The sequence below is a fragment of the Poecilia mexicana genome, unplaced genomic scaffold (genome assembly GCF_051168715.1).
Source record: "Poecilia mexicana isolate PSO_F unplaced genomic scaffold, ASM5116871v1 scaffold_8, whole genome shotgun sequence".
NCBI classification, from domain to species: Eukaryota; Metazoa; Chordata; class Actinopteri; order Cyprinodontiformes; family Poeciliidae; genus Poecilia; species Poecilia mexicana.
Window position 1 is genome coordinate 16,706,782 of NW_028263377.1, and position 259,611 is coordinate 16,966,392.

Consider the following 259,611-nt stretch of genomic DNA (forward strand, 5'->3'; position numbering starts at 1 on the left):
TTTTTATTTGTATTTGCTAAGTTTTTCCCACAAACTCGCCCTATTTCTCCAGTGTCACATAACATTATGTTTGCGGTGTCCCACCTAATTAGAGCTTGTTAGCAGCTTTTTATGAAGTCAGTAACTCACCTGCTATACAGCTTTACTTTTATTTATCAATAAAATCTAAACTGTGCCATTGGTTCATTTGATGGTTAGTTTCTTTCTTTACTCAAGTATGAATACTGTTTGACAAATACACTGAACACCAGTGGTAGTCATGGTGTTTATTTTATATTTTTGAGGACTGACACAAATAGATGAATGGATAAAAATACACACAAAGAGAACAGTCATGAGTATGTGTCTATATATCCTAATAAAATTGGCATAAGCAGGTCAAAACCTTTCAAAGAATACAAAAATTGATGCAGCCCTATGCATATAAACTAGACTACCAACAGAGCCTCTCCTAATTCACTGGAAAACAGATTGAACTGGAATCCTGAAACCTATTTTCTTTAGTATGAAATAAAATTAATTTCATCATAGTCGCCTGGTAAACTGAAATTTTTTCAAGCATTACTTCACTTCCACTTATAAAATAAAAAGATACCAGTTAACAAAAACTTCACCTTTTTCACTGATGGAAAGGGAAACGTTCTGAATTATCTGCATTTTATGGACATTTAAATGTGGTGAAATAACTGGAGATTGTGCAAAAACTGAAGGGAGCATTTGATTTAGCATCTAGCTGAACAGTTAAACACTGCATTATGTTATTTTTTCATATCCACTTGAATCCAGGACTTAGAACTGTTTTCCTAGTGGACTGTATGTTTAATACACTATAAATATTATTGCATTTTATTTGTTGCAAGTTTGCAGCAATAGAACACATCAACATTCAGCTCCATCTTAAAAGTTACTGTCTTAGTAATATGCAAAATGTTTGAAATACTGTTAGGACTTGTCATTGTATGATGGACACACTGAGGACACTTGAAATTATCACAGTGACGGATTTATGATTCCCGATTTTATAAGACCGGTTTGGGACAGTGGAGACTGAGGGTGGAGGGGGAAGAATTAACAGCAACTTGAGACGTCATGGCAGCTGAGGAGCTACTTGAGAAGTTGTGTAATTTCACAGCTGGGTCTTTGTGAGACGGCCAATTTGTGTTGCAGACTTCCTGAACTGCACAGATAGTGAGTCACTTGAATGATGCTTCCCTCCTGGTATATGTGACGAAGTTGGAATTGGCGGGGGGATGAAGTCTATATTTGAAAGCCTAAATAAACCTACATTGGGAAACACAAACACCTGTCACCTGGGTGTCGAACACCAAGAGCCAATTAGATACATGTAGAAATAAGGAAATTTACTTAGGAAGTCTAAACAAAAATGCATCCATTTGCACAAGGAGTTTTCTTTCTTCGTTCCTCTCCATTGTAACATAAAACTGATCATGTCAGGTATTTTTTTTAGAAAGACTTAAGTGGGTTTTCTCTCTAAAAAAACATTGTACATAACCAAAGGTTTCAAATAAAACATACATTTCACAGCTACAATTTATAGATTACACACTTGAAAAGAGATGTCATAAACATATCTTGCTTGTAAATCTGTTTGTTTGCTCAGTACATGGAAACAGACTGGCGCCATCCTAAAAGAGTTATAAAAACACACTCATCAGCATTTTTACAGATATTTCTTGTATTGCCCAGTGTGCATTATGTGTGAGAACAGACTGTCTCCAACAAAATAAGCGTAAAAAGGTCAGGGGTTAATGTTTGACTGAAGAAAATACAATACACTAACTATATGATCTCATTTGACACCAGGGAATCTGAAATAGACTTTCCCTAGATGACTTGTCCAAGATTGTAGAAACAATTCTCTGCACTCAAATAAGTACAGTAATAATTTTTCACATCTGCTAAGTCATCTTTCACAAACCATAGAAGCAAGAGTCCTTCTGGACACCCGGTACGTTTCAGCTGCTTCATGCGTCCCCTAAGGACATGCAAACCGTAAAGGCCTTCTAATGGTTTCTATCACCACTGCTGTCCATCGGCAAGTCTGGTTGTCACTACGACAAACACAGAAAATCTATCATTACCTAGTATAGTACTGTATTCAAAAGATTTATTAACATGCTAAATGTGTATAAATATATATTTTTTATAGTGGCTATCAAAAGGCATCTACGTTAGATATTTTTAGAAACCTCCAAATGAGATTGTTCTTAAGTCCAGCTGCTCATCTGTTGTCTCTAAAGATGGCAGTAAACCTAGTATTTACCTTCGTAGAGCGTGTTATAAAAAGTTTAAAAGTCACTGCTATGAAGCATCATAAACACATGGCTTTTCTCATACGTATGAATTTTTTTCAACAAATGTTCAATAAGAACAAGCATGTGTTGTCAATTTAAGACTATTAAATAGACTGCCCAGCTCTGTCTTTGAAAGGAACAACATATTTTCTCTGTAATTTCCAAGAAAAGCCCACACCAGAGAAAATCACTGGTCACACCCCATGAGTCCAGCACCTCTGCACACACAGACCACCTGAACGCCCATGAATTGCTGAGCTGATCAGGCCTTCCTGTTTCCCACTGTGTGAGCATGCATGGCTCAGTGCAAAGCAAGCAGAGATGTTACATGTTGTGATTTCTTTAGGTCTTGCAGTCAGCCAACTGTGTTGAAACAGATTGGACTTTTGCTGCAAGCTGACATCTTGGGGGCCTTCTGCATCTTGCCAAGGGGGCCAATGGAGACGTGGAGGGGAAAGAAACTGCTCAGTAAGCCTGCCACATCTCACCATCCACCCGCTCAGTCCTGCTTTTGGGCCAGGGCTCTTAATTGTGTCTCTGGGTGAAGTAGTGTTGGCCCAGCAGTGAAGAGGGGGCACATTATGTGTGATGTGAATAAGACCACACACCACAAATCCATGCATTCAAACACACTCGCATAAATACTTAAACCCAAAGCTTAAATAAATGCCAATCAAAACGTTAATTAGATTTTATTATTTTTGGACATTTCTGTTCCAAAAAGCATAAAAAATCATGAGCCTAGCAGCCGTAAGACTTCAGCGTACACTTATGCGTCTCCAATAGAGAATAATGTTTTATTAAGTAGTGCCACATATATAAATCCACCATAGTAGGTTATCCCATGGAAGTGATGTCACCAAGTCTTCTTCACACGTAGTTGCGATGTTTCAGAACTGGCTCATGCTGACCGCAGGCTGGCCGCCTTCCTGTCTGACCATCGTATCCAAACACGGTGAAGACGGGGAGTAAACACGGATGCAACCACATCTTAACACAGAGGAATCCTAGGGATCGGAGTGAGAATGGAAACGATAAGGAGTTGTACTGGTCATGAATTGCAAATGTTCTTCCCATTTCATTTTACAGCAAATTGAAATGTAAATAGCATTCTTGCACAAAAATTTGATTTTGCTTACTTTTTTTATTATTATTATTTCTGTTTTGTTAGGTATTCTTTAAATAAGTGGACCATTATCCTGACAAGTTATTTTAAATTGAAGATATAGCTTTCAGCTGATTCTCGTCAGCTTGACTTAGTATGTGGGATTAGGTTTTCAACCCAGAAAATGAGTTAAAGTGACGGATGTATTGAGGCTGCCAAAAACAGACAAAAAACGATAAATCCATAACCTGCATTACTAGAAAAGTAATTTTTGTTGAGTAAAAAACAATACCTGATAATTGTGTTATATCTAATTGACCACTAGATATAAGTCAGTTACTTATATCTATCAGTCAGAAGCTAAGAAACTGGACCCAGCCTCGGCTTGGTAATAATCCATTATAGAAAAACAGACATCTGTGTTTCCAATTAATTCTCCAGATATTCATCAGTCATCAATCCAGCTGCTGGAAAAGCATGACATTTATTTATTATTTTTTCCATCTTAACATGATTTTATTAAAAAGACTGCTTATGGGCAATATCTGCTAATTTGGCAGCAACACACTAAGTTTTAGTAGTTTAATAACTTTACCAACTTGCCAACGGTTTACTTTGTAACATTTTTATGCTGCAGTAAAAAAAAAAAAAAATACCATCTACTATTTTACAAGAATTGAGATGCTAAATCACAAGAAAAACCATGAAGTTTTTTTGTGAGGCAGCAGTGCTTATCAATGTCTGGCTTTGAATGTTTATTTTTGGATTAAATTTGGATAGTAAAGTGTAAATAATATAACACACACACTGGTGTTATGATCGATTATCAGATGAATATGGCTTCCTCTTAGCCCTCAACGTAAAATTCCTATATTAACAACAATAAATTCATTTTGCTGCATTAACTAAATCCATTAAAATAACCCACTGACTGTATCATTAAAAATGATGAAAAAAACAATATTAACACTTTTCATTTTATCCTGTGGAAGAACATTCTTGAAGTCTGTCAAAGTCACTGTTGTTATAGTTCAAAATGGCAGTCTTTGAATTATGTTGAGGCTCTTACTCTTTCAGTCTCATCACAAACTTAACAAAATCACTCGACCGTGTCACCATTTCTCTCCCAACAGCATAAACTCAGGATTTGGCTTAAAAAAATAATCCAGCGATTTTGTTTGAATAGAATGGTCATTGCTGTCAGATAATTTTGGCTCACACTCACAATTCTTCTGTCTGCTTCAGGTTTATTAATTGAGGAAGTTTGACCACCTACGTAAATCTACCTTATGCATGTGCATGCAGACATTCAGCCTTCATGTTTATGTAGCAGTAATTTGTGGACAGGTGGGTTGGAGGCCTTGTGTTTTCCTTAACCCTTTCAGTCGTAATTCAGAGCCCGGCTAACTAGACCTTACTTAACCCCCTGACTTTAGCCCCAATCAACACATGGATATTAGGCACCATGTAACCTTTACCTTTGTGTATCTGAGGCCTGCTTTGTGGCAGAAACCTGTCAAAATATCCCACTCTCATTTATCCTCTGCAACAGCAACAAAACCTCTACAGTAATTTCCAGAAATCTGTCAAAATTGCTTAAGTCTTAAATTATGCATAATTGGTCCCTGCGTTGGGTTACTGGGGGGCGGGGTGGGGATAGCCTTTCTAATCATGAGACTGGAAGTAAAAAGGGCTCCAGTCACTTCTAGCTTGTTAATGATACCCAAACGGGTGCTTACCAGCACTATGCTTGTTTGCCAGAGGTTACCACGGATGAGTATCAACTACATGTAAGGTTAATTTTTGTAAATGACATTGGCAGTTGTGTGGTAAACCGCCTTCAATAACATAGAGTAATTGCACTGAAGGTATAAAATTGACTTGTTTTTTACCAGCAAGTTTTTCTAGGGCAACGGTTTTTTTTCTACATAAATGGAGATTCTGTTCTGCTCTTTTACATTAATTGTGTTTCTCTTTTAAAGTTTACCTTGAGGTTGCCATTTTTACAAATATAACGACAGGATGTGATGAGTGCTTTTTAGATCAGTGTAATGATGGTCAAACATGTGATCAAAGAAGGACAGTTAAAAAAACACAAACTTTAATTTATTTTTTTTTTTCAAACTTGCAACTATTTTTTAAATATGATTGAAAATCAGACAACCCAGAACCCAAAATAATCCTGATGAAAACAAAATTGTCCGTAGGTCCGTATCACAGCTTAAGCACCATATATTAGGCTGAAATGATTTCTTTTCCATAGGGTAAGCAGTCAGCCAATGTAATGCCAGTATTATCTTTTTGGTACCCAACTCACCTGTAACCTGAACTCACTAAATAGCAATGATAACAGGCTCCTCTGCATGGGGTCACACTGCATTAGTGTAAAACAGACTCTCTCTTTGTGCTTTACCAGCGACGTTTTGGACCCGGGATAATCAGTTGGGTGAAAGCATATACCACTCCAAATCAGCTCCAGCCAGGCCAGCTGAATTTATCTCAAACTTATTAACTTTGCTCCAGGCACAAATTGAAACCAGCTCAGGCGATTGCGCTCCATAGGTGCTGAGTGTGAGAAGTGACAGGGTGTGATTTAATGGGGGGGGGGCATGCCGCGCAGATGCTCCAACATGGCAACTGAGTGTGGAGACGAAAAGGAGAGTGGAAGGGGTGAAGCAAGGCTTTTTTTTATTATTATTTAAAAGAAAGTCCTGTCACTTTAGAAATTTGGGTGAATTTAGGGAAGGAGGCAAACTAAAGAGAAAGGAGATTGGTACATGATTTACCTTAGCAAGAATAAGCTGATTGAGGCAAATGACTTTGTAGAGCTATGCAAGTCATTTGTGTTCAGAAGAAACTTTTCATGATAATAATACAAAGATTACTCATATTACAGATGCACTCTTGTTCTGTTGAATTTTTGAACTTTTTAAACAGTTTTTCCACAGTAATCTGTGAAAGGGCTTTATTACATAAATAAACTTTTTTGAGAGCTTTACCTAATGCGACAATGTTCTTAAAAAATATACCTGGAGTGTTGACTTGATTCTTTCATCCATGTTAAAGGAATCCTTGAATCAGTCATTCAGGGGTGCCTGAACGCTTGCTCTCATAAAGTCCTGTCTATATACGCAAAACTCCTCCTTGGAGCTGCTGTCTCCAGCTGAGCTTCTGCCTCACAGAGCCCCGTACCTTCCCCGCTCGACTCCACCATCCTGGCAACAGCAGCAATTAGCAAACACCTGGTGAAACTACTCATCTGCTGAGCCCATCATGAAAACTACTTCTCAGTCCAATGCTCCAGAGCAGATAGGTTGTAAAGGGTAAAATGAGAAGCATTGCTTTGATGATGTACTGAAGGCGCAGTGTCAGAAAGCTTCTTAAAGACACATAAGCCAATTTCAAGGTATGAAATTGCAAAGCCAAATTTCTTTTTTAAGTTATTGTTGATTTATGCTGCATTATTATCATAAGTGATTTAAGGGTGGGGAGAGCAGGGAAGGGGGGATTTAAACCCCCTTTAAAAATGCCATGGAAATGCTTATTTTGTTGTATATACTGTTAGTTTAGAAATGACAAATATATTTGATCTGATAAGTATTTGTTTATTTGTTAAGACACGTAATATGTGCTTCTGATTTTCCTTCTATGGTCCTTTCTAGGCTTAATAGGATCTAATACTTTCAAAACCAAAAGTTTCACAAAAATTTTAACTGTTATTATTATTATTATCATTACCTTATTTACTGATAATGACAAAATTTAAAGACAAAACAATTTATATAGCCTGTTATCCTTATTCATGAGTCGAACAGAACTCATATGTTTCATGGTCTTATTTTATTTTTTTCAGATGTTGTTCTCAGATGAACACCCTCCTCCCCTTCTCCTATTTTGTTTCTCCTTCCCACATTAGTTGTTCTTGCTGATGAGATGCAAACCATACTAAAAGTATGATGACTGAATTTTATATAGTTAACGTATGGTCCACATTTGGGACAGACTGTAGAAGATTCGTCATGGCAACTGAACATTTTCAAAACACATGCGGGGGACAATCAAAGGGCTACCAACCTACCTCAGATTATGATGATTTTCATAAAGAGAGATGTATAATATAGCTGGTATCCGTAAATAAATGATGAGTTGACAGTTTTAAAGGAAGGATAAATTCAACGTGCTGTCCAGCTAACATTTCCATCTACTTAAAGTTTTGGAGAAAACTGAGAAAAATCACCTATTCTCTAACCTTCACCAGTTTAAATTATCTAATCGATGTCAGATAGCTTGTGTACATGTGTGTGGCTGTGAGAAAGCATGTCTGCTTGCTCATCCCTCCCCTCCCCTCCCCTTCAGGCTTTGTTAGGCCAGGTGTGCTCGCTCTTAGTGCCGTGCCCAGGGAGCCGTGAGAACGCAATGGCTGGTCGCTCTCTTCCTCGTCTATCTGATTTATTTCAGTCTCTGTGGCATTTTAGCAAACAAAAGTACTGCTTGGTATTGATCTGGATCTTTTCCGTTTCCCCTCTCCAACTGCCTTTGTTTTGCTCAGGTCCTGGATGCCTGCTTTAAATCAGCCTGCCTTGACATTTGCTTAATGTCTAATTAGCCATGGGTGGGCATGGCCTTTGATTATAGGAAGTGCCTGGGGGTGGGGCTGTGAAGACGGCTGAATTTTGACAAAACAATCCAGACTGATCAATCATTGCCTGTCACATTGTTTTGTCCTTAATTTTAGAGTGCTCAGTGCAGGGATGTGTCCCCTTGGTCATTTGATTCTTATTCCAGATCTTATAATCCCCCTCTCCAGTTCCTACTTTTCTTGGAGCAGAGTGACCATCTAAAGATCAATTTACTCTGAGTCTGGGGAAGAGGTTACTTTCTCATCAATCTTGCAATGACTTGCACTCTAGATTGCAAATTGTTGCAATCTAGAGCAACGGATGCACCGTAGGGTTAGAGGTAAAGCTGTTTGTGACTGATCGGTTTTGGTAATTACAGCTACAGAAGTTTGTTGTGCTGGTGGGAAAGAAAATCCTGGTAAATATATAAAGATTACTTTTTTTATCAAGATGAGTGATTTAGAAGTGTTACAATCTACATTATAATAAATCAGTAATGTGGCAAAATTCAGTCAGCAAATTTGTAGACAAAAATATATATTCATTTCAAGCCTACAGACAGAAATGAATCTGGGTGTAAAATGATGTGGTAAAGTTCATTTTATTATTTCAGTCAGTAACACATTTAGTACTTTAGGAAACCCAGCCCATTGAGGCACTGACTGCAGCGATCTCTCATTCTGAGCTTGCATGTGGCCACAGTGAAAAGGAGATCTCCCCTTTCACGAGAAGAATCTTTGAGTCTGGCTCTGTGTGAGAATTAAAATTGGAAATAGAAACTGTTATGGCATTTAATATTGCTGAAGTAGAAAAGAAGGGAGGTTCGAGAGCCACCACAACAATTTGTTAGTTCTACTTTTTAGACCAGCAGATAGTGAAAAGGTGGACCTTACATCTGGTCCAACATGTTCTGTTGTTAACCTCTCTTTACAGAAATTGTCAGTTGTTTTCAGACATCTAGTTCCACATCTGCCAACAGCAGACAAATCGCTTTCAACAGATGATCATCTTTTAGCATGGAGGCTCTTCATTATGAATTGTAACCCACTGATTATTTCCAATAAAGTTTTTGAGGTGTGAGACATGAAAAATAACAATTTAATGTTGCACAGTGAGAACAGTACATAAACTTTACGCAGAATCAGACAATTTAGAGTCGCCTCCTAATGCAAACAATCATTTGTTGCAGCCGCTGTCCAAACAGAGTGGTCAGTACTGGTCCTGTGTTGGTCAGGCAAAGCTTCCTTTATGAACCAGGGTTTCTGGTATGGCCTGTGACTCTTGAACATGTCACAGCTTCTCGGGAGTCAAAGCTCAATCAGGTCTGGTCTATGGTGTAGCTGTACCAAGGTTGAAAAATATTACTAATCTAAAACATACAGATTACTATGCATCAGAATATATAACAACATTATTGTATTGTTGTATAACATAATTAATTTCTGATCTTAATTACAATAGTGATAAATTGTACTTGATCAAAATGATACAAATGGTTTAGAAGGTCTGGGAAACATTCATTACCTTGAGAAAGATGTCAGTGGGCCCAGTGAAGTCACTTTATTGTTGCTGAGCATCATGTGGCATGCAGTGAATCATCACTACTACTTAGCCTTTCAGTGCTCCCCACTCAATCCAAAAACATTAGCCAGATGGCCAGAAAGTTGACTTTATTTAAATCTGGCAAATCAAATTCTGCTCTTTCAAGCCATCCACCTTGCAGTGCTCGGCCCCCTCCCCTTTTCATGCTACCTTCTTTCTAAAGATAACTGTAGCCGTGTTTTTTCTGGTAAAAACCAGCCCCTTGTCCTACGCTATTTGTTTTTGTACACAGAGGCTCTGGGGTCTCGGCTGTTGAGAAACGATTGCTTCCCGGAGGCATAGGCCATGCTGAAGTTTTAAGTTTTACCCAGTTGCTAAGGTTTGCCTGTGATGTATGTAATGCATCGATTCGATGTTAAGATGCTTGAGTTGCATGCACTGTAAATAATCATCTTCCACTGCAAAGAAAGGAATGCCAATCCAAACAAGGCTCATGTTAATGTTAATTCAATATTTTGAGGTGGCCAACACAGACTGAATGTCTTTGTTCACTTTTTTTTGGTGCCATGAATAAAACTACAGGCAGACTACAATTCTATAACTGCAGAAACTCGATGCCATTGTTCACAGTTTTTCCTTCTATTCTCTGATTGACTTGGTGAAAAATTTACTGGAGACAATCCAAGTCAAGAAAGCCCAGACTGTACTGACAGTGAGAATTTATTTTTTTATTTTTTTATTTTTTTTAATTGAGCAGAATGGCACAGCAAGGCAATAGCCAGGCTACAGTAGAGTGCAAGACAGAAACACACTCATTTAAAGAAAATCTGAGCGTGACACAGTGATGACATGCTTGTGGGGGATTTGGATCACAGAGAGAGCAACAAAAAAAAGTGACTTATTTAATGTAGAGATCATTTTAAAGGGATTGGAAAAAAGAAGGGAATTTTTATGTGAAGAAAAAAATCAGGTTTGTAAGCAAATAAAACTTCACCAAATGAAGTATGAATAAAAAAACATAAGGCTGCATTTGATATTAACAGGCACTCATCACTACTGCACCTGGTTCACTATGTCACCTGACAAGAGCCCACCTGTGGTCCTCACTTCAGTGGATACCTTTCATCTATCTTTCTATCCTCCTCCACAAGACGCCACACTGACAGAGTAATGTCCCCTATTAGAGCCCTCATTAAAACAAGGGTCATGGGTCATACAGCAGGCCACAGGACGTCAGGCAGTCATTAAAGTTAATTGTTAGCTTGTGATCTCCATACGTTCCTTGAAAAAGTAAGTGGTTTATAGATTTTTTGCATTTTTTTTAATTATATACTGTTGATTAGATTCCTCTCATCAACAGGAATGTCACTGACTTACTCTTTTATGAGAACTGTGTTCATTTTTGGGCGTGATTCAGGGGCAGAGGTTTCATTTAAGACTTCCAACGTTTTCTTCAAAGAAAATGCACATGCAAGTTTGAGTTGAATTAAGAGTTGAAAATTTAGACATTCAAACTCACACAATCTATATCAGAGATCTTCAAATCCAGTTGGATTAGAGCTGATAGAGTGCTTGCCAAGAAAGATGCACCTGATGCTATCAAGATAAAGACTGAGCTACCTTGTAAAAGTTATAAGAACTCAGGCCTATTGAAAATGGATGGGCTATGTTTGAAAAGCTCTATTGCCTCTGAGCAAGAAGGTCCTGGATTCAAATCTTGATATATATATATTTTTATTTTTCTGTGCAAAGAGTTTGTATGTTTTACCCATATAGGCATCGACATTCTCTCCATGAACATTAGCAGCGTCTAAAACTGTGGGAGTTTTAGACTCCCACAGTTTTATGACTAGTCTAAGCACCTCTAGGCTCCACTTAGGTCTGAGCATGTGAGAGCAGGGTGTGTGGCAACCTGTGTACCCCCCTTTAGCAAATGACCACTGGAGATGTGCACCAGCCCAAATATTTTCCAGATTGTATGCAAAAATATATATGTATCTTTACTTTTGAACCTGGAAATTAAACTTCTCGAAGAATATGAATATATATATATATATATATATATATATATATATATATATATATATATATATATATATATATATATATATATATATATATATATATATATATATATATATATATATATATATATATATATATATATATATATATATATAGCAGCCCACAAAGAATATATCATTCATTCCAATGGTGGTCATACTTCCTATAATTTATACATAGATCCTTCAGGGGCTTCACATATTCCACTTATATCTAATGTCACCCTTTAATACTTGTGTGTTTTGAGGACTCTTTTTTTCTTGATAGCGAGCTGACCACTTCAGTAGTCATCTACTGTGTGGCCACCTGAGAAGGAAACTGAATATAAATCCCCAACAATAGGCAGGGTGCTGAGGGAATAGGGCAAAATGGCCATTTAACAGGTGCACCTTAGCGGCTTCCACACAGTTCCCACACATATCACAGAAACTTGTTGCCTGCCCTAGAGAGTACCCCTGAATCACTATCCAAGATCAAGTAGCGATCAATTAATGGGAGAACAAGGCATTCGCAGGGGGGATGTCCAGTGTCCCACCCGCCCCTACTTTGACTCATAGAAGTGCCCATTTGCAACTCTATCTGTGTGGCTGCTCCACGTCAATGAGTGTGGGGCTGAGGGGGTCGGAGATATTATCGGGGTTACTGTGAGAACCGGCACTGGCATTTTCACTTGGCTGACCTTTGTTTGCATGAGTGGGGTCTGATTGGTGATGCTCTGATGAGGTCACCTGGCAAAGCAGCAGGGGGTGTCGTGCCTATTGTTCACCTGAGACAGAGGGATGAGATCCGTAGTGGGATTCTGCACACATTCAGATTTCTGAATTTCCCAAAGGGTAATTTCCTGAATTACATAAAGAAAGAAAAATAAATAAATTCTTACATAATATTAGGTGTATATTTTCACCTACCTGGTTAAACATTGTTTGACATTCTTTTGTTATCTTTTAAAAAGAAGTTTGCTCTTGGGTGATCCAAGTGATATACTAGCATTGATCAGTGAGGCTGACTTGACTAATTGCATTCTTTTTCATAAACAAATAGACTAAATCCTGGGAAACGAGAAAGTCACAAGTCACACCAGAAAAATATTGTCTTTGAGATCAAATCAATTCAGTAAACATTGAGATAAAAAAAAAAAAGTAGCCTTTGGTATTAATACCGCTATGCACTTTTGTTCTGCAAAAGACTTACGTCTGTACATGTTTACCTTCAGACTATAGCTGTATGTTGTTGGAATATTTTTATATAAAAATATGGTGGATAATTATTAAGAACTTCTCCTACCTGTGTAGCTTCCAGGTGACAGAGCAGCTCCCACTGAATGCATATCCCTTAAATCTTAGTCAAATTTCAGACTTTAGTTACCGAACACAACTTTTGATTCTCATTTTTTACTCCTAGATGTTCTATTAGTATGAAAAATGCAGCTATTTGCGTTCTTGTTTTTTGGTTGTTGTTTTTTTTTCAAATACTTTGCATTGTTTCTATATAATAAAATGCAGTACTGGTGTGTAAAAAGTAATGTGACAGAGCTGAATACTGTCAAAACAGCAATTCATTTTACTGCCTATGAGCACAGGGCATTAACAGGCTATTTCAAGTTGGTTGAAAGTCCCCTGAAAGGTTTTAGTCACCGTTTTTGTTTTGAATCTTTTAATTTCAGGTTTCCGTTTTCACCATCCTCTTTATCATCATCGGAGCATAAACTGATTGACAACTAACCTGTAATTAGTTTGACAAGACAACCCCCATCTGAGCGGCCTGTGATCATCTGAATGAGTCAAAGATGTTTGCTCACCAGAACCTGCTCTATGGGCACATTTCTATAAAACACAAACAAGATAGGTTAATCAATATATACATATATATTATATATAATTCAAAATACTTTGTCTCGCGTTTTCAAGGAGTAGAAATATGATATGATGCATAGGATCTTTTCTCTTCCAAAGAAAAGCTGGATGAGAACCCAGTTTTATCTTACTATTCCACTAATTGAGGACACCTGAGTTGGAAAACTGCAGTCAATATGATGATGTTTGTTTGAAGCAACAGAAACTGTTTCAGATGGTAATTAAGATGTTTTAGGAAAGTCATGGAGAAACTAAAACTAAGTTGGTATATTGCAAAAATAATAATAAAAAAAACAGTAGAAGCCAGATGCACTTCTGTTAAATAACGTAGTTGTCTAGACTGCTTACTGTAGTTATAAATGTCCAATCAGCCCAAAGCAGAAATACATTATTATTATTTAAGTTGTTTAATTATCGAAAGCCACATCACATTATTTGATGTCTTTCTTTTTTCTGATATTGTGCAACCCTATATTCGACACTATCTAAGTGTCAGATAGGTGTTTTGGAGTGCTGTCCCACAATTGCAGACATAGACTTGCACTATTTGCTAAACACTACTAAAACTTTCACTTGAACTGTCTGCCTCAAGCTAAAGTGAACAGATTAAACTAAGCTTTTTAGACATCAATGAGTTTAACAAAAGGCAAATGTAAGGGAAAACATGTCAAGCTCACATTGAGGTACTGAGGAGGATGAAGGTCAGAAGTTTATTGATATTTTAAACTTAAATAATAATAGTATTGGTAGAAGTGCTCCTGTATTTACCTGCTACTAGATCAATACCAAAGCACACAGTATTCCAAGACTGGCTGTAATTGAGACAACAAGAAAGATAAATGGTCTCCATGTACACTTCAACCCTGTGAAATCTGATTGATAAAACTGGACTGTGCAAAGTAATTGTGCAACCAGTAATTTTGTTCAAGAAAATATTCATCTAATGAAATTTAATTTTACCCCAATGAATCAGTACACTCAAATTAAATGTAAAATTTTTATAGAATGTCTTCACCAGATAATGCCATTCAATAATATTCTAAGTTATTGAATATGACTATATATATATGCCTCCCTTGCTGGGTGGGGTACTTGGGAGCAGTTTTATGGCAACAAAAACTAAATCTGTAGTCTCAACAGTCCAAGTTTGATGCAAACGCCTTGTGGAACCTTTTATGCAACCTGGCGTCCAGGAGACTTATAATAATATTTAGCTTTCCACCCTTTTTTGAGCCATTTAGCCCTTGGTTAAGGAAATGTGTTAGCTCTCTCTCTCTCTCTCTCACACACACACACACGCACGCACACACACACACACACACACACACACACACCTATGCACACACACACACTCACAGAAAAACGAAAAATCTGCAGGGTCAAATGTCCTGAATGGGCCGTTTGCCAGGTCCGTTCCATAAGCAGGATGCTGACATGCAGACGGGCTCCGGCCCTCCCAGTTCTGCGGAAACATATGAAAACAGAAACAAATCCCACCACGAGGGCCATCATCAGTGGTCCATGAGAATACAAGAGGCTGCTTTAGTTCAGGGACATCGTAGATCGCACAAGAAGATTAGTCTCCGAACTACAGGGCCTTGTGTAAATCTCCTTGTAATTGGCAAGGGACTTGATTCCTGCACAGTGAGAGAGCAGTGCTCATTATTGCTGCCTAACTAATGCATAAACAGAAGTCGCAGCAGGTCCCCACTAAGTGCAACGAGTGATCAGATAGGAGACTTTCAGTTTGAGGGGCCACTTTTACAGAACTTAATTGTTTTTACTTTATTGACCAACTCTGATAACACTGAGCTTCACTCTTATTTTGGTGACCAGTGCATCGAGGTCAGCTGGTAACACGTTTGAGGCTGAATAACAAAAATATACGTCTCCTCTCAACTTAAATTTGCCCTGCAAAAAGATGAGTGAGTGTTTAACCTGTGATGGTTGAAGGAGTTAAACTTTGTTTTGAAGATAACAGATGGGCATTCACTAAAACATATTACTCATTGATCTCTTGAGAAGCTAGATTTAAAAAAAAAAGATCATTCCTAATTGTTTTGCTATCGTTGATTTAATTGTAACACGCATCCCCAGTCATTTTCTCCCAGACGCAAAGTGAAAGAATGCTATCAGCAGGGTGGAGGTGCGGCTTTTGTTTCCCTCAGTCCACCTGCCGTGGGTCAAACTGCTTCCTCAGTGCTCTCAATGTGATTATAGGCACTTTCAAAGAGCGAGGGTGAAGATTGGTTACTAATTTGACGAAATTGGGGCCGGTAAGGAGCATGACACAGCTCGGACCATGTGGTTAGAAGACATCATGTTGAGTTTGCCTGTAGGCAGCGGCAGTAAGGTCACAGGGAAAGATGCTGGCAGTTTCTGGAGACCATGGCGGAGTCAACCACCCACCCTTCAGCCCCGTGGGAGTTGAGAGATGAAGGCACCAATAATCCTGGATCCATTAAACTGTGACTGATGCCATTCTTTTTGGGTCTTATGAGTGGATATATTGCCTACGGCAGAATGGAGACCAGTGAACTTTTAATGTGGGACAGACAGACCCTCAGCAGGCAGCGAGCAATCCAGGATTATGGCCTTCAGACTCTGACCTCATCAAAAAATCCACTTTACTTTCATTTTTTTTTTATTATTTCATTAAAAGGGAGATGCCCTGATTTCAAATGACACATTTATTATGATGTAAGGACAGTAAATTAGGAATGCGACTGTAAATATGGACACACCCTGGTCTGAGAAGAAATATGTCTTTGCACACTGTGCTGTTAGTGAGCCTCCTTCTCTGTCTCAACAATTTTGTGGTATCTCACAGGTTTTCTTTTCAGAGTGACCTGCTGTTGGTTGCTGCCTGAACCAGCAACTGGTCACATGGCTATAAGGTTGTGCCACATAGTGAGTTGAGATCTTCAATGCTATTGAGATGTATACTATATTTAAGCTTTGAAGCTCTAAACTAGAAATCACTGACTGAATATGGATGTCATGGCGATCAAACTCAATATCTGTATTCACGACACTTCCTGTGTTGACATGAAGAATTAAGGATAAGAGAGTATGATGTGGTATATGAGAAAAGCATGTATTAACTTAGTCTCAGCTCATGCAGTAGGAACTCTGGTAGTCTGATCACATCAGGCGTTGACCTCTACTTTGACCCCAGACCCTGGGAGACTGTGCTGTTACTAGGGTAACTGATGCAAGAAGAAGTATCTCAGTGAGAACATAGTCTAAGAGCTGACGCCACTGGTGAAGATAATGCTAATTAACAGTCACACAGTGAAACAAAATGGCTTAATTGTGCACAAATCATCCTGAGCTTGGACACAAAGACAAGGGGGGGAGGTCACGCTTCCCACTGCAGATTATTATAATCCTGCACTAATTACTGGGACACATCTTCTTCTCATGTGATCAGCAAGGCACATGAGAGGAAGGGACTTTTTATTTACTATTACAACTACTCAGAACGAAAGCTGCAAAAAATCTGCAGAAAGCTTAAAATATACCAAGCAAATAAACTTTTAGTCCACTGATTATGCTCAGGAAGTTATAAATTGTGAAACTGCACAACAAACATTTTACTGTATTATTGGACTTCCCTGCATTTAAAACAGATACAGCTATAATGTTTTATTATGCTTCTCTATGCTACAATGGTCTTTTTGCTTTTCCGCCTTTTCAAGACCCAGAAAATGTCGCGCCTCCATTCTTCCTCCAAAGCCACATAAAGCCCACTTGGCTGGGTACAGGTCCTTTCTGGCTTTTGACAGGAAGCTCATGATTTTAAATGTACGATTCATGCATAATGAATGAGCCCAGACAGGATGTGAGGGCAGTGCATCCAGGGAGCACCTGGGCCAAACAAAGATGCCCTTTCTGCCATGGGATTTGTGCCCTGGTACCCGCTGTCACCAGCGCCCAGCTCGCAAAGCATTCAGACTCACCACTCACATTCATCTCGTCAAAGTTGACTCCGAAAAGTGACATTGTCCCCTCGGACATAAAGAGCTCTTTATGGTGTTATTAATGATGGGCTGAAAGCTGTGCACAAATGTTTGGGGGACAAGTTTGTGACTGTGTCTGAGTTTTGTTTTGATTTAACCCATATAATTTTAATTAGGGTGTAGCGCACCATGACGACTTTAGGACATCATGTGTTTGACACGGTCTCACATCTGTATATCCAAACATCCTCCCTAAATAAAACCACATTTTCACGACTATGAAATTACAGGAGTAAAACTAAGTTGCATTTTACATTGAAAACCAAGTGTTGAATTTAATCTTGGACTTGACTCTACCACATTAAATAATCTCGTCTTGACCTTGTTCTATATAGACAATTACAATGAAACTGAAAGGAGTAATTAGCATAGTCTGGGTTCGTCTAAAGCGATGATAAACGATGAATATATGCAACAGAATAGGAAAAAAAGTGCCCTGGTTGTTGCAAACAACTCCACAAAACAACAATTTATTTGTAAGCACGCATGTGTGTATGTGCAGAGCCAGCCGACTTGGCATAGACTGACCCAGTGGCATTGTTGTAGTGTGTTCAGCCTCAAGCATGGCAAGATTTATGCTGATGGGGGTGTGTTGGAATCCAGTTTAACTCATCCAGCCCAGCTGCATAGAGAACAAAACCAAAGGCCCAGCTGCAGATATTAGCATGGGCAGCCTCTCTCTCTCTCTCTCCTTCACTCCCTCTTTTCCTCACCCTCTGCCTCCCCCTGTCCATGTGCTCTCGTCCCACAAGCCTGTCACATGCCCACAGGACTTTTGTGCCTGCCTCTGTTGTTATGTTAATGACTCAGCCCATGAGAGAAAAGCAAAAGAGGAGATGTTAAAAGTTGATTGCGGGGCAAAACTAAAAGGAAGGAAACCTATAGGGAACAAAGAGAGAGAAAAATATAAAAGAATTCGTAATTAATTATTGAGTTCCACTCAGAAAGTCAAGTCTGTGTTACTAAACAAAGGCACATACATAGCCATGCATGAAATGCAAACAAGGCTGCCTTAAACGCCAACATGGCCATGTGAATACATCATGCGGTCATGCAGGGTTGCTTGGTCTTTTGTGTCTGTGCAGACTTCCATCCACCTACCTGGCTATGATCTGTGGGCTAGCAGCAAAGATTGCGTGTGACACTCACCATATGGCATCAGTTAAAAAAAAAAAAAAAAAAAAGCAACAACTTTGGAGCTCACAAATTAATAACGTGTTCTTTATTTTTTTTATTGCAAAATCAACAATGACAGAGTCCAGTTTGTACTCTAAAACCACAGCATATGCTGCAGAAGCCAAGTTGTTTCCCAGCTTAGCAAAACTGCCAAAGAAGCAGGCACGAAATAAATGAAATGACATATTATTATTATTATTATTATTATTATTATTATTATTATTATTATTATTATTATTATTATATTTTTTATTCAAACCTTTTTTCAATAAAATATTGTCTGGCCATAAAAATCATGGCTATAGAAGAACCTAACCTCAGGCAAGCATAAACACCGCAGACCTGGAACAGAAATATGTGCAATATTTGTGTTTTTGCTGTCAGACTATTTCTAAATTATAATGAGGTTGTTTATTTGAACATAGCACAAGCATCAGCTATAATCTTAGGTATATAGTATGCCAGTTAGAGAAATTAGGCATAATTGGACAAAACTCCAAGATGGGCTACAAAGTGTTTCCATTTCTGTCTGTGTGAAATGATTGTGCAATGATCAATGCATCAACAGGTTTTATGGGAATAAGATAATAGTCTACTACGGGTTATATTTTAATTTGCATTCAAGAGATATAACTGACAGGATTCAAAACACTGTTCTATCCTCCATGTCTTAAGTGGCTAATAATTATAAAGTTATTTAGTTCAAGGGAGGAGGTCATGCTTCCCACTTTCTGCACATAAATTAGTATAGTTTCACTTTTTTCAACATGCAAGCATGTCAAGATGAGCAAAATATTTATCAGGGGCACACCTAAACAAAAAAGTAGTCACAAATTCTAATGTAACAGGTCTAATCCCATTTTGCCTTTTCCCCTGCAGTCCTGCTCAATTGTTCTGGAAATAAAGAACAGGTAGGTTTGGTTTGTCCCTTTATAAAGGATTGCACAGGTTTTGGGTTTGAACAAGATGATTGTTTTGAAGATTCAGTCAGCTTTATACTGTAACAGTTTTTTTTTATTGTGTCAACAAGATATCTACATATGTGTCTTTTTTTTTTTTTTTTGCTGCCAGATCTCCTACTGCTAATTGACAGTTTGGACCTCTCACTTGTGCTTCTGTTTCCTTGCTGTATTTCCAGGGATCAGGCAGATGGCTGCATGAATGGGCCTTACTGTGGGAGCAACCCCCCAAAAAACACCTTGGCACATGCAGACATCGAGGTGCAACAATGGTGATCGGTCTGTTTTCGGTTTCGTAAAGTTGTTTACAGTAAATGGATTCAGCGCCTCACCATGTGATTTACTATACACCAAAGCTGGCCAAAATATTAGGAAGAAGTTGTTTTTTTTTTTTCATTTGACCTGACTTTTCTGATCACAATGGGTAAGCTTCTGCGAGGAGTTACCTGAACTTGACATTTTCTACATGCCATCAGCACATGCTCTAAAAGGATAACATGTACAAAACACATCTATCATTCAGTAATATCATACTTTATTATGATCTGAGAAAAGTAATCAAATCTTTTGTAAATAAATCTGTTTTGTGCCCCTACACTTGATCTTATTGTACAGTAGCTAGACGTTACACTTAAGCATCATAATTAGATTAAGCAAGTACATGTGTCACTCACTGACTGTTTATTTGCCTTAGATAAGCAGCTAGGTTAGCGCAAAATTCATGTTTTAAAAGCATACCTTTGCTAAATTCAATCCATTTTCTAATTCAGATGTATTTATCTGTTGGCGTCAGCCAGAGACACTTAAGACTTGTGGGCCAGCATTTGTCAAAATAAATTTTTCCATGCCTGGCTAGTGGAGAGTGACAGGTGTGTATTTAATAAACCCTGATTTGTTTACCAGCTGAGCACTTAAGACCATAGAGTCGCAGAGCAGCGACAGCTTGGACAACACTCAAACTCCTTTCGGGATGCAGTGGTGCTCTTTCTCCTTGTGTACATAAAGTGTTATAAGACAGTTCTGCACCTACAGCTTAATTCATGCAGGTTTTGACACGAGGTCATTTGGACCTCTGTGGTACCTCATCAATCAGGTACAAATCCTTGAAGTATATTAACTCTTAGGGTTAGTACGTGGTTTAGTGTATCATGTTCACTGTTGATTTCGATGTATTCATGACTTGGACTCTGCTTGTGGCCACTCTTTTTTCGGGCATAGTAGAGTATAGATTAGAAAACAGTCAATGCAAGTGTCCCACTATAAATGTCCAAGACAGACAACTTAAAGAATTAAACGTACGACAAAATGCTAAATTTAGGTACACCGGACATATTACACATAAACAAGTGAGTTTTTTTTTTGTTTTTTTCATTTTTGACTCACGGAAAATGCTGAAATCACAGAACCAACTCCATACTCCCCCTAGTGGTCTGGAGCACTTTTGTTTTCTGAGGCAAATTTGTGACATTTCAACATTTGCTGTTGTTATTGCTATTTTTGGCATTTTCTCTTTTGCTTCTATTTTCTGTGATTGCAGCATTTTGTCTGTTATTGCAGCATATTTTCTGTGATTGAAGCATATTATTTTTGCATTAATTTTGTTGATTGTAAATCATTTACTATTAAAACTCTTTTAACCACCTATTTTAGTAGTTTAGGCAACATATATACCTCAATATGCATCAAAACACAAATTCAAAACAGCCATGACGACGTAGAAGCTAATTTTAACAGTGTTCCTTAACTCCGTTCTTGGGTGTACAGTCCATTTTGTGAAGTAAAATTAATCCGAATTGCCTGGTTTGCAAACACCAGCCAATAGTGTGTCAAGTAGTATTGTGTCTAGATATTTCAGCATCCCAAGCTCTATTTTCTTTCAAATATTTTGTATATGCTGTATTAAAAAAATATGGGAATAGGTAAATTTTTATAAAAAAAATAAAAATAATTTTAATGACCAACCTTACAGTTATTTCTTTACATTTTCTTTCTTCTTGAACATGGAGATAAATGTGATTAATGCCTATTAAAAACTTTTCGCAAGTTCACTGGTAAGGGCCAAATGACGAAATGTATATTAAAAAGGAAGTTTATATTTTCAAGTTATTTAGGGTTATATATTACATTTTAAGGAAGCAAAGAAACATTTCAAAAACTCCTGACTGCTCCTTGCGGACAGTGTTCATTCATTTGATTTTGTGGAATAGCATTTTGCAGTGTTTGAAATATACCAGCCAAGTTTGGAACAGTTAATACCCAGCAACTTATCCAGCCCTGACCATTAACCTGCCCTTTCACTCAGGAGGATAGACAAACAGGAGGAGATTTACTGCTGTAATCAAAGTCCTGCCGGCAGCTGGAAATTGACCGTGAATGACGTCATCAACCTGTCCTCACATGCATCATTTGATTTAGAAAGAATGAAGTATGCTCTGGCAGATTTCAAGGAATGATACAACTCTTGTGTGTTTTGTTGAATTTGTGGACCATTTTTGTCACTTTCTTCTTTTCAGATGAACTTCAATATTACAATGTATTGTGCACAATTAGAAAATGTAGAGTAAGCATTTATATGGGCCGTGGGCCTTTTTTAATTCAGCCACAACAGAATGTCACTCCATCAAAATAATTATTGTTTTGCATCAGATATTTTAATTATTTACTGGAAACAATAAATTCGAGTTATAAACTAACTTATGCATGTTTACTCATCAAAGTATTATATTTTATGGTAGCTGTAATTACAGACATCTACAGCCATTGTATGCAACAATCACAGTTTTTCTTTGTTGAATCTGTGCAGCATCAAAAAGAAGGCTGTTTAAACATCTTTATTCCATATATGGGCAAGAAAATCCAGTCCACTTTATCTTGCAGAAAATAATATGGCTATGTGCAGTTAGCTGATGAATGGTGCACGATTAGTTTCCACAAACATTCAGACTTTCAGTTATATTACAAAACGTCCTCAGTGATACTCCACAGAACATTTCCACAAAACTAGGGATTGCCCAGAGCAACTTTTTTTTAAAATCCTACTACAGTACAAATAAGTTTGATTAAAGCATATATATATATATATATATATATATAATGAGTCTCCAAATAATAATTGTTATTTGATATAAATTTTAAATTTGGCAAAAGTTTACTTGTTTTCATCTAAAGATACGGACATACAAATAATACAGTTAGGGCTGTTAGTGTGGAGCCAGAGAAAAGGAACACAACATCCAGATAACCTTCATGCATTAAACTCTGGTGATTTGTCATATTTTGCTACTTGTAACAAAACTCTCAAACTCTTAATGACTTGGCTCAGACATTAAGATCAAATAAACAAAAACCGCAAAGTAACCACAGGTTTACTTGGTCATTTTTGGGGGTGAGGGGGCTTCACATTGAAATATTTTTGATAAATGTCTATTTAGAGTTATGCTGTGAAAAGGACATTTTTTATCAGAAAATCCACAAGCAATTATACTGAAATGTTAGTATCAATTAATTAATGTGTTTTATCTACATTTGAGATATTTTAGATATACCAAAAGATAAATGTGATGTTCTGATGTTAAAACTAATTTTGAAATACAAACATCAATTCTCTCATGCATTTCCTGTTCCCTTAAAATTGCAACACTCAAAATAGGCTCCTAACTCACATAGAGCATAATGAAAGGAGAAGCTTTGTGCAGTGAAAGTGTCTGATTGGGCCCTCAACAGTCATAGTGCCCTGAATGGCCGCGCAGGGTCCTAAACCAGTTATTTTTAAAGTAAATTAATTCAAGTGTGGTGCAGAAAATGCTAGGAGTCCTCAAAGGTTATCTGGCATCACAAAATAAATAAGAAAATATTTTGAGGAAAACAGCATTGCACTTTCTGTCGGGTGAATTTTGCCATTTTAAATGCAAATAAAACGTTTAGCTTAAACAGCAATGTGTTGACATTTGCAAGGAGTAAATTAAAATTGAATGCATCAAATATATGTAAAAAAAAAAAAAAAAGTAAGATGGTTCTCACCGATCATAAAAAAAAATTGAATAACGGCTACTGGAGTAAAACTTCCAACAATTTTTAATCCCTGGTGTGATTTTGCTCTCCATCCATTTGACAATTAGGGCCGACAACCTTGTCCAGCACGTCTGCACCAACAGTGTGGTAATCAGCAGTGTCTGTGCAAGCCCCCAGTATGGATTTCAGACCTGGACGGCTGAAGACTTCCATGGCTCATATGTGTTTCAGAACGTCTCTGCCAGGCCTGTCAGACCCAGTTCCAGGCCATTGCTGCCTAAATGGATCCTGATTGGCTATTTGGACAGGGAAGTGTGCAAAAGGTTGACATATGAGAGGCTGAATCTCTGCGGGGCCTTTATTATTCACACTGTAGAAAGTAAATACATGTAAGCTACAGGAAATCCAATATAGCTTGGGTGACCTTTTCCTTCATTTTAAATCAACACTCGTGAGGGTAATAATTTTTATTTCTTGCATGAAATATTATGACATTTTGATACGATCTGTGCTACTGAAGGCCCGTTTATCGGCTTGTTTGAAATGTTTTCCCTGTTAGGTCCGCCGAATGATTGATGAGTTTTGACATGATGACTTCATTTCGACATTCCCAGAATTTGGGCCACATATGAACACAGTTCAGTCACAAACCACACACATTTGTGGGCTATTTTTCTGTAGATTGACACCAATTGCTCTGTAACAACCTGAGATGTAAAACAATGACCGGCTGAAGGCTTCAAGATAAAAGATAGCTGCTCCTGCCTTGCACTATCAGTTTACTATAAACCTGGGTTTTACCTGCCAATATTGAGTTGCAAAACAATAATCTTTGAACATCATCAATCCATGTTTTATGACCCTTACAGTGAACTAGTCTTTTTTTTTTTTTTTTTTCGAAGTTTCAGTCATACAGTTAAGGAAAAATAAAAAAAAGAACTGTCTAGGAATAACCAAGCCTTCTGCTGTTTGTGAACTGAAAACTCTTGAAACATGAGCGTTATTGTCCACAGTGAAGAATGTTTTATACCACTGAGAGGACTTGGAGGATCCTGACCCTAAGATGTAAGAGCAAAAAAAAAAAAAAAAAAAAACAGTCCACTTGGTTTTGGAAAATACAAATATTGTTTCTTGCACTCACAAAACGAGAGCTGTATTTTGGAAACTCAGTCATAGTTTGGAGTTATAAAGATAATGGCCCCAGATAACATTTACACTGTTTATGAAATATTTAAAGGAGGCACTGAGCATAACCATAACAAACATCCATGGACTATTCTTTAAAACCTGATTCCAGAAAACGAATGACTGCCACCATTTGCAAGAAGAGTGGAATAATTCTGACAAAATTCATGTAGAATTACTAAAAAAGTATTAAACCAGTTAATTGGTTTTAAAACTCTATCGTCACAGCAGAGGATAACTTGATGTCTTCTTAGGTACAAAAACAACACAACCAATCCTGGAGAGACAAAAGAAAACATGTCCACACCTGAAGAGCTTGTGCCAGGAAGCATTGTGTTGTGACAACATTTTCCATCCTCTCTGTTTCCAGAGACAGCCACGTAACAAAATGCATAATGTTGAAAATATTATCTTGCTGCATTCCTTCCTGCTGTTAAAACGTTATTTTTTTAGGGGTGTGTCTATTCATGTTTACTTAAGTGGTGGCAGACAATAGAAAGAGAAAATCTTTCATCTGAGTCACTGGTACTTCCCACTATGAGGAAAGCATTCTGGAAATACAGGTTTGTGGTGTGCAACCGTGAGCAAGGTGCATTTTACAGGTTTCGAAAAGATTTATGTCACTGACATCATAAGTGCATGTTCACATGAAAGATACTCATGCTAAAATGTGTCCATATTTCAAATCATTCATATTTTTTTCTAAAAAATAATATATAAAAAAAAAAGATGTGATGGAATAAACTTCTTAAATATCCTTAAATATCACCAAAAGGCTGTTACTTTTATGGCATATTTTGGGGGTTGTCACATTCCAGTATTGTAAATGTCCGTACATTGTCATGTGGCAAGGCTGCCTACCTATTGTTATGTATATACCAGTTGTATGTATTTTCAAATGTCATTGCATTACAGCTATACAAGTCAAGTTCCCCCGAAGTTGAAAACTCAGCCATGGGCCAGTCACAATCAAAGGGTTGTAAAAAGTTACAAGGTGCTGCACTTAAAAATATTTGCAAGTGGCAATACCAGTTATCCAACTAATAACGATGGTGACTAAAGGTCTGGTGCCATCTTAGAACAAAGAATCAGTGTTTTTTAGAATAATTGAGGAAAACATCCTTTAAAATATTCTGTGAAATCTAGTAAATTTATATAATTTATTTACATGATTTGTTAGAACAGCCAAACGTGTTTTCCCCATTTAAAATGACATAATGTGCACATGATTAGGCTAGTTTTATTCAGCATGTTGGAGAAAGCTTTCCCGGCTTATAGTTTTTCTCAGTTGCTTTGGTACTTTTCTCATTTCGGATTTGAAATTCTCAAAGCTTTTTGTTCATTCTCATTTTTTTGAACAAGTTGCAAATGCACATGGTTATGTACAATTCTCTCCTGTTTTCTATATTACCAAGTGCTTATGTGACGTTAATCAACATATGTAGCTCTTTGTTGATAGTAAAATTACACCACAAGACCTTCAGCAGCTTTAATCTGATTATTGCAAAGCATTTTGTGAAATAAATGTATTGAGTTGCAGATGGCTTGTAGTATGGTACAATCATGCAGCAGTATGTTATCAAAAAAGAACGTATGAGCATGTTTATTTTAATGTTTCTGATGTTATACTTTAATAAAGACGTTAATTATTCAGATGACATTTTCTATTCTTTCTGAGCCTATTTGAGGGACCTTTCAGACTTCCTGCCAGCAACACTGGTCGGGTTGCACCAATGGGCGTATGAAGATCGTTATCATCCGGTGATCTGTCAGAGTTAAAGCGATGTCTTCTATGCACAGGAAATGCATGCATTCCAAATGAACTGAAAGCTCAAAAAGTCCGGGACGATGGAGGATAAGTGTTTCTTTCTGTGAATGGAGAAATGAGGGAAAGTGAGCAAGTATTGTTTGGTCTGCAATCTGTCAACGCAAGACAATGTCGCTTTGATTGGAGCCCCCAGATTCAAGTTCAATACCAAGGAATCAATAGGAAATGGCATAGGGGCCCCAAATGTCAGAGGTCAAATGAGTAGGAGGGTGCATTGGGTGTGAGAAGAGGAAATGGAAGGAGAATTTGTTGTAAAGTCAGACGGAGAGAAATCTTACTCTTTGTCTCCATAAAAAATGAGTGAACCAGTCCAGAGTTCTGAGGAACATTTCATGAACTAAAATAAATGTCATACAAGAAGCAGTGCAGCGCTGTTAACATTTTCAGCTTCTAAATTGCATCTTTAAAATGTTGAAATAAGTAATTTGACGTGAAATGAAAGGAATTTCTTTACAAAATTCCATTAGTGTTTTAGCAAACACATGGATACTGCATCCACCACACAGTCACATATGATTTAATGTAATAATGAAGTTTTATGCATAACTTTTATTTCCTTGTGGTCATTTACAGCAGAAATAATAGAAAAAAGGGCCTCATCCTCACTCTATCTATAAACGTACCTTAACTTGATTACTGCAAAACAAATAATCCTAAACTTATGCAAGAATGATTAGATATCCCAAACAGGTGACAGAAAAAGCTTTACTCTTGTCGAGCAAAAGGCTATAATCAAACGTCAGACATCTGAGAAAAAATAAAAATAAACTCTGCAACAAGTTCTTTTTTTTTGTTTATTTTTTGCCCCCACAATTCCATGCCGTTAACATTTAACCAAAGAAGGTGTGTGCAGGTGTCTGTACATTCAAACACACCGCTAATTATAGTGCCTGTATAATAATGTCACCATTCAGACATATCTTGTATAAAATGCACCGACTAATTTCCTTGACATGGGTGTGACTTGGGACGGGAAGGAGTTTAGGCAGAAAACTGTAACGCTTTCAACTTGTGCCGACAAAAAAGTCAGAGCTAATTTGATTTCCTTCTTAAAAACAGGTCTTAAACAGACTTCTGCCACAAAGACAGGCACAGTATATCCTCTGCACACCCACACTGTAACTAAACACCAGACTGTCTGCACTAACATCAGAGACAGTTCCTACTGATGTTGCTGTGCTTTGTCCTGCGTATCCTACAGACTTTGCCAAATATTAAACGTCACCCAAAACTTAAGCTTTTGCTTTTGACAGTAAGGACATTTGTGCACATCTCTCACCTCATCAACACGCCCCTGTGGTCTTAAGATCAGAGTTACAAAATATTTCACTTGAATTGTCCTCCAAAAGAGTAAATGTCAACCACATTAAACACAAAAGGACTATAATTATTGTCTAAGAGCTGTGACATTTGTGGTTCAGGATTTTGCACCAGAGTCGGTGGCTTTTCAGTGGAATGCTCGCTGAACTCAGAGAAATCACGACATAGGTCTGCATGTTTTTGGATAGTTTGATTTGATCATCCTGACAGACAAGTTAGTTTTCTATATCAGCGAGATCTGAGAGGCCCCCTGAATGAGAGAAAAGCAGATCAGCTCAGTCCCGAAGACGAGACCATAATCCAGAGATCAAAGAAGCCACATTCTTGGACAGCTGGACTTGTCTACAGACATGCTCTCAGACCGTCCACCTGCTTGACAAAGTAGCTCATCCACCTGCTTGTCCAACATCAAAAGCTTTCCCAACCCAACAGTCAAGAAAGACTAGTGAAAACAAAAGCTGCAAAAAGTTGCACAGAAAAAAAACACACTTTTTTGTATTTTCTTTAGTATGTCTGTAAACAAAAGAGATAGTTCTTTCTTCCAAAACCTAAACCAAGTATTACTTCCATATATTGCCTTATTTTATTGTATTCAGATAGATAGATAGATAGATAGATAGATAGATAGATAGATAGATAGATAGATAGATAGATAGATAGATAGATAGATAGATAGATAGATAGATAGATAGATAGATAGATAGATAGATAGATAGATAGATAGATAGATAGATAGATAGATATACACCGATGCAACTGCAGTCAAAAAAAATAACTGCAGTTTTATAGCTTCATGGTTATAAAACCACAGGTGCAAAGACCAGCCTATTGATTGACAACTGTTTCTGTTGGAGGATAGTTAAACAATAAGCACCATATTAGCATATTCAGCCCACAGTGAAGCTAGAAGTTAACCATTGCAATATATTTGCTCACCTGTAATTTAAATGGTGTTGGCTGTGTGTTTATGGTTTTTAACCGTACCTTGAATTTCTTCATTTTAAGGACACAGCTTCACATCTAATATTAATCAAATAATTCTATAACATTTAATTATGTGACGTGCCATTTTTTTTTTTTTAAATAAAGCCAGACAAGCAACTTTGTGTCTTTAATAAAAAGATGAGATTTCTTACAGATGGGTAAATGACTTTGCCCATTGGTTTAAACATTAACAGGATTTACATCTCTCAATGACATAGTGTAAAAAAAAAAAAGATAGGACAAACACACAGCACATTGACAACACAGATTTCCATAATACAATATAGGTGCCAAACAAATCATGCACCTGTGTTCATACTGTACACCAGTAAATATTGGAAAAACAAAATCTACTCCTTACATGTTAATGTACTCTTCTATGTACCACATCGCTGTGCCAGGCTTACATTTTACCCACTAACATTTTTGTACATAATACTTATTAGTAGGTTCAAGAGAACAAAGAGCCAGCTTCCAGTAAAAAGTTAACTCTTACTCTTAACTGTAAAACATGCCATTTTACACCAAATGTTGATATACCATTTTTGTAGATGATATGCAGTTTTCTTGTAGTTGATTTATTATCTTGACAATTTAATATCATATGCAATATTCTAGGAATGCAATTGTAGAGCATAATAAGTCCAGTTAGATTTTTAGCTTTCATTAGTTTTGTGATTTTGTGGTTCATTTCAAGCTTTAAAAAAAAAAAAAAACATCTAATACATTCAGAGAAAAGGGACACCTGAAAATAGATTAAAAGAAACAAATCTTAGTAAATGACACTGTGATAAGGTTACACACTGTTATGAATCCTTTTTTTTTTTTTTTTTACACTTGAAAGCTATTTTCTGTCTTTCACACCAGCATGGATGCCATTAAAATATTACCTTAACAAAAGCGAACGATCATAACTTATTTTTGAAAATGCAGTTTGGATATTAACAATTTTATTTTTCATACTTGGTTAATTGGAAGAAACTTACTTGTGTTCAGTGTTTGGCACCAGCCTTTAAATAAAGTTAATTCTCTCATCAGCCTGCTTTTCCTGCTAATCAAATGTTGAGCAGAGCTTGCTCATTTAAAACTGCTAAGAAAGTCCATGCAACCTGGAAAATCCCTTGAATGCAAAGTAGTGAAAATTATTCCTTATGAGTTGTCTTTGAGTCACAAACATGGCGTCATCGATACCCTCAATTCTAACGTCGGTCTTCTACACCAGAAGGCACATACAGTAGTGAAATATTGAATGTTTCATGCTTAATTTAAGAATTAGTGCAAACTAAAGCACTGAGGTCCAGCATAAAATAATTAAGTTGGAGCTTGCAGTTAAGGACAGCTTAGGGCCAAATGAGTCAGCTAACAGGAATAGTCAGACAGACCTATTTTCTGAAGTTGCATCATCGTCATTTCTTAGTCAGGTGCCATAAACAATACTGCTTTGTCTGGTTTGCATTTTAAAGGCCTTCAGTATAACTAGCAGTAGAAGATTATTTTAAGTGACAATGCAAACTGAGTTCAAATAATGTTTGTAGATCTCTCTGAATAGAACATTATCTTATTGTTTTTATGCAACTGTTTTAAGCAGTTGTTAGAAAAGCTGGCATTTGAAAAGGAACATTAAAAGGATATTGAAAACAATTGTTATTGTTCTTTATTTTTACATTAGTGTATTTTTGTAATATAACATAAATTAATGTCACTGTAGAAAGTGTGTTTTATTAGTAAATGGTGTAAACAACGTTGTTTACACCAAATTTTGGCTCTACCATCTGAACATCGCAGTCAGCTGTAACTTTGTTCTGTTCGTCTTGTAACTTGTGGACATTTAAGTTGCTGCTGCCTCTGTAATCTCAAACTGGTTCCCCCATTTTGCTTTGACATAAACAAGTCCTTTCAATCCACAAAACTGCAGCTCACTGGCTATTTTTCACTTTATTGAACCTCCACTAGTCTGAAGACACATAAAAAAAAGTGTAATCAGCACTCTCTAGGACACTTGGAGCACAGTCTAGCAGTAATAACTTTTTCACAAAGTCACTTAAAACTTCTTTATTCCCCTTCATGTTACATGGTTTGAACTTCAGCAAGATGTCTTCACCACAGCTAGATTCTGATCTGATCTGTTATAGAAAATACCTGAGACCTGAATCGGACTTTCTGAACATCTCTGCTGTCTTGAAATACTTGTTAATGCACGGTGTGTACAGGGTCATACAGCAGTAGGGTTTCTTAGTCACGTACTATAAATGGAAAGGAAGTTACCTGTTTAAGTTAAAAATAGCTACCTTCTTCCTCATCATCATCTTCACTTATTGGAAGGATTCAGGAAGTGGTTGAGTTTTTGTCTTGAAAACGTAGCATCACTGGTGAGTTAAGACACACCCCACTTTAGAGAATTGTGAAATTAAATCAGAACAGAAAAGGGTTTGATTTGTCTTATTGATTGGGATATTTTATAAAGTTTCACAAAACATTATAATGTTTCAGGTTTTCAATCCTGACTTGTAATACAAATAGCCCTTTCTTGGTGATAATACTGTCTGCAGTAGAATTTAAGATTAAAGAATCTAAACATGCATGTTAGCATTTGGTTTAAAAGTAATTCAATATGGCAAAATTTCTTCATATAATTCTTTAGTATAGTCATTTAATTTGGGCAAATTCATGTTAAAACAACAAAGGCACCTGAAGCAGTTTTTGGAAGAAGTGATTCAATATAGACATCCAGGGATTCAAGTAACCTTTTGTCCAAAACTCTGAACAAAATACAACTGTCACTGTTCATGCAATGATGGATCATTTGTATTTAAACGGCATAAATTACCTATGTAAAGGAGGCTGTGTTTACAACATGTCGAACTGCGCACTCTGTTTAACAGATATTCAAATGATTTATGGTGGCAAACTGATGTGTTTGGCATCACAAACATACATTTATGTTTGGGAAATATTGGAAAATATTTTTTGTTTCGTGGTGAAGATGGTGATCATAAAAATTATTAAAAGTAAATAGGTCAGAATCAGCTTTATTTCCCAAGTTTATGTACAAAAACAACGGACTGGACTTTGACCGGTGACGTTGTTGTAATCTGCAAAATGCAAAAGTTTCAGCAATGAGTCCACTGAGGTGCAGTCATTTGTGTTGACAGAGGAGTGAGAGAGCACGTTCCTGGGGGAAGCCAGTGTTGATGGTTCTTGTACGAGAGAAGACGCTCCCCCGCCTCACCTGCTACTGCCAGAAAGTGTCAGAAACCTGGGCATCTATTGACTGGCAGAGGCTGACATTGAGCTGGGGGAGCTTCTGGTGGAGGATTTCCGGGTTGATGGTGCTGAAGACGGGCTGCACAGTGGCGCAGTTGGTAGAGCTGTTGCCTTGCAGCAAGAAGGTTCTGGGTTCGATTCCCAGCCCCGGTCTTTCTGCATGGAGCTTGCATGTTCTCCCTGTGCATGCGTGGGTTTTCTCCGGGTACTCCGGTTTCCTCCCACAGTCCAAAAACATGATTGTCAGGTTAATTGGCCTCTCCAAATTGCCCCTAGGTGTGAGTGTGTGTGCATGGTTGTGTGGAGATAGGCACCAGCAACCCTCCTGACCCCACCAAGGGACAAGGGTGTAAAGAAGATGGATGGTGCTGAAGACCTAGCTGTAGTTCACAAACAGTATCCTGCACATCCCTGAGTAGTCAATGTGGTGCCTGATGTTATGTAGACCCAAATTGCCTGTTAAGCAAACTGCACTGGGTCCAGGACGGGGTCTGTGATCTCCCTCAGATACTTTAATACTAGTCACGCAAAGGACTTCACGACCACAGACGTCAGAGTGGCAGAAGTTCCACCCTGTGCTGTGTGTTTCTTGGGGACGGTGTTACACTTGAAGCATCAGAAAGGAAACTACTACTGATTAACATGGAATGCAAAATATAAACTCAAATTGGACTTACTAGGTCCAAATTTTTTTATGACCAACCGTCTTTTGCCATCTCCATACAGCTGGTCAGAGATTGTGCTGTTGTTTTTCCCCAAGCCTCTAAGTCCAGTTTAATACTTAAGTAATAGTTAAGCAAATATCATTTTTCACACATTCACTGGCAAGTTTGAAAAAAAAACAACAAAAAAAACTGGAACTTAATATGGTCAACCATGCACAGCTTATATAACAGCTGCCCTGTTGACATTTCAGTCAGAATAAAAAGTTGGCTTTCATGGCTAATTTTTGCCAAAATCCTTCCCTGTCAATAAGTTACAAGCCTTCTGGGGTCTTTAATGTCTCTGGCATAGCCAGATTGAAAAAAGCCTCTTTTTTTTTTTCTTTAAATAAATGTCTCTTCCAAAAAGTTGGACATTTTCAAAGCAGATTCAGTAGAGAGGGGGGCATAAGTGAAGTGTACCGTGTCCAACACCTATGCAGACTTGTGAATTTTGTGTCACGTCATTCACAGGCAGAAAAACTCCTTCACTTCACCTCTGTTTAATTTTACATGTAATTATTTCTTAAACCTTATAATAACAGAGCTCTGGAAGGTCCGTCTGTGTGCAATGACCCTGTCCTGCTTTAAGAGCTGAGCATCTAGGCTCGTGTGATTTCAGTGTATGGCCCTCAGTCAGTGCATTAGCGGTTACGTGGTTGTGATTAATGCTAATCACGCTGGATTTACTGTGTGTTTATTTTATGGCACGACTGGCAGAGTGGAGCTTGGCCCATCTACGTGTGTTCCTGCTGCAGGCGAGAGGTGGTGGACCAAGGGATTTAGATGATGTTAGTCTTGACTGTAATGTTGGCCTTTCTTTAGGCTGTGTGAGGGAAGAGAGTTTGTGTCGGATGTGCACAACTACACACGTTTCCTGCTGCAGAGGACTAAATGATTTCATTATCACAGCTGTCACTGGTGATAACAAGGTATGATAATATTTCAATGTGCATCTACATTACGATTTGCAGTTATAATTTGAAATGAGTGCTATTGTGTCCATTATAGTCGGGTAAGAGCAGCTTGCTGAGCCATATTTGTACTGCATAAGCTTTACTGAATTGCAGCTGCTTGATATTGACTGGCACAGAGGCCTGTAGGTGTCCAAAGACAGTGCAACACTGCCACCATGTTGACCAGCTGTATTACATTTATTTACACCACATTTTCAGAAGCTCGTTAAAACCACAGGAGTTTTAAATTATTATTTTTTTTTTGTATTTAAATTATGAGGAAGAAAAAAAGAAAAATTGAAACGTGAATCATCTCGACATGATAAGAGGTCTAAGACTAATTCTGGTTTTAGCTGATGTGTAGTGAAGGAGTAAGGAAGCAGTAATTGGGGGGGGGGGGGGGGTCAGGGGGGAGAAAGACAGGTCTGTACTGGAAGTCTCCCCGTATTCCATTTCAACAATTTTACCCCAGTGGATGTACACTCCAATGTTTGCAGTGGCCTTCAGAAAACAGAAAATAACAGAAAAGGCTCAGATAAAATCCCAGTGTGCATTGTATCCGCTTGTTTACACTCAGGGATTCCCTTACCACTTGTGTTAAATGTAGCCCACCGTGTTATTCTATCAAGCAAGAAAGAAAACAATTACTGAAAATGAGGCCAAGTTGAGAGGAGGCCTGTGTGTAAAATAACAAAGACGTGCGACTGTTTGGATCTGATAAGCCCCCTCCGAGTGTTTCCTCCAATGCCTCTGAAAATAAACAGCCGGGGTTGATAGGTGAATGGAGCCTTGGTTTGGGTCCCGACCGCGGCCGCAGGCCGGCAGCTTGTTTTAGGGGCTGGACCTGGCAGGATCCACGAAGGGCCCCCATCGACAACCCAGGCGCCGAGTGAGTTAAACGGGTTAGTGTGTGGCCATCTGAACCTGCTGGGACACACACACACACACACACAAACACACACACACACACCTACTCACTGTTTTGCACAAGTTGACCACACCCATATATATATATATATATATATATATATATATATATATATATATATATATATATATATATATATATATATATATATATATGATCACACAGATATAACAAAAATGTGAAGAAGAGTAGACCCCTGATCCCTTTAGTAAAGTTTTTGCTGTATTTCTTGAATCATTTATCAGTGTTTAAAGAATCAATGTTATAGTGTTACTATAACACATAGATTTGAGGAGTGGCATTACATACAAGGATTAGGTAAATAACACACCTTTTTTTAATATATATATTTTTTTAATTCTCAAGTCATAGATCAGTACAGTACACTCAAGATGTAATCAATTTAATTTGAAATACCACTTTAAATAGAACTTACACAAATTATAAAAGTAGAAACTAAAAACATAATCTGTTTATAACACTTATTTCCACTACTTCTAAAAGACATTGCACCAGACTGATCATTACAGCTAAAATAATGTGATCTTAACATTTACCAACCATCTGTGTTTCACAACAGGAAACATTTCCACCTGAATTTGTCTATATTAGGACTGAGCAACAGTAACACCTCTTTGGAATATCATATTTGTAGGCTAATGCATTCAATTAGTCACAAATGCACATTTTTCATGCTAATAATATATCCGTTATGTTAGATGGATTCAGAGGATGAAAATGTAGATTCAATGCCGCTTAAGTCACAATTTCTGTGAGCTGTGTTTTTGCATGACTTTCTGACACTGTGCCGTCTATTTTCTGCCAGGTTGTTATCGTAAATAAGAATTTGTTCACCTACTAAATAAAGGTTACATAAATAAAAGAAAATTGTGCGGAAGCAAGAAAAAGTATGTGCGTCTGTCTTCAGCTGGGCAGCAGCAATGCAGCAACAAGTGGGAAAGGACACGCTTAATGTTTTTCCATGGCTCATAAAACAGGAGGAAATTCTATCTGCCGCAGATCGTTCTCTAGCCTCTCATTAAGAAGACAGTAATCTGTAAGAACAGTTTCAAAGACAATTTTGGCAGGTTTTGAAACGGTAGATTTATAAAACCTTGTCATACATTTATGAGTAACCAGCCAATGTTGGTTTGGCTCAACCAAAACATTTTGAACTTGATACAGTATGGTGCAATGTGATTTATTTTTTTTCATGCTTAATTCTTCTAACCTTCTATCCTCAAAAACATCACCAGTGAATCACCCTGTGATAATTATCGCTTCTGACCTCATCCTCTGTTTCAATGTTCCTAAAAGCACAGTATCCCAAACTTGTGTCAGAATCGAAACCGTGCTTCAACCCTTCAGTCCAGCTTAAGCTATCAGAGTCAAAACTGTGAAGGTTTACTTCTCTAATGGAGCATGGAGTTTAACTTGCTTAACTGTGAACGAAAAAAAAAAAAAAAAAAAAAAAGCAGCCGGTTGCAAAATCATGAGAGGACAGCATGCATCTTCACAATCACAGATCATCGCCAGATTCTGTTGGTTAGAGGAAAAGAAAAAGAAAAAAAAAAAGAAAGGTCTGAGATTTAGCTTGCTTGACATTATCTGCCCATCAAAGCAGGTGGTGTGAGCAAGACAGAGAGAATGTGGGAATTTTACCTTCAGACAGGTATAGACAGGGCCGTGGCCGCCTGCATGAGGGAGTGTAAACTTGTTCACATTAACCGCAGAAAACAAAACAGACTTTATATTCCTGATACTCTGAAACTCTCAGCCAGCTCTGATTACTTTTTTTTAAGCACTGCTGGATTTTTATTGCATCACTCACCAATGTTCTAGCTTGAGAAAATCTTTGAGACATGTACAGCACCCTCTGCATCTATTGTCAAAGATAATTAAGACATGTAAAACGTCCTGAAAAATTAAGGAATCTTTTGCTGTAATATACTCTTATTTGAGTTATATTACTTATTGGAATGTCAACCAATAAATACAAGAAAAATAAATGCTTTTTTTAAACAAATATATATATATACTTTACTGTTTCAAATAAAACTATTTTGGAACTTATTTTATTATTTGACCACTCTTCTAATTTTGAAAAGAGAATATAATATTCAAGCTGCTTGCTGTATTTAGTTTTTGCTGTTTTTTTGTTTGTTTGTTTGTTTTAGTTTCGTAATTGTTTTTCCACATGAAATCTACATTAGATTCAGCATATTTCTACATCACATTTATTCATTATTAACCCTTGCAGATCATTGTGGTTCTGTAGTTAGAAGTACTTTTTAGGTGGATCAGGGTTTCAATATTGGCTGAGAAACTTCAACACCAGAGGATTTACAATAAATACACATAAATTGCAATTAATACAAATGGTTTATATTATACTGTAATATTGTGCTATACATTAGAATGACATACTGAGATGACATATTTCATGTGAGGCAGTGTTTTATTCAAATAATATTGAGTAAAAATCCTTGGCCAATTGTTGAATTTGTAACTTTAGTAAGCTAATGGTTTTAGTATATTATTAAGCACCAGTGGACAGGAGAAAATCAATGATAGTCAGTCAGTAACCGTACCTTAATGCTTTTATAGCACATAGTTTTAAGAAACCGTGTAGCACTGGTTTGGCTCTGATTGTTGGTTGAGTTCATGGGCTTAAATAAAGACACTTAATCACAAGTTTCCCGGACTGTGCAGGACTTCAGTGCCAAGACCTCAGGCAGTTGAGATCTCTGCATCGAGAGAAAAAACATCCCCACCAGATTACTGTGTGACTCACAAGAACAACTGCCTTCAGAGAAACACGATATCCAAATCAGTTAGGTTTTAACACAACTGCATTAATTCAAGGTTTAAACCAATTACGGGCCACAAGCATGTCAAAGGTAGCAAGTTTAAAATGCAGGGATGTTGCATTTTAAGTTTTAAATGTTAAAATGCAACCATGCAAACAGAGCTGAACTGACATTTTTTAACGATTGGAGTAACGATTGCAAGCAGACCATTGTTTTGATCTGCTAATTGATTTGGGAATACATTTTTTGAAAAATTGTAATTTGTAAAGAAATGTATGTAAATGTATTGTTTTGAAGAAAGGGAAATAAAAATCTAAAGAAATATATTTTAAACTTCACAAGATAGAATTATGAATTTGATTGAATTTTGTTTGTTTTAAGATTATTATTGACTATATTAAGGGAAAGGAACAACTTTAAACAGAATGGATACAGTTAGAAATGCTTGACAAACCAGCAGGAGTCAAAAAGACAAAAAAGTAAAAAAAAAATGTTTTAAACAAGTTCTCCTGTATAATTTCTTTATTTTTATTTATTAGATTTGTGAAATATCAAAAAAAGATTAATTCCTCACAAAAAAAGAGTCAAGTCAAAATATGAAAAAGTACTACAACAAGGAAAAGTTAAGCAATGTAGTGATTCATGTCGTCACTATCTAGATTTTCCTGCAAGCCAAATAAATCTGCAAACACGTTTCTGGTGGTCCATTTTTTATTGTTCTAACACTTTCTGTGTTGCTGTTTTAGAGGGTGGGCAAGGCTGTGTACCCACACCATATAAAAATGACTGAACAGACCTGAAAGGAAAGAAAAACCTGTTGCTGGAAAGTTCTTTTCTTTCGGAACAACAAAACATTATTTCAGCGTTAATTAGTTTTTAAAGCTGATTTAACAAACGTGAGCTCTGAGGTATCATAGTACAAATTAACAGGTAAAACTAGGAGGGATGACACAGAAAATCTGTTTCCTTTCAAGATGTCACAGTGATAATCGTGCTAAAAACAAGAACCTTTCTTCTTTTTCTTTTTTTTAATCTGTAGATTGCATGCTCAAGTAAATGTGTCTTGTTTTAGTCAGAAACTGAACTCGCCACAAACATTGTTGAGTTACAACAAGAAGGAGGACACCTCTGGCGATTTAAAGAGGAACTCCATTCATGTGGAATTTTCTGTGTCAACAAACGCATGAATCTCTCAGAATGTGAGGGACTGGATGTACATCGGCCAACTGTATATAACACTCAATGTACTGTGTAACGTCAGCATGAACTGCTAACTCTGGATGAAAACAGGTCTCCTGAGTGCTGCTCGGCACGGTGTTGACATCTCTCCTCCAGTCCAAATATTGTCTGTGGAATTATCTCTGGCCTTCGCTTACACATCTAGTTTGTGGAGGTTTAATAATAGAACCATCGTCACATTCATTTTCCAAGTCTTGAATGGATTATGACGCACGTCAGGTTTAGGAATTTTTTTTTTTTATTATTATTTTTTTTTTTTTTTTCTGTGAGGATATCCACCTTCCTGCACAGTAGCCGAACTAGTTTTTGGAAGAAAAGACTAGGGCTCATTCACACATTACAGGAAGCTGGCCAAGAGACAAGTATCTCAGTTTTCACTAAGGCGTCTAACAAAGTGGTCCAGCCTGTGCCTGTCTGCAGTTTTTATTTTGACTCAGCTACTTTTCTTTGACAAGGTAATTAATGAATAAGACCATTTTCCTGCACCAAAATGAGGGTCAAAATGTCTTGAAAACCGAACTTTATAGTTGACATTTTATGTGGTTGACTATGACAAAGCATTACATAATTTGAATAATTCGGAAAAAGAAGGTAAACATTTTTTTTAAATCCCTTTTACAAATACAAAAACAGAACTTTAGACATTTGCAGGTCTAATTGCAATAATAATCAACCAAGCAAAGCATTGAGGACAGTTTTAGATTTAAAGAACTGAGGAAAACACAATATCTTTTTCCTTTCACTTCCTAATCATGAATTTGTGTTAGTCTGGTGGTTTATAGCAGAAGCATAGCAAAATGGAAGGAATCAGGATTATTTTTCAAAGCACTGTTCAAAATGCTTCAGAAATTGGTCATGTGTAATAAGTGCATCCCCAGATTTCGAAAAAAATGTAAAAGAATATTGTTGCACAACGTTTCATGCAAAAAGTTTCTACTTTTTTTTTCTTTTTTTACTTGCTATGCATGAGTGGCTGTGTAAATGTCACTTTGAACTGATGGACTGCTTTCTGAACTGACTTGTCAAATAAAAATTCTCCTTTTCGGCAAAGAGAACAAATGACCTATGTAATTTGAACTGATATGTTAATACAAATGTGTTGCCACTTTATTTTTAACTTAGCGTTTACGAAATCTCGCAGGTGATGTGTGGCATTTTTACAACCGACAGCCATGTTAAATATTACATAGGAAAAGGTTGACCTGTTCGAAACAAAGCTCCTTGAGACAAAGGTCCTGCTAGGGCTTCCATAGCGCAGGTGACCAGCTCATATCCAAGTCATGTGACCGACCGGCTGTCAGGCAACAACCTGAGGCCCGGCTGATTGTTAACACCCCACAGTGAGACCTGTTGCCCCGGGCTATTAGTCATCCTGACAAGTGTGGCTTGTGTGCCACTCTCTCTGGTCATGACACACGTGTTTTCACCGTCTCCCAAGCTTCACACTCTGCTTCAGCTCTGATATATGCCTAACACGTAGTGGCAAGAGTGACACAAGGCAGCTGAACCAAAACAAGCACCTATCAATTACTGATGAAAGAACTCTTTTATACCTATTATTTACAACACCTTTCCAACTAGGCATGGATGGACCCTCTGCTTATGTAAACGGTTATGGAGAAGGAGCTTCTGAAAGAGGGCGAATGTGTACATTGGTTTTCTGAAGGTAAAGTAAGAACATTATTTGCATTTTAAATACAGACGCATTATTAGGGGAAGCCATTTGTAAAGTTACGCATTTTTGATGATAATTATGTAATTCAGAAAATTGCTTTATTTCTACATTTCTGCTCATTTTTATATATTTTTTTTTATAAACGGCAGCCTATATTATTCATAGTTTCTTGACTTTGTGTCAAATTACAGGGGCATCACAGTAAACAAGGCACTTTGTGTTGGATTACCACAAAACAACAGAAAACAATGAAATAGATTTATGTTGTGAAACATGTGAAAGATTTATTTATTTTTTTTGATGGTGGTGTTAAGAAAAAAAAACTGGATTTGGAGTATAAAACTAATAATAATAAAAATAATAGCAGGTATTATTATTGATAACAAAATAATAATAACACTATTAAGTTTAGCCGTTGACTGTTTCTTCTCTTTGGTATATTCAGTGACCTCACTGTACAGTCTATTTATAACATGTGGATTCTTCTTTAACGTTGGGAAGGGAGGACGTGCTGCTATTAAAAATCAATCAATCTGATTTATGCTGCCATTGATACACATCATTTGCTCATGCTAAGTTTTAAAACAGCCACCCTACTATTGTGCTTTGTTTATTGCATGTCATGCTTAAAAGTTGACCCCAGCTGGCCTACTGCATGACAGTAGAAAAGTATTGACTGTCCCTTCTGCTATATCCCTTTTGTTATTGTTATTTCTGCAACAAAGTACCATAGTATTTTATATGCGTCTGTTCTCATTGAAACATATGCGAGGATTTTATTTTAAGCTCTCATTTTAAGGTCCCCCTTTTAAGACAAGTAATAAAAAACATGAGCAATGATTTAATATTAACCAAGGGATAGATTCAACATGATGGTAAAAACATTAGAAACGTCTTTGTCGTTTCCTGGATGGGAGGGAGGCCTCACGTCAACTTTGGCATTGACAAAACCATGATCAGCATTGCACACGCAGCCTTCTGATAAAGTGTATAGCAAATGTAAAAGCTGGAGGATCCATAACCTTGTGTTGCATTTCTAATGAGGTGACTTGAAAAGCTCTGTTTAAACACCCTGAGGTGTATTCAGTGATTAGAAAAGAGGAAGTTGGATGTCAGGTTTTTTACAAACAGCTTGCTCTTTGGAGTCTGATTTAATCCCCTGAGTGCAGTAACACTTGAAATGTCTTGGGTTAAAAGAGCAGGATATATATAGAAATGCTATCTGCTTGTTATGATCCATACATAGCTGCTGCTTTTACATTTATCCAGTCGGGTTATTAGTGATGCCTTCTACAAGGACAGTAGGTTCTGCTGATGTTGTTGTTTTTTTGTATTTTTTTTTATGTCTGCAGCCATTTAGCAGGAAATTACACAAAGCACTGATGTAATATTTGATGCAAGAGAAGCTATGAGCTTATTGGACCCGTGCATTCCTTTCTATCCATCCATCGATTTTCTAACACCCTGGTCCCTGGTCGGGAGGGGTGCTGGTGCCAATCTCCAGCTATCGTTCCAGGCGAGAGGCGGGGTTCACCCAACGCAGAGACACACGGGACAAACAACCATGCACACACACACTCACACCTAGGGAGAATTTGGACAGTCATGTTAACCTGACAGTCATGTTTTTGGACTGTGGGAGGAAGCCGGAGAACCTGGAGAGAACCCACCATGTACAGGGAGAAGATGCAAACTCCATCCAGAAAGACCCCAGGCCAGGAATCGAACCCAGAACGTTCTTGCTGCAAGGCAACAGCTCTACCAACTGCGCCACTGTGCAGCCACATTTCTTTCTACATTAGTTTAATTGCACTGGAATATGATTACCACATTCCTTCTCTGCGACATAATCCACAATGGTATAATATTTAAATTAATTGATTGTGCTGCATTTAATTATGTAATGTAACCAAAGTTTAGAGACATTAAAATATGTAAGGCAATAAATTGAAATGTGAACATAATCAAGTGGAGATTAAGGTGTTGGCTGACATCAGTTCTCTCATTGTGTAAGAAAAAGAAGCTCATTTGTAAGCAGAATATGAATGTATAGCAATAATTTATTTAAACATCTTTCAATTAAATAGTTATTTAAATTAGCTATACAATTTGGATATTAAATGGCATACCTCTAGGTTGTTAAATTTGCGTACGTTAGTAATGTATAGGTTTAATGACAGATCCTTAGGAACAAAATTACATTTTCAAATGTTTAAAATGAGCTGCTTCAGATCTTCATATACTCCCATGTACGTTGTTCTCTTAGCAGTCTGAAGGAGGTATATTCCCAACACAGTAGTTTAGAAGTACTTTATTATTTCTTAAACACTTTATTGCATGTTTCTTCCCCCTCTTTTCTTCTTTTTTAGTTTTCAAAAAAGTTATTTCAAACCATGTGGTCAGGAATTGTCTTTATTAAATTGTTATTCTCTGCTGTTAAGTGGTAATAAACAAACGTTTGTAAAACTCAGGAACACATTTGCAGTTGACTTATTGGTCTGTGAATATCTTGGCATTTGCATTTATCCTGATGTTCTCCCTCATGGACTTTTACCAAAGTGGAAAAGTTGCAATTATTCATATTTATGGAAATTATTTGCGAGAGTTAAGCCCAGGGTGCTCCAGCTTCCCAGCAGGTGCCCTGCAAACACAGATGATGATCCTTCCAGCAGCTGCCAAACTAGGACAGAGCTGGGATTCCCATTAAAAGGCCACCGTGAGGTTCTCCAAACAAAAAGAGCTAGTATCGCGTGATCATCTATTGAAATGCTGTTGCCATGGCTTAATTAAAATTATACTAGTGAGTTTTAATAGAAAATAAAGAAACGCTATCAATAATAATTGGGTAAGTTCATTAAAAGTTTGTCTTTATTTTTAAAATGAATCATTGTCTCTTACTAGAAGGTATGCGAGAAATTTGCCAAACTCCAGCCAAACACGGCTGAGATCTCTCTAAAAGAGTAACAATTTACACTTTCTTGCTTAACTGATTTTCATTTAACTAATTTCTGTTGCCCAAACATTCACACAGTACCTTATTTTTTTGCAATGCGTTCTATAAGAGCTTTCACATATCAGTCATCTTACCTTTTTCCACCTTGGCCAGGACGGCAGGCGCCAATAGAAATGCAGGGTCGGTGCCACTGACCAACATGCCGTGGAGTTCTGGGCTCTCTCCTGTCTCAGTCCACCAACAGGCAGACAGGAAGGGTAAAACCTGGACTCCTACTTATATGGACCAAAGCCATCTGAGTCTATGTAACACGAACACCTGCAGGAAATGGTCTGTGAATGACAAATATTTTATTGATTTTAGGATCTATTAGTACTGACATTTAGTTTTACTTCACTCTTGACCGTTTCTTCATTTTCAAGATTCTAAAACAATAATCCAAAAAGAGACGTTTGACAGATGTTGAGTAAACAAGGACTTATTTAGGAAATGATCAAACTTGGCTTCTTAGCACTTGGGATGGCTCCAAGATGGTGTGATGGAGTAGGCATGTACTCTGGTTTGCTGATTTTCTCTACTTTTTCTACTCATATGTGTGTTTGTGTTTGCTGTGAGTCTTTGACATTGAGCACAAGCTGGGGCTCTTAGTTAAGAAAATTACTGAAATTTAGGTATATTGATCTTGTTAAAACTTTACTTAGAAATGCTCATCCAGTTTAGATTTAATGGTTTATATTAGTTAGGTTAGTTAGTTTATTGTACATATGCCCTCTAAGCAGTTTTCATATTATAGACGTTTTCCTCATTTGCAGTTATTTTCCTTCAGACATAATCCTTACTTAGCTTATGTTCTTTTTAAAAGCTTTAACATTCCCTTCATTGCTAATATTTTATTGTCATTTGAATAGAATAAAACAAGAAGTCTTTACTTTTCTTCTTTTAAGCGTGTAGTTAAATCACCCTGAAGAATCTTTCACTGACTTTTGCAGTAGAAAGACAAAAGCAGATGGATAACTACCTCATAATTTTTGTTTGGGGTACAATTTACAGGCTGACAATATTATATATATATATATATATATTTTTTTTTTTGGCTTGGCTGAAATTCTAATGTCCTCATGTAACAGTTTAAGACTACAACAAAGCAGAAGAGTCTGTGTCATAAATGTGCAAAGCTGTCATATACATCTTAAAAAATATTATTTTCTTTAATATATTTAGTTTCAAACTATACACCTAGATACAAACATGAAAAAAGGTTCAACATATAAAAAATACTTCATGTTAAGTTTAATATTAAGGGTATTAGTTTTTATTCGACTCGGCTCCTAATGCCTTGTCGACACAGCAATATTTTTACGTTGATTTTCATCCCGATCTTCCCCTACCAATAATCTCAAGATTGCCCGGATTATCGAGATGTCTCTTCGGATAATCTTTATAGATTACGTAAGCCACAGGGATGCGAACCTGATCCGATCGCGCTGCCTGTGTGTGTTTGTTTTCACGTAAACATGAGTAATGAAAAGATTAGCACAGCATAAAACCACCTGAGGCCTATTAAGTTAATTTCAATGTAACTGTTGCATCTGGGGAATCATTAATTAGCCAATCAATCGCTCTATTCCTGTGACACGGGGCCGGGGCTGTGGGGCGCAATGGAAACCACAGCTGGACCATATGTAAATGGGAATTAATTAACTAGCTTACGTTTCAGCACCCGTATTTGGAGTCAAAACATTCTCAGGAGTCCGAGCCAGGGCAGCAGAGTCTCAAACACCCTGCTGTGGTCACATCCCATCTCTGTCGGACAGAATAATTTCACCTCATTACCTCTGCCATGTATAAATAGAACTCTTTCCACCCACCGGCTCTTTAACAACATGTGCTCTTTTAAACACCTACAATTAACCCCTTGTGACTGCAGCCTTGTGTCTACCCCCATGTACCCTGGTTGTTCCAAAGCTCAAAGTCCCAGGAGATTGCACCCTATTCGCTGAACCCATACACCCAATTCACAGTCCAAATCCTGTCCGCCACACCTCCACCTCGGCTCGCATTTGTTAAACAGTCATATATCTTGCGTTGTATTTTGAATTTTATTTTTTTCCTCCAGGAGGATTTAATGGATGACTGACAGAATTTACAATGCGTCTCGAGCAGCAAGTAACACTTCACGACAAGCCGTACATGCATTGTGTTTATGACTTTCTTCTCCCAAACATGGTGTTTGAGTCTTGGGCCCTCCCTCACACAAGCTACGCACACAAAAAGAGATGTTGCATATGAACAATAACGGTCTGGAGGGAGATTACTTAGACTGATAAGATCAGGTTTTATGCGAAAATGATGTATTCAAGCTGATGTGTGTTAGCCAAACATAGGTTGCTTGAAATCTAACGGGAGGTGAATACGTGGATATTTTTGAGTTTTTCATTTGTAAAATAATCTTGGAAATATTCCTAAATTTAATTCTGAAATATTATTAACAATTAGTGCACGACTAAAAGTAATCACAGTTTATTTATTTATCTATCACTGTAGGGTACCACAACAATTTTGTTATGTTCTAGTAGCATAACGACGAATGTAAATCTTAAGTTGTGTGTTATTTTTTATAAAAGACAATTTACCTTAGACACAAAATCAGTCACTTGAACTTTTCTGACTTTAGCTTTTTTTATTTTATCAAAAAAAAATCCTGTTTACAAAATATAGTCAATTTATTCTAAGACTTCTTTCACTGTCCTCTGTTCAAACACCCAGACCTATCCACACTGCGGTGTTTGAGATATTACTCCAAGCAACGGGCTGGGGAATCACTTGCTTCCTCCCCCGTAGCAAATAATTCAGTCAAGTGCTACCTTAGAAAAAGGTGAAACTCACAATGGATTTCTCAGATATGCGGCTCGAAACCGCAGCTTTCCTCACCCATGAGCACCACCTATAATCACTGTGTCAGGCTTTGGCTCGGCTGCGACCTCAGACAAGTTGTTTTTGGACAGGTACCACACCAGAGGCGGGAGTCGCACATGCTAAAACAGGCAGCAGAGAAGAATTTTCTCCAGGCCGTTACAGATTAAAAATGATCCCCTTATTACTAGCACCGACTTGTCACACAGACAATTTTATGTCACAGGTGTCATTTTTGTCAGTTGTTAGTGATTGATGCTTTAACTGGTCAACTACAGCTAGAATATGATAACGGGGAACACTGGACGTTTTCGTACCCAAGGTCAGATGGACAAATTTCAAATCTATCAAGTAATTGAATATCTGAACATTGCATCAATAGGGTACGTAAGTTATCTCCCTAATATTGTGTGCTGACCTTCAGTTGGACCTTAGTTTTATGGAACCAGTCAGGATTATGACATATGATAATGACATTACCATCCCATTGCCTCAGGTCCTTGTTTGTTTGAACTTCAGAGCAGACTAAGAGAAAAGCAATATGGTGAAAAGTTTTGTTCTGTAACTCCTACTATAAATAAAGTTCATTGGTACCATTGGGTTTTTAACTCGTCACCCCACACAGAGGTGAGCTAGGATTACATACCTCTCTTTATTCTGGCTTTCTCGCGCTTAGTCACAAGAAAGCTGTGTTGCTGTTGTTCTGTGAGGAAGAAAGGCAGCCCATGGCCAAATGTGTCCCGACCTCTTTCATGACCAAATTAACCTGTTAAGGGACTTGTGGGCATAAACTGGCTCTGACCCTCAACTGACATACCAAGAATTGCCCTCTGGGTAGTGCACCGCTGCCACAAAGGTCCTAATAAACCTTGAGAGTAAAACTCTGCAGAAAGGATACACAATTTATCCTCATTTGCGGTGATTTGATCAAGCAAAACATTGTTTGGAGTTTATGCTCGTTGGGGTTGAGCCACGGTTGAACAACAAGATAGGCCCACATTGGCTAATATAACAGCTCAGTTGTTTTTGGTTCAGTGTTGCATTTAACAAATTTATGCCTATACAAACTGCCAAACTTTTGGCAGTTTGACTTCTGGTTTTAGCTTATTATATTCCTTCTCAGCAGCTTTTCCTGAGGATTGTTGAGATTGAACCCCAAAAACAAATTTCGGGTTAAGGAGTTTATTTGCTGTGTTCACAAATATTAAAATGTAAACCTCTCAAATCCTAAGTTGCCCATTTTCTGCTTTATTTATTTTTGTTTTTGCTTTTTCCTCTTTATAAAGAGGGTGCTAAATTAAATTTAAAGAATGTGTTCTTACTACACATGACTATTATCAAAATAAAGCCTGAATAAAACCTTAAACAAAGTCTCTCTGCACAGGACAGTGAAAAAGTACTGACTTAGCATGACTAATTACAACCACGATGCTATATGGCAATATTCATGCAAAGGAAAATTCTTATTTATATAAAGTGATTGATTATGATAGCAATAACTGTTGAACCTTTATAGAAGTCGTTACATTATAAAGACAGCTTTTAAAAGATGTTGCTGTGACAAATGTCCGAAGTGAAGACTAACCTGTACAAAACAAGAGCATGTTGACTTGTATTATGTGTCAATGAATATTCAGTTTCTGTTTGTTTTTTGCTCACAAGTTGCCTGTAACTTCTTGTTAACCTGTGTTACTAAAAAGGATTAAAGTAAAGGGAAGTCAAGTTCTTGTGGGTCTTGAAATTCAACACATTTTCATCAAAGAAACTTCCTGCTTACGTTTCGCTGAATACAATTAGACCATCTCATTAGAGCTCTAGAATATCTTCTACAAAAGAATAAATGATTTGTTTAATATTTTTGGTTAAAAAAAAATATATATCAGTTTGACTTATGTGTAACTGATAAATATCTAAAAATATATTAACTTAATATATTTATTAAGTTAATATATTTAACTTAATAAATATTAAGTTAAATATATACTTTGGGGGTATAATATACCCCCAAAGTAAATACTTTACTTTATCTTTAAAGTAAAGTATTTACTTTAAAGATAAAGTAAATACTTTATCACTATTTTGTTTCTTGAATTACTGTATAAATCACATTTCAAACACCAGCTGTTGTTACCGTCCCGTTTGCACTGCCACTGCTTTCTCTTTATTTTTTTCTTGGATGTATTAGCCACATGAATATGAATGAAAGGTCACAGTGGATATTACATGAGGTAATACGTTGGCTGCCATTTCTCAAAAACAAGACTAAAAAAAAACATATTTGTCTTTACTGTTTCCACAGCCTTATATCCTGTCAGACTAACACTGCCTCTTGGTTTTCATGTCAGACATTTTCTATGGAAGGACATTAGCTTAATGTCTGCTCAAAAAGACGTGGTTGATTTAAAACATTTTTGGGAAGCATGTAACCAACGCAGCCGTTAGCCTAGCTTTGGTTAAATAAAAGGATATGGTTTCTGTTGCAGCGAAAGTTTCACGTAAGGTATACTTCATATGTGTCATTGTGGGAGTGTACCTGAACTGATGGCAATTAATGATGATGTGTCACTGTATGCAGGAGGGTTTTAGTTTATATATTTTGACTTGTGATTATGGCCCACACAATCACAACATTTTTCAATTCTCTCCCAACCGTAGCACGCATTCATGTTGACTTTGTGGTTTTCCCAAATTGGACTCTGGCTCCAGGTGGCTGAGCGTCCATAGCAACCTCTAGGCTTATCTGCTGCTGGTGAAGTCAAACAATAAGGGCTTTCACTTTCTCGACTTATGCTTTACTTTTCCAGAGAGGAAAAACTGTAAGTGAAAGGCCTTTTTGTGAGATTACAAGATGTATTGTAAGATTAGCAAACAGTAACGCTGAATTTATAAGCAGCAGCTAAAATTTCAAAATAAGATTAAGTAAAATAAAACAGTATTTTGTATCTACATTATAGATACAAAAATACCTATCCGAGCCCTAGGACTTGCAGTCCTAGGGCTCGGACAATGTCTCTGTGAACAAAACTACGCTGGCTACCTCCATCTAACAGACAGCGAGATATTTTTCTCTCCTTTGGTCCTACAGCCCATGCCTTAACCGTTTGGAGCAATACTGTGTTCTGAGTATTTGTCTTCACTTTGACTGAGCTGGTCAACGAAGACAACACAGCTTCTGCATTTCCACTATTACTTGTACTGTCGACTTCTGGTTTAGCTTCAGATTGTTCACAAACTGACAAGTGGTGTTTTCGATTGCACTGTCTGCACAAAATCTTCACTCTGCAGTATTTCGCAATATGTTTCGGGCCCAGGCAGACAAAACACCGTCCAAGTCTTTTCAGTTTCTCCCTGCGTGCACTTATTGTAAAACCAGGACAGTTCTCTGGTTTATGGTCATTACCGTCACAAAACACACAGGTTTGTGGCACGACGCTGGCTGTGTGCAAAGCAGTCGCTGATGGAATGCTCCACTTTCTAGGTTGATCACAGGCATAGGATGGCTTACCCACATGCTTGTGTTGTGGGCTCGGGCTCTTCAATGTGTGGCCTGGTCTGGTCAGCAGAAGCGCCCGTTCTCTGCTTTGCACTTCATTTTGCAGAAACTGAATCAATTCTGGGACTTTCCATTCGTTAGTTGAGTTTTGTTGCCGTGTATAAGCAAGTGCTATGTCTTCTGGAATAAGCTGTAGCAACACTGGACATAGGAGACAGCCGTAAGTATCACTTTGCACTCCAAGAGACTCCAAGCTGCGTATCTGGATCTCACATTCATCATAAAGGTGCCTCAAAGCTGCAACATCAGATGATCTTCTCACAGGTGTCAAGTTCAGCAATTTAGACATATGAGCACTTATCACAATATCCTTCCTTCCAAAACGATTCTGGAGTAACTCTATTGCAGCATCATAGTTGACATCTGTCATTGTCAGTCCTGCAATAGTCCGAGCAGCTGCTCCAGTTAGGTAAGATCTCAGGTAAGTGAACTTGTCCGTCTTACATAGTCCATCATTTCTGTGAATGGCTGATTCATATTGTGACCAGAATTCCTGCCATTGGCTTATTTCTCCATCATACTTGATTATCGTTAGTTTGGGCAGTTTAACCGTCTGTTTGGATTGTGATGAAAATGAGCCGTTGTTTACGTCACTCACACGCGCTCTTAGGGTGTCTGTAGCGGTCTCCTGCAATCCAATAACGTTGGTGGTGCGAACCTTCCAAATGAGAATCCGGTCCGTGTAATCCTGTGAGTTCGTTATCTCAGTGTCCAAGTCTTCAATTGACGTTTCATCTTCTATGCTCTTGTCCAAATCCAATAAAATTTCCTCCTTAGAAGATAAAACTGCCAGGAACTCACGCAGTCTATCCATATCGGGACTCTCTTTGCCCACCTCATCTTCTAGTCGAGTTAACAGCTTCGTCGTCGCTGTTCGGATAGTCGACCGTTTCCTCTTTAACCGCTCCAGTCCTTCCGTCATGTTGGCTGCTAAACTGAGCCTTAGCTTCACTTCGTTCAAAAAAATCAAAAAAATTCTTATTCCCGGGTTTCGGCACCAAAATGTAGCGGAGTAAAGCTTCTTCTCAAACAAGACGGAGGCTCGTATTTCCTTTACTGAACCCTTTTGTTCAGTATTACTGTCTGGCACACATTGGTCTATGGAACAGATTTCTGTCTGATTAGTTTATATGCCCGTGCAATAAAGATGAATTAAAAAGCTTCAATTTAGATCGGTGTTGATTTTGACAGAAAAAAAAAAAATTGAATTAAAAACATTTATGTTATCCCTTGTTAGATTTTGTCTAACAAGGAACACTTAATTGACTAAGTGTTATTTCATTTTAGTCAACTAAAGTTCCAGTAAATTTAATTGACAAATCATTGCCGATATTTATACTTTTGCTTCGAAAACAAAAGTATAAATATTGATAAATATGGATTTTTTACAAATGTTATTTGAAACAATGTAATATGAACATACTTTTTCAATTATGTTTTAAAAATCAGGCCTTCTAAATAATGTACGTAATGTAGAAATTATCCTCTCTGCACTGCACATTAAATGAGAAATCTGGGTGACAACTCAGCATCAGCTTCCATTCCCAAGCCTGAAATTAGCAAACTTTTATGGTTCATAGGAACATTTTGTCCAGAACAAGAAATTAATATATGACTTTTTTTAATCTACATTCACCATATTGTTGCCAAATATTATAAATGAAAATGTCAAGAAAATGTTAATGATACATAAATAATATTTGAACCCCCCAAAAAAATTTATTAAGATTTTTGAATAACATGAATCAAAACCGGTCAGAAACTGGTGGTCTGACATGCCAATGCACAAAATCATATTTGTTTTAATTTAATTTAATTTCAATCAGCTTCTTATTTTGTCTCTCAATTATAACTAAATCTTTATCTACAAAAGCAGTCACAGGTATTTATTTCCCCCATTAGTTAGTTGCCAGTGATCTTTGGTTTGTTGAGGAATGTATAACAGAGATCGAGAGATTGACAGCCGTTTGTCACTCTCTGTTGTCCAGGAAATACCTCAGGTGTTCTGTCAACGAGAAGAAGCTTGTCCTCTGAAAAGTAGCAAAAAGCTAAATATTAACTTATTTATTCAAATATTTTAACTTTAAATAAGGCTATTGGCAAAAAACATTGTTACATCACAAAATATAATTGACTAATTTTCCAACTCACTAGTTATTTTCACATGATTAAAAGTTGAATTGATTGGATTAATTTTAACAACAGTTGTCAACACCATAATTCTCAGTTCTCATTGACACAGTCTCAGGTGTAGAATCACTTAAATTTATTTCAAGTGATGATACTAAACAGAGAAATTGATGATACCAACTAAATAAAGATTCAAATACCTACTGTACTGAGTGTGTGTAATTAGTTTAATGCAAATTCAGGAAGGTATGTTAATACTGATGATGACATTTTAAAAACAAGAGCAGACAAATCCATATTGGCAATCTACCAGCCAAACTAGGTTAAAACAAGACATTCATTGGGAAACAATGAGTGACACTGAGATTCCCTCCTCATTGACACTGTAATAATATTCAGTGTCAGCACAGCTGTGAGAAAACAAATTAGGACTATGATTAATGAACACCTTCGACTACCCCCAGACAGACCATGGAGATGGGACTCCCAGCAAGGGCTGTCCTTCTGCCCTCAGAGCTGACGTAAAGCTCTCCACCATCAACACCGATGCTCCCGAGACTCTCATCAATCCAACCCTGACAACTGTAGGTTTGATTCTGCATATCAGCACATTATGTGCTACACCCTCTGTTTACAGGGTGTAGTTTTCAAAAATCCCTCTGGAAAATGTTACGTAGATTCGGGGGGTTTTTTTATAGGATGCTATTAATGTAGCGTTCCCCCTTGAGGTTGTTTTCTTTTGTTTCTAACTTGTAGGGCATCTATACTTCAACACGGGAACATGCCAACACATAAATAATCAGGGTCCACTTTAAAACATCCTCAAGCAGGATCCACACGTGCCAACTAGCAGCATTTATTTGGTTTACATCCCAGGTGGTGATGATCCTTCAGCACTCAACCTGAATGCAATCAAACTGGGTTTGTGTCTATGCCAGCTAAAAGAAATCTTTGTCTGCTCTCTGGCTCACCGTTTCTTGGTCGCCATGGTAATACTGTACAATAAGAGCAAATAGCAAGAGAAACCTGGCTGGCAAGAATTGGTGTGTTCTGCGCTGACAGCGATGGTGGAGTTGATGGACACCGTGTGTCAGCACTCAGGCTGCCCTCAGAGAGTAATGCCGGTGGCCTTTACAAGGATGTCTTTCTGCAAATCACTCGCTGCGCAAATATACAAAAACTGCCTTATTGCCTGGCAAGCAGGTTGTCCATCAGTGCTTGAGGTCCCAAGGTGACAGTTTGGGTAATTACTAGCTCTAAAAAGCCCCATTTGATATAAAAGGACCACCTTTCCTCTTCAATTAACTTCTTGTTTGTTCGTTGATCTCGCAAGAGCGCGCAGTACCCAAGATGTGAAGCTGAACAGACAAAAAAAGGCTTCCAAACACCTGTTAGATGCATATCAGAAATCTGTTTCCGAAGGCCAAAATTATGAGTAATTACTGTCTATCATGATTATGTGAAATGTAAATAGCAAAATTATAATTGCAGTGCGAGATACTGACCTGGAGACTTTTTCACAGAAGAACGAAATCAAAACAAGCCAAGTGTGAAGCTTTAGGGAACGAAACATTTATACAATAAAAAGTAATTGCTCACATTCATCACCCTGGTTATTAATGGAAATCTTTTCCCTCCTGAAGGCGAGCTGTAAAATAATATAAACATTTGTCCACAACCCTGCGACTTTATTAGAATAAAACGCAGCACATTTGCTCAACCCGCAGCTCATTTCCAAGCATATAATCTTTGCATTTTTACAGTAAAAAGGTTTTAAGTGCAATAAAAAAGAAAAAAGAAAAAAGAAAGAAACACCAATGCCACTTTCTGCTGCCTGGGAAAACCCATAAATCACAGAGTGTCTGCAGAGTGACAAATTACTGATGTCATCAGCACAGTATGCCAAAGCAGAATCTTAGTGTTGGCTAGAGTGCACAGAATTACAGGCTAACACCTACCTACAGCGTACAAGTGAAATTGAACTCTCATGCAACAATTATTCTGCTCGCGTAAGAAAGACAGCTTGAGCAGGCTCAAACTCTGGAGGGAGCTTAGAACATAAAACATTCTCAAACGAATCGCTGTGCTTCTCTGTCTTAGGCGCCATCACTAGCCGAAGGTGAATCTCCTCTGATGTCTTTGTCTCTCATCGTCAAATACACCCAATCCTTTAAATTCCTCCTTACTGATAGCGTGCTTATTTTACGCATCCCTGTCACATCAGAAAGAGATAAGGCATCAAATTTATGGTTGGGGAAAAGAGACAGAGACCCTCTGAAAGAAATGCTGTTTTTTTTTCTTTGTTTTTTTTTTTTTTTAGGAAAATGTAACTTTTATGTACACAGGACAAAAAATATATATTGTCACCCTCCAAGATGCAAAGCATTTGGTCATACATGAAACTTGAGAATCGTTGAATGGCTTCCAGGTTTATTGGGACTGATTAGAACTGATTGAATATAAAGCAGTGTCAAGAAGGAAAACCTGTACTTATTTTGGGTAGAACTGTCTGTTTTACTCTGGTGATTGCAAAGTTTAGTAAAGCAAATAACTTCATATTATATACTTAGTGGCAACAACATTCCCATAAACATTTCTTAAGAAATATAGCGAAGAATTTATGTGCTACAAATGCAGAAAAAGTCTAACATGAGCAACAATTTATGAAAGGACCTTCAGACATTCTGTTATTAGTAGTATTTTAGAAAGGTAGACATGCTCTTAATTTTGGGCAAGGGAATATTAAAATGAGCAATCCCACCCTGGTAGATGGTTACAAATGACACAGTGCTCGAGAGAAGTTTTCCACTCAGCAACCAAACCTTCATAAGTGTGACTACTGTACAAGCCAGAAATTATACAGAAACAAAAGTAAACAGAACTAAGCAATGTTTACTTTCCACACAGGTAATTTTGCCATGAAAAAAGTCATAGGATAAAGCAGAGAGACAGCTGGATTCAGGAAAACTGAAAAAGCAGCGGCCATAAAAAAAGACTTAAGCTCAAGTGGAGATATTAACTATCCTGATTTATTTATAGACTCATCTTTTAGGGATTTTCTTTGTGTTAAATCACCCTCGCGTCATATCTGATCCTCTCAGATTCATGCCTCACCCGCAGATCTGTTTTTTTTTTTTTTTTTTTACCACAAGCCTCAGACATGTTTATTTGGAAATATGCCATAAATCCCAAGCTTTTGGAGAGGCTAGGGTGGGCCTGGTTATGGTGCAGGAGGTCAGTGCTGCTCCAATGATAATTTGTGGTTTGGTGGACGCTTGAGTGCCTACAAAGAGGGTTCAGAATACGACTGGCTGGTTGCAGCTATGGGCCTCATTCACTTCAAATAAGCCAGAGTCTCTTATTCTGCAGGGGGAAATATTTATATGATACAAAGTTATTTTCCTGGATTTAGCTTTGGATGTTAGTGGAAGCTTTTTAAAATTTTGATCAAGAGAATGTGTAGGAAATAATTGGAAGGGCATAAATAAAACATTCAAAAATGTAATTAAAAGTTCTCCTGCTACATAATAATCTGGAAAAACAACTATCCTGTAAACAATGTTGTGTAAAAAAAAAAAAAACACACACCTGTTTTCAAGTGTCACTTGTCAGTAATTATTCATGAATTATGATGTAAAGTAACACATTCCAATCCGTTTTTTTTTTGTCTTGTGCCTCTTGACCTCTGCTCTTCTTCAGTAATCAGGACAAAGACAATTTCCTACCTGCACGCCCTTATCCACTCACAATGTTTATAAACTGTCCAATGTTGAAAAGTTCAGCTAATTTAAGAGCCATGCTTATGTCATCTGGTGAGCCTCATGTCCCCGGGACTTAGATCGGAACTGCTACAGGGCAGAGGTCACCGTCTGGCCCCTGGCTTATCAAAGCTGTGTTTATTTAAAGTCTATGCACGCCTATGGGCAACAACAAACAGAAGGACCACAGGCAAATGGCGTAATTTGGAGGCAAATCCTGTTTAGGACCACAGATTATGGATTTTTGGGAGTGTGTAGCTGTTGGAACAGCAACATTGTCACTCTCAATCCTGGTGACGGTGGCTTGCTTTGCTCAGGAGCACTGTAAGGTGAATGTGCTGCGGCACCTTGTGACATTTACAGAGAACCTGCAGAATCACTAATCTGGGCTGCATGTTAAAGGGCCTCTCTGGAAAATAAACAAACTTGATTGGCACTTGCATTAGAGTCCAGCTCCTCCCTCCGATATAATCTGAGACTAAACCTGGGTTGGGTAACAATAATTGTGAATCCCCAAAAATGCGCTCCATCAAGAGTGCCTTCTTGCACTCCTGGGACAAAACTTTGTGGGACAAAGTTTTCAATCTTTGTCAGCACTGATTTATAGATGTCTAACACCTCTGAGACCTGATATGCTTTCATATGATGAAAGAGTTTAAACTTTCTCTGTTTAATTTGGCTTTTATATGACTGCACTACTCCAATAAAAGCAAAACCCTTGTATGGACCAAAGGTTTTGCTTAAAATATTGAGGGAACAATTTGAAATTAGATACCTGATAGCCTTATTTTCTGAATATGTAAAGAGCATTAAAGTTTTTATCTGAAAGAAATATTATTTAGGTGCATTAATCAGATGGTGCAAATGCAAATGTGCACTGCAAATCTTAATTTGTAAAGTAAAGTAAATTAAGATGTCAATGTGTCATTTTGTGTTAGTCTATCACATAGAAGCCCATTAAAATAAAAAGATATTTGTGGTGGTGAAACAGAAAAAATATAACACACTTTGGATTATTTTGTCAAATCAATAAGGTCAGTAAATTTTTATGTTTAGTTTACATTTGATTTTTGATTTTTTTTTTTTAAACAACATCCTGCCTTGATTAGGAAATATGGTTGTATTTCGTTCTGGCTCAATTATGACCTCACAAGGAAGTCATTTGGTTTGTGAACCGGCACGCACAGCCTCAGAAAAAGGTGAGGTGGTGATCATGCTTGACCAAACTGTGTTTTCCTACCAGTCTGCACTAGGCATATCCACACATGGTGTCAGGGATGGCTCACATCTGGTTTATTTACTCTCATCGCAGGATCTCTGAGAGCTGTGTGTGGCCTCCATGCTCCTGTGTTGTAAAGGCCCTGCGCAGAGGAAACGTAACATTTTACAGTACTCACTGCCGGTGACAGATCCAACCCTCTGGGCTGGTGCAGCTCAGACACAATGAGAAAGATGAATTTCAGACCACATAGTGACCACATTTCTGTAACGAGAAGAACTAGACGTCGTTACTTGTCTGTACTGAACACGTTTTTAAGTTTGGATGACATGATTGCTAACCAACAGCTGATCGTAACAAAAAAAAAAAAATGGTTGCAACTTCTGAACTGTCTTGCTGTCTTTTGTTGGGTTATGTTGCACAAAAGCAAACCATAAAGTGGAGCTTCTGCATGACCAACTTTTGATCTTTCTTTTGAACAATGAAGGAATCAAAGAAAAAAAAAACCTTTACTCTATGTGTTCAACGATATCAGAACAGATCCCAGCAGCTCGGGATCTGGTGAGGTGATCTTCCATTTCCTTGCCTTCCCAATAGATGTTCGCCGCCAACAGATCCAGTTTTTAATATGCACTGATATGGTCTGACTCCATCTGACTGTGAAGGCTTGTGAGAGAAGGCGAGATGCAGAGGGACGGGGGGGAACTCAAATAAAATCTCCTTTGTGAACACAAGGAGGCAAATAGACTGTACGCAAGAGAAACCTGAGTGGCTCCATGGGCTACGGCGCGTGGCTCTGAGGCTTTCCCTTGGTCCGCAAACTCTGTGCTCCCTGTTCACAGCTTCGGATTAATGCTATGCTGCATGACCACAATTTTCCTGACAGGCTGCTCCTGTCTGTCACTCTGGCATATACAATATACCAGAACCTCCAATGTATTTTTGTAGATTACATGTGATTAACTATCATCTCATTTTAGAGTGAAAGGAAGAGGACACATGGATTTTATTAGTTTACAAATGGCAATCTGAAAATGATGACCTGCATACATATTTTGCCCAATTTATTTCTTATGAGCAAAACACAGAGTAAACAATTCACATATAAGTCATTTATTTAGTAAGTAAAATACTGTTTACCACCTATCAATTTTATACACCATCCCAATGGTCAAACATGGCGGGATCAGGCTCATGCTGTGATGATGCTTTTGTTTCAACAGGAACAGGGAAGTTGATGAAAGTTGATGGGAAGACAAATGGAGCTAAGGAAGATTGTGTAAGTTATTATGTTAGGAGAAGCAAAACACGTAAGTTTGGCGTGGGGGTTGACCTTCCACAGGCAAAGCAGCATGAAACAACCAACCAGAGCAACTATAGAATGGTTTAAATCAGACCACATCGATACATTTAATTGGCTTTTCAGATATTTCTTTATTTCAAAAAATTTAATGATATAAAAAAAAAAAAAACTACGTCTTTAACTTATTTGGTACTTTGTGATGGTTTATTATAAAATCCTAGTAAAATTAACTAACGTGTGTGATTCAAATGTAAATAGAATGTTTTCTCCAGTTTATTTATTTATCTTTTTTACATTTTAAAACAGTTAAAAAAGCTCTTGTTGAAATCTTCCATGACGCTGTTTGTGGTTTAAGCAGTTCTAGTTGGAGAATAACCCTTTTTGAGCTAGAGACGAAAAACACAAGCTTTTATTACATTTCATGTCATACATACTGTCACACACATTTTTTTTTTTTTTTTCATTTTCAAGGGTACATATGAGCACACGTGGTCTTTATTAAGGTGCATGTTGCAGAAAACGCTGCGGCACAGAAAAACAATCAACTATGAAGATTTCTATACTTGTTGATTGGGATTTTAAAAAAAAGACAAAAATAGCCTCCTTCGAACTTTATCCCACATTGTTGCTTGTGTTTGGAAATTGCAAATGATCAGTGTATTATTTTTGACTACAAAGACAGCAAAATATTAAATGCACTTCCCTTTAGCATCTTCAAACAGCTAATTTGATCCCAGAAGCAGAGGTCTCCTGCTGAAGTTTGCTTCGCCTTTGTCTGTGGGGTTTGATAGTGGTGCTCCATGCAGGCCTGCTGCCCTAACCCTGCCTTTCAGCACCTTTTGGGCAGCAGAAAGGGGCTCTTTGTTCAACCTTGAGCTTGTGACGTCCACTCAAGTCCACGCTTCCATTAGTAACAGTCTGCTAAATAACCAGGGATTGTGATGGTGCCTAATAACCACTGCATATGCTGTATTTGTTTAAGGAGGGATTTTAAAATGTGCCCCTGCTGTTGCATGCAGACACAAGCAAACTCTTATATCTCAATTTAGTCACACTTAGAGGTTTTTTTTCACAACTGACAGACTAATTTATTAAATGATATAGAATTTAAGCAGAGAAAGCATCGTGATTTGTGTGATCCTTTTAACAACGCTGTTCGTCTGCAGGGCAAATTTTTAAATGGCATTAGCTTAATTCTATTAATTATCATTACTTACTAATTATTCAAAAACAAAAACAAGTTTATTTAATTAGTGAGCACAGTGAAATAATAAACAAGACGAAGAACACATTATTAACTATATTCCACCTGTAGCTCTGGAATTATAATGGGAAAGAAATATTTTTCCAGATTAAAATAAAATAAAAAAATAAAAAAAAGAAATGTTTAAAAAAAATTTGTTTAAATATTTGGTTACTTGATAGTCCATTTGAGACTTTTATGACCTTTTTTTTTTTGAGAGAGAGAGCAAGAGTTAGATGAAGCAATGAAAGAGATCCAAGAAACTGGGCCACAAAGATATGAAACACAGGTAAATAACGTATGTCAATGTAAATCAGGTCTCACAGTTTTATGGTAGATGAGTAATATATTGGTAGGACCCTTCATAGTGTCAATTGTATTCACAGAACGTAATGCGCATGTTGTATTGGGTTTCAACTGCATATGAAACCTAAAGCTACAGTAGTTTTATTTTCTTTAAATTGAGCTTCATTTTCATATGTTTTGAAATAGTCATATTGGTGACACTTTGTTTTTAATTAACCTGGGTGATTTTGTTTGTCATTCTCCTGCAAATCATACCAGCACAGGTTCCTCTTTAATCCCACTGGCCCAATGTAAAGTAGATTTCTACTCAGCATGAATAGAGTCTATGCTTCTTGTTAAAAAAAAAATAACTCCAAGACACAACAAACATTCTGGGCCAAGACCACGAGTATCTGGAAATAAAAGCAATATCCATGCATTGCTTTTAAAATAAACAATCATTCTCAGCTGACAGAGCTGGAAAACACTCCCTGTACTGTCACGGGTGGAGGAAATTCATTACACATGGCTCTTCATATTTTCATAGAAGATAAAGCTGGCCATGTGACATTAAATAATTTTGTCAAAATCAATCACGAACTTTGAACTTTCTGGTTTATATATTAAGTCAAAACCAATCTACTGAATTGTTTCTTTAACCCGTCTACTTTGTTCCCTTTCAGGCTGTGCAACTTTCTGAGGGTTTTCTAAAAGAAGCTTTGGATGAAACGCAGTTATTATGTTAAAAGTGTTTGTAGAAAGTTAAAATGTTCAAGGTATTACGTAATCATTTTATCAAAATGGCAACTTTTAATTTAGGTACACTATTCAGTTAAAAAATACTATGTTAACATAAATGTGTGCAAGATAAGACCAACAGTACTAAAATTATCAGTTCACCTACTTAGTACATCCCATTTTGTCAACAGAAACACTCACAAGCTTCATTTGGAATGATTCACAACAATTACAGAGAAGTGTCACTGATCATTTCTGTCCTGTTCTCTTTTCTTTAACTACAACTTCTGTTGGAGATAGGTTAGAGGACTGAAAGGGTCTTGGAAAATGTTTTTATTTTGTGTTTATTCATAAGAGTTTTTAATTGGTGCATATGTGTATTGATTTGGCCATATTATGTTTTGAACCATTATTCTAAATTATTTGAGTAAAAAAATCAATTAATATTAAGCAAACTGTGCACATTAAATTTTTTTTAATGGTAGGAGAGAAAAGTTTTTTTTGTTTGTTTTTTTTTTGCCATTTAATGTGGGATCTAAATGGTCATGGTTATTCGTTTTATATGTTTTTGAGATTTTCTCTCTTTTCTTGCTGTTCTGCTTAGTGTGGGTGATGACAAGATAAACTTCAGATCCAGTCAGGCCTTGTTCTTCACAGTTCCACTTTTAAAGTTTTTCATTTTTATTGCTTTTCAAGATATGGAGAAAGTTTTTGTGGCAAATATCCGTTTTTAAATAGCATGTTTTCTTGTCTTTTCAGTTTTTTAAGAATGGCTAAAAATAATGGACTGTGTGGTTTTATGCTTATATCCTAGTGAAACAGGAAGTCAATTAGAAATTTTAAAAAGATTTTTAAAATTGTTTAGAGCAACATTATGCACCTACATATTTTTTGTCAAGTGTAGAAGATGCTACAAAATACTTTAATTATGAATAACAATTGTCTTGCTGTTTAGCTATACAAGTTTAGTGGAGCCAAACTACATGACAGACTTCACCCATTTTTCAATTAATAATACATAGTCCAGATTAAATGGGTTTTTTTGCCTGTAAGTATGAAAAACATCAGATTTTTGAGTATGTGTATGCATCCAAGTGAAAAAACAAGAGATAAATTTGGCTCATCCACACCATATTTTCATTTGAGCCCCATGTGTATCTATTGATTTAGACCCAATTCATGTTTATTATTTTAACTTCTCCGGTCTTTACAGTTTGCTTAGAATAACTGTCTCTCATTGAATTTCCAGAAAAAACAAACTTCTGAGAGACCCTCCTAAAGGAACCTATGTTTAACATTTTTAAACAGAAAAAAAAGGATTTTTAAAAAAAAAAGAAGGATAAGTCGGTCCATGTATGTTTTTACTAGAACCTATGTGTTCAGGTATGTACTTGCATTTATTGTTGTTTCTCTATCTTCAATGAAGTTTAATAGGAAAATTTATCTTAACAAGTTCCAAATGAGAAACTGGTAACTCATATTGACCAAAAACTGTTACTTACCATGATCAAATACTATAAAAAAAGAGCATGCTTCTTCATTGATTTTGGTGGAGTTGTGTACGTCTTTTGAAAAATAAATCTCTTTGAAACATTGTGGTGTCTCCAACGTTCCTGGTTATAAATCTTGCAGGTAGAGAAAAGCCATGTATGATGTTTTTTAGACTCACCACACACCAGTCAGCACCAAAAAGAAAATAAAAGAAAGAAAGAAAAACAAAAAAAAAAACAAGGTGTGTGGCCATTTTTCCAGTCTGGCTAAATTAGATGAGATGAATATGAAACATACACCTTGTGCTGACAAAGCACACTGATGACTTAATGCCTCAGCAAATCATCATTTCATTCCACATTATAACATTAACAGCCATTTCATTATTTATAGAGAACAAAATATTTCAGTGAAGGAACACTGGGCTGAGTGCAAAGCAGCAATTAAAAAGCAACTGTTGAAATATTAGATGGTTTTTCAACAGAGTGTACAGTAAGGTTACCAATTATTACCCCTCATCAGCACTGTCAGGCATCAATGTAATAACCCCAGTTCATTTCTTGGCATAAGCACATCATTAACCACAAACTGACAGCAATTAGCAAAACATAATTAGGCTGAAGTCAGTTTGTTCTGTGTGTGTCTTGCATAGATGGAAATCATTTTCTCCACTGAAAGGGTAATAATGGTTTCACACTAAACTAGTTAAACGGGTTTAAAACGATTTAGTGATTCAAATTTTGCAAATCTGAGGTGTGTTGCACAACCAGTTCTATAAATATAAGCAAGATTCTGCTCTCTGCTCAAGAGATTTCCTTGCTGAAAAAGAAAAAAAAAACACTAACAATAAATAAAAGATATTTTACTATACATCCTTAAAAAGATTCAGAGGCCACTGGGTGGAGAGTCGTATCACGTTTGAGCCATACGATAAAGTGAAAGCTACTCTGTGCCCATGATGAATGAGGCTCCTAGCAGGACGGTGGCAGGGAGGACAGCTCCAATGTTATCTCACAGTACCCTGACACAGTACACTTCTGAGAGCCTGCTCACCTGGGACGGCCTCGACACATTGGAGGCTTCATCAATCACACAAAAACCAGCTTCCACTGGCAGTTTAGCTTGGACAGGCCTGACAAGGCATTAAAGAGTCCCAAAATATACCTGGCAACCTCATGTTCTGAACAGCAGGTAAGCAGTTTAAAAAGCACTTCAAACATTGCTGCACAATACATTTAAATGCTTTTTTTTTTTTTAAGTTCATTGTCTCAAGCAGAGGAACGGGGAGCCCCTGTTTTCATTCGTAGTGGGGAAAAAAAAAATGGTCTGCAATACAATAAAAATACCTTTGTGTTTTGATAATATGTAAGCTAATAGAAACCGTTAGTCAAACAGGACTTCTCATAACTCACACTGGACAAATGTGCACTCTATACAAGACACATTAAACCTTTACAAACCTACTTGTTTTTACCTTAATTAGTCTTTGGGGACTTGTGCTGCCATTTCATAGAGTTATATTATCCCTGCCATCGCCAGACGCTTTCAAGGCTCGAGCGATCAATGCAGAGCTAATGAACCCAGTCTTGGGGCTCCTGTAGACCACTGAAGGCACACGTTGAGAGGCCCCAGTACCTGAGAGATTCATTTAAGGGTGGGATATTTCAAGAGGGAAAAGGCAATTGGTAGCCAGGCCACAATTTACAAGGGTCAGAACAATTGGGAGAAAAGCACACCTAATTTTTCAGGGTTCCATACGCATAGCAACGCTGTCAAAACACAAGGGAGTGCAGAACACCCCCTCGGGGGGTCAGTGATGGGGCACAGCCCTGCCAGAGTCCCTGACTCACTCCCATAAATCCCTACAATCTGAACTCCTGCAGAATGTTGTGAGAAGGTCAGGTGTTTTGGTGAGCTCTCTGGAAAGGCAGTGTTTTGTGTTTGTGCATTAGGAGGACTAGATGTGTGCTAATGGAAACATTTGGCCATAGCAGACTGTGTCCAAAAGTTGAAAAAGGTCCCAATAAACAAATATAAGCACAGAAGAAGTTAGGAGAATATTTTGCACCTTGAATGTTTGCTGTACCCAACCATTTGGGTATTGTTGTACAAAGCAATGTAATCCTTCACTGATGATTGTGTCCTCTGAGTACTATTAAGAGTCTCACTGGAAATGGCCAACAAGGTGGCTATATTTACACACAGACACACACACACACACACACACACACACATATATATATATATATATATATATATATATATATATATATATATATATATATATATATATATACTGCTCAAAAAAATAAAGGGAACATTTCACTTTAATTTTGTGTGTGGCTCCAAATCCAGGCCTCCATTGGTTAATAAATTTGATTTCCATTGATGATTTTTGTGAGATTTTGTTGTCAGCACATTCAACTTTGTATAGAACAAAGTATTCAATGAGAATATTTCATTCATTCAGATCTAGGATGTGTTATTTGAGTGTTCCCTTTATTTTTTTGTTTTTTTTAGCAGTGTATATATGTATGTGATGGTAGCAGCATCATAGCTTGTGGAAGCTTCCATAAAGAAAGGAAAGTTGTAAAATAGAGAGCACTGAAGGAAAGAAAACTTGCTAGAGTCCACAAAAGACATCTAGATATGAAAACCTGGTGTTTCTATACATAAACACTAGCAACGAGGTGCAGAAAAATGTTGTTCTAGTAAGTATTGACTCAGGAGGGCTGAATACAAGTTCTCACAGCACATTTTGGAATTTTACTAGTAAAAACCATCTTCACAATTATGTTGGTCCTTCACATAAAATTCCAACAAAATGAAATGAACTTTGTGGATGTAACTAGAAGAAAATGCTCAAGGGATATGAATAATTTTACAAGCAATTTTTTTTTTTGCTTAAATAAATGCTTCCTTTTGAATGGTAAAGCAGATCAAAATTACTTCCAAAGCACTGTGGGACATTGTGTTGCAGCAATACTGTGGTCAAGGTATGCTGAGGTATCTGGTTTTGTGTTTTTATTTAAGAGGTGGAGCGCGCCTGCCTGCCCACCAGTCCAGCTACAAGGCTGCGGCTGGATAGAGGGATAAGCTTTTTTTTTTTGTTTGGCTTGTGCCATGCAGAAGCTGCACTGCAGTGAGGCTCGCTGAATATTTGGATGTGGGCACTGGCAGCTGGCACGGTGCATACGTATTAATTATGAAGAGCACACACACATTTACGCAGGCTTAACCACACAGACAGGTAGGCATACACACAGACACTCTCACACCAGCTCTGGTGGATTAATTCCCAGAATGTTTTGGAGTAAAACCAGCTGCATGTACTCTGTAGACTGAGTGCAGGTTGGCCATTGGGCTTGGCGTTGGCAGCAGACTGGAAACATGTCATGTGACTTCTGGGAAAAGTGGTTCCCACCAGCTATATGTCTGGTTGCCAAACATAGGTGATAGCATGGAGCCACATTAATAAACTCCAACTAAAAATTTAAGATGATATTTTATAATTATTATTCCTGGTATGGTTTTTGCAGTCCATTGCAAAAGTTTCAGACTGCTGATTTTTTGTATTTTTCCCCACATCATAACACAACAGCCACAAATGTCAAGGTTAGTGTGAATGTTATGTATAATATTAACATCATTTTAAAGTGGAAGTTACATTATCCAAAATTATAGTGTACACTATGAAATCATAGTGTGCATTATAGTATCTAGCCCAGCTAATCTGATACCCCTATACAATACAGTTCAATCAATTGTCTTTCAAAGTCCTCTAATTGATAAATATCACTTCAACCTGATGACACTCTTACAATGTCTTGACTCAAATGAGTTTAAATAAATTCACATCATGCTTCTCAGATTAGTATTTAAAAACAAACATGTATCTTGTTTAAATAAAGTTAAGTCACCTTATGGTGATAAATGCCTTGCAAAGAAGCATTTGCCAAGCTAGCGTTTTTATAATATGGGGAACTTTATGTGTTGAAACTGCAGCAGAATCCAGAAGTTTCAGGAAAACACGATATATCATGTTTCACAGAATAATCTCTCATTGCGCCAAAGAGTTTCCTGTGATGTCAGAAATCCTTGGCTTTCATGTCCCCCCCATAAATATTCAGCAGAGCTGAGGTCAAGTGTCTGAGGGGGAAAGTCCATGATAGTCAGCGCTTCTGGGTCTTCAATGTTTTTCAAGTATTTCTGGAGGTATGCTTGTGGTCAATATCCCAAAATATTGAATATCCAAAACCACTAAGATGCAAACATTCCCAAAGAGTGAAAATCTACTTTTTATAGTCAGCTTAGTGTCCAACCACATTGTTTCAATATACCCAGAGGCCATAATATTTTCAGATGCTTTTCCTGTGATTTCAATACACCCCAGCTGTAGAGTCTCAGCTGTTACTCACTTGTTATTTATTATTTAAATGTAGTTACTGAGATACATCATAAATTACATGTTTTAAACTTTTGAAGTACTTTTAAGCATTTTTAGAGGGATATATTTTAAAGTGAGTGTTATCTTAATTGTGTTATATAAAGAACCTTTTTTCTATATAGTGCATTTGATACTACCAGATGCACCAGTTGAAAGCAAGATGTAATCTGTAAGCATAAAGATTTTTTTCAGCGCAGTTTTTTTTTATTTTTTACTTTTTAAATGTTTAATAATAGAATAAAAATAGGTTTCATGCTTTTGAGAGGATACAAATCATCAGACTTGCAGAGACCTACAGAAGCATAAACAGCAACAACACTTAAAAATAATAATTTAATAAACGTTTAAAAAAGTCGTACTTTTGTGAATAAATGCAGAAAACCTTGTCTATTTGGCTCAGTTAACACAAGCGGAAAAACTGAAAATTTTCCACTAAGCAAAACAAATTATTAAAAACCTGACCCACCCACATCTGTTTGTAAATTTAGTAAATGGGGAGTGTCTGTAAGAAAATTTCATGCTTCCTTCTCAAATACAATGCGACCTTGCGTTTCCAAAGTGAGCTCAGAGTGGAGAAAACCTTGAATCGACTCCCACCCTTCAATACGGCACGTAGTCCGACAGCGAACCAGGCAACACGACTAAAGAGAAATGTTTACACAATATGCACGGAAATATAAACCATATAAATTGTCTGATATCACTGTTACGCTCACATTTGGCCTGACACCTCCTGGGTGACACGTTGGTGTTTGCAGGAAAGGAGCACAGTGTTCACAGGAGATGGTGCCACAGTCACAGAGGACAAAGGCGGCGTTCATGTGGTGTTCACTCGACCCTGGAGAATACTTCTGGTTTTGTGTGTCTGGAAATGGGAATGTGGGGTGGCAGCGAGACGCCACCGTCCTAATGTTTAGCACAAGAGTCCTTTACAAATGTGACATTTACGGGAGTTGCTCTTTCCCACCCCGCTATGCTGCGCACGTGTGCATTTCCTATCTGTTCAGTTTGGAATAGGATGATTACGAAAAAGAATGAAAGAAAAAAGGGTATATTTTCTCCGCCGAACATACTGACTTCCTTCAGTGGTATATGGTTTCAGGATTCAATGCACTCTGCAGTGACAAAGACAAGGCCGTCACCGGTGCAACGTGCAATTTCAACAAGTAAAAAGGTTCAACTTGTGCAATTCAAAACCTTTAGCAATCTTTTAACACCACTGAGGAGGAAATATTAGTTCCTTGATAAAACAGAATTTTCTCTCCCGGCTGAATGTGGAGGCCCTGCAAAAACAGATGTTGTCTTGTCATGTTAGCAATATGCATGCATGAGGCTACAGGATTCATTTCATTGTGTTTACATAATGGGAGTAATTCTCCCTCTCTGTCGGCTGTCTCCCTTTTCAGTTTGTATTGAAATCGAAACGCCTCCCACTGACACAATGTCGTCTTAATTTGCCAGCCTGATTTGACGCCTGCTCTTGAGATGACAATATTAATTAAGACCCAATTAAAGTTGTGTAAACAAAAGATCATATTCATATTTTTTTTTTTCTCGCAAAAGTAGCTACGCTGAGCCAGATGAAGGCCATGGGTTTAAATACAGACTGGAGTTGTAAGCTTCGTGTAATTAAATGACGTGACACCTCTTCGGCTGCTCTGTAGGAAATAACACCACAACCTGAGACACATTCCACCACCTACGTTTGTGTGTCTTGGAGTCAGCCCTCGTCCATTGTTGAGGAATGATCAGGCCACCAGAGTAGGAGAGGAATGATGTCCAAAAATGCCCAAACACATGACATGACTGACACGAGGGATTCTCCTGCATTCCAGCACATATGGCACAGGATACCTTTATTTGGACAAGACTTCATGTAGAACATTTATTTTTGTAGGATCCTATTCTTTCATACTTTATTGCCTTGGATTTTAGGTTGCTTTCAAAATTGTAGATATTTACAGCAAAAAGCCTCATTAAGTGGAAGTTACAATAAAGTCTTTACTGAACAATATTTGTTGGCGCTACCTCTTTTTAAGTGTGATTTTAGGGGTTTATATTAGCAGCTATTTTTCTAAGTCTTTCTTCTAAACTGACTACAGGGGAGATGTGGGCCTCTCTGAAATCTGTCCTACTTTTTCCCCTTCGTTTTGATCTCGGTCCAGCTGAGATAGCTCTGTTTGTCTCTGGAAGTGATAGAGGAAGAAGTGGGTGGACGCGGTTGTTGTGGCTACAAGAAACAGACTCTTTGGTGTTGAAATAGAGTCTGAGCTAGTCCAGTGTTCACCTCTGAATAATACAAAGTGTACTACTTCTAAAAAGGAGAAATAACGGGTTACTGGGTGCCCACCCACACACACTGATTTGTGATGTTTAAGTGATAGTAAGTGCCTAATGTCCGCTCTGACCTCAATAGGACCATTAAACAATCAGGAAATGCTTGTCTGCTTCAGATTGTTAATTTAGTTATTTATGGTATGATTGAAATGGGCAAAAAGGACTGCATAAAGTCAAAACAGGTTTTCTGGAAATACATTACATCCACTCTTTAGTATACATTGGCATGACCGTTCAGAGTGAGTAAAAATTTACTGCTTGACTGACACACAATGTTTTGCCATGTCTATCTAGAGTTCTTTTTCCCAGTAATCATCTGCATTTCAGGACCAATACTGTACAGTTCCTGTTCTGCTTAATTAGTAAATGACTATAAAATCATAACATTCAGTGCGTTGGGTTTGTGATGTGCCCAAAATGTGGGTTTCCATAAACTGTTGGAGGGAAAGAGAAGGTTTTTGAACAGTAGTGAATGCAAGTGGTGCAATGATGGTGGTATATTTGATGGGTGGCGATTGGCTGAGTGGAAACCTGTGGGTTTGGAGGTCCCCTATGTTTATGCGTTTGACAGATACTGCTTTGGCCCCTGGGCTGGGCCACCGAAGAAATCTTCCTGGCTTCAGCTCTCACTTCTGGCTGCTTTTCCTGGCCGCTTTATAAAAAAAATAAGCAGCCGAAAACTCGAACCTGCTCTCTGCATTTTCTCTCACAATCAGCTGAAAATGAGAGAGGAAGCTTCCGCGACCTCTGCACTTCTCATGCTTACATCCCGCAACTCTTACTGTGTTACACAGGGCTGGATCAAATCCATGGCACACTTCCCCTGGGTGATTTGTACGTTAAACCAAGATTGCTGCTGTCATGTTTTGTAGTTCTTTACACAACAGTTTGTGTGTTTTTTCCATGTGGAGTTGGGGTGGGTAATTGTTTGTTTTTGTTTTTTATATATATGTACAGCACTTTGAGCTGCCTTTATTATAAAGAGTGATTTATAAATAAAAGTGATTGATTGATTGATTGATTGAACAAATTAGCTTTTACACACTTGTCTATCACTGCAAATATAGTTGTACTGTCAAGCAAAAGACACAATCACGAGGTACAATTGATGATGCGTTCTGTCTATACTCCAGTTTCAGAAAACTAAACTAAAAAATCCACTGAGCATTGCAACATGTAAAATACTTCAGAACTGCCGTATGAAGCTGGTTATCTCCACTATGGCCGTTTTGATCTAATCTTCCATATGAAGTACAATAGTTTATGTTATTTAATGTGTGGCTACAGAGTTTGAATGCATATATTGAATAAACCAAGTGTGAAATTGACTTGTATTTACTAATCATTTTTAGCCAAGCATTTGAGTATAAGATCTTACCATTGGAGGTTAGGGCTTAGATGTAGACATTTGCACACCTCCAACGTGAATCATTGTTTGTGCTGGTTGCTCAAGTACCAAAGTATGTTGTACTTATTTCACTTTAAATTTGATATCTATCTTGCAGGCATCAGAAGAAGCGTCAAAGCATTTTGTTTGTGTGGAGGAGCAGCAGTTCACATAGTTCAGAATTAGTTTTTATAATTGTTACATGATTATTTAAAATGATCGTTTTAGGGCTTTAGAGTCTCCGTGAAATTGACTCAAAATGGTCTGTAATAGAGCCCTTTTTTGTGGAATTTCTTCTGACTGCACAGGCCAAGGTATCCACCCAAAATGCAACACCAGGTTAAAATTATTACACAGTGTAAATCTCTCTTCACTTGCATCCTTTCGTGTCGCTCAGAGTTGTGAAAATTCTGATGCTTTTTCCTCCTGCACAGCAAGGCTGAAGGTGACAGCAGAGGTCCAGAAACCTCCCAAATATTTAAAACATCATAGGGTGGTTTAAAGATTTGGTGTCATCATTTGCATAAATGGTATGATCACGGTGGGACAAGCACAAACTCTTGACAGATGTGGGGGGGGAGGCAGAAAAAAATCTATTCTAAGATGGTGATCTTTCTTCGATTGCACAATGAAACCTACCGCATTTTCCCACTTATTATTTTCAATTGGTTAATAATACATTTCATATTAATTATACTAACAGTTGTGTTTATAGAGGATTTTAAACTTCCCACAAATATTCTCATATTTTCCATGTGTGACTTCACATTGATAGGTTTGATTTAATGACTAAAAATTCTGTTTTGCATTTAGCTTGGTGTTGTTGTTTTTTTCCAGAAAAATTAAACATGCATTGCTTGATAAAAACGATATTTGAAATTATATTTCAGCTGTTTATTTTAACATTTTTTACAAATTCCAAAGATAACAACTGCAATTACAAACAAGAAAAGAACAAGAATTACTTTATAAAACATTTCACCAAATCTGTCTGATCACGCTAAAGCTAGCATGGCAACATGGGGAAATCCTGCCTTTTTTGAGAATAAATGTTATATGTTCTGTGCTCTGTATTCTACAGGTCTTTTTGTCTGAAAAGTTTTTTAGATTCAAAAATCTAATAACTCCTTTTCACTCTTTTACTATCAGACAAAAGCTGTGCAGAAGGTACTTCTGTACTTGAGAGAAATATCACAACTCTTACACAGGCTAAGGAGCCTCAGTTATGGTGCTGAGTCTGGCCTTTTCATGACAGATGTAAACACACAGACATAAGTCAGCTCCTCGCAGTCGGGGGGTTCATTTTCAGGCAAGGCCCACAGTTGGCTGAAACCACAAGGCGGTCATATAATGCACATGGAGTGTAAAAAGCCAGTTAAATGGGCCTTAGAAAGCACCTCGGGTATGATTCCCTTTCAGCTCGAGCCTCGAAAACTCTCAACCCCTGGCAGACAATACCGGTGTGAGCATTAGCTACTTTTACAAGAGGTCTTGATGACAGACCATCAGCTGCTCAAATTGAGTTTTGCGGGTCGACATCCTTGAAACTGGTCCATTTAGGACTTGAAGTAGATTGGATTGTGATAAAGGTGTATATTAGCCCGCCACTGTTGAAAACATAGCTGTAAGTGCACACTGTGGGATTTAAAAACAGACCACAGAATGATTCCAAAGACAAAATATTCTCTACTTTGAATCCAACACATTCTCTCTCTGTCTCTTTCTTATAAGAGAGTATAGATGACAAGAATAAACATCTATATCCCCAAATCAGCCAAGAAAGAACCTGAAAATGTTGCTGGCTATTTATGTTTATGTGCCCTTCCCTGGAGCTTGTGAGTACCGACATGCAAACAGCGGGGGAAGCAAGGCCTCCAGGAATGTGATACAGCGTCCCACTCAGGAAGAGAGCCGAGTCGCACACCAGATAACAACCCAGCAGAGTCCAGGGTGGTGGATGTTTGGTTAAGGTCGCATGCATTATGCATGCCCTCTCACTGTAAGAGTACACGTGTGTCAAACGGCTCCCATCGTCGTCGTTCTCCTCGACAGATCCGCTTCCACGGATCTCGCAAGGAGACCAAGGCTCAAGATATTAGAGGAAATCAGCCATGACACTAATGAGGCTGCTGAAAAAAAAATGTTCTGAGAATCAAAGAAGTGCTTCTTATTCATAGTAAAAATATGTTTTTTATTTCAGATTCTTACTTAGAGAACAAAAGCTTAATTTTAAAATTTTAAATCTTAATCTGGCTCTTTGCTTCTTTCTTTTGTGTGTCTGCGTACTTCCTAAGCAGAAGACTGTGCACTTCCTGCGCAGTGCACAGTCTTCGAGGATAGATCATTTGCAAATGTGTCCACACTTTTTAATAAACTTGATTTTCACGTGAGAAAATTCAATTTTTAATGTGAATCTGATAGAGCCGTGGTCGGAAATGCTTCAGCAACAGGTTCTTTCCTTTGACCTGAAAATCCCACGAAGAAGCAGAGATCTAACCCCCAGGAAGCCCTTCCCAGATTCAGGGTGTAAGGAGCCAAAGGAACGTGTGTGGTTTTTATATCCGCCATGCTGCTGAACAGGAAGAAGATGCCAGTGAAACAGTTTGAGGGGAATCTTTTGTTGATCGTCTGGTGTATTTTATGCTCGAGCGGGCACCACCTGCACCCGGCTGAAAACAGATTTACGTGGCAGGAAATTTGAATCTTAATTTGTGGTTTCAAGGATTTTTGCACAGACTTATATATTAGCTGCAATGAAATCTACATAAAGACAACGTATAGAAAACAGAAAATGATACCTGCACATGAACATCATTTATGCATTATCGGGGGGATTGCCTACTCAGTGCACTTAATGCAACGTGCAACTTAAAATATTACTTTATGGAAAAAATATGGATGAGATGCAAATCTGTTGAATTTTCACAATATTTCTACACATGACTTGGTGTAAGGCTGACTCTATTTCAGCTGCTGCAGACACTGTGGCGCTGCAAGTCCCAAGCAATGTTAGTCCTGCTGTGCATGTTGAGGGGTTTTACACCTGAATGTGAGGGGGCCCCGGCATATAAGTCTTGTGAGCTAAAAGGCCCCCTGCGGTGTCTATCCCTCCCTCAGCTGGTCCTGCTTCCACTGAGCCTATCAAAATAACAATTTCTTTTTTTTCTAAATAAGCTTTGCGTGAGCTGGGACTTTGACAGTGACAAATTGACTTGTCCAATAAATATGAATTTGCTGCCAGAAAAAATAAAAATGACTGTTTAAAAAGTAAAAAAAAAAAAAAAAAAAAAACTGAAATGAAAATGGAATATCTAATAAATGCCTGCATACACATACACCGATATTTTATATATATTTTTTGTTATCCTTAAGAGCAAAACTTATATTAGCTTCACCTATGTTGCAAAGAAGAACCTTTCATCTGCAACGCCATGCTGCAGTTATGTTATTTAATCTGTTTCACTTGTGGGCTGTGAACAGCAGTCTCATTGATTTATGGAAGCCTGTTGATATTGTCACATTAATGGACTGTGCACTGGATCTGTTTTCAAGGACCCCGGCCATGTACGCAAAGGCAAACAAAACAAACTCAATTGCGGCTCAGTAGGGACTGCAAAGAGTTGCGACACACGCAGATCTTGTCAGAATCAGGAGTTGCATGTTGTGTTGATGACAAGGCAGAGTTGGCGAGGAAAACTGATCCTGACCCTCAGAGAGGCACAGAGTTTCCAAAGCTTCCAGTTTAGGGACAAAGCCGCAGTGTACCTTAAGATGCTGTATCACTTTTACTATCCTATGTTCAACCACATCCTCTCCTACCCTATGCCGTCCATCTCCACCTACTCATACGCTTTGATCTGTTTCCAAAGCAAACAGCAAACTACTAGCAGTCATGATCCTGGCCTTATGACTTGGATCATAAGAAGACAAAGAGTGCAATTCACACTTACCTACAAGGTTTAGACACCGGGAGATGGCACACACGCAAACACACTCACACAACCAGATCGTGGAGGTTGCAAGACTTATCAAATTCAATGAAGCAAGTGATGTTAACACATCCTGTCACTCGAGGAAAGCTTAGTGGACAAAGAGGCCACTTGTCAGAGGCAGATTGGTGTGAAATGAGTGTAATATAGAACTCCAGAAAGTGCAATTAACTCTGTGTACTGTTGACAGAGTCATGCTGCGCCTGGCTTGAAGCAACAGCCAACGAGTCACACTAAGAACGATGACTATGAATCCAGTTGGCAAAGTTTGTTTCATCTTTGCCGTTTTGAAAATATGTTTCTCAGTAATCGATTTGTTCAGACGTCTCATTAAAACAACATTTTCTCTATTGCATAGGAATCAAACAGGTGTAGTACTATTTTGATAGTCTGAATCAATATGAAATAGAGAAATGTCAAATCTGTTAATTGAAACAAGACAAAATCCTAGCCCCAAGTGGATTATTTGATTAAAAACACTAGAAATTTTGGAAATTTTAGTTGACATAAATAGCCCTTCTCATTTTCAAATTTTAAGGCAAATGATTTTTTTTTGTATAGCATTGATAAGTTGGCAAATAAATTTAATGTAAATGCAGATATAAATTCTCAACCTGCCACAAATCCATCTCAAGAATTTTTCCTTTAACCCTCTATTTTTCAACATTAAAATTTTAAAGAAACTAAATATTTTCTCGAAGTATATTACCTGAATGAGAAAAATAGAAACATGAAAAATTAAAAGTTTAACAAGATATTATGCAGAAACCATCAGGCTTTTGAACCAACTATTCAGTGTGATATGAGGGACATGGTTTGCTTCCATCTGGTAGAAATGAAAGAAACAAAAGAACAGAACAAACATAAATAACGGCAACTGAAAACAAACAGATTATGTAATAAAAGAAACTGACTTTGGCTGCAAAGAATCAATAATGACTTCCATCACAAAAACAAAAATATACAAAAAAAGTTTGTAAAGTCCTAAAAAAATTATTTGACTGATGGAGCCTCTCTAGTGGCTAAACTAAGAGTGTGTTTTGAATAAAATGTAGGATTTAGAAAAAGAGAGGGCAAAGATTTGTTGTAAATGAAGGGTCAAAATAATGAACCGTGTTGCTACATTTAGCTGTATTGTCCAGGAAATTAAAAAATGAACAAAAACTTTAAATAAATTTAATGGAATATTTCTAAATTATTAATGAGAAGATCTGTTAAAATGACATAAGCAGTTAACTCTTTCCTCCAGTAGACAACTCTCAAATCAAAGGCAGTTTAGCTGGATCATAGTCTGCAGTTAAAAGCTGCTCTGACACGAGCCAAGACTAGAGCAGATTTCTACCGAGACAAAACTATTCAATAATCGCAAATAAGTCAGAAAATTCTATGTGAATGCTGTTTTATAAACTTTTAAACAGTGGTACTGTAAAAATTAATAAAACATAGCTCGCTTTTATCCAATTTAAACAGAACTCAAAATGAAATTTATCCAGTTTACATAAGATTAGAATAAATTTGAGACCATTTTCAATTCAACAGAGCACCACTAAATCCTAAAGTAGACGTTAATGACAAAAATGTTCCTGTGACATCATCCTTCTTTTGCAATTAAGCACAACTGAAAAGGACTTTCTATGGATGCCTGGGGGGAAAAGACTGAACCATGTGATCTGTAACTCGGACAATTTGTGCCAAATAAAACCTGAATAAATCAAAGCCATATTTCAGCGCTGCCTCACAGAGATGTAAATCTGGGGCTCGGCGTGGTTCTGGGCCTCGCCCTGGGACTGGATGTAGAGTGTTATTGTTGATTAAAATGGATTATGGCTGAGATTACAGTCTGTCTCCTCCCAAAGTCCGGACTAAACTAGCCCAGCGCCAGCAGCCCAGGTCATTTCGAAGAGAAATGGAGTCAGTGAGAGAAGCTTATTCAGAGCGGTTCCCCGGTCTGTCTGAGTGTGGTTTAGCGACATAGTGGCTTTTTTCTCTTTAATTGTGCCTCAGAAGGAAGGTGGTTGATTGAGATATTTGAAAGTAGAGGGGAAAAGAAGGGAAGTTGAGTAGGTGCGTTCGAGACAGAAGAGAGTAACATAACAAACAGACAAACATTTTCCAGGCAGACAGATGAGAAGATCAGAATACTCCTGATAACTATTTAGTCTCGTCTTCTGGGTGGGCAAAGAGTTGTGTGCAGATTGGCTGCGTTCCCATAAAATGTTTTCTTTGTGGACATCTAGAAACTGTCTTTTTGTTATGCACGTTAAACCAGCAACAATTTTTTTTTGCTCTGTACAAATCTTTATTGTGGGCTAAATAAAAAAAACAAAAATGTTACTTTTTCATTCACATTCAAAATTGTTAATGCATACTATTTTTTTAGGATCCTCTGAAAATAGTACAGAAGTTAAATGCGGGTGAAGCCTTCCCATTTTTAAGCTGATCTTATTTTCCATGGCACGGCTAATATTATTAGCTTTTTTATCTAAATGGAAAAGAAAAGAAAACGTACAACTGTAGAATAGAAAATTAGTATTCATTTTCATAAGGCCAGACGTGGCTAAAACAGGACAGCCGCTCGCCTCAAACTTGGACCTTTCTGCAGTGAAAGCAATAGTTAAATAGTTAAAAAGGATTCAATCTGAAACAAACAAAGCTGGTCTTAGATCCAAGTTTATGTTCTCATTATGCACAGTGGGGGGGACTGTGAGGAAGGCAAAGAAAAAAAACAACCCTTAAAGCTCACTGTTAAGGTACGATAATGGTAAATGATGCTGCAAACCACTTTTTGCTGAAGCACTTAAGCACTTACTGTTTAATTTATATCCACATAATAAAAGACATTTTAAAATAAAAAAGAAAATAAAGTGGAATTTGTTTGCCATTTTTTGATAAAAAGTTATTCGTTTTTTAAATGTCATCGGTTTCTAAAAAATGCACATAATTTGGTTGCACGTTGAATAGAAAACAACTGTTAATATCAATATTTTTCCTGTTTTTACTGTGCTTTATATATATATTTTTTTATTTGTTGAATATAATTTTCTTTAGCATTCACTTATTTACTCGTTCATTTATCTACTTAGTAATAAAGTATTTTAATGCTCATTTTGTTGATGTGCAAGGATGTATATGATCAAATACTGACAACTTGGCCCTAAAAGTAAACACTTAGATAAAACATTAGATTCCATAAGAAATTATTCTGGCTTTTAACATCAAGATAGCAGATATAGTATCATGAAAAGTCAAGCCGCAATTGGACTACTACCAACAGCTAAGCTGTGAAACGTTAGTCTTGGGTGGGGGTTGGGGGGGTGAAGTGTATATGAAAGCCTTACTGGTTTTGTTAGCATACCTGTAGAGCTGTATTTATTTCTGTGTTTAATCAAGGAAAATTATTTCCATGTGCTAAGAGGTTATTGTTGTGCTTGTTATAAAAGGCTTCAGCAGAACACTTGATTAATTGGCCATGTCTTTGCTGCTGCAGTTGGGCTGAAGCTAACCGACCAATTATCATAATCCAGGGCTGTTTATTTTCCCTCCACTGCCAGTCATGACACATCGACTGAGCCACTGGTTCAACAGAGCAAGGCCCGATGACAAGGAGATGCTCAGTAGCCAGGGAGACGGGGGGGGGGGGCAGGACAAGGTCTGTTCAGTATGTCAGTCAAATACAATACTGTGATGACTGAAAGATGATCTGTCTGTGTTGGCTGAGCTTGTGGACACCAATGATGAACAGAGAAAAAAAAAAACTTTCAGAAAGGTAGCTTAGTTTACAGCATGATGTAAATCCTTTTTTAAAGCTTTATTGTTGGAAAGTTTAAAGGGAAAGAAAAAAAAAGCCACATTAAAACTGCTGTGTCAACAATGTCTTATGGGTATGTCAGAGTCTACCCACAGTTACTTTCTCTGAAAGAGAAAAAGTCTTAGTTATTATGAGGTTATCGGGAAGGAAAAAGTAATTCAACTTCCACCACTCAGAACGAGTCTTTTTACCGTACATGCTGGCATATAGCTCTCCCTTTTCCTCTGTCTAGACATGCAGAGCAGGACCGCAGCTTGCATACCGGACAATGGAGCCATACAGGTCCCTGGAGAACCATGAACAACCAATGCAAAGTTTTAAGGCTCCCTTGCAGGAGTTGTACAAGTTAAGTAAATGTGTTAAAGCACAAAGTGTGCTTCAAATATTCAAATGCATTCTGATGGAGATTCACGTCAGATGATAACACTGTTAGTCGACCTTGCTGATCCACGCTGGGGAAGGTGGATCGGTGGCACGCGTACTTCTTCAGTTGCCCCCTACATTTATTTTTCAGCAATCAAGTAATCAGGTAGAGTAGTTCAGTTTAGGTGTGACCTGGTCATACTGAATGTTTTTAGTGTCAATCATGTTTCCAATGCCAAAAAAGTAAGCAACATTGCTTTTTTTATGCAAGATAAAGTATATACGTCAAATCTGGTTTCTGACTAAAGCAATAGTTTATATATTTTAGATTTTGAACTACATGATGACCGAATCTACTTCAGAATTGTTCATTTTAGTGGTGGTGGTCCAAATAATGCTGCAGCCGTCTGGTTGTCAAGAACTTTGTTGCTTCCGTGTAGGTATCGTTTCACCCCAACACTGATCAGGAGGGAAATTGAATTTCCTTTCTTGCTTTACCTGTTAAATGGCCTTGTCCAGAAACCTGCTACTTTCCGACCTTTGCTTCAACCCGTTATAGAACATAGTGACATGGTCTGCCTCATGTCACTCACCTTGTAACATTGACTGCACCAGTCCACCAGGCGTTAATTGCCACATTTACTACTCCTTACAATCTTTGAGCAACATGCATTTCCTTACCCAGTAGCACCAACAGTCATTGTTGAGGTTAATAGTCGCAGATGTTGGGTTTTTGAAGCCTTTTCTAAACACCTCTTTTGTAATAAGAAAAAAATATATATTGCTAATTGCTAAACAGAATATAAACCGCTGGAACAATATAGAATGAATCAAGTGTTTATAGAATAAACCTTTTTTGCTAAAATTTTATTCAAGTCAAAAGGGGGACAACATCTGAACCAACGTTTAACCTTGTTATAATTCTACATATTAGGGTGAAATTAATCATACATAAATGTCATGCTAAGAAGGTTTAATAAATCTACCAAGGAGGACAAGATGTATTACTTTGCAATTTGTCTCCATCCTGACAGAAGCACAATTATTCAATACGTGAAATATTCAGTGACTTGCAAAAGTATTTTAACACAAATAACTTTTCCACAATGTCAATGTGATGAAACAAATTTATGTGGTAACAGACTAAAGGAGCTTGAGTAAAAACCTCATGTTTCAGATATTTATTTGTAAAATATTGTTGGAAAATCTTTTTTTTTTATTTAAATACAACTACAGTCTACTTTGTAGATATAGCATAACAAAACCCACAAAAAAAATGTAAGTAAATATTTTTGCATAGCACCATCGATGACGTAAGGTTTTTCATGAAATCTGATGCTGAAAAATGTCTAAACCTTTATTTCAAAAACATCCTAAACACATCCATGGTTTGAATTTTTCACTGTCCTTCATGACACAGATAAGCTCCTTCTGAGATATAATGTTACAAATTAAAATGTGTTAAAGTGACTCTTTCAGCAGCTCACACATTCCTCACACTGTAGCCCCTCTGCCAAGAGACCTTCACTATTTTTCTTATCTTGAGCTCGTCCTGCCGGGTCAGGGGCAGCAGTCATAGCAGTGACTGTCCGCAGAGGAAATTAAAGTGAAATACACCCCCCTTTGTGGCTCTCACACTTCACACGCCAGTGAAGCACCTTTCCGTGAATGTCATATTTACAGCCAGCCAAAGCTACTATAAACACAATTTTTCATGCGACTGAATAAATCAGAGCTTCACTATTTTAAATCCACACCAATGTCAAAGCACGCTTTTGGCACTTTTGCAGCACCTAAATTTAAAGGTCAAGAGCTGAAACCTTTTATCATTGTCTAAGAAAATATATACAGTTTCATAGGTTGGTGTGTGACAGTCAGGTTGGAGAACTAGAGCTTCTTCTAACACTAAATGGATCTTTTCATCTCTGACAGAACTGATCAGAAGGACGACTTAGAGAAAGCTGCTGACAGAAAATCTCTTGCGAAAACATTTGAGTGCTCATACAGTCCGACAAACACATCATATGTTAAAAATACAAACATTCCGGCACAAGCGTGGTGGAGACTGAGGTCCGAGTCACCCTCTGCCATCCCCATGTACTCTATAAATAACCTATAATTCTCAGGAGACTGAATACTAGTCAGTGCCGTAACTGTCAGCATGACAGACTCATGTCTCATGATGTTATTCCACAACTATTCCATCATCGGTCATGATTTATTCAAAGCTAACATTTCATTTAAGGGGACGTTTCATGAGTTTTAAGCTTTTTCTTTGTCATTTGTCTTCAGGCATTGAGCTTAAAAGCGGGGTATTACATATTTTCCAAGCACATAGTGCCTGTCTATAGCTCGGTCAAGTAGCTGTGTGATCATTGGTTGCGGTATTATATCAAAAATAGCTTAAAAGAAATTAAACGTCATCAATTAATGCCTTAAAATTAGGCCTCTGTCTCTTTAAGAAGCTACTCTTTCTGGGACTCCCCCTTCAAAACTTCATCACAAGAAAGCTTCTCCATGATGCCGTTTGTTCTTAGGAACGGTGGACTGAAGTGGTTTGTTTGATAAGATCAGCAGACTCACATTTCCATCAAGTGCTTGATAATTGGTGCTGCCGCTAGTCTGATGGAGATAAGCATATATATATATATATATATATATATATATATATATATATATATATATATATATATATATATATATATATATATATATATATATATATATATATTACAATATTTATTTATTAATGCATCAATAAAAAATTGAGATAATGGAAAGAAAAAATATACAATTGTATACAAATGAAAAAATACATTAATTATTTTACATATAAATTTTAATTAAAAAAAGATGATACTGCACAGAATCATGGGTAAATATTGGCTCAGCAAAATAGTAAAACATTTCAAACATTTAAAACATAGTTTTGAGTTTTGTCCTTCAACCAGAAATAGGTTGGTTGAGCTTGGTTAGTTTGTTATTGTTAATGGAGAAACACCTACAGTTATTTAAAACAGAAGGGAAGTAACAAAAAAAAATAAAATACTGGGACTTAAGATACAAAAACTTGCATTTGAACAAGTCTGCTTTATACTGATGCAGTGGGACTGTCCACAGTAAAACTGTCATGGTTCATAAATATAACTAACCAGGGCTTTTCTGAGAAGGAAAGGCACGCTCCAACTGCAGCACAGGCCTTTGAGGATTAAACCCAGGATTCTCACGGTGATGCAACTGCTCAACAGTGAAATGCTGCTGCCTGCCCATGGCTGCTCCAAAGAGAAGAGGGCCCTGTGTGATTTCAGAGAGATTTAAATCACTTCGCGTGGAATGTTCCTGCTGTTTGGTACCTACAGAAAACTGCATTTAAAGTGCTCCTTTTCAGCCCTCGTGAGAGACACCACTGAAGAAATGGATTATTAATCTCTTTATAGTCAAAAGGAAGCAAAACCAAATGTGTTTGCAGCATATCTGCCACCTAATTTGTTGAACCAGAAGAGTGTGAGGGCATGTGTTAGGATTTTGCTTTCTTATACTTTTACGCTTCATCAGTCATGAATTTCAAAACTTGCATTCTGAACATTATAAAATTGCTGTGATTCATCCAAATCCCGATTGTGTATGTTTGCGCACATTTAAATCCCTTTACTGTGAATTTAAAGGCATAATGGCCTGAGTTGAAATCGCCACAGTATTTAATTAAAATCTGATAGTTATAGCTGGTGACAAAGTTGCTGGCAAGGTTTGTGCTCTTGAGTAACAGAAAACAATGTTTAACAACTCTGAATCCCTAACCACTGTAACTTTGTGCAAATGGACTGCAAAACGTCAAGATAGACATCGCAGAGATACAGGACAAATCTGCTGATCTGTGGATGAAATAGCCAGTTCAGCTATTAACAAAACTGGCTACATTTGTCTGCCATTAGGGCCATTTATGTTCAAAGACATGGAAACAACAAGCTGATTAGCTTGACATTGCACCACCCTCATTTCCATCTACAGTAGGAGCCTGTATGTGCGCGCGCGTGTGTGTGTGCGTGTGTCACCGAGGCCAAAATGAGAGGAAAAAATTCTTTCTTCAGATTGGATAATAACGCTGCAAATCTGATAAATTTAACCTTACTCGCAGCTTATTAGATCTGGTGAATTTAACACTAAATAATGGTCATTTAGTTCTGACCAGCAGTTTGGGGTACATTTGAAGGTTGTACATAGTGAGTTTAAAAGAGATTGAAACTTACTGTACATCACGTAATCCTGCTTTCAGGAAACTTCTTAATAAAGGTTAAGAAAATAAAAGTTTGGCTCTTATATATTTAAAAGTTAGAACATGTTTGAAATCCAGTCTGTCTATCGATGTGTGCGTGTGTGATCGTGTGTGCTTTTTTTTCTATTTCAGTTTCCATAAAAATTCCTGAGGGATAATCCCATAATTAGAGCAGATAGAACATGAAGTTTATTCAGGTGGGTTTGCTTTAAATGAGCCTGACTACCTTATTTTCTATATTAGAGACAGTTAAGGGAAAAAAGGCTTCAAGATGGAAGACTGTCAGTTGCTTTAACTGGTAAAATCCAGTGAGATTAGACAGAAAAGAAATGTGGTTTTGGTTGAACTGATGAAGAGTTTATGAGGCTAAATGTGGATAACTTTTTAAACTACATGAAATTCCAGGTAGTCTTTAGGTATTTTCATACAAGTAACAAACTAGATATTGACAGATTTCTGACATTACGGCATATGAGTTTTAAAAAGGATACAATTTTAAAACTGATCATACAGGGTTTCCCCCAGAAAACTTGCTAAGCCTGGTGGTCGGGGTGATGAGACGGTTCACCGGTGGTCCACCGTGTTTTTGTATTAAAAGATGTTAAGGTGACAGAAAATGTAAAAGTATTTCTGTGTAATTATATGTTATGGGAAAAGATCTTCGTATTCACTTGGCAGTTAACTATATTGATGTAGGAGATGAGAGGCAGCTTGTCTGACATATTTTCCTTGTCAGTCTCAACATATGGGTCGATCCCGACAGCAGCCATTTTGTTCTTGTGTCTTGTCTCGCGGTCAAAAGTGTCCACATATTTTCTTTTTTATTGGTCTCGGAGTCATGAGCCTACTATTCTTTGTACATACGCTTGCCTGCTAAAATGGCGCTGATCACTTCCTGTTCAGACTGTTGGGAACTATGTATTGACCCTTAGCACGTGACATCTGGCTCTTCAGAAATCTGTCCACTCCACTATGATGGACATCAAAACAACCACTACGCTCCTTTGAAGCATGTCAAAAAACAGCCTGTCTAAAATTGCTTCTATTTAGTTGATTTCAATTTAAAAAATGGTCATGGAGAAAGTAAGCGTGTAACTATTCATAACCATGGAGACAATGCCCCACCATCATGTAGCCTAGCATGTATGGAAAAAAACTGATTAGCATCTCATTTTTTTGCACATTTTCAATGTTGCTCCGGTGCAAGGGGGAACTCTATGATATAGTGATATAAATCATTTGGTGTGAATTCAGGCAAAGTCAATAATTTGAGGAAGTATGGGTCAGTTTGGAAGCTAGCTATTTCCAAGTTTTGTAAGTACCACCGTCTATGAGCCCCAATCAGGTTTGTTACGTTCACAGACAAGTTATCTCCACTCGAACAAGAAGAAGCCATGAATAAATTGGTAAAAACAACTTGGGAAAATAACTTAAGTTCACCCCCACTGTTCACATGGGCAGGAGTTGAGTATGATGAAGAGCATGAAGACTCAACTCCTGCTCTGACGAAAGAGGCATCAGAAGACTGGGCCCCTGAAAAGAGATCAGTCCTAGACAACAAGTTCTGTGATCTCAATGAACAAACTTCCCCGGCTGGGGAAGTTTGCGGTAAACGTTCGCCCCCAATGTTCTCGTGGGCAGTAGTTAAGTATGAAGAAGATCATGAAGACTCAACTCCTGCTCTGACGAAAGAGGCATCAGAAGACTGGACCCCTGAAAAGAGATCAGTCCTAGACAAGTGCTGTGATCTCAAAGAACAAACTTCCCCGGCTGGGGAATTTGGCTGTGTAAAGAAGACAGGTGAGCCGAAAAACTCAACTCCTACTCTCACTAAAGCGGCATTAGAAGACTGGACCCATGAAAAGAGATCTGTCCTGGAGAACAATTGCTCTGATCTCAAAGAACAAACTTCCCCGGCTGGGGAAGTTTGCAGTAAACGTTCGCGACCAATGCTCACATGGGCAGGAGTTGAGTATGATGAAGAGGATGAAGACTTTTTTGGCCCTGCTGTGACAAATGAGAAATTAGATGACTACAGCCATGAAGATTTCTATGATCTCAAAGACCACACTTCCCTGGCTGGAGAATTTGACAGTGAAAACAATACAGTCGAGTCTAAAAACTTAATTATTAATCTGCCGAAAAGGGCATTAGAAGATTGGACATATGAAGCAAGATGTCTCCTAATGAAAGATTTTCCCAAAAGTCCAAAAAAGCGGACTGTTAAGCCAAAACATCAAGCTGGAAAATTTTCTTGTTGGCCATTTTGACTCACAGTATGTCACATCTGCTCCGCTCCTCCTGATATTTAGAATGGCAGAAGTAATTACCACTGGTAAAATGTATTTACCAGTGGTAATTACATGTCCTGTTTCAATTCAATTCAAAAATACTTTGTTAATCCCAAAGGGAAATTACATGCTGTAGCTCATCAAGATTCTTCAAAGAGCCATTGAAGGTGTGATGGCTGTCGGCAGGAAAGATCTTCTGAAGCCGTCTGTACCACACTGAACCTGATAAAGCCTCTGACTGAAGATGCTCCGCCTTCCCAAGACAGTCTTGTCAAGAGGATGGTCAGGACTGTCCCTAATTTTCTTGATCCTACAAAGAATTCTTCTTTGCATTAACATCTCCAGAGGTTGCACAGTCGTTCCCAGAACAGAACCAGCCTTCTCTATCAGGCTGTTGAGCCTTTTTAGGTCCCTGGCTCAGATGCTGCTGCCCCAACAGATGACGGCAGAAGAGATGACACTCTCAACAACAGATCTGCAGCATCTTGCTGCAAACCGTCTTAGCTTCCTCCAGTCTGCTCTGTCCCTTCTTATAGACGCTTCACTGATACGTCTCCAGTCCAGTCTGTTGTCTTGGGTTTGAATCCCGGCCTGGGTTCTTTATGCATGAGGTTTGCATGTTCTCCATGTGCATGAGTGGGTTCTCTCCGGGTGCTCCGGCTTTCTCCCACAGTACAAAAAGAGTTTGTGCACATTAGATAATAGATAGATGATGGAAGAAAATTATATAATGATTTTATAATAATTAATATGATTAATTATTATAAAATTATAATAATATAAAAAAGCAATAATAATATGAATATTAATATATTAGTATATTAATCAATACACAATACACAATTAATTATACAATATATAATATGATACTTAGTGATATAGTAATATATTACTATATTACAATTATATATAGTAATATAAGTACTTATTATATTAGTAATAATTTACTAATATAATTAGTATATTATATTATACAAATATAATATGCTATATTAGTATTAATATAATACACTGTATGATATTAATTTATATATATATATATATATATATATATATATATATATATATATATATATATATATATATATATATATAGCATATATATATATATATATATATAGACGCTAATATTATAAAACAGACCACAGATAGATAAATGTAACGTTTGTTTATTGAGATTATCAATCCTGTTCAGTTTTATTCAATTGTTTAGGCATACATAAATTAAATGATTTTAAATTGTTGAACATTTAACAAGATTTTAAGGAGCTGGCAAGTTTACTTTGTAAAACTTCAAAGAACAATATTCATATTTAGGTTGTTTTGTTACCATAGCAATAATCTGATACTGTGAGTTTAATCTTTAAATTTACAAATACAAATTAGTAAACTGCGATTATAACTTATTGCTTTTTAGGCTGGCCAATTAAACTACTCCCTTCTCCCATATTTCACTAAATCTAACACAGAAGCTGTTAAGAGGTGCTGATATTATTAGCAACAAAAGGGGGCCCTAAATCAAATTCTGCTCCAGGCCTCATACAGCCTTAGACCGGCCCTGGATGATGAGGTAATCTGCTGCACTGCGCAGAGATGCGCAACAAACGGGAGACTTAATTCAATGCTGCTAATGTGGCCTTAGTAGCTCTTCCATTTCGTGTCTGTTGACTTTTTAATCGTCACAGAAACTATTTTGGTTGTTCGAGTTTATGGGACGAGTTTCTCAGATCTCTGTGGGGCCGCGCGCATTAGACGATGCATTTGATATGGTTTGATGCATCTTGTAGCAAACCTTTGTTTTTGTTCTTTTTGTTTTATACGGATGGTGTAGACAACATATTCAACTAAAGAAAAAAAGGCAAAAGGTAATAAATTTGTTTTAAACTCAATTTGCTACAATTTTAGAACAGCACTTCAGGCGCCTAGCATTAAACTCTTTGGTTTAGAGACAGGAAGCAGATGGCCTTCCTTCACCCTCCATGTGGGATCATATACCCTCCATAAGCCCATTAACACCTCAAATCTAGTAGCCTTGCTCATGTGGTGTGCATTAATCTATGACGCACATCTTCAATTTGCTCCATGTTGTTGTCTTGTCAACTACAAACAGTCCTGCTTTGGCTGGGTGAAGCCATCAGTTAAACGCTCATGCACGGTGTGAAAACAGAGTTGCAACCATGTGGTTTTAAACTGCCTCCTCCTCGCCATGTTTTTGGAATCATTTCCAGCTGTTCCACAGCCACTAATGGCACTGTGGGCCCACATTGGTGTTTTAACATGGGCCAAGTCTCAGCCTCTCTCTCTCTTGCCTGGTAGAAGTGGAGGAGGTTTTTAGCTACTGTTTAACAAATGGTTTTTCAACCCACATTGTGAGTAATAAAAGACATCCCACTGAGTGTCCTGAACGCTGTCCTCAAGCATAGGATTAGAGCTTTCTGGATGAAAATTGTCAAAGGTTTTGAGGTTTAATAGTTTTATGAACAGGCATAAACAAATCGGTGAGACAACAGTCTCGGAATAAACTGAATCTGCACATTTGTGCAAACTAGTCAACCTGTCATATGTCAGAACCAAGGATGGCATTTGTTTGCCAATAATGGTAAATCTGAATCTGAATCATGATTTCACAAGTTCAGCGATTGAATTCAGTATGCTATATCAGTAAAAACAAAACACGTTCAAAAAGAACATTCACTAAAGTCATTTAAATTGAGCAAAATAGTCATTTATTGAGTTGATACATTTCAATGTATTATCAAGCCCTGAAATTGTACAAATGTCCATTTTAAAAACGTCATTTACATGTGCATTCTTGAGATTTTTTTTTCTTCCATGTGCAATCTTTGACCTCCTGAAGATTAAACCAAATTAAATTAAAGCAACGGTTGATTTCTCTCATCCTGGCTTCTCATGCTTAATAAAAAGGTTTATTTATGTATTTTTAAATCTGATTTCAATGTAAATGTACTTGCAAAAAATAAAAGTCTTTGCAAAAGTTTTCAAATAAGACTGAAAACCAAGACTTTGTTGAAAGACTGCATAAAATGCTTTAGCGTCAATAGATCTTTTTTTTTAGGAAACATTAGCTCCTTAGTGAGGAGTTTATATAAATGTTTTATTTTGTGAGAGAAGGTCACATGCACAATTTATGTTTCAAACTTGAAAAGAATGGGCGGTTTTTTTTTCCTGAGTTTTAAAAGCAAACCTATTGTATAGCAAGTTAACCTATCAGCTCACTTTACAAATAGCACATGAACCAACTTTGTAAAGCTGAAAACCCATGACTTAATCTAAAGGTGTCTTGATTAGCCTGGATCTTGACAAAAGGTAAAAGCTCCAATATGTTTTAGAAAATGAGCAATAGTTTAAGCCCTGCATGCATTAATCGTTTAGAGAAACTTCAAGTTATAAATTAACATCAATGTTCCGTGCAAAATAGCTTTTATAAACCAGATGTAAACAAATGAATTTGTAAAGCATTCAGTTTTTGACTGAAATGTTCTGGACTTCATGCACAGGAGAAATCTATAATGAATAAATAAAAAATAGTTTTAAAGCTAAACTTGTGTAAGAATTTCTGATCTGGAGATCTGTTCCATTTTTTACTCAGGATAGAATAGTTACAGTAATGAAAGTTAAGGAAATTGTATCCATAAACAATACTGATAGCATAAAAAGTAAACAAATCATGCAGCCTCTGACGCAGATGTTTTTGTGGATATTATCACGTAAAATAAAAACTTTAGTTGATAACATTTTTCTTACTGGCAAAAGCAGCTGTATGAACAACAGCTTGTTAGAGAAAAAGCAGCGCAAGCATCATTTAGCAAAAAAGCAAATGCAATATGCTGTATATATTTATACTAATACTGTAGTATTTTAATTTTTCCATCATCTAATGACAAAAATGATTTCAAGTGGAACATTTTGGTTGACGCACATGTTATTTAGTTGCCTTTTCAAAATACAATCATAATGATTCAGTACTGCAAAATCTGCCAACTTGGATTGTATTTGTAGCATTTTATGCCTCATTGCAGGAGCAACTCATAGAAAATTCATACATCAGAAGGGACTGGAAACACGACATTTCAATACTTGCCTTTATGCTTACATGCATGTGTTCGTACACATTTATGATGATTGCTCGCCACAAATTTTGCCGGCTGCTCAGATGGCCAATTAGTATGTGAACCTTTTTGCCCTATTTGAAGAAAAGAGGCAAGACACATCTGGTGTCAATGCATCTTAAAAAAACCTATTGTAATGCTCCTTTTCCTGGACTGAACGTGCTGGGAAAGAAGCCCATTTAAAAAAACGTGTTGGACAGCAAACAGCTGCATCTGTTCAAGTGGAACCAGACTGCCATCACAAGCTCAGCAGAGGTACTGCAGCAGAGATGCTGCAAGGCAGAAAATAGTTGAGAAGAAGGGGAAAAAAAGTTGTTTAAATTATGTATTTTATATTTTAAGCTATGGTAGAGATGTTCTCTGTATGATTTTGTTTACTTTTGGCTAGAAAGGTGTCCATATAAAATATTGTTTGCTTGATCAGATTATTGAATCATTGTGGGAACATAAAATGACACCAGTTAAACGTGGAGAAAATATTTTTACTGAGGCTTATCTTAGCAGATGTTTGGAAAAGCTAAAAGCTTTCTGTCAGTGAGTCTTTAGAATTTCAAGGTCCATAAAAACTGCAGATCATAACATCAGATTAAAAGACCTGTGCTGTTCAAGTACTTGTCTTATTCATATGTCTGGAAAACAGTTGGGAATCATTGTGAAATGGCTTTGAATATAGTCTTTGGAACAAAGTAGGTTACGTATGTGCATTTGCATTTGATTAACCTGACTCTGAGGGGGGAAAAAAGGGAAAATAAACACAAGTCTGCCACAGTATTTATGTCAACAAAAATTATATGTTCCACTTATAGAATCAAAAGGAAAACCAATTGTTGGCGTCAAAGATTTGGAATAAGCCGAAGTGGATTTGGAATAAGCTGAAACGTTAGTGGTTAAAACACAGGCTGAGGCGATAGAGAAACAGACGCTGGTCACTCTGTGACGCTGCCTATGTACACCCGCCAAACCGTAAATGACAGCACACAGGGAGGAGTGCCCCAGAGTGAGGATTACTTCATCCTGACCACCACAAGCATGCCATCATCTTTTGGCAACCACCGTCTTCCTCAGGAAGGCCAACATCTATGACGGCGCAGATATCTAAAGCTGTACTGTAGACATCTGGGCGTGTAGGATCATGCGTTGATGCAAACACCGGGAAAACATGAGTTATCTAAGTATATCTGAACATTTGCAATTGTTACAGGTCCCGAGTGTCACGACTGCTATAATAGTGATGAGCATAATCTGGAGGATAATAAAATAGAAGTCAGCAATGGCGACCAAAGCGCTGCCTTTAACATCCAGATTGCGTTTTTCTTTATTTGTTAACAAACAAGCCTTTTACAATGTACAGTATTAATGTTTTACATAACCCTTGTCTTATAGCCCTCGTTTGCTTTTCTCACAGGTAATTAACTTCACACATTAACCTTTTCACAGTTTCATCCTTCACTTAGATGAAGACAACCAAGGTATAGTGTCCCAAACCGGATAAATCAAGTTTTAAAGCTTACTGCATTTAGCTATATATTAACTGGCATAAGCATCAAAATGTACACTGACTTTAACTGAATACTGATCAAAAATAGAATGACAAGACTTACAAAACAAATACAGAATTTTACTTAGCATTGTTTCAACTTTAACAGACAGACTTTATGAACAAAGAACAGTTTCTCTACCTTTAACTTTGGCTGGACTCATTTTACTCTCATGCTCTGAGCTGCTTTATGAGTCAACAATTAACTTGAACTGAATATTATTCAAATAAAAGCAAAATCAAACTCCTAAAATCCAGCGTTAGTAAAATATCACGGCCTTCTAATCACTTAACTTCGCCGGACTTTCCCAGTGCAGGCTGGCATACTGCCAAATTTACCCTTGCCTGATAAAATTAGCAACTATTGGCAAAACGGTAAACAGAAACCATATCACAATGCTATATGCCGTATATAGCATTGTGTTACGGTTTCTGTGGTCAAAAACCATGGTCAAATAAGAGGTAACCACCTTACAGCTTTTGGTATATTTTTCCACCGTGTACTGACCTGAAGGATAATAAAATAGAAGTCAGCAATGGGCTCTTTGCACCTCAGCTTCCGCGTTCGGGGTAAAGCGGCTCGATTGTTTCGATCCAATACAAATATCATTTACATTAGGTGCTTGCAGGGCTTGGCCAAGGTTTGTACATCGATCCGAAGCCCCAACAAGCCAGCTGGAGAGAGGTTTTAAGATGTTCGCCTCGTTATACATTCACTGACACAAAGGTGAGTTTTACTTAAACTTTGTGGCTAGCATTAACGTTAGCTTATGCTAGTAGGCAATATTCTCGGACATTGTTCTTGTAAAAATGTGCTATTTAAGTATCTAAACATTCTAACGGACAATGTATCTTATTTTCAAGTATATTATGTGTGTTTATTGTCGTTAGTGTCAGAGACTAACGGGGTTACGGTTCGGGCTTTTAGCTTCCGAAGCCTGACGGAGCTCAACAAGCCTCATAGCTTAATAGTAGCGCAGCTCTGGTGTCAGAGATCTGGTTCAGCTGTTCAGGTTCAAAGTTGCTGCTTTTAGAAAAATATGACCGTGTTGCTTCATGTCTCCGTGTTATTTCGTTTTATTACCTTTGCATGTTTCTTGTGAAGAGCTCAGATAGGACGGTTTTTACAGCAGTATGTACAGGCGGATCAGTTGTTCGGCTGTCTGGCTCTGGTCTGCTCTCTCGTTCCCATAAACTCGCTCTTTCAGGCTGAATACAGAAGTGATTCCATGGAAATAACTCAGGGAGGCTCCTTTATTCACCATCCGTGTACCCGGTAGTTTTAGGCTGATCCGGAGTGAAGTGAAGGCTGCAAACTTTGCTGTGCGGCGTTAGCTTCAACTGGTAGCGACAGATATTTACAAGCCACCATCTTCTTAATTCAGGATCGCTTGGAAATTAATGAAAACTTAAAAGCCCATTATATTAGGAAGACAACAATGTTAATAGTATTGCTTTTTTGCATCTGAAATACAACTTAGTCTTTTCTACCAGTCATGGTAACTCAAAGCGGAAAAAAGTGAGCCGCATTAGCTCCTGGAGATGTGACGTCAACGCCGTAGGTGTAAAGAGCCCATGAAGACCGAAGAGATGCCGTTAGTATCCACCATAGACATAATATAAGGAAGTTTATATTATGTCTATGGTATCCACATTACGTTTGAGGCAAACCGGAACTCCGCCCCAAAACCAACCCGGAAGCAACGCTCACCACACAAAGGTTCTGCTTCGCCACTACTACTCCCATCCCAACCTCAGGAAAGCGCTATAAATCCAGGCAGATTAACATGCCAAAATGCAAACAAAATATAATTCGTTCATTTTTGGAAAAAATAGAATAAATTATACATGAAAATATTTCAAAATTATGAAACAACCAAAATAATGTGGTGGCATTTTTAGGGGCACCACACTGTCATAATTCTTACAACTTTGCGTTTTGTCACCTTGGTTTTCAGATTTGTGCATTTCAGTATATTCATGCCTTTTGTATTCTGAGTTTATTTTCTTACTCTTGAATTTTACATTTAGATAATTTTCTGCTCTGTCTTGTTGGTTATTCTGTTGCCCATGGATTAATTCAATCCACTTCCAATGCCATTCTCCTTCTGCTCACCAGTAGATCTGAACAGATATTTTTCAGTGCCTGCTGGAATAGCTGTGCAAACATCTACCTAGTGTACAGATTGCCTTACCAAGAGGTCTATGTTGCACTCCTACTGACTCTGGATTTGTACACGATCATGTAGAATAGCTAGAGAAAGAAAGGACCACTCACACGAAGGGGAAGATATAGCCATAGCAAAACACTTTTAAAAAAAGAGTGTGCAGCAATATTTTTAAAGCTTGAATTCTAACATTTATTAATACGTTTATTGGTCTGCTAGCCAAGGGACTGAAGGATTGTCCCATTTATGTAATGTGTTTATGGGGAACTGAAACGGCATGCAGTGCAAATAATCTTTACATTATTGTTTGTCTTTATAGGAGTATTTATTGCTTCTTTTTCCAAAAATATTAGAATTTATTAGAAACTGCACACAAGATTTTTTTATTGTGTGTATCGTATTAAAGATCTATTATTATTCTATTTTTGTTAGAGAGTAATTCCAAGTAAAAACCTTCTCAAAACAGTGGCAAAAATTCAATAATAATCAATAAATAAAATATTTTAAAACAGTACTTAAGGAAATTGTGTTAAATATATTCCAACTGACTTTTTATTGTCATATTTTTTTCCATTCAAACAATTTTTAAGAGTAAAACACAATTTGCTTGTTTAAAAAAAAAAAAAAAAAAAAAAAAGGTGACACAAAAGTTAAGGAACAGCAGCCTGTCTGGTCACATATGAACTTTTATCCTTCAGGCAGTAATACTTTCACCCCGAGGACCTGAATTTATTCGACACATAGATTCACCACATTGAAGCGCTGAGGCCCAGAGGAGCCGCAGCACTGACAGACTCGTAGAAAAGAAGGGGGAGAGATTCAGGGCTTCCTCCCTCGGAGAATAATGCCACTTCCCTTTCACGAGGATATGCATAAACACACGCGCTCTCCTTGCAGCTGCTGAACACGTGCATTTCCATCCAGCTCCAGCTAAAGACATGGATACCGCTGCACATTCACACCTGCTAGCAGTGGCAGTGACGGCCAGGCCTGACAGTTTCCTTCTGGCCATCATCACTTCTCAATCGCAGGAGCACAGTCCAAGCAAACAGTCCATCAGCAATGTCCCGGAAGACTTTGCCGTACGGCTTTATGATCAACATCCACATCTCTGCTAATTACCACGCAAAACGCTTCACTGATTGAAGCCTGTTTGTTCAAATTTGAGCCAGCAGATAAAATAACTTGGTGTTGTTTATATAAGACTTGTTGATATTTAATCAATCAGCAGGATTTGATTGACTGCAGGTATTTAAAAGAAAAATTCAGAAGAACAAAAGAAAATTCAATTGAAATTAAATGAACAAACCTTTCAAATTGTTAAAAATCTGTTTGAGAGCTACGTCTGCCTCAAACAGATTTGAGTCCTTAGACTTTAAACAAGTCTAAGGACAGTGAACTCTTACTGATAATGTATTTCACCACCTCGTCTTTACCTCTTTCTTTCCTAAAGCTGATAAAATCCACTATATTGTTCAGTTAAGCTACCGTATACACTTGATATTTTAGTTGCACTGGCTTCCAGTGCAACTTATAAAAGCTCAAAGTCAACTTCAACAACCTTGCTTTTGTTTTATTTGAGCGTTTCACAGACAAGCACCAGAACCGGAAAAGTTGCCTCTATTATTTCCCAAGCAAGTCTTTGAAGTTGTGCAATCAGTCCAAACAGAAGATCTTCAACTGAGGCCCTGAATGGTTTTATTAGGTCTTTTTGTTTTTCAGTGAACCGCTCTGCAATTTCCATCCTGATTGCTGCAACTAAAATAGAAACTTTATTTCTACTTGCTCATGCAGTGAGATTAATTTGACCAACAGTGATTAACCATTTTTGTTACTGAAAAGATACTGGATGATAAATAACGTTATCACTAATCAAGGAATGCCGGTCGAAACATGCAGCTACAAATCTGTGAGATGTCTTCTGAAATCAGTGGAAATTGACAGATTTACATGTTTGCACCGTGAACAAGATCTCAACAGAATATGAAATCCCATCTACACACAATGTAAGCTAAAGTAGGCTGTCTTCCGTGTCTGTCTCGCTCCATAGCAGATAATAAATTGGCAGCTCTTTCTCTACAGCGAGGGAGACAGGATGTTAAACGCCTTTCTGGCATGAACTCTGATCTTTTATTGTCTGCTTATCTGCACTGAAGACCTTCAGACGGATGACTCTGAAGGGGGAACGAAGCCTGTGTGGTAAAGTCATCACACTATGATGTAAAGCAGACCCATGCCGGGGCTTCTCTACAACAGTTCAAAACAAAATAAAACACTTGTTTAAGTTTTTACCCCTGTCTCCCCACAAGCCACCTCCTTTACTTCCATCTTTCCTCCTATACTGGATTTATTAATGTTATTTCAGACATCAGCTGCATAATGTATGTCATAGATTTATATTGTTGACCAAATTTTGATCCAGTGTTAAGGTCTGACGTAGTGAGCCTGACTTAGAGAGCCCTGTGACTGACCCCAAAGATGTGAACTACGGATATGTGCAAATGTCTTTAGAATAACAACAACTTGAATTCCTCTTTCGGTAATGGTTTCCAAAAGAGGGTTCTTCAAAATTCTTAAAAGCCACATATATTATCCCTCAAAGTCTTTTTACATTTTGTCATGTTACAACCAAGAACTTAAAAATCTTTATTGAGATGTTTATGTGATGAACACGAGCATCTCACAGAGGACCATTTAATTCAACGTTAAAAACCTGTGGATCTCTGCAACTCCTCCAGAGATACCACTGGGTTTTTTGGTTGCTTCCCTAAATATACTGTTTATTTAGCCTGGCCTGTCAGGGTTGACGGTTATGTCTTGGTTTCCCCATGCTCTTTCCAGTTTAATTAAATGTACAAAACGTGAGATTTTTGCTTTATAACCTAATCTTGAATTAAAATGCTCAATAATTCCATCTCTTTTATATTCATTTTTCTGTTAATCCAGAACTATGCACAACTTTATGTAGGTTTTTCACATCCATATAACATGCTGAAGTTTTTGGTTGCAGCAATGTGCATATGTGCAATGGGTATGAATACTTTTGCAGGACACTGTAATTTGGTGTACACAGACACACAACTTTATTTGTGTGTGTGTGTGTGTGTGTGTGTGTGTGTGTGTGTGTGTGCGTGTGGGTGTGTGCGTGTGCGTGTGTGTGTGTGAAAACCCTCCATGCTTGTGAGAAATGGAGGGAGAACAGCCCCGAGGTGTCAGAATACACTCACAGAGGGAGGAAGTATTAGGCCAGTGTCTCGACCTTAAGGTCTCCTTGTAAAGACTGCCAGATTTGGGAGAGAGAGAGAGTAAGAATGAACTCATGAAAACAGCAGATGGCCTCAGAGAGGGTACTGTTTACACATTTGTTGTTTTTTTTAAACCACCAAATGATCGCTATATCAGTTTTGTTCAGGCTGTATACAAAAACACTAACTTATCCTGAGGCTAAAAGGATAAGGAAGAGGTGGGAGAGGTTGATAACCTGGGATGGCCTCTAGCACGCACAGATAACTATTTCCTAACTGGGAGATAACCAAGGTCAGTCCAGCTGGCTGAAGACAGCTTGTTCTTAAGGAAGTTTGACAAGGATAGACTTGATTTTGTACTTACTTCAAATAATTTGTGTTCAGCAAAAACACTAAAATTCATGGTTAAATGTGAGAAAACATTAAAAAAGTTTAGGAGGAATGAAAACTTTCGTAAGGCATGGGGATTCTGTTTTCTCAGATGATTTGACTGAATTTACGCAAAGTGAAACCGCACCAGGTCAGTTTATTTTGAGGTCAATTTTCTTAAAAGAGAAGGAGCTGATTTGTTTTAGAGACTGAATACCATTTATTTTGTTGAGAACAGTCATTTATAGTATTTAATTACATGTCACGCTTCTGTTGTCATGTGCTTAAAATCATGTAACAGAAGATATTTTGTAATTAGTCAGAACTTGTTGTGGAAACTTTAAGTATACAGTTTGGACAACCATCCCAGAGGCATTGCAAGGTAGCATAAACAGGCTGTTTTTCAAAGCCAAGAGCACTTTAGAAAAATATGCATAAATGGACTGCAACTGGCATTTTGTACATTTTATATTAAACCAAAAGTCTACTAAGACTCTATTTCTTCTTTAACCACAATCCTAATTTGCCTGGAAATAATGCTGCTGTTGACTGGCAAAAAAAAAAAATAAAAATACACGACTTATGTGTTTTTGGAAATTAGAGAAAGAACATGCTGAGGCTGCCAGAGAGCAGCAGTAATAACGAAATGTCTGCTCCCAGCAGGAAATGACACGCATGTCGTTCCTGGGCATCGCAGAGTGGAGCTGAGTTGCCCAAATAAGGCTCTGCCAGAAACAACAACATTATACACAGATCTTTCTATGTGTGCATGTTAAAAAATAAAAAAAATAAAAAATCTGCAATTGGCCAAAGTACCTTCCTCTCATTATTTCCATCAACTTCCCCAGCAAGAAAATCCTCAATCCTCTGATGCCATTTGGAAGAGCCAAAACAACCAACAAATCCCACGCTGATCTGTAGAACCAAAATGATGCATTACAGGCTAACCAGAAATGAGAAGGATGAGCTGAAGATACACACTGTGCCACACATTAAAGCAACCAGCACAGTAATGAGGCATATTATGACTACCCAGCAAAAGGTTCCAAGCTAAATGTTGGGATTTTGTGATTGAATTACAAAGCATGTGATGCTATGAGCGGCGGCAGTTTCTGATATAGGGCAATCACCCAGGGTGGCGTCTTGTCAGGGGGCAGCATGATGAGAATGCCCTCTGAAATTGCAAAGTTATATTAATTGTACGTGAACATTTCCCTTTGTCTGTTACTTTACTAAAGAAGCTCCATTTTCCCCAAGCCTTTTGAGGGACATAGCAAATGGAGAACAAGGACCTCTGGTCAGATGAAACCAAACCTGAACTTTTTGGCCGACATGCAAAACAAAATGTTCTTTAGAAAACTAACCCTGCACATCACTCTAAATAGCAGGTCAACTCTCAAACATGGTAGTAAGAGTATAGTGATGGTGTGGGAAGGCTTTTTTTAAGCTAGCTTTTGATGGCTATCTATATATTGTGTATTAATAAAGTCATGAATGTTTTGGTTCTTTGTGTCTGTCTGGTGCCTTTGAAATACGTATGCCCCTTTGTAACCTCCATGCAAACTATGGCCACTCCTCACATGTCTCACCAGTGTATATTCAAGATGGTGTCACATTTCCCGTTAGCAATGCATGCATTCACCACCAAAACAAATATACAGCTAAGTGGTTCTATATTACAGAGAATCTCTTAATGGTTACATTGCTTATTTTGCACTACAGCTAGGTAGAGTAAAAAGTTCTAGAGAGCAAAGGGGGACCCCACTTCAGCAAGGCTCAAGGTCGCCTTGCTTTGTCTGCTGCCACTGTACTTTGCTCAAGAATCCCTTCTGAGGAATTATAATTGAGGATAAATATTATCAAGTGCAATCCGAGAGGGTGTTGTGTATTTGTGCTGGGGCCAAGACGAGAAACTCGATGAGACTGGACACCAGTTTGGGCCCTGACCACAGGAGAGCTTGGATGGAGGCAGGGGACCCATCGCGTTCTTTTGCCTGCCTCAGGCAGCAGGGAATACGGAGGTCAAAGGTCAAGGTAAGAAGTATAACGTCTTCAACAAGAACTGCCTACTCAGGAGTACATCTAACAAAAAGCTGAACGTTGAACAAGTTTTATAACAAACAAGGGGCAGGGATTACTTTCACTCATGGCAGCCTTGTTCCTGGGGGTCTACATTCAGCCTTTTTCTTCTAGTCTCTCATCACTAGGTGGAAGAACAACAATCCATAATCCATCCGCTCTAATCTTGTGGAGGATAACTGTCAGCACCTACATACAACGTGAAATGCTTTCCGGCCTTGTTACAACGCTGGCACCAGTGGTAATCACTCTAATCCTGATGTATCCATGGTAAACAAAACCCTTTTGCACAGTCATTATCTATTCACAGCCAAAGGTTGTCAGATAACAAAGCAGATCTGGGTAAAGAGAGTGAGTGAAAGAAGAGAGAATGAAGCTAGAAGGAGAAATAGTTTTGGAGGAAGTCAATGAAGCTGACAACTGAGGGAACAAGAGAAGGTGGGGTACCATTCAATCATATTATATAACAATATGAGCGGTGTGCCAAGTGGCTTTTGGTTTGCTTTATTCAGATGAGGGTTTTGTGCTGTAAAATCTGCCGTTTTTTTTCTCAGTCTTGATGTAAAAGGATAGTCTATTGTTTCACTAAATCAGTGCAGTCCAAGAACAAAAGTGCAGAATAGACACATTTCTAGGAATCTGAACTGCAGTGATTCTTGAAAGAATAAAAAAGCAGCAATGACAACAAAAAATAGCTTCTTGAAACAATACCTGACATATTTTTTGTTGTTGTTGTACACAATAACAAGCAGGGAGCTAGCAACATGATGGTGGTGAAAATGGTGATGGATTTGTTAAAAATTCTAAGAAAACTCACAAAACTAAGAGAATGGTGCATAAGCAGAACTTTGGAGTTTGGACACACACAATGGAATCCAGTGAGGACTAAATGAAAACAGCCTGCTTAAAGGCAGAGCGATCAGTGGCATTGACATCAGGTGAGTTATGGATGGCAGCGGCCACTGACACAGAGAACAGACAGGGAAATAACAAACATAGAATAATTAACTACAAATCGTCAAAAATAAAGAAATCATCAAAAGCACAGAAATGACCTCAAAAATCAAACTTCAGGCAAATTTAAATTCAAAGTCCTTAAACCGACGCAAGGTAGTTTATAATTGTAAAACAGATAGAAAAACACATGATTTTCAAAAATTCTGAAAAAGCTGAAAAATGTCTACTGGTTTTTAACCCTAAATAACTGATACACATAAAACCCAGTGTTACCAGTTGCCTTTAGAAGTTACTAGATTAGTAATTAGTGTCCTCTTCAACCTAATTTAATCTCAGTATAAATGCAGGTGCTCTGTGAAGGCTTCTAAAGTTTGATAGAGAACATTAGAGAACTGACAGCGTTACAGATCCCCAGGATTTCAGCAAAGAGAATCTCTTGATATGACGATTAGCCACGCACATCACAAATCTGGCCTCCTATACAAAAGAGGCAAAGGTAAAAAGTCATTGTTAGGAGAAAGCCAAAAGAAATTCTTTTGACATTTTATCATAATCCATTCATATAGACACTTATCAAGCCATAAGGAAACAGTACCACTGCTCATTCCTTTGAACACACCACACTCGTGAAACATGGTTGCAGTTTCATGTAGTGATTTTAGGAACAGAAAACGGGCTAGAGTAAGCTGGAAAAATGAGTGGAGCTAAATACAACACAATCTTGGAAGATACTTAGAGGTTTCAAAAGGTGCATGAATACTTTTGCAGGGCACTGTATCACAACTTGGAAGCGCCTCAAAATTTTTGGGAATAACAGATGCCTCACTGGGCTGAAAAGAGAAACAAAGTAATGGTTTTCAGAGCAACCGCAAAGTTTCCATTAATTTAATTTGGATATGTTTACTAAAAGGAGTTCAAGGATTGAATTCACGGTGCATTTTCCTGTTCATTTGCGTGGAGCTGAGAAGGTGAGAACATATCGCAGAGACTATATGCAGCGTTATTTCAAACAAAAGTCAGTGAAGGCAGCAAATATTTCCGACACAATGTACCTGGAACACACTCTTGACCTTGCTCCTTATTATTACTTATGGAATGGTCGACATATTTTTGGGCTCTCAAACACCTTCTCGTCTTTCCATAACAATTTGATTCGATAATATCTGATATTTATGTTATTGACTCAAAGAATGAGCTGTGGTGCTGTAAGATATTTTGAGTTGAAGCACTGAAGCAGGTATACTTGAAGGTAAAAAAAAGGTAAAGAAAAAGAAAAATCTGCTTCAGCAAAAGCACCGTCAAATAGCAGTTTATGTTTCAGATGCATACTTCAAATGCCACAAACTAGCTTGAATGTCCTCTGTTGTCTGTTTGCCAGGTAAACATGCACACGGCACAGTTTTTAAATCTGAAATCTTTAAATGCTGAGCCCTCTTATAATCCCATGTGGTATGTTCCCACTTCACTAGTAATTGTATTTTCTCTTCACGTATTTAACAGAACAACATGGCGGCAGCGCTCCTAATTTCTTCCTTCTGCTTGGAGGACAACTCAAGTGTTGAGTGCAAAGAGAAGTGCACACAATTAGCTAATATAATTCACAGATGTGCTCGCGGAGCATTTCTGCCTCTCTGTTCTTCATCTTAAAGCTGCACAGCGGGCCGAGCAACCTGAGAGTTATAACACGGCCCTCTGAGCTTTAACCTCGCAGTGACCCGCTGGCACATGCATTTCATATGACGTCGTAATTAAAATACACTAATTTGATAATAACGCAATAACAGCAGCACCCGAAGGGCTAATTTAAAGAAAACATTTCCGCAGACTCCCGGTGAAGCATAAAGCTCCATAGAAAATACAGTAGCCCGTCGGTGCTCTTTCTGAGGTCTCTGGGGTATTTTGAGGTACTGATTTCATACCAGAGTCATTAAAAACCTTGTTCCCCTTTGGCTGTGAGCGCCTGCCTGGCGTCAAAGCCTGTGAGTGATATTAGATCCCCAAGGTGTAAACCCGATGAATATCTGAGGTTGTTTTGGAAAGGGTTAAGGCTGAAGCTCTTTCATAGCTCCAGGTACGGAGGAGATTCAAAGTCAAACATGAGCAGGTATCCTATGTAGACTGGAGAACCGGTTCCATTTGAAACTTCTAAACATTTTAGGCTTGTTCTCTGACTAATTGTTTATGCAACTGTTCAAAGGGATAAGCCAGGTGACGAGTGAGATCAAGATAGCAAAGTGAGACGCAACAACACATCAATAATGTTGTAAGAGAAATTCAGACAAAATCATACCTTAGAACCAGTAAAGATAAATGTATGTAAAAAATATGAAGCTGATAAATCAAAATCAAGCCTTTTATTGTTTTTCAAGGCAAATATGTAATCTTAGCTTCAATATTTTGACACAAAAAGAGCCACTTAAGTCACACTCTCTAAAACTGAACATCCTCTTTCACATAATGACAGTTTTGGAAGCCTATCACAGCTGAGTTTTGCTTTCCAAACATTGCATAATTATTCTTCAGCAACTTTTTGGGGTTGTCCTAAATTATTTTTTGGTTGCTCCTTATCACTTTCACCACTTTTATTCATAATTCTCAGCTTTAGATATTCTACCACCGTCATTAGCAGCAAGCCCAAACACAATGATGAAGGAAATACTGACAAATTAATATATGTAAAAGCTAATGCAATAAGTACGGTTTGCAGAGTAATTCCACCGTCTATTTTTAGCAAAGTTTTAGGTGCTGAAGTAGAAGGATTGTCATATCCGGGATGACTAAGAATCTACACTGGAGTATTAACAAAGTTATGAAAGCCGTCAACTCAGCCTCTCCCACAAACTGTCCAGCTTCGTTAATCATAACAAACTTCCTCATGGAAAGGCTCCGGACCTAAACCAAAGTGTGCATTGACCACGGTTGCTATTACCACCAAACTACCAAGTTTGTCCCTGATTCCTCCTCATTAAAAACAAAGACAGGGAACTGAAAGCTGGAAAATAATGTGTTCTCCCCTTTCTACCACAGGCTTGGTGGCTTTGAAGCCTACGGGAGTGGAAGTGAACTGATTGAACTTACTCACTGAGGCTTGCTCTGCAAGACTTAAATCATGCCACTGACCCATTTGTGGGTGTGTTTACCGAGTCGATGTCCAGTTTCTTTTTCCGTCTAATGATCTGCACTGACACGGTGAGGCAGGTGGGACGTCTGCATGAAGCCATTCCTGGTGAAATCTGCTGAAAAACAGAGCAGATTGTCAACTTAGAGACAGTTCTCGTTTCCTCATAAAATTTTAATTATATTTCATTAGTTTAGGCACACTGGAAAGGATCTAAAGTGCATATCTGAGGTTTTCGGCCCTCCTTGAGGGTGGTCATGGACACGGTTTACTTTCACAGGCAAAGGCTTCCATTTGCCATTGTTGTGCTAAACACTGCTTTGGCACAGAGGAAATTGAATCAAGGAGCTATCCAGCGGCGTTCTTTGGGCTGTCTTGTCTTTATCATTTCCATCAGCCTGATCAGAAACACATTGGGCTCCCACCAGCCAAGGGTCAAAAAGTCACAAAACCTTTGGCAGGCAGACATTTCCTGAGCACTGCATCATATGTTGCCAGTGCTGGATTTTTGCCGGTGATGTAATTCGAAAATAAGGACTAATTTATTTAGCCAGCAGCACTCAAGTTGTTAAAAACCATACATCAGTCGGAAAAAGCAAATAAGGCTTTATGTACATTTAATTTTTTTTGTCTTAGTGTTATTCTGATGCAAATTGTCCTGTTGTATTAGTAGATCATTTGCAAGGTGATTAATAAAAAACAAAACAAAAAAACATAGCACATCTACAATAAAGCTTTACATTGCAAAACGTTCCTATGGTCTTCACTGTCATAAAGCGGTACATCTACATCTTTACATACTCCACTTTACTATAACTTGATTATTTTTCGTATGACCTAATCAGTTTCCAATCATTATGGAGCTGCTTTACTTCGCTCTTCTTTTTATGCCCCTTCAGCTCGCTCCACACAGCCGTATCCCATCTTGCACACGTAATTGGAATATCGCACATTTTGAAGGAGGTTGGCTCTGTTTAAATGTCACACATTTAATTTTGTGTGGTTCTGACTATTGAAGCAAGAGGAAAACCATGCAAAACATTTAACTTAATCTGGAGATGGAGGACATTCAAAACAACAACCAGTAGGTCAAAGGTACGGTCATCTAAGCAAGTTCATACTGAGAGCATAAACACAAGATGCAAGAAACAAGCCACTACTGCTTTTACCACTGTTGATGTGAAGGTCAATCAGAAAGCGACTGCACAGGCTTAGTGTCCATAAGAGGTGTGACGGAAGGAAATACAGCAAATATATACATACTTCAGCATCGAGATGTTTTTCCTAATGTGTGGTAGGAAAAAAAATATTTCTATTAAACAGAATTTTACTTAGATCTCGGGGAGATACTTTATCCTCATGTCAAAATGGGATCCATGTAGGTTACTCCAAGACAGAATTCATAAGGTCACATTAATCAGCATCTTAAGCTTCTTGCAAAAGAAGCTCCATTTTATTCACTGCATCCACGTGGATTTATTTGGTTCAGGTAACAGAATGAACACTGCTCTTTGTTTTTAAAAGCAGGACTCATGTCTGCTTTTATTTATTTATTTTTCTTTTTTCCCCCTGAAAATGAGGACACACACACACAACATTGAACATAGAACCTGACACCATCAGAACAAGAAAATAAACTTCAGGCCACAATATATTATGATCATAAGGTGCCTTTTATGTCACATTATTATAACACCAATGCAATTAGGAATCAAAGAACAGAGAAACGGCAAATTTGGAAAAAGAAAAAAAAAGAAAAAGAAAAAAAATGGAATGTTGCACAGCAGAGTTCAAAATGGATAAAACATGAAATAGAATTAGAAAACTGAATAGTGGTAAATTAAATATAAGCAGGCAAAATACATTATTCATCACTTTTAAGGGTTTGAGATGTGTTCAGCTCACATCTCCATACATTTTGTACCTGAGTTTTGTTTTCTTCTTCAATTATTCTTATTGTGAGCAAAGAAGTAAAAGTGCAATTAAGGAAATTTAAACTGCAAAAATCTATTCCCAACCTTATTGAGAGAAATACAAAACAAAAAGCATACAAAAGTTTAGATCTTCATAAGGGTAAATGACACCCTTATTTGGTGGCTCTCTGCTCTCCTAAAAAGGCACATCTTTTTTGATTTATGTGCAAAAACATGACATAACCATGTTGTCATTTAACAACAGCAATTCAATTTAAGCACAAAGGCAGCAAAAATAGCACTTTTGTTCCCGATGTCTTCATTGTCTCTGACCACGCTCCTGCTTAAAAGCGATGATGAACTTCCAGGCCTCAACATAGTGGGACAGGAAGACTTCTTCTGGGAAGTGCTCCTCCACATCTGGAGGTATGTCCATGTCTTTTTGTTCCATGTAAGACACCAAAGATTCTTTCAAGCTTGAAAAGAGAAAAAGAACAATTTCAAAAAAGGATTGGGAAGAGCAATCGTAGAAATACAGCACAAGGCATGAACAGCAACAGGCTTAGTGATACATCAAAACACTTTTCTTTTTCTTTTTGGAAAAGTGGACCAAATAAGTCAGCAATATTAAGCAAAATAAAATAAATAAAAATAAATAAAAATTTGAAGTTCTGCATTCCCCATGTGATCTGGTAAAAAACTTTTAGTTTCCAAATTCATACAGTGTTTACATCAGCAAGGATAAAAAAAATTATATATATAAAATATATATATATTTAGTACATAAAGAAAATTTATATTACCCCCAATCAGGCCTGTAGACATCAGGATCATTGGACTTTTTAAGGACCAGGACCAAGAACTCGTGCATTTCTAACAGGAAAGTGTCGGCACTGTTCCTGGAGAAGAAGGCGGTGAGCAGCCTGTGCTCTTCCTCTCCCAGAGGCTTCTTGTACTTTTCTGGGACTCCCACAAATGGGTCCTGAAAAACACGAGAATCAGCAACACAGCATTTAGATGTTCTCCTAGCATAAGCTAGAGATTGCCACCACCGGTACTGGCAGGAGAGGGGAAAGTGAAGTCTTACCCTCTTCAGCCGCAGCATGTTTTCCGATTTAAGTGAAGCCAACAGCTGCCACAGAGCAACACAATGCTTTAGGCAACACATGCTGAAAACCTGCAAGGAAAAATGGAGACCATTCCCTGATAAACACCTCATGCACAAGACTATGTTCACTAAAATGAAATATATCTTTCAGGCTGGTTAACAAAAAAGTTGCAACAAGAGGCAAGTTTGTGTGCTTTGTGGGCGTAGAATGTAACCAAACAGTCTAGACTGCGGAAGAGGGAGTGAACATGTAGAAGATAGCGCGACCGCCGTCTCAGATAGGCTGACCTTGACGATATGCTGAGCCACCTGGTTTCCCATCTGCAGCACCTCCTCTAGGTAGCGGGAGAGCTGCATGTGGGGCTCCCCCCCTGTCATGGCCAGGAAGCCGAGCGCCACTTCCAGCGTGGACAAGGCCTCGCACACCTCGCTGTAGGAGTGCAGCTCCCCAGCGACGGAGAAGAGGGTGAGGGTCTGCAGGGGCTCCTGATGGCATAATCAAAAACATCCCAGATACTCATGTGAGCTTGTGCAGCAATACTTATAAAGTATGTAATGTATATTGCATGAACAACAATTAGAACCTGGCACAAGAACTGACAACATTGGAACTTTTTCACAGCTAAATTGCGTTACAAAGCCAAAATACTCAAAGTATTTCATTGGGATTTTACATGATCCACCAACACTAAGTAGTACATAATTATCAATATCAATTATTATCTTTAAACCTTTTCACAACTTTATCCCTGACCTCCATGGCTGTGCTGTTGGTCATCACAATGCCGTTTGTTTTATTAATGTTCTAAAATAAATTTCTGATGCCTGCTCAGAAATGTAGATGGTTTGGTTAGACTGGATTTTATTAAGGCGAATCAGGATAAGGGGTATAAATGCAGTTAAAAGCAAGGAGTATGAATAACTTACTTGTGTGACTTTGGACTTAACATCTCTGAGGATTATCTGGTAGTCACGATCGTGTCTGTTGACCAGTGTAGGAATACCCTGTAATAAGAAGACGTTCATATGAAGGTTAAAAAAAAAAAAAAAAAAAAGTTTTGTCGAACTTAAAAAAAAAAAAGTTGCTGTAGCTGCTTTTTGCATGTGCTCACGTCGAGAGTGATTCGAGGTTTTCCCAGCAGAAAGCGCGAAATGATCTGCTGCTGGATCTTGAACAAGTCATATTCATGAAGGGTCTCTTGGCCCTTCTCGATGCTGTACTGAGTGTTGGACAGAATCAGGGGCATCAAGTCCCGCTCCAGCTCGTAACGGATCACATGCAGATCAGTGAGATCTGCAGGGCTCACTTTGTAGCTGTGAAATTCATACATGGAAATAATGCAGTGTGTTAGCTGCGTGCCACCGTGATTATCTAAAAAAACACACAGGATCTATTTGCAGAATAAGTCCAAACATGAAGATGAGGAAAAATGTGGCAAGAGCGCCCTCACCTGGTCTCTTCTCCAGTATGCTTGTCCACGCAGTAGATGAGGTCATTGTGCAGAGCAATCAGGTAGCTGATAAGAGCCGTGGAGCACAGGCCTGCGCCCTGTCGCTGAGGCAACAGCACCTTCAACTCACTGTTCAGGTCCAGGTCCTTCTGGCAGAACTCATTTGGGATCTTAATCTCACCTGAAGGACATTTTCACGCAAATTAGACTAACACTCCGTCACTAGAGCAGGTTTACTGTTGTTGTTTTTGTTTACCATTGGTTGCCAGAGACACTCTAAGCTGGTTCCAGGTTGTTAGGAAGATTTTGATGTATTTCTCATACCAGGCTTTAAGTGAAACTGTAACCAGAAAGAAGCCAGACATGTTTTAAGACACATGGAGCCGCTCTAAACTATGCCGACTGACCACAGCATATTTACACTCCCACCCCACTCCCCCCTTTTCAAGGATACTATATCATTGTCCTATTTTAGGATAAATGTACCCATTTCCTGGCAAACAAGAATACAAAACGCATTCTGCCAAGTATCTGACCATGAGGTTTAAAAGAAAAGCCAACATGTAGTTCAGTGATGCACTGCATAATGCGAGTGACGTGGCTGAAAAAGCTGAAATCGATGTGTCTGGACGGTCCAAGTACCGGCTTTCTGACTGTGAAGAAACTCATTGATTGTCTCGTAGGTCAGCTCAGTGATGTTCTGAAACTTCTTCACCAGATTCTTCTGCAGTGTGAGGATGTCAGGGAGGTACTTCACCAGTCGGAGCTCTGCTTCCTACGAAAACAAATTGTTATAAAATTCAAAGACACTTGTTAAAAATGTGTAAAATCTAAGGCAGACGGTTTTAGAAAATTGTACTAACATAAATTTTAGTACAGCAAAACTGCCGCTACAACAATTTTCTTTTTTTCCGACAGATTTTTTACCATGTGAACCAAAAAGTCTTTAAGGTGTTCAAAGTAACCTCCTAGCAGAGAAGCTGCTCTTGAAGCTCGCAACTTTTTGCTGCTGTTTTCTCACCTTGTGGAGAAATCTCCAAAGCACAGGCACAGTGTCTTTGCCATCGTTCTGCTCCAGGATGTGAGTGAGGCTCAGCACACACACTTTCTCCCTGCAGCTCCACACGGCGGAACAGTGGAGCAGAGAGTTCGCCGGCAGAGACGCCAAAAAGAGACGAGGGTCACCATACACCAGCTTCATGATCGGGTTGGCAGAGATCCGAGAGTCTGCCCGGATGAAGGCGTTCACTTCTTTTAGGTGTCTGTCCAAGTGCTGGAGAAGAGAAGGTGACGGATGGCGATATGTTTTACTTAGTTCCCTCATGAACATGGATGACAGAACCATCTCCTGATTCCAATACGATATATATGTCCTACCTTTAGCTGAGGTGCGATGACAGCATTGCTCATTTCCAACTCCCATCCATTTCTGGCCTCTTTATTCGAAAGCCGATTGTCATAAGGAACTGGCCCTGGAAAACAAGCCCAAATAATTTAAACTAGATTCATCAGTAAGTCAAAGCTGAAAAAAATTACAATGATACAGGCCTCATCATAAATTCTTTATTTTCCTAAATGTGTTTTTTTTTCTTCTTGGCCACTAGAGATCGCTGTTTCTCAAACAAAGGTATGGGGAAGAAAAAAAAAAAACCTGAGATGCACAGCCATGGAGTTTAATAGGTAAGAGGCAAAGAAAAAAAAAAAAGATTCAATGCCAAATAACTTTATTTAAAGTTCCCATATTATAGAATATAGAATATTATTTGGTGTAAAGGGTCACCAAGATCGTAACTTACATTTCTGTTGCTGGTGGGGTCCCAGCAAGCTGCTGATTACCAGGTGAACTGTCGTGATTGTGTCATCTGTCCCCTTTCCCAGTGATTTGATCAGATGTTCCACATCTTTTCTCAGGTGATTAAGAAGGAATACAGCAGGGTCTGGAACTTGAGGCTTAATGATTGCAGAGATTAACTAAAAACACAAAAAGGAAACTATTAATGATGAGAAAAGAAAAAAGAAAATCTGACAGGAATACTGCGATCACACAGCTAAATAGTTCTAGCCTAGTATTTAATTCAACTTCAGTCCTTTTGTTTTATTTTTATTCATATTTTAATTTTGTTTAGGTTATTTTACGCTGTCAATTTAATTCGGTTCTATGAGTTACCTCTATTTCATTACACATCATAAAAGGAATATAATTTCATGTTTATGTATTTGTTAAATGCATATTTTTAATGTTTAAAATTATAATGATGAGGTCAATAAACATTTCCTCGTTCATTATTGCAACATCATTGCCCCTATTTTTATCAGATTTTGTTTTAGTTACCTCAAAATTATTATTTTATTTGCATAATTTAATATTTTCTGCTGCTCTTTTCCCTCCTTTTTTTTTGCTCTTAAACTCTGTAAAGTATGTCATGTTCCCAAAAAGCGCAAAATAAAATGGGTTTGTTACCTGTGTGTGATTACAGGCCCCGAGCAGCATTGCCATGTGAGTGAGCATTCGGACAACGTTAAAGGGAACAGGAGACATGTTCTTTGTGTCCAGCATATCTGGATTGTCCCGGCGACTTGGATCACCGAGGATGTGGCCTGTCTGGGTGCGGTCACCTCTGACAGAGGACGTTAAAAAAACAAAAGAAAATCCTTGAGCAAATGTGATCAACTTTTTCTTCGCACATTTTCCCCTGGATTTTGGAAAGCACTTACTGCATTGCAAGAACCTGAAAACCCTGCACAGGCGCATGGTTGTTTCCTCCAATTACAGCACCACAGTCTACGCAACGACTGGTTTGCATTGGCTGGCCACACTAGAAAAGCACAAGTTGCAAAAAAAACATTTCACAATATAAAAGATAAAGATCTAGAAAAATGAGAGTTTTTACAATATTTTTACTAATTTGATTGAATGTAGCATACCTCCCCAATGGTGCAGGGATGACCATTTGGACAACCTGTGCGACCAGACGAAACGGTTCAACTTTTAATGGTATGGGAGTTTGGTCTGAAATTTCTCGAGTGAGTCTATAAAATCGTTGTTCTTTACTTACGGTACCACTGCAGTGGGCCCAGAGCTTGTTGAGCCGCTGCTACGATATCTTCCGGCATAGAGGGCAAAAACGCTGCCTGTAAAACAAATTTTAAAAAGTTGCACATCAATTTCAAAGTTATATTTGCTGTGACTGAAAAAAAGCTGTAACACAAACCTGCATGTTGACAGGTGTCAGTGCCAGCTGCTGAAGGGGAGCTATGATCCCCTGGTTTCCACAGAGCAGTACAGCAGCTAAGTGAACAGTTAATTCCACTGCCACACTTTGGGCCCCGGAGGTACCGGGGCGGGCAGAAAGAGGCCCCATTCTGTTGGTCACCAGAGCTTGAGCGAAGGCCTTCACCTCTGGGCTGGCAAGGACTTTGGATGCCTGGATGTAAGCTGAAAGCGCTTCAAGTTGCTGTTGGTACAATTATACAGAAAATATGCAACATCAGTTCTAAATACACACACACAAGAAAAAAAAGTAAATGAAATCTTCACATTATTCTGTTTAAGAATTTTATAATTGAGATCTGACCGAGATGATAATATGAAGAGCCACAATTAAAAACATCTGAACTTGAATTAATTTCATTGGAGTTTTATGTGACACAAAACAAACTAGTGGGTAATTGTTAACTCAAAAACAGACGGTACATGTTTTAAAATCTAAAAAAGTGACCTAGGTGTTCAGTTTCAGTGGCCTCTATGCCGATTCTCAGAAATATCATCCAGAAATAACATACAGTGCAACTAATTGTACTATATTTGAGTATAAAATAAGACCTCTGTTTGGTTTATTGGAAACCATCATTACTGAACAATGCATACATTCTCCATTAAATGAGACTGATCTTGAGCTATTGTGAAAGAAGAATGGCCATAACCCTAAACAGATGCCACAAAAGACTTGGAGCTTTAACAGCATGATTCTGTAAAGTGTTGACTTGTAGGAGCTTAAGACGTTTCAAATTTTTATTTGTAAAAAAACAACAATAATAAAAAAGTGAAGTATTGCATAGTTTTCCCTTCACTTGATATTTTTACACCACTTTGTGTTTGTCTATCACATATACTTTATGTGCCTGTATTCACGTGAACGGATGTGAATGCCGGCAGTTTGTATGGATGATATATATATATATATTTTTTTTTTTTTTTCAGCGAATGCTGCTCTTTGGCTAATTTAGGGGTTTAGATTTAAGAATGTACCTGCGGCTTGGGGTGGAAGCCCTCATTAGCGTGTCCATAGAGAGTGGTGATTTCTCTGTACAGCGCTAACAGAAGGTAAACTGCTTTCAGTTGTGGCGCACATCTGCAGCCCTGTAATACATTAAAATAACATAAAGATATTCATTAAAACATACATACAGAAGCAAAGTCCTGGACTAAATACAAATTAACAGTAAGTAATAACATTACCTCACAGGCCTCATCCAGTCCTTCTACTTTGCCTTCCATAACCGTCTTTGCGACAGCTTCTCTGATTGTCTTGTAATCGTTTCCGCAGACAAGATAGTGATCTACTGGGGGGGTCTCCTCGTCCTGGGTGTAGGGAAAAATAAACCACAACAGTTAACAGGCGTCAATGTACATAATTGAGCAACTATCATAAAAAACAAAAATCACACTGAACCTGGAGCTGAACTTCTTCAGGGAAGAGCCAACTCATCTGTCCCCGCCTAAGACGTTTCTGGACAAACTCCACTCCATATTGGCTGCAAATCTTGCGGATCAAATAGACACGATACCAGTCGTTCCCGCTCCGCCTGCACAGGTTCACCACGCTGTCAAGAAAGGCTGCGGATCCATTATGATCTCCTTCAGGTGAGCCTGGAAAAAGGAAGAGAACATTTGAAACACTCCTAAAGTAAAAGAGAAGAGGCATTCTTCTGCACCATAACACCAGCATTACAGACCTGTTTCTCTCATATTTTCCACAATCAGACTGGCAGTCCTGTCCAGGTCCATTCGCACTCTGGCCAACTGCTGCAGATACTCCACAGACGGTTTTTCAGGATGCTGACCGTGTGTTTGCAGACACTCAGTCAGAAAGGCACTTTCATTCTGAAAATACGCCTTCTGATCTGCAGCAGACCTGAACTGGAGCCTTTCAAACATGGAATCCTTTAGAGAAAACAGAGGGAATGAAATGGTTAAAAAAAAAAAAAATTGCAAAGTATTGTAATGATATTCTACAATCTGGGTGGAGCTTTCACAGCCAAACTCACCTCCAGACAGTTGATGTACATGCAGTAGAGTTCAGTTTTGTCCGTCTCATCCAACATGTTGCTCTGTTCAACAGCCACCAGATGCTGCTGCAGATATTCTTTCACTTCATCAAAGCTGAAAAAAAATGTATCTATGTTGAGAGATGTCGCCACATAGAGCAGCCTCCACCTGTATCTGCTTCTCAGTACAGATGTGCAAAAACAGCTAAAACCATTGGACAAAGAAGGAAACTAAAAAAATGGAAAAAAATAATTGTTTGCTGACATAATTTTTTCAATCACTAAAGAAAAAATAATAATAAAAAAACTAAGTGAAGACTCCATTAAATTCATACTTTCCTTTTTGAACTTGATTAGTTTTTAGATGTTCTAGCTAATAGTCCTAGATTGATTTTCCGCTTCTTTGGGGCATGAATGAAATGACACGGAGACCTTTTTTAGCCATTCTTCAAAATGGGAAGAAAAGAGAAAGTGCCGTTCAAATAAAGTCAGTGTGTACTCAACTAAATTTTGGTTAGCTAAAACTTGCCCATGTCCACAATAAGAGCAACAACAACAACAACAAAAAAGGTTAATAGAACTGGAAGTGTGATGAAACATGACTAAACAAGAATTTCACTTGCCACCATGCATCATTTGGGGGCAGTGGAAAAGATTTAAAATTCGATCTCCAGAGTTGACTTTTAGAGAAATGCATCTTGGGGTCAGAAGTTCTCCTCAACAACCTTTAGACACCATCTACATTCAAACTTCCCTGTTTCTATTAATAATATCAAAAAGATTCTTAATGGGGTTTAAGTCAGATGAGTTTGTTGGCCCATTAGGATTTGCATTGAATTTTGAAATATTAAAAAAAATAAATAAATAAATAAATAATTGAAAGCATTTAAAGCAGATGCGCTAATAAATAACACATCAGGGAAAAAAAACAAAAACATAATATTGCATTACCTTCCCCCCCACTTAATAAAAGTATTAGAATGAAAACTGGAACGTTCTAGATGTACCGAAAGATATTATGCTTTTGATTTTTTTTATTTTTTTCTGCGGGACTCTGAATATAAGAAGCATACAAACACAATGCAGCTAGAATAACATGCAACCATAGCACCTCACCTGTACTTCATCAGAAGTTTGAGCACCACCGAGCGAACAACAGGATTTTTATCAGCTGAGTCATCAAATGGAGAAAGCACCTTTGTCAGCATTTGTCGATTGGCTGAAAAAAAAAAAAAAAAAAAAAAAAAAAGATGTTTATTGGATTTTACACACACATCTGACAAAAAATATCGATCAGGGTGATAAGGCTGTATCACAGTACCTCTGAGTAAGGGAACCGGGCTGGCCTCCACCATGAGAAAATTCAATAAATGAAAGATGACGGCTGATGATGGTGGAGAGTTGTCCTTGAAGCACACAGTAGACACCAGGTCTATGAAGAAAGCGTTGCAGCGCTTCCTGAACTGAGCATGCTGACCAACACGAACCCTAAACAAAGCAAGACAAACGGTGACATTACAGCTCGCGTCAGACAATTCCAGGAAACAAATATGCATTAAAAAAAAATAAAAAATAAAAATTACTCACCTCATCTCATCTGAAGGAACCAATGGGAAGTTTTCCTCAACTGGCTGCATGCAAAGTGGGCAGTACATCTGACCGGGGACCAGCCACTGTTTGATGCAAGCTACACAGTAGATGTGATTACATTGTAGGCAGAGTGGGTCTTGAGGGTCTCCCATGCAAACTGGACACACCATATGACCGAACCTGGAAACAGGAAATACAAACATTACTACAAGAGCTATGTTTCATTCAAGAAACACCAATTTTCAGTAGGAAACATTGCGTTATGGATTAAGTAAATAACACACTCTATGTCTTAACATTTAATACCCTTTTAGAACAAGACAAAAAAGTATGTTTTAAATGCAGTTGGTCAGTTTTTTTTTTTGCATTAACAAAAAGCCTATTGTAAAAGCAACCACACAGAATAAATTAAGATACTAAGCAATAAATTAATTTAAGAATATTTCACTACTCTCACACATTATTACAGACAAAGGTAGAAACAGATCAACTATTTGGCTTGTGCCAAGAGTAATATTTACACTCCAGTTTGGATAGGCTTTGATTGAGTTTCAAATATATTTCATTACCACATCTGATATAGTGAATTAGGAAAGTGAACAGAGAGCAAAGAAGATTATTTGCAATTAACCTCATCATAGCAATGTTCAACAACAGAATCACAATGTTATATTTTCCTAATAATATGCAGCCTCAAGTGTAATTCAAAGGAGATAAGTGTCATCCATTTTAGGGTAAATTTGTACCTGGATAACATTAAATGCACTACACATAACTCTGACTAGTTATGGCAAATATATATTGCAACGTCGATTTTTCACCTGAAAATGCGTTCCACGGCTCCATCTTTGCAGTTTTTTAGCAAACCAATTACTGCCTCGAAAATCTGCTGAGTTTTAACGTCAGAATTTTTTTCAAGAATCTTGATGGGAAAGAAAAATTAAGACATTTAAGTTTTACTGGGAAAATGACAAGTAAGCACAAAGTCAGTTTCATGCCAACAGGCTCATCTCGAAAAACGAAAATTAAAAAACACGTAGAAACCTTGCCAAGCCCTCGCATATGCTCCAACACTAAAGGTGTGAGCTTCGTGTCCAGCTGTTCAATCTCCATCAGCATGTGCTCCACGAACAAAGAGAGAGAAAATATGCGATTCCATCCAGATCTACATGCAAAGACCAACAACAATTTAATTCCTCAGTCTGTGTTATTAAGTAATGAACTTTGTTCTCTGAATATGGTTTTCTCTTGACTTACTGGACTCTGAGGACTATCATCTTGCTCCTCTCTCCATAATGTCTCACACTGTCTTCTGAACAGATCAGTTCAATGGGAACTTGAAGTTTCTTCACCTGCCTGAGCCAAGCTTGTCTTTGAACATCGGTGGCCAGCACTCTGGGCTCCAGGTGCTCCAAACAAGCAAAAGCAGCATAAACGTCGAGGACCTTGGAGACAAGGAACATGTGTTTCAAGATTTGAAAGTCAAAAGCCTGAAGACTTACTCAAAAAATATACTTTAAAAATTAAGAGGGGTAAGTTGAGGCTTACAAGTTCAACGCTGTCTCCTGCATGTGGGTTTCCCAGAAGGTCTTTGGTCACCTGGGGTTCCGTGCACATCATTCTGGAGAGGTTCTGAAGCCGGTTTTTGAACTTGTGATAAGCAGCATGAACCCATGGAAGAGCTGTCATTTTCTCTGTGTCGTTCAGCTGCAGTCGTAGTTCACTGACGCAGCTATTCAAGGCACCACAGAGGAGCTAAAACAGCAGATCATGTGGTTTAATACAACATGTCCAACTTCTTTGACAATGTGACATTTTATGGCATTAAGTAAAATCAAGACAACCTTCAGGTCTTCTGAAGAAGTGACATTCATCGACATGGAGATAAAGTCTTGAAGGTAGCGATGGTAAAACTCCATCTGAGTCTCTGAATCAGCTTTCTCAATGTAGCGCCCAAGTGGCGTATTCCAAAAGATCTCAATCAGTTTCAATTGATTGTGTCCTGTAAAATCAAAATTGATACAAAAATGGCAAAGTCTGTATATCTGCATCTGTGACAGATCAACTTCAAGATCTATTAAAATGCTTATACCTTCATTCTGAAGGACATGAACGCAAAGTTCCTCCAAATAGTCCTTAATTCTCCAGCTGAAGGGCATGATGCAGCCTATGTTTCTATCTTGAGGAATGTAGTTCTGCACAAGGATTGTTCTTGTCTCAGAGCTGAGAAAGATATAAATATGCAAAGGTAAACAGAATGTTCAAGTAGATTATATAATAATAATTAAAAAAAAACATGCGACTTCCACTGACCTGGGGTCCATTGCTAGGTGTGAGATTTCCACCAGCTTTTCATCGCCAAAGATATCCAACCACAATCTCTTCACTGCCTCAGAGCAGTTTTTGTCAAGCAAGAGATTCATGTTTTGGTCCCGGTCAATCACTGACACTAGATGTGCCAAAATGGGGACCACCACAGCTTGAACACGTTTCCATAAGGTGTGTCTGAAATAATGGCAAAAGAAGTCAAGAAAAGCTTTCAAAGACACTGCTTTGCATCCTATTAGTAGTTACCTGAAAGTGCCTCCTTCCTGCAGGGCATCAATGTTTGAAGCCTCTTTTAGGACCCAGTTGCTCTTCATGAACGTGTTCCCATCATGAATCAGTAGCAGTGAGTGAAGACGCTTCTTCACGGTTTGAAGAAATTCATCTGCAGACACACAAAATGACAAGTACTGAATCTGTAGGGAACATATACATGATAATTATAAAATAAAAATGCAAGTGATGTCACTGCAATAATTTAGGAAACCAAAAAACTTTTATTCCTACCTACAGCTGCAAACTGATTGTTACTGTCAGAATAATGTCATTTACATTAGGTCACGATTCAATTACCTCGATTATTAAAATTCCTCAAGGCAAATTATTTGCCTCAAAGCTACATTAAATTAAGTTTTACTGTTTAGTACCAAGTGTTTTGTCAGGGTGATTATATATTTGTGTTGCGCGATGCTCTCATTCTGTTATGAATTGTTGACCAATGCTAAGTGCTAGCAGCAGTTCAGTCCTGGGCATCCAGGGGTATTTCATTGTTTGATTAGAATGTCTTGGTTTTCATAATTTTTCACAGAACCAACAGACATCCTTAAAACTGACTGGTTCAACGCATAAAATAGGACAGCCTTTCTCCTCCAAGAGCTCCAAGGTGCCCAAGTGGCAGATGTAATCCATTTGTCAGTTGTACTCTGAAAATATGTTTTGTTGCTTTTAAGAACGGTCAGTCAATGGGGAGTTATTACCCCCAGTTTGTTCTGTGGATGTTATTTCTAAGAACAAGGTGAGTAGGTATGTATTTGTGCAGGTGTACTCAGTGTGTACTGTATTTAGACCATTTCCTGCTCCCCATCCATGAACTGATGGAAACAAGATGGACAATGAGCAAAGCTGCGTTGCTCTGTCACCCAAAAAGCCAGAGAAAACTATGGTTATACTGACATTTTCACTGGCATTTCATTACATATCATAGCAAATGTATGAAGTAACATTTTTGCAAAATTATCTAAACTGTGAAAATGAAAGGAAAACATGTTTTCTGTCGTACCCCTTAGTTCATCAGTGTCACTCAGGAGAGTTAAAAGGATCTCAACCCGTCGAGTGCTGCGGAAGCCACTTGTCACTTGGTCCCTCAGCATGCCAACAGCAGTCTGCACACAGCTCCGGAGTAATGATGTGGTATCTACAACATTATCCAAGTCCTTCATGAAGAAAAAAGACAAATTAAAATAAAAATATGCACTTACAGTAAACATAGTGTAAACAAAAATGTATTACAGCCATATTCAATAAGCTTGTTTGCAGATTAAACCTTTGAGCAGGTACTGAACATTTAGCAACCTATTTCTACATTAAGAATCTTTATATAATGGCCTAATGTAATATTCTTAAGTGTCATGTTTTTTATTAGCTGCAGCCTAACCTGAAAGTCATCACAACATAACAAAACACTTGAAAACATCAGTCATTGTATAATTAATCTGTTTCACTTAGTGAATTAATTTACTGAACAAAAAACATTTAAATAATATTCTTGTTCATTGGATAAGACATTAGTTTTACCTAACTAAAAATGTGAAATATATTGTCTATACTTACGCTTTCTTCCAACTCTTCTTGCACACTCTCTGTGTACATGTCGTCAGTCTCCATAGCTGTAATCACGTAAACACACACAAATATATATACATATTTATACAGTGCAATAAATATACATGCAATACATATGTAATATAGTGTATATTTATATTTAGCATTTTTCTTTTACCTTCAGGCCGGCTTGATTTTGTTTCAAACATTTGACTGATTTTCATGTTTTGCAAGGTCTTGATATCTGAAACAATGTCCTTTGACCTTCTGAGGTCATCTATATGAACTGATCTCCAGGGTCCTATAAAAAGCACAGTGTCTTGGATTATTTCCTATTCAGATAAAAAAACTAAATATTTCCAAATGGTATCATGTTTACCTCCGTGAAAACCAATGTAAGAAGTCCCTCCTTCCATCCTTGGCAACCTTGTGATAAAGTAGACAAACACCCTACATCCTTTGCTCTCCTGTGTAACTTTGTTGATCTCATTTAGTGATGAATACCTGAAAATGGACCACAACACTCAATATGGTAACGGGATACAGTGGTGAAATCCTCATAGAAAATGAATAGTGGGACTTACTTTGCAGATGCAATCAGGTTGCTGCTCTTACAGGGTTCATCAAAATCACACTGAATAATGAGGATTCGGTTACAGGGTCCAGTCACACTTCCTCCATTTTCAGCTGTGAGGAAGTTCCTTCAATTAAAAAAAAAAAAAGAATTTCATCTTTCAATTTAAGAATATTCCTTATAAATACGAGTACAATTTTCTTTAACATTACATTTCTTTAACATTACATTTTAATGAATTATTGTGTAAAGAAATAGTGCAACATTTTTGGCAATAATAGCTAATATCTTTAACATCATTAAATGAACACAGATATATTTTACTCAAATGAAGAACAAAACTTTGCTTCTACATATACACATAACAGTCATTTGGGCTACTTTACATATGCTACTCAAAAACGTGTGGTATTAATTGTTCAAGGTAAATAAAAGTAATTATGAACCTGCAGAAAGTGCTGGTGGCCATTTATGAAATGTTTAATTTAAGCAAGATCCAATTGATTTGATTAATATGTTAAAATTCAAAAATACTTTATTGATCCCAATGGGAAATTAAATGTTGTAACTCATTAATTCAAATTCTTCAAAGTGACCATGCAAACTGCTGTTGGCAATACAAACTAATAATAATCGATTTCTTCATAGTCACATGCTTTCTGTGACTGATTTAATACATACAAATAAAAAGTTTATGCAATTTCTTTTCAACAACTACTGCGAGGGGGACATATTGGATGACGTTTCGACTCACAATTTTGAAGTTCTAGGGGTTAATTTTTTAAACCTTAACTTTGTAAACTTCAGCTTAAACTAAAAATCAAACTCTTAAATAGGTGCTTCACTCAACCAACTGCCAATGAATATGAAAGATTAATTTTAGATCATTGATGTTTCATGTCTTGTAAAAGTGTCTTAAAATGTCTTAACAATGTTGGTATTTGGAAAAGTAGCATTCATTTTAAGTTCTTGTAATTATGTTCTATAATAACTGTATCAGTACATTTAGAAACAAACCTTATTTTCTTTAGGAAGGAGTGCTCTGTGTCAAACTGTTGAAGTGAGAGAAGCTCAACGCTATAAAACATTTTCTCCAGAGGTTCCATGTCAAATGCAGTCAAAAGTCTGGAGAATGTGGTCACCTAAAGTTTGACATTGACATTAGATCCTGTAATCTGAAAAAAGTAAATGATTAATGTGAAAATAAAAAGCCAGTAAGCATTACCTCTGTGAAGAATGTGTTGATCTTGGTTTCCTGTCTTGTGTGAGCATGGATGTAGTCAGCTAAACAGCTATTACTTTGTTCCTCAAAGTACACCTTAGCCATATGTTGACTTTCCACTTTTGGCAGGCCTGTGCAGTCCAATCGCACCACAGAGTCTGGTGTAGCACATTTGAGAAGTATGAGCTTGGCCTGATCAAGCAGTCCTCTCTGAGAATCTGACGTTTCCGAATTGTCCTTCGGCTCCTCTATCACTTGAAGAATCACAGAAGCGCAGGTATCTGAGTGGTAGCCAATGAAAACATCAGGGAGTGTGTACTTGTACATATCAGCTGCTCCAGCATGCTGACCAGTAAGAGATACAAATAGCTTTGCCCATCTCTCTAGTTCTTCAACCATCTTTTTCTGCTCAGCTTTAAGGACAGTGTGGATATCAAGGTAGTGTTTCTCCAGCCTGTTGATTAGAGGTATTGGGAATTGTTTGTAGACCACTTCTCTTTCCTCAATGACAATTAGCCGGAAGTCTTTGTGCACTCTGCATTTTACACGATGGGTTCCCAATCCAAGATCGACATATTTCTGTCCTCCCAAGTATACGTAGTACTGATTGAGAGCATCATAGAGACTTTCATAGAGATTCTGCAAGTTTAGCAGCACAACTGTTTGGCCCGTCTCCATGCAGATCTTCACTCTGTTGATGTTGCGACAGATTTGAGTGTACTCTTGGTCTTTTGGAAAGCTGGATCCAAAGATAATTTCTGGTTGACCACTTTCAGAAAAGAATGTTTGCTGTAGGATCTGTAGGGCTGCATAGTTTTTTGTTAGCACAAGAAGGTACCGACACTCTTCATCTTGTCCAACTGCTTGAATGTTTTCTTTCACAAACTCAATGGTGTTGATGTTCTCCAAATTTGGAGAAATTTTAAGTCTTTGGGTAAAGACAGAAACTACATCAACATCATCCCTGCCACTGAAATTTCTCAAAACAACCTTGACAATCTCCTCTGCTGCAGGTTTTCGTTGAGAGGTCTTGGCCACAGCAAAGATCATCTTTACCAAGCTGTAGTAGTCACGTAGGCCAAAAAAACCTTTCCCTTGTTTCCGGCAAATGTTCAAATAGGATCTTGCAAATGGTTGAAAGAAATCCCTGACTCTCTCCAAAACCATTACATCAGATGAGCATATGCCTTTAGCACTCTCAATGAGTTCTTTCTCATCAGGGTCACCACGTGAGACAAAAATGCCTCTGTTCATCTTTGCGGGGTCCAACGCCCAGTTGGAAATACCAATGAATCCAACTTTTTTGTGCGGTAGTGGTTCATCATCAATGCATCCCTCTTCCAGCAACGGGTGAAGTGTTTTTAGCGGCATCTTTGGAGAGTCCTCTGCCAGCCCAATTTCATCAAGAACCACAACTGAAATGTATTCATTGAGATTTTTTCCTTCCTGAAAACGCCCACATTGCTTGAACGTGTTGATGATACCTTCAGGAGTTGAATGAGGACTACACTGGAAGGACACCAAATGGATCTGTTTGAGCATCTTGTAGAGTTCAGAATGAGCAGCTTGTCCTTGCATGGCATCTGCAACTAAAGTTTTGGAAAGGGACTTTGAGCTTCCAGGTTTTCCAACTAAGAATAGGGGGATTCTTAATTCAATGCACAGAACCATCATGAAGACATTTTCTTTGAGGGCACTGTTTCTTGCAATTGTATCTCCCATTGGCACACCACTCAAGAGTAAATCTTGCATGAGTGAAATTTCATGCATCACTCTCATTGAGGTGTATGATGACGGTAATTTGGTACTGATTTTTTGTCTGTATTTGTCCTTATTTTCAAGACAGGCATGGTAACACACTCCTATGGCCATGACAAGGGACCAGAGAACAGGATCTTGAACCTCAGGTTCATTTTCTTCATCATTTTGAGTACACTGAAATTTTTGAAGCTCTGAAAAGAACATCTCATGGTGGTCATGGAACCAAACAAAAGCTTGCATGCAGCGTTCTACATCTCTTAAGCTGACAAAGCTGCATTCATCCTTCCTGGTTCTCATGTACTTCTGTGAGGCTGAAAGAACATCTGTGATGCATTTGATGTAGGTTTGATCGATTGATTTGCTTGTAGTGACTCTTTGCACAATCTGCTGGATGTATATTTTTTCTGTGTGATCATTTAACTGTCCAAAGTCCCATACCAGAGGAATCATGCTTGGTGGCAATGCTTGAACTCTATACACCAGCTGGCGCAAAGGTATAGACCCCAGTTTTTCATCAGTCTCTTCAGCTCGAACTCGGTACCCAAGGCCAGCAGATTCCAATCTTTGAATCATGTCATCTGTGTGCTTTCTGTAGGGATTACATGCAGCAATAATCTGCAATCCTGAGTTTGGTGTTAAGGATTCTCCCTTCACAGTCTTGTCACAAAGGACCTCCTTGATACTGCTGATGGCCTCTGTAGTATTGGCCTCATCAAAGAAGAGGACAGAGTCAAATCCATAGTCTTGCTTGTTGATCGAAGCAATGTCTTCTGCTTCTCTGACTTTACCATAGATCATCTCTGAAGTTGTCCCTCCATGCACCTTGACCAGTTTCATGTTCTCAGCTGCAACTCCACTCCTTCGCAATTCACAAAGGAATTTTATTAGCCGAGTTTTTCCACAGCCCGTTTCTCCCATTATGATGACAGGTATGCCACATCTGAACCGCATGTGGATTGCTAACATCTTCAAAATGTTGTCTGTGGTAAGTTCATATGTTTCATCAGGGTCAAGAGGCCACTGGATACCAAGAACATTGCAGATTCGCTCTATTTTCTCCCATCTTGGAAGGGTATCAAAGTCTATGTTGAAAGGAACTCGTTGGAGCTGTAAGCCTTCATACAATGCTCTGGTCATGACATTCCTTCTGATCACCCTTCCAGAGGTGGGTTCAATGGCATCAACAAAGTTCTGATCATTGGGTTGAAGATGAAAGCCAATAAAGGTCATGGAGACGTGGTCATCATTGAAGAAGATGTAAGGATGTGGCTCTGTTTCCCATCTTTTTCTGATGAGAAAAGGAGCCAGGTCTTCATCTCGGACACCAACCAGATTAACTTGTGACCTGCCAGGACTCTGGTCAGAGATGCTGAGTGATGGAGTGGCAAAGTCCTTTGCCATCAGAATCATGAAATCCACCACAAAGGTTTTGAATCCGGTTAGTGTGTCTCCAGTGAAAGTGGCATCACAAAAGACTGATGTCTCACAGTCTCTTAGTTGAAGGTTAAGAAACCAAGTGAAATTTCTAAGTTCAGCCCAGGAGGGGTCCATTACCCCACAGTACATGAGAAGCATTTGAAGACATTCTACATGTGACCCCTCAACACCCTGATATGTGAAAACATCTAGATCGATTTTGTTGTGGAACCGTGTCAGGTACTGGTATGGCCGCTGAAAGGCCTCGCTCCTGAACTCTTTATCATCCATCAGTGGGTCCTCACTGCTCACAATAGTAGGATTCTCCTGCTTTCTCATCTCTAGCATAAGGACCTCTTTGGGTGGTCGGCAGAAAATTTTAGGAAACATGTCCAGAAAAGTGTTTCTTGCCATTGGTGCCTAAAAGAAGTAAGAAAAAGACAGGTAAGATAGACAAATTTATACAAAGACTGAAAAATACTGAAAAAGTCTTACCTCCCGAGTGGCATTTCCTGTTGACTTGACAGTGGGCTCTAAAATCTCAATGACATACATCTGCTTGTCATTGCACCGCCACATTTTCCCCTCAGAGTCCATCAAATAGCGCAGGATCAACAATTTGAATAGGAATTCTGGAAGTCCTTTCTGGACCTTTTCAGGAGCAAAACAGACACATTGTACAATAAGATACAATCTGTAAAATTAATTATTTCAATGACTCAGTATTAAATAACGTAATATTTACCGATGATGTGACATCAAAATGGAAGATAATGAGTTCTTTCCTTTTGGGAGTGTCAAGTAAAGACTGAAGGATGACAGTCTCATCAACTTTAGGTTCAATCAAGCAAATACATTTCAACATTGACTGCTTTTTAGTAGAGTGTTTAAGTTTTTCATACATCCTCCTGATGTACAAAGATTTACCTGCAATTTAAAAAAGATACATTCAGAGCTATAAACAATTAGATTTTTTAATTTTCTATTAGTGTAAGACATCAAGTAGAAATCTTTCATATACTCACCAACACCAGCCCTTTGAGATGAAACAACACCAACGCACAGTCTATCTTTGAAAGCTGCTGCAGCGCTGCACTGGTCGTCTGGGACAGTGTAGTGTTGTTGCAGGTACTGCTGGATCCTTGCTAAAGGCTCTTGGGGAATCATGTGCAACCTGTACTGGCTGAAGGCAGATGGAAGATAGGCATGCTCTCTCTCTGAGCTACAAATAATAACAAGCCTGTAGTCTTTCCTGCTCTGCATTTTCATCTGCTGGAAAAAGTTCTCAACTTTAGAGCTCACATCGTAACTCAGGAGATCTCCATATACCAAAGAGTATATCTTTTGTCCCCTGTAGCCATTGCCAAGGCAGCGTCTGAGGAACAGCTCCACTTCTTCATATGGGGTAGAGGGGTTGCACAGTAGGACTTCATCATAGGTTGGAAGAGCTTCGTCTTTGCTGCTCATGTAAATTGAGATGCAGGATGCCAAGGCATCATCGTGTGGACAAACAATGAGATTTGGCTTTCCATTGACCAAACCTCTGGGCAGTTGCCTGTTTATGAACTTTCCACTGTTGTCATCAGAAATGTCTTCGTCACTGTCGTCTTCTTCATCTTCATCATCTTTGTTGGCCAGTAGTTCCAACAGTAGGCCAAGAGTTCTTATATCAAGAATGTCTGGCAGAAAATTCTTCATGTCTTTCATGTAGGCATTCCATATGTGATCAAATGCCTGCAGACCCTTTGCTTTTTCCACAAGACTTTGCAAAGGATCCAGTTCACTTGTAAACTCTTCCAGGTCACTTGTTGACACCACAACAAAAGTCTGAAACTCAATGTCCTCATTTTGATCCTGGGGTTTAGTAATGATTTCATACTGGAGCTCATGCCACACATGCCTCAGATCTGTGGATGTGCAATTTGGCTTGATAAAGGAAAGCATCATAAGGACCTGGTCCTCAACCTTGTTTACATTTTGTTGTGTCAGCTTGCCACAGAGATAGACAATCTGCTCGGCAGTGTAGTAGTTTAAGAAATACTGTTGGGATCTCTGTTTGTGTACAAAGTTCATCCAGTATTCCAGACATTTCTCCATTTTCCTGCAGAGCTCAGGAAGCTGCTCCTCTGGGCTGCCCTCCACAATGACACTAAGAGCCCTGACCAAATTAAAGTCCATCAAAATGCTGGGTTCAGCATAACTTAAAGAGCAATTAATCTGCACTTCCCAGTGTCTGAACAGAGGATTTCCAGCGGTGTAAAGAGCAATGAAGGCCTCTGTCAGTCTTTGAACACTGGCAAAAACCTGTAACACAGAAAGAGTGCGAGGCAGAAAATACCCCAATGAATGAGTTTTAAAAACATTTAGGATTTTCTATACAATCCCCGATTAAATGAATAATCAATATTGCTTAACATATAGTACATAGCACTAGCTCATAAAGCTGTGGTATGTAACTTTTATGAAAAATATGTTTTTTGCATATGTCTTAAAACTATCACCTTGTCGTGACGGTATGAGACAAATAAACTGTGAAAAGATCAATCTTCTCAACCCCAAAAATAATCCATTTGTAATTTTGATAACATTTCAAACTTGTTGTCATGAGTTGAATCAATTTAAAATGAAATAATGCTTATACAAACGTGACTAAATGGTCTTTCTAATTATTTCATTTTACCTCTACAAAACGTTCAACTTCATTCTGCCCTTGGTCCCCTTTTCCAGACATGAGCATGAGTTTGTTTTGTAGCTCCCTCAGGTCTTCAAGAGAGTAGCAGCGCATCTGCCGACCTTCATCATGCTCCTCTGGAATCTGCAACTTCAGGGCTGTTTCAAGACTCAACTAGATAAAAAAAACAAACAAACATAAGCTTGTATCCATGATTTTGCAGGTTGAACCAGATATTTATATATGCCAAATAAAAAGACACATACACATCTATTCTCACCGTCTTGGGTTAAACCTGACCAAACCTCTCCTGTTTTATGTCAGTTAAAATTACTCAAATTATTTCTATTTCCTAAATGCCAAAAACTTAGCAAGAACATTTATAGAGATATTTGTATAATTTTCCTCAAATTCAACAGTTTACATATATTTGGCCAGTATCAGGAATGATAGTCTTTTAAACTGTCTGACATAGGTAAAACCTTTTGGGCTTCCTCCCACAAACTTTGACAGGATAACTGACACACTTGAGTTAAACTGGAGGCACACCTCTGCATGTATTTTAAGGATACACATGAAATATGCTGTTTTCTTCTTTGACACAAAAGGGAAACTCCAAAGAAATTAGCAAAGATATCAGGAGAAGCACTGTGGAGCAGCACCAGTGTAGTTTATCAGTGGGAACAATATACTGATGCTTGAAGGTGCTACAAACATCTGTTCAAACAATTATATGCAAGCATAGACATGATGAAAATGTCCAACCATCCATCCATACTGCTCGTGAAGCAGGTTGGTGCTCTCACTACGTTTTCTGGTATTTAGGAAATAGAAATAATTTTGGTCATTCTAACTGACATAAAACAAGAGAGGTTTGATCAAGTTTAACTTCAGACAGTGAGAAATGTGCATGTGTATTTTTATTTGGTGTAAGTAAATATCGGGTTTCAACAGTATTTTCTTAAAAAATGACGTCTTTAGTGCATAAACAAACAGACCAATCTATCTTACTGAAGTGTTTTTACCTTTTTCACATCCCGTGCACTGATTAGGTAGATGCCTTTGTTGTTAATGGCTGAGGCCAAGGAGAGAGAGGATAGCTCCACTGACCCATGGCTGTCCTTCACAGTTTTTAACCACTCCAAGTGACGTGCACTGTCACGCTAAAATATAAAAAAAAAGAACAAAAAAAGATATCATAAAATATCCTATTCCCCAAATATTAACATTCATATGAATACTTGGAAATAATCTTAATTAAAGTCTTATTTATTTTTTATAATGTCTCCTCTCACCAGTTTTTTTGGCAAGTTGTTGTCATTCTCCAAAGCCCTCCAGAGCTTGTTGAGCACATCTTTGAAGGCACGGAAACCAGAGTCTGGCTTAAGCTCATAAAGCACAGAAGAGTAACCAAGGACGGCGTCATGGAAACAAGCTACACGATCCACATCCATGTCATTCTCTCCAGCAGAGATGGAAGCCAAGTCGACAAACACCTTCAACTCATTTATATCTAAAATTACAATTTAAATGGACATTTTCAAATAGTTTTCCCAACATACCACTTACATAAACGTATTACATGAGAACAGAAGTATACACACCCTCTAGGGCATCCTTTACCCATCTTACAAAGTGTCGTCTGAGTCCTAGTTCCTGTAAACACAACCTGCGAGGCTCTGTGATGTCAACCAGCACCATCTTTGCCTGCATCAAGTCGTTGTCAATCCTATTTAGCGGTTCTCTCTTAAAGTCTTCACGAATCTGAAGAGAAATGGGAATTGAGTTATTAAGAATACACTCTATGAATGTGTAATATTCATAAACACACCCCATCTGACTTTTCACATACCTTTAACTAAATGTCCTTGATTATAGTAAATCTTACACTAAGATTTAGTATAATCAACCTCTTATACTCAAGACATCTTGAATATTTAACATTCTAGATGTCACTGAATGTTATGACCCCGAAGTGATTTCATTTTAGGTTTGTCTGAATGCTTATCAATATGTAAAAAAAAAATATATATATATATATATATATATAAAACTTTCTTTAGCAATTTTATTTCTGGGTTCCCAACTAATCGATTGTTCAAAAGTGAGGAACTGCCCAGTCAACACACAGAACTAAAACTAATCATGGTCCATAAAGTTTCTGAGAAAAGCAGAACTACTGTTGGAGAGGAAGCTCACTATCACTTCCATTTGACATATAAAGCAGAAACTTTCTTGCCCTAGAATATCAAGTTATTTTCTGGTGTTGGTGACACGGACCTGTCATGGTAATAGGGAAAATAAAATGTAATAGATGTTTGAAAACTTTGAATTCGTCTCTTCTTTCACCCTCTTTCAAATCATTTTTCTTTTTTTAAGTGTGATTAAAGTCATTCAATAGGTGAAATCCTTCAGACAAACTCTCAATAGTTTTTTTTTTTTTGACTGATTATGAGATGATTCATGACACTGATTATTCACATACATTAACATATTTAAGCATGACTACTTACAACATCCGTCAGCGTTTCCAAGACCTGGAAGTCCCCTTGAAGACCAAGTGTGCCTTTGACCATCATAATAACTTGAGCAGAGGCCACAGCGAGATGCAGCTCGTGATACTGCTGGACCTGTTGAACCCTGTTATGAATCCACTGCTTGTTTGCAGATGTCTCCTGTTTACACATGATGTCAAGCTCCTGAGTGAGATCTTCATACTTGTCCTTGTAGGCTTTGAAAAGCCGGTCGACTTCTTCAAGTCTTATGCTTCCATCTTTTAAGCGAGTGTAGATGTCTTTGTATTCATCCCTGCAAGGCAAGTAGATCTGACCGTATATCATTTCTGGTGTGGCACTGAAGTCGGATATCTCCCCATCCGCATCTTCCATTTCGTCCCTGGCCATTTCTTTGGCAAATTTTTCCCAACACATTTGTAAGACAATACTTTCATTGAATGTGTACAGGAATGTTGCCATGTCTCTTATTTCCTCGTCCAGGCTGAAGAAGGTAACAATGCCAGACATTGTGGTAGCCAGTTGGTCAAAATGATGAGCTTCCATGAAATAGTTCAAGGGCATCGTCTCAATGTTGACTTGTGTTTTGTCCTCCAGGTCAGAAACATCAACTAATAAAAGAAATTAAATAACCACCTGTTAACTTTGCAACAACAAATTAAAGTTAACTAAACTTCTTTATGTAAGCTTCAGACCTGGCATATGTTCTTCAAGTTTGTGGCACATTGTTAATATGACATCCACAAGCTCCTTTTCGTGGTACACAGCCTTAACTTCTTCTGCTCTGTGTTGCAAAAACCTTTTCATTTTGGAAAGATCCCTGTGTTGTTCTTTCTCAGTGAGGCAGTCTTTTAAAAACATAACAATACAAAAATATCAACAGTTTCTTTTTTGTTTTTTTTAGTCAATCGTTTCAATTTCAGTTTTTATTTTTGAAAGAATTTCTTACCGATCTTCAGCAGTTCTAAGAAGGCGTCTTTCCTCTCCAGAATGACATTGAGCAGACTGATCTTAATGTCTCCATGTATCAGCTGGTTGATTATGGCTGTGAAGGCTGATATGGCTATGGCCAATCGGTCTTTGGCATCTTCAGAGAGCTTCTCAATCAGCTTCTTGTCTGCACCTGTACATATAGAATTTAAAAGTAATGTTTTTTTTTATTAAAAAAAGGAACCAGCCAAATCACGTGTTAATTATCTCCAGTTTGTGGTTTGTTTTTTTAAACAAGGGGTTACTCAGTTTTGTGTGCCTCTCCAAACAAAAGAATGCTTTTTTCAGACCATATTGTTTTATAGGTTCTTGTTTAAAGTGAAAAAATACCATATAGATGAAAAATGTCTTTAGCTGCCGTCCAGGAGAGGAGGTGCTGAAGGACCACTTCTTCCTTCTCCTGATATTTTCCTTGACCATCCCTGGGCCAGGACTTTTGGATGATTGCAGAGATGAGATTCCCAAACTTCCAGTTTATCTTAAACCTCTCAAACAGTTTTCCTTCAGATCTGGTCTGCATTCAATGAGAAGACAATCATTCAGCTAATCAATGGAAAAAATTAAAATGTGCAGTCTATTTTTGTTAATTTTTCCTTTCTTTTCAAGGTGCTTATAATATGCTTAAGAAACGCAACCATTTTGCCCATTGGATACATTCCAAATAGCCAATACTGCCAAAAGCTAGTGAAGCAAAGCAATAAAATTAAAAGTCTGATACCTGGCACAAAGATGTGACGGCTTCAAGAGCACACTTCTCAATGCTGGCAGCAACATGTGGATAGGAAGCACTAAACTCCTCTATGTTTGTACAGTAGAATTCAATTTGATCAAGTGCAGTTTCCTAAAACAAAAAAATTCCATAAATTAATTAAATCACCGTTATCTCTGACTGAAAATAATCTTAACTCTCCAATGTATCACCTACCTGTTTGAACTTGCCCTCAAAGTCCATAATAAATGTTTGCCTCCATTCTTTTGTACATTTTTTATCTTCAAAGTTAATGGAGATAATGTTGTTCCACATCTGAAATGCAAGAATTAAAAAAATCTATAAGATGCATGTTTTGTCAATATTTAGTATTCAGCTAAATAGATTAAAAAAAAACTCACCTCCAGTTCTGTTGTTTTTGCTGAGTAAGAGAATGTTAGTCCCCTCTTTAGTAAACGTTCTTTGAATGACCGATTCATCCAGTTTCTCATGATTTCCATCCCCTTACATGTTACCAAGTCTTTTGCATTTTGCTGTTCGCGATCTGCATCCTCAGATTCCTAAATAATATTTACATTTTAATTTGTGCAAATTAATGTAAGGCAAACTAAAATATCACATATATGAACAGTGTTTCTTACCTGTTCCTTGTTAGACAAAAAGAAGTCTAAAACTGAAGCAAGAAGATGTGTCGCTGCCACAGGGATCTCAGGAAAGTTTTGGGTAGAAGTTCCTGGTTTGACTCCTTTGCAGAGCTTCTCTAACAATCTCATTGCAGTTGTCAGACATTCCTTCCTGTAAACCTGTGTGAAGCCGCTATGATGAAGAAAATGAATAGATGAGTTCGGTGATACTCAGACATATAATGGTTCTTAATACCTTTACAGTCCGGGGTGAGTTCTTTACCATGTTTTTTAAAAGAAAATATTAAGCACAGCCAAAATAATCTGTACCAATTGTCCACTGACATTCATGAATGGCTTTATTAAATCAAATCCATAGCTCCTCTATCCAAATATGACAAACTCACTCGCTATGGCTGGCGTTAACTGCAGTAGAGGCTTATTTTTTTTTCTATCTGAGCAAAATGAATAAAAATTTATTTGTGCAAAAAAGTGAGATTTTCACCAGCTTGCATTCACTGATTGGTTTTGTTTTCTTTTCCTAAATCAAGTACTTCATGGCTCACTACTGTATGGTAATTTGGTGGAACAGTTTTAGGGAAAAAGATCGAAGAGTAATAAAGCATTCCCATTAGTAATTTCAAATTTGCCAGAAACAAACCAGCCAGATCTCATACTAAGTTGACTCCTCTGAAATGGACAAACTCTTTGCCTTATGAACTCACATTGGACGTGAATATTTTGTAATATATCTTATGTCATTAGCTGAGCATTGGCCCATGCTATAACAGCCAGGTTTAGTGTTCTTTAAGCAACAGCATGTACATAAAGTAATTATTCTGAGTTATACACATAAACATAATTGATGCTTTTAAGTTTAACTGCCGTTAAAGATTCGAATTTCACAAATTTAAATAACTTTTGTATTCTTTTTCCCTAGATTGCAACCCTTAACTTATCAGTTTTATTGTGACTACACACCCATCTCTAACAACTCGCACTCATCTAATGTTGACAATTGTCCTTAATGTAAAAAGGAACTGGTTCTGGTTACTTAACGTAAAGATCATTGCTTGAATCCTTAGCTAGTGGTCATAAATGAATACAATTTCCAGGCTTCACAAACACACAAGATTTTATTTAATAGTGTCATATATTGATGTCACTACCTGTATTTTTCCTCAACAAGGTGCTGTTGGATGTGGGCAAGAATTTCAGTGACATTCTAGAAAAGCATAACAGAAAACCAGAAATATAATTAATTGACAGTCACCAATAACTATTGACTAACGTTCAAGAAGGTAACACATTTTCATGCAGTTAGAGGCTCATATGTCTATGTTGCAGCTACAAAATTGATTGGGAATAACGCAATATTGAGATATGTGTAAAATCTGGTGGCTTCAGAAATATGATGAATGACCATGCAGGGTTTAATCTACATTTACCACTATTGTTGTCCAGATTTCCACTCACTTGAAAGTTGATGGCTGTAATTTCATCAGGAACCTTATTGGTAAAAACTTGAAGTATGTCCAGAAGCTCAGGATTAATGTTGGCGCTACATTCCAGCTGTCCCTCAAGAGGCATCAGGTACAAGCAGGACCGAACTAAAAGTGGATCCACCTTCATCAAGTGACTGTTGTTCTTCATCACATTTATAAGTGCTCTGAAAAAGAAACAATCAAAAAGGTGGTCAGTAACCTTAGTATATTTGAAAATGAAAACTTAAAAATAATGTGCAGACAGCTAAAGACTGATGGGTCTTACTTCCTCTCTTGACTGTAAAAGTACGTTTGGTTGTTAATGTCAATGTCTTCCAAACCTGCCCAGGAAAAACTATAGTTTCTGTTTCCAGAGGTTTTTCCTTCAAAGGGCTTTATGGTGCCTCTCAGCAGATGAAGGAGTGGCAGTACCATAATCCATCGAGGCATTGTAGCTCTTTTGACTGTTTTGATGAGATCCACCAGCATTTCTGTCAAACTACAAACAACATTTAAAAATTGGTTAATAATCTGTGGGATTGTATGTTTTGCATATAAAATGCCTGAGCATTTATTCTCCATCATTGCTTCCAAACATAGGTCTTAATCATCTTCTTTACTAAAATTCATGTTTGGTAATTAAAATTAAAAGATATTTTGGGTACCTACTTTTTGAATACTGAAACAGCTTGAGAAAAATTTGCCCAGTACTGAAGAAATTTGTCCTTCTCTAGTTCAGGCAAACACAGTGCAGAACAGAGGCGGAGGAGCTCAGGATTTTCAAGTTTGATTTTGTACCGTCTCCACACGTGAAGCATGACCACAGCTGCTCTCATGGGGTCTGGGATGTAGACCCCAGGAGATGTAGACCCCTTATCCTGGAGCTGAGGGATCACGTGTGTCAGCATGAACTCTTTCAGGATTTTCCTCACCTATAATATTGCATTAAAAAAAGAGTGAGTTAAATTGGCCAAAAATGAGGATCTAGATTACAAACATACAATTTCTGAACTTACATCGTCTTCCCCAAATTGTAAGGAGTACCATTTCTTTTGCTTTTCCTCAAAAACAAAAGGATTTGCATAAACCTGGAAAAACTGATTTAGCTGAATTTGAAAACTTTTTACGTTGGTATCACTCCAGCTCTTTAGAAGATCAAATATGGACTCCAACATCACATTTGCAGCAATTTCTCTTCCTTGAATCAGATCTTTACGTTGATCAGGCCAAAACTTTTCCTTGAGTTCCTTGAGGCGGGGGAACATGCCCTTTGAAGGCTCAGCGCAGATGATGTCATCATACTGATGCCAGTCCCCTTAACCAGAAAATACAAAACAAATACTAGTGTTTGCTAAACAATCACAGCTTAATATAGGTTAAACTGCTCAATACTAGCTAAAATTACTGCACAGCTTGACTGAGAGAAGATGTTTTTTACATTTATTTACCATCATCAGTGATGAGGTGTTTGTTCACAAACAAGCATCTGTTGGTATGGTGATGTGTAGAGTCCAGTTTGTAAATGTACTCAAACTCATAAATACCCTTTTTATTCTTATAGACAACATATTTGTATGCTATGGACTCGGACACAGTTTTGTCTTTGCTCGTTGTGAGGCGTCCTTCAACAAGAAAACCATGCTCTCCAAGATCCCTGCAGAGGAGAACAAATTATAGGGCACATGTTGTAACATCAGTGAGACGAGGATGAAGTTCAACTTTGGATGTTTGTGGAAGAACCAAAAACAATATATTTCTCTTAAATTTCATGCAATATTGAAATATCTCTAATTATTTGTTATTTCTTTATTGTTTGCAACCAGAGCCAGATTTGAAATTATTTTTAAATAATGCTTCTTCAAGGTGTCTTTTTTCCTAGCCAAGTCTTACCTCACCATTTTTACGGAAATATTTTTTATAGAAAAGCTTTTCACTCTTAAATATAAGCCATTCAAACAGTAAAAACCTCCTAAAATCAAAAGGTGAAACAGTTTTGTGTCAACATTTAACATAGCTTAGCAAAGAGTTAAAACCGAAGATTAAATTGGGTTTTTGGCACTTTCCTACCTGGTTACTTCCAGCTCAGCCATATCTTCATTCCAGCTATTTCCAATAGGTTTCCCAGCTCTGATAAAGATTCGATCTTCATCAGGATTAAATTTAAAATCCTTTGAAAGAACTGCATGGAAGTAAATTGTGAGACTGTCTCGTGTGACAACGTTTTTGTTTTGAATTTGCCTAGAAAACAAAGAGAAGAAAATTGGTTTAGTGAACATAATTCTTCAAAAATAAAAGTAGTTTTTTAAAGTTACATGCGTCTTACGCTTTAGGCAGTGGTGCTGCTGAAGTGTTGGCTTTTGTGCTTTTCTTATTGTCTTGATTTTGTTGCTTTCCATCGCCTGAAACTTCATCCTGCCTGTTCTCAGTCTCCATTTTATTTCCCGGATCCACACTGGAGCCTGAGTTATCAGCCTGCAATGTTAAGTATAAATGCTATAAATGCTATTTATACACACCTTACACAGGTCTTTTTCATGAACAATTTTGTACAACAAACATTAACCAACACTACCTTTAATGGCGCTGATTTCTGCTTCTGGTCCTGCTGACTTTTTCCTTTCGGTTTCTGATCACCTTGACCTTTAGCCTTCCGATGCGTTTCTTCTGCCTGCTTTGCATTTGGATTTGAATTAGCATTCTTGTCCTGTCTAGATTCTACGGTAACAGATTCATTCTTGTTTTTTGAATTTTTCGGGACAGTCATTTGCTCTTTAGGATCAGCAGGCTTTGCCCCCTCAGGTGAAACTAACTGGGGGACCTGCTTGTTTGTTGAGGCTGAAGCTTGAGCTGAAGCTGAAGCATCGCCTGCTCCTTTCTCAGGTGTTTGATCCTGAACTGACTTATTGGCATCAGTCTCCTTAGCTTTGGTTTCTTCAGACTGACTTGAAGTCTCCTCAGCTGTAGATACAGGTTCTTCAATCAGTGTACTTTTAGAGGGGTTTGGTAATGACGTAGGCTGCTGTTGGTGTGAGGGGGAATCATCTTGGTGTGAGGGAAGATTATCTTGGAGTGAGTCTGTCGTTTCCTCCATATTGGCATCTGAGCTTTCACTGTCACTGGAGTCTCCTCTTTCTTGTGTCATCTTTCCCTGACTGTCTTCCAAAGATACGAGTGATGGGTCAGACTGGCTCTGATCTTGGTCTGAAGGCATGTTGTCACCTTTCTTCTTTTTGTTTTTCTTTCTTTTTTTCTTCTATAAAAAGGACAAAAAGAAAATATATATGTTTTAACAAATAAATCACCTTCTGGACATACAAAGGATTAATACTGGCCTTGATTCAGACATCACACAATTTCTCAAAGGTTTTTTTACATTTTCAATTCAAAATTCTGTTCTTATGACTCAAATTTACAGATTCTGAGTCACTTTTATACATTTTCCTAAAAATGTAAATACATAACTGCATTTCATTGTAAACATCATATATTTATGGTAGATATTTGTACAGCAGTCAGGCTTCAGCAGTTGAAGCTGCTAAAACCGCTGACTGACTTACGGAGTCTGGAAATAAATAATAAACCTTATTGTATACTCTATTTTCATCGCAATACTTTTTTCATATTCCATAGAAACCTTGTTTATGTTATGAATAACTATGAGCTCTATGTCCACAGGAACAGTTCTTGGTGCCAATATTTAGGATAATCTTATCAATAAGAAGAGTAAAACAGTTCAGGTTACTTACTCTCACCTTTTTCTTTGGGTTGAGTTGTTCATCATTTGGTCGTTTGGAAGATTTATTGGAGTCCATGCTCTCTGCATGATGGACATTTCTCTGAGAGTTTGATTCCTCCATTTTGCTTTCAGAGTTTGCAATCAAGGACTTAGGCTGATTTTCTGTGTCTACAACAGAGAAATAAAGCCAAGAATAAAAATCTAATTTTAAAAACAGATACTTGAAAACAACTTTAATTTCTAAAACAGTTTTTTCATACTTGTGCTTATAACTGCAATGTCTTGTAATTAGTCAAAATAAACAATTGATCTAAACTTCTTAGTAAGTTGATTAGGTTATTTTTTTTTTATTCTTGGTACTAAAAATGAAATAAAACCATACTTCAATATCTATTCCAAACCCATAATATTCCACATCAAATTATAACCTGATATCATCGAACAGAGGTTGACCAGATTTTTTATTGCAAATGTGCTCTGGCAGGAGTTTTAGTGATGCTGTGGGTCAGTTTTGAAAGAGAAAAAGGTCCACTGCATCACAGATCCTCCACCATGTTTAACAATGGGCATGAGGTGCTTTCTAACATGTTTTTTGTTTCACAACAAATCCACCACTGGTGGTCGTTTCCAAAAAGCCTAATCTTTCATTTGACCAAACCTTGTAATTTCACTTGAAGTCACAAAAACAATAAAATGAAAACACATGAGATGGCACTACTACTACAAATGATAAAGTAATTTTAAGTTTTTTTTTATAGTTCTTTAAAATACAGATTTGTTTAATTTTTAAACATATGAGCATAAAAACATATTTTTTTCAAAATGGATTAGTTAATACATGAGAATAAACTGAATCTCTAAACTTGTCCACTTACCTTCTGTGTTTGATGTTGTGGCAGGAAGCTTGTGGCCACACTCACTGCAAAACTTGGATTTCTTATCCACAATATCATAGCCACAACTTGGACACTTCATCGTCAGGCTTCTGTGACTAATACAAAAGACATTAAGTATCTTGTATTTGATTCCCCAATATAAGGCAGTATCCTTTCACTTTCTGTTGTATCAAACACGGTATCACGATAGAGTGCTCAGATTTACACACAGAAAAGTAGTTCACCTCCTGATCTCTGACCAACATTTACGCAACAAACTGACCTGCAAGTCCTTTGTTGTGTATCACAATAAAAATGTCACTCGGAGCTGTTACACAGCAGCCGTCTGTCCTGCCAACTACCATGTGTTGATACACTGACCTCCGCAAAAAAATGAGGGGAGAGGTGAAGTAAGAAAAGCTTAAGGTTTCTATCCTAAATAAAAAACGATATTTAAGATAAAGAAAAAAATACAGCTAATTGGTTGAAGTTCAACAGACCTCACTTGGTACTCCTAGATTAGCACACTTTCTGATGGGTTTCATTTTCCTTTCTCCACCCTGCAGATATTAGTCATGTGAGGCACAGCAACAGTAAAGAATCACATTATTAAACCTACTGGGCTCACATTTAATGCAGGGTTTAAAATAAATAACACAATTTATTTAGCTGTATTTTATTCTTTATTATTTCAAGTCAAATCTGGGTCAACCTTATTAGTAAATATTTGTGATAATGATTTATTTCACATTAATGTGAATCATTATTAAGATGGTAATTGTTGCCGTTTAGTTTTGTTTCAGCTGAAAACCTCCAGTTCTGAACGAATCTAACTGTAGGCAACACAGTTAGATTGTTTTAACTGTAACGTGCAGCATCATCTCATAACAAACGATCTTTGGCTATATATGTCGGCCAATCACATATCAGCGAATAACTTCCTTGTTATTTTGACTACACAAAAACGTGAACGATAGCTTAGCAATTACTTTTACAGCTACCATGATAATTGAAATAACAAGTCCCATCAGGCATCCTCACTAAAAGCCATAAGTTGCATCAGAAAAATACCACCACCGCTATGAGCAGCTAGTGAGCTACCTAGCCCAGTAGTTAACACTTGCTAACTTTAGCTTCGTCTCCCTTCTGTCAAACAGAAACTAACTCATGACGGCTATAAATTTAGGTGTACGCCGAACCACAACACTGTTTTAGCCCAGTAATCCTCCACTTACTCAGCTGTGTCTTGTCACAACGAGCTCTTACAGTCTCTCCAGCTAATAGGATTAGGATACTAGCGTTACAGCATGCCGGGTGGCTTGTAGCAAAAACAAACATTTCAGCGCTCACCAGAACCGAGTGGGTCCTCAATCTTCTCTCTGCGGTCCAGTTCAGTAAAGTCTACACACCATCTCTGCTGCATATACTATGACTCACTGCTGGCTGCTCTGGGTTGAGACGTCTTTTCGCTCAAGCACGTTTCCGTCTCTCCTAAAGTTTCGTTTCATCCTAAATGGGCGTAAACCTTCAAAGTTTACTTTTATTATGAATCATAAACGTGCGAGTTCCGATCCCAACTTTATGTGAAGATATAAATGAAAAAAAAAAAATTAGTAATTTCACCTCCGTTTTTTATTTGAAGTACATGGGTGTTTAAAATTATTTTTATATAACAAGATTTCAAGAGCTGTGTAATAAAACAAATCACTGATTATAAAACAGTGACCCCCTCTGGGCAAAAATGTTCCCCAAACATCCTACTTTCATAACTGCTGTCCCTCCATGTGTATCCTTGTTGGCTAAAATACATGCAGTACAATGTAAGAATAATGCACCAAAACTAAGATAACACATTTCTGGAATCCCAACTAATCAGTTAATGAAAGTTATTTCTGTTAAACCCTTTTCAAATGGACAAGAGCAACAGAAAGTGGAGGGAAAAAAATAAATATTGACGAAAAGACCAGCATTTCCAGTCCAGGTTGGTGGTTTTCTGTTGTCGATAAACTGAACATCTCAGTCTGGGTCAGTGAGCCAATGCAGGTGGTCTTAGTATCATCAGTGTATAAATACTATACATTTTGTTTAACTGTAACAAGTTTAAAATTAAATATTTGGTATAACCAGATATTCATTTTATAACTTATGGGAAGAAGTTTCTTTGAAACATCTTTAGTCAGAAAGACTTCAGAAAAAAATTCTCCTAGCTTCTAAATGACATCCTAAAACTCTTCATTAGTGTTTAATTAGTCAAGAATATTCCACATTGCTTCATTATTGATGACATCTGGGCTTTGGAGATGCCAGTTCATTATCCTGTTCATGCCAGTTCATCATTCTTTTTATATTAATCAGTCTTGCTTTTTTATATGTAAGCAATGCTTTTGGCTTAGTCTAATCAGGGCTATTGTTAATTTTATTGAAATATAATGTAATTTTCTTGAAAAGAACAACAACCGAAGCATGATTTAACCATCAACCTGTTTTACAGTTGATTTCACACACTGTTGCAGTAGAACTTTTTCTTTTCATACATTGGACATATTTATATTACTTCGAGATAGCTTAAAAGTGATTCCTGCAAATGTTTCTGTGCTGTCAAAAGTTAATTATAGCTTGGCAATGTAAGGGAAGAGTCTTCATTGCTAACTTTCACTTTCTCTTTTGAAAAACAACCCAACACTTATAAGTAGAACTGTAGAACTGGAAGTGAAACAAAAGTGATCAAATCTGACTTTTAAAATACTGTTAAATAAAACACAAAACTTCCAAAGGGAACATAACCTAAAATCTCAGAGGAATGTTTAGTTGCCTAGTAACAGCACTGGATAAACTGGCTAGTTAGAGACAGCATGCCCTCAAGATAGAAAGAACTGATTTGTTTGGCACTTTGAAGCTACATCCAGGCTGTGCCAAAGCTAAAAACAGCATTAGATAATTTAATATCACAAAAAATAACTGGTACTGCAACAACCTGCACACTTAAGCAAAACAAGCAGATCAATCTCACACTAAATGTTCTTTTAAATGTTCTTTTAAATAAGTCTGCATCACCCGATTAACAATTTAATAAACACTTAAAGCTTAAGCTTTGAAATGCCTCCAGGATGACCTTTGTTGTTATGAGTCAGTTCTCCTTATAGCGCTCATGTGACACTCATTCGCTGTTTGTTCAGGCTTTCCACAAATCAGGACACTCAGAATTGATCAAAAGGCCATGCTGTGCTCCTAGATGTTCAGCAGAGGGCAGCGTGGGACAGAATCTGAGTGTGTGTGGAACAAAGTGACATCTCGGCCAAAGGATTTCACAGGTGACTTCTTCAGTCATGTATAAGAGTCACATGGGTTATCACCATAGATTGGTGTTTCAGCAGGATCACTCCACTTTCACATTTTCAGGTTTTTGTTCAAACATAATGCCATGGTAACATGGATTGCACTCAGAGCTAAAGGTTCACTCGGGCTGTCAGGGTTTAAGATTACGAGACGTGTCTTTCATCCTGAAGAATACAGCAGTTACATACGGTTCCTTCAATGCAAAGAGCAATGTGAGACCAAAGCATGGTGATATTCTAAACGCTTTACTAAAGTTTAAAGTTAAACGAAAAGCAAAGGAGATGCTGTTTGTGAGGAAATAGAAACTCACTCGGGCTTTTCTGTTCTCGTCCTGTTTTAAAAACTAGATTGATAATTAATGTTGGGTCATTTTATGAGGACGCTTTCACAGTTTTAAAGAGACAGTAACATCAAGAATAAGATGAAAAAGAGGGTTCCAATGCAAGCTAAGGCTGAAATCATTTCACATCTAGTCAATGGTTTTGTGTTTAAAATGTGGATGTCTTCCCGCTGTTCTTTGTTCTGCCTCTTGTGATTAAATCGAGTATCTGCATTTAAAGTTTGTGGGCGTGACATGACGGCACGTGAAAATTTTCAGAAGTGTGATTTCTGTGACTACAACTTAAATGCAAGTTGGGAAATAACTTTCAAAGACAAACACATGTTGTGTAAGCTAGGTACTTCATTATTTTAGAGAAATCAGACAAGAGTTGCCTAGTATTGTATTTTTCATTTCTCTTTCATGCGTATTAAAGAACAGACGCCATCAAAGCTTTCTCTGTACATCTATAACTCAAAATGACGTTGCTTGATGTCTGCGATGTGCGGGGGGTTTAATGGTGATGTTTTGAAAAAGAAAAAAAAAAGACATGTTTGCACCAAGGCTGCCTTAAGCACTTGGTTATTAATGTTTAACCTATGCTTGTTGAACTTTACCTGCAAACTTCACTGTATATCACACATCTATCATTCACACGGGAGTCCGTCTTGCTCTAGCCTGCAGGTGACGCAGTCGATGAGCGACTCTGCATCAATGGCTCTATGAAAAAATGGTTTGCAGCTAAATAAAATATCTCACACGTCTATCTTTCTCTTGGAGTTAACAGATGCTTCGATGACCTGAGAGTCACACAAGACTTTCTTTGTGCGTTTGAGGTTTTGCTGTACTGGCTGATGTAGACGAGTTCTGGCTACACAGTAATCACAAACAAGACTCGGTATAGGTTATAATTATCTTTATGTGTACGTTTGATCTTTGAGTCACTGTCACACCTTTTTGAGCAACAGATCCAGCACATGAAAGAATCTGGAATCTTTTGCTGATTTCCATAACCTCAGCTTTACTCATGGTTTTTTAATGATGTAGATGAAACAATCTTCATAGTTCATAGTTTTGTTGGAGAGCTATACAAATAGCCTTTTTTTTCTCAAAGAATGTCATTGACAGAGTATGCCCTATGAGGGCAACAACATCCCCAGAGAGTGAGAAGTGTTGAGATAGACGTAGTTATGACGACAGCATTTCTAAATTCCCTGAAGAGCAAAATGCAAGAAAGGAGGCAAACTAAGGCATCCACTTCAAGTCTACTTTTATTGTTTTTGGTTTTTACAAAACCTTAAAGCATCAAAATTACATATTAATGTTAGGACGTCATGATCCTAAATATTTATCTAAGTCTAATCAAATGTGCTTTGCCTTAAGATGGACTTGAGTGAAATGGGTTAATGCTACCATTGTGAGAAGACTCTGTCTCTTTTGATTAACAGAAGTCAGAAAGGTTTAGATTGAGTGCAGAGTTCAAATGTTTTATTCCAGATGTTGATGCCCATGTGAGAGAAAGTGGTTTCATTTAACAACCAAGCAAGAATGAAGAAATTCACAATTTTACTTCAGAAAAATGTCCAAATCAAAATCTGGAAAAGCGAATCCATTTTCAAACACTATCTGGATCCTTTCATGAGACAAGAGACAAACAAACCTCCAACCCAGTGAAAGCATGTAGGAGTGGTTATACGGTCATAGTGGTCATGTGCGGCTTCAACTTCACATCTGAAAGAACCACAGATTTAAGTAGCAGGCCACAAAAGCAGTTGTTGAAAAAATGGCCAGTAAACAACACAGGAAGTGGTAGCAGGTGGTGAGGCGCTGGCGTTCTATTGCGGTGGATGAGTCACTTTTGCGCAGACAGACTTTCAGATCTTTCTTTAGAATTTACAGGTAAAATTCAACAGTTATTTAAAATAATGCATTTCTTAGGTTTAGAAGTAAAAACCGAACAGTCCTGTCAGGTTTTCTAGACAGGCATAAGGTGTGTGGGATTGTGGGAAGGAAACACTCCAAACTTTTCTGAGATGCTTTTTGTATGTCTTTGAGAACATTTCTAAGAAAATTCTAGTGTCTCACAAGAATCATACTCTGAAAGATTCCTCACATAAAAGAGATGGAGAGAAGTAACTCACTGTTAGTCATTGAAAACAACTTGTTCTGTAGTCACATACCAATAAATATGCAAATGTCGACAAACAATGGTACTTTTGGGCATCAGCAATTTCTCAGTAAATCTGATTGGAGTTTTATTTTTCAGTTATCATCAAGAGCGATACTTTCTGGCAGACAGACTAAAGGTGAGTTGCTGTACTTCTTTTCATCATCTAAGGAGACATCCACCAACCAGAAAGATCCCCCAGGCAGAAGGTTTTGCTCTTACTCAGACTGTGCTGTGAGGATTCACATCAAGAGAATGTCCTATTTCAGTGGCTCAAAAGCTAGTGCCTAAAAAAAAAAAAAGAAATAAAATGTTTTTAACAAATCTGTTGAAATCAAAAGATTATATATATATATATATATATATATATATATAAAACACATTTGCTGGACTTTACCTGCGAACTGTGCTGTAAATAACAGTTTCATTTTCATAATCCTCCCGTTTCCTGAAAGTTAAAATGTATATCAGCACTTGTACCATCTATTCTCTTCACTGATTATAACAAACGGGTTTAAAAATGTCAGAATGTCTCACATGGCTCTCTTTCTTCCCTTTTGAAATTCAATAGTTGCATATATTATTTCTGTTGTAGCTTCTTCAACCTTAAGATCGTTGACAGCTTGTGACTGGTGACTGTCTTCAGTCCTAAGTCGATTCGCACCATCTGTCCTCTGAATACAAAAATGCAAACACATATTAGTAGATAAATAAAGGAAACAGAAATGTTTAAGTAAATATTAGAAGTCAAAGTTTTTAACCCTAGCCATTCAAAAGGTTATTTTCCCGCATTTTATCTGTGATGACTCAGAGTTTGAGATGTTTACTTGATTTGGCTTCAGATAACAGTCGACAGAACAATGCTGTCTGCGGTTTAAATCAAGGAAACAAAACAAGATGACCTGCATTTCTTCCAGATGTTCTGTCTCTGCCCTTATTTTGTTTTTGGTGAGCCTGAAAAAGAGCAAAAAAAAAAAAATAATTTAGAGTGATTGTTTTTCAATTAAAATAAAGAGAAAATATTACAAATTGATATTGATGAAAAAAAAAACGATTGTGTTCATTCAGTTTTCTGCATTCAGTTTTTAATATTTATAGAAACATCAGATTCTATAGCTTTGAATGATACGTTTGTCTGTAATTTAAGCTCAGAAAATAAGCGCAAGGTTCTCCAGTTTGTTCCGTGTAATACTTTACTCAAAAATAAAAAGCGCATCCTACAAGGATGAGTAACGTGTAAACAGCTGCTTTGTGCGTGCTCTGTGCACAGAGTAAGGTCGCTAACACTAAAGAATGTATCTGCCTTTAATAGAGATGTTTAAAACCAATGCCACACAAGAACAGACACCTCACCTGCAAACAGCAATAACAGATGTCACGACTAGAAGCAGCACAACACTGACACTGATAATGACAAGCATGTCTCTCATAAATGTCCAATAAGCTGTAAAAAAAAACGACGACAACATTATAGTTTGTCTGGGATGCTTAAAAAAGTTATATAAAAGTGCAAGAAAACAAAACCTAATGAGCTTCTTAATGCATTTTCCAAAAACTAGTTCATAGAAGGCGACGGCTTTAGCGAAATACTTACGACTCTTCTTCTTCAAAGTGAAAACTGTGGAGTTTTGACTTCCATGTTTGTTGGAGACGCTGCATGAATACTGACCGCCATCAACAGGAAGCAACTCAGCCCGATGTCCAACTTTCTGGATCCAACCGTCTGCTATTTTGAACCAGCTGTAATTTTCTACAGGCGGGTGCGCATCGCTGCAGCAGATCAGGACAATGCTGCCGTCTGCACCCGTCTCAGATGATGATCTGACAAGCACAGATGTGTTCTTGGGTCCATCTGAAAATAAAGGAAAGAGTTTACAGTTTAGTTTTTTTATTTTCAGGGGCAGAGGGGGGCATATTGTGCAAATGAGTGTCAGGGGAGATGATTTATCACAACAAAGTTGCAGATTACTGCTGCATGAAATATTTGCAGTCTTGCCTTCAACATCCACTTATACAACACAAACTACAGTCACTGCTGGGAACAAACAAATTCTTGGTGGAGACAGCATTTTAAAAATAATTTCTTCTAGGAAAACGAAATAATTTCTTTGAGGGAAAAAAAATAACTGAAAAAATAAAATATATCAAAAGCACAAATAAAACATACTACTAAAGTTGTATACTTTTCTTAAAGCTCCCTTTCAAGCTGATTTTCAAAAAAAAAAAAAAAAACCCTTGAAATGTCAAGAAATGTCAGCATCACTCAGAGGGATCAAACGGGTGACTCTGTACACATCAAAGCCTTTCTGTTGAGGCCGATACTCACATTCAACATCGACATGAGCGACTCCTGAAGTCGTTCCGTTTGTCGATTTTAGGGAGCAAGTGTAGTTCCCTGAATGTTTAGAGGACACGTTTGTCAAATGAAGTACCGGTCCTTCATTTATGGCTTCTCCGTCTTTAAACCAGCTGTACCCATAAGAACCTTCTTCACCGTCGCAGTGGTTTTTGCAGGTGAGATTTACTGAATCTCCTTCCTTTATCGCTTCTTTTTGCACCGAAATATTCAGATCTATGAAAATTTGGATTTGATTTTCTTTTAAATTTTCCACTTATTTGATGCAAACAGTACGATTTTAAATCAAATGACAAATGACTTACCAATAACTTTCAATACTAGACGTTTAGCGGGGCATCCTTTGTTGGCATTGTATCTGAAAAAATATTTCCCAGCATCATAGTGGCTCACTTCGTGTATTTTCAAAGAGCAGTTATGCACTTTGTCTCCGGTGTACTCAAATCTTTCAGATACATTCCCAGGGTAAGTTAAAAGAAAACGACCTTTAGAAGGCTTCACATAAGCCCACATGAACCTTTTTACTTCTTGCTTTTCAATAATATTAAAGATACAAAAGAAGACAACAGGCGAGCCTCTGACAGCACAGATGGTTTGCTGGGGGTAATCCACGAAGCACTTGCTGGAGAAAACGTCTGGAAAAGGAAAAAAAAATGTCTACATGTTGCAACATACCATAGCTGAGAAATATTTCAAACGTCCTTTGCATTTACCTCCTGCAAATAGAAGCAACAGGGTCCACATCAATTGTCTGCTTTCAGCCAACATTTTCGGGCCGAGTCAAGTTAAATCTTTCAGGTCTTTTAATTTTAACAGAAGTTTTAACATCTGACAGAGTGGAAGAACAGGTAGTCTCTTTTTTTTTTTCTTTTGCGTGCTTTTCTGTCTGTCACCTCAATGTGCAGCTTCCTGTCATGAAAAAAAAAACAGGGTCTTAGGTCAAAGCTGCACTTCTCAGCCTATAAAAATCAGGTCACTTACGCAAAGCCTGTTTCGGCTCTTTGCATGTCAATCTGAGATGTACAAGATCTCGATGCAGGGAGCCACGCTTCGTGCACTGCAACCTGATGTTCTTATGTTGTGGTTAACAGTAAGTGCAGGGTTGGAGCCATGATGGTTTAATAGGTTTTGTGCAACGCGATCACACAGCGCGCCAACATAGTGTTTATCTCAGCTGATGATGATGGGCTACCACTTTATTTGTTCATAAAGGAGTTTTCTGGTCATTTCTGAGTAAAAAAAACAGACCACAAGAATTCTTCACTCTTAAATAATTTAGAAACAATAGGGATTCATATGATTATTAAAACCTTGTGAGATATTCGCCACTGTGTTTTAATGATCACAAACAATGTTTTTAATGTTTAAAACATCAGTATTTACAGACCGGCAAAATAATACGTTTGGCTTTGAATTAATAGCAGAACCTTCTCCAACTCATCTCTCCACCATGTTTATATATTATCCCTTCTGCCCGAGATATATTTTTATTAAGTTCCACATGCTCCACTTTTGAATGTATCTTAGGGCAACATACTGTTGCTTCAGTGACTTCCACAAAAGAAGAAGATACCTTTTATTTGATGCCGCAACACAATGAAATTTACTTTCATTTTCTGTTATGTCGAGCATGATTTCATGATTTCTCAGCTTTATAACAATCACAGATAAAAGTTGTTCTCTTCTAATGAACTTTGACAAATGGACTTGTTAGTTGAGGCTCGTAATAAAGACGTTCTTTTACTGTGAGTGTTGGCAAATTTTACCCAACAGTTTTCTGTTCTGTCAACTACAACTCCTGTCAAAAATGAGGGGAAGAGATGAATCCTTGCAACACAGAATATATATGAGATACTCATTAACTTAAGTTTAATTTCTTAATTTCCTTTCTTCACCCTGACAGATGGTTGCTTATTTGGGATCCAGAAACAGTATAATTACAGATTACTAATGCAATCTCTTATAGTCCCTATAGTTTTGCACCTTAACGACATACGCGACTCCCATTTAATGCAGAGTAAACACAATGTAATAGAAACAATTGTTTTTTTTAGGGAAAACTAAGCAAAATAAAACCAAACCTAAAAGGCAAAACACAAAGTGAGAAATCAAAGTTTTTGATTTTAGTGCCACAGGAAATGTATTTCTCGCTCTCTTCCTTCTCTCTCTCTCTCGTGACGACGGGATGATCACCGGGATGATCATCTGGAGATCTATAAAAGGATCTTGGTCAGTGAGTGGTCTCAGAAAGAAGAGCCAGCAGCCGAAGTGAGATAAGGAGCAGCTCAGACCTCCGCTCTCGACATGGAGATGACTTCTAAACTTATGTTTCCTATCGTAGCGTTTTGCCTTCTCGTCGCCTGCAGCCCGTCGGAGGCTTGGTACAAGCAGGTGGCCGGACCGAACTACTACTCGGTGGGCAGAGCGTCCGGCTTGCTGTCCGGGATCCGGAGGTCGTCATCGTACGCGAGGAGGGAGGAATCCCCGTCAGAGAGCGGAGAGTCTGCCACCAGCAGCGTCTTATCTCAGTTACTCTCTCATAACTCTGTTTTAAAGACGATGGTTAGTGGGAATCCATTTGCTCAGTCAACTTTTCAGTGTATTTTTTTTGTTTGTTTTTCTTCATTATTTAGCAGACGACTAAACATAAGAGTACAGAAATTTGGCAGCACTCTTCTTTCCGTTTTCTATGTATTAATTATTTACTTCTTGCTTAATGGCTTTTCGCTGCAAAAACTTAAACTTTAATGAGAAAACAAAAGCGAACCGTTATGGGCTTGCATTCTGTACCCCGATATTTTTCACATCAGCATTACGAAAAAAATTCTACAATATTGTAGAAAATAAATCTATAATAATTTAAAAAAAATATGGATAGAATATTACAAGCTTTGCATGAATGCACACAGTATATGTTGCAGAATATTTGTTGCTGCGTAAAAGCAGCTTGAAACTCATCTTCATTCAAGTGCACAAAACTAGTCTTGGTTTTAGATACTTTAATCCTGATTCTCTAATTATCTGTCTCCATTCTCTCCAAACAGCCTCTTTGCATTAAAGACATTACGCCAAACCTGCAGAGCTGTGAACTCTTCCAGGAAACCAAGGGATCTCTGAAGTGCAAAGCAGACATCTTCCTCTCCCTGGACTCCTCAGACTGCGAAGGAGACTGATTGCTGTCCTTGGATCATGAAGCATAATTCTTAAAAGGACATTTAAAAACTCCAAAAAACATCTATGTTTAATGTGATGGGTAATGCTGTTGATGGAAGTTTGTTTTTCATGCACCCTTTTTGCTTGATTTTTTTTTTTTTTTTTTACCATGAAATATGTCTAATTGTTGTCTGGTTTAGTGTTATTGTTCATATTTGATCTGAGTTTACATCAATAAATGGATCATTCTGTGGATCTGGTTAAAATGCAAATCACAAAGATGTAATTTGATTCTTCACATTTCATCACTTGGGCAGCGGAGAAAAGTTTGCAAAGCAAGTTGAACACCATCCTGGAACTTACTGCCAAGGATATTATTTCGCATGATACATTTCATTCACTAACTCTAGTTTGTTAAACTGAAAGAATATTTTTAGGATAGAACATAGATGCAACTCAACATTTCTACATTTAAGCCACAGCTACTTGAACAATTATGAGTGGATGAAAAAAAAAAAATCTGGCATACACTCGGGAGTATCGTGTTACTTCATCCCTTAATATACAATAAAATTACAGAATGAACAGAAAAAACAAATAGTTGGAACAGCTACAGTTGTTTGCTAATCTGCTTTGCAATATTAACACTAACCACAGCTGTTAGAAGGTCTACTCAATCACATTGATGGGTAAATCAACATGCAAGGTCATCACCATTGTCACATTGATTTGTAGAGTAGCATTTCATGGCAATTAAAGCTGGAAGTATTAGAGTCACCTACCAGTTTAGATTTTTTTTTAACTGATTTTTCACAGTAAAATTCTGCAACTTTAGTCAGAACGGATGAAAAGCATCTAAACTGCAACTTTTAGGTCTTTCTAAAAATGCTCACATGTGCAACTGATAAATGAGTTCATGGAGATTGTGCATTTAGTGTTTGCACCTGTTCTTCCCATCACATTTGTTTCTAGATTGAAGTCACTTATTGAAAATTATTTGGCGAGTGCTTTTCCCAGAACACAATATTACGCCTAAACAGCATTATCCGATACATTTGCCATCACAGATTGAATCATTAGGTCCAATTGGATAGACATATGTGCATGCAGTTTGAGTTTAAACATCTTTTTTTTTTTTTTTAAACAATGGGCTTCAAAGTAATTTTTTTTTAAATATTTGCAAGTCTCTGATAAATCAAAACCAAATATATGAAAACTGTCAAAATGTTGACCCTTCGGTTCACCCAATCTTTTTAAGTGAAAGGGAGATGGGACCTCTATCTGAAGTTAAAGATCTACTGTATTTACGAGGAAAACTGAGACTTGCTTGGTTATGAATTACACCTTGCTGTATCTGTGAAGTGGGTTATGATAAATGGCAGTAAATAAATCGCCCAGAAGTCTTTGATAATTGCAGAAGGTAATTTGCCAGAATTTGGACTTATAAAAAAAAAAAAAAAAAAAAAAAAAAATATATATATATATATATATATATATATATATATATATATATATATATATATATATATATATAGTTGATTTTACACTATGATATGCCATACATATTATGGCATATCAAGTCAAATTCCCACACTTTGCACACAGCAACTTGTAGGTCTTTCTAAAAACGGTAGAAAGATCTAAAAGTCTTTCTGCCGAATTAGTGGATGCAGAAAAACTGGTGGAATTTTACCCCGTATTATACATTCAGCAGCAAGAGCAAAATCTTTTTTATAAAATGTTATCTTGGAGATATTATTGAACTGTACAAAAATGAAAAATAATCCAGTGTATTACAGTCCACAGTCATCACAAGACAGTCTTGTGATGACTGTGGAGGTGCCAGGGAAACATGTATGAACCCAAAATGCTAAACAATTTCTGTTTCTGAAAATTGTTTTAAGTGTGACATGTTAATTATATTAATATCAAATGTCAATTCACACTACTCTGCCAAATGTAAAATTGTTTTGTTTTACATTGCGTCATTAAAAATTTAAATTTTCTGTTTTATTAGAGATTGAAGTCATGAAGTCTCTTTTTCTTGAAATAAGAAATTTTTACTTTAAAAATGTTACACTGCTTTGTAAGTACTAATATTCTAGTTTCAAGAATACATTTACTTGTAACAAGTAAAAATGTCTCAGTATCCAGCTTTAAGATCTTATTGAGATATTTAAGGGGAAAAACACTTAAAATAAGAATTTTCTAATAGAAACAACTTGTACTAAGAAAAAATATCTTATGAAAAAAAAGGAAAAAGGCAAGGTAATTTTATTTATATAGCACATTTTCAGCAACAGGGCAATTTAAAGCACTTAAGTTCAAATCAACTTGAGACATTTTATCTTAAGATTTCAGTTTTTGCAGATGTAGGTTTTGTCGGGGGTATTTTATTAAATGAATATCCTTTGATCAAAATGACTCCATTAAACTCCGGCTGTATGGTTAAGTTGACTCTTAAATAGTATGCAGCTTTAAACAGGTTTTCCTGGAGGATTACTTTGCATTAAGCTTCATTCATCTCCCCATCAACTGTGGCAAACTCAATCTTAAAGAAATACCTAAAGATGGCATCTATAGCCCATGTTAACCCAGGATGCCTATAGATACTGTAGTGTTTTGCTGTGTGTTCAGGATGAAGTACAGTGTTCATTTTCTGCCACACTGTGATTAACTTACACAAACTATTTCAAGATTGATCTAGGAAGGCAATAGGTTGCTCTGGATTTGATTTGCAAAAAAATATAAATACCAAGCTGCAGTTTTGGACATTTGGACAATGGCTTTTATTCTTTTTGCTACAGATCAAAATGTCTTTGGTAAAGTGAACCGACTAATTTTCCCTCCACTGCCCAGATGGGCACTGCTTTGGGCTTTTCTATGAGAGAAAACTCCCCAAAGACACACACAGAGAAAAAGACTACCTGAAATTAAAGTAAATTTGCTAATTTAAAATATGACTGGATGACCAACAGAAAACTGCAGTGTGTACAGTTAAATGTTTCAATAACATTTATTAATTCAAGCCAAGACACTTTGGTAACTCAATAATTGTTTATTTTCTGGAAAATTTGCATGGATATTAAAGGAACATACGAGATGATCAAGACTAAAACTTTATTTAAAATAATTTAGAAATAAAACGGCACCATATATACAATTGTCTTAGCCAGTCACATGGCCTTTTGTTTTAAAAGCATTAAAATAAAATATAAAATCACTCTAATCGTCATCTAAACAGAGTGTAGAGGAGACCTACAACAGCTGGACAGCTGATAGGTTCTCCTTGATGATCTGATCAATGACCATGTGGAAGACCTCCTTCATGACTTCAGAGTTGATGGCTGTGCTGAAGTGGTGGTAAACGGGTCTGCTCGAGGCCATGTTACAGGCCGAGAACACGGCAGCTACATGGTGGGCTGCAGCCTCCACGTCACAGTCTGCTCCTAGACAAGCAAAATAAGTTTGTCTCAACTCAAACAGCTTATTCACTTTCTGAAAAATAGATGCAACAAGACATTGGCTGACATATTTTTCATCAAAATCCAAATACATGAAACATAATGCCGACACACAGAACCCCTGGCAATGAGTCTGGAATGATGCACCACCATGACCCAGACCGAATAAATAAAATGAACAATGTATTTCAATCTGTATGCACAAAGATTTCTGTTTACCACGCCAGCAGAGGTGATGTTGCAAGAATCCAAAGTGCTGAATTTATAAGCAACTTTCAAATGTTGGATCATTCAACTCTCTCACACCTTTCATTGTTCAGTAACAGACATGGCCAAAGCAGGACTGTGAAGAAACTAGTGTTCTGCTTGTAAACTGCTTTCAATGCGTCACTCGTTTTTTAAATGGAAGCTAATATGATCAATTTGAAACACAGTAAAATCAGATGAGATGCTAAAAATGGCTTTAGAATAAGACATTCAGAGAAAATATAAACGATCTGGATTGTTCTCTCTACTGTACCTTCATAGCATGAAAGGTAAAATCTCAAGTGTCTCCCAGAGTGCAGGATCTTCCTCCGGAAAAGGTCAGTTTTGTTCAGAAACAAAATCTATAAGACATATAGAGAACAAAAAAGAGCAGTAGAAAGACCCAAATATGTAAATGGATGTTTTCAGTCATAACTTCATAGCAAAAAACTGACAAATGGGTCAGAATAGAAATTGACTTCTTTACTTTCCATCACTTCCATTTGTATTTGTGACTTTATAACTTCTTGAGTCACGTTTCAAAGCATGGGTGTGCTAGAAAGACAAATCAGTACCAAAGTCTGTGGACAAACTGTAAAGTGAGTTTTTGAGAATGAAATGGCCAGTCGACATTAATCTGTTTGTTGTGGAGCCTTTAGGGCTGTTTACTGTAATCTCACTTTCTCAAAACAAATATGCTGCAAGAGTGCCGAGTAACAGCTCAGGAGAACGGAGTAGAACCAAGTCCAATCCCTAAAACAGGTTGAAATAAACAGTAGTTGCTAACTATGGTATCTTTGTCAAAAATACCATACTTAAATTTTATATATTTTTTATGCTATTACATTTCCCTAAATAAACTGACAGGGATAATTTATCAACAAAAATAAATAAATCTGTAAGAGTAGCCTTCACAACAAAATGTTTAAAATTGATTTTAATGCAGAGATGTGTGTTTACAAATTTCGTACAGGGTTATTTTTTAACCACTTACAGAGAAATGGGCCTTTCACCAAATTGCTCCCAATTCTGATCTCAAACAAATCATATCCTGCTACAACTTGAACCATTAAAAAGTTTACTTTCCTTATTAGTTAAGCAATTTCAGAAATACAAGCAGGTAATCATAAAAATGCTAAAATCTTACATATTTGTATATTTTCTGAACACTTTCTATACCTTTAAACTAAGTCCAATTGTTTCACTGAGCAAAAATAGGCTTTTATGAGGTAATGTCATTTTTCTCTAGTAACGAACTGCCACAAAGTATAAATCAGATTTTTACTATTGTGTTTAATGTCTGTTTTATAATGTATTCAACAATGACAAGAAAAAAGCATTTTAACTTTCCTGAAAAATTCACCAACTGCACAATTGTAGTCAAGTAATATAAGTAGTATTTCAAAAGTGCAAAAAAAAAATCTTCAGTTTTTTTGAACAATAATATTTGTTGTTACTGTGTTGCTAAGAGATGAGCGTATTTTCTGGTAACCAAGTATACAAAGTAAACATCTGATTTTTTTCTTTTGCAAAGTTTACCAACTGTAAATTTCCAGTTTCTAAGCAGATAAACAGTATTTCAAAAGAGCTTATGTTTTATAAACAATTAATTTTGTGTCAAGAAATGAACGTTTATTTCTGGTGACGAACTGCCACAAAGTATAAATCAGATCTTTACTGTTATGTTGAATGTCTGTTTTATAATGTATTCACCATCAATGACAAAAAAAAAAAAAAAAAAAAAAAAAAAAAAAAAAAAAACATTTTCACCTTTCTGCATAATTCAACAACTGCACAACTGTAGTTTAGTTTTTTGAACAATAACAATATTTGTTGTCAATGTGTTGCTAAGAGACGAGTGCATTTTCTGGTAAACAAGTGCCATGTAGTAAACAACTGATTTTTACTTTTGCAAAGGTAAGAATCAGAAGGCAGTGCATTGGCATTAGCACAAACATTGCTAATGTAGCTACTGCCCACATTAGCAGTATCCTTTTCCCTAAAATAAGCTTTTTACCCATTTTGTTTATTTATTAGCACACCGAATGGAAGAAGTCAATGCAAGTCAACGTACTAGTTATACCCCACATGCCACTGGCAGCATTTAGGCTAACATTAGCATTTTGGCTAATTTTAGCTCATACACTAATTTTAAAATACTGAATGGAGTAAGTCCTTGTTATTCAACATGCTATTGAGTACATTGTAGCTTACTTTATCATTGATGCTAATATTTAGCATCAGAACTCTGGGTTCCAACGTACGGGCACACTTTGGAAGGCCCCGTTTAAATTTCTTCAGAAATTTTCTAACTCATTTTACCATTTTTTACTGAGGATAACTAAGTGCAGTACTTTAGTTGCCTATTGTTGTAGAAATAAACCTGGACTGGACACCATTTCCAATTAACCCGTCGGTCCAAAAGATTATGACCGTTCCAATCAGAACCAAGGAACGTCTTACTGGTTTATATTATTTAAGGGCGTTATGAGCAGATAAGAAATGAATTTACTTCAGTTGTAAAAGTAGATATGAAACATTCCCAGAGCTGATTCATGCTGGGTACTAAACATTTTATTGTAATGGCGAACTTTTCATACCACAAGTCATGAACAGAATGGCCAAACAACAAAGGCACAAATTGGCAATTGAGCAAACAAGCACCAAAGAGGATTCAATCATTTGCAACTTCACAAGTCAACAGCACTGCAAAATCAGATCCAACACTAAAAATATGGATGAAAACTTGGTCTCCAAGTGGTGGAGTTTGTGTTAGTTTATCAGTGAATTAATAAGGTCTTGAAATTATGCATATGTTGGATAACAGAAGAAAAATTGGTGTGTGTGGTTAATCATAATTTTTAAAACTACCTTAGAGAAGCCTTGTTTGATCATCAAACCCAATAAAATTAATGTTCCTGTTCAAATAGCAGATAAAATATCAAGTAATCTCCAGTCACACCACAGTTCTGTTATTTCCAACGACCTTATCTGACTTTTTCCCCCACACTAGAGATAAAAAGAAAGGACCACGCTAAAAAGGCAAAACTCTACCCCATATATCTCAAGATGAACTGCAGAAACAAATAATTTCTCTTCATAACCAAAGCAACACATTGTCAGTATGTCAGCAGAAAACAACCACAGCAGCTGTTAAATGTGGTGACGGCAAACTAGAATTTGTATGCCAATTATGCTCATCAGATGCAATCAAAGCTTTGTGGGTGCCATTTACATAGCGTGTAAGATTTCTTAAAAAGCCCATGAGTGCATCTATCCTGCCGTCATATTTAGAACAGCATGAGAAGAGAGAATAGCAAGAGGTTCGAAAAGGTAAGGGTACAAATCATTGTATACCATTTATACTTCATCTATTTTATGGAGATTTTGACAGACAAAGTAGAAAATTAATGCAAAGTAAAATAAATAGATATGTTGTTTTAAGATATTTTACAAATGGTAATCTGAAAAATGTAGCATACATTTGCATAAAATCCCCTGGCAAGCTATTGCAAAACCACCTTTTTCCATCAATCTTTGCATCTCCTGCCAATTTTTTGGGCTATGAAGCAGTTCTGCACATCTACAGACTGATGTTTTCATGCATTCCTTGCAAAACAGCTCAAGCTAAATCGAACTGGATTAATTGTGCGTCTGATCAGCAATTTTCACAGATTGTTTATTGGATTTAGATCTTGACTTTGAGCCACTTTCACCTGTATTATGCTTTGATTACCAAGTGTAATCTCAACTCCTGAATGGTAAGGTGTTCCCCTGGCTCAACACACATCAATAAAATAAAGGGTCTTATTACCAGGTTATTTTGCTGGAAGCTGAACCAACATCCCAGCACCAAGTTCCATGCAGCCTGCAAAAGCCTTTCTTCTTCAACATTTCCCATCAACTCTGATCATGCTCTATGTACGTTGCCACACCATTATGCTGCCAACACCATTTTTTTTTTTTGCAGTGTGGATGACATGTTCAGGTTGCTTTGCGGTGTTCATTTTCTGCCACGAATAAAACTTTTCATGTTTCATCAAAGGTTTCTTTTTGGTCTCGTCTGATCAGAGCCCTTTCTCCCACGCGCTTGCAGTGACCTACATATAGTTTGTGGAAAACTGCATGTAATGAAGGCTAGATTTATGGCGTACATGACTAATCAATGTAATCTCAACTCCCACTTGAGAAAGTGATATCTGCAGCTGCTTCAGAGTCTTGGTTGCTTCTTGGTTACTACTCTACATGCTTAGTCATTTTAGTGGAATCTAGTTTTGGTAGGTTAGCAAAACTAGAGAAAGTAGCTGTGTCTTACACAATAGATTGTACAGTGCACAATTAAAGACTTAAAAGGCAATAACTTTAAATGCAACGGTGTGTTAAACCTTTTAACTTTATCCTTGTCGGATGTGTTCTTGAGTCTTCATAATTCTCCATTAAACTTCTGAGGTATTCACAAAGAATATGTGTTATAACATTGCAGAAGAATAAACTGCCCTTCAGGTGACTTCTGATACAGTTGTTCACTCTGGATTTCATTTAGATGCATCAGGATGTAGAGGGTTAAATTTAAATCTATCACACTCTTCAGATTTCACAAAGAAAAACTTACCAGGGAAGTTTTCTTGAAGACTGTGTTTGTGCAGATTGATGAAAAAAACTCAAGGCTTTCCTGAAGTCCGTTCTAAGAAAAGAAAATAAGGTCTGGCAGATAAAGCTAAGAAAAAAAGGTTTAAAAAATCCATATAATTATCAACTGTTAACATAGTTTAATGACATACCATTGATGGATCCTTAAACAACATCTGATCATAGCTGCTGAGAGCCACAACAAACAGTAAGGCATGAATAGAATCAAAGCAGCTCAGCCACTTTCTCCTTTCACTGCATTGGCCACCAACGTCATACAATCTGCCAACAGACAAGAAATAACATCTAAGTCCATTAAAAAAAAAAAAAAAAAAAAAAGATTGAAAATTACATGAAACTTTCCAGACATCATCAAAGCATATACAGCTAATGTGCACAAGAAAGAAAAAATAAAAGTATTTTTTTACAAAGTAGTTTTAGTTGTGATCAAGTATTAAAGCAATAAAAAGTCACTACTATTCAAAAAACTGAAGACATTCGTTTCAACAGAGTGGCACCCGGTGAACCTTAGGGTCTGGGTGACATGGGTAATGAGTTTCAATTTGGACCAAAGAGTCTCCAGGTGCAAGATTGCCGCATGTCACCAGCAACGAGGCATTTATCTTCTGAGTCAGTTGTACCAAGCTGGAGGAGGATAAGTGTTAACTGAACTGACAGCAGTAGCTGAAGTGGTGGAGAAAAGAATAATCACTGCAGCTTTCCTGAGTTACCAATTTAAAACATGAGATCCTGTCATTTTATGACAAACTTCGCTTGATTTAGAATTAATTCAACAAAATGAGCAAAAGGTGTAACAGTATTTTCATACCAAAATGAGAGCAAGGCCAACATCAGGCTTTTGAGTTTTTGAGCTGTTTTAACTGAAAAAAATGTTTTGATCCAGATATATTAGAAAAATTAGAGAGAGTTAGATCCATAAACTAGCCTCATCAAGTTTGCAGCAAGAGTTCTTACTTTTTGTTTATTCTTTCTTTTCTCAAATTACATTTTCAACTATACACACACAAGTTCTGTATGATTCTAACCTGCAGCCCACAGAAACAAATAATGTTATCCAAGAAAGTAGATAAAGAGCATTGTAAAAGGTATCTGAAAAGAAAAGTTTCAGTGGTCTACTGATACACTTTATATTTGATTTTTTGTGGCTAATTAGAAAGTTTAAGGCCATCAATATTTAATGTCCAATTCACCCCCAGGAAGTTTCCTTCATTCAGTTCACCACTGAAAGCTTCTTCTGTTTGTTGAAATGTCTTGAAGGGGAGTCAGAGTCTTCAGAGGTTCAATAACTCAATAAGAGACAGCTGGAAGTTTATTTTTTATTTATTTATAAGTTTCATTATTGTGGGTATAGATTAAGTTGTCTGTTTAACTGATTCCTTTGGACATTTTAAGTCGGATCGTTTGGTCAGGTATTTCTTCAGTTGGCAGACTCTTTTGAACATCTGCTTAGTAGTCATCTTTAAGATAAAAAAAAAAAAAACATATTTGGTTATTCTGCAATTCAGACAGTTTTGTTTGGTGAATCACTTTTTTTGTAAAACAGTGTTGCAGTTAACATTCTTTTGCCATCTCCCCTCGTAAAAAAGTTAAATGTCCCTTGCTGAAACTGCTTAGTTAATGTTTAAAGTGCTGCGGTAAACAAGTTTTTAGGTTTGCCACACCTCCCTCTTACACTTCCACTACTGTATTTACATAATTTAAAGTTCTTGTTTGATTAATAATGCAACTTATAATTTCCAAATTCTCTTATTCAAGATTATTAACCCCCCATTTTAGAGTCAGGATTGCTTGACTCAATGTAAATTTAGAAGATTGATTTAAAAATCCACTCACCTTCAGGTTAAAGCTTTTTTATATTTAGTATTTATTTCAAAGTCTTACCTAAAGATTGTTTCATCTACTTGAAACTGTGTCTCAATGATTCCACAGGTCCTCACTCTGACTCTCAGGACATCCATCTCCGTGGGAATGTAGTTTGGCGAGATGATTCGACTTATGTTTTCAAAGAAGCTGCAGATGACCAGGAAAAAAGGAAGACATTTGACAATAAATACGTAATTGACAAGTTTGTTGTAATTGGTTCTAGTATATTTTTTTTTTATCAATTCTTAATCAGTTCACAAATATGCCTTTAAAAATATTTTAAAAAGAATATGAAACAAAAAACAAAGGAAGATTTAGTTTTTAAAAACAAGATGGAAAATTATTGTCAGCCAATATTTTCTCAGGACTTTTGTAACAATTGTAATCTCAATCTGCAGCAATGTCCTCCAAGCTACAGTACAGTCACCAAAGCAGCAGAAAGAAAAAAAAAAAAAAAAAAAAAAAAAAAATCACCTCCCTGAGTCATGATGGTACTTTCACACTTAACCACAAGACAATTAGTTCTTTTCATACCTAAGGATTGCATACACACCAACACAAGTAAATGGGAAAAGCCCTATAATGTACTGTAGAATTGAATTTTGAGAATTGCCTTTGATGTATTTAAGCATCAAAAGAAAATGCATTAGAAACTGAAATTTCATCTCATGGAAGCATCAGTGAAAATTGAAACCTTTCAATGAAACTCTGCCTCCAGGTGTCTTATGTGAATCATGCCATTAATCACTTGATGTGACTTAATATCATTTGTGACAAGAAGACAAAGGTTTTTCTGGAAATGCTCAAATAACAAAAAAAAAGCTATCCTATCGAAATCCTGTGAAAATTGAGATTCTGAGAAAGTTTTGCAAGATCCCATGAAATATTTGAAAAATCATGACTGCAGTTTTGTGTCCCATTTAAATCCATCAGAAAATGTTAAAATGCATATATTTGAGGCCAGCTATGACATTTCTTCTCTGAATTTGTTGTGGTCTATTCTGCAAACAAGACTTTTTTTGGACCTGACTTCTATAGAAGTGGGAATGCTTTGGACCCGTTTTATTTTTTCTTTCTAAAAAGTGCTATGAAGATGACATTTGCTCTGACACTGACACTATATAAAATAATATTAACTGAATTTTACAAAGACTCAGAGAAAAAGCTAAACCTGTTCCAAACTGATTGCAATTTGAAACGTCCCAAACGGCTTGGAGGCTTGCATTTATAGTAGGGCTTAATTAGAACGCTTCTCGTAAACACACCTTACAACCGCAGATAACGCACTGTAACTACATATTTTCTTTTAACAACATTAACCGCTCACTTCAAGCCCACGCCACCATCAGAGAAGTCATTTTACACATTTGGGTGCCTGGGGAAGTCAAGTGTGTCACGACACAGTCTAATCCAACATTTCTGGAGGGAGAAATCAATGGCGGGTCTAGCAAGGTGAGATCACTGAAAGAGAGACAGGCGAGTCTCATATAATCCCCCAGCAACCGACTTTATCGAGTTCCAGTAATGAAGCTGTCACACCTCCGTCCTTTCTCCGTCTGACCACCCGGAGTAGATTTTATCTTGACTGATCGCCTCCCTGTTGCCTCAAAGATAAGAAGTTCATTCTGCCCACCGAGTCCACATTTATTTAAAAAGACAAATCACTTCTTTTACTTAAAGAAATAATCACAATCCAATATTTAATCATATAGCCAGCCACTCGTGTGTCCAGCTTATTACCGAATACTGTGTGCACAAGACAAGTGCACATTTCAGATTGCTTTTCTGCAAACATATTCCATTCTTTACATAATGATGCAGCACAAAAGCACTCATCGAAAATACTGAACACAGAGCACAAAGCAGAGAGGTAGGTGTTGATGAAATTTTGGAGGCCACTCTGCTTTTACACAACTCTTGAAAGAGCATTATTGCATGATCCAATGACAGAGCGGAGAAAAACAAGTGCTGTTCAGACAAAAACATTTTGGAACAAATGTGGGAAAAATAACATAGTATTTTGCACAAGTATTCACAGCACTTTTTCCACATTTTGCCATATAGTAAGAAGATCACCAGACTTTTATGAGGAAAACCAGCTTGATGTGTGGAGGAGTGAAAACCAAATCTGAAAGGTGTGGCATGGACTTGATTAAAGCCAACTTGTCTCTCAACTTAAGAAGTCCACAGCTCAAGTGAGAGAATGTGTCGGCAGGAAAACATCTAATTGTGCATTCATTAAACAGGCTTTCATGAAAATGTGGCAAGTAGTTAGATGTTGAAGTCCCAATGTCAGATGAGACCAAAAAGCAACATATCTATACATACAAACTGCCATGCATGGCAAATACATAACTCTACACACGGCCCAGAACTCACCATCTCCATGATAAAACATGGAGATGCCGACGTTACTCTGTGGGTGTGATTTTCTACAGAAGGGATAAGAAAAAAAAAATGCTAGTTGTAGCTTTCTTGAGACATCCCTCAAATAAGTAAAATTGATTCCTCACTTTTTATTATCACTTTTCAGAGCAATGCAAACTTTACAGCTAAGTCATAAACACTTCACTTTACCTCAAGCTACACACAACCCCACACATATGCCACTATTCGTCTTTTCATTAGACACAAGAATAGTCTCTCATGCATGTTTCATATACTCCACCCTTATTCTCCTCCACCTGGATATCTGCAAACAGATTTTTTTTTTTTTAATTTGATGTGGTTCTAATTAGGCTTCCTATTCCAGAAATGTCACGCAAATCATTTCCTGATGGGAGTTATTCTCAGTGCTGCTTTTACCATTTGCTCTCTATAGACAAACTGTAACTGTACTCTCCTTACTGGGCAATTTCCCTTGACATTTCCACTGTCAGTCATAATTGGGAAGGGGATTGTGCAATATAAATCGCCCTGAGGTTGATGTACTCACTAGAGGGCGGAGTCGTTCAGATCGTACTCGTATCCTCTGGCTGCAGCGGCCCTCACCCCCTGGTCGGCCCAAAGGGCACAGAAGGCTTGAGCCACAAAAGGGAGCAGCTGCTGATCGTCTCCCAAACACTGGCTGCAGGACAGAATGCAGCGGGCCTGGATCTGGTTTAGGGTTGGGAACATTGTACAGTCAGGGTCAATAATATAATGCTGGGATTAGGGCTGTTGTAAACGAATATTTTAGTAATCGAGTAATCTATCGATTATTCTTACGATTAATCGAGTAATCGGATAAAAAAAAATTATAAAATGAAATATTGGTAAATCTGGCATAATACCGGTGTTACTATCAGATATCAATATCAGTCCAATTTTTCATATTTGAGCATCCCTAACAGTTGCTTTTTTGTAGTTTAGAAAACTAACCTGTAACAATAATAGCTCACTTTCTAAGTTAACCAGAAGAAAAGTTATAGAAAAATCTGAAATTATATTGAATTTAATAACAAAGAGGCAGGCTCACAAATATGCTTATAAAAAATGTCTACAATCCAGCTTTTAGTTTATGTATTCATCTTCAGTGAGTTTAATAGATTAATTAAACTCACCTTGCCACCTAACCTGTCACGCTTTGGGTTTGAAAATACGGGAAATGCCGCCTGGAGTGGGAGGAGAGGGCGAATGAACGAACGTAAGATGGGGTGGAGGGGAGGAAATAGACCAGCGGACTGACGAACCGTTAGACCGGGGGACGAACACGGGGGGAAGCAATACGGGATATTTACGACACCTTCACTGGTCACACTCAGAAACTCATCTACCAGCCATGTACGATGCGCTCCGCCACCCGTTTCTTCAGACCGGGATATGAAATTTATTGTGCGGTTCGTCGGTAAAGCTACATTTACACGGTAAGCATCAGCTACTCAGCCGCCCGCCCTGTTCAGTCTATCCGCTCACCTCAGCGCTCTTCCCGCCGTTCGCTTTCAACCAGCAGCCCCGGAGGAGAAATGCTGCCGTACTCCAGGCATTCCCCCAGTCATTTTAAGGATGCTTATTGGTTCCCCAAAAACGATAAAAAGTCGGGCATTATCATCAATCTATAAAATCCCCACGGGCCAATCTTGAAGATTGGACTTTATGCCGCTGAGACTTAGCTTTTGTCAACAACTCAGAGGCGGAAGTGAGAGCTCCGCGCAACGCAAATGAAGTCCCGGCCGGAACACGGTGCGCTAACTAATAAAACATAAATTAACGAAGCTTCGAGGCAGGTAAATTTTCCTCGAGGAATTTTAGTAATCGAGGTACTCGAATCATTCGAGGAATCGTTTCAGCCCTAGCTGGGATGCACCGCAGACAGCACAAACCTGGAGTGAAAAAGGGATCAATTTGATTTCATAGTGCATTAAAATCTCTAATTATCAGAGAGAGGTTAAGTTTTGATGTTAGTTTCATCAGATAATTATGATGATTTTTAGATTACAGCTAATGGAAACCCCAAAATTAACTTTACCAAATTAAAGAATACTATACAAGATCAATTTTAAAAAAAATGTGTAAAAGAAAAACTGCTGTAAAGCATAATCATAATCAAGAGATAAATGCTTGATGCCATTTACAATAAATCTATAAGATACTAGCTTTCTGAAATATAAATCATCTGTATATAAAAATAAAATAAATAAACAAAATCGCTCAGCAAAACCTGAAATCTTAATGATTTCTGTTTATTACAGACTTTAACGCTTGGAAGCCTCCCTGAAAGCTAGAATACAACTAAGAGTTGCAACGCACCCTGGATGCAAACGCTTCTTTTCTCTTCGTAAAATCTAATATTATACAAGTACCGCTCATGAGACGAGGACGCCATGCTTCACATAGGCAGAGAGGGCCCTCTAGTGTAATAAAAAGCATGTGCAGTGAAAGCCAAACATAAGAGGAATGAATGTCTGTGGCTCACCTTGTTCTTATTATTTGCGAGGTTTATCCGCAGCTTGCCCATTCCTTGCAGAACAATCTTCATAGAGGTTAGGAGGTTATCCAACACTGCAGGCTTTGAAAACATTTGTCCATTTCATTTGCATCTTTATTCAAGAAAAAAAAAATATCCAGCATTTAAAAATGTGTGATAATAGTGTGAATGCTTGGTACCTTGAAACTAAGAAGTTCCTGGCTGGAGAAGCCACGGCTGTGTATTATCTTTATCTGTCTGATTATTGTGCTCTTTCCGCTCTCTGCAACTCCTGCCACACAAACAGCGTTTTGCAGCAATTAACCAAAGTATTTGAGAGCTGCTAAATGATGCAGCATATACACACCAAGCATGAGGATTTTGATTACATTCCTTTCGGCCCTGGCATGATCACAAAGGTCTTGCTCGATTGTGGAGCTCTTTATTTGGGCTGTCTTGGTTTCCTCCGAGATATCCTGTTGGAGGCACATTCCCATGCAGACCTAACGGAAACAGCGACATGTCTTCATTTCAATTCGAGAGATGTTGAAATAACCAAAATAGTTTTTTTTTTTTTGTTGTTGCTAAATGTCCAGGAGAAAAACAAACAAAAAAAATTAAATAATCATCTACAAATATTTTGACAAATAGGACTTAATTAGTGCTTAGTTGAATAGAAAAATATGTGTTCTGAAACAGTGAGTGGGAAAGCGAAAATTATTTTCTGATTTCAAATTTCAAACAAAACCTTCTGAAGTCGTTCATCAAACAGAGTTTTGCTGCGTACCTTCAGCGACAGATGAAGCATGTTTAAACAACGAAACATCCCTCTGTTGTTGCTCTTCGTTTCTCAACACTTTGTTTTGTTGCTATTTCTCCTGGCATCAAGCAAGCGTAACTCGGAGGTGCTAATTTGCTTAATTAGGAACACACTTGTACCGCATTCTGTCAAAATAAAAGCCTGTTACACCGGAAAAGGTGAGTCACTAAAAAACAAAATGGGCAATTTTGTTTTGGCCAGATTTGTTTATGTTCACGCGCAAGATGCTCAACTCATGATCGTTATTTATGAAAAATGATGATATCAAGAGTCAGTGTGGAGATGGTCCAATACTTATATAAAATTATTAATTAGGTAACTCAAGCCAATTGGAAAAGTTGTTTCATCACAATTTTGCAGCATATCAATAGACGTGTCTATCTATCTATCTATCTATCTATCTATCTATCTATCTATCTATCTATCTATCTATCTATCTATCTATCTATCTATCTATCTATCTATCTATCTATAGATAGATATCTATATCTAGATAGATATAGATATAGATATATCTATATATCTATATATAGAATTTGAGAATTCTCAAATTCTCAAATTTGAGAATTTGAAGAATTCTCAAATTCTTACAAATATAATATTGATAAGAATGGAAAAAAGTGAAACCATCCTTCAGAATTTCTTTTTTATTAGCAATAATATACTGTAAATCCAATCAACTTTACATTATACAGTATGTCCTTAGGGAGTGATCAATAACATATAGATAATAGGCAATGCTATCTACATTTCAGTTTGACAATAATATGCATTATGCTTTTAAAACATTACGCTACCATGTTTACAGCAGCTAATGGAGTGGAGCAAAATATGCTTCTACAAAAAAATATATCATTTGACCCCAGTTCCTATCCACATGTGTTAGACTCCTCGTGATTTAGGAGAAGTGTGAACTCTACTTTGTCTTCAGGACAACACAATGTCATCAATTTCCATTCATGCAATGAAAACCAAAGTTAAAGCAGACAGTTCATCATTTCATAAATTTCAGTGGTTATATTTTTAAAAAATGCACGCAAAAGGCAAGACCTTCAGGTCTCAACAGTGTGCACTTGTGATTAATAAACAACAACTCTGTTATTAAAACAGAACATTTCCCATGACTTTTGGGGCAGTCAGTGCAGAGTGCGGAACATATGAGGTCCAAAATATTTAAGAGTATTAACTGAACAGCAACACGAGGGTATGTGTCCTCGGATTTCTGCTGTAGTGTAAAAATCCTTATGCATGTTGATACAGTACATACAGATGATGACTAGTTAGGATTAGGAGTATTGCTGTGCAAAAAGCAACAACAGCCCAGGGAAGATTTCCAGTTCTGGTTAGATAAATAAATGTTTGTCCCACTTCGCCAACCTGCACTCTTCTTGTGCTAAAAGCCAAAAAATAACTTCAACATTTTTTTTTTTCTTAAAAGGCAATAAAATTACAAAAGTTTAAAATGTCCAAATATATATATTAGACTTTTGAAGATACAGGTACAGTACATGTTCCTTGTTCCAGCTTATGATTGATCTGACTGCTCGCAAACAGATAATGAACCAGCAGCAGGTTTGTTACCTTTCCACTATAAAACTGCTGATATTATCCAGATATGCTATAACACTTACGAAGAGTTGACTTTGCTATACAGAGGTTTATATTTATGTAGCTTGCTAATGTTGGGTCAAAACCACAAACGGCGGTGCATGTCTACAGCAGAGCTTGGGATCTTCCTTTAGTCTTTTCCTCTTCTTGTCGCTTCATAGCCTGGATCACAGCGATCTCTTTGGCTTCTTTCTTCTTGTTCCTCGCCTCAAATAGAAGCCTGATTAAACAAAAGGAAACACAAGCAGTCAAGTAAAGAAGAGAGAATAAATTGGTGCGTCCCTTTGATGGAATTCTGCTCCAAAATACGATGTGCAATTTGTTCTCGGAGATTTATATTATTTAAATGTCACAGTTTAGCCTCATAATGATCTGTAATTAGCAATGATAATTCATGAAACAACTAATACAAAAAAAAGGCAAAATTTTGTGCAAGACCTATTTATTAATGGATTTGGCTTACTATTGTGAATTAGATTTGGAATCCTAAAATGAGAAAATTGGAAAGCAAATGTGTATACACATTTATATATACATGCTATGTTAAAAAAAAGGACATCAAAGAGGGTTTCTCTCTGATAAAGTTGTTATCACCTGTTTTTTATTATCCTTTGCACAATTGCATCTGAAGTAAGAGTGTTCCCACTGTCTACAGTTCGTAGTAAGCCTCTTCTTCTTGGTTCCTGGAAAATAAGCAACAATGATCATAAAAAAAAAAAACATCATAAATCATCACTGCTGAATGATGAAATGTGTCAGGTGACTGAATCTTACAGCGTAAGGGTCAGATCCATCCTTGTCCGGGCAGATTTCTGTCTTACCATGGCAAACAAGATCCACCTGAACACACAAAGACCCAACAATTATAGAATAAATGACCCAGCAGCAAGAATTTGGTGAGTTTTATTTTATTTTTTTGCACTTGCCTTAAAATGATCCAGCAGATCTTTTGTGACGGCAAAGGGTGCGCCAATCACCACTTCTGCAACATACTGTAAAACCACACAAATACGTGAATATATTTAATGCAGAGGAAATAACTGGATTACAAAGGAGAAGAGCCTACTCTGCAAGCCAGCACACTGAGCGTTCTCTCGTGGACATTCATGATGGGGTAGTTTTTTCCTTTGTAACGATTCACCTCCTGAAACACAAGAGAACGTGTCAGACATGCTAGCGCATCTTCGAATGGAATACGACCGATCCAGATTTTCATTTAGATTAAAACAAAAGGTTGGTTTGAAAAGGTCTCACCTGATCAAAGTGCAGCCCCACTATGATGTACGGCTTTTCGGCAAGTTTATGGACCGCTTCCAGGAAGTCCACATGACCAATGTCTGGCAGAGGAATCATCAAGGATATCATTGGCTTCCATGAAAGCAGCTGATGTTTTAGTGACCACATTCAGAACACATTGAATTAATATTAACTGGCTACAAAGCAAAAATGTAGCAAAAACATAACAAAATATAGGAGAATATTTATTCTGATATGTTATGTTCAGTATTTATTTGTTTTTTTTTTCCTGTTGGGCTTAAATTGTCTTTTATCAATTTGATTGCGCTTATATTCTATTTCCCTTTTTAAATTAGTTAAAAGAAGGTTTTTGTATTGCTGTCTTCTTTTGGTTTTTGTTGTGTGATTTGTGTTTGTGGTTTTTTTTTAAATTTGGTATGAATTCAGTGCCGTTATTTCAGACTACATTGACAGAGGTGTAATTTTACAAATATCGCATGTGTTTTTTAGAGACTTAAAAGAGTCAGCATGAAAAGATGCATGTGCAGTATCGATTGTAATTTATAAAAAGATACGAAAGAGGTCAAAGGCTCCTGCGACGTAGATGATGGTGTCTCCAGGCTGAGGCTCCTGGCCTGAAGCGAACTGAATTATCTTCTGAGAAGTCTGCAGGAACTGAGATACTCCTGTCCAGGGACTGTGGCCCTTCTGAACATATGACCATAAAAAAAAGAAAAAGCAAAATAAGTACTCAAAAATGGAGCAGAATTAAATCAGACAAACTTCTGATATACAGCCATATCCAATAAACTAGAATAAGCATTCCAATGAGGCTTACTTAAGAGATTAAAAGTACTATTTGGAACAACCTTTAAGCAAGTATTAAACATACTTTTTATAAGATATCTGAATATATTTTTATTGTCTGATGTAATACTCTAGTTATAAATGTCAAATGCTTATTTGCTGTAAGAAAAACCATCATGATTAGAATAAAAATTGTGTCATTATCCACATTGAAATTGGTCCTGTACCAAGATAAGCAGAAATTCACAGTGTAAGAAAGAAGCCATCACTCAAAAAGCAACATAAAAAGCCAGGGATGCACATAGAAACAAAGTTCTTAGTCTTTGGAAACATGTTCTGAGTTAAGATGAGACTAGGTTGAAAGCTTGTGAGTAACATCCAAACTGTGAAGTATGTTGTTGTTGGCAGCATCAAGTTGTGGTGTATTTTGCTTCATGATGGACGGGTGCATAAAATTCTATCAATTATCGAAGAAGTGCTAGTAAACCATTACATTTTGCATTCTGGAAAAATCTCTAATGAATCCCTCTCTCTTTATTCTGGCATTTAGCAAATATAAATACATTTGGGAAGTCTAACTGATTTAAAACTAAAATGTTTAATCTGATTTATTGCATCTGCTTTTCCAGAGAGGAAAAGCAGATGCAGCATCACTGCCCCCTAGTGGGGAGAGCAATAAAAGCAACCGGTAAAATTGAACGTAACAGACTAGCTCAAAACTGGGCAGCAAATTCAGAATGGATTTATTCATCACTTGCCAAATGACCAGCGTTGTTCTTCCAGTCAAGAGACCCTTAATTGCCTGTGACTAAAAGCTTTGTGGCTTTTAGTTACTCTACTCATTCAGGAACAGAAGTGCTATTCACAATTTGCTGGCAAGGCCTACTAAATGATTAGTAAGCGGGTCCAAAACAAAGCCCTTTATTTAATATCAGCTAACATCTGGTGCAAATGCCAACTACTTTCTGCTTGTATGACAAAACAGTCGAGGAAGAAGGTGAGCACTGCAAAAAATAAATAAATAACCTTTCCAAAGTTGTCTGTGTGCTGCTGGTAGTCTGAGCTGTCCTGAAAATAAAAAATGAAACAGAAAAGTTGGCAAAATTGCTCATGTTAGGGCGTTAAAAAATAATTTCAGTAAAAACCCACAATGTTGCTGTGGTGTGCTTTGGTCATCAGAAGCATCCTGCCAACAAGGTCTGTCGTGGAAACTCCCTGCGTCCGCTTACACTCTCTGTAACAATCCAGTGTAACATGCAGGTTAATCAAGCACACAGAGAAGCCCAGCCTGACTTTCTTCTGTGTTTGACAGAGAAAAAAAACAAAACAAAAAAAACCTCACCTATAGCGTCCTGACTTCTTTACCTCCTCATATGTATCTTTTCCATCCACAGTTAGTGTTATATCATCTGGAACAAAACGACAGAGTCAGGACTAACGCAGTGTCCCACATATAGCTGAACAGAGCGTTTAGTACCTCCGTGAACACAGAAGTCGCAGCTGTACTTGTCGAGCGTCCCGAGGGTCGTGACGTAAGGGGCTCCTTCCACCACTTCGTCCACCCACTTTATGGCCCGCACCATCTTGTACCTTTCTTCCTGAGTGAAGACTGGCGGACCCTTGTGCTTTGAAATCTCACCTTCAAATAATAAAGCAAGAAAATTAAGAAAAACTTGAGCAAATACGTCTGGGGTTAGGTGAACATGGAAGCAGAAATCTCAGTTTTGAGAAGCTGACTACAACAAAGTAGAATATTACTGAAAGGTTCGTTTATTTCAGTAACTCAATTTACCAAATTAAACACATTATATAGATGTTTTCAGTTCTTTATTTGTGTTAATTATGATTTCCAGCTTACAATTATTGAAAAATACAACTAATCTAGGCTAGCACATTACACCAGACCAATAAAAAAATCATATAGAAACATGGGTTTAATGAAAAGTATCCGCCTAAAGGTTATTTCAAAAGGTGCTTTTAATCTCACCAATGAGTCTCAATGGAACACATGTTCTAATACATTAAATGTAACAGTACATTGCACTTTTCCTACTGTAGGCTGCCAAGAGATTATGTGATAAGTAAAAGTAACAACGCCATTTAATGCATGGTATTTCCACAAAGAGTTCAAACCAAATTGCGCAACGTGATCTGACTGCTTTATTGAAAACAGAAAAGCAACAATTATTCTTACTGCTGCCACAAAATGTGGCATAGTGATCATTAAACTTAGAATAGTGCAGTATATAACATTTTAGATACACATTGTGCTGAATGTTAGACCTTTTTGCCATTTTTCTCTTTGTTGCAACCCACAAGTTTGTTGCTAGTCAAGCTGATATTTGGTCAGCTACTTCATTTCTTGACCTACTTGTGTAGGCTCTGGGTCGGTTGGCTCCTTCACTGATTTGCACCTGTATGCTTCCCTCTTTTTGCGATTTGATTCTCAACTGACCCAATTTCATGAATTCATGTATTACTAACGACTGATGAATAACTATATTTTCTTTCGTACTCTGTTTGTATTGATTGCATCTCTGATCCCCTCTTGCCCAGATGACTAATACATATGGCAGATTTATTTAACCTTGATCAAACCAAGAGAACTCTTGCTGATAGTTTATTATTTATTGGATTCATAAAACCAGATAGACTGCTATGATAAATCATTATGTTGTCAAAATGCGTACAAAACACTCCCAAGGTGGGTACAAACTGATGCGTGGTCAGTACCAGAATTTTGTACCAAAAAAGGGTGAAAAAAGTGGAATAAGTTTCTACTTTTCTAGATAAACAGCAATCTGGGTCGCACATACTTCACTTCCAGTGTTTAAACAGTTGGAGGTGAATGACGGGACCTTTACAGCTCATCAAGAATATTTGCCTTCTTACTTAATGCCCCTTGTTCGAGCAAAGGCCATGACCCAGAGGATGAAGTCTTAAAAGAAAGGTCAAGAAATTGTCAAAGGGAGACAAATTTTGCAAATACCACGATGGGCATTAATGAAAACTCTGGGTAACTATTGTGCTTATTTATTTCATATTGAGTTAAATATGCCACATTTAAGAGATAACACTGATGTGACTAAAAGTCAGATGAACCACACTTCAAAAATCCTGAACTATTTCAATGGCTTTCAAGGAAACAACACCAAATTGTTCTCTGGGTTTGTCACTCACAATGTGGTTTAGTCAGAGGAACTCTTTGTTCTATTCTGGACCAACACGCTCGAGCAGCCACGACGATCGAGGGCTTCACGCTTTAGCAGTGTAGCAATGCAGTTTTATGCTAAATTAGGTATCTGTTGCATTTGTTTAAGACTTAACTGTCTGTGTGCACTCCAACGATGAGGTAATCTCCCATCGCTTTGGCCTGTCGCAGCTGGTTTGAGTGGCCATAATGCACCATGTCATAGCTAAGGTGGAAAAAAAACACAAGAAGAAAGGAGTAAGACATGATAGAATTATACGGCAGGAGTGGATTTAAAATTTTGGGAGGAAATGAAAAAAAAAAAAAAAGACCAGAGTTTCTCCTAAATTTTTCAGAATGTGTCTCTTGGGCAGCTTTTTTTCTTTCTGACTTTTTCCTCTCGCTCAACTTTCCAGTAAAACCTTGGATACAGTGCCTTGTGAACAGTCGGACTCTTTAGCTAATGCATCTTGTGCAGAGGCTGTCCGCCGTTGTCAGCAGTGGTCCTCATGATTGCGTAGAGCCTAACATGATCCCAACATAACATCTGGATTTACAGTTCGGTTTCCTGATGACTTATTTTTGAACTTCATTAGCTGGAAACCATAACCACGAAAGAAAGAAACGTTTGAAATGCATCACTGTGGAGCTATGGTTAATGCACGACTTCCACTTTTTGACTCAAGTAAATAATGTGCTGGACTAGAAAAAGCATCTAAACCCAAACCTGTGTGATGAACTGTCTTCCTTCCATTCTGCTCGTTTATCCTCGGCTATGATAGTGTCTCCAGTTAATTAGATTAGGACAGATAAGAGACCGAGAGTGTAGCACAGTAATCTCACAAAGAAACAGAACAGATGGGTGTTAGCCTCCCTTCAGAGGCTGTTTAAAGCTCTCAGCCTACATCACACTAATATTCATTTTGTCTCTTCTCTCTGGGTGAGGATTTGTGTAGTGGAAATAAAAAAAAAAAACAGCAGGATAATTGCGCATGTTTCTGTCCTCTTGATTTATTTCAGCATGCAGTGAACAACACTATAAATAGCATGCTCAGAAACATGGACAGGAAAACAACACTATTACTATTAGATTACAAAGACAGCACAGACAGTAAGAGAGCCTGGTGGCGCTTCCAGACCCTGATCCTACTGATGACGGCTGCACCGACCGCTGCGACGCCCAGTCCTGCTGCAAACGGACTTGGCTTCGCTTTTTTTGTAGAGTGCATCGACACTCGAAGTGGACTTTTAAATCATAACTTTGGGTGAAAGTCAGCTTGTTACCCAGAGTAACAGTGAGCAATGAGCCCCTGTGTTGTCGAACCATTGGAACGAGATCCAGGAGCTCTGAGGTGACCGAGGGGGCCAAGAGGCGTTTGGAGGTGACTGAATGAAAGGCCCTGAGTTACATAAGGCCTTTCTGTGTGCGGGGTTTGTTCCTGCACCATGCCCAACAACAAGTGGCCCTCTTCCTCTCCCTGTATTTCTTTAGCAGGGAAGCATCGTGAGCGTATCACTGTGGGGATGATGAAATTTTAATTAGAGAAGCCTGTCAACAGACACCCAAGTGGCACCTAAGCTTCTCGAGGGCAAAGGCTTTGCAGACATATGTGCATGTGACGCGGGTGGGGGGTGGGGGGGGAGCGTTTGGAAACAGCAAACGACAACAGCAGGATTTCAGTCAGTAAGGTCTAATGTCTCCAGTAATCGAAGATAACAGGCTTTGAATCAATAAGCAAAGCGCTGCTTATTGGCTGAGTCTTTACAGCACCACAGGAGATTGTGGATTCGGACTTTGCACGCTTGGTTGATGATGCTTCTCCGACAGCAGACCTTTAACCAGGTTGACTAATAGGAACAGAATGTGCCACGTACTGTGAGTGAGAAAAATGAAAGCTGTGACTTAATAGGAAATTTCCTTTCAAGGGATTGAAGGACGAGTAAGAGCGAGGCCGGAAGGAGTCAATCTGCTCGGAGGCCTTTGCAGGTGTGCGCTGGATGGGGTTAAGGGGGGGTTAATGACATGAGCTCTGTTGACATTGGCTTCCTTTGCATGCTCACCCCACCGGTTAATATTCCGGCATCCCAAATATTCCGCGACATGCCGTCAAAGCGCAGATATGCAGCCACAGAGGAACAGCAGGAATTCTGCGAGAGAAAGCCACTGTAATCCTGGTCTCCATGCGCAGATATTCAAAACATCTGTTCAGTCGCTGCAGGATGTGTCCATCAGGGGTCGGGTTTTAAAAAGTTTTGGTTCATTTGCAAATGAGTCAACTGCGGGATTTTATTTAAATGCTGGTTTATGCTGGGATTCAGTATTCTTCAGATTTGAATTATATATATATATATATATATATATATATATATATATATATATATATATATATATATATATATATATATATATATATATATATATATATTTTTTTTTTTTTTTTAAGTCAATATAAAGGTAAAGGAACTCGGATGATTTTTAAGCAAGAAAGATACCTATATTCTAGCAGCTGAATTTTAAAGCAAGTGTAAAAGGAAACAACTTAAATCAAATAAGATCAGATCAAAAAAATAGTCTCGACTGATACAGCAACGTCATAATATGTGTTTTCTGATCATTCAAAGCACAAGTTTCAATTGACGTTAGTATTCAGCTGCTGAGTTGTTTTAATGCTGCGGTCCGCTGTAGTTTTATTTCAGCATGTGAAGTTAAACCAGCCTTTTCTCCATCCTGGCAGAACATTTAAAAATAAATCCTTGTGTTAACAAAGAAAAGGCAAGTGGATTAGTTATTAATTTAGTAGTTTGGCCAGATCCTTGTTTCATCATATTTTCCAAGCTGTAGAAATTTGAGTGTTTAATGTAGTAAAGGAAACCATGTGATATAGATTTGTGTAATGACAGAGGATGTGGCTAAGGGGAGCAAACCCTTTCAGGTGAAACCAGATATCTGCACTGACATTTAACCATTTGTCCTTACTGTCTAATATTAAATGAGATTTCAGTTTTCCTGTTTTTAGGAAAACGGGACCTAAAACAGATTTAGGATTACCAAACTTATTTGTTAAGAATAAGAGTGAAATATTTTCCAAAGGATTCTTTAAACTCAGAAGTTTACATTGCCTTACTTGTCTCATTCCCTCCTCACAGAACTGGCGAAACTGAATCAGGTTTGTAATCCCAGCGTCAAAACTGTCTGTTCTATAGCAAAAGAAATCTGCAAAACGTGACGCTGCCATCGCCGCGTTTTAAAGTTGGGATGATTTTCTCAAGGTTGCGAGTTTCCAACTTTTCTGTTCGTCATTCTGACCAAGCAGGTTGATTTTAGCTCCAAACCACAAGACGTGTCTCCAAAAATCCACAACGTTGTGTGCATTTGCAAACTGTGATTTTGTAATTTGGCTTTTTGTGTTGATTTGGCACCAATAGCTTCTTCCTGCTGAGTGGCCTTTCAGTCCACGTAGCTGAGGGATTTGTTTCCACGGGATAATGACTCTCTCTTAACAGTTTCAGCCAACATCTTCACAAGGTGTTTTCTTTATGTTCTGTGGTGCCTAGAAACAGAATGATTTATGAGCAACATAGCCTTGCTTAGCTGAAAATCCAAACGTACAGATCACAGCCTCGGGTTGTTATTGTTGTAAACAAGAATCTGTTCTTATTAAAAGATGCAATTAGAAAGGCGGCATTGGAGAATTATGCACTTTAAGCAATTTGGCATACCATTAAAAAGCAAGGCGGATATGACCTAATGTGACAAGGCCATGATATTAAAGAACACTGTTGTGTTTGTGTAATAACGTGTGTGACTGTTTATTATCCTGTTTTGCCATGCTGGAAGATTATATTTAGTGTGGTAGATGTGTGTTTGAGGTTACTCCCAGTTTTCAGCACTATCTATTTCAAGATAAGGCGTGTCATGGTTGATGTTGCAACCTGACAATTTCCAGGCTGGTTTGGATGTGTGAAAACAAGAGGATTTCATAAGAGACAGTAATTGAAGAAATTTGATGACAACCTTGGTTTTAAAAAACAAACAATAGATTCAAACACTCACCAGCAGCTCCAAAAAGCAAAGTCAAATGATGAAATGGACCAATCTTTGTCTTAATTATCTCCTGTCCAATCAACAAATATTTAGATATAACTAATAATTAGCATTTTTTTTAATCAGGCACTGATTTCTTTTGACAATACCCATTATAACCATATTACGCTATATAGATATTTGTAATAATGTCTGTTTAATTTATAAACATTTTCTTTGCATTTGTGTCTGGAGCTGGAAGACCAAATCTGCAACTTTGAAAACTTGGAAAATTTAAGCAAACGTCAAAACTAAAAGTTGGGCAAATATGTATTTTTGCTTAGTGCCTAGGTCTTTCGTGCATTTTGGAAGATTACAGCGAAACTATATAATACGTTAATTTTAGAAGTGTTGTGTTAGGTGAGAACTAAATACATTGCAACTGCAATCTGTTTGTATAATGTCAAGAGTCATATAAGGAATCAACATGAAGATGTGATGTTTTATTTCTAAAATGCTCAATAAAAAAACTGCTAGTAGATGAAATATAGACACTGTGCTGATCTTAACCTTTAAAGTACTAAATAAAATAATAATAAACACCTAAAAAAATACAAGTTTGTACTTTTACATGAGAACTCCTGCATATTGTAAAGCAGGTTTATTCATTTTGTACAAATCTAATGATGCTATTTTGACTTAATAAGCACTTTATGATCAATTCAAAACACTCAGTTATGGGCAGTAGCAGCAGGAAATAATCCATCTTTTCTTATAACGTGTTTGCTAAGAAGGAAAGCCCAATTAGGAAAGCACAATACGAAGGTGAAACGTTGATTGCTTTGCATCATAACACACAGTCTCCGCGTAAGAAACAGATCCAGGACATCTGCTGCAGAATACTGTATTAAAAGTTTTGCCTGCGCTGAGCTGAGAAGGTGTTAAGCAGCTTCCTGCAGCCTGCATGGAGCGGGCCTGTCCCGATGTGACAACTTCTTCTTCATTCAAACAAGAACCAAAGGCAGGGGGACAGCGCGGTGAGATCTTCATCACACCAATCAACACGTCCAATCAGCAACTCACCAGCCGTCGCACCACACACGGATCTTTCGCCTCCTCTTCTCCGGACTGCACGTCGCCGCGGCCGGGGTCGTCCCTGCGTCTTTCCCCGCAGCTGCGCTCACTTGGTGGAGGTTGTGGTGGTGGTGTTGGTGGTGACCGTTCTTGATCATTTTGAGGCGGCTCTGTTTCGGGGCATAAAAACGCGCACCTTGCCGTAAGCGGGTCGGTTCTGTTTTAAGCGAGGCGGTTTCTTTTACAGGCAGCCTGGCAGGAAGAGGTGACAGTTCCCGTCTCTGTTCAGGACGGCCCGGTTTTGAGAGTAAGCACCAGCAGCAGCAGCAGCAGCAGCAGAAGCAGAAGCAGCAGAAGCGGCAGTGGTGTGATGCGCCAACGCCTCCTCCACCGGCGACGCATAGACGCACGGTCCACGGTGCGTCAAGCCGGCGGAGCACCGCAGAGGAAGACTGTTGGGCGAGAGTTTTATTTTGAAAAATTTGAAACGTGGCTCTTTGTTTTCACTTGACGGAAGTTAAAGAGCAAAGCCAACCGACACATCGTTACATAATATAATATACAGACGTTGTCCTCCATCAGGTGACTATCTATCTATCTATCTATCTATCTATCTATCTATCTATCTATCTATCTATCTATCTATCTATCTATCTATCTATCTATCTATCTATCTATCTATCTATCTATCTATCGTGGATGTAAAATATGTTTTTAGAAATGCATTCAAATACAGAAATGTATATACATTGATAAGCTGCAATGTAACATTTTTTTCGGTTTATTTATTTATTTATTTTTATTTTATTTTATTTTGTTTTATCAGAAGACCAATTAATTCCCTAGGTTTAACCTTCTTGCTGCTTATACCTATAAAAGGTTTTCCCCTCATGAGGTCAACTATCTTGCAAAGAGCACTAGATACATCATTCATATAATAAAAACATAACGATGCTGCCACCTGCGAGTACTTTTCCGTGAGTGCAATTCCAAGCCACAATCTGTCTGCCTATTTTGTTCTTAGACCAGCAGCGTCTCCCTTTCTGCATGACCTTTCAGCCCCTGTTAAATGAGGACTGTTTCCTTTTAACAGGAACTGTTAAATTTGAACATATTTTAGTGTAAATATCTGGTTTCAACTTTATATATCAGGCAGCAATTTTTTTTTTTTTAGTCTTGCAAACTATAGTGCACATTCAAATGGGCTCTCTTTATGTAAAAATAATTTTATTGGAGAAAAATCTATTTTATTTTGAAGGGGAGGTGCAACAAAAGTCAGCATTACAACAGCAGACCTAGACTATTGTCCTTACTTATTGAGCTTTGTTGTTTTTTCCAGCAGAGGGAAACCTAACTCCACACAGCCACTTCCTACCAATCAGTGAACTGAATATCCTGATCTCTTTTGTCTTGTATTTTTCTTTTGCATCCTTTATCCGGACAGAGGCACACGATGTGCAACGCAAACCCTCAACAAAATCACAATACTTAAAATCAATAACAATTTTATATTTAAGCAACCTAAATAATTGCTGAAGCTGACTGAAACTTAAATCCAAATGTTAAATGAACCTTTCATTAGACGTTTTAACAATGCACAGGCATGTTCTGCAGTGCAGGGATCTGCAGCATGTCAAAGTTCAGCAGGTCACATGTGGTGAGAGTTTACCCCTGCTGACGGAGATGGCAACATTAATTGTGCGGCAGGTTGTGGTCTGAGAACTGGGGCAGGCACCTGCTGCAGAAGTGGGTGAAGATGAAGAATGCTGTCCTACATAGCCCACCAGCTCACCTTAACCCAACCCGCCAAATTAATCAACTCTTCAGAGGCTGTGTGCTCGTCTGGGGCAGCCGTCCAAGGAGAGAGGCAGAACCTGTTTTAAGGCACAGGTCAGACGGACCTGTAGGAGCGTTTAGGAGAAGCGAAGAACAATGTTGCTTTAAAATCACGCCGAAGCAGCTGGGGTTTGGAGTTGCCCTCAAGGATGAAGCAGTAAGATGTAGCCTGTCTGAAGCCATCTGTCTCTTTGTCTGAGCAGCTTCTCTCATGAGATGTGTTATGGTTGAAGCGCTGCTGAGGAGCCTGATGTTTGATGAGGGGGGTAGGGTGTTGGTTCAGGAGCTCCACAGGGAGCTAAGATGACTAACTCACAACTCCTCCTAATCTAGGACAAGCACACCTAGACATCCTTCATGACTCTAATGTTTTACTCGTGTCGGGCCAAAAATACGTCCGCTGAGGTTAGTCAAAGTGGGTCGCCCAGCAGCTTTTTTTGGATCGCGCAAAAAAAAAAAAAAAAAAAAGAGAAAAAAGCAAAAAAAAATGTGCCATCTAAATGATCGCTGTCTTCTGAAACCCACCCTGGACGGCAAAAGCCTTCCCAGTCAGTTTATTTTTACAAGTATCAAATTGGGTCAATGACGCCACAGAATAATGCAAAACCCAATTTCAAGAAATCCAAATGACAGCAACGCATGAAGTCCTTTTCCAAAACATTTTATTGGTCTTATAGAAAATAAAGAAAGCTGTATCAACAAACATACAATATATACATCAATAACTTAGACACCTCGGAGAATCACATTGAAATCCACAGCTGATACTGTATAGGAATACATAGTGCTTATCTACAGATTGCAAAAAAGTACAATAATTTAATTTATAAATAGTTACAATTAACTATTGTCTGTTTTCATACAAAGTACTGCAATATTTTATTACAACCCATACAGAAAAATAACAAAAACAGAATATTAACTTTGTATTACTCACTTATATTCCGTTTGAAACACAAACCCACTCCACAGAGCAAGAAAGAGAGGGAAAAAAATAACCCTGCACAGTCAACCGTTTACAAACTCCACTTTTAAAAAAAATCCCAACGTCTCGAGAGCTAATAAATTCAACTGCCACACAAGTGCTGTAATAATCCTCTCCAATATGTTGCTTACAAAGAAAAAAAAAGCAATGATCAATTATAAAATTACTTGTGCAGAATAAATTACAGTGTTGAGATCAATTAGAAAAACGCCACATAATGAGGACAGAAAATGCTGTGGAGGATGCAACAGAAAATAAGGAGCATAAATGACTGGTGTAGCAGCAGAGGAGGACACACACACGCGTACATAAAAATATATATCAATTAAAACAAAAAAGACAAAAGCAGATTTTGCATTAGACCCCTGGGACAGACACTTTAGTTGCATCCACATCACAAACATTTGTAATTCCATGATATTCAAGCCAGTTAACGTTGAAATTAGAAATTCGGAATCTGAATAAGGGTGGATATTTTGTGGATTCCAGGGGTGCCACACGGTTTTTAAGTTTGAATTCTTTACAAAAAAGAAAAAAAAAAACAAAACTTGGTTGAGTTTTGTCTTCCTGAAATGATGTCAAATTTGTATGAAAAAGGAATTAAAGGACGCAAGTTAAACCTAATTGAGAATTTTATTTAAAAAAAATTATTATTTTTTTTTTCCATATTTGGCAAATCTGGAAAATGATAAAAGTTCGTTTCAAGACAGCGCAGAAAACCTGGAATCCTTTAGGTCAAAAAAGGGGCCGAATGCTTTTACACTTACTCAGGAAGCAAAACTTCAGGAATAACAACACACATTTAGCAAAAAAAACATATGCATCTCAAAACAAAGCAGCAAGAACATTTAAACAACAGACTAACAACTCTGACGATATTAATTTAACCTTACACATCTCTCCCACATCTTTCCACTGAGTTGCATATTAAGGGTCACTTTTTTTTACAACGATCATCAGTACCTACTGCAGCTACATACTATACACCAGTATGCGTGATAAAGAGTCGTCGCCTTCGAGAGGAGATTCAAAGATTGCTCGACAGTGCCACTTGAACACTTTTAAAGACACTTGACACGAAAAAAGATCAACTCCACAAGACGGCCACGGTAATAAGGACGCCAACATCGATACTGGGCTATGTCAAGAGTCACAAATACATTTTCCCACAGTTAACCCGTCACCGCAGATAGCTAAGCATGTTGACAGAGAGAGGGTAGGACGACGTGCGCGTAGACAGTGCAACCAGCACCCAGATCTCAGACGTGGAGTTTTGCTGAGATGTTTGTTTTGAGAGTGACTGTAGATTAACACCTCAGTGAGGGCGACCCCTGGCTGAAGTGTGTTCCGTTAATGACGTTGAACAACTGCGCTCACCTTGAGGTGCACAGCTGCTTCAGCGCCGGTTCTCCTTCTACACAACCAGGCGGTGCGACGCTCGGCACGGGGGGGAAGCGCTGCTGGCAGCTGCTCTTGATTGTATCTACATGTTCATGCCGTCTCTTTCTACGTGTGCATTGAAGCCCTTTATGACAAGTAAACTAAATTTAACAAAAAAAAAAAAGAGAAAAAGAGAGAAAACAGAGCTGCCATCCATGTTGCCACTTTGCTTCTTATCGAGAACTGTTTGTTTTATTTTTAGTGGCCTGTTTTGTCCTGAGCAAAACAAGCAGGAGCTTAGTGCATACATACAAACCCTCAGTCAAACCATGCCACCTTTAATCTAAAGACCCACGGGTCAATTTACGGAAGATCTGCCTCTTTATTTGGTGGATTATCCAGATATAGGCTTAGGAAACTGCATATTTTATTTCTGCTATCTACAGTTGAAGTTATACATATGCATGAAGGACAAGAACGGCGCATAAATTTTGAGCTTTAAATTGTGCATTTATCCAAGGTAATTATGCAACAAAAAAATACAAGTCAGCACCTCAAGTTTCAATTTATTGTAGATGTTTAAATCTACACACAGTCAAAATGTGTTTCGTTTAATTGTCCTGTTGGAACACAAAACTGTGAAGATGTTTAAACTATTTTACCTAAATTATTACCCACAGATTACAGAAAAAATTAGTTCAGATGTGGACTGAAATCTAAAGATTAAGCCATTTGGCCACAATAATAAGTCCAAGAAGTTAAGCTGAGGAAAAAAAAATCAAAGCAATATAGATTAATGCAATGATTTCTACAAAGGATAGTTGTAAAATATTCAGTCAGAATGATGTTAGTCTGCTGGTAGCTACAAAAAGTATTAGGTTTGTCGGCGCCTTGCTTAGGAAAATCGGTAACACTTTATGTGAGGGGGTGTGCATAAGACTGACATGACACCATCATAAACATGACATAACACCTGACATGATCATAAAGAAGTCTTTATGAATGTTTACGACAGTTGTCATAAAGTATCATCCGGTAAAGACACTTTTAATGCAAAGTTGCTCTAAAAGTTGCATTAAAAGTCCATTAAAATTGGCAACTTTGCATGATTTTGTAAATTATGATAATTTAATGCAAAGTTGGCACTTTTAATGGACTTTCAATTCAACTCTTAGAGCAACTTTGCATTAAAAGTGTCATTATTTACTGAATGACACTTCATGAGAACAGTCATAGACATTCATAAAGACTTCTTTATGTTCATGACATTTGTTATGTCATGTTTATGATTGTGTCATGTCAGTCTTATGCACACCCCTTCAAATAAAGTGTTACCGGAAAACCTAATTAAATAGTATTTGGGGAGTAGATGGACTTGTCCACTAAATTTTTAGTTTTAAAAATTCTCAAAGTTGTATGTTATATTGTGAGTTCGCCCCAGAAGAAGGAGAATTATCATTATTATTATTAATGATAATAATAGTATGGAAAAATATACATTAAAAGACTCCAGTTAATGTCCTTCATGTCAGTGAGCGTATGTAAACTTCTGAAAGGAACTGCAGTTAGCATCAAGTGAGTGAAAACTAATGAAATCTTCCCAACAATAAAGCTCTTTATTTTCAGGTCAGAGAGGATATATTTTGAAGGTATCCAACATCAGGTGCAGCATACTTTTAGTTTAAGCTTAATTTAAATTCACAGACTATTTCATTGATATCTGCCTTACACTGCTCGCTGACGTAAACTCTTGATGACAATATGATTGGTAACTAACACCGAGAAAGCAGAGGATATCACAGATGCCAATATGCACACAGACAACTGATCTTGTTCACACCACCTAGTTTAGCTCTACAGATTAGTTTTTTTTTTTTTTTTAAATAGCACAGCGTTGACATCTATACAGTGAACAACACCGCCAACTTGCCACTTATACGTCACATTACGCGCTACCCCACTGTACGCGCCTAGTCACTAGAAAAAAGCTATCAGACTTCAATAATAAGCCACTTTCGGTACAATTGCAAAAGAGATGTCACAGGATTTTATTTTTTTTTTTTATGAGTTTTCTTTTTCTGTATTTCTATAAACAATGGCGTTTGATCTACCAAGTAATAAAAACCAAGAACTCAATGATAGACAAAGTTTTCTACACTTTAACAATTCAAACAGTAAAGCTTGTGTAAAGACGTTCTTTTGGAAATATTTGACGGACATGTTAAGAAGTAATTACAAAAAAATTTAATATATATATATAGAGAGAGAGGGATATCTTTTAAAGAAAACGACGTATTTTCTCTATGACCAAAATGAGTGTCCTCACAAATCGTGAGGGTATCATTGTATCAACATTCAGGTTTTCGGACATTATAGCGGAATCTTGTCATACTGGAATGGCACTCAGCTCTGGAACGATATCGCTAAGATAAATACGCAAGATCTCTTTTTTTTTTTTTTTTTTCCCCATGTGTGTTTTCAGTGCATACATATATTATTGCATCTACCAGTCATGTCGTTAATGACAACTTCACTGAAGCCTTTCACGGATGCATAAACGGAAACGAACGCTAGGTTTGTCAGCATTGTTTTATGCCTATATCACTGAGAGACACCTAACACCAAAACAAAACAAACTGAAATATCACAAGGTGGACTTAAATTGCTAGTTTTGGATTAGTTGTTTTGAAGACTTCTGTAGCATTAAGACCAAGAAAGTGAACTTTCATTATTGATCCTTATTCAAGTCAGTGCAAAATAACAAGCAAGAGGGCCTTAAATTGTTAGATTTGATTGAGTCAGTATTAAGGAATTGGAGGTAAATAAAGATGAACAACATCATCTTATATTAAAGAAAATGGACGACTGCTGAGTTGCATTGCTCATAGTGAATCAGGAAGCATTTTATGACTGTTAAAATAAAACGAAAAACACAGGAGACCCTGGACCGTGTTAAAATGCACTGACTAGTTCAGAAGTGAAAATCTTCCCTCTGCCTATTTTGCTACTACGACCTGGCCTCCGTTTTGGATTTGACGATGGTGATGACGCTGGTGGCAGCTACTTTACCAGGGATGAGGGGCCCTATCACGGAAGCCATGGGTCCCCTTCCTGTAGTGACGGGGCTGCGCGCCACAGTCCTGGCAAAGCTCTGGAGGGCTTCATACTTTGAGCGCAGAGCATCCAGCTCCACCTTCATGCTTGCATTCTCTGTTGCCAGCTTGTCCACTTCCTGTTGCAGCTGGGCTTTTTGCTTTTCCAGCTCCTCCTTCTGGGTGACCCGCTTCACCCGGCAGCTTGCAGCGTAGCCACGGTTCTTCAGGGTGCGCCGCCTCTGCTTTAGCTGCAGGATCTCTTCTTTAGAGAGCCCCCGTAAATGCTGGTTTAGTTCGCGCACCGACATGGTGACCAGCTCGTCGTCCGTTAGACTGGTACCATTTTCCCCAGGCTCCCGCTTCACCTGCAGAGGCAGAGCAATTAGAAATGATCTTACATCAAAACTGGTTTAAAAAAAAAAGTCATCATTAAAACTCAGGGTGGGCGACATAACAATATTAGGTCATGGAGGGTGGGCAATTATTTTTTTTTTTTTCCAATTTTACCAAAAGGCCACATAAGCAATTGTGACTGTTATCAATGATCAGATCATTAGCTGAACACAACTTTTCCAAGCACATATTTGATAATAAACAGAAAATATACATTTTATCATCTTCTGGCAACAGTAGACATTGCAACTGAACAATAAAATGTGACCCACCATCCTGAGAACTGAAACGTTATACTTGTAACCCTTGGGAGTCCCTTCATTTGTGCTCCACCTGTGTCCGTTGGACACAAAAAAATACTATTTTAAAGTTTGACAGAAATTTTTAACAGTGAGCATGTATCAACATATTTTTGCAAAAAAAAAAAAAATCAATTATTTAATTCAGTCCTCATTACGCATGAGAAATATATAGCAAGTTTTGGGAAATTTTAGCCCTTATCCAGGTTCAGCCCTCCTTTGAAATACTCACTTTAGAGAAAATAAGAGAAGCTAAAATTAGATTCTTCCCCCCATCCTATAAATGCAAACAGTAGTTTGAAGTGTAATCCATAGCTGGTAATTTCAAAAATAGATAGCAACCCTGACTGATAGTTTTATTGTATTTATGCCTTATCTATAAAAATTGATGGGCTTCTAGTACAAATAAAAAATATAAATTCTTAGTGGAAAATAAAACATCAAATTTAAACATCAAGGAATGATAGAAGAAAAAAAAATTACAATGATGGTTTATTGAAAAGTACATTTTAAATGTGTCACTGGGACAAAAATGCAAAAAGGACAAAAATTACTCTACTTAGTTAAAAGGCACTATGTTTTGAAATGGGAAAAAAAAAAAAAAATTTAAATTCCAACTCCAAAAAAGAAAATCACAAATTAGGAACAGTCCTAATAAAACATTTTTATCAGACATTGTTGTTTACCTTTAAGGCCTTGTTTCCTTTGTTTATGGTATTCATGCCACAAGAGAAGCCTCCACCTGTACTGCTGGTTGTTCTGTGAAAAGTCATAATCATAAAAAAAAAAAAAAAAAAAAAATATTGCTGTCAAAAGAACGAATTAATTTCAGTGCAAAATAATATATTTCTGGCAAATAGGCTCCAGCCTGACTTTGACCCAAAAATATAAAGTAGGTCAAGGACTTCAGACATCCTTCTCAGTGATACCAAGAGTGTTGAATGAGGCCTCTTTATGCATCTGTCAGAACAAACAAATAATTTGACGCTATGTCTGCCACAAACGTAAATCGGGTTGATTTTAAACAGGACATGCAATTTAGAGGAAGGCACATAAACCTTCTGCGGCGGCGTCAAAAAGGATTATTGGGAGTTGAATGCAGGACGCTGTTAAACTGGCTGGCAGCACTTCGCAATATCTCAGAAAACAGAGTTCCTTCTCCCAGGTACACAGGGCAGCGAGCTACCCAGTCTAGACAGTCGCACCTGTCTTGGAATCAGCTCGGCTATAATCCCACAAATCAATAAAAGGGACGTAACTAGTGCAGAGCCCAGAATAACCAGGCTGCAATGCAGTTTAATTTTTGTTGTGTCAGTACAGAGGGAACACCCAGGGAAGCTGTGTGAGTGAGAAATGTAACCAAGGGGTGTAAAGACAGAAGGTCGAATGCTGTCTATCGGGTGAGCTCCATCATAAGACGAGACACAAAAACGCACACACACACACACACACGCACGCACGCACACACACACTCAGAGTTGTGACTGTGAGTTTTGCTCTGCACGCTATAAATGCTGTGTCAGCGACACCCACCACAGTCCGCCCACCCAGCACACTGCCTCCGTAAGCTGATTTACACAGCCAGCAGTGTTACTACATAAACAAACACATGCTGGATTTCTTCTTCTTCTTTTTTTTTTTCTTTTTTTTTTCAGACAGCATCACACCAAATAAAGTACAAAGAGCTACAGCTACTGTGTGTGATGGTGTGTGCACGCAAGTGAGTGTTTTTGGCCTCCGAGCACATTAAGCCAGTCACGTATGATGTGTGGAGAAAGCTCAGTGAGGTAAGACAAGGAAAAAACAGATGAGTCGCAGCTCTGAAGTGCACTATAAGAAGGCCGGGAGATTGCCATGGCAACAAAAGGGGAGCTACAGGTGGACCGGTCACCTGAGCCAAACAGGGAGAGACAGACGCTTGTTAAAAATGACCTGAATACGACACGACTGCACAGGCTGGGGACATAACATGGGGTCAGATTGTGACTGGAATTTTTTTGATGCTTTTCACTCTAAAAGATAAAGTCCTCTTAAAAACAGCAGCGTTCCGCTGTAATGTGGTTGCATCCCACCCCGCCTTCAGCGGACTTTTTAAATGTGGTGTTTTCATCCCTGATGGGCTGGCTATGAATAGTCGTATGATAGTAACACCTACTTTTTACAGGCCGTTGCAGTGACTCATTTCCAGTAAGCATTTGGACCACAGATGCAAAGCATAATGGGATAATGGTCTGTCTGATGATGCACAGATAATGGACAAACAGACAGGAAAGCATGAGGCTAATAGCTGTTAGGATAAGAGCGAGAAAAAAGAAAGAGCTACGGCTGCACTGATCAAGCTTTTCACAACTAATATCAATTTCCTCCTTTTTTTTTGTTTTATGAATAAAACTTTGATAAATGTATTTCCTTCTAACTTTATTACAGTGACTATTTTGTTCCAAGGATAAGATTATCTTCATTTATGCATCATAACATATGTCCCTGCCATTTTTCTTATTTTTAATAATCTGAAGGCAGGGCAGAACAATACACGATATAGGTTGATGCATTTATAAACTAAAAATTTTGGAAGTTCTTTGACGTGTGTAAGAACGAAATGAAAGGTACTTAATAAATAGCAAAATCAAGTAAAAATTGGTTGCTGGCAATGTCTGGTAGCTTGGTTTAAAAACTGCTAACATTTTCCACTTTAATCAGATGTTATAGAAAGCGTTTGAATGAAGAGGACGTTCCTCTGCCTTATGAATCTCAGAGTCACACAGTACAGCTATTAAACACTATTATAACGATTATAATAAATCTGCTTTTTTTTTTTAGCAGGAGTAAATATCATTTTATGTGTTACTTTTTGATTTTGATATAAACACAATATATTGCATTTTATTTTTTTTACCCAAGGTTATCATAAAGTGGGAATATCATGCTACCATGCCTATTAAAGATACGCGTTCTGTCACACAGCTGTGCGAAGGCATGGCTTGGCATTGTGAAAGCTCACCATATGACACCAAGGAAAGATTGTGTCCAGGCTGCAAGCCTCCAGCACAGGCTGCTGCCAACAGACGGCTAGCAATGACAGGGCATGGCAGAACAACACAGACAAGGTCCAATGCACAGCTGCTCCCTTCCACTGCCGGGCATGTCATACCTCACAGAGACAAAGAGGCATCCACACAAATAGAGAAGCCAGGGAGAGAAAAACACACCTACAATTTTCTGCAGAAATGACAAGGGGATGTCAGAGGTGCTCCAGTGAGTTATTTGATAGTGACAGGATGGCTTTAAGTTCAATAATTCAAACAAAAACAAAAAGTCCTGCAGCATATTGCCTCGCATTAAGAATTCCAGGCCTTTAGTGAGCATCTAGCCATCGGAGCAGTAGGTGAGATCTGCAGCTCGGAGCGCAGGGGGCATTGCAGGTGGGGACGCAGACGTCTTTTGTGGATGCTTGCTGAATTTTTATGAATCGCCTGGAAGAACGCTGACAAATCAGGGCTGATTGCTTGTGGAGGAGAGACATCACACCCACAGGAAATAGAAAAATGCTGAGTGTGGTCACCCACAGAAAAGGAATGGTGAGAGACAGACAGAGAGAGTGAGAGAGAGAGAAAAAGAGAGGACGAGATGAAAAGAAAGAGAGACGAAAAAGCCTTGTGTGAAATGCGTGGTCGGCACATTTAGAGGTGCCTGAGTAGAGCAGGTTGAGTTAAAAAAAAAAAATACTGATCTCAGCAAGGACCAAAACCAAGGTGCCAATTATAAGTTGTGAAGTTGAGCCAACACAATAAGAGCAGGCCAGCCGACCATCAGAAGCAGTCTCTGTTCATTCAAATCTACAAAGGCAAGCTCAGGTTCATATTCAAGAATGATAATAAAAAATAAATAGAAAAATCTGCTCTCCTATAAAGGCTGATGTAACATGATAGATTTGGCTGTAAGCCAGCGGCCTGCCTTAAAGATCTCGTCACAGGATTTCTCCAGGGGGATGCCAAGGATGAACACCATTAGCTGGGGGACTTTTTGTTGATGGGGATCCAGAGCCAAGGCTCCTGTGCACTGTGTCCCGATGGTGAATATTTATCACTGTCGTTTACAGCCTGAAATGGGAGGGGGATGGTGGTGGGGTGTACCAGGGTTTTGGAAGCAGAATAGAGATACTCAGGAGGTGATTCTTCAAGGATACATCCAAGGCCCTTCTATCAACAACTGTCTCAAAATGGCGGCAGGCTGGTGGGGGTTGGGCGGAGGTTATATTTCTGGGGACTGGAGGTGGCACGCATGGTGGTTCGGGGCTGCAGGGAGAGCCATCTCCACTTGACAGCAGTGTAACGAGATTATCAGGGCCATAAGAGCAAACAAAAACCCCTGAAACCTGCCTCAGAATCCAGATTACGACAGCGCCTGCCGCCTGAATACTAAACAAAGCTGGGAAGGACTAACAGGATACAAGATTTGCTCCGCCAAGGTAGCGGATTTCACATCGCCTAATACAAAAGGTATTTGCAAAGAGACGGAAAACTAAAACCACACAAGTGCATACATATAAAAAATGCCATGATCAATACTTGCAAAGCAGCTTCTAAGCACTTGGTTCTGGCAGCTTGATAATAAGTTAAATAAAACTAGACAGTGGAGATGCATGATGAGAAAAGACTTTTCCCTGGGTCTATTTTTCTCTTCACCAATTCCTACCCACATATTGCTATTTCCTAAACCTACCAGTTCGTTTCTTTTGACAATAAGACATTGTGGTAAATTAATAAAATTAGAAACGTACACGAAAATGGGCTAACTGAATTCTAAATATAAGGAACTAGGAGCCGAATTAAAACAGTAAAGATAAGTAACTACCTTCTGGTAAGTATTATTTTCTTGAAGCCACAGAACTTACAATAGACAAAGTAGATAATGAATAATTGTCAGAACTGATGCCTAATGTTTTTCTATCGCAGTCACCCAGTGCCACAAACAGGAACACATTCATGCTCCAATACTCAGATTAGTTGTAGTACCTTGCCCAAAGTAAACTTGAATCAAACACACAATTTTAAGATTCCAGGACAAATACCTTTCTGGAACCACTACCAGTCCCAGTTATGCCAGTTATAAAACTGTATAGCTTAAAAACATTGGAATGTTTTATTAAAATTGATGCCACAGTTTAATTGTGCAACTAAGCAGATGCCAGAGAAAGTGCTGACAGTGCTGTATTTTTATTTTTTTTCAAAGATCCAGCTCTTTGTGTTGGCTCCCTTAGATGGCCGCTGATTGCCTTTTATTTTTATTAACAAAAGCTTTTCGGTTATGTTATATTTTTACTCTCAAATTGTACAAATTAGTGAGAGCTTATTTCTCACTCTAGAAAAGTAGGCACAAATATTGTCAGTAATTGTTAGCCAGCAGAGTAAAAACAAATCCCTCAAAATAAAATGCATTTGGTTATTTAAATAAACATAAAAATTAGTGGTGCATAAAGAATAAAATATATGTATATGTTTTCAATTACCAATGCTTGGACAATTATTATTATTATTTTTTACTGTTGAATCAGCCAAACGTAAACAAATCAATATTTTCAGATTTTTGTCATTCCAAATCAAACCCCGTAAAGACAACTATTGATCTGAAGTCGATAATTTTATTGATTATCAAGCTTTCCATTTTGTTTTTAACATAAAAAAGGCTAATGTTGATTACCTAAGTTACATTAACAGGCAAGCAAAAGAACTTAAAAAGCTATGCTAGCCTTTTCTCGTTGAGTCAATCTTGTATCTTGACTTCATTTGCCGTCTTATTCGATTGTTCTTACAGAGTTGAGATGATTTAATGTCATCAGCCAGCATTTTGAAGCTGTGCGCCACAAGCACCCCACCTCAAGAACTCACCGCGCCTGAACAGACGCCCTACTTTCAGCACCTCCCTTCTAATTCAGATTCAAAAAGATCACCCAGAAACTCAGATCTAATCATTTCTCCTGTCAGCTGAGCTAAGTCAATTATCAAGCAAGCTGCATGTGTCGGGAGGCATTTAACTGCAAATTAAAAATCAGACTCCTCTGATCGCTCTGGAGGAGCGATATGGGCTTGAGTGGTGCAAACTTAAGGATGGAGAAACTGTGTACGAGTGCATCTGAGCAACAGTAAGGTACGATGGGAAGAGAGGTGGGAAGCCATTAACTACTAAGTATTCAGAGCGTGAAATAAGACTGACAAAAACAGCAAGGAGGAGAATCATTCAGTAGCTTTCAGAGTGGAAATGTGATCTGCTTGTAGTAAAAGGGAAATACTCATCTATGTTCTTTTGTACAGTAAAGGCTCTAAAAATAAAACTAATCAAATTTTTATGTGATCTCTGTTGTTGACATAACATCTCAAAATGAGGGGCCAGTGGACGGCTTGTCAAACATTTTAATAGATTTGCCAGTCTCTGCTCAATTGTATGCTGCAACTGCAGTACTACTATTCAGTAACAAACATTAAACAGACAACTGTTACAAATGATGACAATAATATGACTGTGTAATTATTGTGACAGGCATTAGAGTGGCTGCCAGTTTAGATCCTCTGTAAACAGCACTGATTTGAACTCCAGCAGAGAAAGGAAACTCAGCCGACAATTTAGAGATTTCTTTTATTTTTATTGTCGAGCTCTTCTTAAGAGGTTTTCGGTCCTCACAGCCTACAAATACACAAGTACTGACACCTTCACCTGTTGCCTGTTCATCCCAATGCCTGCAAAAGCATGGGCAACTAGCTTTGATAGCTTACATGTTAATAAGCAGAACTGATATAGACTTTGTGTAAAATTGGTATAAAAATATCAGGTTCATGGCTAAAAATAAAATAAAAATGTACAAATAGAAAAACCATTTAAAACCAGTTTTAAAACATTAAGCCAATCAAACCTGATTATATATTTCAATATTCACTGCTTTCAGATCAAACATCAGGAAACATCAAATTTCCAGAATAATTTCAAATTCACTTTTTTTTTCTTTAGCAGGTAAATTGAAATATATATCATTTAGTGTGTTGTTTGGGTAACTTATAATCAGGTTTTAATATTAATTCAAATAAGTTTATAGATTCAAATGAGTAGTAAAATATTAAAACTTTACCTAAGAAGATTAGTCTTTTAAAATACAAAAAAAATCAGTTAAAAAATGGTTTTGTCCAATTTGTTCCATCTCTTGTGAATCCCATTGTCTTCTATAATTATTTATCTTTCATCTGACTCCAAAAGTTTGATAATTTAGGAAACATATCTCAGCTAAAAAAAAAAAGAAAAAAAGAAAATAAATTTGCCAGAATTGTAACCGAGTATATCAGGGGTACAGCTCAGGTTGACAGCTTCTGACACAAAGTCAGAGAAGCAAGGCAGACATGGCTTGAACATTTGTGGAGGCAGGTTAGTGGATATATTGGTGAAAAGGTGTTGAATATGAAGCTGCCATGGAAAAGGAGAAGAGAAAAACCACATAAAAAGGTGCATGGGTGTAGTGAAGAAGGATATTCAAAGATTGGTGTGACAGAGGAGTGTGCTGCAGGCGGGTTCAGATGGAAGTGGAGGATGTGTTGTGGCGACCCCTCAGCAGTGCAGCTAAAAGAATAGGAAGACTTTGCCAGAATTGTTCCTATTTTGTGTTTTCCCTTGTTATATATAATAAGGTAATTTATGTTAATAGGATCACAAACAAGAAAAAGGAAAAAAAAGAACAACAACAAATAAACAAAGAAGCTAATACCATCCACGGAATAAAAATAATTAAAAAAAAAGCATGCGGCACATTATCTCAACTTCTGAATCCAGTTCATGTTGGTTTAAAGTGAAAACATGAATCACTGCCCTCAGGGAGTTTTTTTTTTTTTTTTTTTTTTTTTTTAAGTCGCTCATAAAATGAGGTTTATTTAAAAGGACTAGTTTGTGCTCTCCGATGTTTTCTAGTCTTACAGAATCTATTTTCAGGCTCGGCCGCCGCTATTTACTCTCCGAGCTGCTCCGTCAGTACAAGCAGCAGGCTGGGAGAAGAGACTCTGGACCTTCAACTGTATCTGCCTGGAGGACTTGCTTCAACAGGAAGAGAATATATTGTGATACTGTTGCAGAGGAAGTAAAGGTTGAGGGCAACCAACATCGGTATACAGAAAAACCTTGCTGCTTACTGTAGCACTGGCATTTTTAAGGATATATTGTATTGACCTGACATCGTAACCTTTTGAAGCGCAAGTGCAGACCAGATTTATTAGTAGCATTTCAATAATGAAAACTTCACAAAATATTATAACGGCTTAAGGACAAGTCACTTTTTCATATCTTTTTCTCCTATCGTTTTTTTTTTTTTTATTCAAACTGATTCAAAGAGCTGAATTTCTACAGAAAAGATACAACACAAAAACAAGAGATTAGTTACATCTATGTGATTCTCCCTAAGTAAAACCTGATATTGAAACAAATTTATTTGAAAAATTCTAAATGTCTTACTTTAGGATCATTTTTGAATTTTTAAAACATTTATTCGTTTGCCCCGTCTTAAATGTTCTTTACTGAATCCTCCTGCACATGTTTTTAATGCTCCCAAAAACAACATTAGGGAGCATAACAGGGAGCTACTCAAACATTTAAAATATGTTTTCACTTAAGAATTTGGTTACACTGAGTTGCTGAATATCATTCACAAAAGAAGGACATGAAAATAAATCATTTAATTTTCTATTCATCAAAACTTGCAATTTTTAGCCGATAAAAGGAACCCAGTAGCAAGTGGTTCAGTAATTTAAATAAAAAAATATATTTTCTTCTAAATATCTGAATTGATGCATACATGGGGAAAACCTTGAAATTCCTTCATTGCTGTTAGAACATAAAAGATACTCAAAACTGTGTTTTTTAAAAACATGTCTAATTGGTACAAAATTATGCAATCACAGAATAGAACTGTCCCCCAAACACTTTTACAAATAAAATGAAAAGATATACATAATTTAATGTTCCATTTAATAACTCAGTTTTGTGTGGATCTTTGCTATTATTAACAGAAGTATCAATCAGAGATTGAATAAACCTATTATTCAGTTCACTTAAATCTGTTTATTAAATCACAAAATGCATTTGAATTTTTATACTGCTCAACCAGCAGTGTGTGCTTTGATTTTCTTTTTTTTTACTTTTATCAATATACTTTTTTATGCATAAATGAAAATAATCTTACAGCTGGATTTAAACTCTCAAATAAGCTGCAGCACGTTTGTGTTTTATGTGTCACAGTCCTTAAAAAAACAGACAAAAAGTAATCAGTCAAAAATTTTAATTGTTAAGTCAGCCCTTAAAAAAATTCTAATCAGTACTAGCCAGGAAAAGTGTGATAAGTGTAACTCTAAATCCAATGTATACTAGCAGTTTGCAGTTCTCACAATCCTCCAATGGATCTTCACAATGTGGTATCTTTAAAACAAGCTCCTACTATTCTAAACCTTCTCGGAAAGTAAGACACCTACTAGAAACGGTCCTAGTTATGTCTTTTTAAGTAACTGAAAAACATGCAAGGAGACCAACTCTGAGGCTTTCACTAGTTTTATCTTGACTTTGTTTTTACAGCATTACAGGGATTTTTCTTTTTAAATCACTTGCTTCCTCATAAGAGTTTAAAGCTGATCTGTTCCGCACAGAATTTAGTCAAGATAAAGAATGAAAGGTTAGCCATGAGAAAGACGTGCACTTATGCTCATCACGTTTACTCCACTAAATTCTGAGTAAACAGAGAGCCCTAATGAACACAGCATGTCTAAGTCAAGCTCCAAGAAATCCATCAAACACACTTTTTCGACTCTATCTGGATGAAAGTATTACTTTGAGGAGTGAAGGGGGGCATATCGCAATGCTTAGCAATCCTAATCCGCAGCACACTTGCAAGAGGTTTCATCACCAACATTCCCTCCCTATTCCAAAAGGAGAGGGCTGAAAAAAAAAATATTGATCTTTTCCCTTCCTTCCTCCAAGGCATTTCTATTTCCCTGTGCAGCTTAAGCAGCACTTTTGTGGACAAATCCTGCATTTGTGTTCCTTTCTGGAGGCTAATAATTGTCCTGAATAGGCGTAACGACTCCCAAAGCGCAGCTGAGTTGGCTGTACAGTGGTGTTGGTGGCCAGACTGTACCTCTGTGCACAGCTAAGTCTTGCTTCGTGTTTCATCAACCTCACATATCCTCTTCCACCCTCCGCCGCCTGCCCACTACAAGCAACGCCACTGGGTATGAGTTGTGCACTCAGTTCACCTCTACAATACCTAGCTTTATTTTATCCTCACCACCTCAATGAAAGAGGAGATAAATCTAAGAGCTCATCTCCGCCATTCTCTGCCTCCGTCCGACGCTTATATGGACCATCATCTTTCCTCGTTACCTGCAGAGAGAGGCAGGGCAATGGGCATTACGCTTTATTGCAAAGCCAAGCTTCTGATGTACGATTGCCCTGTCTGCTAAACACACTTCAATGCGCTCTCCCTCTCTTGCATGAACAGAGATGATGAAATAAGTTGGGATATCTGTGCAAGAATGGGCAACTTCTATGTGTTTTAGCCCTGGCTATGTGTGCTCAACAGTTTCCAAGGTGACTTTTCAAATTGCACAGAGACTATCCATGGATAATTCATTACCTGCAACCCCTCTATAAGCTCTAATAGGCAGCAAATTTCATCATGTCACACTCAGGGAAACAAGAGCAGCTGTCATCCCAAAATTAAAGTAATTAAGAGCTGCAAGACTTTAAAATAAATTATAAGGAAGGTTAATCTTAAAAGATATGATTCACATCATGCCTCATTCAATATTAAAATATACATTTAAATGCTAATTTTCAGGTGGTGTTTTTGTATTTTCTTTTTTTTTTAAATCATGCAACAATTAGATATGACCCAATTTTGAAACGGCATTTGATTAAAAATATTAAAACACACAATATCTGCTTATTGTGCAATTTAAAAAAAAATGTTTTTGACATCGCAGTTGACACCTAAGCATTTAGTCTAAATGTGTTTGTTGATGTACATCATGACAGCGCTGCAATAAAAAGCCACATTCTCAGCGGAATGTCGATGAGGCTATTGATAAATTGCCTGATGGGTCATCACTTGATGCTGATGGCTTGGGGAAAGATGAGAGATCAGCAACCAGATCTCCATCCGTCTCCTACTAATAACGACGGGCTCGGTGATAAACATCGACACTCATCTGGCGAGGAGACCTTTGTCCGGTGGTGCCATATTTCGGGGTGGATTCTGACTAAGAGAGCGCCTAAATACATCATTGTGATGATTCAGCATGATAAAAATATCGCGCCTTCTAGTTGGGATTTTAAAATGAAACAATATTGATGAGGGACGCAAAACCGACTGGTCTGATTTGACGATTGATTTCAAATAGTAGTGAGATGAATTAAGATCACTCCAGGTGAAGCAATTCAATACGAAAAGGATGGTGTGGAAGCGATTTCCTGGAAGATCAAATTCATGCACATACAAAAGCGACATCATCATGCTGTGATTTCTCATAATCGCGTTCGCTTCTGACCAAAAATGTCACAAAAGGACACTGCAACCAACCTGATCTGGCAACACCGCTGGCTGGCTCGGCTGCCGCTCGTTCCTTCGCACAACGAGGTGATGAAGCAGCAGGTTTGACCAGCGAGAAGCGCATGAGTTGACAAACCCCACAGAGAGGCGCTCAGACACGGTGGGCAAGCAAAGCACACCGGGCGTAATAACACAGAGCAAACTAATTATGGCAAAGGGGAACCTGCACAGGTTACACGCTGGTTACACGCTCCTGACATTCCGCGACTCAACCTCTCGGCGCCCCGCTCGTGCGAAAGTGGCAAACAACTCCCCGCCTACAAAAACAAGCAAGCAAGCAATGCGATACAAGCAAGCGAGGAAATCCCCGTGCCTCTGTCTGCACATTACAACTGTGGCACCGAGCCATTCTTCGCGGGATGGGAATTGGCCACCAGGTGCGAAACGGATGGCAAATCCCGCTCCACGAGCACTAAAATCTGAATGTTTTCCCCCTTTATTCGCATTTTACGAGCGTACAAAAGATTAGCCCTGCATAGTAAGAGCGCAACCTCTTCCAGTAAGCCACTGTGTAACGTACCAGGTTTGAACTTTCAAAATAAATCCCCTAGTAAGAAGATAAACACGTGTTTTAAGCGGTCGAGTACAGCGGACGCTTTAGTTTGAAAACCGTTTGTGGGAGCTAATATAGTTAGCTTGACGAGCTAACTGTGCTAATACATCTCTGCACACTCAGCACAACAACAGCGAGTCGCTTCGCTTTCCAGACTCACCTGAATTTAAAACGATGTAGCTCCCTGAAGTCAGAGCTGCCAAACTCTTCTTCTCAAACCGCGGTGAGGAGGAGCGAGCATTACAAATAAATATGAATTTGGTTTTAGCAGCAAAAGAAAATAAAATAAAATAAAAAAAGAAGCGATTTCCAGATATCAGCTCGTGCGCTCCTTGTTGATTGCTTTCTTGTACCAAAGCCAGACGTCATCGTGTTTGGTCACGTGTCTCCATTCATGAAAGGTCTACTTTCCTCAAAAGAAAAGCAAACATTTCAATAATAATAATGAAAAAAAACACTTTGAACCTATTGTTATATTGAACACTGCTTACATTTGCTGTGCCTAAATAAACAGAGACTGCAAATGTACCTTAAATCAATCAGAAAACAGCATTTGGCAGAATTATTATAATTAATGTAATAGTTAAAATATTACATTAAAACAGTATTTTTCTTTTGTTTTTTCCACTATAAAATTAACACAAAATTGACCCTCTTTTAACGGCTTTTCTGTTGTTTATAAAGGCCATTTTGTAAGAGGTGGTTGAATTGAATATTACAAGGTATCAGAGTAAACTGCACATCACATTGTTGAAATTTTTATTTAAGCATTCTCCACCAACTTCACACCCATTACTTGGTGTTGAGCAATCCCAATATATTACATTTTGTCATTGTAAAGTGATGAAATGTGGAAAAAGTACTGGGGTTATCTATATTTTGGTAAGGCACTGCTAAAACAAGCAGACAAGATAATCTTACTTGAGTATAACAATATATTAAAAATCATAAAACATTGTGATAATATAAATATAAAGACTTATGTTTTTTTTATTATTCGCAAGTAAATATAAGGACCTAATCAAATGTAAGAAATAAAGCGCCCTTACTCCCACTTTTTAAAACAGCCTATAATGATAGTCTTTAGGTATCTGATTATAAAATCCCAAAGTCCCATCCAATTTGTTACAACTAAACCTTGTATCAAATTTTTACACAAAAAAATCCTAACACTTTTTTTTTTTTTTTTTTTAGAAAAATAGCAAAAATAAACCTTCTGCCCTCACTTTAACTATATAAATAGTTAAACATGACAATTTCTGTACGGCAAAGAAGTCAGTAGCATCAAACCCAAAGGGATTGCCAAGTTTCCACACAGTGTCAAATTAAAGGGTTTTTTCAATTCCGAAAAAAACAAAATTCCCACAAAAATAATCATTCACATAGTTTTCCTTTTAATATGGTCAAAATCTATATAAATCTGATTTAGTCTCCCTGAAGTGACCACTGCTCTACAGTGTTAAATGTTTTGGTTTCATGTTCACAAACAGTGGTCAACAGTGGTTCCTAGACAGTGCATATACTGAACGAGGCATTTCAAAAAAAGACTCAGTTTTTCTTGATCCTCGGGTTGGTGTTGTTAAAAATACTGAGTCCACGAGTTCTGACACCGACAGCATCTGCAGTGACGCCTGGCTGCTGAAGAACTTTATCCAGAGTTGTTTTCTTTATCGCAGCTGGGGAGATCTTCTCTTGGTCAGCCAAAAACTGAAGCTCCCTTACAAAAGATACATGTAGAGCATAAGAAACATAGGATATATAGCTTTCACTGCAGTAAGAAATCAGGTACTTTAAATCCGGAAAACCAACAACATTAAGAAATCTTTAAAATATGTCTGCATAACAGCTCCATCTGCTGTCTGAAGTTCATATTTAGTTTAGAATCAATTTACATTAAAAATGGTTAAAAATTGCATTTTTGCTAAGTGCCAATATTTTTTTTTCCCCACTTCATCTGATCAACTTACCTCGTTCTTACACAAGAGGCTTCAACCGCATTTATGAGGAGGCTTCGGAAGCCACCACTCTCCATGACGTGAAGGGCGTGGATGGTGGCGCCCCCTGGTGAGCAAACGTTGTCTTTAAGCTGCCCAGGGTGTTGCTCTGAGTCCAACAACATTCGAGCGGCTCCCTTTAGAGTAGCATAAAGAAGGAAATGATATACAGACTAATGTTTTTTTTCTGTATCATTATTCAGCACTTGATCATCCAGATTCTGTCTGCTGTCAGCCAAGACGGGCTTAATTAATCTCCACTGCAACAAAAAGGTGCCTAAATAAATGCCATGACATGTCTATTGCCTGGAGTTTCCAAACAGAAGGTTAGAATTTATAATGCTTAAAAATGTCAGCTTTTTATAACAAAGACGCAAGACCAAAATAAATATATATATTATAAATTTAAATCCCAAGAATGCAATTAAATTAAGTCCACTGAATGGACACCACCAATTTCAGATTTGTATTTGTGAAACAAATTTAAAAGCATGCTTTTCAACCATTTAAAAATTATGCAAAACTGTGTCTTGTCCTATCCCATAAAATCCCAATTTTTGTGGTAACAGAATGACAAAATGTTAAAAACTTATGAACATCATTGCAAGGAATTGCATGATCAAATGTAGCATAGCTATACAAGAAGATTTTAAAGAATTATTATATCCTGAATGCCTTGTTAACAGAAGGAAAATAGTCAAGGTACTAAGATCACCCTATGGAGCAATGATGCAAAGCTCAGAGTGACTGCATAAAATCCAAGAACTAAATATCAGAAATGTTAAAGATTATGAGACTTGAAAAAAAACAAAAACAACAAAAAAGTGTGTCCTGTTATTTAACAAAACAAAAATAAAATTACTAGCGTTTAGGTATGCTTTTTGGACAAAACTGTGCCATCGACTTTACTGTCAAATATGAGGGTCCTACCAGCAGGGCTTGTGCACCGAGGCGTACAGCCAACCTCCTGGGCAGGCCCATTTTTACCCCACCATCAGCAAGGGCATCCACAGCTAGGAATGCCTACAAGACAACAATCACACAATTACAGAGATAGAAAAGGGGCAACTATCCAGAGAGAATCATATAAGCGGTAAGGCAGCATTTTCTAAATGCTGTAAAGCAAAGTAAGCTCACATAGGCGGGTCCACTGCCGCTCAGGCCTGTGACGGCATCGATCAGGTCCTCCTCCACCTCAGTGCAGTAGCCAACGCTAGCCATCAGCTGCTCCAAAAGTTTCCCATCCTCCACCTCTGCATGTGTACCTGTTGCGTAGACGGTGGCCCCTTCACGCACCACCACTGGAGTGTTGGTCATGCAGCGCATCACCTTTGGAGAAGTACGATACTGCTGCAGTTTCTGTGAAGCGGTAACAACAAAATCTTCAAGGACCTGATCTCTTAATCATATAACACGTGAAGAAGAAATAAATGCAACGGCTAAGACTCGCCTTCTCTATGGAGCTTATGGTCACACCCGCAGCACAGGACACAATAAGGTGGCGGTCTTCGATATCTGGCCCAATCTCATCAAGAACAAAGGGGATGATGTGGGGCTTCACAGCCAGGAAGAGGACATCACTTCTGCTGACTGTCTCCTTGTTGCTGGTGGTAAAGTTCACACCCATTTTCTATAAATACAGAAGTTTTATAGAATTTAGTTCAATGTGAATAAAGAACTACAAAGTTCTGACAAAAACTTTACATGCACTCATCAGTGGCACGAATATCCCATTAATCCAGAGCTTTTATTAATGAATTTGAACCTTTATTTTTTTCCAAGAATGGATTGATGAGTTCTATAAATATTCGAAACAAGACATGGATGAGATTAAGCCATATTTTGTATGATCCACAAAGGTTAAAAAAAATAAATTATATATATACATATATACTGCTCAAAAAAATAAAGGGAACATTTCACTTTAATTTTGTGTGTGGCTCCAAATCCAGGCCTCCATTGGTTAATAAATTTGATTTCCATTGATGATTTTTGTGTGATTTTGTTGTCAGCACATTCAACTTTGTACAGAACAAAGTATTCAATGAGAATATTTCACTCATTCAGATCTAGGATGTGTTATTTGAGTGTTCCCTTTATTTTTTTTGAGCAGTGTATATATATATAGTCTTAAATATTGCAAAACATTGCACATAAGGGGTGGAATCTCCTGAACAAATCTGGCTGTTATAACTGGACCCAAACACGCATAACTGATTTTAGAATGAACATTTAGCTTCTAGGACAACCAAATCAAGTGAAAATAGTGCCAACAGTGTCCAAAACCACTTTCTGTCACATCGTATTATCAAATCCAGCCAGAACTTTTCCAGAGGACTGTTCAAATCCAAAATTAACAGGCTGTGACATTCATGGACATGACAAATGTATGTACCCGACAAATGTATGTACCCACCCGCAGCTGCTGCACTGTGGGGAGTTCAGTGTCTGGAGAGCTCGCTGTGATTCTGTGGGTGGCAATCACGCCTTGGAGGGGGAAAATGTCCAGAAACAACTTCAGTGTATGATTGCAATCTTCAAAAATACAAGTCAAAACCTATTAAAACGCAAATGTAAAAGTCTAAATTTACCTGCGACCGAGAAGCCTCTCACCAAAGCCTGCGCCAGCTGGCCAGCTCCTATAAATCCGACACTCATTATGCCTGAAAATAGAATAAATTTAATATTATATCATACAGTATGTTTGATATTTGTTTCGCCTCTTTTTCATCACTTCCACGAGTACGTCTCTTCCTGTGTACGTAGTAAACAAACCCTTACTTCCTTGTTATCCGAAAGCAACACGTCACATAATGTATAAGATCATATTTTTGACAAATCGCATCTTTAAAGCAAAAAAATTGACTTACAAATGAGGAAGATTCTTCGAATTAGCAATGTAGCAACAAAATATTATGATTCCAAAGTCAGCCTGTTTCAGTTTCCTCTCCACGTCCAAGTCGCTGCCTGTAAAAACACCAGGCATTGGAAGATGTAATCAGCCAATGAGTGTCTAGCTTTGGGTATACGTAACTCGTGTAACCAATCAACAACCTTAATGGGCGGGACGTGGAAAGATGAAGAGCCAGTTGTGTCGGTCTGTACCACACATCAGATCCCTTGACCCAGATATTGAAGAACCATACTGAAATTGACAAAATTAGTCGAGAGAACGGCATTTGCCGCGATTTCTCATGCGTTGACAACACCAAACATGCCAAAATCCGCTTGTTCTGCTCTCAATGTGTGCTTCACACTGAAAAATCATTGGTTTTTCGCCACCTTCTTCCCTTCTTTCCCCATGTTAATAATATTTGTAGTGGAGAGAGCCCATTGTTTGTCAAACCAAACATCCAATATCCAAAGATCAACAAGCTTCTGACTGTGGTCATATCTTGTACTCAGACAAAAGAAGTGCAATATCCAAAATTTGGAAGTTGTGTTTTACAGTTTGTTTATCACGTTTGGGTAACAATAGCAAAGATCCATCTTATTGTTTATTGCTTCTTCTGTTCAAATAAGAAACAAACACAAAATAGACAAAAAATGCCAAAAAGACAATTAAACTCCTTTTGTAAGCAGGTGCACCCTGATTGTGAAATTATCTGCCATTGTTTTTACATTTTGTCAGTTCCACTGATTATCATTAGCACAGCGAAAAACCTATTTGTACAGACAAGCTTTTAATTTAATTTGATGTTATTTTTGATATGCTTTTCCTACATGTTTTGTGAAGCACTTTGTGAGTTTCATATGTGAAAGGTGCTAAGCAAAGACAATTTTACACACTTCTACTTTCATACTTGCAAGATATAAATATAATCTTTAACAAGTTAAAAGTCAGCCTGAACAATTTTTAAACTTCTTCAGATAAAGAAAGAGATGTAAAACTAAACATGGTCTGTGTTTTGGGCATTTTATTGAACACTGGAATATATATTAAAAAAACATATTGGAATAAAGAATGCCACATTCATTCAGTGCTAAAACTGTAATGTAGATAGAAAGCAATTAAATACTCAGTTAGGTTAGGTCAGTTAGGTTTTAAAATGTATCAGATACATTTACATTTCATTACCAAATTGCACTCCACCAATTATATAATGCAATAAGAAGAGAACAGAAAGGGAAAATTCTTGAATACTAAAACCAATATCCAGTCTTGGTGCACACAGTAGACCTTACATATTATTATATTAGACAATTCTCTAAGGTATATCTTGTTGAAGTCTTTAAAACAATAAATAAGCTTCTAATTCTAGAAATGTGCATTTATGGCACCAAATAGTGGCAAACGGAGAAAGCAACATGCTTAATACTGTATAGTACTTTTAAGGTTTCTAGTATATAACACTGTTGAGCTATGGATCAAATATTCTTCACAGAAACTGGAGTAAAAGTTTGTTTTTGTTTTTCAGACGGCAGAGCTGGAGACAAATCGAATCCTCTGAGAGTAAACAAGGTCAATAAAATATAACACGAGGTTGACACAGGTGAAGACTGCCACAACCAGCTTACTGTCCCAGGAGCATTCTCCCCGGGGGCAGTCCTCAGGACGAGCAGTGCTGCCGTACTTTCTATCAAAGCTGAAGATGGGCCAGATCAGTGCAGTACTGAGGTAGAGGATCACAGCAAAGAACGTGTAGATGACCACAAAGCGGTCAAACGGGAACCTCAGCGCGGCGGTTCTTCCGGACACTGTCACTATGATGACAATCACCGTGACAGAGAAACAGAGGCTGTACACCACCACGCAGTACTGGGTGGCAATGTACTGGTTGTATTCGCTGTCGTTAGCAAGAGCCCCAAAGATGATACAGGCCACAAATCCCTGGACTACCTTGAGCAGACCAGACACAGTGGCCATGTAGCCCACCACAGCTCCTGGTTTTGCTCTGGTCAAGAATACTTCCACTCCATATGGGAAGCAGCAGACGCTGGAACAGACGGTGACGGAAATGCGGTAGATTTGTACTTCGTAGTCCTCGTCAGAGTACTCTGTTTGGATAAAGTATACTGGGTAGACCACAGAGGCAGTGATGTACATCAGTGTTGCCAGCATGGCGAAGGCGACAGTGAAGTTGTCCCAAGAAATTGGCATGCAGCTGTGGAGCCGTGTGATGTCCAGGGTGAAAACGACCAGTGTGACGGTGAAGCTGAAGCACCAAACAAACATACAAAAGATCCCATAGTTTGCACTGTAACCTGCGCTGTGGGACACCAGGGCGATTATGGTACATCCAAGCACCAGCTGGCATATTCGGGCAGCACCCAACGGTGACAGCACAGCGTCCTTGTTGAGGTAGTGTCCCCCATGTGGATCCATAGCGCTGCTAGGCCTACGAAGTTCCGATGTCTTCCTTTGAGATATTCTTGTTCTCAGTGTTGGTGTTCTTACGGCCTACTCCCCTCTTCACATGGACCTCACCCTTTCCTGGTTTGCTCGTAAAGATGACCACTAATTACAAATGTCTGAACGTGCTTTGTAATTAGAAAAGTTTGCTTGAGCTCAGGTTACATTTACAGACAGATATGTAGAGGTTTCTCTGGGAGACTTCGGCAATCAGATTTAAAAAAAAAAGATTTTGGAAAGTTTCTTCTTTGCCACACAAAACGTTAAATTGCGTCCATCTTCAGTGCTCAAAACTCACTCAGTAAGGCAATAAACAAACCATTTTTTTCCTTTTTCCATTATTGGTACAGTAGAAGTCCATTAAGTATATTCTTTTCTTGCTTACGGTCTTCCTTTGTTGTTGTCCAATGTAAAAAGAAGTTACTGTTCTCACTGAATTCCTTTAAGAGTTGTATCCAGACTTAGGTCTTCAGCAATAGCTATTTGTGATGAGAGGTGGACAAGTTGTTGTTGCGCCTGTCAGGTCCAGTAGGCCTTTAATTGTCCATCAGATTCAATCTTGTTCTTCAGGTTGCTCTTCCAGTCTCCTTCAGCCTCTTTTGGATTTGGTTTTTTACTTTTCTCTACCTGATCAGGCACATCCTGTTCCTCCCTGTCTGAGTGTCACTGTGCACTTGGTGGACTGTTAGGGGTGACTGTTTAAATGAAAAGTTTGTGAAGAGCCCAGGCTCACCAGGCCTTTGCCAGCTCTATAAATAGGGGGTCTATATTCCACAGAGGGGCGGGAGGCTACATGTGGCTGGCACCCTGGGAGTCGTATTTCTGGAGAGGCTGACTCAGAGCTCCCTTCAGCATAAGAGACTGGCATTTACATGGAGTGTAATGACAGGGAGGGAGGTTAAAAACTTCCATTAAAGACATAAATTACACATGAGTTGAGAGAGATGATTATACACGAGGGAGAGCAAATTTAGCCTAAACACGTGAGAGGGAGGCGGCATTTCCAGAACAAAGCTTCAACATGTAGGATCAGTGTTCTTTAATTTTTTGATTTATGAACCAAAGAATGGATTTTACTGGGACAACTGCCCAATAATCTTTTCATAGCTGTTGATGATTATCAGTGCATTTTGATCCAATACAACTCTGCTTTATAGACAATATTAAATGAGAATTGCTTAGAAAGATCAGAATTTGGGGCATTTTGCAACGCCTACAAATTTCATAAGTGGAAAAAAAATACACTGGGATTAAAAGAACCTGTTGTGGCTCTTTTAAGCCTGGTGAAAACAAGTCCTTTGTCTTATGCTATTTGCTTTGTACAGGGTCAGGGATGTCAGGTGTTGAGAAACGATTGCTTCCTGGAGGCGTGGACCGTGTTTAGGTTTTAGATTTTATTGAATTGCTAATTTTTGTTCATGATGTATAATGCACCAGGTCCACACTAAGAAGCTTATTGCAAATTGCTTGTGCTGTAAACGACCATCCTCCACTCCAAATACAGTTATATTATTAATTCAATATTTGAAAGTGTGGCCAACATGGACTGAATGGCTACATTCACTTTCTCTGCTGCCATTCCTAAAACAGCACAGAAATTCAGCGTCATCGTTTGCAACTTTTCCTTCTGTTCACTGATTGGCCCGGTGGAAAATCTGCTGGACACAATCTATGTCAAAGGGAGAAAGCCCAGACTGTGCTGTAAGCGAGAATTTTGTTTTCCAAACGGTGTTGCACAAGAAGGCATTAGCCAGGCTAGGCTCTTTTGGGGGTTGCTCAAAACTGAGAAAATGCCCCAGTTCCTGTTTAAACTTTACCTTTAATAACATAAAGTTACCTAATTTTTAAAGTGCAATTAGTAATACTTTTATAACAAATTTATATCAGTAATGATTTCTTGGTTAATGTCAAGTTGTCATAACAAAGACATTTTGAATAATGTCAACTTTGTATTAAAAGTGTCATAATTTACCAAATGACGCTTTATGACAACAGTCATAAATATTCATGAAGGTTTATTCATGTTTATGACAGGTGTTATGTCATGTTCATGACAGTACCATGTCAGTCTTATTCACCCCCCTTCAAATAAAGTGTTACCAGAAAAATATGTTTCAAGCTTTTTGCCTCTCTGTCCATTCATCCAGGTGAATCATCCCAAAGAAATAGATCAAGACAAAATGAGAATTTTGACATGAAAAACAGGCAGCAAATTAAGGCAAACAAAATGTTAAAAGAAAGCTGCACATCTAGTGCCATTTATGATACTAGGTTTTTTTTTTAGTTTGAATTGAATTATAATTGCAATGATGCAGTTGTCATTAAGTGTTTTCATGACACCTTTGATTTTTTTTTATGCTTACATAGTCCTCATTGGTTATACACTTTTTTGACCTGTTTTTCTTACATCGAACACTAGTTGCTTAATTTCCAGCTACGGAAATGGCAGGGAATATCTTTGACGATCCCAATTTTTTTGTTTCTTCCTCCTTCTAAGAAGTCATAAAATCCAACTCTAGCCCCTCTACAACTTGTTACCAATGATCATTATAACGTGTAAATAATAACAAGACTGCTCAGCAATGTTCACCTTGTAGTATATGTAATGTCTTCCATTTTGGGTGTGATACAAAGACATGCAATCAGCACAAAGCAAAGAACAGCAATGTATTTACAATTTACAAAGAATCACTTCTCTGTAAAAAATAGCACTTATAAATATGATTTACATAACAAAATAAATATGTAAAAGTTACCAATGTAGCTTGAGTTACTTTTTTTTTTTGTTAAAAAATATGTTACAGAATAAAATTACAATTAGTAATACTTCCTTTTTTTTTTTCCGGTGTGATGAAAAATAGAGGTCCTTTACAAGCATATTTTATAAAGTCATCATTACATACAAACAATGTCATTATATTAAAACGTGATCTCTATGATGAAATAAAAGAATGGAGTTACAATGGTGAACACTTCCAAATAATCTATACAAATACTCATAAAATATACAATACACAACATTTGTCTCCCTTTAAATGTTCATCGTGCATTGAGTTTGATGACTGTTGAGCTGTAGGGAGTTGACCTGACATAAGTGTGTGTCCTGTGATGATGACACAGTCCGTAAGAAAGAGGTATGGATGTAATGGCACTATAATGTGTATGTATAGCTGTTTGTGACTTGTTTCCAGGTCCACCTTAACACCATTTCAGAGTATGATTAGAACTATTATATATTGATGTAGCTTCAGCCGCAAAAATTTGCATGTCCGATTTCAACTAGGTGTAGACCAGTTTCAGGTATCAAGGTTGAAAGCTTAAAAGTTGAAAGCTTAAAAGAGTAAAACGAATAAAGTAATTAAAAGAATAAAATAATTAAAAGAATAAAAGAGAGCAACTTGCTGTTATCTGGTGAAAGTCTCACTATCTCACTCATTTAATAAAACAGCTTCTTTTAAAATAAGTATATCAATATTTCATAAAGTTGTCGTTTCGAAATCACCAGCATTTTTCATTGTACGGTTGCTACAGTTTAAGGTCATTTAAATGACATGCCAGTGTCGGTGGCATGTGGTTGAAGATTTCTCTGACTGTATGGAGATTGGAGAAAACCAACTGCTTGCAAAAGTCACAGACTTTCATTTAAGGTGACATTGTTTTAAAACTATAGTTGGCAATTCAAGAGCAGCATGATTGAAGGCAGCTGACTACAAGTTAGCCACCTGAGCAGATACCTGAACTGATTAACCAGTCATTTATTTTCCAGGTTATCGTACTGAAAAACCTCTTATCCCGTGTCAGTGGTGTTCTATTGTTTATAAAAAATATATGTCAATGGGAAATGGCAAAGGATATTAATCCTTTGGAATCCATTTCTCTAGAGTTACTCTGTGTTTTTGCTTGGGTCAATGTATCAGTCAAAATAACTTCTATAAACAAATCTCACAGATATAGCTATCAAAACTCTAATAATGATTATGTTAGATAATTGTAGCAGCAATTGAATTAAATGTTGCTTCCTGTTTTAATTGAAATCGATTTGATCACGATATACCTTTTTGCTGAAACCTGATCATCTTGTAAAAGTCTCAAACAAGCTCCTGCGAAATTCCAACTTTGCCTGCTTATTTTCACAATCATCGCAATATTTAGTGCAGATGCTATCTGACAACCTATTTTCATTTGGGTACCTTTAACACTAAAATAAAGGCAACTTACTTTCTTTTTACTTTTAAGAGCTTTACTGACTGTGCTTTTCTGTATCGTTTTTACACTGTTTCTGCTAAACACATGACCCGATGTGTTTTCTATTAGAAACTATAGAAATACATCTCTAATACACAAGAGGTAATAGGACTTTTTTTTTTTCTGTTATGAACACTATCGACTACCTAAAATATAAAACAGCATTTTTTTTGTACCATTATTGCATTCACTAAATCTATTCAGTACAAAAGGATGACAGCACTAAAGACATGAAGTCAGTTAGCATCTTTAAAACTGGATTACATTCATGATATTGTTGTTTTTATTTTATTTTATTTTATTTTTTTTTGCTTTTTAAAAAATAAAATATAATTTATTGTAGCATTTATAATAGCAAAAGGTGGTGCCTGGTCATGGTGGAGCCTGGTGTGTCAGACATGACTTCAGGGTCAAATTGAAGCACCTGGGATGGAAGGAGGTCTGGAAGCAACAGAAGGGGAACTGCAGTGGGGAGGGTGAGCAGAGGTATCAGTTATGGGAGACAGGCCAGAAAGATCATCCAGTCCTGCTTGGTTCTAGCTTAAAACTGGATGGTGTATCCCTTTTAGCTGCCACTGCTCAGCATGCCCAGTAGTTTGCTCGGGTCCAATCCTTGCTGCTGGGCCATCTTCTGCACGTCGAACCCCATGTGCATGAGAAACTGCACGACGCTCATCTCTTGCCCCGTGAATTGGTCCCGGATGGTCGGGCAGGTGGGGTTGCAGTGCGGCCAGGGGCAGTTGTCAATCAGATGCACAGGACACGCTTTGGGCGGTGGCTTGTTGTTTCTGCTGTCATGGAGGCTGCGGTCCCAGCAGTGAAGGGCTCGGGGCAGAGAGGTCCCTTTGACTTGCACGTCGATCCAGTAGCTGAATCACAACACAAGAGGGCGCCGTTAGCTCACAGTAGAAAAAACAATACACGCAAAGTCCCCCAGAATGGTAAATGTCACTCACTTTCTGGTGATAACTTCATGTGATAAACATGCTGGAGCAAACATAGCCCTGAAGAAAAGAAGGCATGATAAATAATGAGTAAATAAATATGTTTATATATATTTTAATTCTCTTTCTAAATTGCAAGAATGCAGCCTTACGGGACATCTTTGAGTGTGTTCCTCAGCTCAATGCCCAGATTCTGGATGTAGCGCCACTGGCCTTCCTGCACAGGCTGACCTGTTAGCTGGATGTTGTCCACTGTCAACTGAGCCTCATCAAACAGCCACTGGACCACAAACACGGGACCTGCACAGAGATAAAAAAAAAAGAAGAAAAAAATAAAGAGAAAAAGGCAAATTAATTTAAAATGTTTTAAAACTTAATAATAAATGTGGATACAGGCATTTTAGTATAATAAAAATAATCCAAACAGAGCCAGCCCGTGTTTTGAACAGGTTTTCATTTTAGGACTGGCATCCAGAGGATCCCACAAGCCACTGACCTCCTTTTCTTTAATCTTATTAATGAATCCCCTTTTTGCTTTTAAATTTATTTAGCATTCTTTGTACTTTGCATTGGATTCAATGTAGTCTCACTGCACTCAGGCAAGAAGAGCTAAGTTTATTGTTACGTTCAACAGAAAGCATGGAAGAAAGTTTCTATAATTGATCATTTTGCCACTTTGCAAATATGTGCTTTTGCAGCGTAGGTAGAAATTGAACTGTCTAACACAAGACGTTTATACTGATCAGGCATCATTTTATACCCACCAGAGAGATGCTTTATAGCTGCTTTTTAACTGAGGAGTTAAAGTAACTTCACATATTCTGCATATTGTAGTAATATAGCTCCAATTAATATTACATACTTTTGGTCTGAGGTCATCATTGGATATATTTCATATAAGTGAAGTGTGAAGTGGGAAAAGCCATTGTGAAGATCACAGTTAAATGTGAGATTTTAGCATTTCCATAGCATACATACACACTGTTGAAAGTGCTAAAAAATGCTACTAGCTGATGCAATTATGATCAGAAATGCTCTGATAGCTTAGATACAAGATACAATCATCAATACAGCTTTGAATTATGACTCTGCTGTAAAAAAAAAAAAAAAAAAAACTGAACTGATGCTATCGGCATATCCTCTGCTTCTTCCAGTTGTATTGGTCTAACCAGGCCAGTAGGGGGCCCCACATGACAAACTCACTTTTAATTGATGGGAAGACTCTGTATCCAAAGAAACAATTCCACTCCTCTCCTTCATGGCTTTGCCTGCACCTATCAGGCACCACACTTCCCCAGTACCTTGCAGGAAATTCAACAAAACAACATAAGCAAACATGCTCTCAGTTGCCAAACAATCAAATGTGAGATGAATTTTTGATTTTATATTTTTCCCCTACTTGATTCCTCTCTTGATAGTCTCTGTGGGCGTGCAACCGATTGTGTCCACACAGTCCGTGCAGTGGTACTGCTTGTTGTCCAGGAACCAGCCCGAGTCGGACAGGCCTCGCACCTGTATCCCAGCGTAGCCCATCCCCTCCAGGAGCTCGGCTACGCGATCCACATTCAGCAGAACCCCCGTGCCGCCAGCACTGCGAACAGCAGCAATTCACATCTGTATCAGCAAGCGTACAGCAAAGCTACACTGATTTGTAAGAATTTCAAATTAAATACCTGCTTCCTGCTAACAGAAGGACCCTGGCATTGTCTAGACCTTTGCCCAGAAGATTTTTTACAACTTCCTGGATAATCAGGGAGCCCATGAAAGCATATCCATCTGAACAAAAACAGTAAGAAGAGGTTTAAAATAGCCATTCCTTAGGGATGAACACACTGTCCTAACTGAGAGGACTTCATAATCTCTTACTCTGCTCTGTCTTAGCCGTAACACCACTCCACACGTCACTGGAGCAGTAGGGAATGAACCTGCACAAATGATGCAAAGTTAAAACTGGCAGTAGGGAATTCAGCGACGCAGTCACTGAGCACAGAAACAGCAGTCAACTTACACCATGTTTGCGTTCCACCAGTGAGGGTTTTCCTCGGGCAGTGGAGACAGGATCCCCGTGCCTGCAGAGACAAATGTATCATTAGCCATCCTGGCTCCCCCCCAATCCCCAGACACATCCTCCTCTTACTCATCATCATTACCAAATGGATTATAGTCATTACACTGCAATGACAGAGAAAGGAATCTATGCTTTCTTAGCAGTGGGCGCCAGGTAACTATTCTGAAGCATCTCATGACTGGATGCAAGGTCTTAATAACACTCTAAATGGGTGCACGTCACATCCGATCTCATTTCATTGCAAATAAGTCAAGGCAGCTTCTACTTTGCACTCTGCGGTGCAAACAAACTGACCTCTTTTAGTTTGGGGCCACTTGGAAGAGCTCATAAACCGCCTCATGGTCTCGTATCGGCTGTCGCAGTTCTCCTTGTTAAAGCAGTACCAGCCGCCTGGAAAATAACACGTGAAATGGGTCGCGTCACAAATCAGTTCTCCCGTCAACTAACTCCTAATTTGATTTGGAGATGGATTTAGAAGTGAGAAGTTGGTCAGATACACACCTTCAAGGAATATCAACCAGCGTCTGCTACCCCGAGACTCTTTCAGGTAGTACCTGTGGGGGAATAAAAGTCAGTATGACTTGCATGTTTGCGTAAAAAAAAAAATAAAAAGATCAATGTAACAACTCACTTTTTATTTTATTTTATATAAGCATTTCTCTAAGAAAATGTGGTACAGATAGAAACCTCCAAGGTAACACTCTAACTACTCTTTCGCCTGCATAAAAAAACAGAACAAATATGACTTCATTGCTTTAAAATAAACAAAAAGTCCTTTATCTTCATTTGATTTTTATCTGTGAAAACTGACAGAAAACAGCCACAGTGGAGAACAATGAGCCTATGTGTGTTTTCTGCTCTGATGCGACGCTTGAATGGGAGATAAACATCACACCAACCCCTATCCCAGGTTGTACCATCATTTCTCAATGTGGAGCTCATCATTCTTCTGTCTTTCCCACAGTGTGGATATAAGTCGAGAAAAAAAATTAAGAGAAATTAAGAATTGTCAAGATTCAAGTGCACTTTGAGGCATAGAAAAAAAAAGAAGAATTGAAAGTAGTATTTTCTCCAAAAAGCAACTACAGAACAACTTAATTAATGGTGGGACATTCAAGGAGAGAGCATGGCTATGATTTTTGGATGCACTTGTTAAAAAAACATGCCATTATTTTATTGAAAATGGTCTAACCTGCTATGGTTAGATCAGAAGAAGAAGCTTCTCAACTGGATTTAATTTTTTTTTTTCTATTCTTTCAACTTCACCAATGACTCAACTCAAGAGACTGCCAAAAGACATTTCAATGAGTTTAAAGAGGACAGACTTGGCTTGCACCTTCCAGCTGCTTGTTCAGACCGCTGAATCACACGTTTTGGCTTCGGATGATGCTTAACGCAACTATTGCCAGCAAGAGTCGGCGATGCAGTTTCCAAACAACAAATATTTTATTGGAGCATTCTTGGGAAGTTTAACAAGCTTCGCTGTGAAGGTGTCGTGTTGACCCACTCGCGCTAAACAAGAGTGATTCTGGGAGGTGAATTACAACACCATTCCTGAACGATTAACTTTAAGCGTCTAATCTTTGGATGTGTATAGCTGTGATTAATAGCTCTCGGGAAAATGGTGTTTATGTGAATGAAAGGACATCTGCCAATACCAGGCTGGGTCTCCACAGCGCTCAGAATCTCACAGTGAAAGCAGCCGGCTCTCACCACATGCCACTTTGAGATCAGACTGGATTCTAAATCCACAGGTACATGAAATTTAGTCAATGTGATCCACGTCTAAACTCTTCAAGGATGGGTTTTCATGAACTAAAAACAACTGAAATGAATACCTATGAGAGCAGAAGACACATGTAGTTCATTGTATCTTTTTTTTTTATTTCCCTTCTTAACTTTTATTTCTTTTATTATCCTCCACACGTCCTCCTTGGTACTATTGCAGATGCTGATATTTTTGGTTGATTCGTGCCGTCTACCCACGGGACGCTTCCTACTGCCATATGCCTCAATACATACCCACCAGGGAGATTTTGGTTTGATTCGGGGTCAAAACATATCATAGTTACTGGAGCAAACAGAGATTAAAACTAAAACAGGTTTTTGGAAAGTGAAATTCACCTAAATTGAATTATTCATTAGATTTGAGCATTTATGTGATTATTCAACTTCAAATTCCCTTAAAACTTCAAATGAAAGCTTAAGTACAACATAGTTTATAATGATTAAAACAGGAAGTTAGGAAGGATGAAATATCAATCCACAGGGACAAATTGGGGAAAGGCTGAATGGAAGAAATCTCACTTGTATCACCTGTCTGATTTTTTCTTCTTTATTTATTTTTTAAAAAGCTGATTAAGGTACAGGATGAATATCTCAATACCCCCTTTATAAAAAGCCAATCTCACCTACAATGTGAGGTAGCTAGACCCACCATAATGTTTTTGTTTTTTTGTTTTTTTATGTTGCCAGGACAGGACACGCTTAAAAGTGATTTACGTAACAAAGAAAACTGCAAATAATAACTAGATGATATGTTTACAGTATAATTTATCTCAGATTTCCATTATGTGCTGATAGTCTAAAAACAGCCAAAAACACATATGCTACTTTTGTGATTAAATTGATGCACAAGCACATAGATTTATATATATATATAAACAATTTTTCAAAGCTTACATCTCTTTTTCCAATGAAATACATAATATGTTTAGCTGTCAGTTGCAGAATAATAAAGCAGAACACTTCTGAAACATCCCAACTCCACTGTTTGGGTCCCGTCCTCAAACATTCTCTGTCTGAAAGTAACGTGCTTTGCAATAGGCAGGGGTCTGCAAACTTACACCGAAGCTTTCTGCAGAGCAAATCCTGCATTCTAATTTGAAGCAAAGGAAATGAAGCATGGACCATGTGGCTCCCCGCAAATTTCATGCTCCGCTGACGCAAAGCAGCTGTCCAGATCCTACCTTATCCTGACTGAGCCTCCGCTTTTTGTACTTTTGCACTCTTTACACACGTTTGTCAATCATGTGTTTTCCAACCGACGCTGCTAACACTGCGACGTCGTTTGGGGTGGGGAATGACAAAACGGAACTTTTTTTTAAGTCCATACGTTTAGTGTAAACGTAGCCAAAGGAAGGACATCAAAAGTCAGGGTTGGTTAGCCGAAAAGCAAACCCTAAACACTTCAACCACATTTAGACATCTTAGACGTCTCAACAGAAAGCTTTTTACGGCTCACTTTCAGAAATAACTTCACATTTCTAAGTATATATGTACAAAGTAAGATTTTAATTTGGGAAACAAACTTGACCAAGTCGCGAAAGTTCACTTTTGGAAAAGCACTTTCTTTCTCAAGTCAGATGCGACTGACTGCAGGTGACCAGGAGCAGAGAAAGCCCCGCTTGAGTCAGAACAGCAGCAGCTCAGGTGACCCTGAAACTAAATTTGACCACATACGTGTCTGCGCGCTAACGTGATTTGCTACGTACCCGGCGGGACTCCCGTCGTTGCAGGTGACTGACGTGTTCACCAGAAAGTTCAGCTTCATGTCGTGGTCAAGCTTCTGTGCCGAGCACGGGTACAGGGACTGCGCGAGGTTCTTCACCTGCGTCATGAAGTTATCCATGTTCTCCTCCACTGCGGTGAAGTCCAGAGGGAAGCTCTCCGTGGTGTCGCCCCTGTCCGACCGGTGCGTGGGAGGGGGCGGCGAGCGGCGAGGCTGCGGGTTGCGGCCGCCCCGGAACCTCCGCGCGCACAGAGCACCGGGCTGCATCAGCACCAGCAGCAGCGGCACCAGGAGCAGGGATGGGACCATTCTGACGGCTTTCATCTCAAGATGTTTCAACAGATACAACACAGGCGGAGCGATGCGCGCAACTTTCCTGAGTAAATCAACGGCTATCACGCCCGGATTCGACGGAGCTTGTCAAGCTCCTAAGATGTCAAATTTAAAATGACTTAAAAGCAAAAAAAAAGTCCTAAGAGACCAACAAGTCATCCACTAAGCTTTCTGAACCTGATGCAAACCCTCTCAGACAGAAGTCAAACCTCTGTTTTACAAGACGGACTGGAGTGCCTCTGGATCAAGCGCACAAGCTTGAACAACAACACTTGTGCCATGCTCTTGTATTTTATTCAAACTTTCCCCCCATGTGCGTCCACCCAGCCAATCGCTGCTGCGGGGGCAGGACTTAGGGCACGATCAAGCGTGGCAGACTAGCCCCACTTTTTTTTTTTTTTTTTTTTATTTAAACAGGAAAAAATGTCGATGCGTTGGTTCTTTTGATCCACAATGTTTTATTTGATGTGGTAGCTTTTACTGGCCTTGAAATGCCCATTTCCCATCCTACCGCAAATTTATGAAGTGAGAATACAGTCAAAGAAAAACAACTGAGAAAAACCTACAATTTTTTTTGTGTGGCAAAAGAAATCATTTAAGAAAAAAATATTATTATTATATTATTATTATTATGATCGAATTTGCACTTGTTATTTGTCTACTGTATTTGTTTATGTTTGTATTTTACTGATTCCATTTCTGAGTTGCTCACATTTCTTAAAGGAAAAGACACTTCTATTTTTTCATCCAGACTGGGCCTCTGAAGATCAAAGCAGCCATCACTCTTTCTTCCCCTGTTTGCGTCCTTCCTCCCACTTCAGTCCTTCCCAAAACTTTCCTGTTGTACTGTATATTTTAAGTGGAGCAGAGCATCCTGATGGGAAGCCGGCCTTTTAACACAGGAATGCCTGGTTATGGTTGAGGTGAGCTTCCAGGGAACAGCTTCCGTCTTGTCAATGATGCTTTTGGGTCAAAGCGTATAACTTAACTGACACAATCATTTTCTACAAAATGAAAAGGCATCCCAAAAGGGCAGGCACACGGCAACCAAAGAATATGGATACAAGTTTTGCGAGAGTGATGTGGTTATGTTGCGAATGTTGAATTCTAGCATCAATGCAACAAAAAAAAGAGGCAAAAGTAAATCCAGTGAGGAGGGGGAAATCAGAAGTGTCATCTGAAGACAGTTGCTTGGAGACCTAACAAACCAGCACCCAGAAATTTAAAAGCACTTGCCTGCTTGTAGCAAACCTGTAATTTGAAAACTAAAGTTTTTGCAGCATTCGGCTAGATGTTGAACTTATTTTTCTTTATGTTCAATTAGCTCTACAAGGGTGAGCATCAACACTTCCATTTCTTCAGACAACTGCATCACCTGTGGAGGTGAACAGTGATGGTGCCAGTCCCTAGTCAGTCAGTATATTACTCATGGGAGTTCAACTGCACTGCTATTGACATACAGTAGTGCCTTCATATTTTAAGGCTCTTATTGTTCAATAAAAGTACATTTTAAAATTAGCTATCAGCAGATTTGGTGAAAAAAAGAAACTTTCAGTTCCTTCTTGTTGAAATTATTAATGATAAAATTACTTTCTCCTTACATTTAGAGAAGCCAGTAAGTTGTGTTCCTTGCAAGACTTAAAAAAATGGATTTAATCACGAATAATGTCTGATGTGAAGGAGCAAAAAGTTAGGTGCCTCATTCATTTCACCCAACTTCCTGATTGGTGGTGAAGGATTGGGATGGACAAACAAAAAAAAAAAAAAAAAGATTATTTCCAATAGGGTTCTTACGATAATGTCATCAGAAAAAGCGTGACTCTAATATGATTAACAATTAAAGAGGAACTTTCAATTGGACATTTCATTTCACTTTCTCAGCGGCCAGGACGAAAACCATACTAGCAAATTACGACCCAGATGTTGAGTACGTTTGTTTAGCAATGGAAACTTTTGCGGTGCTCAAATCTTGAATGTGGGATACACAGCAACCAAGACATTCTAAAGGATGCTGAGGGATCTATTTTGCAACTCATTTGGCCTGGAGTTTAACATTTATTCATGCTCAGTTTGGTTGTTTTATGTGTGATTTGGAGCCACATTTTAACACAGCATAAATCAAAATCTGCCATGCCGCCATGCCTACACACATAGCCACACCCTCCAGTGAAAAGTCATAGTTCTTAATCCTGAGCAACCTCAACAATAGCTATAGTTAGGATGCCTTCACCAGTAAAACATGTCACTTCCTGTTCTCAGTAGGAGGATCTTGCGCACCTGTTTTAAAGAGTGATGCCACATTGAAATTTTGATGTCACTCACATCTCGTTGACATCATACCACTTTTATTAAACATTTGTGTTTGATACATCTGATACATTAAAATACATAGAAGAGGCCTGTTAAAATATAACTTCTCTAAAGCGACACGTCGTTTTGTTCATTTTTTTAATGATAATGACTAACTTCCTGTTTTGTTTTAGGCAGTTTTCCAAGTGATTATTATTCATCATCCAGAGTTCTATTACTGTGCACATTTCCATAGCAGTGTGTGAATTTGCTGCGCTTTAGGGGTTGCTTCGGAGCAATTGAGGTAGCCTGGCTTTAGATTATCTCAAATAAACAGCTGCACTGTTTGCTGTTAAAATTTATGATTCCATTGTGAAAAACAAAACAAAAAGTTGATCAAAATGTTTGAAATTCCTCATATACCATCCATCAAAATTCCATTCAAAAAGACAACATGACCAAACAGCTTAAAATACCCAGACTTAGACCTTGTCTAAATGACGTGAAGCTGCTGTGAGCCAGGAAAAATGAATCTGATGCTTCAAACACATGCTTGGATAGATTAAAACATGTGCTAAGGTCCAAGAGTGGAGGTTCTGTCACAGACGGAGTGTATAGTCACTTTGACCCATACCTCCCTGTTTTATCACGCATCATCTTCAAAAATGAAACCCTTAAATCACTCGCAGATGGACTCTGGCCTCTGACACACGCAGTGCCCTGGCGAGGAGATGTTCTCCGACCAAAGAAGAGTGAATTGTTGATGATTGCATCTAATGTTCTATGTACTAGGCATGTTAACAGACTTAAAAAATTTAAAAAAAAAGGTTACAACTTCCCACCATTGTGTGAAAGGTGGGTTTCTCTGCATACCTTCGCTGAAATCGAAGCACTAAGCCCTTCTTTTGCCAATAATTCTCTTTCTGTCCTTTTTTTGTCCTCTTTGTGTAGCATACACTCAAATTTACCCATGCAAGCCTGACTGGATTAATCCAAGAATTAGGTCATCTGAAAATGACCCAGCTGTTCTGATGGCAGTCCTTCAGAAGTGCCCCTGTATAGCCCCCCCACCCCAACTCCAGGCCTCCTGTGAAAGTCAAAGCTTGTCTTTCATCTCCGATCAGTTGCATGTGCCCTCACAGATTCACAGGTTTTACTGCTTAAGTCTGAGCTGGCAGCAGTGATCATGTGACTGCTAGCTGTTTGGCGTTCAGACACTTCATAGCTCTATGAGTCCCCTTTCCGTCTTTGTGCCCTACCAAGTCTGCGTGCACATCCCCATCTCCTATCGCCCCCATTGCTGTTAGCTCTGATTTGTGCAGGCTTGCTGCTGAGGGTCTGTCCGTGATCGTCAAATCCTGCTAGTTGGAACTGTTAGGTCAGGTTACATCAAAGAGATCAGGAGGGATCAGCCTCTTGAAAGGGACAAGCTCTGGCTCACATCATCAGAAACAGGTGGAGGTCCTCATTGGAAGAACAAAGGAGGGATCGCCAGCTATAAAACGTTTATAATTCATTGAAGAGTTTCTTTAAATTTCCTTAAATCACCATTTATTTTCCCACACATTATGCAAAAAGCCCAAAAGTAGGAGTGTAAAACATATTAAAGCATTATGGTAAGTTGAAGACTGTGAGCCTGAAGTAAATCTCATAAAGGTCACAATCCCAAAGACCAGGATTTAGCAGTATAATACCACAAAGTGTTTTAGCTTGGAAGTCTGATCAGATTCAGAACATAAAGGGATCTGGAAATGTCTGGAAATCAGCTCAGGTGTGATGAATTATTTTAAAATTTACAGATATTTTGGGACACAGGAGAAAATTATTAGACAAATCAATAGTTTTCTTGGTAAATAATAGAGGAGTTGACATGAAAATCATGCAATATGTCAGCAACAATTCAAGTAACCCAGGTGTGCAAATAAATAAATAAGCAAAAATCAGTCAACAAGTTAAACTATGTTTAAAATTGATGCTAAAATAACACTGGAGATATTTGTAATATTGTTGCAACATATATACTGATAGCATTGGCTATAGACATATTTCTAAACCTCATAATGTCACCATGAGATCATTATCTGGGTCATATTTTGGAAGAAAAGAACATCAGTTCACCATAATCCAGTCATATCTTAGTGCTCCTTACAAAAGTTTTGTCAGAAGACTCAAGTCATAATCAGATGAGTCACAGACCACTTGAAGAGAGATTTAATTTTTTTTTACTATTATTTTTTTTTTATGTAAAAAAAGTGTGTATAAAGTCATCACACAGAATGTCTCTGCTGTAAAAAAACAACAATGAAGCTCATTTTAAAATTGCTTCTAATCATCTTGTCAAGCAAACCAAATGGGGAATATACTGAGGTCAGAAGAGCTCAAAATGTAACTTTTTTTATTTTATTGTACACACGCCATGGTAAGAGGAGAAATGATGCTGCACATTATCCCTGAAATGACATACAGATAGTTCATTGTAGAGGGGAGAACATCTCACTGTCAAGACAATTTTTTCTAACAATATGAAAATGGAACATGATGCAAGACAATGATCCCACATAACCGAGAAAAATCTGAATTTTTAAAGCAGCAACAATGAAACTGTCAACTGCTCAGCAACGATCCAATTAAAAAAAATCTTTTGAAAGCAAGAAAGAAATGTTTGTTTGTTTGAAGACAATTTCATAGGAAGAATGAATCAAAATCACACTTGAGCAATGTAGCTTACAGCAGACGTTCTGAAGCATTGTTTGCCAAAGCAAGTCTCTGTCAAGTATTAAATGCATTTCAGTACACGTTATTTATGTGCTTATTTGTGTTTATTTCTTTTTAGGCATGGATTGCTTGGGCTTATACCAACATTTTGTATGAATGTGATGTCAACGAACCCATTAGGAACATATTTACTTTGGAATATTTGTCATTAAAACCTTTTTTCCCTACTGCATATACTATTCATGCTTTTTTTTTTTTCATTTACCAGATTTTATATTTCCTGGCACTGTGGAGTTTCCTTTACAAACATACACTGTTATAAGGTCTCTGTGGAAGCCTTTCTAACCACAGCTTCTGTTCTGCGTCACCTTGAGGCAACCCTACGGAAGCAGGAGGTCCCCCTTAATTTTAATGCTAGAACCTTTGTTTGAAACCCCAAACAACAACATGTACTGATGCTTTTGGGTGTTAACGCACAGTGGAGCTCCTTTCATGTGCCCTAGCCACATGTTCCTGATATTTCCCAGAGAATCAGTAAACAACCTTGACTGAAGTCAAGAGGTGCCATCTAAGATGTGCATGTAAACTGGGGATGAGGGGGGGAGTAAGACAGAGTAAGAGAGGCAGGAGACATCTGTCGAGCAGGCTCTCATTTCGTAAGAGGAGAACGTCTATTGGTTGCAGATGATGACCTCTTTGATAAAAAAAACAAACTTAAGATAGCATTGGAGTTCTTATTGACACTAAATAGCAATCAAACCATTGATTTTGCAGCGGAGCTGTTTGTTGTTGGCGGTGAAAAGGCAGCACTTGCTGCCTGTTAACACTTTTGTCACATCATTTACCCCGAGAGAGATGGATGCGTGTGTCTGTCAGGGCGGGGTTTACATGCATGTCTTGCGCGTTTGCCCGCATGTGTGCAGGAATGTGTCGGTACGCTTTCAGGATGACTCGGGGTGGACCAGGGTGCGATGGAGATACTGGTGCATGAAAGTGCGCGCAACCATCCTCCAGGGGGTTTTGCATTCATGCTTGGTCCCTGAATCACCCTTTACTATGCCCTCTGCCAGGTAGTCAGGAGAAAAGCAGACGACAGAGACCAATTACCTTTTAAAATGTGCTATTATTATCCCCGGAGAGGCGGCAGCCCTCCTGCCACTATGTCTAATCTCATTGCGAGTGAGACAGAGGGAGAATCCGGCTCTACCGTCTCCAAAATGTTTATTTATGCCACACATTTGCCATAGGACATGGAAAAGCCCTTATTACAGGTCATCACAGCAGAGTCACAACACATTACTCATTTTTTTGTCCTTTAACCTGCCATTCCCAATGGGGAAGCTCTTTTGAAGTCCACACCCTGACATAAAACATGGCCATTATTCTATTATGAGAGCTGTATTTGAAGCTGTTTTTGAGCTGCAGATAAAAAAAACAACATTATTTTTATGATGTTGTTTTGTTTTGGTGTTGGTGACTTGCAACATAAACGTATAACAGTCCAAAACACTGGATTGAAACTGCTGATACAAGGATTAAGGTATAACTTATAAAATGATTTAGAAATGACTTCAGTGTATTTGGCATGTAGCACCTTCCTGTTGTTGTACCACTGTAAAGTCTCCAGCTTGTGGTAAGGTTCTCATTTTGACACTCTGAACACCATTTGCTTTCATCACCTCACCAGGATGTCGAGACCATTGGTACTACAGAAGACAATGATCACTGCCAGCATCTGGGCCTGGCTTTGTACCGGCTTTGATGTCACATTTTAGTGTACAGAGGGGTGTGGGTGATGCCAAAGAGCACCCATAGTCGCCAGTTTCTGACAAGCCATCTTTCATCAGAATGACATAGCCTTGCCACTTGATTACTTTCCACGGGCTCTTCCCAGCCTGGGAATTTTTTCGCCAGAAACATGAAATCATCACCTCAGCTTTTACAGCCCTCTCTCTCTCTCTCTCTCTCTAAAAAAAAAAAAGAGGCACATCGAAGACATTAGTTATGTGGTATCCAAGTAGTTCCTTTTGGAGAAACCCGAGGAAACTTCAGTTCGGGCTGGACTTTTGTTACCACTTTGGTTGCCGATACTCTTGTATCACTGCTTAAGATTACCTTAACAGTGTTAGTATCTGTCACCTACAGGTCTGCCTGCTTTCATTTTCACCATCTTGAGATTGTCTTCAAAAACATTTGAAGAATAAAGGCAACATGGTTTTACATTTGCAATGCTTTGACCCACCGATACTGATCATCCCCAATTCTGATTTCTTTCCAGTCATCATGTCTGAGTAGTCAAGCAGAGACTTTGTCAAGAAAACAAAGAAAGATGATTTTGACATGCTAAACTGTTTTGTGTACCTTAAATTAGCAACTAGCAAGAAAAAATTAGCATGACTGGCTTTATTTGCCTTAAATATTGATCTCTAAATATATTCCCCCAGTCATGGTTTGTAAACGATGACAAAAATAACACTGGTGACACTGGGGTTGCCTTTAGTATGGGTAAGAGAAAGTTGGTACCATAACAGTATGCAACAGCTTGTACCATAACAACAGATTCCCTGTCTAACTTTGTGTCAGACTGTGTGTGTAAGAATTTTACTGAGGGACAAACAACCAAAAGCGCAAACAAATGTTTATTGAAGCTGTTTCATATGCAGAGCAGCTTGTTCTGGATACCGAGGCGCCAACTTCCTGTTAATTTTCAAACTTTTTACATGCCGTCTTCAAAATAAAAAATGAAATGCATAATTATTCTGCATCTTTAAATGTGTTTGTATGTAATATTATGGAAGTTGCTGATTGGGGGAAAAAAAAAAAAAAAGACTACATTTTTGAGTCTTCCATCAGGTGGTAACCGGTCGGCGTCTGTCACGCTTTAAGTTCACCAGCGGCGGGAACAAGTCAATTTGAACCATATTCGACATAGCCTTTGATGGTTTGTGTGAAAGCGCATCCTCTTACAAAAGCAGGTAAGTATTGTGGGATCTAAGTAGAAAAACAAACAGACATATTGAAACCACTTCCAACAAATCCACGTGTTCCTTTTAAAATCGTGTGTCATCGCCACAGATATTCTGTCTTTGGTTTGAGGTCATCTGTAGGTATATTTATTCAAAGGAATTTAACGTATCTGTTTGGGAATGCACAACGCCCACTTTCTTTTCTCCTGTGTCCAGAGGAAGGTGGTCATTTGTGGTTGGAGAAAAAAGCATTACTCAAGCTGAACTCACAGAGGGAAGCAGAAGCAATGAGCGGGACACATCATCTTGTTTTTGTCATGACTAATAGGGTGACTGCTACCAGCATCCTCTGGTATGTCTATGAAGTTATGATCATCGCATTCCTGGAATCTTCTGTGAACTTTCTAAAACACAATGGCTAAACAGAACTTTATAAATGCTTTTCATGACGCTCCAGTTAATCTTCTTGGTGATTCTTTCTACTAAAAGTACGAAAACGATCGATTGAAGAACTAAGCAGTTATTATGGTGAAACAATGTTAATGTTGGGGATGAAAAAAAACAAAAAAAAAAACTGGAAAACATCAGGAGAACAACTGGAATTCCCACAAAGAGAACACTGTCACATCTGGTGTGCAGGTGTAGCAGGGTGCGTCTTGTATCAGAAATATATTCTTGCAATACTATTTTTAGGGAGCCCCTCGGAGTGAGACTGAAGGGGTTACCCACTATCAGGGACGCTGAGCGGAAAGCTTATCCCCTTAAAGAGATTGTTGAGCAGCCGGGTTACTGCTGGGAAAGGACAACTGTAACGCGTCTGAAGCGTAACCTGTTCTCCAGCTTTACCTTTGAAACAAGATGAAGATCAGCTGTGGCTCTGAAGTCATTGCACCTTCAAAGGTAATTAACACATGGGTTTTGTTTGGGCCCCGATGAACCCCAGATTATGTAGGTACAGATGGTCCGTGGGGTCGACGACAGACTCCGAGAGCAAGGTGTGCTCCGATGTGCTTTCATGTCAGCAGGAAGTGCTTGACCCCCGGCCCCTCTTGACCTCAAATCGAGACTGTCAACACCACTTTCTTGAGAGCCCTGTAAAGTTTAACATGTGGACAAAGACAGAAGGCTTGAGGAGCAAGTGGACCCAGCTGGCATCTCTGCTTTGCAATCCTCTTCGACATTTATGCAAATGCAGAGTTATGTAAGATCAAAGGCTTGTTTTATCAGTCGTGTGACTGAAAGTACAACATCAGTCTCTAAGCATGAAAACAGAGATAAGAAAAATGTTTTCTATTTTATCCAGAATGAGTTTTTTTGTGTGTGTGTGTGCGTGTGCCCTTTTTGTTTTGAGCATGTGCCTCATATTTTTACTCTCTGAAGTTTTTTTTTTTTTTTATCCTGCTGTATCAAAGAGACAGGTCCTGTTTTCACCTTGATAGATCACAAACTTACACTTGGAGGCGGCTCAGACAAGTCACTTTTCGCTTCATCTCCTCTGATCTCTTGTTCAGTGCAAAAACCCACAGAGATGTTGATCATCAAGTTCAGAAAGGTTTTTTGAGTCATCCATTACCAACTTCATATGTGATCAATTCTCTTTCACCGACTCCATTTGATGGAAAAGCTTTGATTTGGAGTTATCCGTTTATTCCCTTTCTTTTTAAGGTTAGCCTACGGAAATTATTCTCTTTCAGACAAAATGTTAAGTTAACTTTAACTTAAAGTAGCTGACATACTGAAAATATGTAAAATATGTAGTAACAGTGTATCATAATAATAAAAGTTAAGGAACTAAAAGGAAGTGTTAATGTTTGGAAAGGTATAAAAAGGTTATAGTTTTCACAGGAAGTTTTTCAGGAACCGAGGAAGATTGTTTCTCTTTCCTGTGTTTACAGCTTAGTAACCAAGGCCAAATCACACAAAAGTGAACAAAATGTTCACTGAAAGCAGAGTTGCTAAGTAAGGGAATATTTTAATAGAGCCGCATTTGCATTCAAATACATGAATATAACCATAAAAACAAAATGTCTGCTAATACTTTCTTTTATTTTTTTTTTTTATTTTTTTTTAAATCCTTCTGAAAGTTTCAGCATTGAACCTTATGATGACAAATTATGGACTATTTCAAATAAATTAAACTAATATAGTTAACCTCCGTGATCTTGTTTATTTTTTATTTTTTTGCCCTAAAGGACAACAAACAAGATCGTGAAAAAGCTGCAGAAGGCTTTAAACATTCAGAACAAAAGTAACAATGTGGAATGTCAAAAACAAAAAATAAAATAAAATAAAATATTGCATTCTCTTGCATTCTAAGACTGGCTTAATGGTTTGAGAAATATGCTTTTTGTTTTCTTAGAGTTCATTTTATTCAACTAAAAAAGATTTGGAAGACCACTTGAAAGGTGTTGCTAAAACCAAGCGACAGTGGTGAACTCTGTTGCACGTGTTCCCAGTTAGCACCGTCAGAATGCACCAGATCGACTCTATCTGTGCTTCTGCTAGCGTCAAACTCATCCTAGGGATCCCCAGAGTTTAATATGAATTACTTCAAGCAAGACACATGGATCTGTGGGTCAGCAGCCTTTCTCAGGAGTGTTTGATGATGGCATTTTATTGTTCCAGAAGGTCAAGATCTTCAAAGCTCTCCTTCTGTTCTCCACAGGGCACCCGGGCAGCAGCTGTCAGAATACGCACAGCTTTGTGTTTTTATATGAGAGAAGAGGTTGGTCAAGCCGACTCTCACAGAAATGTTTTTACTGGGGGGCAGGGGGGTGGGGTCTGAGTGGACACCATAATATTGTTGTTCTGCCCCTTTGTGCTCAAGAGCGGGAAGCGTGTGAATCCCGTCGGATGGTACGTCACCCAGTCCCGGGTCTGACGCTAGTCAAATAGCCTTTTTGGCATGGTTCAGCAGTATGTGAAGTGTTGCAAACCAAACAGAACACCACTTTGGCTTTAGATCTAATATCTCTTCTTTTATGCGTTGGTGAAATGCTCTCTTAGAGACCAGCGCCAAACCAAAGTCTTACGCAACTAATTTTTGATGGGCTAGCATATAATGTGACCGGACTTTCTGCTTGCGTAAAACAAACATAAATTTTCCCCAACCATTTATGCAGGATTGATGAACTATGTTGGACCAGCAAAATGTAAATATTTAAATCAGTCTAATTGCAGTATAATAATCTTTTTGAAATCACTCGGAGAAATTAAGACATGCAACACTAATAATCGTTAAAAGAGCATTCAGGTTGGCGGTCATTAAAAGAAACTGAAAGCTACCAAAAGACTACTGATCTCTTTGAAGCTCTTGAGATTCTGTATTTTAGGTCATATAAGAACTGGATTGTAAATTCAAATACGGAGTCCTTAGAATTAAGAAATAGCCTTCAGTAATTAATCAGAAAATTTTAAGGCATTAATATTACATAATGCAGATTAATCAAACTACCTATTTTGACCTAAAGGCCTCTGTCCCATGGAGAGCTACCATAGCTCTACTATGAAACACCTCTATCACATAACCACCCCGAATAAAGGTAGCATTGCTGAGCTGCACTCAAAATGAGACAGCTTTGATTGGCACACATTGTAATGCAGCAGCAATCTGAAGAGTCTGATCAGGCCATGTGACAAGGTCAGCTCTTGTTTCTTTATTGGACACATGTTTCTTCAGAGTTTGTCTAGTGTGTGTCTCTTTGAAGGTGGTGCAGCTTAAAAGCAGCTGAAGTTACTAGATGAGGAGTCGTCTAAGGAGACTTTTCAGCCAATCAGATTGACTTCCTTTATGGCATCTTATCATCAAAGGTTGTGCACATGTTCAAACACTGATCGTAGCGACGGTGTTTTACATACAAGCCAAACAACGAAAAAGCTGTTTGGAAGTGTCAAAGATTAGACTTAGCAAATCGGATCGTTTCCTTTAGCAGCCAAACTAAGAATCGCTTTGACAATGCTTTAGATGCAGCTCGGTCAACTGTTTTCCTTATCGACTAATTAAAATAAAAGTTTACTACATCTTCTGTCTACAATTCAGACATGAGAAAGAGCCGAAATTCCATAACTATACTTTACATACATATGTCATGAGTACTGATTTACTCCAGCCCGCTTGAAAACCCAAATCCAACAATGATTCAGAGATAAGAGGTGGATTATGTAGCCAACAAGGTTCCTTTGACCTCCTGCTCTTTCCAGCTGACCACCCTGAAACGCTGACTTCCTTTAAAGCCTGCTGTGATGTCGCTACACCCCTGCCCTTCTCTCATGACAGGATATCCACAAAAAACTCCCTCTACCTGTTTTTACATCCAGTAAGGCTGAAGAGGCTCCTTTTCAGACTACATTTGAAGTGCCCCAATGCTGCTGAACATGTAGTCTTGAGATGGTCTGTGGTTTGTGTCTGGAATGCTGTTTTGGACTTTCTTGCACGGGTCAAAACACTCCATCACTATCCGAAAAACCTATTTATTTTCCAGCTTTACAGTAATGTAGAATAAGGGAGACTTTGTGCGGCAGCCCGTGGCAGTCAATACAACTTGATCTTTATACTGAAAATGCTACTGAAGACAGCAATGGGGGGGAAATGTACATGTTTCTCCTTTGGTGCCGTTGGTATTACTCTGTCTTTTTTCCATCTGTTATCTTTTTAATTTATTTTTCTTGCCATGTTAAGTTTGGACAGAAAACAGTAGCATGCATCCAGTGTATCAGACTTTGATGCACATTGTGCAAAACCAATTTTGGTCACATATCATTAGCTCTGCTGTAAGTTCACTTGCTAAGGACACAGTAGCAGAGACAGCTTAGTGCTTAAAAAATGCTGTCACTTTGATCATTTCCTTCTGGTCTTTCATCTGGGTACTTTTGAAAGGGCTAGTAATGATGTTTAATTGATTACATAGCATAAACAAGCTTGGTTTGCTCTCATATCATTCATTACTTCTCCCCCTCCCCTCAAACACACACACACACACACACACACACACACACACACACCCCCCCACACACACACACACACACACACACACACACACACACACACACACACACACACACACACACACACACACACACACACACACGCACGCACACACTTCATGTGTTCTCTCCAAAAGAAGATCGCTAGCATGCCATTTTGGGTCTTTCTCTTTCTTCTTCTAAAACAAATAAAGACATCAAACATCAAAGCCATCCCTGGTTAATAAAAGAAGACCTCAAATATTTTCCATTATGTTTAACATGGTTTTGGGTTTCACCAAGCATAGAAATAACAACAGGACAGAATAAAGTGACGCCTTTTTGTTGTGCTCCATTTCTGTGTTACAGAGGTTAAGCAGACCAAACTCAAGCCCGTTCTTTGATCTTGTTGCCTCTAATTATTTAAAGGTAGTCTTTCTCTCCTCTACTTCTCTTCAGAGACACGAGTCCCTCCACACATTCGCTTACTCCTCCTTTTTTTTTTCTTACTGTTCCCTTTCACTCTTCTGATTATGATAGCCAGAGTTCCTGGCTAAAACAACAGTCTGTCAGAGGATCCCTTTCCTTTGAAGTTCTACGTCAGTCCGTCGAGTTTCTGTCTGGGCCCAGAGCTCTGACCCCTGACCTGCAGTGATTACTTCCGTGGCGCAACCAAGCAGAGATAACTGTAAATGGAGCCCTTTGATATCCACTTGAGAACAGTAGGCCGGGCCTGCAGGGAAAAAAACAATGATGCTCAGGCATCTAGCATGTTTGTGCAGATACTTGCACAGATACACAGACAAGGATACCATATGGAGGAGACCAGAAAGGCAGAACCGAGTCTCTGATCAAAGCTGGGGCCAAAATTATCTTTAAATGTCTCTGTATCTAAACAAGAGAAGCACTGAAGCCCCTGGAAGCAGAGACACTGTGCAAAATATGGTTGAATATTGTACAAAACAAAAAACAAAACAAAAAAAATAACGTTGCTGGGCTTTCCAGAAATGAAAAATTGCTTCAGACTGTACAAAAAATTAAAGACTAGCTGCATTTTTATGCTGGCTTTCTCAGCGTAGCTTACGAGGTAAATGAGGTAGAAGGAGCAAAATGTGCAAATTAAAAGAACTGGGCATAAACCTGTAAATACTTAAAAGAATAAATAAATAAACCATGTCATCTTGATCCGTTTATTAATGTTTGATTTTATCAACATGTTTCTTCTGACTGACTGCAATTTAAAAAATGCAGCATTTAACTTATGAACAATGTGCTTTTTACATATTTGTTGCAACTGTCACTATGTCCTGGAAATATGAGAATTAAAAAATAAATAAATAAAATAAAACACGTTCTTCTGCTACATATATACAACACTCAGTCAGAACCAACCACTCAAAGCCAGGAAGTGGTTTTGAGTGGTTGTGCTAGTGTATGTGCTACATTAGCACACTAGTGTAGCACATACAAGCTAGTGTATGTGCTCCTCACACCCTCCTCTTTGACTTATGCTGTGCTAGAGTTTCTTCCCCACAGCAAAGCCTGTCATGAATGCTAAGGCTAGTTAACATGGACAACAATAAAGGATAAACGGATAAACAGCTATCATGAAACAGTAAGTTGTTTCTCCAACATTAACCCGTTAACATTAACATTAATTGAGAAGTGGTACTTCCCAATTATGTCCCAGTTATAATACCATTCAGTCAGATTCAGTTATTAAATCCAGTTGTTTAAGCAAAAATGATAAGGAAACCAATCCAAGCCATTGCATTGGATCATTAACTTTGCACCAATCACTTACACTGAACAAGCATGTGGTAGCCTAGTCAAAACAGACAGGGCCTGTTTTGACTAGGCCCTGTCTTAGCAAGACTGTTTTAATATGAAAATGTTTCCACTAGACCCATGTTCTACTTATTTATTTGTTGGTGCAAATGAGTGAGCTTAAAATTGTTCTTTTCCTCCCCGAGTTCTTCTGAAGAAAGGCATAAACGCTGTTAAAAACTGGGCATAAATACTTCAGCAAATTATTCACTTTTTTTTATTCTAATAGCCCATTTGTTTCTCATTAGTTTTCTGGAATTTATATATATATATATATATATATATTTTTTTTTTTTGCATGTGCACGTATACACTCGCTTGTGTCTTTGAGATGAGTACAAACTCATCTGGACACATTTTCATCTGTGTCCAGATGGGAAGCGGAAATCACACGTGCAAAGGGGCAAGGATGTCATCCCTCCTGATAAATTTTAACAGTTGTACGGCACATTTTTGACTCCGTTCTACAAAAAGTGAAAATCACAGGCGATTACAGGTTTGCGATGGTTGTATCAGCTGCAAAGTTCTTGCGATTATGATTTGCTTCAGCTAGCCAAAATGAGCCTTCTGAAAAATGCTCGGCCCCAGACACATGCCGTCATTACTGGAATGACTGTTGATGTGTTCATCTAAACAAGATCGGAGCTGACCGCACTCTCATGTGAAGGACCAAATGAAGATGAGCAAATGAGCGCAACTGACGGCGACTCACTCGCCTGTTTCAACCTCCAAAATAATTATGGCCTTTCTTTCCTTCACTGTGTTCTTCCAGCGAACTGTGGTATTTTCTTCTCTTTTCTCCATTTTAAAAGAAAAGAAAAACAAATACCAGAAAACTAGCATGCTGCTCAACTGAATATCATGTTAAAGCTCAGAATAGTAGACACAAAGCCTTGTAATTTACAGAACGGTTTTGTCTTGTTGACCTCCAGTTCATTTTTTCTGTTTGTTCTTCTTCATCGCAAAGCGGGTCAGAGAAACGTGCGTGACATGTCTGGACACATTTCCCTTTTTAGTTTGAGTTGACTTTTTGTTCGCAGTACAATTCGTTTACATGTACAGAGTTAGGGTATATTTTAAAAGGGTTAACAAAAACCACCTTGCAACCTGTATGATAATCCAACTCAGAGACATGTTATTTCAAGTAGAATATTTTAAAAAGATAGCCTCTGATTGAGTTTGATCCATCTTCCCATCAATTGCTGAAGAAAAGCGTCCCCACAGCATTATATTGCCACCCACATGTTCCACTGTGGGGATTTTGTGTTCAGGGTGATTTGTAGTGGTAGTTTTCCACCACACACAGACTTTTGCACGAAGGCACGGCAATCCAGTGCTTCGTGTTGCCTTTCACAAAACAGTTGTATTCATGTTGATATTAGATCACACAAAGGTTTTTATTTTACTAATTAGTTAACTTCCAATGGCAATCTCCTGCACTGGATTTTATTTGCGGTATCATTCCACTTTGTTATGGACAGCTTTTTAGGGGACTATCGCTTACAATCTGATTAAATTATGCTGAGGTTTGTGGTTATAATGTGACAGAACGTGAAGACCTCTTGCAAGGCTCTGCATAACTTATACCAATTATACAAGTCTCTGACCTGAATTTTGTCTGAATGTCTCTAAAACATTAACATGTTTTAAAAAAACAACTCCTTGTTCTACGCTTTGCTTCGTATATTGCCAGCATTTGATTGCCAGACAGCACCTGATTGCCAGCCTAATCAGATGGTTGTTAATGTTAATTCCGTATTTGGAAGCGTGGCCCACACAGATTAAACACTTTCGTTCGCTTCCTCCACTGCTATTGCTAAAACTACGGGAAGAATGCAATTCTAAAACATATCAGAAAATCGGCGTCATCGTTCGTAATTTCTCCTTCTGTTCACTGATTGAAATTCTACTGGAGGAATCTAAGTAAATGGCAGAAATTCCAGGCGGTTTGTGAAGTGAGATTTTTAATCAAATGCACTGAAAGGCAACGGCCAGACTGCGAAAGCATAGGGTTTCTTCATTCCAGATACGAACACAGATTCCATTTTATTAAAGCCTGCATTTATAAAATATCAGTTACTATCACAATGTAAAGATTTTCTGACACAAAAAAATATGAAAAAATATAATTTTTAACATTACGACTAAAAGACACATACTTATGAAGTTTGCATGCACAGAAGCCAACCTAAGACTCTGAGCTCACAGAGGTTGTCTATAGCATGTTTGATCTGCACCAGGCTGTGACTGACAGTGTGTTATAGATGGATTTGATTATCAAATCTGCAAAGCAAAAATTAAATCTAATGAACATTTGGGTTACTGAGAGGGAAAGAAAATTTGATTCTTTCCAAAATACCACATTATCCCTGTTTGGTGCCTGTGAGGATTTTGGTGTTGCTGGACCTACGCATATGAAAAAGAATATCAAAGCAAATAATTTATCTTTAAATGAGCATTTTCACAGATATTGTAGCAATTTATATTCCCAATACTGCATTATTGTCGACTTTTGTGGCATACAAATGTTAAGATTGGTATAAAGACACTCCACTTGCTATCAGATGTGAAATAAAAGGAAACACATCCTAATTCCGAGTAAATACACATGGATTTTTTTATCTTTTTATTTTTTAGAACTTGTCCAAGTTTTTTAAACTAATATAAAATGCAACATGCACTTATGCTGTTTCAGACCTCTACCTCAGGAGGGAGCTGCAACTGCTCAGGAGTCTAAGCTGTGGACAGAAGGCCTTGTCACCTGTCACCATATGTACACACTTTTTTAACGTAATTCTAATCCACACTCCCTTTGGAAAACTGAATAAATATCAGAGAGCTGTTTCTCTGTATTTTTATTCTCTCACCCCCCCCCTTTTTTTTTTTAGTCTGTCAGCACACATCCTGTGTTTTGGAGTCCAGCTTCTTTCGATTAAACAAAGAAACAGATTATGAGAACTTGTTGGATGTCTCGGCCCAGGTGACATTAGATGATGTCAATGTGTAAGAATAATGTTTTTTTTTTTTTTTTTTTTACAATTTTCATTCTTTGTTCATTTTTTTTGGTTATATATGTGTACCCCATTGGAGCCTGCAAAGACTTGATTTACTGGCAGAGCATCGCACCCCTTTCATGTCCCTTCTGTAATTACTTCAATTAGTCATGCGGGAGAGGAGGGTTTCAGCTGCTGTCTCTGAGATTATAATTTACTCCCAAACCAAGATAAACTCCGCAGTGTCCCTGGCATATTCATCATTTTAATTTCGGCCATTTCTGTCCACGGGTAGCAGGATGAAAGACACCTAAGAAGTCAGTTCCTCATTCAAAGAAATTATATTAGCTTGTGTCTGTGATTTATTAGTTTTAAATGAAGACACTGTTTTTTCTTTCTTTTTTTTTTCTTCCTTTCTCAAACAGTGGCATGTTGTCCAGTCTTTGAAATGTAAATAATTTGACCACTCCCTGGTTACGCCTCCCATGTAAACAGACTCAGCTTCGCCGGCCCTTTTGCCGATGCAAATTTTGTTTCAAACTTTGTGCAGAATCAGGTCAGTGAGAAGGGGCGACCACTTGAGGAGATCCAGCTCTGAAGACCTCTTTCATGTTGTAGAAAAGTGATGAACTTCGGCTGTAGTTTATTGCCGGTGTGATTTTTTTTAAAAACACCCCCCTCCTGGCTCTTTGAAGTGAGAACGGCTCAGTTTTCCACCGTGCCACTGCCCGTCTCTTTCTGGAATGTGATTGGATTAGATGAAAATCCTTTTTCAAAGACCAGATTGTTGGGCTCAAATGTAATACTTATTTATTTGAGAAATTTGAGAAAGATTTTTTATTTTGTGAGTTCAAACAACAACACAACAGAGCTCGGTTATTTTGATTGATGAACAGAAGTATTTATCATTAGATGTGTAATGAAATAATCAGCTCTTCACACAAGAAGGTATATGATACGACTTTTGAAAAAACTAAATTGTTGGCGTTGTGGTAAAGCCAACAATTTCATTGTTTCAGTTGCATAAACAATGTTTTAAAGAATTTATAATCTGTCCAGGTTTGACTGCTTGTCTAACTTTGAGGTGTCCTCATGCTGGAAAAGTTATTGTAATGCATCGAATTGTGTTTTCAAAATTGAATCAACATGTCATTTATGTAAAATTGTGCATTAATCAATCAAAGTATTCAAGATGGTGAAATAGAGAAGTTCACATACTTTTTACAATAAAAAAATTGTAAAGCTTGACATGAAGCTAACTTATCTAACAATCTTGTTTTACAACCTCTGAAACATTTGATAAAGTTCAGATTTAGATTCATTAAGTCAATTTCTACTTATGCATTTTTTAAAATTATGAAATCAACACAGTTGCAGCCTTTTCATGACATTAAAGTGCTTTAATGTCACATCACTCATAAGCACATTAAAGTGCTTATGAGTGACTTTCTAGATGTTCCATCTTTTTATGAATATGTGAGCACTGCGATTGGATAAAGGAAGACAGTTAAAGATATCTGAACAAATACATAAAAACATATTTTGAATAAGAGCAGTGAAAACTGAAACAAGGGATACGTTTTTTTTTTTTTTTTGCAAGACTTATGTAAACAAATTGAGTCTCCTATTAATTAGTTGACTTCTGAAAATAGGTTGCTCCACTGAATTTTATTTAGGAGGAGCAGAGTAAAAGGGAGTTAAAAACAAATGCACACCATATTTTCAGGCATGTACTTAACATTGTTAAAATCGTTCTTTTAAGGGGGTTGGTGGTTCACATGAAATTCAAATAAAATACATTAAACTTTGCAGGTATGTGGTGAAATGTGGAAAAAAAAATCTAACGTTTTATGTATTTTATGTAAGACACCTTATAGTTAAACGTAGCTACACTGGCTGATGACTTTAATTGCAAATATATAACTTAGGAACATTAGAGCAGCAGTTTGTTTTCATCTGTTTGAGCAAATGATTTAATGCTTCTTGGGTTTCAATAAATGAAAGGCCTAGAAGATTCTATGATAGCTGACTAGAGTATGATTATAGTATTTTTCCTCACTTTTCACAGAATTTGCCATGCATGCCATCATGCTGCTGAGGCTGAGGCTTTGTTATGTTTTTACAGCATAACCTGGTCAAACTTGCACTGTGGTCGCGCATGTCAAAGTCTTCTGCTGACAGCTGTCTGTAATTTTATAATAGCTTCTTGGAACAGACGAAGGTTTTTATTTTCCCCCGGCACATGATTTTTACTGATTCATGTGTATTTTTATGATGTTATTTTAGCTCCAAGCAGAGTTTAAAAATAGCCACAAAACGCTATTCTCAAGCATTTGTACCCAAAGCTTATAAAGCTCTTTATTGCTTAAAAGTAATTGTGTGGGCACGTATGAGAATTGAAGACAAAAGAACTCCCATTTTTTGATTTCCTCCAAATAAATGTTTGGAATGGCAACATTACTGTCTCATGTGGCTTTTGGATATGTGTTGTTCACACTCTGTGGTGTGAGGGGCCAAGGCCCAGTTAATGTTTTAAGAGCTTCAATTGTATAATGAAGTGGTAATCTGTCTACATAGAGAATCTACTTTAAATCCGAAGTTGAAAAATGCGGAGCACCTGTAATTAAACGCTTCTTCTGAAGTCTGCAGATAAATAATTATTTTACACTCACTGTTTAAGAGTGTTTAATCAAATATAGTGATCTCTCTCTCGCTCTCTCTCTGTATTCTGTAAGCCTATCACCTCTGGGGTTTGGATGTTTGTATATTTGATCTGTCGCTGATATTGGATCCTGCTGGGTTTGTTGATCTACTGATGGTCAAATGCAAATTGTCTCCTAAAGAGACAGCTGGCTGGAAAGTCCGCACCAGCCAGAAGATGCTGTTTTCAGTCTGACTGGGGTGTATTTGTTAAGTCATTTCTCAGGCTGCTGCCGACTGTTCAGCTGTGGCACTGCAGGACCATCAGAAAAAAAAAAAAAAAAACATCAACTTTTAATTCGCAGAGGTGGGTGAAGGTGGGGGACTGAAAAACATGATCCACTCCGCAGCGTGTTTGAAATCTTAACTAAAGAAAACATGCTGGCTAATGGTTTTGTATGTATATATTTTCTTTGGTTACTTTGAAGTCTGTGCTCACATTGCCTGTCAGCCCCAGGCAACCCTGAAGAGTTGGCCAACTGTGAATATAAAGATAAAAACCAAAACATGCTTGAGTTCCCCTCTGACTTCCCTCTGGACCCATGTCTTGCTTCTCACTAGCACAAACAAACATATCTGACATTTTCATTTTCAATCAAATGGCACTCTTGCTGCTCTTAATTGTGCCCGATTTGTGTCAAACATGCGAATCTTTCAATTTCTGCAAAACGTAATGCGTGGGAAAAATGCGCAAGCTACTTAAGTCAGTAAAGTCAGAGGAGAATCAAATACACAAAAACATTATTTAATATGTTTTCAGGCCAAAGAACTGTAAATAGATGCTGGATTCCACTTTTGTTCAAGGACTATCCAGACTGGATTTCCCAGGATTCCTTGTGCTGGGGAAGGAGACCTACTGCCAAAACTGCCTCCCCTTACAATAAGAACTGATCCCTACTACAACAGCAAGACCTGAATCCCAAAATCTTGTCTTTGGAGTCAACCTCGAACAGAGAGTCATATGATCTCTGAGCCTTTTTCCTTCTAAACTGCTGGCCAGCAATGAATAATTATCATTATTAATCATTACTTAAGTCAAACATTGATGCAGATTGTGATTCCCAACATTTTTGATGCTGCCGTGTGAGATTGGTGTAACGGCTTCTCTGTTGGTGCCACTGAAAACGACTCATTTCAGATGGATGTCGGTCGCAACAAATAGAATGAGTTGTAATCGCCACACTCTGAAGACGATTCATTTCATCTGGCAGTGTGTGTGTCTCTAATGTGTGTGTGCATGGCTCGGTGTTCTGCTGGGGGCCGGGGGTGGAGGTTTGGGGTGAGGGGGGGGCGGGGGGGGTTGCTATTATCGCCCCTCATTGGTTGCAGCGCGGTCCTGTCTGTTCTGTGGGACATCTGTGGGTTGCGTGATGGGCTTTGAGGAACAGCTTCTCTGTTGGTGGATTTAAACAGGCCCAGTCACGAGCTCTACCAGACGCTATGGGCACAAGTGATCTTGTCTCTTTGAGGATTGATGTACACACACTTGGAAACATGTTGCAATGGAGAAAGGACAGAAAGAAAAGCATTTCTATACACATAAAGCATGTTTTGTTGTAACCACAGGGAAATATCCATGCGGATTCCAGGGAAAGCTTTATCTGGAGGAAAAAAAAAAAAAAGGCTCACTGAAAAACTTGTTACATAGACATTTTCTCTATCCTGCCAAGCCAACCAAGCTGTGATTGAGTTTTTTGTGCAGCTGCCAGTGTTTAGTTTTTATTGGCCTAACAGAACATGTTTGATACACCCTGACCACAACAGCTCCCAACATTAATTTCTCGGTCATGCGTGCATCTCGTACTGGTTCTGAAAGACTTTACACAGCAGGCAAAATCAAAGTTTTTACTCCTGCCGTATAGCTATCCAATGCATTAACTGCTCTTTTTCATGTTTATGGATTTATCCTCTTTTAGGATGGAGTGGGTGACTGCTTGTGTTTTATCTCCATCTTGAAAAGCGAGCCATAAACCTCTCTAAAGACCAGATCGCCTGTTCCAACTACGAAGAAAGCAGCACAAGATTTCACATTAGACGTGTCCTTCGGTTGGGGAGGATGTCACACTGACAGAACAATGTTTGTACTGGATTAGTCACCATAAAGATCTCGTTTACTATCTATCTGAAAGTTGTGTGGCCCTTTTTCATGTAAGACCTGCTAAATTTAAAATGATTTTCGAGGAAAAAACAAGATAATGTAAACCAGAATGCTAACAGGATGAAGCGAAGTTAAAAAAAATAAAAAGAGAGGGAAAAAACTTGGAGATCAAACAAGAAGCCTTTTGATGTTTGTCTGTTTCGTTATATGTTGCTGTTGTTCCAGACATTTTATTAGTCTTCCATGGAGTCGTTTCATGTCTTCTTCCTGCCACCTATTTTTCACACGCAAACTTTGTATTTTAGTGGCACAGTTTGCCCGATTCTCTTTTTTTCACAGAGCTTTGCTTATGTTGGACTTGCATGTTAGTTGGGTTTACTTTAATCTGTTACACACAGTTATAGTGGAAATCATATTAACAGCAGAAAATCCATTATTGAAATGAAACAATCCTCATTTATTTTTGTTGAGCCTAATGGCATAAGTTAATGCACATCATACTCCACACGGAGGGAGTTCTCACGTGTTTTTGGCTTCACACTTAAGAACTTGGAAACATAAACGGTGATCTCCATATAAATTGTCATTGTGTTTAACTAAAGATAAAATTTTAAAAACACGACAGCTGAAAACTGAATGAATGAATGAACGAATGAATGTCACATGTTATTGATGTGAGTGTTGCTACAAGCTAGAGGTTAACAGGTATTGACTCCATATATTATATAGGAAGAAAAAATAATAAAATAGTCAGTGTGATTTGTTATGAGTATGTGTGTATTTAAAAACCTAAAAAAACGATGTCAAAGAGCTACAAATGATAGACAAATAAATATTTAAAATGGAATTTTGAAAGAATAAATAAAAAGAAAAAGAATCACAGGAGCTGTCACAGTACTTCAATGCTTGACACTTGCATAAGCTTTCAATACATCTTGCACAAGCCTCTTTTCAGAGTGTGTAAAATTGGGAAGTGACTGTGCATGTACAACTCATTTTATATCCAGAAACATTTTATAATGCATGTCAAAGTTGGCATGCACAATCGTAAAATAATTTGTACGCCTGGACTACTCAAGAATGCAAAGTCTGATGTAGGAAATTCATATAGGGAGTTTTTGCTTAAAGCTGTTGTAGGAATTTGTATTGTTTTTCAATTGGATCCTGGCATGAGGAGTAAACCAGCAAAACTGCACCCACTGCAATGCAATAAGAGGCCCATTTCCCCTGGCAGGCAGGCTCTGTTCATCACAAGGTTCAGACTTTTATGAGATTAGATAAAAGCGTGGGAAATGGGAAAACGTTTTGATCCCTGTGGACCAGGCTGCTCTACTGGTGAACCCAACACCTTAGCTCTAATGCCACAGAGAATATATGATCCCTTTATGGACAATTTATGTACAAAATCACACAATTAACTGGTTCTTTATAAAACTAATTAGAAACATCTGTATTTTGGTTCCATTATGTCATGAATATTCTATTCCATCTTTAAAGCAGTATTACCTGAGAATGGTAAAAAAATAAAATAAAATTAGTGTGGTACGTGACAAATCGTGCTGTTATTTAAGTTGACAGTTGGCAACCTGAACCTGGCTTATTTCTGAGGCGCAGCATGTAACAACCCGTCAACAACTCTCAAGAATTTAATGGACGGCCTGCTAAAAGTAATCCAACTGTTGTTGCCCAATCTTCAGTTACTGCAAATAGTGTTTCCTAATTCTTGCATAATGAGAACTTGCTGAGAAACAAGCATCAAAGACCAAGACCACAAAGAAAAACAACCACACTGTGTTGCCAACGTAGCAAGAGGAGATTTATGTACCTGTTTAACTGCAAATGTTGTGCTGCAAAAGAAACACCTTTCATTGTTTGGCATAAAAGCCTCATTTTCTTAGTTCTGGCAGTTAAAAAAGAGCATCAATTAACAGATTACATGGTAAGTTAATATTTTCTGCCCTCCTCTGTGTGTCCGAGAGATATGCCTTTGATGAGTGAATGCTGCTGCAAGTTCGAAAAAAAAAGACTGGGACCCACTAGAAACCACAGTAGTCAATGGCATGCTTTAAAAGAGACAAAACATTTAACAAAGGACAGAATAGCATAAAGGATGTACTTGCTTCAAAGGTCTTACTGTAAGTGTAATTTTCAAAAGGGTTGGGTTGCCCCCGTTCTGTAATTAAGTTCTTCTCATTGGGTTTGTCTGGAATTAAAAGGACTATTGCCACTTTTTCAGCACGGATGTTTTTATGTGTCTATGTTTGGCTGTGGTGAAGGATGAAAGAGAGATGCCTTCCCCTGTCTCCTAAAAAGTCTTCAGCTGAGTGGAAAGTAGACAAGGAAGAGCCTCTGCTTTGTTTGAACTTCAGTCTTGTCCCTTACAACTCTTTGACCAGTCAACAGAGGTGGTTTCCTTTTTATTGTGTGCTTTGACATTGTGATGTTTTTGTTTTCTCACTATAAAATTTGCCTGGATTACTCTTGATGACAATAAAGACAATGTCAACAGTGTTTGTCTGTCCAGAGATCGAAATGTCTCTTCTTCTTCCTTCAAGCTTTCTTGTGGCTAGTTGATGTTTTTCCCAGGTTTCAAGCACAGTGTCTGATTTGTCATGCAAACTTATCATATGTCTAAAGTACTACAAAGAAAGTCTTTCGTTTGGCATTAGTGCAATGCCCTTTTAGTATGACAAAAAGAACAGAGTGACAATCTATTTCAAGTATCCTACAAAGTGAAAATCTGATGACAGTACTTGAGACCAGTGGACTGTAAAGCATTATCTGTGGTTCCGTGGTTTCTTCCTCAAAGTACAGCTCCGGGGCAAGGCCCAGACTTCAATCACAACCCATGCTTTGCTTCCAGAAACGTTTGAAATGACAATGATGCACTAACGTCAGACTCAAGTGTTTTGGTACAAAAAAACAAAACAAAAAAAAAAACAGGAGGTAGACAAATATTAATGATATAATAGGACAATATTTGATGATTTTCCTGGAAGGTCTGATTTATTGGAGCCAATGAGGTAAAGCTTTGCTTTCTTAAGTGTTTTTTTTCTTTTCTTTCTGCACTAGACGTTATGTCTTCCTGCTGAAGGATGGTCTGCAGCATTCTTCAAAGGCACTTAAGATGTATAATTAATAACAGAAATCAGTCATTTGAAATTACAGAAGAGGACATTCAGGTCTCTTTGAACCCGTCAAAAATCAGATGACTTGTGGTCCTGTAATTAGCCAAGACTAAAGAAACTGGGTTGGGTTGGTCTACCAACCCAAGCGAAACTCTCCACCCAACAGACGAGGAGACAAATATGAAAATTGGAGTTTTTATGGAAGACACAACTTGACAGAGTGATTTCTCTATTTTGACAAATATGTACTTCATCAGGCTGCCTTATTTGCAGCCTTGATGGATGCTGACAGAGTCTGTCCTGTGTCTGACTTAGAACTTGTTTTCATCATCCAAACCTATGAGGCTCACCACGACAGTCTGATGATATCTAAGACTTTCATGTGGGGTTGGAACATCCCCTTCTGTCACAATTTAATTCTGTCACCATTATAGTAACTCAGAACAGTATGTTGCTGGGATCACATATTTCTCTGAGCTGCTCCAGCTTTGTTTATGTCTTCCCCTTCCAGTTACAACAGTTAAAGGTTTTTCAGAAAGTCAAGAGCTAAATTTAGACCAAGCCTATCATTTTCAGGATCATTTGAGAGTAAGACTTATGCTTGCTCAGACCTACATTTTCCCAAAACAAGATAAGGCTTAAAACTGAACACTTTCCAAGCAAGATGTATCAAGATTTTTGTTTCGAATTTGATCCATTATATGAAATTACTTTATGCGTAACAATTCAGGACAATGATGCTCATTGCAAGAAAGCTGCAACCTTTTTGGAGGATTATGACCAACACTCTGTGTGCTTCCTGGTCTTTGGTCACGATGATAATCCCATGAAAAGCAGAGATACATATTTTGCTTTACTCATTGTGGGTGGTCTTGTGGGGGAGTCGTCTGATGATGCTGGATTAAACCTCTCATTTCAGCTCAGCATGGACATACTGAAATGGTAAAAATGCTGTATGTATTTGCACAGAGCATTATCAAGACATGGGATTCCAAGGTGGTTTACACTACAATTAGTCATTCACTCATTCATACACACCCTGAGCAGATTGACATAAACGAGGCTGCCATTCAGTTAGTGCCATCGGTCCACCACCAGCAGGCAAAGCTGGTGAAGTGTCTTGACTAAGGACACAAAAAGCAAAGTCTGAGACTGAAAGAAAGGGTATTTTACCTCCTGAGTCACAGCTGTCCCTGAAAGATTTTGTGTTTATGAAATCAGGACTTTTCAATATTTGAGCGAACAACAAAACAATCACTTCTTTGAAGTGTATATGCAACTTGATATGTCCTCCATGGCTGTTTGAGGAGGGATTGATTTACTTAAAGGAGATGACGAAGAAGCTTTGGAAAAAGAAACACCCAGTTACGCAAATGCTTGATCGTAGTGACGCAATTATCTACGAGGGAAATCCAAAAGAAAGTGTAGGGTTTCACATTCATCATTTGTGAAGATGTGCAGCAGCCAAATAGTTACGCCCATTATCATCAACTAAAATGAGTTTAACAGCTTGGAGCATGGCCCTTTGTATTCCCTCCAAGACTTCGGGATCCACTGGCTGATGCTCTCATAGAAATGGCAGGAGGAGGCAGGTGCTCATGCCGTTGTAGTTTCTTTGAAAGGGTGAAATTTATGTTGATGATGAATGAATATGTTCACTGGCCACTTAACTGGGTACTGGGTGGAGCTGTTCAATTGCTTATCAACACAAATACCAACTCAGCCAATAACATGGCAGCACTCCAGTGCATAAAGCCATTTAAATGTGAAGACGACTTGTTAAAGTTAAAGCAGACATCAGAAAGGGGAGGAAAGGGGATCTACGCAACTTTGAACATGGCATAAATGGGAAGCCGGCTAAAAGGAAAGCTGGTCTGAATATTTTAAAAACTGCTCATCTAATTGGATCTAATGCTTAATTTTCTCTCTTTACAGGGATCCAGTGATTATAAATTGTGTGCTGAAAAATAGCTAATGAATGCTAATGAAGAAGAATGGCCAAACTGATTTGAAATAGAAGAAAGGTGACACAGCCAATCACCACAACCACGTCATGTAAAGTGTGAATGGACAACACAATGACTGGATGGACTGCACCACACTGTCAGCTGAGAGGAAACTAAAGCTACAGTTCACACAGGTTCACTGAAGTAGATTGTTGGTTCGATAAGTCTTAAGTTCAGCTGTAACATTTAGATAGAAGTCAGAGATGAGAAACGACATTAAAGCAAGGCTCCAGCCTGCCTTGACTCAGGATCATCTGCAATACCACAAAGATCAAATCACCTCAAACTGAATCCTGACAATGAAATCAAGTTCATCAATGGCCATTATAGTCACCATATCTTAATCCATTAGTGCTTTGGACTGTAGTGGGATGGGAGATTCACATTGAGGATGGTGTTTCAACTATGCCACAAACAATAAAGGCAGTTCTGAAGGGAAAAGTGGACCCATCCTGTTACCTTTCAAAGTGTGAGGGTATATTTCTGTTTAGAAATCACTGCATTCTTCTGTGCACCCTGTTCACTGTCCTCTCCGTAGTGACAATGGCCCAACTTCCTCCCTTTTCATGTGAAGCCAGCTGTGTTTGATTTTTGCCTACTTGAAATTGGCCATGGGGTTAACACCGAGTCCTTTGATCAGTCCCATCAGGAATTGGAATTGTTTATCTTCTTTATCTGATGATGGCCCCTTAATAGAGGGGCACAGAATTGGCAGGGGCATGCCTTGATGTGGGAATTGATAGCTGCAAGACACAGAGGGAAGAGCGAACCAGGACCCAGTAATGGTCGGAGGTGAAGGAGAGACGATTACAGATGTGACTCGAGGCTAACCTAGCCTCGTCTCTCACGCCCTTCCTTATTCCAACACTTATTTGACCCCAGACAGATGGCCCCTTCATCATTATGAAGCACCAAAACTGCAACATCTTTTCTCTCGTCCTTTTGAACAAGTGCAGCTCCTTTTGCAATCTTTAAGCGAAAGAATCAATGAGTCTTTCTCAAATGAGACCTTAACCTACTCCTGTGTTCATTGAATTGGTGATGGAGATGGGAAACTGTGTGGGTAGACACCCAGACCCCATCCCACCTCTTTCCTGGCTCGACCTCAGACCCACAAAATGAAAGCTTTCCTCTCCTGCACTGCAGCTGGACTCCAGGGAGCCTGAATAGGACCTGTTTATTTGTGCTACAATGTAATCAGAGGGTCCAACGATACACGACCTTCCCTCTGCACCTTCCTTCTTCCCTCCTCTATTCCCATCAACCTCGCTCCCCTTCTTTTACCATTTACCTTTCAGTGCCCCTATTTCTTTCTTTCTTTTTTTTTTTTCAACTTTGAGCTTCATCATTATCCAAATCTTTCTGCTGACCCCAGCTGACCTTAGAACTTGTTTGATGTGGTCTTGGCATGACGAGACACGGAGAAAAGTTGAAAGTTTATTGTTGAAAGGAAAGATTTCCATGATTACAGTTTTAGAAATAAACTCTCCATGTCTTTACTTAAGAGATTGGGGAATTTGGTGTGTGTGAGACATCAGGCGTCTCAAGTCTTCCTGCATAATCAACGAGGATGCCCGCTGGTGTTGCTGGACACGTGTGCACCTTCTCCAATTCCAGTCATGCAGAAACAGCATGTTCTGCCATAACATGCTAATAATTTAGTCTGGGATGTTGTTGTTATTGTTGAAATCATAAAATTCCTGTAGTTAAAAGTCAAACACAAGTAAACAGGCTCACACATGTGGCTGCAATATTTTGGTTTTTCTGTCCAGAAGGGTTCTCTCAGTGGAAAAACAACAACAACAACAAAAAAAAACATGTAGTATGCATTTTGCATGTAATCAGACTCCCTTACTCCCTAAAGCCAGTGCAGTCAACTAAGAACGTTCATCCATGTGCTATTTAATCTCAGTCAAAACTCAACTGTTTTGTGAAGACCTCAGAGGTTAGTGAACGTTGGAGAACAAAAAGGCTCATGGAAATCAAGGAATACAACAGGAGGTAATTTGTGGACAAAATGAAAGCAGAAATTCAAATATTAACGTCCCTGAACTTCTCACAGAGCACTACAAAGAAAATCGTTCTCCACAACAGTGAGGTTACCAAGACATGGTCACCCATCCAAACTAGCATGCAGGAAAGAAGAGTATTGAAAGGGCAGAAACAGCACAAGAGACTCATAGTAATGCTGGTTAGATCTGCAGAGATATTCAATTTAGGTGGGAAACTGAATTATCTGGACAGCTATTACACATCCATTTCACAAATTTGGCCTTTGCGAAAGAGGAATGCGGAGAAAGCCATTGCTGAAAGAAAGACATGAGAAGTGCCATTTGCCACAAGTCATGTAAGGGACACAGCAAACACGTGAAAGAAGGTAATCTGGGAGAGATGAGACTAAAGTTGAACTCTGAACAACAAGCGACAGTTTATGTGTGGTAGAAAACTAACATTCCACGTAACTCTGAACGCACATTCTCTACTGAAATAAAAGTTAGAAGCAGTGTCAATCAGCAGGGACACTTCTCTTCAGCTGGAATGCAGAAGCTGATCAGAGTTTAAGGAAAGATTGATGGACCCAAGCAAAGGATTTATTTATTCTGTCTTAGATTTCCCTGCTGTGACAATCATGTCACAGCAAACATACAGCCATGCACAAAAGAATGGTTTAGTCACAGGTGTATTCAAGTATTACAATATCATACTCAAAGTCCAGTCCTAAATTCAATTGAGTATTTGTAGAGTTGAAAATTGACCTTTAAAGACACTCTCCAGTCAAACTGACTGATAAGAATGTGTAGACAATTCACGATTTAAATATGACAATCTGGTAGAAACAGACCCCAAACATTTCATGGGAGGTGAATACTTTTGCATTGTATGAAAATAGATGATTACACAAAACCAAATATTAAAACTTTGAAAAAAAATATATATATATATAAATTAATTAATATTGCACGTATTTAGAACAAAAGTCATACCGGGCCACAAACTGTAACAACTATGTTTCCAGTAGTAATCTGAATTAAAAGTCTGGAGCTAATCCTTCTCTCTCATTGAGGATAGGTTCCAGGCTCTTTTTCAAATCGCCACTGTCTCTCATTTCACTGTTTGTCTTGAGAGACAGACAGGCGGGTTAGCTTTGGGCTGGGCTGCCTTCTGAACAACAGCATCTCCAGTCGGCTCGGCTCGGCTCTGCACTGAAGAAGCATCTTGTTTTTCAACTGGCGGTTTTCTGAAACCACAGTGTTTGATGTGGGTTTCCCTTAATCACACAACATGCTCTCTAAACATGAACTACATTCATCTTCGCTCCATGACTCCTGGTCTCCCTCCCGGTTTGTCGCTGCTTTTTGGTGAGTTATTGTGCAACAGCAGTGGGACAAGAGAAATACAATGGTCTTGATCTTGCAACAAAGCAATTTTGATCTTCCAATCCGGCTATTAAGCCACTGAAGGAGAAGTGAGCCTCTAATCTTTGATTGGACACATGTTCTTTGTAGTCCTAATGTGTGTCTGTTTTTCTTATGTCCACATCTGATGGGACACAGAGTAAGTATTAAACGGATGCCTAAGATGGAAGCCTAACATTAAAATGGAGATGCTTTGCTCTTTGAGGCTGAGGACTTTTAATTATAAGCCATGGGCACGATGTAGTTGTGTTTCCTTCATCTTGCTGAATAGAGGGTTTGCTCTGCGCTGACTGGCGACCCGGTGCCAACTCTGGAGTCAGTGTGTCACTGGCGGGCACTTTGCGGGTATGAGATGAGGCATGCTGCCGTGCCTCACACAACTCTGCAGGACTCTCACAAGGCGGACAGTGATGAAAGGTTTTTTTTTGTCTCTTTTTACCCTATTCCTCTACCTCTCCCACCTTCCCTTCCTCATGGGGTTCTGACTGACAGCAGAACCCCATGCAGTATGTGAAGAAAAAAAAGCAGAATAATCACATAGGTTGTTAACATATCAGCCATTGACAAACATTAAAGGGCACCCCATGAGATCAAAGCAAAGCATTCATGCCAAAAGTATGACATTGTCTTACACAACAATCCAGCAGTCTGCCAATTCAGCTGTCACAGAGTAAGGAAGTGGTCACAACCAGCAATGGAAGGCCTTTCAGCATGTCCTAATGGGCTTTGATGACCCAGCACAAAGACAGTGTTATAGTCTTATGTAGAGTCTAACATCTTTCTTCATATGCCCGTTGTTGACAATGAATACCAGGAAATCTAGGTAATTTCTTTTTTTCTTTTTCTTTCTTTTCTACAGTAAAGTAGCTCGTTTTCCCTCCCTCTCCGGGGTGGCTGTGGTGAATATCTCCCGTTCCCTCCGGGGCTTCTTTATTTTTCGGTTTTGTTTTTCAGGCACTCTGCATTTACACCCAGCAACTCTTTGATGTTGTTGCCTGGGTGCGAGTTGACAAAAGAGCCTCCATCAGCTGGACTCGGGGATGGGGCGGCGGGGGTTAGCAGAGGGGACCGGTGAATAAAGAATCAAAGTAACTGGAATGGGGCCTGAAGGCGTTGGACTCCATGTGAGACTGTGAACCATGTACCCCTCACAGTCACAGCCCAAAAGGCCTGGAGTTCATAGTTGTCACTGGTTTCTTTTTCGGCTCTGTTCTGCTTTGAGTTGCATCTCGTTGTCAATGGGTCTGCTTGTACTCGTTCCTGTTTGTGTCTGCGTTGGCACTCTGTATTCTAATATTGTATTTAGTGCACACAAGTGATGTGAAAACCTCCAGCTGTTGTCGGAGCAGGAAAAAAAAACTCCTCCACAAGTGCTGATTACCTGCGTCTGGCTTTTTCACCATTATTACAATGCCAACATACTTTACTCTGTGATACTGAAAGCTAACCTTCCTATTCTGTGATTTATGTGCGCTCAGCCCTAAACACCAAGAGCTAAAGATATCACTACATACCTTCACAACCCCATAGTGGGGCAGAGACATCAAATCGCTGCAGGACTACTCTGGTTCTCTGGAGGCAAATTTGGCCAGCTACATTTGGTGGTGCCAACACAGCAATCCTGTTTCACCAAAGACCTCATTAAACATGAACACGGCCCCTGCATTTTATTTATATTTTAGGCCAACTTAAAGCAAAAAAAAAAAAGCAATTAAAGTCAGAACCGATGTGCAACTGTTAATAATTTTTTAGGACAAGAAAGGATATCAAGTAAAGACAGCTTTACGGTAATCAAATGCTTACAAATCAACCCAATGAAAGCTGCAGCCAAGTTAAAGCTTGGCATTTTTTTATTTCCTCTATGCATGAAGTGTAGCTACAGCTAATGAATGTTTACTTTGCTTTACTAAAGAGCTGGTTGTGTACCTGGTTTCAACATTACATTGGCACAAGTCACCGATCCTGTCCAAATGACAGGATATAGAGATATAGGGTGATGTAGATCAGTGGTTACCAACCCTGGTCCTCAAGCATCCCTGTCTTGCATATTTCAGTTGTCTCCTTCCTGCTGCACACCTGACTTCAATAACTGAGTGATCAACAAGCTCAATTAGCAGTAGATGGCATGTAGAGGAGTTAATGCAATCATTGGAATCAGATGTGCTGGAACAGACATGCATCTAGGGTTGGGAAACACTTAGCATACACAATCTTTGGCCTATGGAAAGAAATTGGTAGCCTGATAAACACCAGCCTCTTGTTCTACTCGTTGCTTGGCACAGAGGGTCTGGATCCTCAGCTATTGAGAAATGATTACCTGCTGGAGGCGTGAACTCTGTTGTAGTTTTGGAAGATTGGACCTGATTTTACCCAAACACTAACATTTGGCTGTCACATGTGTAATGTGCCAGCTTGATCCTGAAGAAAGCTAAGCTATTAAGCCTATCGGATATTTGCGTGTGATATAAACAAACATTACCACTGTGAAGAGAGGATTGTCAAGCCAAACGCAATGGCAGGTAATGAGAACTCCAGGTCGTAAACATTGATCGTGTTCTCACTTTAATTGCTTAGTACTTGGAAGCAATTAAAGTCAAGCAACAGACAGAACATTTTAATTTCCCCTTAGTTTTAGGGACATTTGCAGCTAATTGACTTTCCTATTTTGTTCACTATACTATATAAGATTTTCTTAAAAGGCAAAATAATCTAGTGCTCCTTGACAAACTCAAACTGCCAGTTGGCAAGAGGCTGGATACACCATGGACAGATTGCCAGTCTTATGCTAAGTCAGAACAGAGACAGCGTGCAGTTAGCTTAACCTAACATTCATTGTTTTGGACTGAGGAAAAAGTCTCAATAGCCCGAGAGAAACTAACGCCATACAGAAAGGCGGTGGTCTGGCCTAGATTAACCGCTGATGAACCGCCTAGATTACTAGAACAGATCCACAGTCCAAAAACATCCATGCTTTTGGACTGTGGAAAAAAAAAAAAAAAAAAAAAAAAAAAAACTTCAATAACCCGACAGAAACTAGCGCCATACAGAAAGGCGGTGGTCTGGCCTAGATTAACCGCTGATGAACCGCCTAGATTACTAGAACAGATCCACAGTCCAAAAACATCCATGCTTTTGGACTGTGGAAAAAAAAAAAAAAAAAAAAAAAAAAAAAACTTCAATAACCCGACAGAAACTAGCGCCATTCAGAAAGGCGGTGGTCTGGCCGAGATTAACTGCTGAACACTCCAACACCAACTGTGCACCACCCAGAATATAGAGGACGTCATAAAAAACATTTTGAGCCACACACACACACACACACACGCACACACACACACACACACACACATTTCTTTTACTTTCGGTTGACAGAATCAGACTTTCTTTTAAACTTTTGGTAGTGGTCTTGATCAAAATTTTGTCAAGATTTCTGAATGGCCTAAAAGTTTGTCTTTGGGCTTCTGAAAAAGGTTTCATATCTTTCTTTAATACTGGGCAGTTGTGACAGGAGCAAAACACAAACTAGCTAATACTCCAATTCTTACACTCTAGATGCATGTTTTAAATATTTTTATTAGTAACAATACTACTGGTTCCGCTGAAAAATACATTCACACACCGACAACTTTTCTTCAGTTATGACTATTCCTGAAGAAACACCTTGTTCATTAATGTATTAAGATCTAGTGTATATGGTGAATAAAGAACAAGTTTTTGTTACGGATGAACTGGCTCAACAGAGGTTATTGATATAAAGTCACGAATCATCATTTTCTTGCTTCATCCTAAGCTGCTGTCATATTTCAGTGTATTCTGTTCAGTTGATTCAAAACTATGAATCAGATTGAATCACGGTCGCAAGTTGAATCTTCTGTATTTATATCTTATTTGGTTGCTTTGTGTATCTTTATTGTCTTGGATCGTTGAAGTGTGTCGAGATATGGGTTACGACCCCAATAGGTAATAGTGTAGACCCCAAGCTGGATCATGCCTTTAGCTTAGGTGTCTTTCTTATATCTAAAGGATCCATAGCTCAGAATTCAGTGGCTTTCCAATCAAACCAATGAACAACAAGACCTTAAGCATTTTCAGGTGCACAAAAAGTATGAAGAAGTATGGATCGAGACAACTGCCAAATAGTACAAGAATGTTTTGATTTTTTTATAGAATAAACATGTTTTTTTAAAGGACAACTCAATCAAATGGTTTTAATAATGTTTTTTTTTTAATTTTTATCAATCAAATGTTAATATTTAATGGATTACTGGTTTGGACAGGATCAGTGCTTCCGAAAAAAAAAAAAAAAAAAAAAAAAAAAAGGTGACCAGAACAGATTTTCACCCGTTTGACCTCAAAAACCCTATCTTGAGAACTTCTGTGGCATGCAAAGTGGAAAATGCAGGTAATGCACTCGGCTTGATCACAGGCGTTTAGTTTTTAGGTTGTTTCCCACTGTAATTATAAGATCAAAGCATAACGTTCTGTGTCACTTGTTTAACTCACCCCACATATATACAGTCACCAGAGTCTGTTTAATTCTTTCACACAGGCACAAGGCCTGCTCCTCTATGGATTACGGTCGAGCATACATATTCCCTTTTTATTTATTTCCCTCTGCGCAGTCACGAAACAAGCAGAGGGCAAAAGAGGATGGGCTCCACATGCTGGAAGGGCCCAGCTCTGTAAACCGCCAGGGCCTGCGGACGACTGCAACTGGAAATGGTCATAGCACAGATGAATGAGAAGTGTGTAAACAGTCTGTGAACCATCACTACATAGTTGAGCGAGTGGAGGGATGCAGCTTTAACATCTGTCCCGCCAGTTCAACTAGAGAGTAATTAGGCCATATTTATAGGCTGTGCAGTAAACAGATCCACAGCTTATCTTGTTGTGGTCAGGCTCGCCACAGCTGGTTTCAGAGGACAACAGAAGATCTCAGATGTTTCGGGTTGGAGGCATTGCAGCAGTTAAAGACTAAGAATCTTATCTGGCACATTTTATCGTTTGGTTTTCTTTCACAAGAAGTGCAAAATCCAAAGACAGTTCACTGAGAACTCACTCTCTCACGACTTCAAACACACTGTGAAATAATAAAAGGAAATCTGGTAACCAAATGCAGCTTATGTTTTTGTCCATTGCCGTCGTTACCGCATTGGGTTTTACATTTCAGAATCATGTTTGTAGCCATATAAGATGGACTTAAGTAGTTTACTCAGCTGTGGATGAACAAGGTCCACTTCCTTTCTCAGTGTCACAGATGCTGAACCGAATAAAATGGTTCTGGTGGCTGTATTTTTGAAGTTGTTGCTAACCATCTTGACCTTCCTTTTCACACTGAGACAATATTTCTTCAGCTAAGAAAGATGAAGGAAGGAGACTGAGCAGCTGTCAGCAAATACAACGTTTCATAACCTCAGAAGTGCAGTAAACGTCAGCTCCAGTCCCGTCTGTGTTTTCAACACCTAGGTCAGAAGCCCAGAACCCCTCAGTTTCCAGGGCGTGAAAAGTCCTCGGTGACGCAGAACTTACTGTTTGGTGAAGAAGAAGAATTAGCATTTGCTTACAATGGAGCTTTTTGAAAATGTACTTGTTTTTTTGTTTTTTTCATTTTGCAAATCTGGAACAACTTAAACGGTTCAGGTCAAATACTTATGGTCATAGCACAGATGATTGGGAAGTGTGGAAATGGTTGCATGTATGGTAAGTTACATGACAGAAGTTTTCTTATTATGTGTTTGTTTGCTTACTCTGCTTTGCCTGTGATAGATCGTCAACCTGTCCAGGTGACTACCGGAGATAAGCAACCCTTGACCTCACAAGGACCAATCAGGTGAAGTACATTTATTGTTTGTATTTTTTTTTTGTCTGTTATTTTAAGGCAGAATGTCTACACTCCTCACTGGAGTGTACTGTATTTTTGGTTATGTGTGAGACGAGGTGATGATGGGGGAGAGAAGGGTTGGGATAATCTCTTTCTAATTTTAGTTGGACTGAACACTGACAACAACAGCTGCCTCTCGTTTTCTGATTTTGATACACAACAGCATGCTACATTTAGGCGTGCTGTCATTTCCAAATCCAACTTCTACATTAACTGAATGCATCATGAAGGCATGCTTCAAGAATAACTGCTAATGAGGTTTCATCCAGTAGCATGGGCCAGGGTAGCATATCTGAGTAACATTTGAACAGCATTGAAAATACATGTAAGGAGAACAATTTGCTGTCAACAAATGGTAAAATGTATGAGTTGTGTAATTTTATGTAGTAGACATACAGATATAAGATTAAAAATAGTACTTCAAGCACTAAACCCTGTAGGACTCCATGACTCATGGAGGTGACTGATTGAGTAACATTTGCATTACCTTAACAAAATGAGAAATCTGTATGTAGGTTTATAGTTGGCAAGGATTCCTTGTTCAGCACTATGTCTTTTCACAAAACGTATAACTTTAAAACCTGCAATATAGTTTTTCCCTCTTAAGATAAAGGGGTGTGACAGAAATCTAATACTTTATTTTTGTGGCTGATCTTTCTGGTTATTATTTTTCTATGTTGTAATTTTTGTTGAAGATCTTTGGTTTCATTATTCCAGACGTTATTCTGTTGTCATTGCTTAAAACTTGTATGTTTTTGCAAACATCAAACATAAAAATGGTTCTGCTCTACTGAGCTTTATTTCTATGTTATGATTTGGTTGTGTTTAAAAAAAATATAACAGAAATTATGTGAAATATGTCTCCCATTCAGTCAAAACAGAAAAAGAGCCAGGATTTGACTTTAAAAAATGTAATCACAAACACATTTTAAATGAAATAAGTATTGGATTCCACTAAAACCCACATGTCAAATAGTTTTGACAAGGTAGATTGAACATGTATATATTGTTATGGAGTCAAATTAATTAGTGATGGTAAATACATTGCAGATGGCTGGAGCTCAAAAGGGTAACAATAAATCAGCTGTTTCCTGTTTTTGATCTAATTTCTTCATCTGAGCAGTGGTTAACTAAGTTCTCATTTCCACGCGGCTTCTTGGCTCAGTGAACCAGGGTACTGTGTAAGAGGTGGCGGACCTCTGGTGCCAATAATGAGGAACACCGCCATTGAATTATGGGGGACAGGGAGAAGTCCAGAAGACACCTGGCCTCTTCTCTTTGACCACTCAAACGTGTCATGGCCGTGCCGCCTGACAGAAGCAGGATGCAGGATATTACACATCCACTGAAGGGCGTCCTGAAGCTCCTTAGTCTATGCAATGAATCAGGGCAAATTCCAACAGCTTCAGCTGGCTATCTGGTTGCAAAAATCGGATTAGTTTAATGGAAGTATGCCGGTCACAATATATTTTCACCCTCACAAGCATAAAAAAAAAAAAAAAAAAAAAAAAGTGTGCTGAATGAGTGGGCGTGTAAAGAACTGATCAAAACTTTGCATCGTCAAAGATTTGGATGTCATAGTGAATTTAGGATTTTATTTTTTAATATTAGCTGTTCTTCTTGTGGCTAAAAAGAAGAAGTTGTTTTGAATGAAACAACAACGTTGTTGTGCTATTGCGTAATGGTATGTAAAAGAGGCACAAATATATGATTGAGATACATGCTGTTGATTCATTGGCCCATCATGAAAAACAAAATGGTCAAGATCCATAAATTATATCCCAACATAAATATGATCTTAAGGGCAATAATGAGTAAACAACTGACTGACACTGTATGTTCCTCCAATAAACAGGACAAGGTACTTTGAAAACCAAATGTCTCTTAAACCTTGACCTGTATTCACGACCCCCATCCCCTAACACACACACACACACACACACACACACACACACGTGCACACACACACTATTTTCATTGATGCAGTAGGAAAATCACTGCATCCCCAGACATACATTATGCATGTCTAGGTTTTATTTCTTAATTATTGCTTCAAACGGCATTAAAGGCTGAATAATTCCTTTTCCTTTGAGACTTTGATGTGGATAAATCAGTAAACAGACATTACTCACATTTCCAATGATCTGGTAAGATATTCTGTCAGGAGTATCCAAAGTGTGGCCTGGAGTCCATTCAAAGCCCTCAGAATAAATTTAGGGAGCCTGGGACTGCAGTAGGAAGGTACAAATCTGTCCCCCCAGTCCAGGTAGTTAATGAAGACAGACACTTAAAAAAATACTTTTACTTATGTGAGATATTTAAAGCAAGTTGCAGACAACATTGCTTTTATAAAACTGTATGTAGTAAAAATATCAAGAGATGTTTACCCAAACGCAGACATTAATGAAGCTCGATTAAACTTGTTCATAGAAATAGTGACTACATTTTTTTTCTAAACCAAGAAAATAAAGTTAAGCTCAAAATTTGTTAATGTGTTCTTCCCTGTTGCTGTCCAACTTTTCACACGTTTCCACTGGTTTTACACAATGTTATCTTTGGAAACGACCGCCAAATATTTGAGTTTGGAAGGCCCCCTTGCTGTCATCTTAATCTTTGGCTCCCTTCATAGATTCTTTGCTTGAATCAAGTCAGGACTTTGGCGGAGCTGCTCCAAAACGTTAAAATTACATCCAGCCAGAAAAGACGTATTGGTAAATTAAAAGATTGCTTTAAACCCAAATCTGGCAACGACATAAATACTTTTGGCTTACTTACCTGTAGAACACAATGGAATCAGAACAGTTTAGTAAATTGTATGTCTTTCTTTTAAGAAGCAAAGAGTCCAAGGCTCATTCCATCATTTTGTACGAAATGCAGAATACCTCGTTTTATCAAAATTTCTCAATTTTTCATTAACTGGTAAAAATAAAACATTTAATGCAAAATCAATTAACATGTTTGTGACCAGGTATACATTGAACCTCACTATTTTGACTTTCATGGCAAAGACTTTGGACACTCCAGCCAGAAAAAAAAGTTCCCTTTACTTTCATAACTGGAATGAAATCCACAAAATGATGGATGACCAGAAGGATCTCTGTGCAATGTCATCACAAAGCTAAACGCAGAGAGACTCACTTAGATTTTTCATGTTTTGCTTAGCAGAGCAAGCCTAAGCAGAAATGGCAAAGACATTAACTCTACCGCTGCCAAAAAAGATAGATGGAAATAATAAGAAGGCAGCATCTTCACCCAAAACCAGAAGAAGATTATGGATCCAGGCCACATACATCCACAGATTTGTTTGCATTTAGATGGTGTTATTTCATCAAAACAAGAATAATATATAAACAGAGAAAATGTATGTTTGATGACTACCAGCTGCATTTCTTTTTATTTTTATTTTTTACATATGGCAAAAGCATGCATGCAAAAATATTGTAATCAAGAATTGCTCATCAGCGCCATGAGCAGACTGTAGTATTTAAAGTGAAGGGTGTGATGGACTGAAAAGCTCCCTCCTCCACTGTCAGGAAACATTGTCAGGTGCACTTAGACTGCTTTGTTCATCTGCCTTTTCTTCAACATGACTCGACTCGGCTCTAACTGGCTGTGACTTTTGTTTATTGATTTCCATCCAACAGTGTGTGATGCAGCTGATTTGTCGACATATCCGTGGTTCCTTTTATGTCCATTGCTCTAAATTATGACCATATTAAGGAGAAGATTAAATCAGAGATTTTAAAAGATAAAAAAAAAAAACATGATCAGTCTCTCAACCGTGAGACATCATAAAATCCTCTGGACAGTAAGTCAAATTCAAAAGACTCGCCTCTCAGTGTGCCGCTTGATCACTATTTCATCAAGGCCTGAGCAACCGAGTGGTTTCTGAGCATGCCAGTGCTTTGTTTTACGCAAAGAGGAATGAGAGCACCGGCAGCCCCTTTGAAGCCCTTTTAAATTTACTGTTGTTTTTCCAGGAGACGCTTTTTCAAAAATAATTACAGTTCATTGGGAGTGGATCTGCTCCATTGCTGTTTTTGGCGAGAGCTCTTGTTTTATGTCTGGAAATGAGGAGTACCTTGTTCACTTTTGTAAGATGAAGGTAGAGCATTTCCAGTGGAGAGTTGTGCAATGTACCTGCCTTGGAAAGGCCAGCATTTTCTTTTGTTCAATTTAATTTAATCAATATTCAATAATACTTTAATAATCCCAAAGGGAAATTAAATGTTGTTGTCATATTAACTAAAGTTCTTCTTCTTCTAGATGCCAATGGCTGTGAACAGGAAGGATCACAGAGGTCTGTATGGTCTGAAGAAGCATCAGACTGAAGAGGAAGCTGAGGGTCGTCCATAACTTTCTTGATTTCATAAAGAAGTGTTCTTTGTGCCATCATCCTGCGGTTCCCCACAACAGAACCAGCCTTTTCTTCCCCCCATCAGGTTGCTGTGTGGCTGTGCATTTCTAATGCCATGAAAAAGCCTTGATAAGATTCTTGAACTTTTACGCACTTTGTCAAATTACTACCTATACTACCACGCATATGTTCACGTAACATAACTGGTTTCACTGGATTTCGTTCAGAGGTGTGTTTTGATTCTCCTCAGGATTTGGGTTTGCCGATCTGAAGCGGCCTCCGTCTGGCGTGTTCTTACCTCAGCATTGCCTCTCTACCAAATGCAAGCGGAGCGGAGTCCCGTCCCTCTCCTTTGCGGAAGGGTGCGGCAAACTCTTTGCTTTGAAGTGCATCACAAGGGATTACAGCTCAGGTTTGCACAACACAGCAGAGAGGAAGCTGTTAAAGACAAGGACCAACACTGCGTGCTGACCTCTAACCCTTACGTCATGACCTTTCTTACAATCTGACGAGAGGTCTTGTCTACATTGTCCACATGAAAGCGGTTCTGTTGACTCACCGGGGCTAATTTAGAGTTCCGGTGCCCCTGACCACAGTGAGGACGGACAGCTACCATGCTGGACCTGTGGAGGAAACTTTAGACGGACGAGCTTGACCTTATGCAAACACTTGCTTACACCAGCTTAGGATGTATTTTAGATGTTTTTGAGGGGAAAAAATGTCAGTATTAATGTTTATTTGGCCTTGTGGTATAAATTAAGACAGAATTCAGACACCGGCTTGTTTGTCCATCTCAGTGCTACTGCAGAGATCGCTACCCTTTCACTCAGGGCTTTCCACGTCTTCTGATAAAGTCTGTTAACAAGTCTCACAAAAGCCAACCACACACTGTGCCACCAGCCAGCAGCTAAAGAGATTTCTATCATTACTTTGGTTCCTTTTTTAACATCAGTCCTTTCATCAGTCCTAATGCGTGACCTTCATGTTCACAGCTTCTTTAATCATGATCGACAGATCTTGCGAGTGTTTTTTTTTTTTAAATCGCCACTTTTGAAGAGTTCTAAAAATAGAGTGCTCTGCTGACCTCTACCCCCCGCACATGTCTTGACGTCACTTCGTCTGAACTGGGCCTCTATTTTTAGGTGCACAAAGAAATTAATTGAACAGTCTTGTTTTGTTGAGTTTTTGCGCCGTTATGTAAGGGGATTACCCTGTTTTTACCACCTATCCCCCCTGACCATGCAGGCCACCACACGGAGGAGTGCAAATGGGGAGAAAAGGGGACCTGAGGTGGAGGGTGAAGGTAATGCAGTTCAGGTAGTAGTAGTAGTAGTAGTACAGTGCTCCAGAAATAACCCAGCTGCAGGCCTAATTGCACATCTCTCTCGCTCCCCTTTTCCTTCTTCAGCTGCGTGCCAAGGTCTTCGACCTTATCATCCACCTCACTGGTTCCGGAAGAATCTTTTCCGCACCCCGTGGCTACCAAAGCTCCGGCCGATACACAGAGCACAGCAGCAGACCATCCCCAGCCTCAGACTAACAGCCAAGCGCCACAACCATTTAGAAGTGATCCCAGCAGAGCGCCCAAGTGGGTCAAACTGCCAGGTATTTTCTAATCATCCCCAGCGTGGGCCTCGTGGCTCCTTAACAAAGCTTAGCCCAAGGACCCCAGGCCCCTTATAGGGGCCCTGGGCCTCCCACAAACCTACATGTCCTGAATAAATATACACATTCATCAGAGATGCCGGTGCATGCATTTGCATTCTCTTCACACGCAAGCTTCCTGCGAGACGCACGGACAGTAAACATCTGCAGCAGGGATTGTTTATATTTATTTTCTTAACAATAAACATTAGCGAGAGCTCTTGCACGGGGCATCTAAGAGGAATGCACTAACTTTGAGTCCCCTTCAGCATTCCTCCATGGTGAGACAGATGCATGCCCATGAGGGGGCCACAAGGGCCTCTTGTCTCCTGAGCACTAATGCATCGCAGCCCTAGATGAAGTGTAGCATTCTTACACGCACATACATTCGAGAACAGATGCATCTTATGGCATCATATTCACTTTCTCGGTACTTCTGAATATGTAGCTGAAGCCATGGTGATTAAAAGCGTCACTTACGGTACATGGCACCTGTTGCTGCATTAGGAATCTTGATTTGTTGTCTTTGTAAGGAGACAAAATAATAATAATAATTTAAAAAAACACTTAGATGACTGCTCATTTCATCCAGCTTTATACAGATAAGGTCTCAGTCAAATACAGCCTCAACACATTTCATTTTATGGAAACGCTGTCTCTCAAAAGTTTAGGATCACCTAATAATATTTCTGTTTTCTTCGGAAACATATTAAAATGAGTTTGAATAGAAAATATTATGAATTGGATAGACAATCAGAGGTAGAAATTGGGATTTTAATGGAAGTGTTGAATTGGTTCAGTGCATTCATAAGTAGGTGTGTAGCCTAATTTTCAAAGGTGCTCTGACTGGATTCTGTTCAATGTTACCAGAAGAACATCCCATAAGATAGATTGGCTTCATTGACTGACTGTAGTGGTCAAGCTGCACCCAACAGTAGGACTCAGATCGGGTAAAGAATCTGGTTTTGGACATATTTTGGAGGTGTATTTTGTTTCATCATCTGATGTAGGACTCAATCGGCTCTATAAAATGCTATCTACAGGGTGTCCTTGCAAAAACCAATGATGGCCTTCCCTCCTCAATGTGCCGTTCTGCCTGTACAATTCCCATTTGTCCTGAAGTACCCCCACTGATTGTAATGGGCACTGTTTCTATAGATTTTCATGTGTTCTGTTTCATAAATGCCTCATACTTTGGCTCATCTGTTTGTAGCATTTTCCACTCTGCTTTTTTTGGCAGATCTACCCCTTTTCGTTGGCATACCCTTTCCAATGTCTTCTTACTATTGATGTCATCACTGGTGTTTGATGGGTACCACTTCAGGACCTATGAGGTATTATTACCTGGACTACACTCAGATATCTGGTGTGTTGTACAAATTTCTAACAGGGCACTTTCCTTCTTTTTCCAGTCCTTGGAGCCAGATTGTGATACTCCCTGAGGGGACAGAAGACTCCTCATAAATGTCTTGTAGAATAACTTGTTTATGCACAATAGGCTGACAGCTCCTTAAAGGAAGCTAATTTCATTCTGCCGATGCGTCAAATGGTAAATGCTACTTTACTGTGGTTGTGGGGGTCTTCTAATAATTGACTGCTTTATAAAAATTACTAACTTAAATTTGCACCCTATCAAATTTATGACAGGGTGCGATGATATCATCATGATTGATGATAGATTGCATCTGTCATCAGTTATGATAGATTGATGACAGATGCAGGTCTCTGTCCAAAAGTGTAGCTATCTTTTCTTTATGAAATGAATAAAACTGTTCAAACTATATAAAAATGTTTCTTATGCAAAGATATTGTTCATTAATTTATAACGTTTGATATTGTAACCTATATTAACTCATAGGCTTTTGCTAAAGCAAAACTCCAGCAGTCACAGAAGTGGGTGTGCTATGTTGACTTGTCACATATTGAGCTTTCGTTTGGACCTGAGAAGTTTTGAGGCGACGGAAAGTTTGAAAACTGCGTCAGAAAGAGCAACCGCAGACTAGTCAGAGGAGAATTAAGGAGAGAAATACGATATAATCCTGACGTCTCCTCACCGGGACTCTGCACAAAAATCAAGTCAGCTCCACTTCAGGAAAACATTTTTATAAATCATGATTCCTGAT

The 259,611-nt window shown here is 38.1% G+C and overlaps 9 protein-coding genes across 16 annotated transcripts; 1 reads left to right on the plus strand and 8 right to left on the minus strand.

Annotated features, from left to right (window-relative positions):
- Positions 1-104,150: 104,150 nt before the first annotated feature.
- On the minus strand, positions 104,151-138,226 carry rnf213a (ring finger protein 213a). 3 transcript variants are annotated; one of them, XM_014990910.2, is made up of 67 exons: positions 138,041-138,226; positions 136,691-136,800; positions 135,826-135,983; positions 134,652-135,332; positions 134,403-134,551; positions 134,147-134,317; positions 133,528-133,733; positions 133,096-133,394; positions 132,749-133,011; positions 132,366-132,578; positions 132,072-132,264; positions 131,765-131,820; positions 130,614-130,788; positions 130,374-130,532; positions 130,189-130,287; positions 129,982-130,104; positions 129,594-129,777; positions 129,223-129,396; positions 128,969-129,121; positions 128,274-128,884; positions 127,365-127,524; positions 127,056-127,273; positions 126,786-126,923; positions 125,770-125,934; positions 124,115-125,393; positions 123,835-124,016; positions 123,585-123,740; positions 119,916-123,509; positions 119,708-119,832; positions 118,701-118,817; positions 118,496-118,620; positions 118,295-118,417; positions 118,126-118,181; positions 117,575-117,728; positions 116,545-116,680; positions 116,284-116,475; positions 116,063-116,193; positions 115,815-115,972; positions 115,519-115,725; positions 115,228-115,415; positions 115,015-115,135; positions 114,792-114,892; positions 113,968-114,150; positions 113,702-113,868; positions 113,497-113,599; positions 112,381-112,495; positions 112,069-112,276; positions 111,786-111,982; positions 111,572-111,694; positions 111,362-111,472; positions 110,325-110,567; positions 110,169-110,244; positions 110,038-110,072; positions 109,828-109,928; positions 109,574-109,730; positions 108,909-109,083; positions 108,490-108,584; positions 108,134-108,385; positions 107,755-107,887; positions 107,369-107,452; positions 107,113-107,293; positions 106,774-106,975; positions 106,589-106,666; positions 105,950-106,147; positions 105,641-105,730; positions 105,357-105,535; positions 104,151-105,029 (listed from the first exon to the last, which is right to left on the minus strand). In XM_014990910.2, the coding sequence occupies exons 2-67, from the start codon at positions 136,788-136,790 to the stop codon at positions 104,873-104,875; spliced, it is 15,636 nt and encodes a 5,211-aa protein (XP_014846396.2). In that variant the 5' UTR covers positions 136,791-136,800; positions 138,041-138,226; the 3' UTR covers positions 104,151-104,872. The 3 variants fall into 3 exon arrangements, with proteins under 3 accessions (XP_014846396.2, XP_014846397.2, XP_014846395.2); XM_014990911.2 differs by having other exon boundaries at positions 135,832-135,983; positions 136,691-136,806; XM_014990909.2 differs by having other exon boundaries at positions 136,691-136,806.
- A 3,372-nt stretch (positions 138,227-141,598) lies between these two features.
- Positions 141,599-145,771, minus strand: LOC106920096 (B-cell receptor CD22-like). Its single transcript, XM_014990913.2, has 9 exons — positions 145,582-145,771; positions 145,174-145,503; positions 144,839-145,084; positions 144,107-144,364; positions 143,866-143,956; positions 143,415-143,466; positions 143,050-143,186; positions 142,910-142,960; positions 141,599-142,799 (listed from the first exon to the last, which is right to left on the minus strand). The coding sequence occupies exons 1-9, from the start codon at positions 145,634-145,636 to the stop codon at positions 142,793-142,795; spliced, it is 1,227 nt and encodes a 408-aa protein (XP_014846399.2). The 5' UTR covers positions 145,637-145,771; the 3' UTR covers positions 141,599-142,792.
- Positions 145,772-146,541: 770 nt separating this feature from the next.
- LOC106920061 (neuropeptide B-like) lies at positions 146,542-148,300 on the plus strand. Its single transcript, XM_014990858.2, has 2 exons — positions 146,542-147,430; positions 147,913-148,300. Exons 1-2 carry the CDS (start codon positions 147,173-147,175, stop codon positions 148,039-148,041), a joined length of 387 nt encoding a protein of 128 aa, XP_014846344.1. The 5' UTR covers positions 146,542-147,172; the 3' UTR covers positions 148,042-148,300.
- A 2,759-nt stretch (positions 148,301-151,059) lies between these two features.
- LOC106920094 (guanine nucleotide-binding protein G(o) subunit alpha-like) lies at positions 151,060-164,071 on the minus strand. Its single transcript, XM_014990907.2, has 10 exons — positions 163,917-164,071; positions 163,497-163,632; positions 163,330-163,421; positions 163,139-163,231; positions 161,180-161,340; positions 158,263-158,391; positions 156,513-156,642; positions 156,344-156,415; positions 152,006-152,093; positions 151,060-151,470 (listed from the first exon to the last, which is right to left on the minus strand). Exons 1-10 carry the CDS (start codon positions 163,953-163,955, stop codon positions 151,280-151,282), a joined length of 1,131 nt encoding a protein of 376 aa, XP_014846393.2. The 5' UTR covers positions 163,956-164,071; the 3' UTR covers positions 151,060-151,279.
- A 509-nt stretch (positions 164,072-164,580) lies between these two features.
- LOC106920093 (ethanolamine-phosphate cytidylyltransferase-like) lies at positions 164,581-178,243 on the minus strand. The gene is made up of 13 exons (XM_014990906.2): positions 175,898-178,243; positions 170,928-171,016; positions 169,078-169,239; positions 168,943-169,009; positions 168,750-168,834; positions 168,627-168,668; positions 167,369-167,501; positions 166,812-166,894; positions 166,624-166,701; positions 166,484-166,549; positions 166,332-166,397; positions 166,152-166,240; positions 164,581-165,777 (listed from the first exon to the last, which is right to left on the minus strand). Exons 1-13 carry the CDS (start codon positions 176,044-176,046, stop codon positions 165,663-165,665), a joined length of 1,224 nt encoding a protein of 407 aa, XP_014846392.1. The 5' UTR covers positions 176,047-178,243; the 3' UTR covers positions 164,581-165,662.
- A 126-nt stretch (positions 178,244-178,369) lies between these two features.
- Positions 178,370-196,555, minus strand: LOC106920092 (transcription factor MafG). 5 transcript variants are annotated; one of them, XM_088008377.1, is made up of 3 exons: positions 196,219-196,555; positions 184,563-184,635; positions 178,370-183,549 (listed from the first exon to the last, which is right to left on the minus strand). In XM_088008377.1, the coding sequence occupies exons 2-3, from the start codon at positions 184,596-184,598 to the stop codon at positions 183,097-183,099; spliced, it is 489 nt and encodes a 162-aa protein (XP_087864503.1). In that variant the 5' UTR covers positions 184,599-184,635; positions 196,219-196,555; the 3' UTR covers positions 178,370-183,096. The 5 variants fall into 5 exon arrangements, with proteins under 5 accessions (XP_087864503.1, XP_087864505.1, XP_087864504.1 ...); XM_088008379.1 differs by having other exon boundaries at positions 183,850-184,635; XM_088008378.1 differs by adding an exon at positions 183,850-183,910 and having other exon boundaries at positions 184,563-196,555.
- Positions 196,556-196,803: 248 nt separating this feature from the next.
- On the minus strand, positions 196,804-201,050 carry pycr1a (pyrroline-5-carboxylate reductase 1a). 2 transcript variants are annotated; one of them, XM_088008375.1, is made up of 8 exons: positions 200,960-201,050; positions 200,644-200,715; positions 200,469-200,539; positions 199,503-199,682; positions 199,190-199,411; positions 198,983-199,075; positions 198,026-198,189; positions 196,804-197,775 (listed from the first exon to the last, which is right to left on the minus strand). In XM_088008375.1, exons 1-8 carry the CDS (start codon positions 201,036-201,038, stop codon positions 197,607-197,609), a joined length of 1,050 nt encoding a protein of 349 aa, XP_087864501.1. In that variant the 5' UTR covers positions 201,039-201,050; the 3' UTR covers positions 196,804-197,606. The 2 variants fall into 2 exon arrangements, with proteins under 2 accessions (XP_087864501.1, XP_014846390.1); XM_014990904.2 differs by having other exon boundaries at positions 200,923-201,044.
- Positions 201,051-201,540: 490 nt separating this feature from the next.
- myadml2 (myeloid associated differentiation marker like 2) lies at positions 201,541-204,124 on the minus strand. The gene has a single exon (XM_014990903.2). The coding sequence runs from the start codon at positions 203,376-203,378 to the stop codon at positions 202,467-202,469; it is 912 nt and encodes a 303-aa protein (XP_014846389.2). The 5' UTR covers positions 203,379-204,124; the 3' UTR covers positions 201,541-202,466.
- Positions 204,125-205,990: 1,866 nt separating this feature from the next.
- notum1a (notum, palmitoleoyl-protein carboxylesterase a) lies at positions 205,991-215,319 on the minus strand. Its single transcript, XM_014990902.2, has 11 exons — positions 214,157-215,319; positions 211,164-211,216; positions 210,957-211,052; positions 210,603-210,663; positions 210,461-210,519; positions 210,268-210,370; positions 209,994-210,185; positions 209,798-209,895; positions 208,747-208,894; positions 208,607-208,654; positions 205,991-208,519 (listed from the first exon to the last, which is right to left on the minus strand). The coding sequence occupies exons 1-11, from the start codon at positions 214,495-214,497 to the stop codon at positions 208,216-208,218; spliced, it is 1,503 nt and encodes a 500-aa protein (XP_014846388.2). The 5' UTR covers positions 214,498-215,319; the 3' UTR covers positions 205,991-208,215.
- Positions 215,320-259,611: the final 44,292 nt, after the last annotated feature.

Excerpts from the sequence above, each read along its gene's own strand:
- rnf213a (XM_014990910.2), bottom strand. The coding sequence starts at position 136,790 with ATGAAGTGTCCAAGTTGTGGCTATGATATTGTGGATAAGAAATCCAAG. Across the intron at positions 134,318-134,402 it reads GCAGCACCACTGCCTAAAGC|GCAAATTCAAAACAAAAACG; the intron begins GTAAGACGCATG and ends TTTGTTTTCTAG. Across the intron at positions 110,245-110,324 it reads TGACACCTGTCAACATGCAG|GCAGCGTTTTTGCCCTCTAT; the intron begins GTTTGTGTTACA and ends TTTGTTTTACAG.
- LOC106920096 (XM_014990913.2), bottom strand. The coding sequence starts at position 145,636 with ATGTTGGCTGAAAGCAGACAATTGATGTGGACCCTGTTGCTTCTATTT. Across the intron at positions 145,085-145,173 it reads TCTAGTATTGAAAGTTATTG|ATCTGAATATTTCGGTGCAA; the intron begins GTAAGTCATTTG and ends AAATTTTCATAG. Across the intron at positions 144,365-144,838 it reads CGCTCATGTCGATGTTGAAT|ATGGACCCAAGAACACATCT; the intron begins GTGAGTATCGGC and ends CTTTATTTTCAG.
- LOC106920061 (XM_014990858.2), top strand. The coding sequence starts at position 147,173 with ATGGAGATGACTTCTAAACTTATGTTTCCTATCGTAGCGTTTTGCCTT. Across the intron at positions 147,431-147,912 it reads ACTCTGTTTTAAAGACGATG|CCTCTTTGCATTAAAGACAT; the intron begins GTTAGTGGGAAT and ends CTCTCCAAACAG.
- LOC106920094 (XM_014990907.2), bottom strand. The coding sequence starts at position 163,955 with ATGTTTCGTTGTTTAAACATGCTTCATCTGTCGCTGAAG. Across the intron at positions 156,643-158,262 it reads GTAGATGAAACAATCTTTAG|ATTGTATGACGTTGGTGGCC; the intron begins GTAAGACTTTGA and ends GTCTGTTGGCAG. Across the intron at positions 156,416-156,512 it reads TGTTTAAGGATCCATCAATG|AACGGACTTCAGGAAAGCCT; the intron begins GTATGTCATTAA and ends TTCTTTTCTTAG.
- LOC106920093 (XM_014990906.2), bottom strand. The coding sequence starts at position 176,046 with ATGATCAAGAACGGTCACCACCAACACCACCACCACAACCTCCACCAA. Across the intron at positions 168,835-168,942 it reads AAGAAGTCAGGACGCTATAG|AGAGTGTAAGCGGACGCAGG; the intron begins GTGAGGTTTTTT and ends GGATTGTTACAG. Across the intron at positions 166,241-166,331 it reads ATGGATCTGACCCTTACGCT|GAACCAAGAAGAAGAGGCTT; the intron begins GTAAGATTCAGT and ends CTTATTTTCCAG.
- LOC106920092 (XM_088008376.1), bottom strand. The coding sequence starts at position 184,655 with ATGATTATGACTTTTCACAGAACAACCAGCAGTACAGGTGGAGGCTTC. Across the intron at positions 183,550-184,562 it reads AAGGAAACAAGGCCTTAAAG|GTGAAGCGGGAGCCTGGGGA; the intron begins GTAAACAACAAT and ends CTGCCTCTGCAG.
- pycr1a (XM_088008375.1), bottom strand. The coding sequence starts at position 201,038 with ATGCCTGGTGTTTTTACAGGCAGCGACTTGGACGTGGAGAGGAAACTG. Across the intron at positions 199,683-200,468 it reads CCACAGTGCAGCAGCTGCGG|AAAATGGGTGTGAACTTTAC; the intron begins GTGGGTACATAC and ends CTGTATTTATAG. Across the intron at positions 197,776-198,025 it reads GCCTCTTGTGTAAGAACGAG|GGAGCTTCAGTTTTTGGCTG; the intron begins GTAAGTTGATCA and ends ATCTTTTGTAAG.
- myadml2 (XM_014990903.2), bottom strand. The coding sequence starts at position 203,378 with ATGGATCCACATGGGGGACACTACCTCAACAAGGACGCTGTGCTGTCA.
- notum1a (XM_014990902.2), bottom strand. The coding sequence starts at position 214,497 with ATGAAAGCCGTCAGAATGGTCCCATCCCTGCTCCTGGTGCCGCTGCTG. Across the intron at positions 210,186-210,267 it reads CTTCTGTTAGCAGGAAGCAG|TGCTGGCGGCACGGGGGTTC; the intron begins GTATTTAATTTG and ends TGCTGTTCGCAG. Across the intron at positions 208,520-208,606 it reads CATGAAGTTATCACCAGAAA|CTACTGGATCGACGTGCAAG; the intron begins GTGAGTGACATT and ends GTTGTGATTCAG.